General features: G+C 39.0%; 1 protein-coding gene across 7 annotated transcripts; it reads right to left on the bottom strand.

Annotated features, from left to right (window-relative positions):
* Positions 1-1,864: 1,864 nt before the first annotated feature.
* PTPRZ1 (protein tyrosine phosphatase receptor type Z1) lies at positions 1,865-145,474 on the bottom strand. Of its 7 annotated transcripts, none has more exons than XM_074827588.1 (31): positions 145,319-145,474; positions 104,104-104,169; positions 68,226-68,405; positions 66,216-66,367; positions 64,628-64,723; positions 64,296-64,362; positions 60,533-60,690; positions 59,817-59,967; positions 50,958-51,142; positions 50,087-50,213; positions 43,330-43,373; positions 37,152-40,719; positions 33,329-33,473; positions 26,051-26,142; positions 22,684-22,769; positions 20,395-20,415; positions 20,134-20,230; positions 18,636-18,718; positions 17,757-17,891; positions 15,746-15,880; positions 14,536-14,699; positions 13,751-13,834; positions 12,036-12,171; positions 10,911-11,057; positions 8,803-8,896; positions 8,428-8,501; positions 7,334-7,462; positions 5,772-5,918; positions 5,360-5,502; positions 4,595-4,730; positions 1,865-2,895 (listed from the first exon to the last, which is right to left on the bottom strand). In XM_074827588.1, the coding sequence occupies exons 1-31, from the start codon at positions 145,374-145,376 to the stop codon at positions 2,755-2,757; spliced, it is 7,041 nt and encodes a 2,346-aa protein (XP_074683689.1). In that variant the 5' UTR covers positions 145,377-145,474; the 3' UTR covers positions 1,865-2,754. The 7 variants fall into 7 exon arrangements, with proteins under 7 accessions (XP_074683689.1, XP_074683693.1, XP_074683692.1 ...); XM_074827592.1 differs by having other exon boundaries at positions 37,242-40,719; XM_074827591.1 differs by lacking the exon at positions 13,751-13,834.
* Between the last annotated feature and the right edge of the window lie 98,319 nt (positions 145,475-243,793).

The following is a 243,793-nucleotide window of genomic DNA, read 5'->3' as shown; positions in this document are numbered from 1 at the left end:
TACTTGCACAGATCCCAAGAAACTGTTGGGCACGAGAGGGGAAACTGCTGAAGAGAGCAAGAGTGAGCAGCTGACAGATGCTATAATGAGTGGCATGAAGTCTGGCTGCATTTCACAGACAGTTCATGGAGAATTATGTGAGGGAAGGCCAAACTCTGGTGGAGACCTTTTGGAAAGAAAAGCTTGCAAGGCCAGAAGTACCAGGTAACCATGTTGATAATACCATGTACAGCTGAGATGATCTAAGTGGCAGCACCAGAGATTTCACATTTCTGTATGGCTGTAACTAAACTGAGACGCATGAAGAAAAGGTAATTAGGTCGTTTATCTGCAAAGAGACAGAGGGATGAGGGTGGAGAAACAGAGAGATCAAGGTGGATAGGGAAAGAATAAGCAAGGGAAAATGGAGAGAAGAGGGGTAAAAGGGGCTGCATGCATGTACGTAGGCTGCTGGGCAGTACCCCTGCTTGTTCATGCCCTCTGCCTGATTGCTGCCCTCTTCTTAAATCCATGCCTCAGTGTGTGTGTCTGTGTGTGCATGTACGTGTGTATATCTCCCTGTGTGGAACACGTGTCCTGCATGGTCCCTGGCCAGACCTGCCAAGGGGGATTGGGCTGAAGCAGGAGAATCATCCTGCATTTGGCTCTGGTGGACAGGGAAGGGGAAACCCCCAGGGCCCCAAGCCAAATGGATTCAGCCACTCCATAACCTCTGGGACTGCACTGCTGTGGTTATCAACAGAAGTGGTCAAAGTGTAAAAGAGAATTCAAACACATTAACACAGTTTTACAAAAGAAACTCTACATTACATTCTTTTGATTGTTTTGTCTATATGATTTATTTTTTTTTAAGAGGAAAAGAGCAGGAAAAAGTCTGCTTTCTGCTAGCTATTGTGTCATTCTGTGCCATTCTGTCTCCTGGTCTAGCACCTTCTCATTTCACGTATCAACAGGATGAGGATTTTTTGAAGTTTCCACTGTTTAGGTTCCTTTAAACCTAAATTTGCTTTGGCTTTGTTGCAGCTCCACCTATCCTCAATCCCACACTGCTGAAGGAGTCTAGATTTATCTGCTCACACACTGAGATCCCTCACACACTGTTGCCTTAGGACTTGGTTGACTAAAATCTCCAAGCCCACATCAGGTTGTCTTCTCTGATCCTCAGTTTTCATCTAAGGTAGTGTGCATTAGCTTTTGTGGCATTCTAGTCCAGAACAGCATCTCTGCTCTTAGTATTTCTATGTAGCAACTAGATGTACCAAAGTGAGAAAACAGCTACTCCAACGGCCTGCGTTACTTTTAAACAAAGACCTATTCTGCTCCAGGTTCCTCCATCCTCATCTGTGCTGCAACCTGCAGTACAATCAGTATCTTTTCTTGCCAGTTCAGAAGGTTGCAGAAAATAATTGAGTGGCCAAATTGAAACATTTTGCTTTTGTTCTTGCAGAGATTACTTGCTTTATTGCTTTTGCCAGAATTTGGCTTTTGCTTTGCCACAGGAGGCAGCAAAGAGCTCAGCAGCTGAATGAATGATCTGAAGCAAAGACAGCATGGAGAAGTCTTGTGAGGGGGCAATTACAGCAATTTGGAAGCTGGGGACAGCCCATTAGCCTGTGGGCAACCAGAATGGGAGACGTGCAAGGAAAGCCTAAAAAAGGAGCAAATGTGGACACTATGGGTACGGGTAGAAGTGGAGTAGAGATCAAATAACAAAACAGTTTTCCGGAAGTGTCTTCTGAACTCACAGATTCCACGGGAGGAGCAGCTGTCTCCAGGTCAGCCTTGAGTCCTTATTCTTCTAAGTAAAAAATCTCTTACATGTCAGTGAAGACTGTTTACCATATGTGGAAGACCACTAAGCACAGACTGGAATATTTATATTTATTTTTTCAATGCCATAGGTAAAAACAATTTAACAATGCCAAGTACAGGTGTTATTCTCATAAAAACTTCTCATTTCAAAACAAATGATTTCTATTTCCCACAAAAAGTTAAAATCACATGCAGCTATATGAAGGTTAATTGCTTAAGATGCACAATTATATATCAGAAGACTGTTAAAATAAAAACATACTGGACTACATCATTTTAACAAGGCAATTACACAGAACTAGAAAACTGACTCTGTAGTAAAATATAAAAATCTACAATTATAAATATAAATTTGGTCCATGGATCACTACAGAAGTAGCAGTATTTACAGTAAGTATCAGATTACTATTCTAAATGTCTAATTGTAGTCTTAAAATGTTGAATGTTACGGAGAACAGTATTTTATTTACATTCTACTATATTAAAAGTTATCTTTCTAGCAAATGTAAAATGTTATAAATACAGCAAATAAATCAAATACTAAACCCACGACATGTTTGTAACTGAGAATCCCCTAACATCTATAAATATGATAATTTTAAGTTAAAAGTAAAGCCAGAGAAATCAAAAACTAATACTGAAAAAACATACCACAATTCAATTCTTAGAAACACTGTAAAAGTCAATCAAGTTAGTCCAGACGTAACAACGTATTACAAGAAATCTTTCAAGAAAAGGCACACATTGTTAATGATAAAAGTTCCACAGTAAAGTCATATGTAACAGAAATGACTTTGAGCAACTGTTGGGATCTGATTATATATATAGTGACTGGACAGATTTCCTCACCCCCCACAAAGTATAAAACTGAAAATAATAATGGTAAATTCCAGGTGTGACTGGTGTGATGTAGGTATGTATGTGTTTAATTTGATGTGTCAATTAAACTAAAGATTCTAAACTTTCAGCTGCATTTCCGTCGGGTAAAGCTGAGCCATTACTGTCCATAGATGCGGAAGGGTTTTCTTCTTGCCTTGTGCTGACAAGGCTGAGAATAGCTTTGTACAGAAACTGGTACTGTTCCTGGAGAAGAAAGGAGGATATAGTCAGTGTGTTGTCAGAAATAATAACACTAGATTACCTGTTACTCAAAATTAATTAACAGCTGATGTGTCAGTCTGTTAATGCACTGTGCTCCACAATTTATCATGTTACTTAGCAGCTTTATTAATTTTCTGACTAATGGCTCCCCCTGCACACAATGTAAAGCACAACACTAAGGAATGCAAAACAGGTAGGGGAGAAAACTATTTTAAAAGAAATATTATGTGCTGAATCTCATCCTTGTTAAAGTCAATTGCAAAGTTCCCATTGACTGAATGGGGTCAGGATTAGGGCAACTGTTTGCCTGTTGGCTTTTTTCCTCCTTGAATACATTCTCATCTTTTGTGCTCTGAAATCTATACAGGCAGATTTTTTATTTTCTTTTTTCTTTTTGGTACTTGCAGTTACTGTTTTATGTTTTTGAGGATCCTGCCAGGAAGAGAAGGTAGAAGAGAGATGAGACTTTCTGGAAAGATTCACTGAGGAGGCCACTGCCTAGAGGGAGTGGAGGGTCTCAGTTGGGAGCAGTGGGACATGGGGAGTGCCAGAAGCCAGCGGGACTGCAGTGTGGCTAGGAAGGAGGAAACAGCTGGATGCTCTGTACAGGGAGAGCAGACACAGCGAAGGCTGTGCTGCACCAGGTAACAGCGGGTGGTCTGAAAGGGCAGAGGAATATTTTGGGTTCTAGGATGGATATATGAGGATAAAGAATTTCTGTGATGGAAGGAGTGAGGAGCAGTAAGACAAACTAAATAGAGTGGGGTTTAGGGTCCAGACTATTAGGTTGGACTAAGAGATATGGAATAGAAAGAGCAATGAATTTGAAAATCTGCAGTAGGAGGATGGGAAACTAGAAGTCTGAGATAAAGGGCCCAGGTATTTGCTGCAAGCTCCTGGGGCAAGAGGAATGAAGGTCCTGATGGTGCTGCTGAGGTTGGAAGAGTTCCCATTTTCACTCCACTGTCCGCCAGGCTCCTCAGTTTGGGCTAGCTGGGCAGGGCAAGGGGCAGACACATCTGTCAGTCCTGTGCCATGTCCTGTTTTTGCTGTCAAAAATGTGATAATGGTAACCCTAATGTTTCACTCTTAAAAGTGTCCTCCTTATTACACTCATTGTAGCTCTATAGCAGTCAGATCTGTAGTAGTGGTATGACCAAAGGGGCAGGGTTTGTAGTTTATAATTTCTGTGATGAATTTTCATTTGTATGATGCTGACTTAGTAAGTAATTCTTATTTATTATACTTTTCATGTTTTTTTTCTTTCTGTAAGCACAGTGACAATGGTGTCAAGTGACCATTCAACAGATCATGAAAGATTAAAGTCCATCCTGAAATGGAAAACTAGGGTTACCACTTCAGGGCCTACTTGGAGTACAAATTTATTCCTGCTGAATTAAAATCTTCATTTAGATGACATAGTGCAGTTTTTATGATGATGGTGGCAGCTCTGCACATTTTGAATATGACCACTTGATAACCACATAACAGGTTTTCACGGGAAATACTTTGTTTTGAAATAAGCTGCAGGTCCACTACAGCACCTCTACAAGACAGTTTTGATGAACTCATGCAGAAACTAAGATGCCAAAGGTTCAGTAATGTTGCCCTGAGATCTAAGCATGCTAATAATACCACACATAGGAAAAAAACCTATGCACACATTTTGCTTATTACTTACAATGTCTGTAAAGACTCCAGGCCTCATCAAATTTATCATCTTCGCTACCTGGTAAACATCCACTGAATTCTCATTTTCCAGTTGATGCATCAGTGTTGTTAATGCACAGAAAGTGCCTGCTGTCACCCCTCCATGCCTTTGTAAAGTAAAACAAAAAAAAAAAACCAACAAAAAAAGTCTCTAGAAACTGAAGCGAGTTTCTACAGCTGGAGAAAATAGAAAATCCCAGGTAAACTGAATGATAAATTTCTGTCATGTGATCTTTACACTTTCTAAAATAGGCCTGCCCAGCAGTGCCTTAACACAACGTCCACAACACCTGGCTACAACTTCTGAAGAGTCTTTAAAGCCAGTCTTAGAGTTATTTCCTTACAATCCTCTACTAACCAAATTCTGAAGGCCTCAGGTCCCTCAGTATTTCAACATTTCAGTATTTTTGGTCTTTATTAAGCAGCTGGAGAAGCGTAAGGTGCCTCATCTAAATAGTCTTACTTCTTTCAATAATAGACAATGAAGTCCTGATTGATTTTCCTTTCCAGTGCCCTACTCGACAATCATCTGAAGTATCAGAATGATAGAACTGAAAAGAGAACATTGAAGTGTGATAAAATAAAAACATTTCTCTTGTTGCAGCTGAAACAGAAGCAGCAGCAATATTGTTAGGTGCAGACTCTGTGCCTTGTTTCAGCAGCTTTCACTCTAAATTAGATGAAAGGATGATTTTATGGAAAAACATCAAAACAAACTGAAAGCTGCAGTTCTTACTCATCATGTACAATCATGGGTCCATCACGGTTGGAAGTTTCCTCTTTGATGATGCTAATCAGTTCAAACGTTTTACTAATAGGACTATCAGGATTTGGCCATTTTGGACACTGAAAATGCCTCACTTCAAGTACATAGTCATCCTAAAAGAGGGGAAAAAAGCATAAATCGATTTGGTAAAAGATTGACTGTCTTTATTCTTCACCCTGTTTTAGACCAGCTCCAGTTTCCAGACACATAATCCTACCGCTGTGGAGGCTGGACTATCCTATTCACAATGTCACCAAAATACCCATAGAGGCTACTTTCTCCCTGCGTGTTTTACCACTGATTTACCACAGAAAATGTAACAAAAGGTAGGCATTACCTTTAACAAATCAAATCCTGAGTTACAGGCTTATGACAGTGTTACCTGTGTAGCTTCTAAAATAAAGTCTTGGATTATGAGTTTCTCCTCGTTAGACAGACACTTGTGCTCTTCAGCAATCATAGTAACTTTGAAACTCTCACAGTTTATAGGCTCATCTTTGTTTGGCCAGTATACAAATTCATCTTCAGCCTCCAGGAAAAAAAAACAACCAATATAAAAGTAATTAGTGTTCAGCACTTAAAATAAAACTTAATCTCACATAATAAATAATGTGCCACATACGTAATCAATGCAGCCAGCTGGAATTAAATTGACAAATCAAAATTTGAGTAGGATTACAAACGTCACAAGTGATGGTTTTCAGACACCTCTGTAGTGAACCTGACCAGAAGACCACTGTACCCCATGGAGATAGCGATCCACATAACAGTCAACGTGTGCTGTGCTGCACTGTGCCATCCATTTGGCCTGGCCTTCAGGCTGTGTTGTGCTGCCCAGAGCCCATGGCCACAGGATAAACTTAGCCAGTTGACTGCAGGAGGAGCCTGCATGCACCTCCTACTCAGTACTGGTGACTATGCCACCTGCATGGCCTTGGAATTATCTAAAGTGCAGCAAGAAGTTCTCATGAGAACATCTGTCCTGTTTGATAGCAAAAATGATGAACAGAGCTTTCTTTTAAGAAAATCCTTTAACAGCCTGAATGACCAAATGCTGCACAACTTGGGGTTCCCAGCATCTGAAGGGATGTAAGATAATCTATACTACCCTCTCCTTTATAGTGTTAGCTCTAATAGCATTTTAAATGATACTGAGTCTGAGTGCCTTTCTTACTGGGATCATAATGAATGAGCACCTCCTGGTGAAACTACCTCCCTTATTACAAAGGCTCACTCAAAAATCCATCTGTTTTATAGGAAGTGTAACATTCATAAAACATTTGATGAGAAGGAAAAAAACAAACATTGTCTTGGTTGTACATGTTTTTCCAATCATGAAAGACTCTTCAAAGCCTTTGCATGGCTTTCCTCCAAACTTATTACCAAACATGATGCCCTCTCACACCTCAGGGTTTCTCTAAGTACCAGGCTAAAAGCTCTCAGATATTCCTGCATTTCTAGTAACTGAAAAACATATTCATTTGTTATTAAATTACACCTGCAGGATGAACATGTGAGCTTCCTTTGCTGTTTAGAGTCAGATAAATCTCTGCTAAACATTTGCTTGTAATTACAGGAGATGAGCAAGAGAAACAACCTCATATTTCTCCCCTTACCTAATAATGGCTGAAGGAGCCATATTACAACTAAAGTAAAAGTCCTGGAGAGAAAACTAACCTTGTATAATGGTTGCTTCTGCTATTTCTCTCTTTTTATAAATTATACAGGAATGATTCAATACTTTCTCATGACATTTGCAATCGGCCCAGAGAAGAATCTCCAGATTTCCACTAGATTATTTGGGGATTTTACACTCAATACAGTATTACTAATTTTTTTTTTTTTTTCAAAATCCAAGATATTGTCTGATGTCCTGCATATTTCAAAATGGTAATACTAATAATATTCATACATAAACCCATAACAATCAGCCACAAAACTTACCATGTTCTGGCTATCAGGAAGCATAACTATTAGCTGGGCATTATGGTCCCATATCATTCTCCAGAAATCCTTGATAGTGTGTAGTAAGGGATGTTGGGTAATAATGAATTCATTACTTTGATAATAACCCTGCAAAACAAAATCAACAGACTCAGAAAATAAATTGCAGACTTGTGCTTCCTTTGGCTTCCTGTAAATATTAGAAGAATATAAAACTTCCATTGCGGTATTTTCCAGATGAAAAGAATAAAATCAATTACATTGAAATAATTTTTAAAACTTTAAAACATTTGATCAAAAAAAAAAAAGACAAAAGAAATCAGTGGAGACTTGAACAGCCAACTCAGAATGAAAATACATGAATTTATACACACATGCTAATTGTTCTACATTAGCCAGAGCTCCAGAGGAGCCGGTAACCCAAAACAAACAAAAGAATACTTGAAAGATCTGCAAAAATCCCAAGTAGTCTCTTAATTTGTACAGATGTCCCAAATCAACTTCCTGCCACAAAGGGGAGTTCCTTTGCACTAATGCACCTGATGAAGGATCAGGCATACAGAGCACTGCAGGGAGCTTTCCCATATCTTTCCTGAATGTCCAGGAAGCCTTTACTCCTCCCTCTCAGCTAATGGAGGGGAAAAGAGTTGAAGAAAATCCAGGGAACAAAAAGATAATGGAAAGCTGATGAGCTATGGTGCCTTGGGCTATGCCAGTTGCAAAAGCTCTGTAAGATGAGCAGGTTGGAAGGCAAACCACAGTACAGTCATTAAAAACTAACTTGTTATTTAACACTTTTAGTTCATCTCAAAAGATTCTTCCATAGCTGGCATTTGGCTTTGCTAGCTTCTAAAACTATGATGGAATTTCTGGTTCTACAGATTGTCAAAATGCAATGCACTTAACCAAACTTTAAAAAAATAGTAACAGTAATCATACTTCCTGGGGGAAGTAACTCTTTCAGGCAGAGTGAATAATGGAAGAAAGGAACATTCAAAATCAGGACTGTGCCTCCCTAATGTGGACACATGGCAGCTCTGGCAACAGCTATACAATGGGACACTGTTTTTCAGCATCACAGTTAAATGACTTACCATAATATAGGAAGCATTGATGTAGTCTGTCCCTTCACCAGACAGTGATGAGATACCCACTCTAGATCTTTCCACTGTAAAAAAAAAGCATGGTACAGTTGCAATGGCTCATATATTAAAGCAATTATAGCAATTATCTCACTTCTCTCACAGTAATGATAACACTAAGATAGGATAAAGCGTTATCCAGCCGTCTATTTTGTTTTCCTATGTATGTAGTACTTAGACAAATTCTTCACTAAAAGTACTTTACAAAACACTGCTCCACACCAGTGCAGATGTCTTCAGCTCCTTCTGAGCAAAAGTTAAAAGTCTGACACACACAGAGTTTGTAAACATTTTTCCACCCCAAGAAGCTGATTTGAACAAGCTTACCAGGAATGATGGATGAAGTTCGGTTCTTTTCTCTGTTACACTGTTTGAGTGCAGTTGAATAATCACATTGCTGTGTGTTAGACTGGCTCAGTAACTGAAACAATTAATTAAAAAAAAAAAACAGGTCACTGCACAAAAGCCATTCCTTCCTTAGCTGCATTAAACAGAAGGGTGCACATACTGCAGGTTAACTTCAGGCATCTAGTTATCTGGCTAAACTAGTTAGCAAGTCATCAGAATCTTTTCACTATTTTATCAGTTCAAAATATTCTTGAGCCCTTGGTCCATAAGCATGTAATTGAAGGAGATGTCACTTCATGTTTTTCCCACATGCAGACCCCCACCACTTGTTTTCACCCCAGTGTCACTTCAATTTTGCCTGCACAGCTCTTTCTGTAACTTTTCATACTTTTGGAAAACAGTAAATGCCTATGCAGAAAAATCTGCATTGCTATACAGATAGTATAGCTCCTGGTGCAATGCAGTTCTAGATATCCCAGTTCTGAGCTTCCCAGTTTTCTCTCCAAACCTGTGAGAGGAAAATAGGAATGATCTGGGCGGGTCTCATTGACTTACTTGTTTCAATTAACACAATTCAAACAGACGAGAGTATGAGAAGGAACGAGAGTATATATATATACCACAATGGTGTATATACATTGCTTAGGCATGAAATAAGTTTGGAAAGCAGGTTTTTCCTAGTTTTAGGGGGGAGGTTTAATTGCTAGTAGAATAAACCAGATTAATCAGAATGTTCAAAAGAATTCAAAGGACTCTTCTGTGATGTTTTGGTCTGGGCATGTGTAGCTTTCAGAAGCTGCCTGCTTTGGAAAAACAGACAGCAAAACAGGGAGTTCCATCAAAACAAATGAGACCACAATTTTTTTCATCTAAACCAGTTCTTCAGTAAAACAAGACTCCACACTTTTGTTATTATTCTCATAATTTTAGCTTGCAAAGGAAAATGAGATTGAATGAGACATGTCCCTTTCTAATAATATTTATTTACACACTCTGTTTGTATATATTACGTGTTTTATTCTTTCATCCATGTAGGAAAGGTGGGATGCTTATTTCTCCAAGAATATCACAGCTGAGATAAGAGTCCCTACTTTTTCCTAGGAAAAGGAGTGCAACACTGTTGGATCATTCAAGCCAGGATAGCAGCAAAATGTAAAATCCTTTGGTATGTTGTTCCTATTCTGTTCTGTTCGTTATCTTGAAGAAATACTAGTTACTGTGCCTGTGGACCTAAATACTTCAGAAAATAAACACATTAAGATTTTTCATAGCCTCATTATCTACTGACATTATCTACAGACTTATCTGCTTTTTTACTTATGATCCAATAGCTAATTGTAGAAAGAATACACGTTATCCTATGCAGTCCTCCTCAGAAATAAAATCCTTAGAGAGAAATGTTCTAATCACTTTCCTGTTAAATTAGGGAGAGCAAAGTCTGTTTTGCCACATAATCTGGAAAACATTTAAGTGTGATTTTACTTCTCTGAATTCAAATTCATTTGCAAAGGTAGGATTTTCTGTGTTTCCTCTGTAAGTGACCCAGTGAGCGAGCTAGACTTCCCATTCTCCCCAAGAGTCAGTGAATTGTTACCTGGCTAGGTCTGCTCTTTCTCTGGGTGACTCAAAGTCCTGTGCATGTACACACTGATCTCCACATCCACAAGCACCAAAATGTTCACTTATCGCCTGCTGAGGTGAAGTCTGTCTTCTAGTCAGTGCTGTACACTGATGTGAAGATGCTGGTTGACCAATATAGCTCATGACATTTTAGCCAGAATGACACATCTTTCCAGACTGTTGTTTTACCTTTAGGATCTTCATGCAAAGGCATGTAGTTATATTTTCCAAAATCTACTTACTGGCCTATTTCTCATGCTCTTGAGTTGTTTTTTTGTTTTTTTTTTTTTTTTAAATTCCTTGTTTAAGAGTATGCAAATAATTCTTCTGTCCCAACTGACTGCATGCATTTGTTAACCTGCTCTGAATTTAAGATCAGCAGTTAAATTTTAGATAGAGAAAGCTAATGAAAGTTGTATTGAGGTACCTACTTTTAAGTCATTCCAGCTTGCAAGCCTAAAGCTCACCTTGAATTGCTTCTCCAGTCTGGTCTTTCCTGTTGGTCCAGGTATCAAGAGAGAATTAACGTAGGCATGAATGTGAGTCTCAAGGACTTCTGTTTCTTTACTGAGTATCGCTTCAACCAATGCATCATGAATGAAGATGTATTGTTCCTAGGAAAATAAACCCAAACATCCAAGCTCTAATTATTTTCAGATTCCTCATGACAACTCTGGCTAAGCTGCCACTTTTGATGTGGTCAGTACTTCTTCACAGCATGCTGCTGTAGGGGAGTTTTCTCAAAAGTGATCGTCTACAGTGAAAACTGTCTTTCCGCAGTGACAGTACACATTTACAAGCACAATTGAACTACACATGCAATGTATATATGATATAATACTAAATCCCCACCACCTGTGGTATTTCATGTTCGCAGAACAGAGTTAAAAACACAAGCATAGCCTTGAGTCAAATTTTCAAGTCAGCTTGTTATGTGACTCTCCCTGTCTTTCTTGCAATAAAGCGATCACTCCCAGTTCCTACCGCTATCCTCTATTTTCTCTCTCACATCCTTTGGAACAAGTGCCCATGCTGCTGTTGATTACCTTTTTTTCTATTGAAAGTCACTGGGGAATCTAACACCTGTTCTTGAAACCTGAAATAGACTTTCAAATGCCCTGCTGTTGTCCTTACTGTTTTCTTCTGGTCTTTCACTATTCTATATATAATCTTCTGCTTAAAGCAGCTATAGATAATCACCTGTCTGAAATAGCTTTTTTTCCTACTTTTTATTGCCTGATATCAACTCTTTGATCAGATTCCGTGAAGATCTGAACATCTGACAATGGTGTTTCCTTAAAAAAAATCTATGACAAAAATGCACGTCCTGCAAAGAAAGTGCTGCTGTGGGACTTCCTCTCTTCTGAGGCCTCCCTAATAAATAGGCAAGAGCCCAGAGATGGATAATTTCTAGTGCATTGCTCTAAGCGAGACTAGATGCCTGTATGAAAACAAGGGAAGCAGAAGGGAAAGTCCAGTCTGGTGACTGGTTGTCAGTCTGTCTGGTGCCAAAAAAGAAGACTGTATCATCTCTCCTCCTGCAAACAGAAATAGTCTGTAATAGTCTCTTGCTATATATATTTTTGTCTTACCTCAGTCTGCACCAAGTAGTTCCTTTGGGTACGTATGTGTTTTAAGAATCCAAATATGTTGACTGTCCCTTCATGCTGAATTTGCTGCAGCATGCTGTCTAACACTATGTATGTGCCTGTCCTTCCAACACCAGCACTATAAAACAAAAAACCAGTCTTGAGCCTGAAGTAAAACAATAATGAAAAGAACTATTTCTTATACATAGCTTTTTCAACAAACTGCTGTGTAGAGACGGTTTTCCTCTACAAATTGTATATATTCTATTACTTTGCTAAAGCTTCAAGGCTGGTAACGAATCAAAATACAACTCATCTTTTCTCTGCGCAAGAAAAGACTAAAGATAATTTCTCAAATAGTTTTAGAGTATAGATTTTTATCAATTTTTGAAGTATCAATTGAAATAGAACTAAGGTGTTTCCTGCAAATCTGCAATTTTCAGGTCTCTGATATTTCTTAGGATACTTTGTCAAGTATACCTAGAAAGAGTGGCATATATCAACATTTGGGAACAGTTTACGTGCCCAAGTTCTTCTGTTGAAACACACATCACTTTAAAGTGGATGTTGCATTATGCCACCTATTGCAGGTACAGGAGATTTCAAAGATACCAGACTGAGGAAAACCCCAGGAAGTGGCAGAGCTGCTGAAGGACTATCTGTAAAAGAACAAGCTTAGGGCTCTCCAGGTACAGTTAAGATGGCAAGCAATGGTTGAAACCCTTTTAAAATAGGGAAGATACAGAAGAAAGGGTTAATCAACGCACTTTTGTTATGAACTCTGACTCATTTAGCACAAAACCAGCTGTATCATAAGATTAAAACCCAACTTTTTATTTTATAAAATATCTGGGTAGGCAGTACAAGGTCAAGAGGTCATTTTTTGTAATTTAGTCATATATGGGAAATAGATGTAATTCCCCCCTATGTTATGAGGAAACATTATGTGTATTGGTCCATGTCACTTGACAGCAACACTGTGCTGGGTCTGCATGGTCCCTTACGGGCAGATCCAAGCTCAGTCTGTACATGCTAATTCAGTCACCTAATTTCTTCCACAGAGGTGGCACAAAGCATGGGTAGTGTGAGCTCAGATTGCTGTAATAAACTGTCTAAATAAACATGATATAAAACTGTAAGGTCCAGGTTATTGACACACTATTAGACACAAAAAGTGTAAAGATTACCAGACACCATCTGTACTTGTTATGAAAGACAAAACATGAAAAGTACCAAAACATAAAAATAGCTAAAAAAAGTTTCATGAAGTTCGTCATCTGTGTCCTCCATATAGCCTGTAAAGATAAATAAAAGTTACATTTCTAACATGAGATGACTCCTTTGAAATTCCATTGTGCATGGGGACAGGTGAACTAAAAGCCAAATAAAACTGTCTAACAGACAGAGGTGATCTATATCTATGACCCAATGGAGAGGTCTGACTGAAGCCACACGACTTACCACTGTTCACTCTTTAAAAACTCAATTTAATGGACTTATACTGTATTACTGATCTCTCAGCCCACTGGCACAGATCTCAGACTTGGTATTTTGGGGAAACTTATTTTGAACATCCCAAGAACAGGCAGGATCTAGATAGCAGCAGAACAACCAAAATGTGGAATTTTCATTTTCCAAGCTAAAAACAGATTTCAGTCAGATTAGATCATCCCAGAAAGAAAATATCTTCATTTGCAGCATTTGTGAGGAGACTTTACCTGTTGGCTTCCTCAGAGTCAGCTCCAGAAGGACAGAATTCATGAGGAGGTTCTCTTTCCAAATGTTCCATCAAAGGTGAGGTACTACAGTGGAAAACCAGAACCTGCTTATATATTTTACAATAACCCGGTCCTTCACGGGCATTGTGAAGTCATTCCAGGCCCTACAAGCCCTTTTTAACCAATTTTCCCTGAGCTGCCCAGTTTTAGTGAGCACTGACAGACCACCTGCCTGCACACTGCGGCACATGCAGACCTCAAACCGCTCCCCAGAATGCTCCTCCATTGCAAATGACTGCTAGAGTGCAGAGTAATGTTAAAAACAGCAGAGTTGTAGTTCAGCCAGGAATAGAGTGAATCTTCTCTTGTGGACAGAGCTCCTTTTAGGATTACAGAGTATCCCTGCACCAAAGAAAGCATGAGCCAAAAACATCCTAATGATATATTTGCAGAAATGAAACAATTACTGCGATATATGTATCTGGTAAGCTCATAGCAATCAAAAGAATAGTATAGAAAAGTGTGCAAAAAAGTAAAAAGAAAAGCTTTTTTGTGAAAAAAAGGAACAGTGCAGAGCAGCATCATCTTGTTTACAGATTTATAGAAGTGGCACACACAGTTGGTTAGTTGGCCTTACCAAGGATAGAAATATCAGCTAAGAAATTAATCTTATTTCATCAGGAATTGTTAAATGTGATAGTGAAATTTTGCTTAACCCACCACTGAAAAATTATTTTTTCTGCAAAACAAAAGCAGAGTGAACCTTATGGCAATAAAAACCACACCTGCAATGAACCACAACAGGCCCGACAGCATGGCGCTTGGCATGCGATGCCTTCCTCACGAAGGTGAGCACGGGCAGCGTGTATTCTGGAACACCCATGTCAGGCCACTGGGTATAATGGTACTGAGTTACTATACGTCCACTAGACCTCCCTTTCTGGGAACCCTGCAACAGAAAAAGAATTCTACATGTGAGCAGACAACATCTGAACAGCAACTCTTCATAATTTTATTTCTGTACCTGATTGATAGCTCTTGAATTAGCAGCGTCCCTATTTAGTTAACAGCATGCCACCTAGCTCTGAATATTCCAGCTTTCAAAGAGAAGAGGAAGGGCCTGTGCTTCTCCCCATCAGCTTGCCCTCTGAATGGAAGAGTGACCTGGCACTGTCCCTTAGAAAGCCATAGAGAAAGGTTAAGAGCATTGGAGGGATAACAAATTACAGCTGCTCTTAAAAGCCACCAGCTATTTCTGCCACTTTGCTTCTCTGGTGTGTGGACAGAAAGAATAGGATTCACCTCACTCAGCTTTAGTGATCTACAAGGGAAGCAGTCTTGTGTAGGCTGCTTTTCTAAGCTCCCTCCCTCAGTAGCAACCCAGGGGCAGGGACACCTTCAGAGAGCAGGTTATCTCATTCAAAGATTGGTTCCTAAAATAGGCAGAATAAATTACTTGACAGTAAGCGTTGTACTCAGCCATTAATTGTATGGGGAGGCTGAGAGACTAGATGTCTGTCTTGGTGGCTGAAGTAAATTAAGCTTTCAGAATGCCCCTCAAAGGAGCCAGTGTCACACAGCTGAGCTCAGAGCATGCTGGTTCTGATTACAATAAAACAAGGCGTGGATTCCCCTGTCCTTAAAAAGGAAAATGGATAGCTGAGGTGGATAATTTAATTCATACCACATTTTCTACTAGCTGCTCTCTTTCTGAAAAAGTATCTTCCTGCTCACCAGGCAGGCAAAGTCCACATCAGTTCTCCAATGTTCTCACTGCTTTTTCCCTGATGGTCCTACATCACACCAGTACTACAGTCTTCTCAGTTTGTTGGTCTGGTCAAATTAACTGAAGTTGACAAGCACCTTGGCTGGCTGACACCTACAGGATTCAGCTTTATGTATACAACAGAAAAGAGCTGCAAACTGCCTTAAAAATATTCTGAGCAACTTTTAACATTCCCTTTTGCCCAACTATGTTTTCAGGATGCCACAAACCTTTTTGATCTTGGTGTTTCGAAGAGTAAAATTCCTCACAGTGTAATAGGCAAGTACATGAAAACTCTTCTGAGTAACCAAGAAGTTCCCATATTCTTCACTACCTTCGGCAGGCCAGTACTGGTCACATTTTCTCTGTTAGAAAGCAAATGAAAAACAGAGAAAAAGAGAAATAAAACAAAATGTCAAACTAGCAAGCTGAAATGTTCAAATTTAAGAGCCCAGTCAACCACAAAAACATACAGGGACTCTCAATATACCCAGTTTATAATAGACGTGATCTTCAGTGCAAGAGAACAAATAATGTGTATTTATTTTCTGCTGTAAAGAGAGATGGCTGTTTATTTGGAATACTCAAAAAAAAGAGAGGTTTAATATATACTATCAGAGCTACAGCACTCTAATACTGTGGAACCTGCCATTCTGTAGGCACTCCAAAATCTAGAAAATAATAGTCTACAGGAATAATAGGAACACATTCAAGTCAGTGAAGTCATATGTGGCTTTTGGTTGGTTCACAGCATGGGGAGAGTATACTTATATCTGATCAGCAAGGGTAAGGGCGAGCTTGTGTGTGGCCAGAATATACAGGAGAGAGCTGTGATGTCCAGCCTCTTGGCTGGGCAGCCATATAGCCTTCTCTAGCAATACTAGAAGAGTACATGTTTATAGCATGGTGTCCTGGTTTCAGCTGGGATAATTTTCTCCCTAGTAGCTGGTACAGTGCTGTGTTTTGGATTTAGTGTGAGAATAATGTTGGTAACACACTGATGTTTTAGTTGTTGCTAAGTAGCGCTTATCCTAAGCCAAGAATTTTTCAGTTTCCCATGTTCTGCTAGCGAGCAGGTGGACAAGAAGTGGGGAGGGAGCATGGCCAGGACAGCTGACCCAAACTAGCCAAACAGATATTCCATAACATAGAACATCATGCTCAGTATATAAACTGGGAGGAGTTGGATGGGAGGGGCAGATCTCTGCTTGGAGACTGTCTGCATTGATCAGTGGGTGGTGACCAATTGCATTGTGCATCACTTGTCTTTTCTCGGGTTTTACTTCTCTCTCTCTTTTTTATTATATTCCTTTTCATTACAATTATTATTATAGTTTTTTATTATTATTGTAATTATTTTATATATATATATTTTTAGTTACTAAACTGTTCTTATCTCAAGCTGTGAGTTTTACTTTCTTTCCAATTCTCCTTCCCATCCCATTGGGAAGGGGGGAGCAGTGAGCGAGTGGCTGCGTGGTGCTTAGTGGCTGGCTGGGGTTAAACCGTGAGGCATGGTATTATAAATAAAGTACTCCCAGTGCGGCCCTCATCTGCATTTGCTGTGTCTGCATCATCTGATAGATGCTTAGTTGGTCATATGACAAGACTTACATGCATTTTACACATTGCTGTCAGTGTGTGGCAAGTGTGAGGCAATGTCTCCTCATGTGACCCCAGTGTACATGCATACTCCCATCACATAACAGAGAAACACAAATCCTGTGATGGGGTTTGACCTCAGTTTGTCTCACTGGACAAACATGTAGCTAGTCATGTAGTAGGAAAGGAACTGTGGGTCCCATGGAATGTAACAGTGAGCAGCCAGTGAATATCCAGAAAAATTCACCTGAACTATGACCTTCTCCTTTCCAGGGTCTAAGGTGCCCCTGAGAAAGAGAATGACAGAGAGCAGATTGCTAGCAGAATGTGGCGCAAGGTCCACAGTCCTAAATACATACAAGAAGTATTTTTCTCAGTATAAGACAATTTTTTTTTAGTTAGAACATGCTATTTTCAAGACTTCAGTTGTTAACAATTAAGTTTAAGGGTTTTCTTTAGTTTCATACTACAAATCCTCAACTTTATACTTCTATAGCCAATCTTAGTACAAGCAACTACTATAAACGTGCTTTTTGCTCAATGTATGCCTAATACAGATTTTTAAAAGAGAGAAGGGACTCTGCTAGAGGTAGATCTATCAACATCAGAGAAATAAACAACAGACAAAGGTACTCATACCCTTCCTTTCTCAACGAGATTAGTTATCATCACAATAACTTCTACGTTATGTTCCCATATCATTCTCCAGAAATCTTCTGCTGTCGATTTTAGAGGTCCTTGAGCTGCAATGTAGGCTTTTGGCTTGTTGTAGCCCTAAATTGAAATGTAACAAATGACACTTGTCAAATCACAGTCCGCAAACAAAAGGAGGTTGGGAGGAGTACATGACATTTTATGAATCTATTTTTAAAGAATCTCAAAGGCTTTTAAGTACTTTTGAATTTATAACTATCCAAATCGCAGAAACCCTGCGGTACCAGATGACATACAAATGCAACTGCTATGCCAGTGTTTATCGTTCCACCAAATAGGATGTATGTTCAAGTGCCTGTGTTCCAGCAGAACATGACATGATAGTGATTATGAGACATCTGTTATGATAGTGGTTTAAAAAATGAATCAAGATCATTCACATGTAAATTACTGGGTAACAAAAACTGAATAAATAGTATCTCGGTGAGGCTCTCAGCCAAATGGCATCTTCCTCTCATGAGATTATCTCAGACAGAAGAATTAACCACTTACCAAAAATGTATAAAAGAACAAACATTCAGATGTGAAATGCTTTTGAAACGACTCAGATGTGACAGAACATTTTCTGCTTCATAAAACTCTTCACTAAGCTTCAGCTGCTACAATATCAAGATGGATTCAAGAAAGAATTGGAGTTTTACCTGTGTTTTAACTTCATAGGCTTAACTTAGATCATCAAAGGTTTTTTTAACAAAATCTGTAATATTGTGCTACTTTTTTTTAAAAGTCTATTCACCTTCATATGTCAGAATTTACAGAAAAGGCGGACAGATGAATAGGCTGGCAGGTAGAAAAGGCACTTACATCCACGTAGTTGGCATTAATGTAATCAGTCAGTTTTCCATCCTTTTCTGCAAGCTGTGCTAATTTAACCCTAGTATGATCATCTGTAGTAAAACAAGGGAGAAAATAAGCATAGTTTTCTGCAAGAATTATATTCTGTCTATAAGAAATCTTTTAAAAAAATACTGAAATGGATTTTTACATTACACAAGACTAATAAAGTGACAATCACATATGAAACATCTTGTGCTTAGGTATGAATCAGATTCAAAATTCTAGTTTGCATAAACTAATGAATCCAAGGATTCATGGGATTCAGAATTTAGTTGCCTGAACAGCAGCACCTGGGGTCATTTTAGGCACTGTGACATATTCCCCTACAGCCTCCAGCTGCTGCTTGTGAAGGGGCATGGGTCTTCTGTAAATCCTGTGTCATGACTGCCAAGCCTGCATAGTGGGATGTCTCAAATGACAGTAGGCACCAGTAATTCCAAGTCAAAGAACGAGGACTGGAGAGCAATGGGACCTTGGAGAAACTGGTCAGCAGTGGCTACCTCAGGGAGAGCTGAAGCTTTCTGTAGCCTGCACTGATTATAAGGACTAAAGACTTGATCCAGTTGCACAGGGCAATTCTTGCTACCTGAGCTGCCCTAAGCTGCTTGCACACTGCCCTTTGATAAAAAAGCTGCTTGGGTTGGCACCTTTTGTACAATCAGGTACAAACACAGAGTGGCAGAGGAAAAGCCCTGACTTTCCGCCCCTCTAGAGGTACCTTCAGCCAGGTGGAATGGGATTTCTTGATGCTGGTTTACATTGTCTTCTGCCAGATGGGCTGATTCTCTCTCTTTTTCTATTAAGGTCTAATGATGCTGAATGCTGAACGTATATTTCATTTAGAGCTTCTTGTTATCAGAACAAATTTTAAATACTATAGAGAGTTAGGAAAAATGTATTAAGCCACCAAAATGATCAAGATCCCAGAGGCAATAGCTTCAAAGAGAGATTAACAAAACTGAATAGATGTGTTTCAGAAAAGAAAAATCTGGGGTAGTGAAGAAGGGTGATGCAATGGGAAAATGTGTCCTGGCTAGCGAAGCTGATCTATTACTTTGTGGCAGGGTACAATACAACATAAAACCAGTATATTTATATGACAGTAAATATATATCCAGGGATTGTGAAGCTCCTAGAGAGGATAAATCATCATTACTCCAGATCAAAGATGGATTAATTTTGGCAATCAAAACACAGCTTCTTTGGCTTTATAATGGCATTATAATGAAATCTCCCAACTCCCTCTGGGTCATCACAGAAGACACAAATATGTCTTGCTAACACATGTTCATCAAAACAGCAGAATGCCAGAGGACTAACTTGAAGAGATGTGAAATATCATGCTACTCCTCTCCAAGCATTTTGCTGAACAGCAGCCAGAGCTTTCAGTGCAGAGGTATTTTTTTTCCTCTAATAACATATAAATCTATACTTGTCTATAACACCACTCGATGCGTTTACTTACAAGCAACAATGTTTATGTATCGATTCTTATTCTTGTTGTCGGGGTGATTAGAGCTGTCTGATGTAATACCTAGATCTACAGTACAGCTCTGGATTTCCTGAAAATAAAAAGTATGTCATACTTTAGTAAGGATTAAGATACATAAAATGTCTTAAAATACAGTAAATCAGCACAAAAAGAACCACAACCTTATGCCCAATTATCTATGACATTTTACAACTACTTCATTGCTAAAAAAAATGCAGTGAAATAATTCCTTACCTGATAAAACTCTTTCAGTGTCTAATGAGGGAATGAATGCAAAAAAAGTAAAAAAAAATCAAATTGCACAGCACAGAACAAATGGATAAAAGTGTTTATACAGATTACAATTACTATATGGAAAAAACAGTTATGGTCATGCAATATATATCTCCATAATAACAACAAAGCTGAATATTTTGACGTAACTCTTAAAGGAAACAGATAATTTTCCTGGTAAAATACTGGCATCTGTTTTCCTGTCTTTAGCTTTCATGTTAGACCTTAGGCCAGTGAAAGCTTATACATAGGAGCAACATCACTGACTTTAGCCAGATTATTTATATATTTAACTGTTCATTGGATTTGTTACTGGTCCTTATAAATGCTTTAGTTTCTCTGTGGAATGCTTTTGCTCTCTTTGCATTCAGCTGTAAAACCTCTGGAGCAGGACAGCGTGCCACTCAGCCAGCCTCATGGCACTCTAGTGAAGGACAGCATTACAGCCCTCAGTCTGCCAGCAGTTTCTCAATGAACCCAATGTTTCTATAAAGAGAGAGACAGGCTTAAGAAGACAGGCACAAATTATATAAGACTCACAAAATTAATCTATTTTATTGATTATTTTAACTGACAGGAAACTCAAGCATTTATAAGGTCCACATTGTTAAGTAGGAAATACGTTATCATCACTAAAAGTACTATAATAATGTTTCCCAACACTTTTTAGGATTTATTTTAATATTGATTGCCTTCAGCTATTTAAATACGTATCTATGAAAAGTAGTTACCAGTCTGAAAATTAGATTTTAAATATGAGTTTTTTTATAGTAATATAAATTAAAAACCTGAATGACCCCTGTACTCTCCAAATGTATGCCAACTCTGCAAAGACAATGACTATATTTCAATTTTTTCACATCTTCTAAGTTTTTTATTGGTAGAGAAAAGACCAGGACACTAATTCTGGGGTAGTCTGCAAAGCCAAAAAGGATGTCCAAGAAATGAGGAGAACATCAAGTTTTTTGTAATAGTTAAAACAAGCATGAAATATTTCAGATGGTGCAGGTGTAGCTCAGTGAGACATAGTATATTTGGTCTTCGTGTCACTGCTGTAATTTAGTAAAAGAACAATTTTAGGAAAAGAACAATTTAGGATGAACAGTTTGATTTCTGTATTGCTGTCCTCACTAATGGTGAAATAACTTCGTTACCATCATATTTACACATAGTCCTTCAACATCTGCTCTTATTAACAGCCAGTCTAGCTGGAGCCCAGTCTTGTCAGTGTGTATGCACGTGCGTAACCTATGAACGTGTACTGGACATTCACAAGTATTTACAAGTTTGGTCCCACAATCAGATGGATATTATGAATGTTAAATGAATTGGAGAAGAAATGCTGATGAAGAAAGTTAGGTGAATGACATGGAATTTTTCGTCCATTAGATCACAATACATTGGCTGGGGAAACAAAAGCAAAACCAAAAGTTGCAAAACTACGTTTTTTACTTTCAGTATTGTTGTTTATGCAGCAGGAGTATTACAGTCATATTTTAAATTAATAGAGATCAATTAAAAAACTTGTTTCCATACCAACTGACTGATTTTGTTAGAAATCACGTGTCAAGAATTTTCAATTACAGAGTTTGGGTTTATGTTTATTATATGTGACTTAAGTTAGAACATATCTATCTTTAAATTGCTTGTAATGTGTATGAATGTGAAAAACAATGAAGTTCATTAATTACATATGGTGATAGTAACATTATATCGTGAGAGCATATGTTTCAAAATTTTGAAATACCTCTTATGAACCATATACTTTAGGAAAGGAACTGTAAAGCTTTCACTACCACATATGAAGACTACATTAGCTCCCCTGTTAATCAGAAGTCTTGCCAAGTGTACTCATTATTACTTTCTTTTGTTTTTTCTCTGTAAATGGAACAAGCAAATGTGGGTAGCTTCTGAAAAATTCAATTTGCATTAGTGTTGGAAATGCTTTAGATCTACACCTGTATCTGATAAGCCATATAGACTGCATTATCTTTGCATAGTTTATTCACACAATCATTTAGTATTTTATCAGTGATAAACATTCCCATTTGCATCCCAGTCCTGTTAGCTTTTATAAATCTCCCTAGTCTTTATGCATAAACAGTCCTTACTGGGCTCACAGTACTTGTATTTACATGCATTTATGAAATTGGTCCCTAAGTCAGAATGTCATGCCCAGTTGTTTCCACGTATTTAAACTTAACATTATTTGTATGTGCTAAGAAGAAAGATGACGTCATAGAGCCATACCTCAAATTCTTCAGAAAAACCATTACTTGCATGTAAATCTGCAACATGTTTTGGAAAATGCTTTATTGGAATTGCTCCAACATCATCTTAGGGATGGGAAAAGACAAAAAATATATTTATGAGGAATAAAAAGCCAGTGACATATGAAGAAGTTTATATGTAGGCAATCCACACAACATCCTGAAATGAAATTTTTGGCATGAACAACTCCCACAAGAATAAAAACAATCTTTAACACCATTGACATTTCTAAAATCATTCTTTAACACTTACACATTTCTAAATGACTATTTGGAAAGAAGATATAAAAAATGTCTTGCTAGGTCTTGCTCTGTCTTTAAGCCCCAAAATCAAGGTGCTGACTCTGCAAGATGCTGAGCTTGCCTGTAAATTGAAGAGCACTCAGAACTCCCTGTGAAGTCAAGGGGAAATGGGAGGATTAGCAGTCTGCTACAAGATGTTCAAAGGGAGAGGGTTCAGAGCTCTGAATAATACTGATAAAGAAATAATGATCAGGCAGAGTCATCTGGGTTCTTTAGGCTGATTAGTGTTGTAGTGGGACTATGATACAGTACATGGACTAGCTGCATAGTCCCAAACCTACTAAATTAATGCAGCATTACACCATGCTAGTAGTAGTGTAATTTTAACTGATGTGTGGCATGTTTGCATTGGCATCCAAAGGAAACAATAACCAATTTTCATCTTTTATTGCATTAGTGAGTACTTCCAGTAGGGGCTTTTTACCCCATTCTCCCCATGATACTGTGATTACCTATTGATAATAATCCTATGTCTGATCCTGGGAGTACTGACTGCAAATTTTCACATCAGGCTTTATACTTCTATTTTTAAGTGAAGGATTTAAATTTAAGAATTTCTGGGCACCCACAAAGACAATATCTACATTCTCAACCAATAAACGTGATTCATGCAACTTCTGGGTCCTGATACTGAGTCTGAATTTTCCATCTGATGTTTATATTTCAGGACATCTCCTTTTTACTTTATACTAATACAGAAAAATACTCTTGCGTAGAACATCCATTAGGGATCATCTCAAAAACCTTTGGGACTTTTAATCTTCTTTTTCCTGCAAATATGCTATGTAAACAAAGTCATCTGTTAATTACCTGTTAAAGGATGACATTATTTTGACTAGTTTTGGTTCTGAAGAATAATTTTGGTTGTATTTTTTTTTCCAAAGCCTTTCATGGATTAAAAATATGTTTATTTAACAATTTGTAATTTAATCACTGTTTCATATGAAAAAGAAACACCAAAAACATTGAACAAGGACCTGTTATTTACATCAACAAATGTTTAGTATTTAGGCCACCTAATAATTTTAGGTTTCAGTTACCAAGAATTTGTTGATTTGTATTAAGATCCATCACTTACATGAATGGATCTGGATACAAAAAGTGAATTTATTCAGTCAAGCCTAAGAGAAGCTGAACAAGTGTGTAACACTATCTTCACACTTCAGACATGAAACTTGGCATAAAATGTTTACTCTAATGATATGCAAATACAAAACCAGAAGGGAAGGTAAATGACCCTAAGAGCAAGGACAGTAAGGGAGAAAGAGATCTCAGGTTTTGGTGTAATTACTGTTTTATTTCCTTACCAGTGCTAATCTCCCAATTCAATCACTTCTGACTCCAGGAATATATTTTATATCTGAATGGCAGGTACCACTTGAAACTACTTAAAGGTTGATAGTGGGTCCTAATATTACCCTGTAATTCATTATTTGTTCTGAATGCATCTCTGAATCATGCTGTGAAATGCCAGGGCATTTTCTGTGAATAACTGCAATCCTCCTATCTCTGCCAATGAAACCCCAGAAAAGGAAAACTTAATATATAATGAGATATGTGGAGTGTGCTTTTAGTCATAATAAAAAATTAAACTTAGCAGTTACAAAATGATCTTCCTGCTCTATGCTCTTTGCCATTATATTGCAGTTAGTCTCAATTGCTGTAAAAGTACATTGCTGAAACACTTGTGCAATAGAAAACACAAAAGTTGCTCACTTGACGTCTGCTGCATGCAAAATAAAACAAAAATATTTCCTCAGTGCTTGCAGCTTTTTCCATAAATATTTTATGTATCTTTCAGTCACTTAGAAACACTTTTCTCGTTAAGCTAATATTTATGACTATTTCAGAAGGAAAACCTCCAGCATCAAAACACATATTTTAAGTGCTCAGAATAATTGTAAGGACAATTCTGTCTTATGACAATGGAAAACATTATCTCCCTGAGGTGAGCTGGTCAGGAAGAAATGCAAGAAAATGATACAGTTGTACTGCAATATAGTTAATGACACAGAGTAAGAGCAGAGATTTCCTATAATGATTGCCACTTGACATTCATATATAATCACGTTTTCTGAAATCAAGCTATATCTCTGCCTATTAACCATTTAGAAAAAGGTTATGCATCTCCTAACAATAGCAGTCAATACAAGAGGCATGTAAAGATGCCTATAATTCACTTACAACAGAAGTCTATTGTTTGGGATTTACTTAATTAAATGTGTTTACTAGTTGTCCACACAAGGGCTGATTTTGTTTCCCTTAGTCATTCCAAGGGAACCCATCCCCCTGCGTAACAGAACAGTTTGCAAAAACATTACTTGTGGAACAAGATATCCTTTTCTCATGGCTTGGGATCTGCTGTAGAATTAATCTACTTAAAGTACTTTTCATTCTACTCAGATTGAAAAAAGCTGTGAGGGCTGCATGTGCTCCTGTGATACTCTTTGAGGAGGAAAGAAAAGCAGCAGTTTCTCCAAGTAACTGTGGTGGATATGGAACCAGAAGATGCTAATAATATTTTGCACTTGTGTATCATTTGTATGAGAGGCTCACAGAGAACTTTACTGGTAGTAACTATACTAGTAAAATCTATAAATTAAAGAAAACGTTGTAATTGCAAATGAAATGCAGATAGATGAGGCATGTATTGGTCTTGATGGTAAAAAGAATAAGTCATGTTTTATACATATGTGACAAATTCAACTAAAGGCAGAAATACAGCAGAATATATTCCTGGTGTAATCCTCTATATTGCTGGTGTAAATCTCTAGTGAGACTACACCTCAAATGGCTAGATGGCACAGCGTATCTTTGAGACAACTCTGAAAGGTGAGGACATTTCTCTTCTGAGCTACCTACAGGAGAGAATATTAGTAACACTAGTCACTGCCTACATCAAGTGCACCGGTGTTTATTAGTACAAGAGGGTATAAATCTCCGATTTACAGATGTTACAGTATGTGAAGAATTTATATGGACACACACAAAGCAGCACCTTCCAACGGCTAACACCAATCCACAGAACAGTTGACAAAAAATACCTGAGACTGGGAAGACTGGAGCTGGGGGAGCAGAAATCACTCGAGGTGATGTATTATCTTCTAAATAAAAGTGAGCAGTCTGGAAACATTTCCTAGAGGGGAAGAAACATAAATAAATATTGCAAAAAAAAAAAAATTATCTGAGACATTTTGGAATTCTGGCATTATTGAGTAAGAAAGAAAATCATGGTTTTGCAAACCATTTTTAATGGAGTGTCAAATACTACTGCTATAATATAAATATTCCCCCAGCACACCACCAAATTCTGCATACAACCTGAAGATGCTACATTAATTCAGCATAATACATAGTTCATACATCTTTACCTATACCAGAGGCAGAAGACAGAGCACACATCAGACATAGTGAAAGCTGTAAGAGGAACTCTGTATCAGGAGCTATTGTAGATGCTGCACAACTCCAAGTATAAAAAATGCCATGGTCTTCCTTGCTTATCCAAGTTTGCACACATTACTGTTCCCTTTCATGTGATTATGCTAGCCTGAAGATGGAACAGTGTACGAGATCAGTTCTGGTAATTCATCGATAGATCCTACTGCAGACACGGAAATGCAATAAAAGACAACATGCTCTGTAACAGACAAAAAGGTGTCTCTGGAACTACTCTCACTGGGGCTAAACAATTTTTTCATAATGTAATCACAACACTGAAGGACACCTTAACCACGGAGGACTTCCCGGAGTTGAATTTATAACTCCAGGAGATGCTACCACTGTTGCAAAAACACTGAAGTATGAATACAAATGGAATCAACCTGAAATATGACCCACAACGTTATGTGTATCTGTGCTGTAATCCAGATGTGAAGATAATAAGAATAGCATCTGTTAAGAGTCCAAGCTATTCAAGGGACTAAATAACCAACTGCTGTTGTAAGCATTGCAAAGCCTCCTTAATTAAAAAAATCTCCGTATGATTAGACATGCTAATAACAATCTTTACTCTGGGTCACTTAGTCTATTTGAAACATTATTCACTCATCATTACATTTAAAAGGAAATATACACATCAGGAAAATATTAATCTCATTTTATATTTATAAGATTCTGCTTCTTCAAAGTTGTTGGCTGAAGCTATTGTACGATCGTTTGCTAGTTTGTGTAATCACTGTTATTTTAAATTCTTCTGTACTGTTCCTGTATCACTGCACTGATAAAACTCCTCATATAATTGTTATAATCAAAAAGAAATTTTGAAGTTACTCTGAGAAATAGATAGGGAACATGTGGATGTTGTCATTCTTTCTAGAACCATTAATGTAGATCACAAAGACTTTGGTAAGCTTATTTGCATTAAACCTCTGGGAAACATACCCCTACTTTTGGAATTTGTTGGGCATTTTCTGTCTGTGTACAATCCAGATTCTCTTAAAACACAAGAAAAAGTGGACAGCTACATCGAAGGGAAAATCATGGCATGCAAAATAGTTCTGGTGATTCACATGACTAATTTGGAGTCCAGCTAGAATCCTCTAAAAACATATTTGTGATGTTCATAGAGGAGCTTTGGCTCTGTATTACATGTCTGAAGTAAGACTATCCATTATGTACTTAGTTTTATGTAGAAATGGCAATTTTGGATGAAGACCAAGAACACATTCAGGATGTGCTTGGGAACATCTTTCTAATTTTCAAAGAGGCTCTAACATTAGCACCCCATAGAGTTAGCGGTTGCTGAAGTGAGAGAGGCTGTCTCAATGTTAGCATAACACCCAAGAGTTAGTCTCAGGACTGTGTGTGAAATGTCTGTGAGAGGTAGGCAAGTATCAAAGTTACTTCAAATCACTAAACACTTTCAGAAAGTCTGGCCCTGCCTGCTGGGCACAGAGAATGCTGATGTACTGTGTTCATTAAAAACAACACCAACCAACCAAACTTGCCAAACAGCCTGACACTGGAGCTCTAAAGCCAAAAAATGTCCTCCCTCTAACGCCTACTGCTTATGAACAATGATCATACATAAAGTTTATGGACTAACATTACAGAGTTTTGTCACCTCCTTGCTTGAGAAAAGATTGAGGTAAAAAGAATTTAATTAGCATAATGGCTTTCACATCTAAAGCATTACTTAAAATGTCTTCATAATATGCCATACATTCACTATCCCGCACCGAGCCACTGTATCTTTAATCTTTAACAAGTTAATTGTGACTGAAAATAAATTACACCCTTAGCACATTTGGGAGACAAATTCATAGCAGTTGACTTAACCTGTAATAAGACTCATAAATAGGCACTCCATCTGCTTCTGCATCAGCAGTGAAAGCCTTCATGACTAAACCTAATGTTAATAATCATGTCTCGTTAATTATCACTTGTTGTTAATGAAAAAAGTGATGACTATTTCAAACTTCCAGACAAAGGTCCCATCACTCAATGTTAACCTGATTATTTAATTTACACCTTTCATCACAGCATTTAGATCTTCAACCTAAAACTGTAATTTGTAATTTAGACACCACACTTCTTTGAACACACACTTTACATATGGAGATAGTGCTAAGCCACTGAATTAATTAGAGTGTTTGTATCTGTACAGGAAGGTATGCAGCAGCAGCTCTTCAGTTTAACAGGATCTGAATGAACACTTAAATGTGAACTACTTGGGACAAGACTATGCCTCAGACTGGAGGACACTTTCTCTGGCATGCAAGTCCTTGGACCTTGGCCGAGGATATGTGCTGCCTACTTCTCCCCTGGGGCAGGGACTACTCAGAGCTTGACTGGGATTGTCAGCGAAGTGCTGAGCGTGTGTGAGTGTGCACACGTGCAGGGTGTTCACTGCTTGTGTCAGCTGAGGAAGGGAGTTGAACCCCGGAAGTCAGAGGCATCTGAGACAGGATGGGTTTGCACATCCACTGCTCGCCCAGAATGGTCTTAGAGGCACGACTGCTTCTTTCTCTGAGAATTTCAGGGTCTTTGTGCTCACAGGATATCTGCCAGTAGGTATTCTCAAACACTTATTAGAATTTATTTTTAAATGTTTCCAATCATTTAAAGATCTGATGGATCCAAAGGATCTTTAAATGGATCCTCAGTGAATCCAACAATTCCAATTATTCCATTTTCAAATGGTTCCAATTAATTTTTAAGTGCTTGTCAGCTGAAATTTCATTTTTAAAATTTTATTAACACTTTTATTTATAATTTGACGTCACATGGTTGACAAGTTTTTCCTTCATGAATGGATGAGTGTGGTCTTTGTAAATTTAAATACGTTTATAGTGTATCTCTGCATGTGCGAGTTTAACTATCCTTACAGAGGGTTCTCAACTCAGTTCCCATAAAGCTAACACAGGACTCAACATATCAGTTCAGGTCATGGATAAGAAAATGAACATTCTCTGACAGTTGTGTTTCAAAGACACAGTGGTAGAGGAAAGCTAAAATTTAAATGACTACTCAGGGTTCTGTCTGTCATTGGGTTGGTCATTTTTGAAGCATTGCTGTCATGTTACTTCTAGGAGACTTCATGTCAGTTAGTTGATATTCAGTATGTCTACAGATGCAAATGTAGCTGGAACTGCATTAGCAGTTTGCTGGTCACATTATTAGAGATAGTGTCTTACTGAGATTCACATATATTTGTTGAAAAATAATCTTAAATGGTACAACTCCCACTGACAACTGTTACAATTTTATTACTTTCCAAGCTCTTATGATAACCATTATAAAAATTGGCCTGCACAACTAGCCTGACATTTCTTCCTATACGTATTTCATCAAGTTTATTTTCATTCATCACTTCTATGAACTGTTCCAAAACAGTACATATAAGCAATTCCAGTTTATTATATGTCGGCACAGAGAAACTTTCAATTTAAGTCACCTTAACAGATATGGTTAATTCAGCAATATAGGAATGATGAAGCCATCTAGAAATGAAAATAAGAGAGCAAGGAGATTCAAATATCCCTGCTGCATATCTGCTGCAAGGAGTCAATCAAGTAGATAGATACTGAGAGAGATGGATAGACACTAGATTTGGACAGACAATTCTCTCTAAAGCTGCAAAAAATTATCCGGACAACAAGGCCGCTAAACAGGCAAAAGAATCTTCTCCTTGTTTATTCCACTGTAATCTTAATCATGCTGAAGAAATGAAAGGAAAATGACATTGCTTGAAAATTGTTTGAATTACAAAAGATTCAATAGACAGAACTAGCGTAGTTCAAAATTGCGTATTTTCCTACCGGCAATTAGACAATCTTTAGACAATATTGCCATTAAAAGTTTTCATCCCTGTCAGAGAAATGAATATTTTATCACAGAAAGCTTGAAGTTGTGCCTAATGAGATAGTGAAGAGATTGGGGAATTTCCTCTAGTGCTGATTAACAATTTCATGTAAAAAAAAAACCAATCCAAACCCAAACAACAGATGGTACAGAATTATTTTTCTAATACAAGTCATTCAAGTGAAGAACAAAATAATTTTGCCTTTTTTTTTAACCTTGAGGAACTAGAACTTGTTGCTCTTGGTAGTTATTTGTTTTTAAACCAAATAACACAAGTTTTCCATACTAAATACACCTTTTGCATATTCAAATTAGGAGGTAATAGCGGAAACAACTCAAAGCACTATTCACTCAAATACCCAGCTAGGATATACCAATGCAATTTTTTGAGTACCATTGCCAAAGGAATATAGAATAACTTCTTGCAAACCTAAACTTTTTATGAACTTTAATAAGTGAAAATAATTGGCCCACATTAAAAAAAAGCATTATAAAAAGAAACACTGACCACTTACATCAATTATTTAAAAACCCCCTAAATCTAACAATAAAAGTTCCTATCAACTTTATAATAATATTTTCCAGGCTTAATAAAAACTGCATAGCAATGAAGTTCTGATTTTTCCCAGGCTTTAAAAAGAAATGAGGGTCTTAGCAGCTTTGAAAGAGGGCCACAAAGTCCTACCTACAATACGTACTCTTTATGTTTCATTCCTCTGAAATAAGAAACATGTCACCGGTGTTATCATAATGCCAAGAAAATTTTCTTGAGGATTAACAAAAAAAGAGCTCCATATTTTATTTTGTAGTACATAAGAAATACAGAAAAGATTAAATTCAAGTCAAGAAGATATTACTGCTAAAGGGATTTTTGTTTTATTTTGAAAGACCTATGTTACAGAATTGTTCATTCCCAGAGAAAGAATACAAAATGAACACAATGTTATTTGACAAAAACAAGCTTGTAACGTGCAGGATTACTAGAACTGCACTGTACAATCTCGGTCTTAAAATGGATGGTGTTCTTTGGCAAATAGAAGAGATTTCACATACTAGTTAGCATCAGGGATAGTAAGATGAATATGAATGTTGATGTCATGTAACATGAAAGACAGGAAAAGGTTCTCAGTATGAAAGTGGTTCGCTGGAAATCCTGTGATGGACAGTTTAATTATCCAACTAGACATAAACTAAGAAATGAGTTGTGCGATTCTTAAGGCAATTAACTACTTCTTTGGAAAGAAGAAATCTATATGAAAATTCAGTGCTCAAAAGTGTCTTTAATCAAGCTGAAGGCTGTCTGGCTCGCCAGCACACTTGACTGGAACAAAGGAAGCTGAAACTCAATTTCTTAAGCCTAGTCTGTTCAGGGATGGGTTGTACTCTGTCACCATGTGGGACATACCCTGCTGGGCCGATAGAAAACCAGTGTCAGGAGACTAGAAGAAAAGTCAGTAAGCACAACCCTGACATCACAGCCTAGAGATTACAGTAGTCAGTAGCTTGGAAAGGGCAGTCTGGGGTCTAGTTCCTGGTTCTTCATTGCTTTTATATATTTTAGATTAAGCAGGATTGAGTAGGGAAAAAAAAAAAGAAGAAACAAGCACTGGAAGCATCTGTGAGATGTTTAGTCCTGCCTTCCCCCTTGTTCGTAGAGGTTCTGGAAGAGCAAGGTCCTGTTTCTTGCTGCCAGTTTACGTGTTAGCACTGCAGAAGCACTAACGGGATCAGATGCCTGACAATCACCAAATGGCAAGAATCTCCATGGCAGGAAGCTTTTGCAACTTAGTTCCCTCTTCTGGACCACCACTGTGTTTCCTCTCTGGCAACCTGCACACTCAAGAAGGTGTTAGGGCTGTGCATGAACTATGAGCCCTATGAGAGCTTAAGCAGACATGTCCCTAGGAAGACTCTCTGGCTTTATCTAGAACCAATGAAACAGAGCCAAAGGCTTAAGCACTGCCACATACTGTCACATGGCTAACTAGACTCCTGGTATGCTTTTAGCTCAGGCCAACTTGCATTATTTTGTATGACACTTGACACAGTTTGGGGTTGGCACAGGGCACAGACCATCCCCAGTAGGCGATGTGAATGTAGCCACTCCGTTTTTTTCCCCCTGTGAGGGAAGAGACTTAAGCTGTGTGGAAGACAGCTGTGCCATGCCAGCTGGTCTGTTTTATTTCACAGTATAGATACAGTCTTTTGCCCTCACTGCTTATGTTATCATGACTTCTTATAGCTATCATATCTCTTTAGCCTAATATTTTTTTCTGTCTTATCAGTTTAACAAATCACACAGAAACATGCCCATGAGGGAACCTGAGCATGTGTGCGCACATGAAATGCATCCTTAGCTACCTGCTGAATGGTTTGCAAGGCTAGGGGGTAAATCTTGTTTTGGCAGAATCACAAAGTAGAACGACCTTTTAATCACAGCACATTGTAAGAGCTACTCAGTAAATGATCTTAAAGCATTTATACTGTTACACTATAATTAAACTATCCCATTTCTGTCTTGCACACAATGTCAGCTACAGCACACTCCTACAGTCCTATATGAATTGCTTATTCACATTGTCCTGTTGATCATAGATTCTAATCCTAAATTGACAACTACCTTTTCTAACTGTTAAAAGATTAGAAAGATAGGAAACAAACCATATCATCCTATTTATTTTTCTTCCTCCTCCTGTTCTTCCCAGTGCTCTGTTAAGTCACTTGACCTCTAGGCATTAATTATCACAAGTAATTGTTTACTAAAATCTCTCAACATGGAAATAAACTATTTGCAATGGTTTCATCCTCTGCAACCAAAAAGAACTGTAGTTAAGCATTTCGGAGAGAAACCACCCTATTTTGCCAGCTTTATGTCACTGCAGCACTGGAAACAATACAAAGACACAGTGAGAGACAAGATCCAGTCTCCCTCCTGTAAACCAGCTCAATAATGTCAATCACATTTTTCAAATCAGAGCTCTTTAGAACTGAAAAAAAAAACCAACCAAAAAACAACTTACCTCCAGTATATGAGAATACCCACAAGAATCACTAGACAGATAAAAGTCAGGGCTGATACGACCACAAGTGGTATAACTGTCTTCTTCTCTGATTCCAGACTCTCAGCTAGACCGATACGAGACTCATGGCTACTATTACTTGCCTCTGCAGTCAGAGAAAATTGAAACAGTCCATGTTTAAATTCTGAGAAATGCACAGCACAAGTGAATGTGTCTTATGAGCCTACTTAAAACCACTTACCTCTATTTTTTACTAGGTACTGCAGAAAGTGCATATATTTGCAAACCAGCTTACAGAAAATAAGCAGAAGAGGGTAAAGCAAAGTGTTCAAGCTTATGTGATTCAGCCTTCCAGCAGTGGAGACATCTCTTTGTAAGAATAGCAGATTGTTGTTAAAATATAGGAGAAGAACGTTTTTTATTTTCATCTGTTTATTAGCTGAAAGCCAACTGAGTTAAGGAATCTGAATATATAAAATGGGAATGGGTAAAGAACATTTTTATATTAAACTGTCTCTCATATAATGCAAATCACTTCTCTGGCTAATAGTTTAACAGGAAAATTTTTTTACAATAGTCCCTGTGTGCTTGCTGCATTGCAGTTAAGCCTTCAGTATTTTAATACCCATTCTGTAACTTGCTTTACAGCTATATCCTCCTTCCCTTGAATCCAATTGCAGTACTTCCTCCCCCAACTATACTGGAGCCAGAATTAAATTTCCTACCTCCACCTACATCTTTACAGGTGATCAAAATATTATTTAGATATTGTCTAGATTTCACGTTTCTGTTAGCCTTGTAATGCTGGGTGACAGAAATATTTGGGCATAGGAATGTGTATGAAGATTAAAACAATGAATTTCATAATCTCATTAAATAAGGGAGCACAATGGTAGACAAGACCAATCCTGCGTTTTTAACTTTCGTCATAATTCAAGAAGTAAACAGTTTAAAACTGTGATTTTGACAAAAAATGACTGATTCTTTTCAATCTGTGCAGTTTACTGTGATCTGTGACCATTATATGAATTAAAACACAGAAATAACCACTTTTGCATTTGCTAGAATTGTAGCCCTAGATTTTCTAAGAATGTTTTCTACTTTTGTGAACAGTCCAAATTCAATGAATGTTCTGCATGGGAGCAGATTTTGCTGTCTAGAAATCAGCTGCACTTCACTGGGATTTCAAGGGACCAATTCTACATGAATAAAAATCTTTCTGACAAAAGGGAGGAGGGAATGGAGTTGGATCTGAAAAAAAAGACAACAAATCACACGTGCTAAATAGGATGTCAAAAACCAAATAGCTTCACACGGTACAGATTTCAAGGCAGCTCTCTGATTATTTTCTTGAGTTTAGGGACTTTCAGGGCTTTATATGCAGAAAGGTTTAGGCTCTGACCTTGCAGATATTTTCTTGGTTTTATTTCAAAGTACTCTAACACCCAAATCAATCACTACTCTTTAAATCCTGTAGCTCAGTGGCCAAAGCGATTGCAGGCACAAGTTGCTTCTGAAAAATCTGTCCCTCAGTTTCTGGTGAGTAGGCTAAAATCAGAATTTTCTACTGATTTAAGAAGAAACTATGGGTATGCACAAGAGATCAGAATATAATCCCTTTGAAGCACTCACACTTGCTTATCCAACTCTGGACTAATTCACAGAGTAAAACCCAGTCTTATCTGTGTGATGACAGGGTTCCTGCAAGCTGCATGACCAAACCCTATTAGGATTCTTTCTATGAGGAATGAAAAGCAGGCTTCTCCTGTAATGGGGTGTTTCTTGGCCATCGCTCTAATGATGGCAGCTGAAAAGGTGGTCTCATCTATAGTAGATTCCATCACTTCTTAATAATTGATGTGTTTGGATCCTCTGCATATTTGTTTATATTAATTTCTCTTACAGTTTTTCAACTGAAGTTGAAAGGTTTAGGTAGCCATAGAGGTCTTACGGAGAAAGCCCTAGTTCAGAACAAGCATAAATATGCATTAACAACTACAAAGATGGGGAAAAGTTTAAACGACAATTTTTTCTGTAACGGTCACAAGAAGATATTTCATCAGTTTCTGGTGAATTCACTGCAATGCATAAACAAATTCTCAGCTGAGAGGGTTTTTTGTTTGGTTTGGTTTTGTTTCATTTCTTTATAATTTAATTAAGCAAAGATGTCTTTGATTTACAGGAGACTATGTTAGACATGCTCACATTGAATTTCCAGTTTATTAAAAGACAATATGTGGCATCATTTATTGGAAAGAATAATGTACACGAAATGATACTGTATAGTGTCTTTCAATGATATCTAGAAGACAAACTCTAAGTCTGTTGTACTACTATTACTACTACTCCAGGAATGTATAATCCCTTCTGAGTTACTATCAGTAACAATTCAAATAACACCCATTATGTAAACTATAAATCTCTTATGGTAACACTCATTCACATTAGTAACATAAATTCTGAAATACTGATGTTCTTTTTGCTGATTTTTAAAGCAATGTTATGCATTTTACACAATGTGGTAACTACTTACCTACTAATTCACTTATTGATTCAGTTTTATAATACCTACCTTGTTAGGACTCCTACTAATTTCAGTATGTTTTCTATTTTATTTTATTTTCTATTTTTCACATTCTACTAGCCCTAGCTACACAGAGTATCAGTTTATTACCTTTTCGTATTAGTATTCTGTTGCTCATGAGTAATACGACCTCATGTGATTTAACTGTGTACTTGTAGCACTGGGCTGAAAATTTCCCAAGCCTTGTGGATTCCATTTCTTAGTGGGTTTAGCTGAATAATACTGCCCTCTACAGATGCTGTGAGTACTTAATGGAAGTTCAGTTTATTTTCTAAAATACCAGTTTAACCTTGCTTGCTGTTTTTTTGTTTTCTTTTCAAACACCATAGATTGTTTCTGATTTTACTCATGGGTTTTCAATAGTCTAGCAAGAGGCAATGCAAATTATGTGTCTGAATATTTCAGGTATTCCACAATGCATTTTTAAATACAAAAGAAATGCTTTATCAGGTTTTTATCTATGTGAGGTTCAGTTTTGCCTTCTGACCTTATCCTTGGAATCACAGATCACAAATACTCTCACTGACTTTAAGAGGACTACATAGGAAAACAGCACTAAATATAAGCAGGTACAGGAGAATCTGGCTCTAAGTATTTTGGAAATATGCAAATCTGGCACAAAAAGTCTGCATCTCACTGAAATTTGAAGGTGGCATACAGAGTAAGAATGCAAATGAATGTTTTTATGAGTTAAGATGAATCAGAATCAGACTGAAGCATCTTATTCCTTGCTCAATACATCTTAGAAAAAACAAAAAAACCCACAAGGAGGAAATGTGCTGCTGTAAGTTAAAAACCAAAATCTCAGAGGTATGTTTCCTCTGGCAGAGGCATGGTTTCCTCTGGTGTATTTCCATAAGGGCAGCACTTATATTTGTACAGAGAACTTACATCCTTCAAACCTTTAAAACTAAAATTAAACAATTAACATTGAAACAAATTCTGATTTTAGATTATGCATCACCCAACTTCTGCTGACAGTACACATCTATCCAAAAGCAGAGCATGAGTCTTTTTACTGAAGAATATCTCAGGTGTAGTTTTAAGTAGCCAGAAGTAGCATTCACAAGATAGCCAGCTCAGCATGCACCCCCTGTTCCCCAATGCTTCCTTAATCACACCCACTGGCACTGTGATATTCTCCTTTTATTATATGTAGATAAACCTTCTCATTCTCTATGGCACAAAAGTATCCCCTCACAGCTTTCCATGGCATTCATAGACTTATCCATAACTAACCTGCCTCAGAGATGTTGAATACTGATGAGTGATCACTAGTAACAGATGAGGTTGATGACTGTGATGATCCAGGAGTTAATTCTGAGTTACCTGCTTCAACTGCCCCTTCAGTGTCTCTCTCATTAAGGTCAGGAAAACTGAAATCTGTTGAAGTTTCGTTATCATTAAGGCTATCTGAGGTACCTTGGCCAGAACCACTTTCTTCATCACTTGTAAAAACAGCCCAAGACTTAGACTCTGATGTGTTTTGCAACTGGACACTAGCAGTCTGAATGTGGTTCTCCAAAACTGTTGATTCGTTGTGCTTCTTAGGTATCACACTTGCTGTCAAAGTTGGTACGGATGTATAATTATGTCTGTCCATGGCATGGTTTATCTGACTGTCTGATGCAGCAGTTGAAATTTTCTCTTCTTCTTCGGGTTTCTCAGAATGTGAGCTTATAATTAGGTTACTCTGATCCTTGTTATTGTTTACCTTTGTATTTTCTTCCTCTACTACCATATCCTGAGCTTCTCTATGGGAAGTGCATGAGATACAGTTACTTACAGGGAAGCCATCATCATATTCATCGTAGTCATCCTCAACTACAGAAGGCCACAAATCGGTACTGGACATGATACTGGGAGACAACCCAGAGGATTCTCTAGAAGGAACCAGCAACCTACTCAAACTTACAGGGATCTCACTTTTGGCAGGAACAGCCGTAACAGAAATATGTACATTTGGTAAAGGAAGAGTGTGATGAATGGACACGTCAGAATCAGAAACAACTGCAGGCATATGTACAGGATCAAAACCAAATGTAGAACTTGAAGAGACACTGGCAGCCTCACTTCTTTCAAAAACACTTGAAGAGATATGACTGTCTGCAGGAGTAGCTACATGTGATAATGTATCACCTATTAGGAAAGGAGTTGTTACAGCATTCACTGCTTGGGGGGGAAAGGCATTTGTACTTTCTAAACTGGTCAGCTGTAATGAAACATCACTACTGTACAATGAAGGCATAACCTGCTGAACATCTTCACTGTTAAACAAACTGGATGAAACATATTCCTCACTTGCATAAGAAACAGGTAAACCTTGAAGTGACGCTGTGGGCTTACTAAAAGTGTTTGGCAACGTATCAGCAACAGAAGGTGCAGATGTAGAATGCAGCATGGTTTCAGTTGTAGCAGAACCTGGTGCCATTTGATGCAATATTTGGTCAAATGTAGAACTATCTTTATGAACCCTGGAGCTTTCAGCCAATATTGGATCACTAGGCACAACTGCAGCTGTGTTAAGCAGAGTGCCATCACCAGAAGATTGGAAGGAGGACTGCAGTAATGCTTCGTTATTTAATGTAGTTGAGGTCTCATAAAAGTACGGCTGAGTCGAGGATAACATTTTGCTATAAGCAGGGGCAGAGAGAGCTTGATCTGAGCTTGCACTAAGCATAGGTTTAAGCAAAGTGTCATCAAAGGCCGGAGTTGTAACATGCAAAGGCTGAACGGAAAGGTGATTTTCTGTAAGTTTACTAATATCATGATCGAATATCTTAGTAGTGGGAAAAGCAAGAGAGACTGGAAGGATTCCCTTTGTGCTAGAAACAGGAAGTGGGCTTTCTTGCAGAGACGTATTCTGCTTAATTACATCATTATTAGAAACAGATGTAGAAAGTTCAGGTATCCCTTTACTTTCAGCACTGGAAGCCATTTCACTTAAAGAAGAGGAAATTTTCAGTTCTCTCTCATCTCCATATATAACATCACCTTTTTGAAGCATCTTATTAACATTACTAAACCCAGATGATTCATATGTAATTTCATCTACAGAATCAGAGGAAGAAACGTTAAGTACCGTCAAAGTATCTGTATCAGGCAAAAGGGACTCGCTACCAGAATATGCTTCAGACCAATCCATATCACTAGATAGAGAGCGCGTAGGCTGTAGCAAAGTATCAGCTTGTGACATTACAGAAGAAGGTTTATGCACCAGTACATTGTTATAGCTGCTAAATAAAGGATCTTGACGAAATACGTCAACAGAATCATGCACAAATTCTGCGGAGTCATAGGAAACAGTAAAGCTTTGGAGGGAGCCCACATTACTAGACAAAGCATAAGGAAGTTCAGACATTGTAGATAGTACATGCATATTTAAATCACTGCTGGATGGTTCAACTTGAGAAAATATGTGAGTTCTATTATGACCAAATATCAGTGTCTCTGAAGCAGCATGAGTACTCTGATGTGACACCACATCAGCATATTGAGCAAGGCTTGGCTGTATTAATGTATCACCCTCTGCCAATGTCAAAGAAGCATGCAGGGACACCTTATCACTTGCAACAGCTGGAGTAGCACTTTGTGGAAACATCTGAGAAACTGTATACAAACGGTGAAACATTTTACTACTTGAGGAAGCAGAGGAAAATGTAAGCAAAGGTACATCATCATAGGAAGACAGGGTGGGTTCAAATGACACATCAACACTGGGAAATACAGGTGTAGCATGCAAGGTCACATCACTATCTGATGTAGCAGGGGTAGTGTCGAGCATCTGAGAGTCAAACAATAAAGGGGTGACTAGAGGAAACACTTCACTACTGTAGGAAGGTTGAAGAGGTATCTCACCATTATAGACTGGTTGAGTTGTCTGAGAGAGTACCTCACTGGCAGCAGAAGCAGAACCATATTCTCCAGAGCTTGAAGAGATAGAGTGAGGTGATAATTCAGCAGAGGAGAAAGCAAAGGTAGAATAATGTGGCAATTCTAAATCCGCATCTGAGGTGTCTTGTGAAATCACAGGGCTGCTGGAATAGGGCACTGTTGCTGGCTTTAATCCCTCTACATCAGTGTAACTGGTCTGAGACAATTGCCTGCTATCCGATGTATCAACAGATTGAGTTGTCAGATCTGTAGCATTATGAAACCATAAATTTCCATCAGTGGAAGAAGTATGCTTTGTAGGCTCATCAGAGCTTGAGGGTGCTACACCTTCTGAAACATACTTAATGGAGCTTTGGGAAAGAAGATCATTCATGCTTATATCTGGGCTTCCTGAAGGAAGGGTGTCTTCTTGGGAGGTCTCCTCTGTAATCAGCTGTGCTGAAGAAGTGGTAAGAACTGAACTCCAAAAGTCATCAGATTTCTGATGAGGTTTAAAAGGAGACAGTAAGAAGTCTTCGTCACTATGGCCAGTAGTGGTTATTCTTGTTGGTTCAGTGCCTGAAGAAAGGTATATGTATTCTTCTTCTACGCCTTTGGTGGAGTCAATGAGTTGAGGAGGAATTCCAGTAATTGCTCGGGATTCCAAAAAAGGATCTTCCTCTTCGTCAGAAATTTCACTAACAGGTGGAGAAGTAGGGTAATAAACTGCTTTGAAAACATCCTTACCATGCAATTCTTCTCTTGTTAAGTATCTATTTGCTTTAGCTGCACTGGGTTTTGTCCCCATTTTTTCTTGACTGTAGCTGGATGTAGTCACCTGGAAAGCTTTCCTCATTTGGTTTATTGTACTGACAGTGCTAGGAATCACTGCAGTTTCTTCATCCACCTCTGTTTCCTTTTCATCAACTTCATCCTTTGAAAAAATATCATAGCCAAAGACAATTAAAAACGTTTATAGACACTGTACACAAACGAAAACCAAAACTGCAATAATACATTTTCCGGGCTCCATAAAAATAAGAGAGGAAAAACAGGACAACACTTGAGGAGACTGTTGGTCTTAAAGCAAAATATTTAGCTGCAAGAACATGTATCCTTCTCTCTGGAAAATATTACTTATTTGCAATACAAACAAGAAAATCCTCTGTTACAACTTCTTAAATATTGTGTTACTTTTACTCTGTTTGAGAAACAAAATCCACTCATAGTATTTATTTACTTCATTAAAAAGCTCTACCTCTTTCCTAATAAAATGCAATTGTATATGCAGTACACATCAATGAAAAAATGGTTTTGCTATCAGAATGTCTTAAGAGATTTGCACAAATATCCTGATGTTAATTGAATTGTCATTGTAACAGAATTTGTAAAATATATTTATGACCTGTCCTTAAATCCGCTGAATCTTCAGTTTTCTGGAAAAGATTTCAGGATGATCCACATGAGTGTAACAGTTTCCCAAGTGTTTTGAGTGATACCACGTAGTCCTTGTTATGACCCTTAGTTTGTTGAACATGAGTAATGATACTTTGTGAAAAATCTGTGTTAGAGTATTGACTTTTAAGGACAGATCCAAAAAGAAAAAAACAAAAAATTACATCCCTAAATTCAATCAGGATTTAGGCCGTCCTTGAGGATCTAAGTTCAAATCTTTTCGTCTCCTCTCCAACTTTCCCTGCTCCAAATCAAAAAACCTAATGTGGAAGCATCTAACTTGCTCAGCATTTTCGTTTTGACCAAGGCACAGCAGCGCTCACAGCTCTGTGCTGTGCCACCATCTAGAAATGCACCAGAACAAACCTGTCTGAGCACAACTCTGCAAACTAGATTGAGGGGAACCTTTAGTTTCTGAAGGGACTTGATCTGATAGGCACACATAGTCCTAAGAGGCACCAGCAGGACAGAGCCTCTTCAAAATACAGTTGGCAACCTCTTTCTTTTGAAGATCTGGCTTGGTGATGTGGTGGCAATACCCACCTGTTTTTATTCAAAAGCATGATGTTGAGAGAAAACACACAAAAGATAGGAGACTGGGACACAGATATTAGTCTAAGAAATCCTCAGTTTCCACTATATTTTAGGCTGAGTAGATCTCCCACTCCTGCACTGAAGTGAACAGGGCACAGCAGAGAGAAGAATGTAAAATCAACAGCCTTGGAAAGAAAGTGCCCAAGATGAAGCACTGACGAATAAATATCAAGTGGGGCACCCAGCTAATAAGGACTGTTAGCTTTTATCCAGCCTCCCCAGAGTGGGGGCTTTAACCACTAGGCTAGAGCCATGCTTCACACTGCAGTCCCTTTTTTGTACCAGGAACCTCTAGTGCACTCACACAATATACAGTACCTTAGACATGACTCTCAGGTTTAGATTTCATTCCAAGGGCTAAACACCTAAAATGTAGGGACAGCAGCACCTAGACTGTGTGTCCTCAAACCTCGACTGGACTGGACAGGCCCTTGTTTCTGAAAAACTACTTTCTGTATGGCAATGTCTGTGCTTTTAAACTTTCTTGGTTCAAGTAAAAATAAATTGCCGTTCACTGGCACTCACTTACTGTCCTGACAGACACAATACAATAATCTAGATACGTAGCTCACATCAACAGGAAAATAACTGTATTACTGGTTATTCAGTGTCCACAAGCACAAGAGAGGGTAAACAGATAGACAGGGAAGCACAGGCTGTCTATTTAACTAACAAGGACTTGCCACTCAGTGAGAATATTGTGGTCATAGACTGAAAATATAAAATAAAAATTCTGAGGGATTACTTGATACAAATGTAGGTCTTACTGAAGGAACTGTCCATGTTGTAAAATTGGTATTGGTGACTGTTAAAAACCTCACTGTGGTATTTTCACCTCTCTCCTTGACGGGACACCGGAAACCTGGTCACCAAATATGAAGTCTGCAGAGTTTATCATAAAAACATCCAAAATTGTGTAAAATAGAGTTATACTGTAAAGTCTAACTTGAGTTCAAGAAGAGTAAATGACTCTCCAAGAATTTTGGAATGACTGTTAAATTCAGCTGATAGCAGACACACATGAATCTCACTCTTCAGCACAACTACCTTCCTCCCTACTTTAGTTTACTATATGCTAAGACCATTATAAGCAAGTCCAAGTCAGATTTCTCTTCAAACAAACTAAAAAGCCTAACACTGGGTGACAGCTTTGATTATGTTAAATAAACAATTTTGTCAGACTTCACTTGGAGGTGAAAGTAACTTGGTGCCCCATTTTCAAAAATATTTAGGCATATCCTGAGATATCCCTTACTTCTCTGTGTATCTCCAGCCCCAGAGAACTAAATAGTGAGGTATCTCCAGAGTTATCTATGAAGAAATCTAGCTGAAAGAGAAGGCTGTATGTATATGAATATATATGTTTGTATATATAAATGCAGATAATATGTTCAGTTGGTGACACAGTTTTGTAAATTTTCAAAGAATACCCTTTCAATTTAAGTTGAAATCTATGTAGTTGAAATACTCTCTTAAAAATGAATGAATGCTATACCTCATATTCTTCAGTTTCATTCAGTTCAGGAATGAGATCAGCCTCTATAAAACAAAAATACACAGCATATCATCCAACATTTTAAATTCACAGAATTATAATTCTGCAAGGACTCAACTGATTAGTTAATATGTTTATTGAGACCCAGTCTAAGATGTTTTGTAGGATTGTGTTTGGAGAAGTGGCCTACCACCTGGGTTGAGGACTAGCTCTAAGGGTAGCAATGCTCATCGAGACAGGACATGTTCAGACACAACAGATTTGCCTGGCTCTAATTTGATACTGCAGCACATGTTGGATCTGCACTGAGGAACCACATTCTGGCCAGGGAGAATCAAGTTTATGAGCATGTTTTCTATGAGAAAGTACAGTTTAATGCAGAAATACAGAAGAGAGAAAAAAGATAAGTCTGGGAATCAACTATTTCTCTACATTTAATCTGAAAACCCTGAAGATATTCTTGTAAAATGATCTGTTCTATAATTTTCATGCAACAAATTCCTCTTTTCTGCGCCCAGGCTTGGAGTTAGGTACCAGCACAACAGCCATGCTATCATATTCAGCATGCAGGAGGCTGCCTGCCTCCATCAGGGCAGACCAAGGAGACCCAGCCTTCCTAGAGTCCAGTGCTTAAGGTCTTTTTCAAACTCCCACTTCACTTGATTTAATGTAAGGACATGAACCCAGTTGTACCACATGCCACAAAAAGTCCCTAATAAACAGGTACTCGGCGCTCTGTGAAGAACTACATTAAAGGCTTTTGAGGCCTCCCCACTTTTCATAAATAAGTAACAGCTGAAGCAGTATCAAGAAATTAATTTCCTACAGCACAGATGAAAATTCTTCTCTCTAAGTTTAGAGAATTTAGTCTCTCACCTTCTTTCTCTGTCTTTTTGGCCAAATCCAATATTGTACTTCTGATGATGGAGAGGCTTCAAAACAGGTTGCAAGAAACCTACAAATCTCTGGTAGGAACTGGCATAGGTGTCCAGTGATGAAATCTAATACCCCTTCCACAGCATTAACTCATCTTACTGCTCTGTTTGTCCACAGAAATATCCATTCCCTTTCTGAATCTGCCTAAGGCTTTCTCCTAAGCAATGTTCTAGCGCTCTGTCTGTACGTCAGTGCTAGCATGTGTTCTGAGGGCTGATCTGCACTAAGGGATAATGCCAGTCTCAATCTGGGGAGTGGTTCTAACAACAGCGTCACAGAGAGTGCCACATCTGCATTTCTTCCACAATTCCCAAATGAAGTTTCCTCAATACACTAGATGTCATCTTTATACTTCTCCTCTCTGCAAAGTCAGATGGGAATCTATGACTTAATTTGTATTCTCTTTGATCTGTCCGTATCTACCTTTCAAAACAAATTGAGACACGTATTATATGCAACATACACTAGATAAAGTTTATCAAACTAACAAGCTTATACAGTTTCATTCGTAGATTATAGCATGCAAAAAACTTTTGACTAAACAATGCTGCACAAAATCTTCATAAATTGTTCTTCTGTAACAAACATTTATAAATTACCAAGTACTGAATTAACTTTTCATTAACAAGATAGAGAAAAATTCTTACCTCTGACTCCTGGAAGCCTAGGAGGCTCCGGGACAGGGTGGGGAGGGGAGCAGAGGGGAGGAAAGGGTGGAGGAGATAATGATATTCCCTGGCTTCTCAATGATATAAATCAAATATGGTAGACAGTAGTTTGAAAGTCTTCCTACAGTAGACCCATACCATGTATTATGTAATCAATAGAATTATCTGAAAAATGTTTTTAGTACAGAGAAAGTCTATCCATTCTTTCTGTGGTCACTATTCTTGAGTTGATCTTTAATCAGATTCAATCAGAAAAATAAAATGTGCTAATTGTGCTAGAGTATACAGTAGGGTATGTGCTCTCAAATTCCACCAGCAGAAATCTGTAGTTTCTTGCTGTTGTCTCCATGGAGTGGCATTAACATACATATATAAAAAATATATATATTAAGAACACTAAATCTTCAGGCATTTTACAAAGCCTATTTATATTTAGTTGGTCACAGAAAATGTATTTGTCAAAAGCATTAGACACACACTTACAGAAGCTCTGTTAATCCTGTGGCTGAGTTTTTTATTTGATGGGAGACTACAGAAATCTGCTAAGATCCCAAACCAAGGAGAAGAACCGCACCCTCCAAAAAACAACCCATTGATGTAGGTTGATGAACAAGCTTGTTTATTTTTTCTGGAACCACATATTGATTATTCTATAGCTTACATTTTAAAATAAAATAATTAAATCATTAGTTAGAAAGTTTTGTAGAGGTCTTTTCACAGTTCATTTTAATGACAGATGAAGAAATGATAGAACAAAGACAAAAAAGGTAACTATTTCCCTATATTTATGTTCAATGCAAATCTTTTTAAAAGCCTCGATCTGATTTGTAATTGTAGAATAATGCGCACAACATAAACTGTTTTCATTTCTGTACTGTCTTATGTAATAAACACCATGGTAAGAACAAAAGTAAAGCCTGTTTCTTCTGATTGAATTAGTTTTCAGTTTCTACATTTATCAGTACAAAATTAGAAAAAAGCATCCCCTAAATGAAACATTTAAGATATGCTTAGTGGTTTTTGGGACAAAAATCATGAAGACAAGTTACAAAGAAATTGCATAGTTAGACCGTCACAAAGCATTGCTGACAGCATGAGCTGTTGTGCAGGAAATGGCATTTGAGAGCCATATCCCAGCATGGGTTTTTTTGATAAACACCAATCAAAGTCTACACAAAGGAAGATGAGAGGAGAGATATAGTCTTATTTTTCATTTCCTGTGTCAGCAAAAGCACGTAACACCGATATTAACTACACAACAAACTACTGCAGAACTTTCAGAGCTATACAGATGTTATCTAGAAACTCAAAGCACACATTTAGATAGTCATTCAAAATCCAATTCTAATAGCAAACAAAAAATTGGAAAATAAAGGTTGGATTTTTATCAAAGCTGACTAAATCATGTGCATGATTCCCTTAATTTTCAATGGAGGTTGTGCATCTACATCATGTAGGGAATCTGGTGAGCTTTACTAAATGGAAACTAACTGGAAACAATTTTAATGTTCACACATGCTATATCACAAGATGAAAGGCTGCCATTCTGAACAGTTTAGGAAAAACCCAAAGAGCAGAGGTCTTAACTATGATCATTTGCCCAATGTCATATCAGAGCTCCTGAAGCTTCCACAAACTGAGGCAGAGAGCACGCCCTGGAAGAGGTCCTCCCTCTTACTGATGAGAACAAGAGGGTTTAAATCTGGTCTGTGGATCACCCAGAGCCTGCAGAGCCCTCACTAACCACATATGGGAGGCACCCACACAGGGTGGGGAGAAGGCATGAGAAACACCCTCTCCTGCAAGCATCTCGAAAAGGCTAAAACAATGGTTGTGAGTTTTTTGAACACCAGATTTATGTTGCACAGTGTACTGAAACTGCCCTCATTAAAAGCGGAATTCTTCCCGGAAAAGGGCCCATCTAATGCTTCTGCATGATTTTTAGCTCTTAGCTCTTTACAGGAAGATAACTGATCTGGAGGTGACTGCAAAGAATTTAATCTTAATTCAACTGTCTTACTTAGAGTAATTCTTGCAAATGAAAGTTTTAGCTTATGCTTTATGTGAATCAATTCTATTTCATGTCTTCATGGTGAAGATAACTTTTCTTTCATAAATTCACAAGCAGGAGCTCCAAGAAATCCCCTTTTGCCTCAAGATCTATAAAGCAGATCACAAAACCAATTTGATGTTATAGTTGTAACCAGCAAGTTTATCTGAACAAATCTTTCTCATTAGATATCTACATTCTCATATCTCTGTTGTCTAATATTTGCAATATTAAAATATTAAATATACAAATATTTTCAATATTTGCAACAGTTAATTCAGATGTAAATAATTAGTAAAAGTAAGTATGCAAATAAACATTAATATTAGGAATGAATGGAAGTTTTTTTCATATTTTAGAATTATATCCAGGGTTGAGACAGCACCTAGAAAACTTATTTATAGAGCAATGTGCACTTACAGGAATCATACTAATTACATGGGAGAGATTTTCCCCTGAATTTTCCTTATCCAATGCTTTCAGATGTGCTGCTGTGGAAGTGTCAAAAGAAGACAAAGACATTTAATAACTTTGTGTCCATTTCAGATAGGAAGCATCCCAAAGAAACAATTTTTCTGAAACACGCAAAATATTAATTTTGGTATTTCATTTTTATTTATAAATTTCTCTCTCTTTTAATTTTGGGTTTTTTTGAGTTTAAAATATCCTTGAAATGCTTAATTTGACCTGAAATAATCTTCCTCAATTTTGAAGCTTTTAGAAAACTAAAATAAAAACCTTAGGCAGACCTGAAGCTATTGCAAATTTTCAGAACTGCCTGAAATTTGAAAAAAACCCCAGGTGTTTATACAGTTCTGATAGGCAGATTATTTAACTCTCCTCTTTACAATGCTTTATTTAAAACCAAGAAAACACAGGATAAGAATATACTTATATACATTAATTTGTTTTAATGCAACATTAAGGAGACATATTTAAATGTTCAAATGACAGAAAACACAAAAATACCATTTTCGTAGTTACACTAACCTGTTCATATTTTATACAGACACATCTTTACATTGTTATGCTTCCTAGGTATCCTTCCATTACATTTTCTCATTTCTTTAACAAAAAGAAATGAGTGGTGTTTCTGTGTGAAAAGGCATGAGAATATCAGACCTTCACTCAGAACTGCTAAATATAACATTTATTGCACCAAATTCTCATATGAGAATACAAATCTCAGAGAGATTTCTGATGATATACTGGAAGATGAAATTAGTTTTTTAGTGTGTATTTCCAATGTAAGGCCCTCTTTCTTCTACTGAGATGAATGCAAAGCCACTGCTTTTTTTGCATGACTTCAACAGAAAACACACCAGTGATGCCATGATCAGTGGCTGTATCTACACCACTGGCTAGCTGCAGACTACCGAACACCCCATTGCCCTCTCACTGAGTTTGTTCCCCAGCAGTATGTGCTTGCAACTCAGGTGCACTGTGCAGTGCTGCCTGCAGTGCTGGCTCCGTGGTTACCCAGCCCCAGCGCTCCCACCTCCCTCCTGCCTCTGCATCCACCCTTCCTTCCAACAGAGTGGTATGCAACTTGTCCTTAAAGCAGGGATACAACAGGAGTAGTAGGGCAGTTTAGCCTATGGATATTACCTACATTGGATTTTGGTTTGCAATGTCTATTTTCAGAGTTTAAAGCTGTGATGGCAGCACGGCACTGACTTGATTTGTTGAACTATTGTTTAATAATGACAACACTATGCTGCTTATTTGTCATTCCATGTAGAAATGGATGTGGGGGTATGTAGATGAACTCTCATCTGAGAAAATTCTTCAAACACAAAACCAGCAAATTCTGGAAAGGAAGTGGAGGAATATAGTATCTAAGAGGTAGATAAAGGATAAACAGAAAAGTGGAATGTCAGGCAGAATATCAGAACCTTGTTGTGGACTTGTCAGAAAACTGAAGAGGAATAGGAAAATTCTGGTAGATATTAGCATAGGACTCCAAAAAATGCATTCTTCTTAATACACTGTGTTTGAAAGACAAGTTAAATGTTTATTGAAAATTTTTATGTACTGTACCTGAACCTGTGTCCCCCTCCTTCAGACAAAAACGCACTGTTATAAGCCTATTACCATTATTAGTTCATAATTCATGTGATAGAGACTGTTAAGAATCATATTCTTTCCCGGTGTAAAGGAATGTGGTTCCCTTGAAATGAAAAATTGACTTATTTTCCCAAGTACATCACAACATTGCTAAGAACTTTGCTGTAGCTAAACAGACTTAATGAAGTGTAAAACTGCACTTACAGAATCCATAAATAAACAATAAGAATCCAGGCCTTTAGATAAAAAATGGTTTCTTGGATGATCGGAAAATCTTTGATTTTTTCCTATGATTAATAACAGGGTTCTTAATTAAAAACACAGCTCTCACTCACTTTGATAAGAACTGGGTCTGATGCTAAAACTTCCACTGAATTTGAGGAATTATTAAGGACAAGATCAAGCTTCATGCTATAGTTTCAAATTATTTCATATTTACCAGCAGGCAGAAGAATTAAATCTGGCTGTGAAATCAGTAAGATTTGGTTGTTAGGCCTTTTGATTTTTTGCGAGGCAGCATTAAGAAGCAAGGGAATTCCATCGCCACAAGTCCCTTTGAAATCAAACTCCAAGTAATCATAAGAAATCAAATTTCAAAATCAATTGATACATATTTATAAGTCATAAATTTGGTTTGTATTACTTGTTTCCTTAATACTTTGGCTGTATGAATTAATTTTGGGATGATGTTTGAGCCATAGAGAAATAATACCAAACACGGTTTTATTTCCCTACATTATATTGCTGAATGATACACTTGTGAGATTTGAAATCAGGAAGGTGTTTTTCAGAATATTCTTAAGAGTTAAAAAAATTAATATGCAGTCTTTCATAGGTAATGTTTACAAGGAATGGAGAATTACATCATGTAAAATATCAGTAGCAAAGAACATGCTGAAGGTTAACTGCAGCGATTTTGAAATTTCATTTTAGCATACTTTGATAGCCACGCATTTTAACTGGTTTGCAAACAAACTACTTCTTCAAGTACAGATTTTCAGCTATAAGTGATCACTAAGCTCAAAAGACCACTTACCTGGGTCCTCTAAAGGCATATCAACAATGACTTGGTCACTGTATTTTCCATATAGACCATTAGAGCAAACAGCAACTATCTGAAGAACATAACTTGTATTGGGCAGCAGATTATTTAGAATAGCCCCCTAAAAGAAAAAACATATTTAATCATTTACTTACAAGTAAGTAGCAAATATGTGAAAATGTTAATTTTTTCATAACACATTTTTCATATGAACTATAAAGCTCCTTTCTTCTAGGCCTCTAATGTTTGTTTTTTATATTTTATGCCACAATTGTTTTTCAGTCAACTTTAAAGAAAATCTTGTGAATTTTTACATGGAAGACACCAAACTACGTAATTATTTAATGATGAACACTAGTTTAGATAACACTATCTCTGATAAGTTATGAGTCTTTAAAGAGGTTTAGAGGACCAGATCACATTAGGAAAACAGCATGAAGCTGTAACCAGTAACTTAGTATTTATAGCAATATGATTGTACTGAATCTTATTAGTTGCTTGTGTAGGTCATTCTTTGCACACCAGTGAGCAATAAAGCACAGATCACTATTAATTGACTAAGGGTTTTATGGCTAAGGAGTTCTAAGATTGACACGGTCATAAACTTTCAGGGATAGTATAGCCAAATCACAACAGTAATCCGCAAAAGCTTCATCTCTTCTGGGCAAGAGACGCTTTTTTTTTTTTTTTAATTGTCTTTGTGGCTTCACAGTCAAAAAATGAAGTACAGCTTCTGTGAGCTGCAGCCAAAGAAGTAATTTTTCATTGAATCAGCTCCCAGCTACTGTTTAATCCCTTAAGGTAACTAACAGTGAGTGCTATGCCATCACCCCCTTTGTATGAATCTTGAAGAGTTTACAGTTACCAAGTCCTGATACCCGTCTGTCAGAAACTCATGCTTAGTCTGGTCTTCTCCATCCAACTGTTGATAAAAGACAGCAAATCTCTCAATTGTGGTATCGTATACAACCCGAGGTCTTTCCCATGTAACAAGAAGGCTAGTATAATTCTTCGGATCAGACTGAACATTTTCAGGTTCTGAGCTGCAAACTGGAAGAAAGAAAAGATGAAAGAATATGATATTTATTAAACAGTACAAATGACTACTAAGATCTTGAGCCACCTCCTGAGAAAATTAATGCAAGCTGCATACTCTCTCACAAGCTACAATAGACTGTAATCTATAGTAGATTGTTTTTAAAGGTTAAACTATCACACTTGAATTTCCTCTCAAGGATGTTTGAATCTTTTCATAGTACCTAAAGAAGAGACAAAAGGAAAACGGGGAGAGGCTAAGAAATGATTAGGTGAGCAGGTAGTGATTTCACGTTGTTATTGTTTTAAGGCACCATGTAGACATCTGTTGAAGAAGTCTGATCAGACTGTTGCAGTCCTGGGCCTGGCTCATGCACACCTTCTTTGTGAGCCTGGAACCTAATCATTTTAGGCACTCCAGAAGAAGCCTGGTCAGGCAGCTACCCTTGCATGTCTTCCAGCCTTTTCTCTCCAATACTCTTTTCATCTTATTCAAGTAAGCTGAATATTTTGATACATTTCTAGACAATCAGATGTACTGATTACCAGTGTAGAAATCTACTGAGACTCTGACAGTTGTTTTTTAAATTGCCCAAGTACCTGTGTGTGACTTAAAGATAATATACAAGGTCAAAGGTAGATTAACATGTATGAAAAAATTACATTAGCAGAAAATGTAAATTATTTAGCTGAAGCTCACTGAAAAATTACCAGTAAGTTGTGCTACATGAAAAATAAAGTAACATCATGTACAGCTGCATCATTCATGATTGATTTGGGTTTGGGTTGAGACCTCATTCTCCTTCCTTGCTCTCATCATCCCCTCTGCTGGTGGGGCAACCGTGTTTTTGGACACAGCACTGAAGAACAGAGATGACTGTCAAAAGTGTTCATTAACTTTTGATTCCCAACTTGAAAGCACAGCAACTAGATTTGTTTTGATGTCTCAGAATGAGGGCCAGGGGTCCCTGGCATTTCCTGTTACATGTCTTTGAAACTGCATGGGGTTTGAACTTTGGTTGAAATGGTAGGTACTGAAAAGGCACATATGAAAGAAAATTCAGTACATGAGAAAGGACCTTCCCAAAAGCTAGAGCAGGGACAGATAGCCACTGACCATTTCAACCAAAGTTGAAACCCCATGCATGGATATATTTTTATTACAAAAATTTTAGATTGACTTTTGCACAAGTAATTACATAATCACTCCCTATTTGGAATAAATGAGGAAACATAATTTTTCAAATCTCATAATCTGTTTAAAACAAACTTTGAGTATCTAGCAAAAGCAAGCAAAACAAACTACCTAGCTAATTAAGGAAACAAGTGTAGATTCTTTGGAGTTCTCTTAAGGGAAGCAAACACTATGATACTACAACGCTTTTGGTGGACAATACTGCATTTTGAAAAAGGAAAAAAAATCTTTCCATTAACTCTGCAATTTACCACTTGAACACAGGAGGGCATTCAAACCCCTCAAAAAATATTTTGAAAAAATTACTTCCGTTCTGTATGCAGGTGGGCAGTTTTGAGCGGCTCTAGTCTGAACTAGTCAACGGAAAATAAACAAAAAAAAATTTTTTTCTTTTATTTTTTTTGTGTGTGTGAGCTAATGGTAGAGGCAGTATTAGTCTGTGCAATTTAGCTGAATTCTGTAGCTTGCCAGGTTTTGAATCTACTGTGCTATGTATCTGACATGCCATTTTATTTACTACACTGAATTCTTTTAACTGATGGAAAGGAAGACCAAATTTTAAAAAAGAAAATACTCTCAAATTGTGTCCATTCCATTCCATTACTAAAACTTGCCATTCCACTCCATTTCCACCAGATGGCCAAAGGGAATCACTAGACCAGCAAAGATGAGTCCCTTCTCAGTTCTGAGCGTTAAAGATGACTTAAATTCTGATTTCATTCCTTTTTAATGAATCAAAATATTTTTCAGCTATTTCTTTTCGAAGGTGTTTAAAATAACTCTCCAAATGCTTTTTCACAGTATAAGTACCAAGCTTCTCCCTGTTCCAAACTCTTCAATGCTGTCCTTTTTCCTCCCTTTCTCTTTTTCGTCTGTGAGTGAATTTGGTTCTGAAATCTCTGACTGTATTCATACTAACTGAAAAGTATTATGAAACTTTTCAAGATACAAGATTGGTGTCTCCAATATTATTTGTTTTCTTTCCAGATGGTTCTTCCAACTATTTTCCAAGAAAAAATTATCTTCCCTTTTGTTCACTTCCTTTTGATTCTTGATCCTGTTCATGTCAGCAGTGACCAATCATACTCCTACATGACAGTCAGTTGCATATTATTTCACCTTGGTACCTTCCCAAGCTGTTGTCTCTTGCCCTTCTTCTGATGCCTCTTCATCAGCCACCCTGCCTGTGCTGTTTCCTTTCCTCTTCTGCCAGTCTTAGTAACACAGAGGTAGTTTGCTCCTGCCATTTCCCATTTTCCCTCTCCAGAGACTGAGAAAAGCAGAGATCACATAACAACTTACCTAATTAAAGATTTCTGCTCTGATACTGACTTTTAGAAAATCTGGGCAAAGAGATTGCAAGAAAGGGAGTTCTCGAGTCTGTTACTAGTAAATCACAGGTACACTCAGCTGGATTACAAGTCTCAGGCAGCAAAGTGCTATTCACAGGAAGTAAGAGACCTATTCAAACCCCTGCTGGGCTTGAATTCAGGTCTCTGCTTTCCTTGGGTGAGTACTTAGATGCTGGTTTTGCATATCAGATCATTATAATGCACCTGTCTTTGCTTATTCTTCTGTGGAATAAAATGCTACCCATATAACTTAGAAGTTTTTAATCTAAACAGAATTGCATCATTGGGAAGCACCAGGGTACATTAGCCAAATCATTGTCAAAAACTGTCTGGGCTGTGGTTTTGACAAAAAGCCCTTTATTTATATATATATTAAAAAAATAATTATGCCTGGATTTAAGCTTCTCTAAGCTTGGAATAAAACCAGGTGTAGTTCTGAGGCAGCACTGGATAACTCAGGGGATTTTTTTCTATATTTGTTTCTTTCTTCTACTTCTAGTTGAATCTGTGTTTGAGATTTTTATCTTTTAAATCCAGATCTTCAATTGTGGAAGCTGTGAAACCACTTCATTTACATTAAGACATTCAAGGGCTTTTCAGCTCTCTGCAGCAGTGTGTGGCAAGTAGTCCTAGTAGTTCTTCAATATTCCATCTACTGTATCTCTACAACGGAGGTAGAGCACCACAGTAGATGGGTGTGCTGGGTTGACCTTGGCTAGTCCACCCAGACACTCTCTGACTCATGCTCCTCAGCAGGACAGGTGAAGAAAATAAGATGAAAAAGCTCGTATGTCAAGATAAAGAGAAGGAGACTGCTCACTAATCACCATCATGGAAAACAGACTTAACTTGGGGAAATTAATTTATCACCAATTAAAATAGAGTAGGATAGTGAGAAACAAAAACTAAAACCATCTTCTCCTCGCTCTTCCCTTTATCCCAGCCTCAACTTGACTTCTCATTCTTCCATCTCCTCACCCCGAGTGGCGCAGGGGGACAGGGAATGGGGGTTGTGGTCAGTTCATAATGCTTTGTCCCTGCCACTCCTTCCTTGTCATGCTGTTCCCCTGCACCAGCATGGGGTCCCATCCTTCACAACCTTCTCCAGCATGGGTCCTTTCCATGGGGTACAGTCCTTCAGGAAAAGACTGTTATAGTGTGGGTCCCCCATGGGATCACAGATACTGCCAGAACACCTCTCCTGCATGGGCAACTCTCCACAGGCTGTAGCTCCTGCCAGGAGCCGGCTCCTGCCTGGGATCTCCATGGGCTGCAGCAAGACACCCTGCTTCACCATGGTCTTCTCCACAGGTTGCAGAGGAATCCCTGTGCTGGTGCCTGGAGCACCTCCGCCCCCTCCTTCTTCACTGACCTTGGTGTATGCAGGGCTGTTTCTCAAACTTTTTTCCTCACTCCCCACTGTCATGCAGCGTTTTGCCCCTTCTTTACTTTTTATTCCCAGAGGCCACCATCTTGGCCGAGGGATTCAGCTGTGCCCTGTGGTGGGTCAATGTCTGGCATGGGGTAGCCCTGGCCTCTCCTCACAGAGGCCGCCCTGCAGACCCCGCTGCCAACAGCTTGCCACAGACACCTGGTACATTATGTGAGTAGAAAGTATCCTGAACAAGAGGAAATGTCTTGAGAGAATCTGAGAATGGAATTTATGTTGTCTGTGGTATGTGAAATGGTAAGGGTGTCAGTCCTTACCCTTGGTCTTGCAAGAATATTTAACTAAAATAGCTGCTGAGCTTTACATAGTTGCATTTTGCATGGGAAAATATGTTGAGAAATATTTTTTACCAGAATATAAGAAAATTGGCTGGATGGCCAGACCCAAAGAGTGGTGGTGACTGGAGTTAACTCCAGTTGGTGACCGGTTACAAGTGGTGCTTCCCAGAGCTCAGTACTGGGGACAGTTCTGTTTATTATCTTTATCAGTGATGTGGATGCAGGAATCAAGTGCACCCTCAGCAAATTTGCAGATGACACCAAGTTGGACAGGAGTATTGATCTGCTTGAGGGTAGGAAGGCTCTACAGAGGGATCTCGACAGGCTGGATCAATGGGCTGAGGCCAATTGTATGAGGCTCAACAAGGCTGAGTGCCAGGTCCGACACTTGGGTCACAACAACCCCATGCAACTCTACAGGCTTGGGGAAGAGCGGCTGGAAAGTTGCCTGGCAGAAAAGGACCCAGGGGTGTTGGTCGACAGCCAGCTGAGTATGAGCCGGCAGTGTGCCCAGGTGGCCAAGAAAGCCAATAGCATCCTGGCTTGTATCAGAAAGACTGTGGTCAGCAGGACTAGGGAAGTGATTGTCCCCCTGTACTCGGCACTGGTGAGGGCACACTTTGAATACTGTGTTCACTTTTGGGCCCCTCACTACAACACACTGAGGTGCTGGAGTGTGTCCAAAGAAGGGCAATGAAGCTGCTGAAGGGTCTGGAGCACAAGTTGTATGAGGAGCAGCTGAGGGAACTGGGATTGTTTAGCCTGAAGAAAAGGAGGCTCAGGGTAGACCTTATCGCTCTCTACAACTACCTGAAAGGAGGTTGTAGCAAGGTGGGTGTCGGTCTCTTCTCCCAAGTAACAAGCAATAGGAGAAGACAAAATGACCTCAAGTTGCACCAGGGAAGGTTTAGACTGGATATTAGGAAATATGTCGCTACCAAAAGGGTTGTCAAACATTGGAACACGCTGCTCAGGAAAGTGATGGAGTCACCATCCCTGGAGGTATTGAAAAGATGTGTAGATGTGACACTTAAGGACATGGTTTAGTGGTGGGCTTAGCAATGTTAGGTTTACGGTTGGACTAGATGATCTTAAAGGTCTTTTCCAACCTAAATGACTCTAGGATTCTATAATGTCAGCCTTGAATTTTAAGAACCCATTGCTTTTTATAACTTTACTAAATCAATGAAGATTAACAAGAATAGTGTTTCTGCACTTACTCACAGGAAGAGTGGAGCGGATGGGAAGTTATGTAACGGGCCCAGCAGCTACCACGATGATTCTCAGGTTTATAGGAATAAACAATGATTTCTATTATAAATGGATTTTCACGCCAGCTGAGGTTGGTGGAGATAAAGCATTACAATTTCAAAATGCTTTTTGAGTTGAGTCCTCAAGTATGGCTGTAAGGATTAGCTATTTTAATCTTCTTAAATATATACATACATATATGCATACATACATATCACACGGGAAAATTACATGTATCACTAAGCAGGCTTGAGCAATGAAATATCTGCCATGTCCTCAGTAGTGTTTGTATACCAAGAATATTGAGGTTGTCACTGTGTGAAAATTTCTGACAATACATTGCTGAAATTAGTTTATAATTGAATAGAAAGAATGTTTTAGCCCTTCTAAGGAAACCGATCTACTTAAGAAATGCCATGTGTTAATAACAGCAATAAAACAAGCACTTAATCCTACTGCCTAATGAGAGTTTACACTGAATCCAACAGGAGAAAATTGGGATTCTAGGTTTCACAACACAATGTAATTTTTCAGTTATCTACCTGAGTAAGGCCCTCTCTTGTCATTTCTCTTGCGTTGTCTAAAGGGATTTCAAAGATTATTTTTTCTCTGTTGACTACAAGAACTCTGCAATATGACACACATAAGCCTATTTACTCTTGGGGACTCAGGCATTCATGTTACAGTTTTTACATCTCAACATTTAAGTTTAATGATTTCTAAGGGCTTTTTATTTTTCTTCTCTTAAAATGGAGGTGAAAATACAAATGTTTCTCTAATGTTGTAGATTAAACAAATCCTATAATTGCATTTGTGGGTCTGTATATACGTGTGTGTGTACACAAATATGCATATGTATGTGTACGTGATGTTGTTGCATTTACATAGTGCACATAAATGTTAACACAAATGTAAAATATATACAGGAAGACTTGAAATTTTCATGATCCCTTTCTGTCCCTCCTTGTTTATGGCCAAACCAGAATTTTTAACCCACAATTTCTTACTTTAAATACCTAGTTTGAAATAGATACTACATGTGTTTGCTGTCACAGCAATGTGAGTGCAGGACACTTTTTTCTTAAACTTGGTAGACTGAAACCCATTTATCTGGTATTATACAAGTCTACACACACAGAAATTTTGGATGCTCTGTACAACACATTTTATCATTACATGAAATGGAAGGGTGTTCTAATTTAAATGGTATAACTCGATGCAGAAAGGATCCTATTATCTTTAGTCTGGACGCGCTTTACTTATCTGCATGGATACCAAACTCACAGATAAGATAGAAAATTCATAGAATGTCTCTTCGATATAGTGCAGAAATGGAACTGGTTGGAAGCAACCTCCTATGCAGTTTTAATGCACACACTGCTTTGGACAGCACATGGGAAGCTCCTTCAGGTGTCAGCACATGAAGTGGACAGAAGGAAGCAGAGGCCTATCTTAAACAGTATTATCCAGCTTTTCTTCTTGTCAGTCTCTATGGAAATATAGATTAGGATGGCACAGTTCAAAGTAGTTTCCTTCTGTTGCAGTGACTGAGGTGAAGGGTCAAGGCCATGACTGTAGTGCAACCACCTGGGAGGCAAGTGGATTGCAGGTGGCAGAAGAAGTCCTGGTCTCTGTCTTCACAGGTTCCTTTGCCTATGGCATTTCTTCACTGTAGATTGACGTCTATTTATAAAGGACTGAGAAAATTTGTTTCCTTCTGACAGCATGGACATAAGAACAGGTGGTCTGTATTACAGTGACCTGTCTCTCAGAGACTTTCATTAAACAGCGTGATTTGGGGAAGGATGATCTTTCTTTAAGTTAGGCCAAATCAGCAATGTCCATTGTAAGTCTATTTGAAAACAGCAATGAATTTAATTGTGATAATTTACTTGATTGCTACAGCTCAATTCCACACTCCTTGCCCAAGCTTCAAAATTTCAAGTGCTACTTAGTACCTAAACAAAAAAACCCTGCCAGAACAGGTATTTCTTGGCTTAGACCAACGCAAAAAAATTCATATCCTGGGCATACATCTGAGGAGCTCATAACAGGCTGAGGTCAAAACAGAAGTGTCATTAACTGGTTACAGAAATGAAGCAGTAAAGTTATCCTGTGCAGCACTGTGGCAAAATAGTGTGATGTACTTGTGCAGGGGACCTGCTGGGAACAACAGCAGTTCTGAATGATGAACATCCCCTAGCTTGCACACAGGTTTCATACACAGGATCCTTCCAGTAGGAAAAAAAAATATCCACCCAACCAAGATGAATTAAAATGAAACCACACTTCTTTCTAATCTGGAGAACACCTATGCCGCATGCTTCAGGCATCTGTCTGATGTCTAATTAAGCACAGTTCACAGCGCAACTGAGTTTAAGAATCTAAAGGTATCCCTACCCAAGTATCACAGAATCATCTAGGTTGGAAAAGACCTTGAAGATCATCCAGCCCAACCATTAACCTAACACTGACAGTTCCCAACTACACCATATCCCTAAGCGCTATGTCAATTCTACTCTTAAACACCTCCAGGGAAAGTAGCAACACAATGCCCCAAAATTAGATGTTTACTATTTATTCTTCTGTGTTTGTGAGTGTAGAACTCATCGACTTCCATATTTAGTGCTAGATCTTGTTTCCCATTACATAACGGACTGTTTTGGTCATGTAACCTTCACAAACTTCCCTGAGGTTTTAGGTAAAACAGAGAACAGAATCTGGCTTCTGGGATTCTCTTCATCAATTTCTCAGCAGACTACATGAAATGAATTTGGTGACCTCACTTCAGCCTCTGTTGGAAAAGCATCCACATTACACAACAAAGAACCAAATGGGTTTGTAAAGCAAAATCCTCTTGCACCTCCTGTAAAGGCAGCTTTGTTTAAGTCTGAAACACATCAAAAGGACAGTGCAAGAAAGCTTGAACTGATGTGATCTTCACTGAACGTTTGGTCAAGACAAGCATTTAATTTTCTGCTCCATTTAATCTGACATGTTTTATGATTGCTAGTTTTTTTCCCTGAAGTGATAGATTTATGAGTAATAATACAGCATGCTACTTTCTACACAATTTAAAATGAGTATCTTCATACTAGGATGAATCTTTTACTGAAAATTGTCTTTCAAACTGTGAAGACAGGAATGACTATTCAGTAAATACCTGCTTCATGAATTTCTTCTTGTCCAGTGTAAGAGGAAAACACTTGCCCAAAGAACTTATATTGCTGCTCTCGAAAGTTGTTTTGCAGGTAGTCCATCAGCATGACATAGCCAGACTGCTGCATTGTAAGGACTTCACAGAATACTGCTAACTAGAAGAGGTGAGGGAAAAAGAAGTCAGAAGTCATAACAAATTAATCAGATTCTGCCAACAAGCAAAAACCCTGGGGAAAAAATGTTGGGTAAAGTCTCTCCAGTTGAGCTCTCCCGGGTGGCACTGAACTTTTGTTCCTCTGTACCAACAGTATATCTAATGTTTTATTCCACCTCAACCCCTCTACTGTTGGAGCTATGCTCTGCCCAGTCACCACCATTTGGCTGGGGGAATATGGAGAGAGTGTTTTGCACTCCTCTTTTTATTGAGGCTAGAAGTCCAGACAGCCTGCAGAGTTAGGAAGTGTGTTCTTACTCCCTTCTCAGGCAATAAATGACTCAGAATCTAGTCCTGAACTAAAAATGGGAAAAGATAACACACTCATAAGTAATATATAGGCTTTCTAATTTAATGGCTACATGAAAAATTTGCAACTAGATAAAAGAAAAGCTATGTTGTTGGGCTGGGAATGAATGCCACATAAGCTTTTACCATATATATGGCAACTGCTTTTCTTTGGTATTATGTACAATTGTTTGGTTTTAATACATTAAACAAATTACCTGGTCTTCAGAAATACTTATGGTATCTTTAAACACAATCCATTCAACCGTTTCAGAGCATGGAGGAGTTGATAAAGACCCATTATAAGTGTAATATTTGTCTGTTGCATTTGGCAAAAGGTTCAGCAAAGTAAATGGTTCTAAGGCAGCCTGTTTTCCTGAAAAAAATTATTTTAGAGTCAGATAGGTTAAATACTTCCGAAGCAATGAATAAATAGAAATCACACTCTCCAAAAGAATTATCATTATAGGAACATGTTAATTTTGAAGCTATTCACAATTTGGCCTCTAGAGAGACTAGCATGCAAATAAATTGCTGAGCCTTTTCTATTTAGTTTGAATAAGTATTGTTCAATAGCAACTTTGTTTACTTGGGAAGGTGTAATGAGTTATTCCAGTAATAAATAATCAGTACATTGGTTCACAAGAATCTGTTCACCTGTAAGTTTACTTGTAAATGTCCAAGATGCCAAATCTTTGTCTCACCCGTGAACTTCACAGAAAAAATATGTTAAATCTCTGTTTTTGGTCTCATGACATGGCTTCAAAGTCTCCCTGAACTTGGTCAAGGTGTTGAGTTTCTCTCAGGATCTTAACCTCTGCAGAAAACCACTGCCTGGGGAAATTGTCATCATGTTGGACCAGGGAGTTATATTACTCATGATGGCAGAAGCAGAATTTCTGTGGAACAGGGATTTTTAAAATGGTGATAATACAGCGAAAAACGGTAACAGCTTTACACAAAGCAGAGAATGATGCAAAGATCTCCTCCAGGAGCATATGACCATTCTGTTTATTGTCCTGTGAAAATACTATCATGTCTTTCAGGTCAGCAGTTTAGCTGGTACCTTGTCAGCTGGGAGCATGCATGAGAAATTGCTGGGAGTCCATCCACAGGAAGCTAAGTTCATGCTGGTATGACAGTAAAGTCCAGCAACAAAAATCAGCAGAAATGGTACCAACTTTCTCAAAGCAGATTTTTTCAGTCTGTGACAATTATCAGTCTTGTGACAATTATCTGCATTTTATTCTGGTGCATCCAAAATATTTGGGTTTTTACACCTTGGAATAATGTAGAACCTTATATACCTTATTTCAGTCTAAAGTTACTGATTTTAAATTTGTCCCTATTTGATAAGTATTCAATTATGAATATCTAATGAATTTTCAGACTGTGCATTAACTTGGGGTTTTACAGATATGTTACTTCTTAAGCCCTGTATGGATTTCTGACCTGCTTTTGACTTCATAATTCCTGACAAATTTGATGAGAGCATCAAATTACATTAAGAGTTTACTTCAAATTATTGATGCTTTTCTTCTGTGCAGCGACTGTTCCACTGAGTTATGGTTTAAGAGTTTGCTCCTCCTCTCTCTCTTATCCATGTGTTATGAAAAGGGAACATTTAGCAGCGTTGAGCAAAGCCCATCCTTCTATTTCTCCTGTCAACATGTTAATCAACCTTCAGTCAGAAGCTATCACTGCTATCTGGTATGTGTCTAGTTAATGCATTCTTCCTTCAGTAAAAATATATGGCCACTTATATAGATGCTTGGGGACATGAAATGTCTCATTTATATTAAGAATCCTGCTATACGTTTTGCAACTTTGGATTTTAAAATGCCCTTTAATGATGAGAAAGATGAGAAACAGAGTTTGTCCAGAAGGAACAGGACTGCTCCTCTGCAGAGCTTAAGAACTCAGCAACTGTGATTCAAATAAGCACAATACAGATATGACAGACAAGGACAGATCATGTACATCGCAGACAAGGTCAGATTGTGTGCTATTCACTTTTCTTCAGGAGGAATAACTTGATTTAGTCATGACCTGAATTTTCAAAGCTCATTTGCATTTTATTCAAGATAACGATATTCTACTGATTGTTGAAGAGCCATGTAGTGGCTGTATCTTGAATCTTACTGCTGACAGTTTTACAGCTCCTTCCAAGGCTGTAGGACAGTGTCTGCCTTGATGTATTACTTGTTCTGCTTTGTGTTTCATAGAAGATGGCACACAAAGATAATGAATCTTAACTGCTCTATAATTCCCCCTCCTCTGTCTTTGCAATTTATGAAAGTTGCTCCCTTTTGTATTTGCTGAATGGTGTTTGTTTTCTGTAGAAAAACAATCTTGATTTTAGTATCATACTTTTAAAAGCTTTTAAAATAGTGGACTAATAGCTTTTTACACTTTCAACCTATTGATCTTAAGAGGCTTTACAAAGCTCAAGTGTCACTACATACAGGAAAACTGAGACAAAGTTAGCCATTTACTTAAGGTCATTGCCATGATGTAAGAAATTATCCCTGTTCAAGAAAGGGCTCATTCATGTTTATTCTTCTGTGAAGCCATAGTGAATCTGAGTTAGAACAGAGCCCAGATCTCCTCATGCACCACTCCGAAGTCCATGTGTTCTGACATAAAACCACGAGCAATTCCTAAATACCAAAGTGTCAACGTTTGGTTTGAATAATGCTAGTATAAATATAATTATACTATTTCAGATTTACCCAGGAGCTACTAAAAAAGAACTCATCTCCACTGAGTCTACCGAATACTGATATTCATATGGTTTCACACTTGTAAAACACATCTTAAGACGGCTGCAACAGGGTTATTTGGCTTCCAATCACATATAAAAACCCAGAAATGAATGACTAAGAAAACTCACAGAATAAATCAGGCATTCCTCTTGTTTTAGTATTTAAAGAGTTGCAAATTCCTCATGATAGTTCTATTTATACACTTACACTTACTGCTGTTGTTACAAATACTCAGTCTTGGCATAAATAAATCAGAATCATAGAGTATTTCAAGTTGGAAGGGACCCATAAGGATCATCAAGTCCAACTCCCTGCTCCTCGCAAGACTGCCTAAAACTAAACCATATGACTAAGTGCATTGTCCAGATGCTCCTTGAACACTGACAGGCTTGGTGCCATGCTCCAGGTGCTCCTTCCCTGAGGAGCCTGTTACAGCGACCGGCCACCCTCTCAGTGAAGAACCTTTTCCTAATGTCCAAGCTGAACTTCTCCTGAGTCAGCTTCATTCTATTTCCTCATGTTTTATCGCTGGTCCTCAGAGAGAGGAGATCAGCACCTTCACCTCCGGTTCCCCCCTTGAGGAAGTTGTAGATTGTGATGAGGTCATCTCTCAGCCTTCTCTTCTTCAAGCTGAACAAACCAAGAGACCTCAGCTGCTCCTCCTAAATGTCATCTTTGAGACCTCTCACCCTCTTGGTCACCCTTCTCCGGACACACTCTAATAGTTTGATGTCCTTCTTATACGGAGGTACCCAGAACTGCACACAGTACTCAAGGAGGGGCTGCACCAGTGTATTGTAGAGTGGGACGATCACCTCCCTTGACCAGCTAGCTATGCTGTGCTTGATGCATCCCAGGACACAGCTGGCCCTTTTTGGTGTCACGGCACACTGTTGACACTTACTCAACTTGCCATCAATGCAACCCTGCAGCTCTCTTTCTGCGGGGCTTCTCTCCAGCCTCTCATCCCTAATTTGTACGTACAACCAGGATCACCCTGTCCCAGGTGCAGAATCTGGCACTTGCTCATGTTAAATTTCATACGGTCAGTGACTGCTCAACTCTCTAGTCTATCCAGATGACTTGCTTTTTCTAACAAAATAGACATGGCTGAGCTCTAAAGAAGTGTGCTCCCCAATGTCTTTAAGGTTTCATAGTTACAGTGAAATGGAATTTAGTCTAATCAGTAGTTAATAAAACATTTAGGCAGACTTACCAAAACGACTAACACTATCTACGCCATTAATGATTGGATTATAATCCGGATTATCTTCTAGTCCAATCTGTTAAAAAGAAATTTCATTTTTTTAACAGTATAGGCTTCATGAAAAAAACCTGAAAGTTGCAGTTTACCACCAGAATTATAGATGACTTAAAGCAGAGCAAATGTATTTTGCCCATTTGCTTTTCTGTGAGAATAAATTAGAAAGACATATGCAAATTTTTAACTCAGCAATCACACATTAGAACCAGTTAAATTCTGGTTAAGTTTGAACATCTGTCATGTTTCAAAGCTTGTTTAATGACACAAAGATATATTTTGTTTACCTCAAACAAAATTGATAAAGCTCTTAACCTTCCATTTCCTTTAATTGCCTCTTCAAAATCTGTAAACTGATCTGCATCATAGCAGTAGATTTGCATCTGCAAATAAAAAATTATTAAAATGTTATATATACCAAAAATTAAAAAAAAATAATCAATGCAGTTATTTATTTATGTTCCCATTTTGAGAAAAAATGTCCAAACAATAAGTTTTATTACAAATATATGGATTTTTTATCTATGTCACATGCATGATCTGAAGGTATAGAATGGAATTCACCAGTTGTTAGCTATCTAAAAACGACCTCTCTTGGAGAACCACTAAGTATGCAGGAGTTATCCTTTCAAGGAGCACAATGGTCTCCACAGAAAATACAGTAAACTGAGATAACTTGCTGATACTGGACATCTAACTTAGCGTACTCAGGTGAGATGAATCTTGAAATCAGTGGTAAAACATGGATAATAAGGCAGGATGTCCCTACTTCATCTGACTTGCAGTAAGTGAAGTATCGGTAATAAAAGATTACCAGGTATTTTGTGCCCACATTTGACTGCTGTCATGGGCACTGGGTTTGTTGCATCCCTTCCTCTCTTTCTCCAGATGCAGTTGGGAAATCCTTCCAGCACTGCGTCACCAACATGAATGGGGGAGTGTCCTGCTCCTACTACCTTTTGATGTGATGATGATGGATGAGAACATTCTCTTTGATACCTTGGCAGGACAGGTGGAGTGTGAGTGGGAATTTTTAAATGGCTAATGAGGTAAAGGAAACAACAATGACCAGGGAAAGCTTCTGGCTCACACTTCTCCACAGAGTATAGGACAACCTTGGCTCTATTGCTTTGCTCTGACATAGAAGTCCAAAGTGCTCGGAGTGAGGAGCAGGACAGTTGCCTGCCACAACTAGGTCTTCTTAGCTGGAAAATGATCACAATGCCATGCTGAGGCTTGAAAGGTTGGTCTGCAGAATGCCCTCATGGATCTCAGTAAGAGCTGCTCCTCTCCTCCACCTCGTCCCTATGCTGCTGCAAGCTATTCTGCCAAACCATCCAGGGGTACACTGTGCTGGCTGCCCATGAATGTGGCTGCACCCAGGACCTGGTCTGACATGGTGGCTCCTGGCATGCCACTGCCAGCTCTCTTTCCAGCCCAGCGACATGGGCCGCACTTTGTCTTGGTGAGGTCCAGCAGCTCCCATGGGCTCTCAGCAAAGCCCCAGCTTTGAAAAGTCCATTTACACTTTAAACAACCGACTGCTGTGGAATATGATGGGCCAAACTTGTAGAAGCTTAACTGTTAGAGGCAGCTTGAATTTTGTCAAATTAGCAGAACTGACTCTTTATGTCATCTTAGAAGCCATGTGCGAAAATGCACAGTTTAGACATCCTCAACGTGTCACGGAATAATGCTTTACATTGCCCTTCTCAAATGCATCATTTAATTATTAGTAATTTGGATTACTAATAAAAATAAAGTGAATGATTATATTCGCAAATAGACTTTAATCAAGTGATAAACAAAAGTATTTAGTAACCAGTATTACTTTTTGCAGAATGACAAGTTGTCAAAATCTATTTTGTACTTTACCTCAAGAGGAAATTTTTGTCCTTCTAAACTGTGTTCTGATCCATCTGACGACACGTTGCATTTTCCCCAGTGAAAAGTGATCTTGCTTGCTTTGAATACGGTGTCTAAGCCACCTCCACTTACATAATAATCATTTGTCAGGTTAATTTCCACTGAACAAAGAGAGAGAGAGAGGGAATAAAAAGGAGTGTCAATATAAAAGCCAGCCAAGGCATCTATGACTCTCATAGTTCAATATTATGTGCTAAAAGGTAAATATGATACACCTTTTTCCCTGTATTTTATAAGGAATTTGACAGGGAATTGGTTATTTAAACAAAATAAGAAGTTGGCTAATTCACTATTAGCATGGAGAAATGTGTTTCATTTCATGTTGCAATTCATAAAATATTAATCTAGTGAAATGCACTATTATACTGGTCTCCTGTTGTCTGAAACTAGCCACAGAACTACACTAAGAAGCTCAGAAAACTGGTTTAGCCACCAATCTGACCGTCTAAGAAAAATTCCTGAAATACATAGCTTCCTGAAAGCATCCCCCACCATTATTATCATAATTCTAGATACAAATCATGAGGCAACACATGAAAAGAAATTTTAGCCAGCTCCTAGAAGGACTGTCCTGTCTGTGAGACCCCTTAACTGTGGAGCAATCTCCCATGGGAGAAGGTGATAACAAGGTCTTCAGCTGGACATAACTATACACAAACACCAGATGGGATGAAGCATTAGTCTTCTGGAAGGAATGAGCAGGGTGGAATAGACCAAAGCCCCACATTTGGCTTTCCCACCTCCAGTGATTGCGAATTGTTTGACCTTTTGCTAAAACAGCACTAATGAAGTTCAGTTTCATTACATTCCTTTCCTCAAGACCTTGAAGACTATTTTAACTGCAGAGTTTAGTGGTTGCTTTTATAATATCTGAATTGTTGTAGATGAGGAAGAGTTCAGTTCACTTTTATGGACTTTGAAGAATGTTTGTTTGGGGATCTCTTGAAAAGACAAATGCATTATTTATCTCAACTAGTAAAGCAAGAGGGAAGTCAGTCATTTGTGGACTAGTATGTAGGAAGTACATGATGGGGCCAAGATCAGAAATTAGGAAAAATAAAATAAAATAAAATAAAATAAAATAAAATAAAATAAAATAAAATAAAATAAAATAAAATAAAATAAAATAAAATAAAATGTTGGTCTAGGGATCCCACTGGAACTGATAGAAGGTCAAAGACAGTTGTTAAGAGATTCCATACTCCATACCTGTGCCCCAAACAAGAAACAGTATTTCCAAGAAGCAGCTTTTAGTTACTGCTATCCTGGATTTATACAGCAAAGTGCTTGTGAAAAAATTTATCTTACAGTGTAAATGCCACCATAAGCTTCTTATATAGCTGGGAGAAATAGGCACTTGTAGGCATAAATGATTTCTTTCTAAAATATATTTCTAAGGTAGGTAAGACAAATCAGACCATAAAAGCACCTATATCTCTTATTTGAATGTAAGAAGTCTAATTCAGACACAAGTATCTACATTATAGGTGTCTACGTGTAGGTGAGATGAATCCCATCCTGAGTTTTTTGAAATCACAACTCATCCATGCTAATCCAGATGAGTAGGTAAGGTATTCATACTTCTAAAAAATCATTTTTGTATACTTTTTACAGATTCTAGATATGTAGTAATAATTAACATTATTTCATAGCAAATGCTAAATTACTGTTTAGCTTCAATGAAGTGTTCATGATGGGATGATAGTAATGATGTGATTGCTTTGACTATCTGTCTGTGCACGTACTTCTAATTTGTGTTTTAATGATTTCTTTATTATGCTTGGCTATTGTCATTACCTGTTTTGTTTTTTTTTTTTTTTATTTAATGGATAAATTCAGAATGCACAAGCTAAGGAAAAGTGAAATGAAAATGTTTCCTTAAAAGTCCTTGGTTGATTGTCTGTCCTATACCACTTTTCTGACCTCATTTAACTCCAAACATGAAATCTGACTTTATACCTGTTTTGCCAGTGTTGTGAATGAAAGTATCTTCCAGAGTTTCCTTTTCCCATCCATGGAATTTAAGTTTCTTCAGATTCACATTTACTTGGGTAAGATCTTCATCTATATTAATAGGAGATTGTTTGGCACCATTGCAGGCTGAATATTTCTTTCCCCAGTTCTTTTGGTTCAAAGTTCCTAGAGAAAAACATTTTGGGTAAATACATTTAAAATCTAAACTGGCATCCATGTATTTTTAATGTGGGAATGTTAAAACACAGTTTACAATCTGCAGCCAGAGTACCTGCCCTTCTTTTAGGCCTCATCTAGCAATACTTAGCACACCTACCATTGCATTGTACCTTCAACAGTTAAGCCTCATTTTAGACATCATGCATACATGCTTATGAATCCCTAGGGAAGGAGGAAAACAACAAAACCCCTCTCACACACAATATGCAGAAATAATAAATAAAATGGGGAAAAAAAGCTCTTTCAGGTGAAATGAATTGGTGTTCAAAAAAACCTTGGGAATTACTGCAAAACCCTCCTTTCCAAATAACTCTTTTAATCATATGAATGTCATTAACATTCCTTCTGTCCAATGAAGTCAGCCATTCAATGAGATTTTTAAATAAATAAAAGCAGTAAGATCTTTAAAAAAATCCTTGCACAGAGGGAAGAAGGTAAAGTGATTCTACTCTGAAAAAGTAAAAAGGTTAGTGATGCTCTGGCTGAAGAGCCTGGCTGTATGGCCCAGCCTTGCCCATGGAGGGCCATGCATGCACACTCCAGCCATCAACCTTTGCAGCTGCCGGGTGAGAGCATGAGAGCAGCCATGATGTCCTGAGCTGCAGCAGGGCACCTTCTCCAGGGCACAGGGGCCAGCATGGCATTTCACTGTGGCCAGTTCAGACATAGACAACATAGACATGGACAGCATGTCTGGTGGATGAAAAACTGAATACGAGCCAACAATGTGCGCTCACAGCCCAGAAAGCCAATTGCCCTGGGCTGCATCAAGAGAACCGTAGCCAGCAGGTCGTGGGAGGTGATTCTCCCCCTCCACTCTGCTCTCGTGAGACCCCACCTACAGTACTGTGTCCAGCTCTGGGGCCTCCAACATAGGAAGGAGACCCACTTGAGTGGGTCCAGAGGAGGCTATAAAGATGATGAGGGACTGGAGCACCTCCCCTATGAGGACAGGCTGAGAGAGTTGGTGTTGTTCAGCCTGGAGAAGAGAAGGCTCCAGGGACACCTTATAACGGCCTTCCAGTACCTAAAGAGGGCCTACAGGAAAGATGGGGAGGGACTTTTTACAAGGACATGCAATGATAGGACAAGGGGTAATAGCTTTAAACTGAAAGAGAGTAGATTTAGATTAGATATAAGGAAGAAATTCTTCACTGTGAGGGTGGTGAGACACTGGACCAGATTGCCCAGCGAGGTTGTGGATGCCCCCTCCCTGAAAGTGTTCAAGGCCAGGCTGGATGGGGCTTCGAGCAACCTGATCTGGTGGAAGGTGTCCCTGCTCCTGGCAGGGGGGTTGGAACTAGATGATCTTTAAGGTCCCTTCCAACCCACACCATTTTATGATTCTGTGATTCTATGATATGTCTTTCACCAAAGACTTATTTTCCATAAGAAATGCTCAAGTACTCTACAGGTCAGTGTGGGGGGTTAGCAGCTGCTCTGAGATTATTTTGTTTATATAATATAGTAATATAAATAATACAATATTTTGTGTATGTTCATGTGTTTGCATACATATAAATATTTCTTCCTGACAGAGAATTCTGGTAACACTTCAAAGGGCTAATTAAAACCAAGAGTTGACTGCACAGACCTAGGAAAACATAATTGCTTCAGTTAGCTTCCCACTTACTAGTAGTTAAGAGATAATATTAGTGCATCCAATGCACACATTTGAATTCTATTAGACGTGTTGAAAAGATCCAGTGCTCATTTACAGGCTGCTGTGCTACATCCAACTCTGTTAGTGGAAGATTTGCTATATTGTACCCCAGGCAAGGACAGCCCTCATATTGCACTCAGAAAACTCAGAGAAGGAAGAAGAGATGCAGCCAGTCCTGTAACCATGACAATAGGCAGTAATTCAAGATGCTCATCTGGATAGCTAGCTACCTAGAAACAAGCCTGAGCTAAATTATTCAACAAGTATCAAGTCAAGCAAGTTACCAATATCACCTTGCCGCATCAGAAGTACTGCAGGTCAGATGGTATATAAGCCCATTTACTTCTTGTAAACAGCAACAGAAGAAACTGTTAGGCACAACAGCCAAGCATACCAAAATGAGTTTAAATCATAGGGTTATGAATCTGAATATCCCACAGGTGGGGATTAGGGCTCTGTACCGAGCAAGCAGTGATCCCTTTGGGAATGGCACATGGGGTAAGCTTCCAGCTCCTCAAGTCAGGCTTCTCCTGCACATTAGCAGTCAGTTACAGTTTATCACCTGGGCAAATAATGCAATATCCTGTTTTCTAATGTGCTTTTCCTAAGAAGAGTGGCTAATATTTCACCTTCTCTCTCAAAAGCTTACCTTAAGGAATTCTGAACCCAAGTCAGCCAAAACTTGGAGATGAATCTGCTCAGATCTTCTACAGTGAATTTTCTAACAAATACTGAAGGACTTTTTTTAAAAAAAGCCATTTTTAATTAAATATAAACTAGAACAATTAACTTTTTAAACAGAAAAGCCTCCAAACATGGTCAGACAGGACAGAAAGAACAATTCTCGGCTTGCCCTGTGCATCCTTGTAGACAGGCCCTTGTTTCCAGGTCTGCTTTCAGCCAGCTCAGTGATTTTCCAAGCTGCAGCAAACTCTTTAGAGCCCTCCCTGGCTCTTTGAAAGTCTCTGCCAGTTTGGGCCAGGCTAGCTGTTCATGGTTGCTCCTCAGAGTTAGGCTGCGCTCCCCACTCCACGCTCTGTTTCGTTTGCTCCTTCCTTTCACCACAGCCCAAGACCTGCCCAGCTCCTGCTGTTGCACCAAGGCAGTAGAAATCTCCTTTCTCTTTTCACTGACATACTGATTCCCATTGCTCAACTGCAGTCCCTCCTTCAGAACATCATCATGAATCTTTTCCCAACATACATTCCCTTTATTCTGCTCTTTCTACCACTGACATTAGAACTCACTGAAAATACTACTCTTTTCTCTCTCCTACTAGTGTAGTTTTGGGTACTTTCTTCCATGCTTCTTTTGATGAATGCAGATATCCCATTTTTGCACCTTCCCTTTAACTTCCTTACTATCAGGTTCAGTTAAAACAAATACATTAAAATTAGAGAAACTATAATCTCCTTCCAACTCTCATTTCATATTTTGTGGTTTTTTTATGCAGAATGTAAATTCTATGACTTGGTAGTCATTATCTGTGCCTCAGCATAGAAAATAACAAATCCCTAGCATGAAACTAATGATAACAACAGTAATCTTAGCTCAGTCCTGAAGACAGTATCATGTCAACACTGTAATCCATCACAACATCCTGAGCCAGGGCATGCAGAGTTACAGAGGATGCTGGTTGTAGGCAGTATGGTGATGCTGTGGTCTCACCAAGGTAGTTTCTTCTTTCAGTCTGGATATGAAGCTTTTTGTAAGTATTACCAGAAAGAAATGAGGGAAATTAGAATGCTTGGTGAGATGAACATTATTTCCTGTCCCCCAGAAAGGTCTCAAACCTATGAGATGAGCTTACTAAAAAGATTTTATAATCTTTTTTCTGTGTAGAAACAAAGGTAATTCAGTGAAGTAATTGATTATAATAAAAAGTTTCTTGTTTCATAAAGAACTTTGTTGTTTACACCTTACTAAAATCTTACAGCATCTATGAATTTTGTGCCCCAAAGGAACTTTTAGAACAGTTTATTTTCACGTAATTACATATTGCTATACACTCATCAACAGTCGTGGTAAGAAGCTGACCTATGTATATTATGTATGAAAAAGATGTAAATACTGTTTCAGCTACTCTCTGGCTGACAAAAAGAAAAATATCTGTCATACCTGCATGAATGCTAGCTTGAAATCAACCAAGGATAAATGAAAAAAAGTATTCCATGGTTGCAGAGGAAAACAGGTAAGACTTCCAGCTACAACAAATTAACTGAATGCTCCAAATCAATGCTCCTGCTGGCAAATCTGAAGAGGCATTTGACAACTTTTAATCAGTTTTCTTCTTTGTGGTCCAGCAGCTGATGTAGCTGAAAAAGTTACAGAAGCAAGGATACTATTATTGCTTACAACAAGTGCAAGTGATCTCAGCACTGAGGAGCACAGGCAATGTGGAAGCTCTCTTTCTAAGGCAAAAATGATATTGAGCTCAGTAACGAGGAACAAGATCTGTGTACATTTCGCACGTCAAGTGGAAAATCACACTTGCATAACTACTGAGAAGTTGTAGCATTAATCAAAAGCTATGGAATGAAATGTACAGGAAAACAATGACAGGCTCCAGTCTGGGGCAGGAAAACAGAGAATTCCAGGAGGAACTGGAGATCAGTCATAATGATCCAAATTATATTTGAGCTCCAAAATACATGTTTATGCATAAATTCTGCAAATGTTGGAGCAGATAATGGTTGTGTCTGTATTAGCAAGTAGTGCAGACCAATACAAGTGGATTTATAGAGTGAAACAGTTGGGGTTGAGGACCAGATGTCCATACCATATGTCTCTCAGAAGGTTTTAACCTCAGCCTAGCTCTATCTGGTCCCATGGGCTGAATGCCCATCAGCTACTGAAGTGCATTAGGCACGTTCCTGCAGCACATCTCCTGTTTAGTATTAGTTGAGATGAACGCATGTCATGCACTGTGAGACAACTCTACCTTGCAAACCAAAGCTTGGCAAGTGGGGTGCAGCCAGGAGATTTGCTTCAGAAGTCCACTCCTGATCTGAACTAAAGCATTAATGTAAACGCATCCAGTGTAGGCAGCAGGTGGTGAAACTGCTGCAGTTTACATGACTTGCAGAAAGCCAAAGTAAAAGCGAAAGAACCAAATGTTTTTAAACAAGAGCAGATTGTTTTACTGTAGGTGTTATGATGGAAATCATAAATCAAAGCCATGCCAGCCATTTTGAAAAATATTGTTGAAACTGAGCTTTGAAAATGAATTCCTCCAAACTGTGCTTTGGAAATCTGAGGAGAATAAATTGTGCACAATATATCTTGAAGAGTGCACAGAGGAAGCAATGTTTGTCAAAGCTGTCAGCTCTGAAGAAGTAACTGACAATTCACAATGAATGAAAATGAGCCTGAACAAAGCAGATTACAAGGTAATAGAAGACTGCCTATACCACAATCTTTACCACTCTTGCCCAGGGCAGAATGTCCAAAGAAAATATTCCTACCCTTTTCTTCTAGGAAACGTTCATACCTAACTCTGCTCCTCACTCTTAGTCTCAATGATCCCATCCCTGCAATGAGTGTCCAATTCTCCTTTTGGTCTCCAGTTACATCTGCTGCTGCCTTTAGAAGATCTGACCCACAAGGTGTTACTGCACTTCTGTCTTTTGTAAAAATACTTGAAAGAAAAGCATCTGTCAGACAATTCTCTGTGTGTCAGTATCCCATGCAAGCAGAAAGAGTGAGCAGGGCTGAAGAGAAACTGTGAAACTGAGTAGGCTGTGGTCCTCCCAGCAACTTGCCAGGAAAGGGGTTTCTCAGCACGCTCACAGACTACTACATGCGTGTCTGCTGGGCTATAAACCTTCATTAGGAGTACTGCTATTTACTACCACGTATCAGTACTGGCTGAATGTAATATACAATTTATGAAAAATGGAAGATATCTTTTTGAATCAATGGAAAATATACATAAAGAACTTAAAATGTAAACCTCAAGTCCAATGAATGAGATTCTTAATACGTGAAACGAATACTCTGCACTTCTTCATACTGAATATGGATGTAGTTTCTGAAGAAATACAATCTTAAAAATAATACTTTGAGCTTTATGGGATTAATAACAATGTCAGAAAATTGCATTAGTGAGGAGATTTTTTACTTGGAAAATTCTACTTCCCAGCACTTCAGTAACTGTTGTTTTGACATCACAGAGTTTGCATTCTTAGCTCTTATTAGGATCATGTTTCTTGTGAATAGGCATACTCCTAGGATGTGCTCCCTCAGGAACTGTAAGAAGCTTTAGCTTTAATGACAGTTACAGAAAAAGAAATGCTTTAAATATTGGTGGAGAAGCCATACTTCCTTCACAAGCGTAAGCTTTGAAACACTGGGAGATTAACATCATTGCCGTTAGATACCTACTGTTAGTTAGAAATAGGGCTACAATATAAGACCATGTAAGTTTTAGACTCTAACCAGTTACAGAGTATAAACATTGCTTCTCAGACTGACAATAATGGGTAGTACAGAAATACTTACAGGTCTGATTCAGGTTTTCCATTGCTCCTACCTCATTTATTATTTCATGATTTAAACTGATGTGAACCCTAAGGTTTATGTTATAGATGAAAGACAGCAGAAAAGAGAGATGGATTCTTTACCTCTGCTTAATTCCCTCCTTTCCATCTTTCATCAGCTTTTGCTTTCACAATGATATCATTACTTTTATAAATACAGATTGGACACATATAGAAGACGAAGGATATCCCCTCTGTGTGGACTGTTAATAATGGATTTGCCTTATCAAAAATGTTATTGAACTACCACTTTGAAGTGTTAAGTGATTTCAAAGTTGTTTTTTTTAGAGCAGATGCATTTTATCTGAGATATGAGAAATCAGAAATAAGGCCATGAAAATGTGGGTACTTATACTCAGACAAAGTTTAAATTTAGATGCCAAATCAACACTGCTCTGAACACTAAACTGTAGAGCTATTTTTTTTTTCCCTCTTCATTTCTGCTTCACTATTTATACAGTGCATCCAAACTGGATGAACAGAGGAGATGGAGAACAACAAACCTCAGGATGCTTCATACCATTAATAGCTATGGCATTTAGCTTATTACCAAAAGTTGCACAATGCAGTCTCTAATCCTCCAAGGCAGAAAAATTATTTCAATTCACATTCTGGATGGGTGCACTACTGGCCCAAAGAGAGATGTATTGCTAATACTAATACTGTGAATGTTTCCATAGCTCATATTACAAAGGCCATGACCTAACACATTGCATTCTAGGGAAACATTTTGGTCATCAAAAAAGTGGAAGGCTTAAATTTTATATATTACTGAACAGAAGACAACATTTCTGCTTCATCTTGCTCTTCATTGTAAGGATTTTTGGGTTTTGTGTTTTTCCCCTCCAAAAGCCCCAATTACCCCTATAGTTTGTTCGTGATCAGCCTCATAAAGTTTATAAAAATTCTTCAGATTGAAAAAGGCCAGACTTTAATGGGTGAAAGGGTTTGGGCTTAGTCAATTATTACACCCATCTCAGTGACTTAATTGCGGGTTTTCCAAGACTGGATTGCTTGTCAATGTCTAGGTCAAGCGTTCAAAAATTAAATTATACTGGTTAAAGAGAGTCAGCCCACAGAGTAACTGGATGGCCACTCCAAAAAACTTTAATAGCACTGAAACACTCAAAGTTCAACACTAATAAAATAACTTGCTTCTAAATGAGCAGGAGCCAAATATATCTGTCACACAGATTTTTTTTGGCACATATGTACTGACAGAGAAATTAATGAAATACAGTTTCTTACTGTAGGGTGTAATATTTTAAATAAAGCAAACAGAATCAACAAAAAATTCTAGCTGCTTTGCAACTAGATGCATTCAGGCAAGCCACAACACCTAATCTATTATTTTGTTTAGTGCCTTATTTTTCATTTTTTTATCTAAGTATCAACATACCTACATTGTATTCTGTGTATTGTGTGTATGTGCACGCAAAGAAGACAATATGTACTGTATAAACACAGACAAATATGGACTTTTACTGAGAATACCCTAAACACGGCACAGCACTAACCTGACTTCAGCTGAACTCTGGTATAGTAATCTTCTTTGTTCCTCATCTAAAATGTGTTGGACCACTTACCCCTTATTAAAATCTAACATAGACTGTAAATCAGGAAAATTCTGATGAAACATTTTGTTATTTTTGGATTATCAGATCCTTCTTTCATCTTTTGTTTATTTATTTGAACATAAACTTTATGCTTCCTTCACATCTATGGTCACTGAGACATCGCTGAATAAAATAACCAAAAAGCAACTGAGTAAGAAAAATGTTTTGTTTTTTTACTTTATCCCCCCAGAAAAAAAAAAAAAAATCTGATAGAATAAACTACAGTTGTTGAGATACTATGGAAAACTGTAATCACTATTATTAATACAGTGGCTGCCTGGTGATTTTTCTTCCTGGGAGTCAGTCTGATGATTCATAGTCAGACTAAGCAAATTACTGAGCAAAATGCGTAGGAGGATAAATGCCAATGGACAGCTTTCTTTCAATACAGCAACTGTTTGCTGTTTTTCTTCTCCTTCTTTCATTCCCCAATAAATCTGGCCATTGCAGGCTAGTTAGAAAATATATAATCAAACACTTCTATGACAGAGAAATGCAGATTATCACTGATGCTCCACTTGCAGTGCACTCAATGTGATAGCTGTTTAGACTGGCACAAGGATTATGGGAGAAACTCAGTCAACCTTTTAGGATACCTCTTTTCTATTATTCTCATTCCATTGCTCCTGAATTTGCATATAAGTGCTGCTAGCAAATTATGTAGCAATATATAATGAAAACTTGCCAAGTAATCTTTTATAATTAATGTAGTGTTAAGATCTAAGCTATATTTTTCAAGTAAGTATTAAGAAAGGAAATTGGGTACAGTGCCAAATCGGTAAATGTCCAGTAAAAAAGAAACACATTCTTTCTCCTGCTTTTATTTCATTTTTGACAATATGTGAAGCTCTAATTGGAAGGCCTGAATAATTACAAACCTTGCTCCAAGGAATTCAGGTTGTAACAAAGATTTCCTTTACCTTTAGTAATACTTAAGATCATGGAACTGAATACAACACTGTTAAGGGACAAAGATCATTCCAAGATCACAAATAACCAGAGCTGAAAACAGAACTGGAATACATGGAGCTGACTCACTTCTGGCCTAAGAAATAGGTAATGCCTTTTGGCCAGAGCTGAGGAACGCGGCCTATGACTTTATTTCATATACTGACAGCTGCACTTTTTTTCATGCTGGATATCATAGAATTAGCTGTCAATTTTGTGTCATGGCAATGTCAAAGGCCTGTTTTGTCTTCCACGAGAAGAGGACTCCCCACCTGATTTTGAGCTGTTTGGCCTACTGCTAGCAAGGAAGGACAAATAAAATGGGAGGATCACAGGCTTTGTCCTCTAAGGCCAGCCTGATTTGCAAAATAAAAGCAACAGCTTTCCAACATGGTACAGCCCCATCACTGTTCAGCTGTACTACTGTTAAGTAAAGCTTACTCCCAAACTTACAGCTACTGCAGAGAGAACAAGTGGATGTATATTGTCTTTCTGTTGGTGAACATGGGCATAAATGAAGCTTATGGAGGTATCTCCCTCTGTCCCATATCATGAAAGTACCATTCTGTTAGAAATGTAATGGCTGCATATGGCAAAAATTGTGTAGACTCAAAGCTTGCACCAATTTTAAACAGACCAAAAAAATGCACTTTAAAGGACCATCAGCTGGAGCAAAGAAAGAGGAAGCAATAATCTATGTCAAGTGCAGCATTTAGTGTCTGTCTGATAAGTGATAGTTGATGTAGTCCCAGGAGATGAGCACAATGAAACCCATCTTCAACAGCAAGAAACCTCATTTTTACAAGAGTACAGATCACCATCTAACTCTAATGAATTGCACTAAGACAGTCTTCACTTTTCAGTCCTCATTACTACAAGGCAGGCTCTGCTGTATTTTAGAAATTATCCTGGGTGGCAGAACCAGGCACTCAGTTTAAAATCAAAATGCAACAACAAATTTTAAAAGAGAACATGCAATTTCCTCCTTCTCAGCTTCTCAACAGATCAATGGATCTAACAGTATTGGTTTTCACTGAGAAAATCAATATGGTTCCCTTTTTTGTCCTGTTGTGGTATGACATCCCTCCTTCCCCCACTCCACTTCCTCTCTTCCCTCTTTCTTTTTTCCTTCCTTTCCTCCCTTTCTTCCCTCTTTCCTCCCTCCCTCCTGGACCATTAAATGTTAATGAGCAGTTTGTTCAGTTCCATGAAAAGTCCTGTGGCAGTATACCACAGGGGTGCTTTTTCCTGTTACCAAACATGTGCATTATTACGTTGCTATCACCTAGGAAAATAACTTCTGTCAGTACTAGCCTATCTACAAGAATAATACATCTCATAAAGGCCACAGTCATAAGTTCTGATCCAAAGCCTGCTGAAGTATATAAATAAATCACAAGAAGATTCTCTGAGCTTTGGATCAGATCAGCTGTGCATACATGAAAAATCACTACTAAACAACACTAGTGGAACTGTAGATGCAAAAACTCCACAAACAGCCATGAAAAAGGTTGGCATTTATCCTTGAATAGCAAAAGGCATTTATTTCAACAATTACATACAGATCCTGAAAAGCAAGGACTAAACAGAAATAAACCAAAGCAAGACAAATATAAGGATAAAAGACTACTGGATTACATCACTGGCTAGTCAGTCCCAGCAGCTGCCAGCAGATAAATTACCCTAATGTCCAAAAGGACATTAGAAGTAATTCTGGTTTTTTGCTCCCCAGGTTCTCATTTTTATAGAGCTGCAATTTTTATAAAATGAAGCTCCCACATATCTCTAGAAGAACGTAATGCCATAGAAAAGTGGGATTTCTTTTTAGCATCTTTTAGCAGGATTTGGTATCACACTTCTATGGGAATTTCAATACATATTATGTTTGCATAATGGTAAGGATAAGAGGAGGTGATGGGCAAGAATCTGTTATATACTATTATATCGAGCCATATGGATTTCTTACACGGAGCCATAGCTTTATGTGTGCTCATCTACACAATTTCTTATCTTATTTTGTACTTTAGAAAGCCAATTCTAGTTCACAAAATGGCTTTTTAGCAAGGACTTTGACTGCAATAGCAAAAACTTTAATTCTCTTTCCCTTTTCCCCCCAAAATAAAAAACCCTTCCAAAAATGTTAAAAACCAACCCCCTCCTAACATTCCACAAACCCTTCAGCACTCACGTTATTACTTTACTTGGACTAAGTATAATTTCAGTGTTACCATTATGTTTTCATTTTGTCCACAGACTTTATTACAGATAACTTTCATAACTGCTATACCAATGTCAATGGACATATATGACTTCCTCTGATAATATTCCATGTTAAATTTAAATAATACTATTATGTGATTGGTCTTTTTTTGAGACTACTGTATCCTCAAAAACACTACCAACTCTTCCACTTAGTAAGGTTTTACCCAGCCTTGATGTGATAACAGCATTATGTAAATTACACAGTAGGCATTTCTTGCAAGTATTTCTTCTGTTACAGATCTATAAAAAGGCCTAACCAGTTTTTAAAATCTTTCAGTATTAAGAACTTTCAAAGTCACTTTCAATGCTGAGTATTCTTAAGAGTGCATAGCTAATAGCTATTGAGCAGTAGGTGTAACCTCAGATGGGGAACTCACTGTCCATTAACAGCATTTACCTTCACAGCTTTTCCATTCTATCCTACAGTGGAAATTGTTTGAAATGAGGATGGAAACAGCATTAATTGCTACAGAGGCACACACTTAATTCATGCATCTCTGGGCAATTGTGGTCTCACATCTATCTCAGTCAGCCAGTAAGTTCTTGTCCCTCTGTGAGTCTTGTGGTGATAAAACTGGCCTAAAATGTCTTGCTGCTGTTAGGACCCCTGTTTTTTACTTCATATTTTCTGAAACTAAGAATTAAATCATTGCACTGCTTGTACTGAGAAACAAATAGAAACTGTTGCCTAGCCTATCCCTCTGAGCCAAAAGTTCATAGTGGAGATTCCAGTTTTCATATCAATATTGCTTTAAATTTACTTCATGTAGCTTCTACTGGCACACATAAACCCTAAATCACAGTCTAATTCTTCTATTTTCTGGTATTTTGGTTCTCATTTGAATTAGACCTCAGTCCCACAACCAGATCCATGTGAGCAGCCAGCTATTCTGGTCACAGAACGTACAGAACACCTTGTATATCACTAGTCTGTTCATGTAAATACATCATGTTTCTGTGGCAAATCAAACTCCACTATTACTAAAGCAATTAGAGCAAGTAATTGTTACAAATAGTTAAATATAATGCATTTCTGGTTGTTTTATATTTGCTATTCCAGCACAATGGCTAGTGTATGTCATATGGCACTTAGCACCAAATAGCATCGCATGCATTAAGAGATTTCTGACACAGTTCCATGACTATTCAATCATAGAATAACAGGTTGGAAGGGACCTCAAGGATCCTTTGGTCCAACCTTTCCCGGCAAAGGCATGGTCTAAACAAGATGGCCCAGCATCCTGCCCAGATGAATCTTAGAAGTGTGCAATGTTGGCGAATCCACCACTTCCCTGGGGAGATTATTCCAATGGCTGATTGTTCTCATTGTGAAAAAATTTCCTCTTATAACCAAAGTCACAAAACCTCTATTGACCGAAGTCTATATCAAATGAAGATGTTTAATTCTTATATTCTCAAACAAGAAACTCAGATTGCAGGGAAATCAGAGAAGAAAACCTCACCTAGGTTATGCAAGGTATAAACCAACTACTTACTCTTTTAAAACATTTTTTCTTTTTTTTTTCTGGAAGAACTTCCCTTGTGCTTACCATGTGCACTCTACACCACAGTGTATGTGTCACAGTCTCCCAGTGCTCTCATTCTTTGAGGACCTGTGTAAAATTTCTCCCTAACCAGGGTAGCTGTGGATGACTAATGCAGGCATTGGTTGCAACTGGGGTGGAAAAGTGTGACAAAAGATTATGATGGTTAAAGAGGAGACAGAAGGCCAGAGTTTCTAGCTAAGGCGTATCGCAGAGGCAAGGCATACTAAAGTCCAAGTACCGAATCTGTATCTCTTGGTATAGTTTGGAAGATACGAAAATATTAGTCTCACTCGTGAACAACTTGCATGACATTTACACAAAGACTTCTATCTGAAGGGGCTGACCAAAAAAACCTGTAGATGAATTATATGGTTCTTCAGCATCAATTCTAAGATAGTGAATAACATATTAGATTAGAAAAAGATGGGAGCTCGGGGGTGGGAAAGCAAGGCAAAAGCACTATGTAAATGAAAGTTTCTGAGAAAATGCAGAGACAGCTTCTTGCATATGTAATTGTGAACTATTTTTTTAATAATTTCTCTCTGCTGTAGGCAGCAACAACCTTTCCCTTCATCAGAATCAGCTTAATTCAGAATAATACCCTTCATCAGAATAATACCCTGAATCTCTTGTTTCCAGTACAGCCTACCTCCCTGTGGGGAAACATCAAATCTAGAAGACTCAGTGAGTGGAGTTTCCATGGAATTGTTTCTGCAAAGAAAAGATGTTTTTGACTTCACAAAAAATACTGCCAGTCTGTGACTGTGAGTCACAGGAGATCTGTTGAAAATTAGGTTTTTTTCTATATTGCCTCTGCTTTTACAAATATCCTGTCACACTACAGCTCTGATAAATAATTCCTTCACTGGTGGTTGTCTCTGAAACTCCTACTCTCTGCAGAGTTGCCATACAAACTTTTATTGAGATTCACTCACCCTTGTCATTTCTTAGCTTGCCATGTTCTTTCATTTCCTTCCTTCTCCAGTTTAGTAATGATCTGTCTTTTGTGTGAGACTCTTACTCAGAGTCACAGAACCACAGAATAGTTGAGGGTGGAAGGGACCTCTGGAGGTCATTGTCCAACCCCACTGCTCAAACAAAGCCACCTACAGCCAATTGCCCAGGCCCATGTTTAGACAGCTTTTGAATATCTCCAAGGATGGAGACTCTACAACTTCCCTGGTCAACCTGTGTCAGTGCTCAGTCACCCTCACAGGTAAAAAGTGTTTCCTGATGTTCTGAGGGAACCTCCTGTGTTTCAGTTTGTGCCCATCGCCTTCACTGGACCCTCTTCAATATGTCCATGACTCTTTTGCACTGAGGAACCCAGAACAGTACTCCAGGTATGGCCTCACCAGGGCTGAGTAGAGGGGAAGGATCACCTCCCTCGACCTTAACGAAGCTGGTGAAGGGCCTGGAGAACAAATACTATGAGGAGTGATTGAAGGAGCTGGGACTGTTCAGTTTGAGGAAGAGAAGGCTGAGGGGAGGCCTCATCACTCTCTACACCTACCTGAAAGGACATTGTAGAGAGGTGGGCGCTGGTCTCTTCTCACAGGTAATTAGTGACAGAACAAGAGGGAATGGCTTTAAACTCCAACAGGGGAGGTTTAGACTGGACATTAGGAAAAAAAATTTCACAGAAAGAGTGGTCAGACAGTAGAATAGGCTGCCCAGGGAGGTGGTGGAGTCACCATCCCTGGATGTGTTTAAGGGTCGTTTAGATGAGATGTTGGGGGATATGGTGTAGGGGAGAACTTTGTAGAGTAGGGCTGATGGCTGGACTTGATGATCCCAAGGGTCTTTTCCAACCTGAATGATTCTATGATTCTATGACCTGCTGGCAACACTCCTCCTAATTCAGCGCAGGTTACCATTAACCTTTTTTTGTTCTGCAAGGGCACATTGCTGGCTCATGTTCAACTTGGTGTCCACCAGGACTCTGAGGTCCTTTTCTGCAAAGCTGCTTTCCAGCTTGTTGGCTCTCAGCATGTACCAGTGCCTGGAGTTGTTCCGCCCCAGGTGCAGGACTTTTCACTTTCTCTTGTGGAATTTCATGAGGTTGCTGTCAGCCCATTTCTCTAGCCTGCTGAGGTCCCTCAGCACTCCTCCCAGTTTTATATCAGCAAACTTGCTGAGGGTACACTCTGCCCCATCATCTAGGCTGCTGATGAAGATATACAGTAGTACCCTTTTCCCATTATTCTGGATGTTGTAAAGAAAAAATAGTATGGACTTGTGAAGCCAAGTCAGAAAGAAAAGCTCTTCACCAGAGCTGCCATAAGCTATACCAGAGCTCAGAGCTCCTGGGGCATTACAAGTGTTCTGCATGGCCATTCTGGGCACCCCATCTCATTTACGCGATCCACAAAACCTTGGGATGAGTTGTGCATACTACTCCACAGGTTGGAAAATTATATTCCGTAACCACATTGGCAATATCAGTAAGCAGAGCCTGAAGAGCGCTGTCCTTGCCAGCCTCTGTGCTGTCAACCTGTAATATTACTGCCATCCTGCCAAAGCAAAATACTGAGAGACACTGTGAGGGACTCATGATACTAGCTTTCAGTCTCCCATCAAGAACGGATTTTGTTGACAATTGTGTCCTTGTCTCACTTCTTAGCTGAGCAGAATTTAATTAAAACACATTTCCTGAGAACATTCGATCACTGTTCAAATAATCCTCAGCTTGCAGGCACAGAGTACTAAGGGAGCTTTACTCCCAGCCTATGCCCACTCTGCATTCCCATGCCATTTGACTTTACTGCAGCTGTATATCTGCATAAACTCACCCCTTCAGATTAGGTACGACAAGTCCCTGTCCCATAATAAGTAGAGCCCATTGAAAGACTGTAAAGCATGATCTTGCCTTTAATTTGGTACATAATTTAATTTGGTATTAGGACAAACTCCTAGTTGCATAAAATAAATATTGCCATTACACATACCACAATGGTTCCCTTGTTAATGCTGCTGCTGCTGCTTGCTAAAAATTTGGCAGTTGCAGTTCTCCAGATGTGCTACGTAAATGGCCATTTAGGATGGAGAATTTTCATCCTCTGCCTTATACAGTTTTATAGTTCTCATCCTTGTACATATTGGGCATTTGATGAAGCATAAATATAGAAGATCTTACTCTGTTTTAACGGGTTTTGAAAACAAAATGTTTCTTTACAAATATTGCGAGAAACAAAGTGTCATGAGCAGTATAGTGCTGTCTCTTTTGTATCTGGCCAGGACTGAAATGGTGGTAGCTGACACTGAAAACAAATATACCAATTTTCATCTGTGTTGGTCTAATGAGTGCTTAAGAGATACCTTATGATGGAGCTAAAGAAAGGAAGAACTTGTATTCAAGAAGGGCGATTAGTGTTGTGGGTTCCTGTGAAGCATTAACTTGACAGTCACGCACAAGTCAACAATATTTTTGTTCTCTCCTCTCGACTCGGGATATTGTTTCAAAGAGGGTCATTGGTTTGCAAGTCTGGCATTTACTTACATTGTTTAAAAATCTTACAAGACCCCCATTAGAATAATGGGTCCTGACATATATTTCCTAATTTGCTGTATGATATAACTACTGTGGACAACTGTAATCATACTCCAACTGCTGCTTTAGAAAGAGGTTTTTAAAAAATTGGTCCATTGATCTGAGATGTAGTCTGCATCTGTGATGGTATAAACAATATGTCCTGTGGGATGACAGCATTAATATTTTATTAATAACTTCTTGCACAGCCTCCTACATGAGATGTGGAATGTAAAAACAACCTTCATTGAAGCAGAGGATTAAAAATAAGAAGTGGGTAACTGGGTATATAAATAACCTTTAAGAAGCATTTAGCCATTTCAACATTTCATAAGCTGCATCTGTGCTTAAGATTTTGGCTTTTAAACTGCAGGTTTGCTGCCCTGCATAGAGTTTAAAAGATGCTTGCTGCCAACTTGAAACCTGGACAGTCATTTTCAAGAAAAACAGATTACTTGGCTGAGGGATCACATTTGTCAGCCTTTGAGGTTTGAAAATCACATTGCCTATTTTTAAAGGATGCTTTTCTCCTGAGCATCCATATGCTATATTTTCACTCAAACAAAAAGAGGAAACTGAGAAGGAAAAGGCACTGAAGTTTTCGGCCATCTCTCTGTGGCAGTGCACAGGCTTACTGCAATGCATCTAATGCAACCGGTGAAATACGCTACACAGCTGAAGGCGAAAGGACTTGCAGGGGGAGATCCAATGTTCATAAATTAAATGCCTCTCTCTTCGCTGGCTATAATGAAGACAGGCACCTTTTAAAGGGCAGTCCAATCTGTCCAGTTCAATTGATTTTCTTTTAATGGTAATGAGGATGATCGCCACAGATAGTATACCACTGCCTCTGCACTAGTGGTTAGAGCACTGTGTGAGGAAGCAGTGACTTGAACTCTTGGGTTTATTCTTCCTGAAGGAGTTATGCCAAGACATTAGGAAAAGGCCGCCTAACCAGTAAAAGAGAGAAGTGTCTGTCCTTTCAAAGAAGGCTATGCTGCTGTGGCCTCTGGACAGCAAGAGACCTCATCTCTCAAGGCAAAAAGAAGCCTGACTCTCACATTGTAGTTATAACATTTAGTGGAGGGGAAGGAGGGCAAGGGCCCAGCCTGAAGTCTGGTCTCTCCTTCTAGGTCTGGTTTTTGCCTTCTATTCAGAGACAATATAATCTGAGATGTGGGGAAGCTGCATTTGGAACCTCAATTCCAGTGAGCTGTGGTGATTTGCAGGAAAATTGCACCATAATCCAGGAAGAAAAAAGGAGCTGTAGGAGGTTAGATAGAGTAGTTACTGTTCATGTAGGAGCTTGCAACTTTGGAGACTGTAAGCTGTAAACTTTGGAGTGTGTAAGATGGAGAGCACAAACAGGTGAAAAGAAAATGGAATGTATTTCCAAAGGTCATTTTAATGGAAAACTATTGTTTGACTGTATATTTCATTTCACTTTAACTAATTAATACCACTGGATGTTTCCTTTGAAAATAAAAAAAAAAGGACAAGTGATACTTGATCTGGATGAACATGATACCCTTATGCAGAGACAGACAGCTCTGCTCCTCATACACACCAGCACTTCTGTGCTCTGCTTCCAGAAAAAAGCCAGTGATTTTTGACAACTAGAATAGCCACTTCATGGGTTATAGAAAGATGTCAAAGGGTAGAAGAAAGATGTTTGGGAGTGCCAGAGACAGTTTTTTCCTGACTGCATCTCTGTCTTTAAATCAGCCAAGTGTGTAAGCCTGTAAATTGCAGTGTCTTCGGTTCCCAGTAACCTCAAGGAACTGCTCAGCTGAAATAAGGTTCTAAATGTGTGTATTATTATATCTTAGGTTAAAAGAGCATCTACTTAAATGTACTCCTATACCATGTCAGTTTATTATAAATGCATGCACCAAACTTACACAATGATGTCACTGCTCTGGCCTGCTCAGCAAACAGAAAGTGGTTTGTATTTTAAAGAACATGTAGGAAAGGTTGATGGGGGCATGCATGTGCAAGCCTGACATTTTAAAAAGTGACTACAACTGTTTTTTCTAGATCTGCTATTGTTGAGTTTTGTTTGGTTTTGTTTGTAACTATTCCATCTGTAGGCATATATTCTGGCTCCATTATGCAGTATCATTATGACACACAAAAAGAAACCTAACATTATCCTCCCAGGGACACGGATTCATCATACACCACAGTACAGTCACCTCTGGGAATATTATAAGGAACTCATCAGCTAGGCAGAAAACAAAAAAGTGTGACATGAAGAAAACTGATTCACCAAGGACAAATGTGTGAGCACCAGTGATGCACTGTGCTGCTTGAAGGAAGCTGTGGAGGTATTCTGAGATAGCATGCTGGCAAAGTCGATTTTTCAGATTATCACATTAACATAAAATGTGATTGCTAGGACGAATACAGAGCATCCACTAGAAGCCATTAGTTGGGTGAACAGGTGACACTGTGCAGCTGCACTGCTATGGCAGGACTGCAGAAGGCTGAATGAAACAATAGGCTCTGCTAGTCCACACTGTGCCCACGAATACAGAGGAGGCTAAAAGCTGTACAAATGCAGAATATCCAACCCTCGGACTGCTCCAACAGTAAATTTAGCAAGTTCCAGCTGCTGACAGTCCAGCTGGTCAGAGGTGCTCAGCAGCACGAAAAAGAAAGTGCTGTCAGCCCTCAGTGCTCCACCATAAAGAGCTTTTCCATTAGACAGAAGCAATGAGCATGCATGACTGCAGGCTTGCAGTAGTCCAAGAGACAGAAAATGAAATCAATTTAATCTCAAATTGTCTGCAATAAAAGTCCAAAGGAAAACAAAACACTTTTTAATATCCATGTAAAGCAAATGAGTTCGGGTTTCAAAATCGTATCCAAAAACTTTGGAGGGGTGATTGATAAGACCCACAAAAAGTTATGAACTTAAGAGTTACAAGAAATTTTCCACGTCAAATTTGAATTGTAGGTACAAATGAGACAAGACCTAGAAACAAGTCTGAGTGGCTTAAGAAATTACTGCCCTCGCACAGAAGTTTCTGCCCCATTGGGTCCTACTGCATTTCCACTCAAAATAATTACAGTAGTCTCAATCACCCAAATAACATTAAATTAATTCAACACATATTGTATGTCAGTGCATGGTGGTAAGAGCTTGCCCAAGAAACTTGCCCTAGACAGAAAGTGAGTTGATAAAATAAAAGCTACCTCTTTCTTCAAGGTTCCAGATCCAAAATGAGGACATACTAGGGCTTTCAGATAAAAGATTGCCATTTTTTTTTTTTCAGAAGACAGAAGTTATACATTTTTCTGGGTCTCCTTATAAAAAGCACATTTTTGTCTGGAATAGTCCCTGCAGTCCTTCCTCCCACAGCTCAAACAGTCAAAAATGGGGAAATGACCTAGCATAGAACATAATTTTCTTAGACAAATAGTTGATGATTAACAAAGTAGTAATGGACTGAAAATCTCAGTAACCTCAGGAATGGTTGGTAGTATTCTCTTTGTCTATGTAACAACATATACACTAGGTGCTGTGTGAAAGATGATTCAATAGGATCTTAAGTTGCCCCAAAGCATCACAGATGTGTAAAACTGAAAGGTCATCTGGGTCCTTTCTTTCATTACAGGATCAAGTATAATTAGACTATCCCTCACTAATGCTTTGTCTTCCCCATTTTTTTGAAAGAGCTTCAATGAGAGGGATTCCACAGCCTTCCTAAGCAACCTGAGTTTAGCTACTCTCAGAGTTAGTTTTTCCTAATATTGCACCTAGACCTTCTCGTCTACAAATTAAACTGATTCATCCTTGTCACTTCAGTGGAATGGAGAGCAACTGATCACTTTATAACAACTTCTGAATATTTGAAGACTATTATCATAACTTCCTTTTCTATACTAACTTACTTTCTTGATTTTTTTCCAAGGAGTTTGGGTTTTCTTAGACGCCTATCATTCTTTTTGCTTCTTCTCTGGACCTTCTCTCAATCTGTCACTGTCTTTTCTGCAAGTGTGTGGCCCAAGGATGAATGCAGAAGTACAGCTGAGACCTTCCTAGTGACAAGTAGAGCAGAATAATTGCCTCCCATGCCTCATACATCATTCCTGTTAATTCATCTCAAAATGGGATTGCCTTTTTTGCAACAACAGCGTATTGTTAATTCAGATGCAGTTATAGCTAACTTTCTATATAGCCACTTAACCAGATAGGCTCCATTTTGCATCTATATGCTTGATTTTCTTTCCCGATTGGAGTATTTTGTGCTTACTGTTACCATTGTATTGACAAATTCTATTTGATTGATTTCAGAACCTTTCTCCAATTCACCAAACTCATTGTGAATTCTGATTATGTCACCCAATATTCCTGCAACTTCCAGCATGGGTCCTCCATGAATTTGCAAATACCCTCTCCCCCTTTGGTCATCCAAGATATTAGTGAAAATACTGAAGAATACGACATCCAGGGAGAAGCTTTGTTGGATATATATATTGATAGGCTCTATGAAATTATATTTTCACATTACCATCAACTTTGTAAAAGTCTACATCATTCTTGGTTGGGCAGAAAAAGCTATACTTGCATGTATTAATTTGGATCTGGTACTACCTTAGACTGAAACAATAGCTCTGGAAAGTGTAAACTGAGCCATTCATCTTAGTGAGACATTGAATATGAAGCTTCAGGACAATTAAATGTCAACATTAATTTTCACTGATGATCAACTTTGTAGAATCAAGATAATACGCCTGTATTTTCTCTTATAATGTAAAATAATGAGGGGTCTGCATAGGCACAGCTAATTGCCATTGGGTATTATAGAGTGATTCCTCACCTAATTGCCAAACATTCCAAGTTTTGCTATGATTTTTTCCTATCATTTAATAATTTCTACACACTGAAAGTAGAAGAAATTGTGCTACCCAATCCATCAGGGCTAAAATCCACACATTTAAATTTTGTTTAGAAATATACACCATTGTTAATGTGACATAAATTGTTTGTAACTATAAGGTAGGATGGATTCAAAGTTCAATTTTAAGTTAAGGGATATCTTTTCACTGATTTCGGCTGGCTTCAGTTCAGGCTGTTAGACTAAAGTTTGAAATTTGAATATAGGTAATTGCAGTTGTAAAATTTAGTACTCACACAGCAATAATTAAAAAGTTACATAGGAATTTATCAAAATAGGATTTATCTGTGGGTGATAGCATAATAAAGCTGCTGAGTATTTAATATTCATATGAGCATTTATTTTAAGACTATAAATCACTGCAATTTAATGATGCTTGAACAGGAAATAAACTTTCAACATAAGCGATATTTTTCCTAGGATACAGAACACTTTACAAGCCAACTTCCTTATATTGACTCATGCTTATAAAGTCAATGGAGTTAAAGTGAGGCTGAATCCAGCCGTAGAATATGAATGAGAACATAGTCGGCTATTTAGCTGGTATCCAAGTTCAGATATCTTGGGACACAGGAAGGGAGGGAGGGAGGGAGGGAGGGAGGGAGGGAGGGAGGGAGGGAGGAAGGAAGGAAGGAAGGAAGGAAGGAAGGAAGGAAGGAAGGAAGGAAGGAAGGAAGGAAGGAAGGAAGGAAGGAAGGAAGGAAGGAAGGGAGGGAGGGAGGGAGGGAGGGAGGGAGGGAGGGAGGGAGGGAGGAAATAACTGAAAGTCATTGATCAGTAAATAGCCAAAATTGTTACCATAGTATCTAACAACTCAGTACTTTCTCTTGTTTAGTAAATATGAGAGAAGGAGAAAAATAGTAAGCATCAATAAATGAGAGACAGTAGGCTGTGGGTGTGTGGGCAACTCTGGAGTTTCTCAGTTCTGCTAATTACACCTACTGATGACATGACGTGTGAAAACATGCCATCACAAGGAGGTCCAGTATAGCATATGTGAAAAACAGCTGACCTTGATAACTGAAGTTGTAAAAGTGGCATGAAATTTAACAATGCAATTTGTAAAATCATACATTTAGAGACTACTAGTGGGAGTTTTCGTTACTAATGAGAATCTCACCATAGGAAAAACATGGGGGAGGAGGAGAATCAGACCACGTCTGACAGTCTCAGAGAACTCTAAAGAGACAGTATGATGGAAAGGGAAGTGTATTCTGAAACTCTAACCAAGCAACTCCTAGTAAAGGTAGGAAAGTATTAATATTTCTGCATGAAGTCCTGGGGACAGTTCATCTGGTATAAGTGAATGAGATGCTCATCACCCATGTTGAAGACAAAAGAATTTTAGCTGAATCATGGGTGAGCAGAAAAAGCTTGTGCAATGATCAAAAGGGGACAACAGACTAGACTATCTTGGTTTAATTTAAAAAAAGAACAGGAGAGGGATATCAGTGCAGGTAAATATCCACAATAGAAAAGAACTCTCCAAAAAACAAACTAACCCCCCAATTCTATCAGAAGAACCAGATGATCTCAAAGGTCTGCTAATATAGCTAGCTTGGAAATCCAGATAAGGTTTAAAAGTAAAGAGTGAGTTCTGAGATAGTCTTTCAGTGAAACTATGAAGCAAAATATCACGACTACTTTTAAAACAGAGTTTGATTAATTTTATGCAAGAGTTAGATGGCACAATTGCTTGTAACAGCAGGGTGTTGGAGTCGGGGAGTCCATATCTGGTCCCAATAAGAAAAACCTGAGCAGTTCAATGAATACTGTAAAATTCTACTGACTTCATTGACAAGGGCTAAAGTTGAGCAACTGGGAGAATATTTTGTTTCTATGAAACTTTTATCAAAGAGACAGACCAAAGTAACTGTAGTTCAAAGCTCTTCTCTCTATGATCACTGAATCTGAAGCAACGAGTTTCCAGTCTACCAAAGCATTTGTTGAACCAAGTATGACCAACTTACTTAACCTGAAACAAGTAACTGGAACAGAACTTACTGGGACACAGAAAAAGAAGGAAAAAGCTTATTATTTGTAAGAAAGTAATTTATTCATGTTTATGTTTGAACTCTGTTTATGAAGTGAATGATATATTTTAGATACAACAATATGACTCAGTTGCATAGGATTTCAAAGTGAGTTTTTAAATATGTCAGCATTTTAAAAAGGGTTTTGCTATTTCAACTACAAATCTGTCTACAGGCTGCTAGCTATAACCTGAGGTTTAAAAAATAATGTTTTCCAATGGCTGGATGCAGGATGTTCTTTATTTGTATTGACTTTCACACCAGGAAGCCACATCAAAGAAAAGTTTTTTTGCTAATAACAATGTTTCAGATTGAATAATAAATTATAAGGAAATATAAAACACCTTCAAATCTTTTTATAGAAGGTAGTTAATGAATATAGCACAGTGTAAATATCACTGTTCTTCATCAGCATTTATGTATTGACCTGTTGAGCTCACAAGCTCATCAGCAAGGTTATATACTTAGCTTGTAAAACCTCTATAGGTACACCAACACTACAAACAGAGGGACAGAGAGAATATTCTTAATTAATTGATGGTTTTTATGGTACCAACTTGGGGCCAATCTTATACAGAGTATGTACCAAAAAGCACCTTTTGCTATGTTCTATTTAACCGTGATACAGCAGGTAAGTGCTTTCCCTCATCGTATGTTCCTATAAAATGTGCAGTGGGTGTGCTGCTTTTGTGAACCCTTGCAGGCATGCCAACTGAATGCACCATGGTAACCACGCTGGAGAGTGTCCCTGACATTTAGGAAAAGACAGCTGGAAGAGATTGCAAGATAGTCAGGGAAACACTCAGCTGGCTCTTTCTCCATTAGTTACTTGGGAGGAGAAAGAGTTTCTCCTGGAAACACAGAAGATAAAGTGCCAAACTGACAGTTACTTCGTGCAGCCATTAATGAATCTCAGGAAGAAGTAGGCCACAAAACCCTATACAATCATTTGATGGTGGGAAAAAGTCAAATTTTATAATGCTAAAGGGAAACAAGTTGTGGCAGCACCATGAGAGAGGAAATAAGCCAATATATCAAAGAGTGTCAAATGGAAAGGGTAGGAAGAAAGGGATGGAGTGAGAAGACACAGGAAGTCATCCAGAAAAGCTCTTTTTAGCATATGCTCCACAGCTTCCTAGACAAAACAAATGATTTCAAAGGGAACTTCAGATGTGTGATCAAGTCACTGCAACAGATTATCATCAGTTCCTTTTATGCAGAGGAGAATGAGTATTGTTCTCATTTTGATCAGAGACACATGGTATGGTCACATTAGGACTGGCAGGTATACAGATCTCTTCTTGGTGGTTAAATGTATTGGTAGAGGTTAGTTACAATATCGTGCTGAATCTGTTTGAAGTGGGTACTTACAGCTGAAGAAAATGAATGGTTGCATTATTTAAAATATGTGCTCCCTGCCCAAGAAAACATGTTACATATTGTCTATTGTGTGTTTGTGCTGGTCGCCTTTGATCTGTTCTGGATACTCTGAAAGCAGGTAAAATACAGATTAAAGAGGTAGTGTGCTAGTGCTCCTATTCAGAGAGCTCTGTTCACACATAACATGCATACTACTGTAAAGTTAGCTTTCAAGAGGATGCATTTGAGTAATAATTAAAAAAACCTCTTTGCTTGCAATTTTTCACTGACTAGCACTCCAGCCATAAAAATTTGCCTTCCTGAAAACTGACAGAAAAAACATAGCTGAAAAAAAAAGATTGATCATACTGTTCTGTGTATATGCAAAGTGGTCAGAACATGTACAAGCAGGCAGAAAATCCAATCTTTCTGAGATAAAAGAACTTATGGACCATTGATCCAGTATTCCTAAATACTTCAGCAATGGTATTTTTTGTTTGGGTTTTTTTTTCAGGTGGGGTAATGCTAGGTGGGGGTTTTGTTGGTGTGTGCTTGTTTTTGCCATTAACTCAGTAAAAATAATTCTTGTCAGTCTATGATCATGCACCCAAGCCCTGAATTGACTCCTTACACAGCTAGGGAAATTCCAGGAGTTTGAAACCAGATTTCCAAGTCCTTACATGTAAATCACAGAATCACAGAATCAACTAGGTTGGAAAGGACCTTGAAGATCATCTAGTCCAACCATTAACCTAACACTGTCAGTTCCCATCTACACCATATCTCTCAGCGCTATGTCGACCCTACTCTTAAACACCTCCAGCGATGGGGACTCTACCACCTCCCTGGGCAGCCCATTCCACTGCCTAATAACCCGTTCTGTAAAGAAATACTTCCTGACATCTGGTCTAAACCTTCCCTGGCGCAACTTGAGGCCATTCCCTCTTGTTCTATCGCTTGTTACTTCATTAAAGAGACTCATCCCCAGTTCTCTGCAACCTCCTTTCAGGTAGTTGTAGAGGGTGATGAGGTCTCCCCTCAGCCTCCTCTTCTCCAGACTAAACAACCCCAGTTCCCTCAGCCGCTCCTCATACGACATGTGCTCCAGACCCTTCACCAGCTTCGTTGACCTTCTCTGGACATGCTCGAGTAATTCAATGTCCTTTTTGTAGTGAGGGGCCCAAAACTGAACACAGGAATCAAGGTGCGGCCTCACCAGTGCCTGGTGCGGCCTCACTTCCCTGTCCCTGCTGGCCACGCTATTTCTGATACAAGCCAGGATGCCATTGGCCTTCTTGGCCACCTGGGCACACTGCTGGCTCATGTTCAGCCAGCTGTCAATCAACACCCCCAGGTCCCTCTCTGACTGGCAGCTCTCCAGCCACTCCTCCCCAAGCCTGTAGCGCTGCTGGGGGTTGTTGTGGCCCAAGTGCAGCACCCGGCATTTGGCCTTATTGAAACTCCTACAGTTGGCCTTACCCCATCGCTCCAGCCTGTCCAGGTCTCTCTGCAGAGCCTCCCTACCCTCCAGCAGGATCAACACTCCCACCCAATTTGGTGTCGTCTGCAAACTTACTGAGGGTGCACTCGATCCCCTTGTCTAGATCATCAATAAAGATGTTAAACAGGAGTGGCCCCAAAACCAAGCCCTGGGGGATACCACTCGTGACCGGCCTCCAACCGGATTTAACTCCGTTCACCACAACTCTTTTGGGCCCGGCCATCCAGCCAGTTTTTTACCCAGCAAAGCGTGCGATCATCTAAGCCTCGAGCAGCCAGTTTTGCCAGGAGAATGCTGTGGGAAACGGTGTCAAAGGCCCTGCTAAAGTCAAGGTAAACTACATCCACAGCCTTACCCTCATCCAATAAGCAGGTCACTCTGTCGTAGAAGGAGATCAGGTTTGTCAAGCAGGACCTGCCTTTCATAAACCCATGCTGACTGGGCCTGATCATCTGGTTGTCCTGCATGTGTTGTAAGATGGTACTCTGGATGAGTACCATCATACCTCTTTCTATTTTCCAGCATTCAACACATTGTCCCTGTCTTTGCTTTTCTATTTTAATATCTTCATTTTCTTAACTGCCTTTTAAAAATGTCTCTGATTAACAGTTTTCATCAGGTAAACCTGACAGAGAAACACCACATTCAGAGGGAAAACAGCTTAACTCTTAAATGAGGCATCTATGATAAAGGATGGAAGAAGACAGTCAACTGTTTCTGTGGCTCCTAAAATAGGATCAATACCAGGCAATATCAGATCAAGCCATAGTTTAATTTCTCATAAAGAAAGCTCTTGGAAGAGAACAGAAAGAGGCTGCCACAGGACAAATATGGAGTTTGTTGTAAGCACAACTGTTGAAGTATAGCAAGAGCTGAGCTAAATATGTATACAGCTAGATGTCCTGAGCTGGCTTTTCATGAAAAGGACTTTGTGCACCTTTCACAGCTGAAAGAGATGCTCAGAACTGAACATCTGTGATTCTGCAACCAAATAATGAAGGGAAGAGTTCAGCTGATAAATCTAGTGGATGCACAGTGCCGCAGCCACTGTCCTGCGGACTGCTGCAAATTAACAATTATATATTTTGGCAGCTTTCAGCAGGCTTTCTCCACATGAAGGGATGACTTTAAATGTGGAAGAGTGGTTTCATATGCACCACAATTGTAGAAAAAAGGCAAAGGGAAGAAAGGCTGTGAAATTCAAGGACAAGTACAGGGGCACTGAGCCTTAATTTTGGATTACATACTTCCTCTGTGATGTAAGCAGCTTTTCAACATGCCCACTATTTCTTCGGGGTGGTGTGAAAAGCTTGTTACCCTGGTAGAGAAACAAACACGGATTTCTTTGGGAAAACTTCCTAGGGTGGATCTCCCCATTGGAAATAATAAACTGTATAACATGCCTGTATAATTCATGTTTCTTAGAACTGTGTTACTGTGCCAATGTAAGTTATGATACCGCATATAAACCAACTGTATATAAATAAACACCACACATCATCCCTCAGAAACTCTTGACAGAAAGTATTCTGCATACAAATAAAAATGATTCCTGCCCCTTAATAATTTACCCTCCTTATCGCAAATTACCACCACTTACAGCAAGCCTGCAGATTGAACTAGCTTTTGCCAACATCAGCATAACCTCCTGGACTACATACGAGTGAGCAGGTAGAAAGAAACGCAACAACCGTGCTAATGCTTCAAAGGAGAGCACAGGGTCCAGCCACCAAGCTACAAACTGGGCTGGATCTAACATCCAGCTGAAGATAAACAGAAGCTTATTTTTACCTCTGAAATGAGAAGGTGACATGCTTTACACATGGCAGGGGCAGACCTGTGGAACTGAAACTGTGCCTTTTCTACAACTTAATTTTAGAAAGGTCAGGATTTTTCACTGGTTTAGGGTTTTTTTTTCAGCAAATGCTGATTCATCCAAAATAGAACTGCTGATAGGTTTCTCTAGTTTCTCAAATTGAAAAGTTTTGGAAAAATTATTATTTTTGGGGAAAAAGGTCATAACATTTGAAAATGAAATTCCAAAGTACAGCAGGAAAATGTGGTTTAGGTTCATTTACAATAATTTGCAGTAACTTAGCATTCAAATTTTAGAAATTGAAATAGTATGCTTTACTTAACTAATTAATTAATATACTTAATTAATATACTTAACACTTGCAATATACCAAGCATACATCCCTCACTGAGCCTGTGGTGGTTGTGGCTTCAGGGGCACCTGAGCCTGCATGAGAGCTTTCTGCTGTCAACAGGGGAGGCCACACTCCTCTTGTCCCCTCCTTCTCAGGATCCTCTTACCCTTATCTTCCTTCTCTCTGAGCTCCTAGCCACGAAGACTTGTCTAACCATGCCTTTTGGAGGACTGCTTTAACCCTTATTGACCCATGGAAAAACGATCTAGAAAGGTTTGTTTACAACTGAATTAATGAGTTAGAGCAAGATTGTGAAGGGTTTCAAATTTTTGAGTACATTGCACAGAATTAGTTATTGCTCTTATTTCAGTACATCAGCAAACTGTGCATACTGAAATGAATGGGATTTGAATACATTAGAAAAAAACCCAAAACTGTTATAAATACAGCAGAATAGCCCCTGCGTAAAATTGTTTGTAAGAAAGTCCTAAACAAATAGGCTGTAGCAGGTGAGTAAAGCAAGGCCTTCTGTAAACATAAAGCAATGGTAGAGTTATTTGCTGGGGTCTAAACTTCACAGATCCATAAATCATATTGATATGGAGGTGATGATGATCTCAAAGTAATCATCTTTGCATTTTGTAAGCAAGTACTCCTCGAGAACATACCCTTTCCACTGCAGCATAGATTGAATGCACTGAGAAATCATTCAGTAGTATATACATGAGGATACTTTTATGATCATTTTGAAGGGCAAAGGGGCTTAACCAGAGGCTGTAGTCTACTGCGAGATATCCACAATCTGCTTTTTTCATTTTACTTTGGTGTATTCCCAAAGACAGCACTTCTAAAAAAGCTTTTAATTTCCAAACACATTTACTTAATGGGTAGTCTCTACATCTTTCTGACCCCTGGCCAGACCTTATCAAAACAGCAGTGCCACACTATGCAAATACATCATCCTTTGATTTCTATACTTCAGAAACCAACCCTCCTGCGTTTCAATAATCTAGTTGATGCTCAGAATGAGATGCTGTGCAGTTTCTGAAAATGACCCAGCTGTTTCCTTTGTTTATAGCATTAAAGGCGTGAAATGTCATAAGGAACAGGTCTTATCACAGTTACTTATCAGGAAACTCGGGCAAACAGATCACTTAAATCTTTATTGAAAGAAAAATGCTGTAATTTTACCAGTGGTGAGCCAAATATGAATACCAACATGCGGTTCTTCATACCCATCCTAGAAGCATGCAACTTTGAAAAGTCCATGAAAATGGGGTTCAATTCTCTTCCCTCCTCCCCAAAAACCCCTTGCAACAGTTTTCCACTCAGTTTATCCTGCAAGTATTGACTGAATCAAAGTTAAATAAATTGCACTTTGCTGCTAGTATCCTTCTACTGCTCAATGATCAGCTCTCGTGATTGAAAAGAAAGGATGTTTGAAACAGACTCTTCCAAACTATATCACTTCATATGAATTCAAAATTCATAAATATACTGAATAGATATCTTATTTGTGTTGAATAACATGCTTTGTGTTGTTGATTCAGTACACTGAGATATCTTTAAAGGAATTTCTCTATGTCCAGCAATGCCAGCATGTAGCTTCTTGCTTGAGGACACCATGTCTCTTTGATGTGAACAGATGCGTAACACTATAATTTCTGTTGCTGATTCATCAGCCTTCCCTAAACCTTAATAATGTAATAGGTTTTTTAATTAATGAGCCTGTGAATTTAGTGACAAAACACTGGAACCATGAGTGACTGTGATCTGGGGGATGTAAATACATGCAATGAGCTATCACGCAAGAAATGGCATGACAGCCTCTGAAGCATAAGGTCGACTAGAAAAGACCCTCTGCAGAGCTATTTTTATGTGAGTTAATAAAAGAATGCATGTTATTTTGATTTCTTATGCTGCATCCTTTACTGAGAAACCAACAGAGCCCAAGAGTATAGGCTTTTCTTTATTAATCACAAATGATTTAGCACATCAGTCATGATTACACTTGGTGAATATAAAACACAAATTGATTTTTTTCACCGGAGGTGATAAAAAGACCAGATCTTCTCACAAAGTTATGCTGATACTGCCATGGTAGTTAGCTAGCAAGAAAAAATTTGAACTTAATTTGGTATGCATCATCTCCCCAGAGCATGGTTTTACCCAGCCAGTGAAGGAAGGAGGTGTCGTCAGCTTTTGGCCAGAGCTCTCTTGGAGACATTTCAGTTTGGTCTGGTAGAACTGTCCATTAAATCAGTTGGTTCAGCAGGCAGCGCCCGGATCCCACTTCCAGCTGATGCCTCCTGCTCTCCCACACTGCCCGATTGTCAGGATTTGGCCTACGAAATGGGTCCTCTATCATACTCCATCCTGACCTGCAATGCATAGGACCCTGACCCCACACCTCTATGCTCTAGCTTCCTTTGCCCTGCTCCTGGAGCTGTTGCATAAGGAGCATGCACAGGCGCCCACACTCACACACTCTTCAGCACAGCTTCTACTCTACTGCAGCTGCATGACAGAAAGAACACCTGTAAGCCTGGCCTTGTCCACAGATGGCTGCTCAAGAGGGAGACAGGGTGAGGATGAGGGGAGAGCCTGAAACCTTCCAGTTTACCTGGATTAAATTATGGGGTAATAGAAGCAGCAGACATTTTACAGAATAAGTAGAATCAGCTACCAAGGTTAAAATCATTCTCTTGAGCCACAGCTGAGATAGGTAGTGTAGATCCTTGATCACTTTTTAGGCTGAGTAAAAAGCAAAATACACTGTAAATTATTATCAGTATAAGCAACAACCTACTTTCCTATAAACTTTATGAGGAGTGACTTTGTAGTAGAATCTCCTCAGTACTGAAAGATGATAGAACAACATTTGAAAATAGAAGATTAGATCTTGTTTGGGCAAGAAAGAGAATTACATTTTCTCAGTACCACTGAAAATAAGGCCATTTTAATTTCTGAGCCAAACTACAGGCATTGATATTTGACAACATCAGTGCAAGTTTCCAGGACTTGGGGTGGCAAAAACAGCCTTTCAAATGACAACTAAGATTTTGTCTGTGTAGCGATAGTAATAGGGAATGATAAACTAGGGGAATATCTCCAGCGGGCGTTGAATCAGACACAGAATGATAACAAGATTAGTTCAATGTTCAACATGGGAGCAAAACCAAGCCATTACATTTAGCCATTGTCGTTGTGTGAAGTATTGGTGTAAGGGCCAGAAGTGCATCATCAACATACTGCCAAGTTTTACTACTGAGATACACCTGATATTAAAAATTACCTGAAGAGATCATAATTAATTATCCCGATGGACAACGACTTGTGTGTGAGTCAGCAGTGTGTCCCTGCAGCCAGGAAGACCGACAACATAATGGGCTACATTAGCAAGATTGCAGCCAGCATGGCAAGAGAAGTGACTACTTCCCTCTTCTGCACACTAGTAAGGTGACATCGAGAATGTGGAATCCAATTTTGACTTTCTCCCCAGCCCAGTATGAGATGGATACTAACAACCTAAGGGCTGCTGTGATGATCAGGGGGTTCGAGTACATCATGAACAAGGAGAGGCTGAGGCATCTGAGTTTGCTGAGGCTGGAGACAAGAGGAGGAACCTAGCTGAAGTCTACTGATATGTAAAGGCAATCTACAGACCAGTGCACAGGGAAAGGGCAAGAGGCAATGGTCACAAGTTACAGTAAGAGCTACTGCATTTGGCTAAATGCAAAAAATTCTTCAAAATGGCGGTGGAACACACTGTCCAGGCTGCAGCATCTCCCTCCTTGGAGATTTTCAATACTCTGATTGGCAAAGTCTGAGCAACCTGCTTCACCTTTGAAGTTCGCTCCTCTTTGAGCAGGGGGTTGGACCAGATGATCTCCAAGGGCCCCTTCAAACTGAATTACATTGTGATTCTGTGATTCCTGGTGCTTCCCTCCAGAGAAAAAGGAAATATGATTCATATTCTGTTTGCAAACAACAAAATTGTTCTTTGAATACCCAGAGACCCAACAATTTATACTAAAATCACCCTTTCCTCAAGATCAGAGTTGCCAGTATTTATACGGCAATTGTGTATCAGTGTATCACATAATGAATGTCAGAACAAACTGAACTTAATACTCCTGAATGATGAGACAAAGAACACTGAATTGGCTGTGCTACTCATTTACATTGTAAATTCAATTTAAAATTTTTTTAAAAAACCCTCAGCTTTTGTAATTCCTGGAAGGCTGTTTAGAATTTCTTGCTTTAAACAGAATTCAGCTGGTTTTTTATCCCTAAGCCACATAACTTGTTTGTTGTGAACAAGAACCCAAATCCCAAAAGAAAGAAACCACAACAGAAAGAAATTTCACTGGGAAAAAAATACTTCTTTGTGGTATCATTTGATAATTCTACATGTGAACATTGAGACTTGAAGTTTTCACAGACTATAATGAACCAGCCATGTTAAAAAAAAAAAACAAACAGAAAGGAGCATTAGATCATTCCTTCCGGCAAAACCAATGCAGATAAACAAAGCATCATAAAAATTAATCTTTCATCTCTATGATAGAGAAATAATTGAAGCTCATATTGCTCACTTTATGGTTTGAAATAGTATGTGATTGCCTAACCTTAGTGGTGCAGCTAAATACTGTCTAAATGATCTTTGGTCATCTATTAGTATGTAACTGACTTGAGGAAATGAACTTTGTCAGAACACTTGGTTTTTCTACAACAAAAATGGCTGATTCACTTTTAGTATATGACATCATTTGAAAATATTCATGAGATCATAAAATTTTTATTTCTATCACTGTTTTAATGAAAAATACAATGAAAGTTGGTTAAAATAATTTTACTAATAAATTAGCCTTAGAAGCCACTTATTCCTGAAAAAATTGGATGTATCTGTAGCGAGCACTTGTGTCTTCTACTTTTTTAATGCTGTATTTGTCTATGCAAATATATGCAAAGTCAGGACACAAAAAAACTAAATTCATGCTTGCAAAAGTAGGATTTGTCTATGGCTTAAAGCACAACCCTTAGAAGTACTACAAAATGTTTCCAGTAACATTTATGCCTTTAGACATTTACCCAAGAATCAAAATTTGATGATGACTCACATTAACTTACAGTATGTGAAATTGCTTTATTATGAAACTTCACCTTCAGAAATTGCATCATTTCAGCAGGTAAGATTAATGTTATTTCTCTACTTGTATTTTACTTTCATCTCACAGCACCATCCCAGTAAAGGAGTATATTGACCCATTGTGGCTAATGTATCTGAAGTTTGTTATTTGATATAGAGAATTACATCTGCTCAAACTCAGATTACTTCACCAAGCCAGTCTTTACCAAGCCAGATTTTTCTTAGCTATGGTGGATTAAACTCTATGGTTGCAGGATCCCCAGGCCCACTCATAACACTTCACTGGCACACGGAGGCTAATTTTTCAGGTCTTTCTGTGAGCAGGTCATAAGACAGAAGAATATAACTGGTGTCTGAGGAAAGGATGTACTGAAAAAGCACAGGTCATCCATTCAGAAATATGCATGTTGGTCTACATCTCAAAATCCTAAGTCTGAGCTAGGTATAGTAGTTATATATACAGTACCTGATATTGCTTGCCCCAGGAATAAAATAATGAGATTAAATTAAACAAATTATATAATAAATGAATGAGATCAAAATCAACATGCCTCAGCCTCTAGACTTTTGTGCCTCCAACACATAATGTTAAAACTTGTAATTTTTCTTCACATTCAGGAAGACGCTCTTATTTTAAGTGAAAGCTGAATTTTTGTACTCCCTTTATGCCATGAACCAATTGCCTGGTATTTCAGGAAAGTACCACATACCACATGGCTCACAATACAGGTGCCAGACCTAGACACTGAGTACCTGATCTACATGCAGCCCCCCCCCAAAAAGCTTTCAAAATCCACATCTGACCACACATGAAGCCAGCTGTATTATGAGTGTTGGGGGCACACAGAGCCTGCTCGGCAGAGGGCCTGGTGAGGCGGCAGGAGCAGGGATAGGATGCTGCAGAGGCAGGAGGCTGCAGGGGCAGGATGCTGCAGAGGCAGGAGGCTGCAGGGGCAGGATGCTGCAGAGGCAGGAGGTTGCAGGGGCAGGGCGCACAGTGCTGGGCTCCTCTTGAATTCAGCCACGCCGTGCATCACATGCACCTGACCATATAGGTCTGGACGGAGAAAAGGCTTTGCCAACAGGAGAGTCAGTAGGGCAAAGCACATGAATTGACTACACAAAGATATCTCACTTGTTAAGGGAGAGAACCAACAGGTCTGGATCCTCTGGCCTGCAGAGTCTGTGCTGTTTTGCCATCCAAAATATCCAGCAAACATGACCTGTGGCTGCTGCAGCAGCTGCACTGTGGGTGGGTGCTCTGTGCAGCCTAGGGAAGAGCTCTATCCTCTGATATCCTATGCAAAACCTGTTTGCTATTCTTTAAAGTAAACTCATAAATTGCCTTCTGGTCACCTGTAATCCTGAAGGCTTATCCCTGCATTCCTCTAACTGCAATATTAAAAAATTGATGGATTTTGAACATGAAATACTGTACTGATTGATCTTATGCTTGGATTTTGCAGTACAATGTGTGTAAGTGAGAGTTTTCATTATAAATCTCATTTTGAAGGGTTTATGACTAGCCTGTTTCAATTCTCTCTAGGCTCAAAACTTGTTAGATATGTTTTACCCTGGAAGATAAAAGCTGTCTCAAAAATGAGAGAGTGAGAGAAAGAAAAAAGAATAGTGTAACTTTCTTTAACTACAGGAACATATTTTGAGCCAAATATAAGACTGAAATTTGTCAGTCCTTATTTCTTTTCATAAATTGGTTGTTTTTGTAACAGTAACTTACATCATTAAAAATGTAAGAGTCTATGCACATCCTCAGGAAGCCACGTCTTATATTCTGGGTAAAATATACCTATCATTTAGGACAAATTACCTTTTCAGTATTACTGAAAGTGGCTTGACTTTTACAGAAGAATCTAGGAGGCTAATTGTGATTTCCCATAGTCCTTCTGTGATGAGGCAAAGGTTGTGCAGAATTTAAGGGTATATCTTTCTTACTTATGCAAATGAGAGAGCCCAAATAACTGATTTTTTTAGGAGAATCGGGGGGGGACCTGGAAAGGATGCTCAGGTGCTCAGGAGCAAAGCGCAGAAGTTCATATGCAGTATAGGGATATGTTCTTACCCACATAATGTGCTGTGCCTTGTTTCAGCCTTTCTGTCTGCTTTTCAAACTTGCCAGAACAGTAATATTCAGATGATAAATGAGCATCTAACCATTTATTGGCCCAGCCTTCATCAAGTAAGTCATGTCTCAGGTTAAGGTTTTAAGAATGAGGACTTTCCAAAGGTAACAGATGTGAGAAATTAAAATAGTCTCTCCTGTTGTTCCTGCAGCTTCTCAGATTCCATTTCCTGCATTTTTACTTTACCAATTGTATAGGCATATGTTAAATGGTATACAAACACAACAGGTTCTTGAAGTTATAATAATAAACATGAGAATATCAAAGTGAAGTAAGTTCTTCAATAGACAGTTTTGCTTACCTGTATATGACCAATCAATCTCTTCAATTAATTTCCGCTGTTGTCTATAGTATCCGTACACCAAATCTGCAAAATAGGAATGAATTTACAATATAAAAACTGGAAGCCTAACAGGACCATAAAGTGTAGATGACATACTCCCCCTCCAACATGATAATCATTGTTTTAATTACTGATTAATTATTTACTTTGTCTTTATCTTGGACCTTCAATGGTAATTATTGGTTAACCAGAATAGAAATACCATCAACAAAGGACACAAAGCAAACAAGTGCATTTCAGTTTATTTTTCTTTCCTTCTTTTCTTTCCTTCCTCTCTCTTTTATCTTTCTCTCCTTCCTTTTCTTTTTTCTTTCTTCCTCTTTCTTCTCTCTCTCCCTCCCCTCCTTTATTTCTGTCTTTCTGCTTTTCCATTTTTCATCACAACCTTGCTTTCCCTTTTAAAATTAATACAACTCCCCCTTGAAGAAACCATGTTCTGTAATATCCTTTAGAGAGAACCAATCTAGATTACTTGGAAGTCAATGTGAGTTAAACTTTTGCTTCAGTGTGCTCAGGACTTCACATATTTTCTCTAACTTTGTAATAGATATCATTTAAAGATAGTGAACAAAATATTCTAAAGTGGTATTTCACTGTGTACTATCATCAGCAACATTGTAGCTGAAGTATGTGAAGTTACTTGTATCTCCATAAACTTTATACAGAGAGAAGGCTAGATATTAGATGCTTTTCAATGACATCGTATTTCTCTAGAGAGAAATATCTAACTGTATAAATACTGATTTATTCTGACTACTGAATAACCTTCACTGTCATCCTTTTTATGCCAGCACAACTCTAGCAACACTACTGATGTGTGCAAATAGACTATGCCCCCTAATACTTATTAATATATGTAAATTGCAGATATAGGTTTTGTGAGACTGTCATTTCGAGAGTCATAATGTTAACTAGCTTCATTAAATACTGGTCTAGAGAAGTGCAATATAACCTACTGAAGAAATAATTGCATATGAGCACGTTGGGCACATATATGGATTACTTCCTTGAGAAAGCACCGTAGAATTCTGCTCACATTCTGTAATAAATACAATTTAACGAAACAGTTTCATAGCATCCATTTCTTTTTCCTTAATGCAGAAATGTATGTAGTAGTTTATTACAGGATGTTAAATCATAATTGCTACTTGCAAGGTTAGAAACGGCCTATGTCTTATAATGACTTTCTGCTACCTATCTGAAGTCCAAGTGTTTTAATAACTTCATCAGGACTTCTGCCTCCTCCATTAAATTGCAATTGCCCTTAAATGTTTTTCTCTTCCCTTTCTCCCTCCCAGCCAAAAAAACCCCCTTTTTTGCAACACTTTGCAACATTCACTGATGACTAAGATTTTTACAAAAAGATCAAACCTCACATGTAAGTAATGGCACTGAAAAGGGATTTACATGCACCAGCATTGTCTTTGGACCACATTTTCAAGTCAATGTGCATTGTGTCTGCTTCTTTAATTAATTATGTAAAAGAAAGCTGTTTAAGTTCTGATTCACAGGTGTTAGTTGCTGTCTCCAGTTTCCTCCTTTATCCATTGTCCTTCTAATTGTTACTTCAAACAATCAGTTGAGCATTCATATGCTAACTAAGAAGGGTTTGGGCGTGAGAGTGTTCCACCACTTTTAAAATTCCACATGGAGGTCTGATGGACAAGGAGCGATAGCTTCAATGAACAAGAAAAAAAGGGGCAAGGTTCACTTTTTTTGGTGCATTACACACTTACAGACCCAGTAAATCTTACGAAAAGTCTTTATAAATGCCAGGAGACGTTAGGAGTTCACACACCTTCTTTCCTCTGCTATTCACCTATTGTGCTTCACAGCACACTCACAGCCATGTGCCTTCTCACATTTGCAGGGATAGTCAGTGGTTTTGGTCTTGTTTCCACCACAAATATGTGGGAAAATTGGGGAAGGAAAGCACATTTCATCTGGGGAAGGAAGCGACTGAAGAATCTTAGCTAGCACGGGTGTCAGAGAAAAGCTGTGTGTGAGTGTATGAGGACGAGTGAATGTAGCAATTCTCCCCTTGAGCTACTTCTGTAAACTGCCCTGGCAAAATACAACCATGCATTCTATAAACCATTGCTGTGTAAACTGTCAGTATTGACCAGCTAACAGTGTAGAGAACAGCTGGAAGGAAAATATTTTAGTTTTTAAAAAATAGTATTTTGAGTTAACAAATTGACATCCCTTTTGCTCATGGTATGATAGCAGGTACTTCTGTTTAAATATTTAAATTCCTTACATTTAATTTAAATTAATATAGTAATAATGAGAACATCTTCACAAAAGAGAAGGCAAAAGTGATGTTAAATTTGTGGATTTATATGTAAATCTATGAGACTGATACTTGAGTTTGATCAGCTTGACAGTCATCATGACTCCTGTGACATTGACTGACATCTCCAGCCAGTCCCCAAAATAGTTTGAATTTTACTGGCTGAGGTGCTACTTTATGAAGCAAAAAAGTCCTTAATGTTCTCTTCTGCTTCCAGGAAGTTGTTGAACATGTTTCCATAGATTGTTGATTTATTCATAGAACAAGGCAGCTCAATTGTGGGATCACATTTTAAAGTTTTAAGGTTATCTTTCTATGCCTGTCAAGGAGACATGCAAGATATCATTAAATGCTTTTTGTTCCCTTTTTCTACCCTCCTTCAAAGCCAGTTTTTTGTCTGAGGCTGTGAGACTTATTTCCTTTTACATTCTCTCCAAACAGTGTGCACCCCAGTGCCCAAGGCCCATGAAGTCAGGAATAAGTGGCAAATGCTTCCCTGCTCCTGAGGGGTAGCGGGACTGTTTTGCTCATCGAGGATGCCAATTAAGACACCAGAGTGAAAAAAGTAGGCTTATTTTACTGTTAATAATTAAAGGATATAACCAAGTAAAACAGAAAATAAGCAATAAGAAAAATACAGAATAGTACACTTAATTATTACTACATACAGTTAATTATAGAAAATAAGAACAAGCAAGGTAATGCACCTAATCATTACTGCACGATGGGGAGAATAGTGATTAAGAAAGATCCATCACCACTTGCATATGTTACCAACATCCACATCTGCAGTTGCTGGGGAGCCCCAGCTGCAGCAAGGATTTGGACAACCTTTCTCTGCAAGTGGGAAGACCTACGTGGTGCGTCCATCCGTAAGTGAGGCTTCCAAAGTCGCTGCAAGAGGGTCCAGCCTTATATACCAATAATCAGCAAGTCAGAATGACTTGCACTTTTCTTTGAGCAGAAACATCTGGTTTCATCCTCCTGTTGGATTCCACCCAAAGCCTGGCCAGGGCTCAGGGGGAGAACCAAGGGAGTTTCTAACAAGGCCAAACACTTGGGTTCTCAGCCTTGAACAAGGCTAAACGAGGGAAGCTGGATACACATTCTCACAACATTTCATGCTCACTACTGATTACATTTTGTCTAAGCTACATCTTTCACTAGTGGGCATACATATTTTGTTAATGATCAGATACCAATTAATAAATGCTAATGGTAATACAGATTTTACTAATTAGCAGATACTAATAATGGATAACATTTGGTTGTGAGGTTCATCTAGAGGTAACTTTGTTTCAGGGCCTACTATTCAGGCCCTAGCACTACAGGGACTGACCGATTTGTGTCTGACCTTGTCTCATAGGGGCAAGCAGGTAAGATGGGTTTCTGGTTAAAGCATAGTGCTGGGACTAATAAGATCTTGTACATATTTTTTCCAGTTTAAAAAGTATAAATAACCAGGTTTTATTCCTTCTGACATGAGTCTGATATTCGTTTTGCACTTACTGACCTCAGTTGAGTTGCTTTTGATTTACCACTGTGAATGAAACAGTCTGATCCTCAGTATTTATTCATACGTAAAGGTAAAAAATGAATAGCTTTAACGATTAACAGAAAGAAATGTCTGTGAGGAAGACCCTCTCCACTTGGCACTGTGTGTCACGAAAATGAGTCAGAGAAGTGGAAATGGGACCTTAAACCTTGGAATTCTGGCAGGGAAAATCCTCTCCGAGATGCTGAGGCAACAAGCCCATAGTGTCCAGCAGAGACCCCTCTCCTAAGCGTTGGTAAAAAGGGTATTCTGAGGATGGTGCCTGAGACACAAGCTATGTTTGGGGACGCTGCACTCAACATGCTGCTTTGCTATGCAGGATACCAGCTCAGACGTAATGTGGCACTGTCATTTATACCAGGATGCTGTAATTTTACCAGCCCTCTATGCCTGTCCTTTTTGCCACAACAGTGTAAAGAGACAGCAGCTGCTAGACTCAAGAGGACAAAAGGACAACCTCCTTGTGGTTTTACCTCCACTTGGCCTGAACTTTGTGAGTTGCACCTGCAGTGGAGCCAGCATTTAGGAGATTTTGGCATTACAATGATATTTATGGGACTTGGGACCATTAAGTAACGTCTGCATTTGTGAGATTTTCTACAAACAGGGCACTGATGCTCTGCATGTACAGCAGGGGTAGGCACTATTAACTACACATTTAGATTGCCAACATGGTTTGGTCCTGGGAAGTCAGGTGTCACTCAGTATTTTTCTCCTGTCTCAAAATCTAATTTGGGAGGAAACAGGACAGGTTCCAAAGTCATAAGCATTCATCTAGTATAAGTGGATAATGGCAATGTATTACAGTCACGGAGATAAAGACTGTGTTGGTATTATAACTGATGAGAATTTCAATTTACATGGGCAGGATTCAACCTCTGGTTCTTAGGCCAAGGAAGAGCACAGGAACTCTTATGCCAGCAAGGATGTGAGCAATCACTGAAAATAAGTGATAATTTTTGATAAATACAGAAGTTCTTGTTTTAAATAAATTGTGTCTCATGAAATCTCTACTATGTTCACCTGTTATTACTGAATCTGCAGAAACTGGAAGCTATGAATACCAGAAGCTTACTCAGGTTTTGAAAAGGTTCTTAAAATCCATGGAGAAATCCACAAACACCTCTTAAACACAGTGACACCACTTTTGGCTCACTAAGTCCACTGATGAAATTGGGAGGATTATACTGGGAAATTCTCATTGTATATTTGCCCTATTTTAATGCCCAGGCATTTGCTACTGGTCATTGTCAGAGACAGGTTATTAAGAAGTGGCTTGAGCTAGCAAAGCAGTTTTAAAATTTTTATTCAAATACTATTGTGTTTGCCCAGTGAACTGTTTAGAAGGACAAGACTATTCACCAAGGTTCAGATTTTCCACCGCACAAACTGACCTAACTCCACTGAAGGCTACAAAGATGCACCAGCTTATTTCTACATGTGAATGTCTTGGATGCTGCTCATTCAAACAGAGGGAGGTAGCTCAGTCTTTATGCCCTACTTGATCTACTATCTCTACTTTTCATCAGCACTTTTATACACTGTAAAACATTTTGAAAGTCATATTTTTAGATTAAGACACAAATCTCTTCACTGGAGAAGAATTACAACTTGTAGAACAAGCTGAAATGGTATGATAAGAACAATGGTTATACGGGGTAGCTGAAAGAAAATCTGTACAGGGCTAGTGGCTAAGAAGTGGGACACCAGAAAAGTTGCTGCAAAGAAGTCAAAAAGAGGAAGACAAACTGCAAAACTGGAATAATAATAAATTCAAAAAAGAAGCTATATGTGATTAGCAAAACAGATGCTCAGTGCTTTTCAAATATGAAAAGAATACAATTAAATAGATTGGATAGACTTTTATTATGCAGGTTCTACTTTTGAAAGTAAACACAGAACCTTAAACACAGCTAAATCTGCAAAATCACCTCTGATGATAAATGGACTGCTTCTTCAACAATCGTCATCTCCTTATTTTAGCTCCTTCCATTGACAGGAAGGTCACAGGACCCACTTCTATACCTTTCATCTATCTTATGATGGTGTAGCTTCATTGCCTCAACTGAAATAATTCTTGATTTATACTGGAGGAACTGAAAAGATTCAGAGCACAACCTGCTAACAGTCTTGAAGTTCCAACTGACAGGAGCTATCTATAAATCCTTTTGAGAGAATGATCCACATTTGCCTGAGTAAAGTCTCTCTCTTATGGATTTATTTAGTTTTGTAATGACATCTGTAAAATCCTTAAAACCACCAAAATGCTTTAATAACCCACCTCTACAATTTCATATATTCTTTCTCCCTGAAAGTCGTCGTGTTTAAATCTTTCGTCAAGATGGGTCTGAGAATTCTCACAGCCTTAGAAAAATATTAAATTTTTTTTTACCCACAGTTCCTTCTGTGTAGGTTTATTTTATGCATCGGTAGATGTTCGGGTGTCTATAAAGAGAGTCAGTTCCTTTCATTATGCTTGAGTGTAGGCTGTTCATTCCAATACAGATTGAAAAAGTGAGACTTTTCCTGCACTAAATATAAAGCCAAAACAGAAGTCCTCTTACAATTTGACAATTGTTGTGTGTATTTACTAACAAAAATTGTGTTTAAATCTTTAAAAGAAGAAAAAGATAAATTGGTTTAATTTAAAAGCAGTTATCATTAAGCACCAGAGTATTAATACGCACTCTGCTTACTTAACCTGTCACAACTTTACAGTGAATAGTTCTACGAATTAAAAGGCTAATCCCTACAGTATCAGCTGAGGTTTATAAATCACATTTAATCACAATTTTCCAGTATATTTGTATATGCAAAAGCAACAAGGACTTCAGTTTGGCCAATTTATGTTCTACCCCATTGGAATTTTACATGCCTGGGGTTTACAGGGCCCCTGAAATTCCTAAGGAGCCAGTGGAAAGTGGGAGTGATCTCAGGATTCCATGGGGTATGATCCAATCTGTTTAAGTTACTTGCTTCCACCTTCATTCTGACTACAAGCAAAGTAGTAGGAAATGTTAGATATCTCCTTCCATTTGTGATCTTGTGCACCTAGACATCATCTGAAGATGGAGCAAAATTGTCTGATACACTTCAGCTTCCTACATAGCCATTAGCAGTTAGCTGAAGCATTGGCTATAGTAAGTGTTAAGGCTTCTCTGGTAACCAAAGTAGCATTCAAGTGTCTGCTCACTCAAACAAAGCTGACAGTACAGGTTTTATGTGGGAGAGTGGTGCTTATCTTTCCAGAACGGATATTTCTGAACATGCACAAGTGAGTGAAATTAAGTGCATGTGAAGCTCTTGGGCTAAACACAAAGATATCTCAGTAATTTAAGAACCTACAGAACTAGGTAACCCAGAAAAGCTAGATAACTGGCTTGCTGCTGAAGCACCTAAAAAGGTGTGCAAAGCCAAAACCAGAAGGGACTTGGGAGGATTGTAATTTCCCCAAAGATGTAACACTATTGTCCCACGTATGAAGTAAGGCAAACTGGTGTTTACGATAGAAATTTGAACTGCTACTAAAAAAAACAGGTATCAAGCAGTGACTCCTAGGACACGCTTTCATGTAACTCTGCTGCTACCCAAAGTCCTTTCCCCATACCCAGATAGTCTTTTAATGCACCACATGTAAATTCATGGAATCATACAAAGTAAATCCAGACCAGACATGAACAAACAAAAACTCAATCAAGTCAGTGAAACCACAGGCATTTAGTTTCAAAATGAATTTACTTCTCTGTTAGCAGTACCAGAGAAGTAGGAAAGAGGTAGAGTTAAAACAGAACTGGACTTTGTTTAAACATCAATAATAATGGTAATTGAATTTTATTTGAATGATCCTCTTCAATGTTCTAGGTACTTCACAGACAAACTTCTATGATTCAGAATTCTAGCAAAATTGCATGTCAAGAACTGTAATAAATATAATTAGGAATGAAGAATATGTGCTTTACCTCTTATATTTAGGACCTAAGTGTAAAAACATTTACAATCCCCTTTCCAACAAAGAAGAAACATTGCAATAGACATTTCAGAAGTGCAGTGAAAAATAAACCAAATTTAACTCCTATACCCAAAATCTCAGAGTTCACACTTAACTGGCTCTTGGAAAGGTTTTTAAAAATCTTTACTGTGTTTCTCCAACGCCTCTCTGCCTGTTAATGTTAACATCTACAGATCAGTAAAGCTCTACAGCTTTGGCAATAGACCTTATGCACATCATCTCAAAGGAGCATTTACTGAAATAAATGCTTTTTAGCACAGTAGCACTGTGAAGCCAAGCTACTAGAAACTTTCTCTTTTGTGAACTATTTCAATAATTAAAATAATCTTGTGGACCCTAATTCAGCCTTAGGCTGAATCCTATGAAGGTACTGGTGGGGGAGATATTGAGAGAAATATATTCTCTGAAGGAGGAAGTCTTTAATTATTAAATATTTTCCTTTCTCATTTATTTGAGGCTGGAATTACAAATTCTACTCCACCATTATTGCTCCAGTTCTGTTACAGTAAGTTTCTTAAAAGGTGGTTCTTTAGATAGCAATATCTTCTTTTGCTTCAGGGAGGTATTTACTCAAAATGTCTTGGTACATTTCTTTTTTCAATAACAAAGGGGAAGACAGAGGTTGCCCGGCTGATTTTTGTGTAAGTATTCTTATTATGCCACATACCTTTTATAAAGCCCTACCAAAACCAATCTACTCCCTTGAGGAAGCTCTACACTCACAACATCAAGACTGAAAAAATCCAAAGCTCATCATGGACACCTGATATCAACTGCCTATGTGTCTCTATTTGATAAAAAATATATGAACATAATGCAAACAATACGATGAAAAACCTGACATTTTTTGACAAATCCTAACAATTATGTGATATATATGCATAGCTATGTCTGGATATATGTATAGCTATCAGGATTTGTCAAAAGGGGCATATAAATATATATGCATACATATTGCAATTTCTTATGATCGTGCCATGTTATAAATCTCATGTTTACTCTTTTCCTTTAGCCATTTCCTTATTGCAACTGATTACATAAACATATCATTTGAAAAAGAAAACCAGGTGTCTCATGATTGCTAGAGACAACAGAGAAAAATGTGACAAACACTGGCATGCTAAAAACACAAACCAAAGGCAAAATAAAGACACTTAATGTATGTTTGGCATTTTTTTTTTAAAAAAAAGGTTTCTTTTCACAAGAATATAGCAGAATTATTAATAAGGGAGATCACAGACAAAATAATCAGAATAAATGCAATTACTTTTAAATTACACAGATAAAATAATCAGAATAAATGCAATTACTTTTAAATTAATTCATAACACTGTATTTCCAAATACACTGAGGTGAGGAACTAAAATGAATGCTCCCTCCTTCCCTACAGCTTCTTTGACTGTGGGACTAGAGATTCGGATGGCCACTTGTGTTCTCTCCTACCCCATTCAGGTTCCCCTCACCAGGAGCACAGGGCAGTACCCTCTATCCTATTCCTGCAGATAGTGTGTATCTGCCTTTGGGTGCTCTTGAGGAGCAATTGCCACATAAATTCACACCTCCCCAGGCAGAGGAAGGAAGTGAACTTGTCTCCTGATGTCCATGAAAAGGAGAATTAGTGTCAGTAATACCTTACATGGAGCTTAACACTACCAATGTGTGTTTTAGCATGTTCTGACAAGGTTTAATTTTGAAAGGGTGCCTGAAAGATGACTAATTTTTAAAATTAGAAGCATATTTTAGATATGAAGTAGGCTCCAAGCTGCTCCACACTTCCAAACTGAGAAATTCTCAGCAAACTCTAGAGCAGAATTTTAAGCATTTGAGAGACTTTCAGGTTAAGAACTGGGGTTTCTGTGAAGTCAGGCAACTATTTTTCAGTATTTTCAGGACTTGGGTAACTGTGGACTTGGGTGTCTGTCTTCTACCTAAGTTTCCCTTTTTAATCTGACTCCTGCTGTTTAAAATTAGAAAAGCCTTTGGAAAACTCACTGTTGAATAGGCCAAACCACAACTGTTGACTCTAAGGACAGTTTAATACTAACAGAGATTTCATGCCGACATATTTGGAATGTATATCGAATTTAACCTTTATGGCACAACCTAAAACCAGAAATGATTGGAAAAAGAGATACATGTCACATAGATCCAGAAAAAAAATTCTAGTGCACTCAACCAGAGTTTTTCCCAGATCTTTGAGCTTTGCTCAGAGGTGGTAGCAGTGGGAAAGGGCTGGCTGTTTGTTGGAGGACTGGTGCTGTTGGATGGGGCTGGGGTTCCCAAAACCCTCATCCAGACCTTACAGCTACCAAGGACACAGCCCCAAATTCAATTAGTGAGGCCTCTGCTTTTGCTGGGGTAACTCATTTCGCTCCAGCAATTCTGAACTTGATTTCAAAAATTTGTAAGTCAGTATGAACAGATCATCATTTTAGTTTCCTATGATTTTTTTGGGGAAAAGAAATCACATAAAGTTAAAACAATACCAAAAAAAGGGGATATCTTGACGTTCCTTAAGGAATCCAGATTTAATCTTGGGTTTAAGAGGATTTATGTAAGAATAGTACCTCCACAGGGAAGTGGATGGTCTGGGTTTTCCCCCACATTTGCCAAATCCTACGCTACGTAAATAGAGAGCCACACCACAGCTGTGTTCTCATAGAGTCCAGGCACTTGCTGCTCACACTAGGCTCTTGCTAGCCAGCATATTTCACGTTGTTTGGAAAAGCAAATGGTCAGTATCTGGTCCTCTGCTTCATCAAACATACACAAATGTGGTATATTACTCTATAGAACAATATTTTTACTTTCATAGACTGCTGAAAACAAAAAGGTGTACTGATTGCTGCTGGAGGTGTTTATCGTAGCTAACTACAGCAATATTAACACTTGATTTATTTACTCTGTCAGATTTAAAAAAAAAAATATAGGACATGTCAAATAAGGTAAGCTCATGCCAATTTAAAATCTATTTTCTTCACATTTCCTTTCTTGACTTCATTTTTTATTCTCTTCAGTACCTTATTATCTATGCTGTATCTACTATTTGATATAGTTTTGAGGTCAAATTCTGTGTCATGTTTTATGTATGTCCAAGAGAGTACCATGAGGGAAACAGGACTCCCATCCTAGTCCTGTCCCACATCACCCACAAAACTGGAACTTCACAGGTGATTTTGGAATTCAGACAGTAATAACATTTGGAAGTGGAGACTCAGATGTTTTGACCAGATAGTTGCATGATCTATATAGTCATGTACCTTGCTCATTTGTATTTAATCAATATGATCTTCATCTTGGAGAGGGGAGGTAAATCTGCCTGGGAAGCTATGTAAGCCCCATGTGAACACAAAACCACCATATAGGCATACATCCCTCGCCCACCCATCCTCCTAATATCTCATTTATGCACATTTTACATAACAGTAATAGGAGATAGAATACAGCTTTGTGATTTCAGAAAAAAACACCACAATATTGTTTTGTTAGTTCATATTCTTTCAGTTCTAATCCCTGTTGAATTCTGTCAGCAGACGTAAACCTAGTTGAACAAAGTTTGACCCAAAATGTGGAAATAATAGCCCCATAAGATGATAGATACATGGTTTAATCAATCATTGTAATCGTGAAATTTCACCTTACTGCAAAAACCATTCCCCATATAATCCAACCTTTCACTAACACAGTAAAAAGCCTTTTCCCAGGTCTCAGGTGGTGGTAGCACTCCATGAAAAGCCTTAATTTGTGCACTGAACCACAAAATGGAGGTTCTGACCTCTTGTTACTTGCAATCCTACACTGAGTGTATAACACAGTTTGAACTGAGAATCTCACTGCAGCAATCCTCCTAGGTTCAGATTAGTTCAATACAACTGAAAGTTCATATATTGTGGCAGTCAGCTGTCAACACTCAATAACCAACTGCAAATTGACTGTGACTTTCTAACAGTAAGAAATTAAATCTTTGAAACAAAAATCAGGAAGCCTGAGAATGTCATTATGATTCATTGGCAAATTTTTACTACAAACTAAATGCTGTAACATCAAGAAATTAAATACAACATACCTATTAAATTTGTTTTCAGTTAATTGCAATGACTCATCTACCAAGATTAAATTATTTTTATTGCCAATTAATAAAGTAACGAATTGCTCTGTCAATTAACAGCAACCAGAATCAGGGGAAAACATTATCTAAAAATGTATAGTGAGTTAATGGTTTGAGCATGCTTAAATCTTGTAAGTAGGTTTCAAAGCACCTAAAGTGATTTGTGAACTTACAAGAGGACTGATAAAGTCACTCCCACATTGGAAATTCACCTGCCTAAACTCTTTGCTGGTTTGGATCTCAACTCCCAACAAAACTAAGGGGTTTAGGCTCTTAAGTGATGAAGAATTAGTTCTAGAAAGGGGTTTAACACTGAACTCCCATTGCAGGCTCTCAAAATCCTCAAAGCCCTTTGTAAACAGACACCTGTCCTTGGTCTAGGTGTAGACCACTAAAACCCTGGGTAAAGGCATTAATTAGCAGCCTGTGAAGTGTGTCAGCCTGTCTCCCCCTCTCTTATGAATATTTATATAAAGGTTTTATGGTATGGGGAAAAACTTCAACAGGCTGGAATCCGAGTGTCTTCTGTGAATATTCTTTGGGCACATAATTAGGACGCTTTGTCCTAGAGCCATTTAGACACTTCTGCCATTGTGCTAGGGAGGAAGCCTGGCTTACACATCACGCCTAGTAATGCAGAGTTATGAATAGGGGATAGCCTGGAAGTTTACATATAGACTTGGAAGCTCTCTCACTGCCTGTTTTCTTACAAATACTTCCAATTAAGGGTGCAGGCCCAAACAGAGAAAATGAACAGAGTGTTAAAACTCCCTTCCTTGAGTGAGTAAGTAGGGTTTAAATTTCTAGGCCCTGGAGAACACCGTGGGGAAAATAAAACTGCTGAGAGGAGAGGAACATACAGCTGACTCCATATCAGAACAAACTGTGAGCCCTAATAATACATAGATATATATATAAATACAGCTATACCACAGAGCCTAGCAAAGAAAAGCAAATTTAATTCCTAAGGGGTAGCAGGATGAAACAGTCAGCACAATGTATAAGATTTCAATGACCACATGTAAAATGGCCAAATGACCCAACAGGATAAAGCTTAGAGAAACAATGAAGGTGCAAATCTGAAAAGTAGCTCTTGAACACAAATGAGCAGAGGCCTTTCTTGAGAAACTCATATAGCATGCTCAGCTGACAGGTCACCTAGAGAACAGCAAATGAGCCATTAGAGTGATGACTGCAATATAATTTGAAATGACATTCAAGGAACAGCAAGGGTGCCAAATTAGTACACTGACAGCAACCTTTAGCAAATAAAATGCACAATTTTTTTAAAAGATCTCCAAAATAAAAATATTTCCAGTTTTGATAGCAATGCCATTTTTTAGAAGTCTTCAAAATGTCTATTAATTTTCCAGAAAGGGAAACAGATGGTTAAACTAAAAGATTCAAGAAGATATGCCAAAATGTTGTGATGCACTGATGTTTCAGTTATTTAGACTGGGTAGGACTATGGTTTCAAGGAAGTTCAGAGACCTGTAACAAGCAAGGCAAACGTGTAACAATGCCAAATTATGTTCGGCTTTGACATTATAGCAGCAAAAATAATTGAAAAAAAGGCACTGAGAAAGACTAAATTACTTTTACTTTGTTGGGTTTTCAATTAATTCTATCAGCTGAAAGAAGAGACCAGGGCATCGCTGAACAGCTAAATCAAGTTATTAATTCTGTGTATAGCTGGAGTCCAAGCAGAAATTTGGAAATATGTCAGAAATGGTGAAAAAAGAACATTATTGCCCCTTAACACAAATGACCAGAGTTGCTTCATCTGGAAAACTGCATTCTGTGTTGTCTTGCCTTCTCAAAAACAATTAAGCACAATAACATGTGTGAGAGGGAACACTGATGAAAGTGACCATGGAAAAGTTCCAAATAAAGGGAGATGGAAAAGGTTAAGAATGCTTATTTTGGGAAGAAAACAAATATAAAGAATAATGAGTGTTGCTAAGATGAAAACTGGGAACTTTTGTTCTCCCTCTCTCTAGAAGAACAAGAACACCCAGGGGCATTAATGAGAAGGCTGAAAGCAAGAAAATCAGTGAAAGGATACACTTTTTTTTCACATCTAGCCAATTATCACTGCAGGAAACCACTGAGGCTAACAGCCTTCAAATGAAGACTGAAATAGTTATAAAGATATCAAGAATATGTGGAGTTATCACAATAGAAAGGCACCTGGCATAGATGAGATGTGTGAGAAAAGACTGGGGAAGTATCTCACCTCTACCTACTGTGGGATTTCATGCCTGTTCTTCTGAAGCATCTGCACTGGCCTCTGTCAGACAATACTGAATTCAGGTATGACCCAACATGGCTATTCCTGCTATTTCCATACTACATATGAATGATCCACGGCATTTGAAACAGTGGTAGTACTTGTCCTAGATGAAATGCAGCTACTATTAAAACTTAAAATAAGTATCACTTACTGTTCCATAACAGATACTCTACTTGCATCTAGGTAAACAACAAAGTTAACTTTGAGACGTTGGCTGGAGCAAGCGATATGATTGACTGACTCTTCCTTTGCTTAGGTTCAAGGGAATGTGTCCCTAGATGCTTTTCAGCAATGTCTCCCTTAACAGTCTGAAATTCTGTCAGGGACAGCAAAATATGACTGTGAATTGATACACCTAATTAACTGAAAAATCTCAGATGCATCAGTTGCAGCCTCCTTACAGAACTGGGGATTATGTGACTCTTACTTTTGTGTTCAAAGAGCAAATGCTGTTTTTAGATAGTACTGCCTTTCACTCCCCTTGTAAGAGAGTAGGATAGAGTAGATTTTGGCCCAACCAACACTACAGAGTACACCTTCTATAAGTTCACGGGCAGTGGTATTTTCAAATGGCACAATTCTGTGACTCCTCACTGTACAGTTCATCCTCAAAACCCAGTTCATCTACAAACGCTTATTTAGGTGACTACTGCTATTATTAATACTGCTTTTTCCTCTGGATAGTTTCTAGACATTCTTCTTTATCTAAATGTGTTTGACTTGGAGAACCAGAAGAATAGCCTCAACTGGCCATTGAACCATATGCCTCCTGTAAAGGCAAGTAATATTCCTGAACAGTAGACTTCTGTCTATTCTTACTTTTTATTGCAACTTGTAAGGAAATCCTTGCTGCTACTGTCTGCTCCCATGGAGAAAGACAATTTGAATGTCCAGTAAAAATGCCAGCCATTACAGTACTTACCTAACTGTTCTTCCTCTATCTTGATGAAATGATGATGTTGCTTACACCATGATCATCCATCAATGGTCTTTTCCCTCGTGCCTTGAGCAGTTACCATGTTTCCCATTATAGTTTTAATGTCCAAACATCTCCACTGGTGAACATACACAGGGCGTAGTAGCTCTTATGAAAATAATTCTGGGAATTTACAGCTCTTAAATTGGATTAAGGGCAAGTACCAGCTGTTCTTGCTCTGTTAATTCAGAGCTTTGCATTGCAAGACCTGCCTCTTCCCACTGGAAATCTGTTGGATAATGCCATTTCCAAGGAAGGCCAGGAAATGAAGTTACAATGCTCTCTAAATGCAGCTTCACGCAGCAATATAGCAAATTCATTTAGCTAACACTGGTATAAAATGTTCAAGTAGCAGCAGACAGATACTGTAAAAAAACTTATATGAATTATAGACACTGAACTTTTTTTTCCTCACATTAATTGTATTTATTATTTTTAACCTTGACATCCTCATCAGCATCAAAAGCAAGCCATCCCTAATACAAGTCTATCATTAAACTGTGCAAATATCCTGTAGGAAATTAGTTAAGATATGGATCAGAGGGATCTTTTACTTTCACTAGCTGAAACAGATGTAGCTGAGATAGGTATTATTTAATCTTGCAAATTAAGTCTCTGCTGAATAGCCAAATAAACATAGGTTGCCCAATCCTACTATTCCTTGTACAGTAATTTAATTTAAATGCAGGAGGAAGACCCAAATGAGGATGCTACATACGATTTCTCCTGGTAAACGTAAAGGGGAATATAGTCTCAATCACTTTCTTCTTATCAGGGCAGCGGTACCAGCAGAACCATTTATATCTGAGGAGAAGCAAGGTGAGTTGGGGCCTAGACCTGAATTCTTGTCATGTCCTGTGAAGGTTGATGTAAGACTCTGAATCACCACATTTGCTCAAACTCCTCTATTTCTTGCCTCCCAGATGTGTTGGCCACCCCTGCTCAGGCAGCACTCCCACGACACCTGGGAAGGCAGAGAGGGCTGGTGCTGCTGAAAATCCAGGCCTAAAGAAGCACTGCGTGAATTCACTCAGCTCCCAGTGGCAGCAGGCAGGTAATGAGACAGGACAACTATGGCATTTTCATGCTTCTAGATGCCAAAGTGGAGGTCGTAAATAACTGCAGGATTATTTTTTTTCTTTGTTTCAGGGATGTATCCATTCTTCCGCTAACTGTTAAATTTTTATGCCCCTTTACAGATAAATGATGTATTTTGACGGTAGCAGGTGACTGGCATTAAGCTCTTTCAAAGAGAAACCCTTAAAAAACGATGTCCAGCTCTGATTAAGTTGACTATCTGAATTCAAAGCATGTCTTGACTGCTCTCCATGAAAACAACTGATCCTTTTCATGGGTTACTGCCATTGTAACTTCCTCTACACACTGAACAGATTACCATGGACACAAATTCAGACTCCTTCCATTCACACAAGGTCCCTAGAAATTTACATAAGTCTGCAGAGAAAACAGGCAGCCAAGCTTTCACTGGCATGAATATTGTGATGAAACTTTCAAACAATACATACTTTTGTCTCCTAAAATACAGTTTACAGTAAAAACTTGCAAATTAGTTAAACAGTAAGGAAAAAATATTTTAGGTAACTGTTTAAAATGGTATTTTAAAATAAATAATCATTATCCAACTGCATTAGGCTAATTTGCTGCAAAATCAAACCAGTTTGGAAATATCCTACGTACAATAAAAATGCTACTCTGCTATGCCACAATAGTGAGCTTTTTTATGTCAAAAAAATGACTCTGCAAGTCACAGTAGTGCATCTGTCACTCATAAAACAAAACGAAGATATGATATCTTCACATGACCAATAAGTGTCCTCAATGCAGTTTGGATTTGCTGACCTTTTTAAAAATGACAGGCATTTTTGACATAATCAGACTCTTGTGAACATAAGGAGGGTACTTCTACTCCTCCTAGATCATTCTTATAAAGTTTGTTTAAAAAATTTCATTGAAATCAGTTTTGGTCCATAAAACACCACTGTAATTTTGCATTCAAGGATTCTGAATGAGGAGAGTTCAGGACAAGGTCTACCAGATATTGAATTTATTGCAACTATGTTTATATACCATTATTAGGAATTAATTTTTAAAAAGATCTTGGGAGATTCTAGTCTTCTAAATTCAAATGCTCCTAATGCTCACCGTGAACCTTTTGTTAAAAAGCAGCAGTACACCTGCTGTTACAAAGTGCCTCTCGAGGAGAATTCCAGCTCTTTCTGAGGAATCTGGATAGGTCCTGTTAGGCTAACCTCTTGGTGATGTGTATGTTACAGCATGAAGGTCAGTGTCTTACTCGAACATTCTCTTACTCCAAAGGCACTGATGGATGCACAGCCTGTCCCAAACGCTTCAGTTTATATTTCTGAGCCATCTAATCCTTAATCTTCCACCCTTCTCAGTTCATTTAGGGCTAACCAACATTGTGTCTTCCCTCCACACAACCCTCCCTCTGCTGGCTTCCAAACCTTTCTCAGTAGCTTCTACTCCTGCAAAACCCTTCTTGTGACTCTGTTGTGTACATGCTGAAGGAATTTCTAATCATGAAATACTTTTTTTTTTCCCCCTAACACAATCACTTTGAGGTTTTAAGTTGACCAACATTTTCATAGTAAAGCTCTTTCCATCTAACAAACTCGTGGTTTTTAATGAAAGAAATTCTTTTTTTTTCTTTATCTGGAGCCTATTTTTACAGCCCATAAAGATAATTACAAATTGAACAGATTTCTCTTTTATATTTAAGGATGGAAATTTTACAGAGTTCAGAGATAATTGCTAGTTTCTCTGACAAGCTGTGAATTATTTTTAAGTCAGACTACCATGTAACAATTCTAATTACAAAGCTCCTTCTTGTCTCCCTTACCCACCCAAACCTCCCTGCCAGAAACTGTAGCTCCATTAAAGGAACAGGAAGTTTTGCCATGGATTTTGCTGAGACCATTAAGCTTAGCTGTGATCTGAGAGTACAAAAGAATCATAACATTATCTAAAATGCCTCAATTCAGATAGCTTATAACACAATTTCCACAAATGACCTGGAAGAAACTTTTCCCTTACCTTATTCTCCTTTAAAGCAAAGCACCCCTTGTGCTTTAAATTATCTCCTCATCCCAACACAGGGTTTAACAGTTATTTCCAAACAATAAAATACATTTCTTAGTAAAAGAAAATAGAGAAGTTAGTAAGAGGCACTGGTTTTTTCTGAGTAAATTATTCAATCATTTATTCTGTGTGTGAAAGAATTCTAGCAAGTAAAAATCCTTGAGCTGACATTAATAATCATGCATGCATGTCTGTAGTGACCTCTGTCTGGGACTTCAAAACTAATCTTGAGGCTGTACCTTAAACTCTGCTCTTAAAGTGAATCTGGGAAGAAATCAAGCATCCTGACACTCATCTGAAAAAGACATGAATCCTGAGTTTCTAAGTGATTGTCCAAGGGCATGCACAGAATATATGATAGCTGGGAAAAGAAACTGGAAAAATCTTTTCTTCAGTCCATAAATACCTACCACTAACAACAAATATATTTCATATATCCACATAGCTTTCTGCATTCCAGCATTCAATACTTCACGCAATATTCTCTGGTACTCCATATCATTAACTTGTTACTTCAGTTTTACCATCAGCTTCAAGGGACTTTCATCAAAATAAGTCTCCCAATAAAAAGGAAATAGCTTTGCTGTGAAAAAGCAATATATAAATTATATACTGCTTCATTTATGGGAAATGTAAATTTTCCAAGCTACAAGTGTTGATTATTTGAAGTTATATATAACCTGTGATGAAGAATACTGCCTCTTTCCAAACCATGGGTTTCTGTACAGGTATACCAAAGCAAGAAAAGAGAAGAAAATGAGAAATCAAACATTTTTTTTCACTCGAAGAGAATGACATATGGAAGTAAGCAGGAAGAAATAAGCGCTCTCTTTGCAGGAGTAAGGCACACCTCTTGTTAGTGTGCTGGCTACGATCTGCGCTAACAGTGCCTTTTGAAAGTTCTCATGAGGCATGTATTACAGGTAACTGAATTCAACAAGAAATAGATAACTGTATCAAAGTCTACATTAGAAAAGTTCTAATCTTCACCCCAAAAAGGAAAGATATTTAGTCCCTGAATGGCTAGAACATATGGATCAGCAATAACTCTCCTCTGTTGTACTCCAAGGCAGAATAGAAGAAAGGACCCATGGCAGCATGAATCTCCTACACATCTTACAGCTGAGGTTAGGAAGAAAAAACTAACAAAGGTCTAGCCTTCTACTGTAATTCCAAGTTTCATATAAATGCTTGGCTTTCATTATAAGAGTTCTCAGGGGACCATGGCTTTTCATAAATACCTGAACCCACCCACTTTTGAGGTCAGTGTGCAGAAGACCACAGAGTGTGTATCTGGCCATTTTTATTTCTCTATTGGTAAAACACTCCTGGGCTGAAGATCAAAATGAAGTCATCACACCTTTCCAAAACAGGACATGTTTCATCTCTCTTTCCACAAGAAAGGGAATTAAAACTATCGTGTGTATGTGAAGCCTAAAGTATAAATGAAAATAGAGCTTTTGGGAAAAAAAAAAAAAGTTTTCTGGAGGAAGTTCTTTATTAATTGAGAATAGGACCCAAGCCTTCACTCTGCTGTCTTCTAGTTTCTATTTGTCCTTCTCTCATTCCTTTCATTCATAATTTTTCTGTTTTCTTTTTGCTTTATTTTATGGTTCAGAAGTTTTCATCTGGTTTTTGCTAACTTTAAGTTGTATGTTTAACCTTCCTGCCAGCATCATTCTATACGCACTTCTTTCCAGATTTCTAATGTTTTAGTTGCTCTATTTAATCTGTTTTCATACACCTTATCATGCAAAGTCCAACTCAGTAGGCAGGGCCTGTAACTTCATCTGCTGCCAGGGCAGGTTCACGTGTCACTGAAAAATCAGTATAGGCAATGGCTGAAAGACAGCTGCAGTAGTCAAAGCAGTCAGACCCTTTTTCCTAAGGTCATTCTGGGAACAGACCAAGAGGTTTTTAATGGCCAAATTGCTCTGGCCTGCTCTTAGTGGCTATCTACTCCAGAGCAGGCAGACACCTATTTATGTGCACGCATGGTGTCAGGCAAGCACAGTAAGCTCAGTGCCACAGGAACAGGCTTCTCAGCCCTGGTAAAAGTGACAGCTAAGGGCAGGCTGTTGCCATCAAATTAACTCCCCAGGGAAAGAAAGCTGCCAGCAATGGGCTGAATGATGGATGAATCATTCTCTGAGACTGCATATAACACACAGATCATTGCTCGAACATTCCCTTTTTCTTGTATCAAACTGAAGATCCTCTTTTCACCTATATGTTTGTGCTTCAGCCCACATCTCAGATTTGATTTACCCAATATTATCTTCCTAGTCCCCAGGGTCTCATCTGGACTTCATAATTTACCTTTATCTTCATGGTTGTCTTTTCTCAGCATATCCTCTCATACTGCTGATTCATAGGCTGAGCCCTGTCACCATCAGCAAAGCAAACTCATTCATATCTAAATGACTTCTTTATTAATTGTCATGCACTTACTTTCTCAAGGCTTGTCATTATTAATTTTGTTATAATTAGATTAAGGTTGAAGGAAAATCTAATCTGTGCTGAGTGTCAGGTAAGTGCAAACTAACACTTTAACATGACTGGGAGGTTTTTGAACAAATAATGGAAATTCTATCAGTATTAATTCTGCCTACTATGAAGGTATGCAATGAAAGAGAGATTAGAGTATTAATATGGAGAAATCACATTCTGTATTCTCTGTCTAGTGCATGTTTGCTAGTTTGATGTCAACTAATTGCTAAATCAAGCAGTGATGAAAGGGTTGCATTTTAATTTATCCAGAAATGCCTGGTTTATTGCCAAATGAATGGGCTCACTGCTCTTATACTGGCAGCTTACTAGTTTATTTATGTTAGGATTAAGTTTTATTCGTTCACTAAAACATATCTGGACTCTTATGAACTCCATATTAGGACTGGAAAGAAAGGAGATGGAAGAATATAACTAAGAAAAAAGGTTCTGTTGGTTTTATTGGTATCTTAATTTCTATTTTTATCTTTATAGTACTTGGGAGGCTACGTTGGTGTATGTTGAATAATAGGTGGTTCTCATTCAAGCACTGATTACTCCACATTTTTGGCCATGTTTTGGATACTTTCCTACATTAAAGAAAGTAGATGCTTATGTATACTTGGAACAATATTATTTAGTTTGCTATATGGTCATTTGCATGAGCAGTTAGCTTTTTCTAATTTCTTTCTGAGCATCTGAGTCACTTAAATTCAAGCGTAGCTCTTGGATACCAGTCCTTACCCTAATATTATTTTACTCTTACAAATTTACACAACGAATTATAAGTTATTATACAACAAATTTTTGTTACATAGTATATGTCAGAAAAAGCATATTGCCTAATAGATGTACATCAGAAAGTTGATGGACACAGTTTGGAACTGAGTAGAAGAATTTATTGTGATCAGGATTTGCACTAGTATGCCTTTTTGCCTGACAACATCATGTTATTTTTTTTAAATGTTTTCCATAAGAAATGACAACTTGTTTCTCTTTTAAATTTTTTTCCCCATAAAACTAGGATATTCATCACAGCCATCATGGAATTCTGGCTTGGAGGAAAAAGAACAAAGATCTTCTCTTTAGAGCTGCAAGCAGAACACCAATTTTATTTTTGAGAGAGAATGCAACCCAGTCAAGCACATGTTTCTTCATAACTGAAGCCTTGGGTGGATTCTTAAAATAGCACTCATTATAGATATCGCATCAAAAAGAATTTAGAGTTGCTTTCTCCAATTAAAATAGTTGTGAAATTTAGTGGAAACTTATTTCCAAATATTGTCTCCCTGAAAAAGAACTTAAATTTACAGAACTTACACACCATGCCAGCCTGTCTGTTCCCCCTTGCATGCTAAAACTCTTCCTGGCCATGGTCCTTGCAAGTCCAAGGTTTTTAACTCCTCTTCAGATGTTCCCTCACAAAAACAAGTTATTACCAAACGTCTATACATTTTGATGAAAACCAGCAAAGTCCCTGTTTGATCTGTAATGCATAACTATATTCTGTCCATAGAGGCAGCAGTGTGCCATGCTCAGTAGCACTGGGTTTTGCTGTCAAATCTTAGTTTTGCATATTGTGTACCTTCAGCCTAAGAATACACATTTCTCTTTGGAAAACAATAAAGCTCCTTGGGGTATTTTTAGGTTACAATGGTCATTAGGGCCTGAATATCACTGTCAGCACTCAATTATTAACAACTATTACTATCATTTATTTGTAATATCGCCAGAACATCCACAGAACTCTATCTGCATTGGGACTGCATGTTGTATAAACAGAATTTAAATGATAATCTCAGACATGGATGCTTGCCACAGGCATGAAGTGACAATTACCCAGAATCTGCTTTGCAGGACTCCCTTCTCCCCTGTCAGACAAGAACTCTCCTTGCCTCTAAAAGAACAGGATTTTCTGAAGGGAAATCTGGGTCACATCCACATGTGGGGCTGAGGAAGAGAAGGAGGGGAAGGGCAGTGCATAACGTCGCCCATGAGCAGCAGAACAGAGGAGGGGTTGTGGGTCACTCACAGACGCAGGCCAAGGAAGTGTGGAAGTGCACTTAAGGGGGCAAGGGAGTGGTGTCTCTTCCTTCCCCAAACCCATCATTGCTCCTCTCGTTGCATCACTTAACTTCTCCTTACAAGTGTCAACAAGTGTCTTTCTATAACTCATTCACTATGTATTTGCTAGAAGTATTACATACCTGTGTATCTTTAGTGATCACTGTGGTGATGATGCCAAGAAAGATATATAAACAATTCCTGTTAAAAGCAAATATAGAAAAACTCCTCATCTCTTGCTCTGAACAATTTTTTTCTCTGTTGTGATGAATGAACATATCAAACTGCTCTGCAATAAACTCCATCTGGCTGCATTTTTTTAAAAAAGAAGAAATTGGTAGCATTACCCTCTTCATTTTCCTCACTATGTGGAAGCGAGTCATTAAAAACAACTGAGATTGAAAGCTTGGGCTTCAGTGACTACTTTTCATTTCTCTCCAGGTTTGGTGATGCGATGCCTGTAAAAGTCACAGCAGGAGTAATTTAACTGCCTTCTCCAGTCTCCTTTTCTAGTAGTTACAAATGGCGAGTAGTTGCAGACTGCAGCAGCACCAAACTTAAAGAACACGAGATAAACAGAAGCTGCACAAGTGCCAATTGTGTCTCATTTGCAAACTTTCTCCCTCCTCCCTCCTTTCCTTCTTCATTCCCTTCTTCCTCTTTCCCCTTTTCCCTTCTTTTTTTGCTCTTCTTTTCCTCCATTTGCTCTCTTCCTCTCTCTTAATCTCTCTGTGGGATTTCTATGAACTCTGAAATAAGGACTCTGGAAAGTACCATTAACACTTTTCCTCTTGTCAGTAGGACTCACCACTTTTTTTTTTTTTTACCCCCTATAAGTCATCATTTATTGGAAGACAACAGAAATCTGGAATGGTCCTTTTGTTAATTTGTAACTTCTTTTTTTTTTTTTAAGGAGAGTGTAAAAAAAAATGATAGGTTTTTATCCACTGCTTGCTGTGCAATTTAAAGCTTTTGTCCATGTGAGTATTTTTCCTTATGGTCACAACTTAAAAGTCAACATTTACTTTTGAATTATGAGTAACAGATACAGAGCACCACCCCCCTGAAGTCAGAATTGGAGACAACAATAATGTATCAGGACAACGCAGTGTGGTCACTGACAGCAAACACTGAAGCATGAACGGTGACTCATGTCTCTTTTTACCTGGCAATATGGAGGGCATAAGAGAGAAAAGCTGTACCAATACATCTGGCACCAGGGACCACCTAAACAGTATGTGTTGCAAGACCTCGTGGAACTCAGATGGCAGCTGATGTAAAATAGCTGCTGACAGCCACCAGCCCTATATCCATGCTCACATGCTCACCTTCATAGAATGAAGAAGGGTGATACATGAAGAAGAATGACACAGGATATTCTGATCGTTATTATGATTACTATTATTATCATCATCAAACACGACATGTGGACCCAAGCTGTACTGACTGCTACACATGAGGAAGACCCAACTTTTTAGGATGTTATGACTGTCCTACACACTTCTAGCTATACACAGCATATGAACATTAAAGTACAGTAATTAGATACATCAGTGGTATCCCCATTCAATATAATTGTTCCTTTTGTGAGATGTTAGAGCTCTTTTATATGGCAAACACCTATCAGATTTGCCACATTTCTCCGTGCCAACTTTCAGGCTGGGACTATGAGGTAACAGGCCTTGTTGCAGTCCATGGTTTCTGGTACCACTGGGTCACACAGGGTTAAGAATTTCCATTTGGAATTATGATCAGAGAGGATCCACCATAGGATAAATGTTCAGATCAGCTATTTTGACCCAAGTTGTCAGGTGTAAACGTACATGCAGTCTCACCTAAGTGAAGCCATACACCATGAGGAAGACTGTGCTGCTGCTGAAAGGGCTATCTTCTCATCAGAAGCAGCATACTTCGGCTCCTCCCATGCCAGTGCTCACACTGTATACTATCTGTGCACCCTGCTATTTACACAGTGCTTTTGTTCCTGAACTGACTTCAGAAAGTATGGGGATATTATCTCAGCTTTGCAAACAGCAAACTGAGGCAAAGAAGGTAAAATGAAATGCTTGAGTTGACACTGCCTGCCAGGTTCAGTTCCCAGGTCTCATGATTTTCAGTTTCCTACTGACTCACCAGAATACATTAGGTCTCCAGGTGAATGCTTCTCCTCACCTGCAAGTGTTGCCTGGGGCTTACATGGCACACAAGGGCCTGCACCAGGGACTCCAGGTACCTGCAAACCCACCTGCCTGCACACACAGTTTAGGTACCATGGAGACAGCAAAGGCTACCTGCATAACATCCTCATGGCAGGGCTCTCCCCTATGACATGAGACTTGGAGTTAACCTTTTTTCTCTGAAAGAGCTTTAGAAATGCGAACATGCTCTTGTTCACACAAAACACCTTTGAGTAGAGTATTACTACCTCAACCTTACAGATGAGGATCTGAGACAGTCCCATTCAATACCTCTTTGAAAACTCACACTTTCAGGAATAACTAGAAAAGATGTGACAGATTGCTGCTTCACCAACTCAAATGCTTTTTATACTGACTAATATATGATTTTTTCTTAGCAGCACCTCCCATCTTCTCTATCCAGCTTCTCTTTCTGTATTTTATTTCTAAATTCCCTAGGGCAGGTGTCATATTCCTGCTGTGTTCATATGGTACCTTACGCAATGAAACCCTGGTCACTGACAAATGCACCTAGATGTCATTGATACATAAATAATAAATGATAGCAATTTCCTGATTATATAGCATCTCCACATGCCAGTTTAACCTCTGATCCCATTTTTGTTTAAATATCCAACACGTGTAAAATCCCTGTTAGAGGATTAATCTGTCCATGGAATGAAGTAAGTATAATGTGTAATTTAAAAGCCTGTATTTCCCATAACTAGCTATATATTTCTCAAATGTTTTTAAAATTTCTGAAGTACATTGGTATTGCATCAATTGGCATAGCACTAACATTTAATCCTTCAGGGGAAAGCTTATGGACAAGTAGTGAGACAGATTTTTTCCCTCATTTTATCTGGATGTAATTTCATTTTGTTATTATGATATAAAGCCATTACAATAATATTTGTTCCTTCAAGAAGCAACTTAAAGAGTATTTTTCACTTACTCAAACATCTATTAGGGAGAATTTATTAAGCAATTAATCAAAGTAAATAAATTGTTTCTGAAGATGCCTTCAACAGATACACATTATTTGCATGTGACAGCACTACACTAACTTAAAAATATCCATACATCCTTAAAACCAGAGTCTTTCTATAATGCCTTTTATTTTCTTAAAATGTTCTTATTTTCTTTCTTCTACCCATGAATAACTGGAAGTTATATGAGGAAGCGTAGAAAGTTCACGAGCAAAGACTACACTGCTTTATACCACATAACCTCTTAAATTTTAATTACCTCATGAAAAATTGAGTAAGTTAGGGAAACATTTTGGTGGATATCATTGCTGAACCCACAACCAGCGCTAGTTAAGCAAAGATGACAGCTTCAAATATTTTGCTCTCAGAAAACACCATGGCAAAATCAAGCTTCTAGACTACATTTAGTTAGTTTCTTTACAAAATATTCCTACCCTTGAAGAGAAAACAATAGGCTTCCAGACATATTTTTATCATTTTTAAAAAATCTTATCAATAATTTTTAAATCTCATTAAAGTATCTGTGTTGGAACATAGGACAGGTCAGAATATTTTTATTAGGTTCATTACTAGCTCTGTATCAGAATGTGGCCTTATAATTGCATAGAAATTTTTTTCAAAAAAGTGAAGAGGGCATGAAAGTAAAATTCTTCAATTAAGTCTTATCTTCAGACCATAAGTACATGCAACTGCAGACTTCCTAGGCCTTTCACAGTCATTTATACAATACAGAAATACTGAAATAGCGTCAAATTGAGTTTTGGAAGGAGCAACAGGAAATCTTCCTCTGGCCCTCTGCCACGCCAGTGTATTAGCAGTTTGCCACTGTTCTGTCACTGTATCACTCCAGTTTAAGTCATGCATTTATTTCCTGCTCTGGAGTTATCAAAGCTTTTCCATCTAAGACAGAACATTGTAATTGCCAATTTCAAAGGTTTTTAGGAAGTTGCTTTGTAGATTTAAAATCATTTGCAACAGCCTTAGTGCCCATCTTGTGAGCTATATCTTCTAAGTGTTGCACAAGTGTTAATTAATTATAGGTTTCACTAAGCCTTTAAGGTTTTGGCTGTATTGCAAGCAGTGTAATATGCTCTACCTCAGCTGAAAGCCTTGGAGATATGGCGCTTTAGGGAGGCTTAGTGACTCACTGGTGAAATGAATCTGGGGTCTCTATGCCATCTAAAGCAGCTGATTTGCTACAAAAAGGAGCACATGCTGTATATTCTTCCATGACACTGCAGCTGTTGCTCACTCGGTTGCCATATCTGCCTGTGGCAGAAAATCTCCTGCTATTCCAACAGGTGTGGTACAAATGCATACGTTTCCTACACAGACTAATGATAACACCTACAGAGTTTTCTTTTCTGGTAGAGATGCAATACACTTTTGTGTCTAACTGGTTCGGTTTCTGCAACATAAAAAATAGGAACTGGTCCAAGACTGAAAGACTCACAGACTTCATGGATCCAGGGTAAGTTGGTGGCTATTCAGAGTGGCCCAGAAGACCTAGATAAGCATCAGACCAACCCAGCTAGGAAATACAGTAGCACTCTTCAGCAGGTTTCAAAACTACAGGAGTCAACAGAAATCCCGGTGGTTTTTGTATTGGACAGTAGCTACATAAAAAACAGAAATAATCAGACAGGGACTGGAAGTCCATGTCACACTCCTTCCACTGAGAGACAACCCAGCATGGTCCAACTGCTGACCCGAGGCTTTAATCCAGGCTATAGAACATATTTCCTGGCCTGTCTCCTATCCCCTGTTGCAGATAGAGTGGCCCCTCCAGCAGTAGAGACTGTCTCTGCAGCCAAATGCCTTCATCCACATTTGCATCTGTCCCAGCAGAGAGATGCATTATTGCAGCCACAGAGACAGTGATGTGGGGGGTCATGGCAGGGGTAGATGGGGGGACCCACAGCAGAAGTAGGAGACCAGGGATTTGCTGCTTGCACACGGCAGCAGCTTTTGCTTCTGGGGCAGGGTAGGGGGGTCACAGTGAAGAAAGGAGGGCAAAAATATAGTCTGGCACCTGGAACCACTGGACCACCTTATCTCGCCCATTACACTGGATGTATCTCTTTCAAACTTTTCTACTGCTCCCACCTTCAGCCTTGGTATAGATCAGCACTGTGCTGTGCTCTGTCACCCTGTGGATAATACTGCTCTCCACGGCTGTGGTTCAAACCTACTTACATGGCAAAGGTTTAGGGTTGCCATCTCCATTTTCTTTGGCAAATTTTGTACTACTAGATGATTATGAGAAGCCTCCAGTATGAACAACTTATGGCTGTCTTAGGAGTAGTAAGATCAACAATTCTGAATTCCAAGACATTTTTTGTCAGGTCTAGCTGTCTAAACAAAATGTTTCAGCATAGTTATTCTCAATATGTGGCCTTAAGAGGCACTTCCCCGTTTGTTACTTTTTATACTTTCTTACCTACATTCATCTTCATTTTACCAGCCAGGCTTGCATGTCCCAGCACTGGACACGCTGATGCTATGAATTCCAGTCTAGGTACCTGTAACTCTTGCGCTCTGTACACGACAAGCAGGATGCCTAACCCAGCATTTTGAGTGGTTCTTCTTTGATTTAACCATAAAGCTATTCTGAGTGGGTCAAATTTCCTGTTGATTTCAAGTGAACAGCAGATTTCAGGGGACCAGGGTTTCATATATTTAGAAAAACTCTTGCACATCCAAGGAATTCTTCAACTAATGAACAAAAACCCCTCAATAGTTATAATTTTTCCATGAAAACCTGGATTACAGTTTTATTCAAATGCACTGTTTACAGCTGTGATAGAATGTGTAGATCATATTAGAAAAAGCTGATTAATTCATATTACCTTAAATACATTTTCTGGTTGCTTCATATATATTTTCTTCTATTTCACTCAACTGCATGCAATCTGAAACTATCCATTATGCATCACCACCTTATTAACTTCACCTGATTTAGCTGAACTTGTCTTCTCCCATTCAGCAGGACAATAAGGGTATCTTTAATCTGCTTTAAATTGCACTTGCATAATTTGTTTTAATATGATGTATCTCTTTTCCTACTGTAAACACTTAAATAGTTGCAAAAGCTAATCAAATCATTTAAGATATGCACATATTCCTAATGAACAGTATACATCCGTTCCTGTTGTTATCCTTCCCTCCATGACTACAGCCACTACTCAAGACAAATCTTTAGCAGATTTTGTGTCACAGTCTTATCACCTCACACAAAAAGGTTGGAACTTCCCGTACAAACACTGCCACATGGAAACATATTTTCTCTGCTGATTCACGCGTTACAAATCCCACAGTGGATAGCACAAACCAGAAAAGACTGAAAAAACCTCAGATTAAAGGATAGCTTCCCATAATCTTTTTTCATGAGGAAGATCAGGTTCAAGACAATCTAAGGAACCTGAAGGTGCACAAGTCCATAGACCTGATGAGATGCATCTGCAAGTCCTCAGGGAACTGGTGGATGAAGCTGCTAAGCCACTATCCATCATATTTGAGAAGTCGTGGGAGTCTGGTGAACTTCCCGCTGACTGGAGAAGAGGAAACATAACCACCATTTTTAAAGAGGGAAAAAAGGAAGACCTGGGGAACTACAGGCCAGTGTCACCTCTGTGCCCAGCAAGATCGTGGAGCGGATCATAAGGCACATGGAAAATAGGGAGGTGATTGGTGACAGGCAACACAGCTTCACTAAGCGCAAACTGTGCCTGGCAAATTTGGTGGCCCTCTATGATGGGTTTATAGCATTGGTAGATAAGGAAAGTGTAACTGACATCATCTATGTGGCCTTGTGTAAAGCATTTGACACTGTCCCGCACAACATCCTTGTCTCTAAATTGGAAAGACAGGGATTTGACAGATGGACCACTCAGTGGATAAGGAATTGGCTGGATGGTCACACTCAAGAAGTTGCGGTCAACGGCTTGATGTCCAAATGAAGAGCAGTGACAAGTGGCGTTCCTCAGGGGTTGGGTTGGTGTTGGAACCAGTACTGTTTAACATCTTTGTTGGTGACATGGACAGTGGTATTGAGTGCACCCTCAGCAAGTTTGCCAATGACACCAAGCTGTGTGGTGTGGTCAACATGCTGGAGAGAAGGGATCCCATCCAGAGGGACCTGGACAGGCTTCAGAGGTGGGCCTGTGCAAACCTCATGAAGTTCAAGAACGCCAAGTACAAGGTCCTGTACATGGGTCAGGGCAATTGAAAGCACAAATACAGGCTGGGCAATGAGTGGATTGAGAGCAGCCCTGCAGAGAAGGACCTGGGGGTGTTGGCTGTCGAGAACATCAACATCACCCAACAATGTGTGCTCGCAGTCCAGAAAGCCAACTGTATCTTGAGCTGCATCAAAAGAAGTGTGACCAGCTCTCATAAGACCCCACCTGGAGTACTGCATTCAGCTCAGGGCCCACAACTTAAGAAGGACATGGACCTGCTCGAGTGGGTCCAGAGGAGGGCCACAAAGATGATCAGAGGGCTGGAGCACCTCCCTTATGAGAACAGGCTCAGATAGTTGGGGTTGTTCAGCCTGGAGAAGAGAAGGCTCCAGGGAGACCTTGTAACAGCCTTCCAGTACCTAAAGAGGGCGTACAGGAAAGGTGGGGAGGGACTTTTTACAAGGACATGCAATGATAGGACAAGGGGTAATAGCTTTAAACTGAAAGAGAGTAGGTTTAGATTAGATATGAGGAAGAAATTCTTCACTGTGAGGGTGGTGAGACACTGGAACAGGTTGCCTAGAGAGGTTGTGGATGCCCCTTGCCTAGAAGTGTTCAAGGCCAGGTTGGATGGGGCTTTGAGCAACCTGATCTGGTGGAAGGTGCCTCTGCCCATGGCAGGGGGCTTGGAACTAGATGATCTTTAAGGTCCCTTCCAACCCAAACCGTTCTATGTTTCTATGATTTTTCACTAATGGATTAAAAGAATAATTTGCAGTCTTAAGTATTCCTGAATGAATTCTGTTGAATGTAATACTGACTTGACCTCTACTCAAATATATATATATGATAAATACAGAAATCTGTTTTCTCTCTCTCAAGAGATATCAAAAATTAAACCTTTGGTTAAGTGATTAGACAACGGTGCAGAAAATAAAACAGAGAAAAAATTACAGAATTTAGCTTTTTTTATCCACTGTTTGGTTAGTTCTAATACATATTATATTGACTAATGTGCTTGGGTTTTTTTTACCATACCGATAAAGCAGTAAGCAACATATTAATCCTTTTTCCTTTATCCCAAATAAAGAAGGGGAGAAAGTTAGTGATAATACAAAATACAGGAAGAATCAGTGAAGAGGAATTGTATCAGACATGTAAGAAATACACATTAAAAGAGGGGCAGAAACCCATCAAGGAGGACCCTTACAAAGTTGTGAGAGTAATTTCACATTAGCAGACTAACACATAAGTGCCTGTGTCTTTGCAGAAATGTGCACATGGTGAGGAGAGTGTTCACCAGGTTGTCGGGGAGGCCAAACCCTTTATATGAGAATGTGAAACGACATGGAGAAAATTAACGCGAAATGGGTGGATGAGCCTGAGAATACTCTCAGAATTCAGCCCATGTAAAATCTGACACTGAAATATAATGAATTAAAATTTCCTATGGTCGTATCATGTGAGAAAGTGAGAGCACTGCTGGTTCTCAAAGATCTTCTAATGGCTAGTATTTTAACAAAACCCCTAGCTCCTGAAGTCATACAACCACATGAGATTTCAAATACTTTTCTTTAAAGGAGGTTTCTTACCTTGTGCTTGTGCAAGTAATCTTACTTAAAATAGTGAACTACTAACAGCCTCAAAATACAATAATTAAACCCAAAATGCACATTTTAAAGTCTTCTCACTTCATATTAGACCGTATTTCTTTTCCTGGATAGATTTATGACTACTCAGTCATTTTTACTACTCAGTGCAGTTTGAAATGCTGAGTGGTACTGGAGATGTTAAGTGACCACTCAGTCCCCAGTATCTCAGCTCACAATGTTATCAGTCCATCACAAGAAATGACTGGTTTATGTTGTTTCAGCGGTGGGCAGCTGGCTGGCTCAGCCAGGTGCACACTGCTCAGTTTTCTTATTCAGCACAGCAGAAACTGTACCACAGTACTCACTGACAGGGACTCCTAGATCACTGATGGGGTTCTCTCCCATTGCAGGAGCCACAGGATCTTGCAAAAAACATGATACTCTGTTCTTAAAAAAAACCAGGTTGGCTTTTTGCTCCAGTTTATATCCATTTGGCTTTGTGTCAGCACTATCCTAAAACTTAAATAGCTCATCTGGATCTTTTTCTCCTTGATGCTCATCCAGGATTTATTCACGCACAGTTCCACTGATATGATCTGTGTATCTGCAGTGATACAGTTTTTTAAACACAAGCCTAAAGTGTGTTAACAAAGAAAAACAACAACAAAAGAAAAAACCCTCAAAAAGAACCTGATTCCTTGGGATTTTTCTGCAACATTGCAAGATACATGAAATGCAAAGCTACTGTCCAAAAATCAAAGATTACAAAGAAAGAAGTAGCTACAGACCATACAGGACTCACCCCAAACTCTGCAGATGATGGGTGGATGCGTTGTGTGGTGAGTGCACCATGTAATGTGAAATATTCCACACACCTAACAGCAGTGCTCCAGGGGGCTGGCAGAAGGCTCCTTAGCCTCCCAAATTTGTTAATATACTTACACACACCTAACAGAGTAAGAATTACAAAAGGGAATGATAGAAACAACTGACATACACTTGGAACAAAATTGTTTTTTCAAATGGGTAGAAATAGATGAAACACAGTTGGTCAGTTTGGGGATGGAGCTAGAAGACAAACTGTCTGGAGTAACATTAGGTCATTTTTTATAAAGCCAGCTGTTACTCTGATCATTAGCTATTTCATCTAAGCAAGCAGATGTGTTTCTTTTTGGGAACTTCTGCTGAAGTCATGGAGTTCAGCATATAAAGCAAATGAAGAATCTTTTTTTAAACACTGATTTTAAAGGCTTAATTTTTCCTCAAAATACTTGCTTTAGCTTTCAAAAAGCTTTCAGTTTCTTCAATATAAGCTGCTCCTGCAGAACACTACAAATTTTGCTTTTCCAAGGCTTTGACAACTTTCAAAAAATAGCATTATAGTTGGAAAATTATATTTTGAAGAATTATGATACAAACCAGTCTAAATCTCAATGAAGTCACTAAATCCTTCCATTTACTTAAGCAAAAACTCGAATTTGTCCTGGATAGCTTCTAAAAAAACCCACAAAACCTGTTACAATTAAAGAACATTTCATGATTTCCAAGGAAATTTTAAACGAGTCAGGAATTCTTAGTCAAATTCTGTTAGGACACTTACAAAAGCATACATTTTCATTCACTAAAATACATTTGATTTCATTTATTTTTATGCAGCATCCTTTATTTACAGCATTTTGAAGAACAATTTTGTTACATGATTTCATACAGTCAAGTATTCTAGATATCTCTTATTTCTCCCTTTCTGATGTTATTGTTTAATCAACTCTTCACTGCTTTTACTGTTATCCTATCTCAGCAAACAGATAAATAAGGCAGTGAAGATGGATACCTCTTCAACCGATACCTGCTTTATATTTCAGTCTTCAGGTAATCCAGTATCTAGCAGAAACCTTTTGGCAATGAGGGTAACAATTCAGAGTCAAAGTACTAACAGATATACTGCACCTGAAAACTCTTAATGAAATCTCTCACTAGTCAGGTGAGCAGTCCTGATACCTCCATACAGAAATGCACATTGCTGAATGCTACCTGCAAGTAGGATCTCTAGTACTTCAACATCACACAGAGAATTTTCTACAGTCTGTAAGTTTAGTGAAACATAAAGGGCCATAGGAAAAAAATATGTTTCCTTGTTGTCTAACTGGATGCTATAAAAATCTAAAGAAGTAAATATTGCTTTTTATGTGCCAAGTGGCCAAGCCATGTCTAGCCCATCTTTTAGCTGCTGAATCTGAAGGTGTGGTATAAATGATACTTCAGGAGCCCTGACACAGACAAAAGCCCAGATGCAAGATGCATTTAGCTGAATCACCCACCTGTTAAGCACTAGGAGAAGGCTCCAGAGCCTTGAAGTTCAGGCTCCTACACTGTCCTTTGGTGAGATAGGCAGCTGAGTGCAATAACAAGCAACTGGTTTGCCCAGAAAGCATTCAGCTGCCCAGGACAGCTGATATAAAATGCTGAGTTGGTGGAAACATATCTGAGCTCTGCCCACCTTTGGGAGGTTGGGTTCTTCAGAAGTGCAACCTAGAATCCCCTTCTGGGAGTATCTGCAACTTTCAAAAAATGAGCAAAACCTGCTCTTTTTAGAGCACAACCAAAGAAAATGCAGTGGCAGTGATTTATGCATTGCATCCAGCAAGTGGATAATGAAATACTGAGTAGGAGCAGGTATAAGAACTTTTATTTCTCTCTTGCTCTCCTATCTTACCAATTCAGAGTCCTGCCTCCAAAATCCTGAAGCAGATGCTTAAGAAAAAGTAAGAAAAAGGCAAACTTATATGATATGCTTAAAAATTTCCTTGCAAACTCTCCCAGGCTCTATTTCCACCTCCAAAAAATCCTGAAATGGATGTGGTTTCCATCTGCTTAGCAACCCTCAGTAAGTTTCTGTTTCAAGAGTTTATCTCGTATCCCCTCAAAACATTTTGGTCTCAGAGCAACCTACAGCAGAGTTTCACAAGTCTATCACCTGTTGCAATAAAAACTACGCCTTTATTTATCTGTAAATCTGTCTCCTACTGCCTTCATTTGCTGTCCCCTTGTTCTTGTATTAGAAGAGTTAGTGAAGAATCTATTCCCACCACTTGTGAGTTTATAATGCTCTACAAAACAAACATTTAAGTTATCTTTGCTCTTGACAGGGAGTCCTAGCTTATTTAGTCATTCCTGAAAACAGATACCCTGTTGCCATTCTGTTACTTTTTTGGAGTCAGCTGTGTCTTTTCTGAGATGAGGGAAACATAAGCACATAAAGTATTTAATAACTAGGTTAGCTATGATTTTACACAGTGGCATAATGATGTTATTTGTCCTCCTCCCTAGCCCTTCCCTATAATTGACCCTTTTTTTTTTCTTTTTTTTAAAGGAAAAATGCTTCAGCTTAAACAAGAAGTATGAAGAGTCCTGTCATTTGACAAAACCTAACGTCTGGAAACAGAAGATTTAGGTTCAAATACCTTTAGCTCAGAACATGTCTTCCCTCTGGACTGTCTTTCCTTGGTGAAACACTTCAGTCACTGTGCCACAATGTAAGAATTGCCTTGTTCTTTGTCTTAAACTGAAGTAGCAACAGCAGTCAGATCAAGACACCTGATCCTGTCAGCATCTATTTAGGGAAACCTTATTGACTTAGGAATCAGGTAAGTCATTTCAAAGAACATTTGGGTTTGGATTCCAATTAAACTTAGGAGGGAAAGAGGCACTGAGACGCACGTTAATAGGGTCAGATAAGACACATGCAGAAGAGGAATTGTACCTGCCTGAAAGCTTCCCTGGAAGCCCCAAAACATACTAGCTGAGTCAGGGACCCTTTTAATTAAAATTTTGGGTTCAGGCATCTAAATTCCACTGGTGTCCTACTTTCAGTGCTGAGCTTTCCTCATCAGATGTAGCATAGTCCACGGGACTTTTACCAGAATAAGGATTTCTGAAATGAGCTAACTCAAACAATAGCTCCTGGAGTCTTTGATTAGTAATGAAAAATATTAATTTCTAGGGTGAAATATAGCTACTTCTGGTGGATCAAAGAATACCTGAATCTAATTATGGGCAAGAAATAGAAGGCAATAGGAGATTCTAAGAGGCACGCCTCATCTAGAATAATCCGTGACACTTTTACACAGTGCCCATGTTTCTTAAAGTCTATTATTTCACCTCCACCAGACAGTTCCACAATATCAGCCAGCGATGCAAAGTAAGTAAAATAAACTCTCACCTCATTTCTAAAATCTCCAGTTATTTCCACCTGAGCCTCAAGACTGAATTGACCAACTTCAGTAATTTGTATTCAACAAGCAACCTGCATCATACCTTCCTACAAAAGTACTCTGCTGCCAACAGTTCCTCAACAACCTGCTGGAGCCAAGTTTCATTTGCAGTCCCAGCCTCTTTGATAAATTTGCTATCTTTCGTTTAATGGATTTTGTTTATTTAATACTGTAAGTCCTGTTCTTTATGTTGATTTATCTTTCTAATGCAGAAGCCTTGACACGTATTCAAAAAGGTAACTTTTGTCTTTATGGGAAAAGAAGCTTATTGAATAGCCAAAGGATGTCTCATACAGGAAAGCCACATAAATGGTGCACGAAGCTGTGAGAATTGAGCTGTTAAATGGGAGCGGGGGGCTCCGGAACTGCTGCAGACTTACAGGCCCTACAGGGAATACTGAGAAGCACGGCACGTTTGAAGAGGAATTGAAATTGTCAGCAAAAGAACAGAATCTGTTCACCCTTAAATTTCTAATTAGAGAACTCATAGTGGGAAGTGACCATTTAAATGATGAGCACAGAAAATGAAGGAAACCGCCTTCCTTAAGAAATGGGCAAGTGCCTACATTCATAAATTAACATCCTGATTTACAATCCAGATTATAATTATAAAGTTTCAAATTACAACCTTATTTTTATATATATTATTTAGTTTTTTTCCAGGAGTTCAGATAGAAGAGTATATTTAGAGATGAAGTAATGCCAAATGCAAGTTAGAAAACTCCCCTTATACATTGTATTGATTCAACATTGGAAACTACAGCTTTAACTATTTTAGGTATGTCCTACAGACTAGTGTGCTGAATAAATATTAGGTTACACTGATATTAATTTTCAAAATGTCATTCATTTCTGCACAACTTTTCATACCTGTCAGTATCTGAACCTAAAATAAATCCATACTGTATATTTAGATTCTGGTATATATCAATCTCTATGGTACAAAAATGCATAACATATAGACAGTTAGAACATATACAGATGAAAATAGATGGTTTAACGGTCCTAAAATTCTTATTTTTGTTTTAGCTCATGTTTTAGATAATGACAGGACTAAATTTCTCCATAGGAACTATGCATCAGCATCCACAAGAACATGCCATATTAAGTGTAAAATATGCTAAAGCATTAAAAATAATATACAGTAATATTACTGTGATGAAATTGAGTTTGAAGTATGCCAAGTATCTAGCCTACAAAAATACTGTCAGAGGTTAGTGCAAAAAAGAAGGCTCTGACCCTGTAGTGCTTTAACAGTCTAAGGGAATCTAACAGTCTAACTGAATCTAAACATGCAGACATGAGAATGAACAGAAAGTGAGATTGGATTTCGAAAGCTGAACCAACGCTATCCTTCAGATTCTCATCATTACTAGTTGGGGCTGTCCAGTAAAGAGCACAGAGAAGTTACTTTTCTTGTTGGTAGCGAGATGTATGCTGTCCGCCAGCTTGGAAATACAGTCCTGTTGTCAATTATATAATAAAAATTAGAAAATTTAGGGCAATGTTACTACTTTTGTGTGAATAAATCATGGTATTGGGATGCAAGAAACAAACTAAAAGTGAGAGAGAGATCTTTTCTAGACAGTGAAAAATTAAAGTGAGACACAACTAAGTAAACAATTCATAGTTTAATTAGCTGCATTTTGAAAGACAAAACCCTAGCTGAGGTCAGTGACAGTAGTAAGGTGCAGATGAAATAACTTTGGAGAGACTTTTAACATTATTTGGGGAAATTACCCATACGTTTTTCTAGCAAAAGCTAGCAAGAATATTTTTTAAGTCTTGCCTAAATATTTACACCTCTTTGATTCAAATTTAGCCACAACTATAATGTAATTTGTTAAAACATGTTCCTTTCTCTATTAACATTTTCTTGCCTACACAGTCATAGATAATCTACTTATTGAAAAGACTCTAGATTTTTTTCCACAAGCACAATGAGACAAAAACTACAAAAAAGGGCACACCCCATTGACTTTCAGGAGGTTACACGGAACACATCAGTAAACTGGGGCAGAATTTCAAATATCTTCAGCCTAAGATATGTGCAGCCTAAAGATTACAGATTCATATATTTCTCATTTAAAATAAAAATGTAGAAAAGCAAGTGAATTGTCCACAGGTTTTTTTTTTCCCTTTAATTTTAGTAACAGAAAGACTTCATAGGAAATCTCTATTCTAAGTACACAGTAGTGTCCACAAATCCCACAAGACTTCTCATGTGCCCTTACTTGTGACTGAATAGCATCTCACTCCACAAGTAGTTCCATTGAACTTCACTGAATGGCATTCACTGAGAATTCTCAGATAATACCCTGCTCCATAAATAATTACATGAGTACTTGGCTTCAGTAACACTGTGGAGGAAGGTGCTGTTCATATCTCAGCAGTGATATTAGAATCAAGCCCCTAAGCATGTCTTCAATAACACAGAGAATGAACTGCCACTGTCTTGTCATTCCCAAAGAACTTTTTGCCTCTGTCTGCTCTAATAGGTTTTTCTTCAGTGATGTTGACGTGGCTTTCTTGTCTTTTCTGAACACAGATGAGACCTAGATTTTCCTGCTGAATCTCCCAGAAGCCACAGCAAAACTCCCAAACAGTTTCATTAGAAAGGACCTCCTGCAGAGCTCTCTACGTGATCAGCTGAGAACTCAACATTTTTTGAAACTACAAGCAAATGAGGCTGGGATCTACATGTTGCCTAGCCTCGAACTAGTAAGCGTAGTCTCCAGAACGCAAAGGCAGACTGCCATGCTCTTCAGCAACACTCCATTGACAGAACTCTGGGTCTGGCTTCTTCCATACCAGAAATACCCAGCCTGCCTGATCCTGTGCTCCTCTCTCAGCAAGCCCTAAAAACCATACACTGGTAGTATGCAATAATATATTTTATTTTTTACAAAAAACCAAAAGGAAATAATGTCAAAATACTGACAAAATATTTACTTTTATGAACTAACACTATCTGATGAGAGCATGTTTAGTTATGGGGAGATACTCAAAGAGGAACATACTCAAATGAAATCTGATTAAATTAGTCTAATAACCTGTACAGGGTATGCCTTTTTTAGAAAAAATCATGTCACCGAACACACTGAGCAGTCTAGCTCATGAGTCTTCAGAATGAACCACCAAATCATCCATCCCATCTAGAAGGGGTGTTCCCTTCAGGTCAGGTTTGAAAACAATAGTGTATCAGGCTAGAGAAAAAAAAAGTAGTCGCACTTATACCTCATGTGTAGGCAAAAAAACTTGTTTTTCCATTCTAACAGATCTTTTAAATTCATGAATATAACACACACATGGACACCATGTATTTGAATATATACATTATACAAAACCACATTATGAGATTAAATTATTAAAAAATACATTTTATAAAAAAGTTATGTTTATGTCTTGCATTGCTTGCCATGTGGTAGGATCACCCGAACATTGAAGTTAGTCCCCAAAATTGAATTGTGTTGTGTTGTATTACATTATGACCATATGATGGTATACTTGATTCGTACTGACATATTTTCATATACCTCCACACACATACACAAATACCTGCTAATTTTGTCCTTTAAATAGTCTTGGGAATATACCTGATCTTATGAAACAGGTTGGCAACATAAGAAAAATGTTACGAAAACTTATCAAAAGTTTTATGACAGGCCATTCTTTGCCAAACTAGTATAACAGAAATATTTTAGAGTAAGTACCCTGGTTTTAGAAAGAGGTTAGTTTAAAAGTGACATTAAAATGCTATTAATGCCCTTACAAAGATCATACATTTTAATTAAAGGTCAGTTACATTCATCACATTTATACTTGAATTATTCCACTATACTTTCAGAAAGGAGGTAAAAATATTTTTCACATGACAAGATTTTAAAAGTAGTTTCCTCTAACTAGCAGAACTTGGTACTAAACTGTTTTCACTCCGAGTAACCTAACACCGATCTTTGTTTATAAAGCTTCACGGTTTCAGAAGCAGCACCACCTATTGGGTGAAAAATGTAGGTTAGTGCCTACTTTATCACGAGAGACGTATTGTAAAACTGGTTTTGTACATAATGAGCTGAAGCTCCTAAGTTCCTCATACTTAAATACAAGCAAACAACTAGTATTTTCTAGTGATCCATTTGACAGAAGCTTATAAATTCAAAATGATCCTTCAATACGATACAAAACCCACTACTTAAGCTCCTAATATTTATTTGACGAAGTATTTAAGGCAGCTCTTCTAACAGCATCAACTGACTCACGCTGGTTATAATAATAATCCCGTGTAACAGAGCATTGCATGCTTTTGAGGGTGCACTCCGGTTGCACAGATCTGAATGAGTTGAAAAATAATTTGGTTATGTAAGTAGTCCTACTAAAATCTATGAATCCATATTCTGTATGCAGGGTCCCACGTGAACGGACGACTCGCGTTTCGCTCTCCGAGGCAGCAGTTACACCTTGTTTCAGGGCACTCACTGACGCTGCCCGCTCTCGGAGAACGAGTCTTTTTCTGGACCGAAATTTTGCGCCTATCCGCGGTTCTCTTCGAACCAGTTCGTGCGAGAGGCTAAAGTAAAATTTGCACCCCACGTCCACAGAGAAGCTCGACGTCAAAACTGCTTGGCAGGGATCTCCTCGCTCCCTCCTGTCACAGGCGCACACCCACTGCCCGCGGGTGCGGGCTGCCCGCCGGGTCAGACCCCTGCGGAGGGCTCGGCGGGGACCGGTTCCGCGGGGCGCGGAGGGCCACGCGAGACGCCGCTGCGGGAGCAGAGGCAGGGTGGGCTGGCGAGCCCCCCCCCGGTGCAACCCGCCTGCGCCGGGGGTGGCGTGGGGGTACCGCGCATCCGCGGAGCCCGGCTGCGGGAGGCTGAGGGAAAAACGGGTAGAAGAAACGTTCCCACCCGCGGTGCTGACAGCGCGTTCCACGGCGTGGCACAGCCGGAGACTGCGCCCGCAGCTGTACGCAGAAGGGGTCGGAGGGAGGAAACCCCACCGGGGCCCGGGGAGAAAAGTTGGTCTGAAACCCAGCGGTGAATTCATGCAGAGATCACTCACCCACTCTGAGGATGCAGACGAGCTGGATGCAGGCAACCAAGCGCCCGAGAATGAGCATGTCCAAATCGTCCTCTGCCTCCTCCCGCCTGCCTGCCTGTCCGACTGCCTCTCAGCCTCCCGCCTGCCTCCGCGGGCAGTTGCACCTCTCCCCAGCGGGGAGCCGGCTCCGCGCCGCGGCCGCGCCCGGCGGCCGCCCCCACGCCGCGGGCGGGCGGGATCAGCGGCGCTGGCAGCTGGCGGGGCCGCGGCTCAGCGCATGGCGGGGGCGCGCCGGGGCCGCCCTCCGCGCCGCTCCGCGCACTCGGGGGCGCGGGTGCCTGCGGAGGAGTGCGCGGTGTGCGCGGGTGTGCCCGCCTGTGCGCGCGGCTGTGGGGGTTGTGTGTGTGTGCGTGCGCGGGTGTGCGCCTGGGTGTGCTTGATGTCTGTGTGTGTGTGTGTGTGCGCGGGGGGGCGGAGACCGCGCGCTGCTGGGCGGCGCGCACGTGTGCGCGCGTGTGAGTGTGTGCGGGGTGTGAGTGTGTGCGGTGCGGAGGGGAGTGGGCGAGCGAGTGTGGTGGCGCGCGCGCGGCCGCGCGCGGGAGGGGGCCGACCCCCCCCCAGGCAGGAGGGGGAGGCCGCGGGGGGGTCACGGCGCCGCGGGCAGAGCGTGGCCCCGGGGCCGCCGCAGCGCCGGTGCGGGGGGAGAGCGGTTCCGCGCGGGGGCAGCCCCCCGGGAGACCGCCACCCCCTCACCGGCGTGCGAAGGAAAGTCTATTTCGGCGGGGAGGGGGGTGTGGGGCTTCTGGGGTCTCGGAGGGCAGCGGGGTGCGGGGCCGGTGGGGGCGGCCCCGGGGGCGCGGAGCCCGGCAGCCCTTCGGGGGTGCCGCAGAGCGCGCCGGTGGAGGAGTCCCGCTCACCGGCGGCGTCCCGGGGCCGCTCCCAGCCGTGCTCGAAGGGCCCGGCTTTGCAGGCGCTGACTGCCGAGGGTTACCGTGAGAATCACCGCGGGGAGCTCGGCGCGGCTGGTCAGAGCTACCGGCCCGTCAGTCGGTGGCGTCTGCGGCTGCTCCCCGGGCCGGTATACGTGTTCCCTGGGAAGTGGCGGGGGAGCGGGGGAAGGGGGCTGGAGCGGCAGAACAGCATCAGCCGCCTTAGAAGTGGGTCAGGGCGCAGGCAGTGGCACCGTTTCTTCGTGAAGACAAAAAAAAAAAAGGCAAAACCAAACCATCCAAACAAGAAATGAAAAATTAAGGGAAGCAAACAGCAGGTCCGGCGTGGTGGGGAAGTGCGGGGCGGGGGCCTGGCCGGGCCATGCCGGGGGGACCCGCGCGGCAGGGCGGCACGTGTGGGCCCGGAGGGGAGCCCCGGCCGAGACAGGCCGCCCTGAGCGGCACCCCAACCCCGAGGGAGCGGGCACCCCGCCTGCCGGGCTGGGCCTGCCTCCCCACAGCCTTCGAGCGCCCAGCTGAGCCGTCTGGGGTGTCCTGGTGTGACAAGGTAGGTAGGTGGGGGGCTGGAAACACCCCTGACAGACACTCGGGGCTTTGGGAGCATAAGATGCCACACACGATCTTGCACTTCGTCCCAGGCCCGCTCCAGTGCAGCCCAGGAGCCATGTGAATGGTTTCTGTGTTTGCAATACTGTTCCCATCTGAGTGAAACCGTCTACTCTGCAGGGATGTGATGCGACTTTTAATGGCAGGCAACTTGAGTGTGAAAACACTTGGTGCTTTATAGGTACCCTGCTCCAGCAGGTCTCTTAGTCCTCAGCCACCAGAGCTGCTTCTGCCAGTTTGTCCTTCAAGGAAAACAAAAAACTTCTGTGTCAGTTTTTCATTTCGAGGTCCACCTGGCCTGCTCTACCTGGCTGTTTGGGCTGTTATGAGCTATCTTGACATGAAGCAAATTTGAAATTTCAGAGTGAACAAAAAGTTAGAGGAGAAGTTGTCAAGATGCTCAAGCAGTTGGCTGTATCTGGAAAGCAGACTGGAGACGTATCTTCTCCTGCAAGGTCAGCATCTTTCAGGGTACTACAAAGTTTACGTACAATAGAGGCTGGTTCATTAGGGGAAGGATTAACTTTGAACAACAGTTCTTGTTAAACAGACTTTTGGTATCATGGGAAGAAACAAGTTCCATGTGCTGAGCTCCACCAATAAACTATTTTAGGAATGTTCTAAGGGAAAATGTCTTTAAAGTTTTCACTCAGCTGGTTTTCACTCAAAGAACCTAGATGCCAGGAAACAACCCTAGTGATTTCCAAACCCATACACATGCACAAACACACTGATACACCTATGCTATTAACACCAGTGGATAATATATTTGAGATAAACTCCAGATGCAAAACCATTTTGCAATTGGCCTAGTTTCTCAGGAGGAATAAGAATTTTACAGTATTGCATAGCAATATGTATAGGTATTACTATAGTATACAGTATAAAGCCAATGCCTGCAGGACTGTAAGGCTCAAGGGATATACCTCCACTTGGCTTTCCTCTCGAGCTGGTAGCTAGACCTAACTCAGTTATGTTGCTTGTGAGTACATGTGAGCTTGCAGCAGCTTCCAGCTTCCCCCTCCACCCTGGTGGAGGCCAAGTTTTGTGCAGTTTGGTGCCTTTTTATCTCCAGGTTTTCAACTGGGAACAAAGCTTTGTGATCATCTGAGAAAGCTAAAGATCATTTCTAACAGCTGCTAATGTGATTACCTACTCAGATGCTGGAAAAGTTTTAGATAGGTCAGTGTGCTCCCTTTCTTACGGAGTTTTTTTGAGAATCCAATTTATACCATGAACAAGTTACCCATCATGAACACACCCACACTGAAGGGCACGCACAGCGTTCATAGGTGGCACAACTATTTCCTAGTTTTCCATAGTACATTACTACACAGAGAGAATCTGGTCCTGATGTGGTTGTTGTGCCAATGGTTAACTTTCACTTCCAACAGGTGAGGCATTGTAATATTTTACAAGGTGAATGATAAACATCTAGGACAGATCACCAGTGAGTGTGTTAGACTCCATCATTTGAAATCTTTACATCAAAAACTTAGTCATCTTAAAACATGACCACAAATGTTTACGCTGAGTAACTCATGCAGTTTTATAACCTGTAATACAGAGATAATAAGGATGGATTAGAAGATTCATCTCTGGCCATTCAGCATATATACACACCTGGTCAGAATAAGAATAAAATTATAATATCCTGATGTGATAGCACTTTACAGCTGCTCTGAACAGGTGTCAATGGTTTAGAAAAGACACCAGGTCAGAGGCCAATTCCTACAATACCCCTCTGGTTCTTGTGCTGAAGAATGGTTGGTGAAGAAGCTCTCCCTATAGTCTAGGAAATGCCTGGATGTGGTAGGGTGACAATGTTCACCTTTAGCTGGCATGTCATGATGTTTTAGCTTATGCTGCATCAAGCCAAATTCACTAAAATTAATTTGGAAATAAGTAAACCTGTCAAGCAAATCAGTTCACTAGGTCTATGACATGATTTCTATTATTGCTCCTGCTTTCTCCTAGATGAAGTATAAATAACATGATACTATATCAAGCAGACATGAAAAGGACTTGTAGTTAACATTCCAAATTTCTATTTCTTAAAACTTACTATTCTTACTGATGACTTATCAATGAAAATATGACTTATTTTCATCGCTATACCCTTTAGTAAATATTTTGCAGATTTACATAAAACTTCTCTTTCATTATGTATTATTTCCACTTGTCATTTTATGGAACATTAGCAAATCTTTATGAGAAACTGATCCCTCTTTAGTTTCTGAGTTAACATTTTCCCCTTTTGATAAGACCCTATTTTTAAAAAAATTTCTTTAATTTTCATCCTTCTTTTACTCTTTTCATCTGATATTGAATATTTTCTCCAAATCTGCTTTTTATCCATTGTTACATTTTTCTCAGTCTAAATGAACCTCTCCTCAGTTTTGATACTGTATTTTTCTTTGTATTGTGACAATCTTATTATTTTCCAGGGTGAGTCATTCTGTGCCTTGTTAGCTTTTTTTCAAGCTTGTTTTGAGTGCTTATGTTTTTTTCATAATAATGTCAATTTCTTATTGCATTTATCTTCTGCTTCTCTCCTGGTAAATGTTTTCATTTTCAGTGCTGTCTTTGATATTTGTCAAATCCTTTTTTGGGTTTACATGCAACTTTTATTTTCCTTTATTTCCTCTATGAAAGCTATGCCAGCAGTGCGTCTTGATATGTATGGTACTGTATGTTAACAAAGAATCTGTGGATTTCCATGTTTAGTTTCTAATTTACTGGAGAAATTGTTGAGTAAATTCAAAATATTGAGAAGGTGTGTGCAAAAGATACGTTGTCCTGACAATAGTTATAACTACTATCATTAGAAATATCATTCAGACACATAATATGATACCAAAACGCATATTCATTAAGTGTAATGCTGAAGTCAAATGTGTCAGTTCTGTTTGGTTAGAGTACTGTTTTTTCAGAGAACTTTTTACCATGAGTATTTAATATGAAGTGGAGGAGTATTAGCATAGGATCTCACACCTTGTTTTTTGAAGATACAAAATGAAAGTAAAACCAGTATTTTTGTCTACCTCAATTTTGTTTGGCATGCTAGAGTTGCAAGATCATTAAAAACTTATTAACAAATAAATAAGGACTATTTTTGCCATATTTTAAGGGAGTTCCATTTTTTGCACTCTGTGTAAAGTCATGTTAGTTTCATTTTTGGGATTGGTCTGAGGCTTTACTTTCCCAATTCCATTGCCTTCAAGAACACAGAAAGACAAGAAGAATGGTGACATTGAACCTCTTACTTGGCCCTTTGCTAAACAGAAGATGTAACTCAACTGCTTTTCAAAGCTAAGCCCGAGGACAGTAGATGGTGTATATTTTCCTCTCAGAAAAAGATCAGAACTTGAGAGTTTGATAACAGCCAGGTGCCATCAGAGCCTGGGAAGAGCTAGGCAACAGACAAAGTCTATTCACGTAATCTGGTTTTTTTATTTCAGTTCTCAGTAAGATCTAGTAGAAAAGGGCTAGGCTGTTAGATGTACTAAAGACAGCACGGTTTAAACCTGTCTTTTTAAGCAGCTATCTGTCTGGCCTAGCCATGGAAAAAGCTTCAATACTGCATCTTCTGTCAAAGCAGAGGATCTGATGAAAGGTTTGTGGGCTAGAAATCTTAGATATCTGTTTTTCCCAGCTTTATCAGCTGATCTTGAGATAAAAACCACTACCCTAAAAACTCTGCCTCTTCTGGCAAAACCAGTCTGTACCTAGCCGATTCCTTCAGTGCCAAAACAGCTGTCCCTTATTAAATCTGCTGAAGAATGGCCTTCTAACCCCACTACTTACCGAGCAGGGTGGTTATAGAGTATGAGAAATAAGCAATGATAGGCTGAAATGCAAACTTTGAACAGGTTGGTTTTATATGTATATACATGAGCACTGAGTCAAATTTGTCTACATTTCCTTCATGCTCATTTGTGGCTGTTCAGTCACAATTTACCTTTAGCGCTCAACACTACTCCTACTACTACTACTACTACTCAACATCCATTGCAAACAAGTGTTTCGAACATTTTCCATGAAGGCTGGTGCTGTTTTTCCTATCTGTGAAGAGAGATGCACCACTGGCTGACTTTCTGACTATACTTTCAGCTCTGCAAGAGGCATGGCCATGCTGTAAAATGCTCTGACTCCAGTTGCAAATCCCTTCCTATGTTCTAGACAAATGGATATGCCTCTAGGGGCCTTTCGTTATTTTCCCTCCCGCTATGCAGCAACAGAGAAAATGAAAATAATATTTCATACTCCTATTTAGCATTCCTATTCATTTTTGCTTGGATTATTAAATGGAAAATTGAGAACACAAAGCACGGCTACAACCACACTAGCACATCATCTCACTGCGTAGTTACCTGTTAGCAACACAGTAGTTTCCCACAGAGACCGATAAGGCTAACCCCTGAAATGATAAATGAATAGCAGGCAGGAGTGAATTATTTAATATCAGATTCCTCCCCAGTCCCCAAACACAAGGTAGCATGACCTTCTGGAAGGTTTTATTTTTCTTCGTCTTTCTGTGGAGGGGCAGGTAGAAGTAGGTCTGCCTGAATGCAGGGAATGGTGACAGCCTGGTGCAAAGCCTCTCCCGGTTCCTCTACAACCTATCCAGACACTGAATTTGGCCCTCCACTCTGAGACACAATAGAAGCCCACCATCTTTCATGTCACCCATGCAGTGAGCTGTCTAAAAGTAGCGATTTCAGAGTCCCCTTCCCCTCCAGCTTACTGCCAGTAAGGCTCTCTTTATAGAATGTAAGGAAGCAATTTCTATCCCAGTGAAGAAGGTTCTTTCAATCCAGTAACTGCAGAATAAGGCACTGTTTTCAGTGGCGTTGGTGATTAAAAGGCTCTTTTTCTGCTGCCTTCTTTTTAAAGATAGTGTACATCCTGACAGGAAATTCAGACGAGTAAAACCAAAATGTATACTTACAAAAACAGTAAGCCAAAATGGAAAACTGCAGTGCATGCTTAAGCTATGTATTAAAGACATACATAGACTCAAACACTTGATCATGCAGAGTGAACAGACAGTTCCTATGTATGTGGCAGGCTTTAACAATAGCCCATTTAATAGTAAATAAATTAATAAATAAATAAATCCCCCCTGCAACCAGCTGTTAAACTGAGATCTACGAGGTCAATTCCAGCCAAAAGCAAATCGGTTTTGGCTCATTTGCATAACTAATCAAACAGTATTTCCTATGTTGACATCACATTTACCATTTTTTTTTCTCTTTCATTTGTGAATCTGGTGGCCTTCTTATTACAGCAAGTGCTGACCTACAAGCACAATAGATATGAAGTCCCTGGAACAATTTATCATAATCATCATGCTTGGGTAAACATTGTTGATGGTGCTGCACAGAGTTTTCAAATAATGCATATTGAATGGTAGGAACACTTTACTGCTGGCAAATGAAGCACAGATTTTTTTTTCTTAAATGCATGTTTATAATTTTTTTTCTGCATTATTTTGCTTATAGCAAATTGTATTGCTTTTAGAGGGTATGTTTCAATTTTAACTGGAACTAAAAGCAATTTAGATTATGGAACTGACCTAGCATTTGAATGCTATTATTCTCATTGCTTTTAAATATGTAAGTATTTTTGAAATCTACTATTCACCTGGGGAGAAAAGTAAACGGCAACAGAACAACAACAAGGGTATTCTGATATGCCATAACCTGTCTCAGGAATAGCCACTATTTGTCAGCATTCAAGATATTTGCCAAATAAACTATTCACAGCTCATCTTTCTTTTGGCAGTACCACCAGTGTTGGTGGTACATTGATTGGAAAATAAACAGAGGCAGAGACGTTGGCTTCTAGCACATAGAAACAAAAAGCACAAGTTTCTCAAGTAGGGAAAGGAATAACTAAGTAAAACAAAATTCCTTCTTAACATCTCAAAATCTTTAAGGCAGTCATTCCATTGTAATGGCTTCTAAGATCTCAGAACATCTATTGCAACAAAGAGTAACTTCTTAAATTTGAACAAAATTTAATCAGAAAACATAGACCTGTTGCTATTGGTTTGCTATTAAATATTCAGAGCTGCCTATGAACTGTGGCAACTGAAATATATAAAATTTAATATACACAGAGAAAAATGTGATGAAAAGAATCCTAGGTTCTAATGGAAAATTATGAGATCTGAGATTACTGTTACCACTCAGGAGTGACATTTGGGGTTATGATAGGTAGGTGTATGAAAATATTAGCTCAGTACTTGGTAGATGTCAAAAAAAGGCAAAAGCATTCTTAATAATTGTTGGAAAGCAAATAGAGAGCAAAACAGAGGGCATTACTTATGTCACTCTATAAATCCCCTTCTCTCTTGCCACTTCTAACTCAGTATGAATATAAAATGATTCTTTAGGATATCTTTTTTTTTTTTTTTTTCTTTCTCATTACACACACACAAATCCCCAAATTTTCTTCATCTCAGAACAAGCATGATCAAAGATGAGGTGGGATGGCTTCTGTATTTAAGGAACAAGGAGGAATATATTTCAGGAATTTGAGGAAAAAAAGAGTCTGAGGTTCCTCAATCTGGAAAAGAGGCAACATATAATCAAGGTCTGTAGAACCAGACTAGACCATGGAGAGCGTAGATAGGAAATCGCTGCTTGCTTATCCAGCAGAAGAATCTGCTGGCAGCAAATGAAGCCAAGTTCAAAAAAGACTCCAAACTCAAAGTTCTTCCTGCGATGAGAGTCAGGCCTGTGGAGATCCTTAGCAGTGGTATTCTGGACTCAGTGAATTTATGAGAGTTCAAGGGCAGACCAACAAGAGTTTGGAAGAAAGATTCATTAAAGGTTACTAAGTGAACAGGTACCATCAGTCTCAGTAAATCTCCTGAACTCAGAATTAGTTAGTGGTTGCAGGTTACATGGGGAAAGTATAGTATACCAGTCCTCTTTTTCTCTTTCCTAGCCATCTACTAACCATTGAAGAGAGGATAGTTGCTTTTTCTGAGCCAAATGACACTTCTGGATTTCATTGTTATAGGTGCTTCAGCACAGACAGCTGAGACCTTTAGAGGTCTTGTTAATTACAGGTACAGTCCTGGGTGATGACATAAACTATAACACCTTTATATATGCCAGGAAAAAAAAGATCACAATTGTGTTTGTCATCAGAACATCAAAATATTCTGTCTGCAATTAATGAGCATGTCATTAGGTTATGCTTTTATCAAATGTCATTTGCTTATTTTAAAATACAACTGGAAAAAATATAAACATTTCCATGTAACTAAATTTCAGGAGAGAGCAAAATCCCTAAGTAAGTTTTATGGTTAAAGGTAAGGGTTAGGGACCAATTAAGCAAAAGCTAAGCAGCCAAGTACAAGGTATGCAGGGAGATGACTGGGCCCTGGCTCGAGGTTCAGCTAATTGAACATGACATGAGACATTATGTTGTGGGACATATGTGTGAGAAGCTGTCAAAAGTTACAAATAGTACTGTGAAGTCCAGCTGTGTTTCACAGTTGATTAAGGGTGAGTTACATGAAAGGTGGCCAAACTTCACAATAATTGGAGGGTAATAGTGGGGTCTTTTGGGGAGAGGAACTTGGAATTCCAGCAGTACCTAGGTAATGATATCAGTAAAACCATCTGAAGTCAAGATTACCTAAGTAATTGCATCTAAAGTACAGATATAGGAAAAGAGGGACCCACGGGGAAAAATAACTAAAGGTTGGTTGATTATCTGGAGGGAGACCAGAGTGGAGAAAAAGAAAGATCAAGGAAGATGGAGGAACATGTATGGGAAAATGTTGAGGAGCATAAAGGGGTTTGGTCATGTGTAAGCAGGTAGCTAGTCAGTAAATATTTTTTACTTAAATCAGCCTGGCTGAACCATTCCCAGATGATGTTATGAATCAGCAGCAATGTGTGAAGACCCATCTGATTGCCTGGATTGTCAATTCTATTATGGTCTTTCACTGATTTAAAATACTGCATAATATAATTTAGGCAAATACCGGGATGATAGTCAATCCTTAGGGTCAAGTTAAAGGATTTCACTCTGCCAGAATCAGTAGGCTGCCTTTTTTTGTGGCTGTCCTTGAAAAGCCCAGGCTGAATTCCTGATTCTGTTTTAGATTGTCTTGATGGGGAGCCTATAGTTTGCAAATAAAGACATGTAAATGTAAGGGTTTCCAAGATGACTATGATCCAGTTATAGCTCATGGAGAACTAGCCAGTGTTTTCTGACCAAATGTCAGTGCCTGCTTTGCAGGTTGTGTTGAACAGCTCTCTAAATCCCATTGCGTGTCTCAATTTGGATATTTACCGACTACTGTGAGAACTTAGAAACTTCACACACATGGAGACATTTAAAGGCTTGATTCGGCTTCCTAAATATAAGCATTTAGTGCTATCCAAGAACCTGAGAACCTCCATGACCCACACACTGTGCTGTTAGATCTGCCTTAGGACTTAGATGAGACCTACAGCTATAAGGAGTTACATGAAGCTCATAAGGCATCTCAAGTGTCACCAGATGCCTATACATGGGTACATGTACTCAGTCGTCATCTTCAAGCTGAATCTTCTCCCTGGTTTGTCACCTTGAGGGAACTGCTAGGAGCTAAATCCACAAAGGGGCGTTGGTGCATGGGTGTTGAGTTTCACTCCATATTGCCTTCAGATGGCTGTTGGAGGCATAGTTGGATTCACGGTCCTGAGGTAAGTGCTACACCCCTCAGGTGTTAGGGATGGGCAGACATTCCCTCTTTCTTCAGATCTGTGTCCTCCCTGCAGGACTGACTGATGCTTATGTGTGATGGGGGTTGCAGTCCTTCCATATATGTAAGATCACGGGTGCTTCTGTTTAGCCTCCTCCTTCTTCCCTGGTAGTGGTGCTTGGCAGAACAGGATTTGAGTGCTTGTGAGACAGCTGGGAGAGAATACAGGTAGGCTGATGTTCCCAGAAATCAGGAGGATGGAGAGAAAGGCAGGCTGTTTGCACAGTGTGGTTTGGGGACTGATTGTGTAGCTGCTATATATGGAGAAGGTGAGCCACCCTGTATGAGGGTGGGAAAATAGATCAATGAGATGGCAGAACTGTGCTGGGGAGAAAGAGAATATCTGATACGTGTATGGAGGAGGAGGAAGAAATGGGCTATTCTTGGGCTTGGAGAGGGGAAGCATAAAGTTGACTACTTATGTGGGGGATGAAAGAAATAGACTACTTATAGCAGAGGTGAACAAAGCTGTAACAGGTACTAAAAACAGATCTGGAAACCATGGCTGCCAAGGCTTAACTATCTTAGTCTAATTCATCTCTCAAGGTACAGGCAATTGGCTCACTTCTCAAGCACAGCTGAAGAAGGAAATGGCCACTTTTTGTATACTAGCTGAAGCTCTCACATAGGCAATAGGACAGTCAGGTTGTCTGCCCACCTCATTTGCAAAGTTCACTGCTTCTTTTTACTCCCAGAGTTTGCCTGAAGGTCCTGGGACCCATTAAGTTGTGTAAACACTTTTGTGGGTTCTGCTCCTGTATTTTTCTGCTCTACAGGTTTCTATCTGCTCAGGAAAGATAACAGCACTTCTCTACTCATGGGGATTTTGGAGATAAGAACTCTGCAGACAGCTCAGTAACAGGAGTCTTTCAGACAAACGTAGCCTGTGCAGCACCTATTGCAGTTTGTGGCACTCAAAGCTCTATTTAGATTAAAGACTTTGTGAAAAGGAAATTATCGAGATCCTATACTTATATCTAGCATAATTATATATGAAAGTATGAATAACCTTGTTGAAACATCTCATATTTAGCCAAATTATTATTAATAAGAGACAGGGAGGCTTAATAAGTGGGATTAGCACATGAGTGGCTACATTAATGAACTGTTAGCATAAATGAAATACTTTGAACTTTCATCATTTGGAACAAATAAGCTTGTTCATCTCCTGAGTGATTTGTGAATGTACCAAAAATACCCTCCAAACTTTGATGTGCGAGATAGCTCCTTTAACAGGGGAGGGAGAAGAGAAGGGTGGAGGATGGTGTGTGTACGTGTGTGTGTGGAGTACAGCAAGCTCCCACACTATTCTTTTTTTTTTTTTTAAATTTTGTAATCTCAAAATAGCTTTCAGACTCCAGCAACAGTCAAGAATATGGAAGAAAAATAATTAAAGGATGAGGATAGAATTGCACAGTTGTTCTCCTGTGACCAACTGTAGGCAGAGTGGCGTGAGTTGCTTCTGCACTTCAGTTCACTCTGAGAGGTGCTGAGCTGGACAGTCAGTCTTGCTAAGGCCTCCTTTATCTGCTAACTGTCCTGAAGTTGGTATCAGCCTTAAAAGAAAGACTTGCTGTGTGTAAAGGTGTGACAAATTCCATAACTAGAAGAGGTAGGACTCTGAAAAACAGTTCCCTTTTCCAGACTTGTAGAGTACATGCTGAAAGCTTCCAATTAAACCAAAGACTGGAGTAAAACCTGATGTTTGCTGTCAACTGCTCAAATCAACTGAAAATGCACAATTTGCTTCCACATATCAGAAAACAGGCTCACACCTCCAATATTTTTTATTAAGATGAAGGTAAGTATCACCACCAGTTTATGATACTGGTAAGCATGTTTGTCATGAAATTAATGATTTTGTGTAACTCAAATCTTGTGGTGCTGGATTAAGTCCAATTGTCACAGGCAACAAATGTGCAGTAGCTATAAAACATCTTGGCTTTTTCCTGAAAGAACAATTTCACAGTTTCTTTGTACACATGGTAAGTAAAGGACCGAGTTTGAAATATTTTGCGTTCAGTTTCTTTGTACTCAGAGCATTGAACAACAGAGGGTTTTAATCTCCCAACTGCTTTGTCCTCCCCAGATTTCTGAGGCATACGTGACTGCTGTACTTGTTAACTGGCTGTGGAACACTACAGTAACATAAACCATGATGTTTTAAAATGCCACATTAATACACCTGTCCTTTGTAATAGGTATACTATGGGTCAGTTCACAATTTAAAACATAATTTCTGTCATACTTGAACTGTTGAACTGTGTCTGTCCTACTGTAGGGCTTGCTATAAATTATTCTGGGAGGCACATAGATTACTGTTTCTCAGGACAGGTGGATTTTATGAACTGTACTGTGCAAAATTAGAAAGCCTGGGTTCAAATGCTATTGCCCCTCATACATCTCTCCCCCAGATGCTAGATGGCTATTGCTAAAACCAAGCAATCCTTCTGGCATGAGCTGCAGCTTTATAATTCTGCCTCTAGGTCAAGCCTGGGATAAGAAGGCCTCTGAAAAGATAGATTACCTTTCTCTTCCCAGTATTTCCTACATTATCCCATATAACCCTCATATAGCCACCTCGTTGTGAGGAATATTCTCACAAGGTTGAGGTAGGACAATAAAGGCAGGATTCATGCAGATAAAACAGTCCTTGGCCAGTCCCAGGGTATATCTGTAAACATGCACCATGTAGAGTTTGAGGCGTGGGATTGACAGTGCTGTAGCACTACATCTTCCCACTCCAAATCTGTCTTCATTTCCATTCAGACAAGAATATTGAGTCTTTACAGAATAAGGTGCATCATTCCTGTTTATGAGGACAATTCAGGCTCAGATTATATGGAGGACAGAATTTATAAATCTTTTGTGGGATGCCATGAAGATGAAATCCTGGCCTCTGGTGGAGTCAGTGGTACAACTCCCCTATTTACAAGGGTTTGTGGTTTAATCTAATCCCCTGTACTTTGTAAAATACATTTGTGTACTACAGGTTCATTTTCTTCAACACTTAAAGACTCCTGTTCAGCTTTGAAATTGCTAGTAGAATAGGTGCTGCCCTTATGCTTTTAAGTGCTGTCACTTCTTTCTGCCTTTGGAGAGTCCAGGTGCAAAACAAACGTTTTTGAAAACCAGATTGCAGAGGCAGAGAAATAATGTCTCCAGAAAAATCAGAGAGGAAGATTTATATACATAGTGAGACATGGTGTTGTTCTTTAACAGCAGCAAGTGAGAAAGAGTAGGAAAAACATTGATGGATTAATTAAAATGTGTAGCATCAAACATATAAGATATATGTTACCTAGCCCATTCCCACTCTGATATTTGCATGGTTCTTTTCTCCAGTATCTCTTAAATACCATAGACAAACAATTCTATCAAGTTTTTTTTTTTCATCTAGAGCCATGTCTGTATTATTGTATCTTTAGATACAGTTGGATTCTATCTAAAACACTGACCTTCTAAAACAATTATGAAAATAGTCTTGAATTGTGTTCATGTATTAAAACACAGGATTACTGAAAGAGATGAGGGCCGTGAAAGTTTACCCTGAAACTATCCCAGCACACATTCAGCCTCTGGTGTGTAATTTGTCTGGCATACCTAATAGCTTCAAGAATATGCAGAAAAGAGATCTTGAATTAACACCTTCCCTTTCACTGCCTAAGCAGCTTTAAAAAAACATATCTGCATCATGTAATTCTGAAATCCTTGTAAATTTAGGAAATCACTAATTCTTACTAACACTGAGTGAAGGAAAGCCCTCTGTGGTTTATTTTTATGTCAAGAAACAGATTTTTGTCCTGCTACAAACTTACTGAAGGCAGTTTTTGCCCAAGAATATTCAGTTGTTGGTAAGATTTGTGTTGTTTCTCTGTACGTAAAAAGGAAATATTTCAGAATACCTGTGAAATCTGTGCACATTTCAGAAACTGAATCCAAATTATAATGAGTTTCAGAAAGATTGGCTTGGCATTTGAAGAAGGAAATGCAGCAGACGGTGATTCTTTTTTTTTTTTTTTAATTTTAGACTAGAAGTTATATTCTCTAAATTGAACAGGATTTCACTCCTGTATACACAAGTGCATAAAAAAACCATGCAGGTACTTTATTAGATTTTCTTTTAGCTGGGTAGTCTGAATAGAATTAGTGTTAGTGAGATGCTTCAGCTGAAAGTTGACAAATGTGTATTTTTGAAGCCTACTATCTCACTAAAGGCCAAACTGTGCAACTCTTTCTCATGCTAATGAGAAATTGAAGTCAATTGGAGTTGACATGTAAGTGCTCAACAACTTCAGTAAAAGCTTCATAATCTGGCCCTAAATGCTTCTGCTTTGATAGATCTCTGTCTCCCTGTCTTGCTGTCTCTGTGTCTTTTGAAAACAGGTTATCTCTAAAACTTTTGCTGGTGATATATTGTGAGAAGAGAGCTCAGTAGGCTTCCTGCCACTTTTTGAAAGCCTGTTAACAGTACATATTAATTGCCATTTACTCTCAACTTCATTATAAATATAATTTTATGTTGATCTGCAAGCTCCATCTGACAGTACTGAGCACCATAGTATCAAGATATCTACAACATCCATCAGTAGGACTGACAACTAGACAATTGAGCTTTTTATCAACGAGGTTCCTATCTCTGAAGATACTCTCAGTGCAGTGCAATGACAAATGAAATACAAATAATACAGTGTAGTCTACTAAAACACTGAAGAAAGAGTGCTTCAACATGTTTTTAGAAAAGAGACTAACTCTTTGATCTTCTCAAGAAGGAGCATAAATGTTTTAATGGCCAAGGAGGGTCCTTGAGAGGAGGCAGGATCATTTTGGCCCTGGACCTATATGTTCCTCCTGCAGTGATATCTTATCTATAGGCTACATGAGACAATAATGACTGGAAAAATGAAACTGAGTAAAATTTACACAGTTAGGTATGACACTTATGCAGTAGACAGGACTCTTCCCTTTGGGCACAGGGAACCAGGCACTACTCTGCTTCCTGAAGGGCACCTCAGTCTAACCCACAGGACTAAGACAGTGAAAAATGAAAGCAAATTCACTGATACAACCTCCTACTAATACATGTGCATCCCTTCTTACCACACAGCTCGTGAGTTCATGTTCAGCTAGCAGTGCTGCACCTGTGCACTGGGAGCTTACAAAAGATGTGCTTTATAACTCAAATCATAAGTGAAAGGCAATCTTTAAGTTTACAGGCTACAAATGACATGCATCTGTATTGTATACTCTGCACTGAATGCTTAATGCAGGGACTAAAATGTATTCATGATATCAGAGAGATTTTTCACTATGATGAGATTCAATTTAACCTGCAAATGAACTCCAGATTCTTGGCCTCTCTGTTTTTCCTTTGTGGCACATGAAAATCAGAAGAGCGACCTTGGACTGGGGTCATTGTAGTGCTGTCACTGTCAGTGCTCTATCACCCTCTTCATGCTATGGAGCAGCAGAAGGGACTCCCACCCGCACAGTAGAGCAGCTCCAGATACGGTATTCTGCATTCACTACAGTAATGGTCAGTTCTTGTCCTCTCCCTTCACTGAAAAGCAAGGGTATAGTTATCACCCGTATCTCCAGCCATGCTAATCTTTTTCTCAGTCTTGCTGAAGGAGTTATGGCGTGCTGAGTTTATGTGATGGTGTTTTTGGTAGCAGAGGAGGGGGGCCCCTGTGAGAAGCTTCTCAAAAGCTCCCCTGGTTCCAAGTCAGACCCACCTCTGGCCAAGACCAAGCCAATTAGTGATGGTGGCTGTGCCTCTGTGATAACGTATTCAAGAAGGGGAATCTGGGAGGGGGTTGGGACTTGCAAGGAGGAGTTACAAGGAGGTCACCTATGTGAACACTGAGGTCAGTGGAAGGAAGGAGCAGGAAGGGGGGGGAGGTGTGCCAGAGCAGAGACCCCCCCTGTATCCTGTGGTGAGATGGCAGGGCATCCCCCCTGCCACCCATGGAGGTCACCAGTGGAGCAGATGCCAACCTGTGGCCTGTGGAGGACCCCACACCAGAGCAGGTGACCGTGCTTAAAGGAGGCTGGGACTCTGAGGGAAGAAGAAGCCTCTGCTGTTGTAGTTCAGCGCTGGGAGGATTGGAACACGTGGGGGTGACCCAGGCCGGAGCAGCATGGGAATGACTGTGGCCCGTGGGAAGAACTCACACTGGAGAAAGTTCATGGAGGACTGTCTCCTGTGAAAGGGGAACCACATGGAGCAGGCGAAGAAGTGCAGAGTAGTGTTTTCTGCCCTGAGAAGGAAGAACTGGGGGACTGATTAAAAAGCCCCCATTCCCTGCCCCTGTGCTCCTGGAGGGAGGACATAGAGATATTGAGAACAAAACTGAGTCCGGGAAGAAGGGAGGGGTGGAGGGAGGTGTTTTTAAGATGTGGTAATGCTTCTCACTGTCCCACTCTGTCTGTTAAGTGTTGGTTTTGTTAGTGTTTGAATTAAGGTGATCTTTTTCTTCCCCTAACGAATCTGTCTTTTGCCCATGTCCATAATGGGTGAGGCACCCCTCCCTATCCTTATCTCGATTCCCGAGTCTTTTGTTTCATTTTCTCAGGGAAAGGGGTGAGTGAATGGCTGCATGGTCATGGTCAAGCCCTGGGGACACAGAATCTGTACAGCAAATATTAGAGCATATTGCATTGCTGTGCCAGAGGTGGTCAGGTCAAAGTGAGAGGTCAGCAGGGCTGCAGCTGATGCTCAGCAGAGTTTCCAAGCTAATGTTACTCCCATGCTGCACATCTGCTGCAGGCTGTAGCTGCTGGGAACTGAGGTGTCACACAGCAATGAGATTTAAGGATTGGTATAAGGTGAGTGTCTGGTCTCTGTCTTACCAGTGCTAAGCTGTACTGCTTCCAGACCAATTTACTGTCCAGCCCTATCCCAATCATCCACATGTGGTGCTGCATATGTACAGACATTGATACATCAGCTACAGAAGAAACATTCATTTAATAGTCTGAGTTGAAGATTTGGGTAAAAAGCCTTTATAGAAAGGAGAAAAAGGCCATGATGACTTTCTTCTTTTAAAACAAAAACATCTATATTTTTGCCAGTTCACTCCCAAAAGACTAAATGATGCTGATTTTTTTTTCTCAAATTAAACAAGAAATTACCTCTATCAACTCTGTAACAGCTGTTTTTTGTCTATTTGTTACTGCAGTTTTAAAGCTCCCTAACTTCACTAAATTTATCAAAGTTTAGCCTTACTGGCTCATCAGTCAGGGCAAGACATCCACAGTTGAAACTACACCTACCCAGCACAACATACTGCCATTCTGTGTTCCATCCTGTATCCCAAGGAGTCCAACTATCCTTATCCTTTCCCCTGGGAAACCTCAGAAAACTGCCATTGAACTGCAAGGCAATGTATCTGTATTCTATATTTGCATTTCTAATCAGAAGCTGATTAATTAATAACATGTTAATTTGACTGAAGTAACTTCAGGATACTACTAGTGAAATCAGTGGATTTACTCCGCATAAACACCAGCTGAGTTTGCTGCACAGTTTTGTTTAAAGGGGGTTCACATGTGGGAAAGCCACAGGAAATCGCAAGCAGTCATAAGAGTCCAATGCCGTTCTCAAGAACCTTGTAGGCTGTGCAAGCAGTCGATATGAAAATAGTGAACCTAAGGGAAAAAAAGGGTTATTTCTATCTAGAAATATAGCATAAATCTAAGGGGCTGCAAATCAGTAATATTTCAGCAGTTAAACAAGAAAATAAATATCTGGTTCTTATTTGTCTTCTCAGGATGCAGAGAGTGCAGGATAGCATTCTCTTTTAAAACATTTTAGTGAAGCAGTAGAGGACAGTCAGTAGCAAGGCACTTGCCTTCATTGTGGAATGCCAAATCCACATGTCTGTTGAGTCTGCTCTGCAACTTAGACCTAAGTCTTCCATTTCTGTTAGAAGCACACATCCACTAGGCCACATCCCAGGCCAAAACTGAGACAAGACCTCTTAGTTGTAGAGGCAAAACTGAAGGTTTCTCTTCCCAGGATGAAGTGCTAGACTGCTTCTCCACAGGAAGCAGGACAGTAAATGGGCTTGCAGCTGCTGCAGGGGAGGACGATTGGCTACGGGAAGTGTCAGTTGCTACCTCTTCATCCCCTCAGAGTGAAAGCCACTGCCCTGGCCTAGTATAACCTGGCTACTCCCTGAGAAGCAGAAGCAAACTTGGTTTCTTAGATACAGGAAAAGGAAGCAACAGAGCTCTGTTCATTTGCTGCCCTTTGTAATTATCTGTTGAAGAAAACTGTTTATGCTTCCTTTTCCTGAGCTCATGCCAAGGCGAGATGTTCTCTGTTGTGACCAGAAACTCCATCTTGAAACTTGGATATCTTTCCAAAGTGTGTCCATAAACAAGATAAGGTATTGATAGACTGGTGACTTTTGATGAAAAAGAAATGGCAGGAAAAACTTCTAAGCAGCATTGATACTTGTCTTCATAAGAAAACAAAACCAAAACCAACAAAAAAAGCTCCTCTATTCCATGGGCATTTGTGAAATTTTGATTAATGTGTGTCAAGAGATTTGAGGGTCTGAAATAGGAAAACCTGAATGTCCTGAGCATTGAAGAATACCTCTAATCATTGTATATTTGACTCCTCCCAGAGTTAGGATCAATGAGAACTTTGTCTACTTGATAGCTCAGTAAAAAACATCAGTCAAAGGGAGAATCAAATCAGAAAACATTTTTCTTAGAAGATCACACAAATAAAGTTTGTCTCATCGGATCGTCAGGTACAGATCATCAGTGATATTTCATTGGCCATATTATTTCTCAATTGCCTCTAACAAAATGCTGCATACATTTGGTTTGTGTTTGTAAATATGAGAATAATTGCAAAAACTTTCTGTGAGCTGTTATGGAAATAATAAAGGTCCAAGGGAATGCCCCCAGAACGTGAACTTTGATAGCATACTATATTTATTTATTAATTTAGGAACTGAGCATTTGCATAAAGCTCAGGTAGAGTTGTTCCTATGAATAATCTTGTACAATAACATCAGACATCTCTACTAATCCTACAGAACATCAAAAGCAATGCTGGCTGCTATTCAACACTGGGTTCAGTGCCATGACAACAGATGGAATTCATGGCTGAGGGGTAAAAAAAAAGACTTCCATCCCCCTGTCACTTTTTGTAAGAATCCCTAAAGAGAAAATTATGCAAACTACTAGAAACTGAATGTAGAACAGGAAAGCGTGTGAACGTGTGTTATCTGCATTTACACAAAACAGCTTATTTGCGAAACAGAATGTAAATGGTAAAAGTAGATATGGAAATCTTATTTAAATTCTTGCAAAGGGCAAAGAGGAGGAGGAGGGAGAATGGGCTGAATTTCTCTTCCTCCGAGTTCGGGGGGAGCAAACTGAAATTCATAATATTATGGTCACAGGCAGATGACATGAGAATGATTTTTCCATGTTGCATGTTCCTGTTTTGTGAAGAGATCATTCTGAGACATTTTAATCTAAATATGTATGTTTTGCACTAAAATTTTGTTTGGCAATATTGTGATATCTTTAGATGGATCATTTTGGACATTACTGTCCTGTATTATAAGAAAACTATAAATGAAAACCTAAAAAGTAAAATTACTCTTTGGTTTACATCATCCATTAACAAGAAAACTGTTGAGATGAATGGGAGTTGCCAGTGTAAAGGAAAAGAAATCTTGGACTAATTTTTTTTTTCCCCCCTAGTCAACAGTCCACAGAGTTAAGGTGATGAATCAGATGTGTCTACTGTGCAACTATTAAAGACCACTGCTGCTTCAAAAGGCCAGGCAGTCAAGCTTACCAAGTTTAGAAGACAAAATAACCATATTTTCTGATGCACAAAAAGGTCAAATAAAAACAGGTTCAGTCTTCAGGTGGAAATGAGAATTCTGGGAACCGAGGTGAAAGTGATAAAAGAAAGTGAAGTCTTAAGGGCTGGATCCAGTAATGCATTGGTCAAAAGATAGATTTTCCATTTTCTAAGATGTTTACATGATCAGGTAATACATGTGGAGAAGAATATAGAATAAAATGGGAACTTTTAAATGTCCTCTCTGGTTACCTATCCTTGTGTCACCATGTTCCATAAATAGATTTTCAGAATTGTCTTCACATTTTCCTCAGCAATAAAAATATGGCTTTGCATGATGCTGTCCATCAGAACCATCTGTAGTACAGAACAGAAGCATGAGCGATTTTTTTCTGCAAGATGGTAGTCAGAACCAACCATATGGTTCTGCATTCATTTTATTTTTGAGTGCTTATTTAGTGCCCTGGTTATCGGGTACTGCAGGAAAAAAAAGGAATGTTTTAACATTTCCTGGCCTAGCAACAAGAGCAGTAAGCACACTTGCAGTGGTCTGCCATTGCAAGAATGCATAAGGATCAAAATGTCTAGCTGAATATCTTATGCCTGATGATTGACCTTTGAAGAAGTTTGGCTTAAGGTCTTCTTGTTTTTTGCATATCACTGAGAATTTTCTTTTATTTAATTTGCACATATGGTGAAAAGAAAGAGCCAGCCTTTGATAATAGCTGCAAAATTGTTTCTTATTTTATTTTTCTATTTATGCTCTAATTTATTTTCAGTAGTTATGACTCGAAATACCACTGTTTGTGTCTGGTTCTTTGATCTGACCTATGGCAAGGAAAAAGAACAGATGTGAAAGTCTTCTCTGTCCAAGCAGTGTGATCAGATGCTCAGCTATGCATAGTTACATTCAAGAGCATTGAGTTGCAGGTGTTAGATTTGAGGGGCATATCGAAAATGTGATCAAGAGTATAAACTATGGTTGGCTGTGTAGATTCCCAGTTTGTATACTATAATAACATTTATTTGGCCTTTAGTAAGGGCTACTCCTCCTTCTGATGTTTTACATAAAATTTAGTGTATGACTAAATCAGTTTTGTTAAAACTGACCATCAGCCAAGTGAAGACAGAAATTAATCATGATAGATTAATAGGCAAAGTTAATATCTTTTTAAGCCTAAGGAGGAATTTAATGTGCTCATTAAAAAAAATATTCACTAACAAAGTTAACATTCTCGTACAATGGTAAAATTCCTAATTCCGTGATACACAATGGGACATCCAATTTAGAAAGGGTCAGTGAGTTTCAGAGGTCCCTTTCCTCCTTTCTGGAGGGAATACATTCTTTGGAAACCTACCTTTTGAGGAGAGGGTGGAAGGCAGCAAGACCTATTGAGATGACAATGAGATCAAAAAAGAAGGAGTGATTATTCAAATCCCTCAGAGAAATAAAAGCCTGAAGTAAGAAGAACTGAACCCAAAAAGGAGCAGGCAGGGTGGGGAGCGGGCAAAGGGGAATGAGAAGCAGAAACTGAATGCAGAGGGCAAGGCCTGAATGGGAAGCAGTGAAAGCATTAGGAGTTGAAAAGGGAAGGAGGAGGGGAAAGTAGGTCTGAGGAAGAGAAGAAAGCAGTGAGAGGCACATCATGGTGAATGAAGCAGAGAGGGAAAGTTTATTCTTCTCAGCCTGTAGCAGATCTTTTGAACACTTTATATGATGGGTCTATGATGCTAAAACACAGTTTAATCATACTGCTTGTCCTGAGGCCAGATTTATCTAAGTTTCCATTTTTATGTCTGTTGTCAGAGTGGGCCACACTGGTGAGTGGCAGGTACTGTAAAGTTTCAGAAGGCCATGAGACAGTACATCCAGTCCTCTGCTTGTTGCTTAGATACACTAATGAATTGTATTAGGAATTTCTCACCTCACATTTGAACTCCCCTATGTTTCAAGTATTACATTTCAGATAATAACATGAGCAGACTCCAGGCATGCAAAAATAAATTCTTTTTTTTTATGAACCAAACTACTTACAACATGGCTGCACCCAGAACAAGAATTTTATCAGATAGATTTTTTACCTCATCATTTTTCTCAAATTCTCCTTCTGCAACCTCTGCTCTTTCCTCTGAATACCCTCTAAATCACAGTAGCCCAATTCTTGACACGCTCTATTCTGGAATAGTCTTCAAAACTAAATTAGAGCAGGTTTCAAACCCACTGAAGGATATATCTGATGATGGGTGCTTAAAAAAAGGAGTTGGTGACTAGTCCAGCAGAAAGAACTTATGCCTTCAACGTTCTAGCTATACCTTTATATCAGAGCAGGAAGCGTGTAGCAGGACGTGCTGTGATATCTCCCTAAAGTGAGATAAGATGTTAGCCTGAAACTGCGATCTACAAATGAATTTTACTAGGAGTGTCACATAAGTGGCAAAACCATGTAAGCTTTTGTATGTGGAGTAACTCTTAATATGGTTAAAGAAAGACAAGCACTCAAGGAGTGTGAGTTACTCAGACAATATTGTCTTAAGCTCAAAAAAGAGGATAGAGAATCTAATGATGTGCACTGATGAGTGAGTATTAAGTTTTTTAAAAGAGTTGGCCCTTAACAGAAATAAATGTATTTATTAGGTAACAAGTCAGGTTATCAGTGGAGACACAGTAGTGGCTTTATTTTTAAGCAGTTCCTAATTAAGGCAAAATACTGCCCATATACTTATGTCCCAATTAATTTAAACTTCAAACTCTTAAAAAATTTCACTTATTAACTAAATAAAAGTTAAATCTGTCCTATCTTAATTCTCTTCTGCTTTCTGAACCTATTAGTCTAGCTGCAAGTGCAGTTTTCCTTTTGACATTGGCATGTAATAAGATGGGAGTCAATGTCATCTCAAAGAATACTTGTGGAGAGTTAGCTTTTGTGTCATTTTAGCATATTGCATCATTTGGATCAGACTGAGACTCCTTTTGGCTGCCTAAAGATCTGTGAGAGGAGGACTTCCACCTTCATGGGTCCTAGACATAAATGAGTCTAACCTGTGTTGAGAAAGAGAAGAAGATGAAGCTGATGCCGAAGAAGAGAGAGAGGAAGGGCAAGGGGAAGGGGAAGGGGAAGGGCAAGGGGAAGGGGAAGGCAAGGCAAGGCAAGGCAAAGGCAAGGCAAGTGAAGTCAAGGCAAAAGGGAAGGGAAGGGAAGGGAAGGGAAGGGAAGGGAAGGGAAGGGAAGGGAAGGGAAGGGAAGGGAAGGGAAGGGAAGGGAAGGGAAGGGAAGGGAAGGGAAGGGAAGGGAAGGGAAGGGAAGGGAAGGGAAGGGAAGGGAAGGGAAGGGAAGGGAAGGGAAGGGAAGGGAAGGACAGGGAAGGGAAGGGAAGGGAAGGGAAGGGAAGGGAAGGGAAGGGAAGGGAAGGGAAGGGAAGGGAAGGGAAGGGAAGGGAAGGGAAGGGAAGGGAAGGGAAGGGAAGGGAAGGGAAGGGAAGGGAAGGGAAGGGAAGGGAAGGGAAGGGAAGGGAAGGGAAGGGAAGGGAAGGATGAAGAGGGAGAGAGAAGGAGGAGCTGGACATTTGTTCCAATGAAGTGAAGAGGGTGAGAGAAGGAGGAGCTGGGCATTTGTTCCAATGAAGTTTGCCTAAGAAAACTTACAGGAAAGATGATGGATCATTTGGCAGTGAAAAACCTCTTTTACAGATACTTGATTTTTTATGTTTTACTACCTTGCATGAATTTAAGAAAATGTGAGAAAGGAAACTTATCCTGTTTTGCTCTTATTTATTATTCGTGAAGAACCACCAATGCTGTGATACTACATACTAACAAGTTAGACATAGATGTTAAATATATTGAGTAATATAACTGTGGAAGGAATAAGATAAAGTGAAGCCTCTGATTAAATACAGTCTCTGGAAGAATAAGATAATTTGAGCATCCTGTTACAATCTCTTATAGGATGGAAGTTAATAAACAGTGGCTATTAAAAAACTGATTTACCATAGGAAGAACTGGAGAAATAAAATCTCCCACTGAGAAAGTAGCTCACAAAGTCAGTTTAGCAAAAGATAATTTAAATCAGAATAAATTATATTTTGTCATAGGTAAGAATACATTCTCATGTGTTCTGTAAGTTTGGGGTTTTTTTCTCCAAATTTAGTTAAACTGCTTAAAGATATGTTGTGTAATCAAATTCTACAAAGAAATATTGGGAAGCTTGTGCAAGGTTTCTCTGTATTTAGATTCCTGAAAATAACTGTAGATGACTACATCTGCAATTCTTCTGAGTTCAGTTATAGCAAAGTCAGATATCACTGTTCTGCAGTGGAAAGTGTGATTTAAAGTGCATCAAAGATTAGCATCTGTAGACTTTCTCCTCCCTGTTAAAGAAGGTGACCCATTTAATAACATTTCCAAAGAAATTAATGAGTTTCTATTCATTCCCCTTCTCTCCCCGTACAAATGCTGTACGCAGTGTCCCTCTGTTTCTGTGTGTTCGTGAACTGGAGAAACCTGACATGGAGTCTAAACTGAGTGTTAACTACTCTTTCTTAATAGCTCACTTTGACATATGCTTAGATGAAACCATAGCTGTCAGCAGAAATAAAAAAGAACATTATCCAGACGTTTCAAAAAGTATTTCTTTTCCTTTTTCCAGCAGGGTGTCTTTATTGTTTGCTTCCTATTGATAGAAGGCATTAATAGATGAGTAACTAATACTTGCCTCCAAAGAAAAATTCTCCTAAGTAGAATTCCCCAAGGCAAAATCATTGCATGCCAAAGGCTCCACTGACATTGTGCATACCAGGTATAAGACTGCTGAGCAGTCATTCTGCAGTGGCAGCAGCCTCCCTTGAGAGTATGTATTAATTGGATCTCACAAATCCCTGGAGGCTTGATGAGGTCCCTACACAATGAGGTCTCTTCTGTCTCTTCTGGCTAAAAGATGTACACAAAATGCTTTAATACACTACTTGGTTGGCTTAACATTTGGGCTCTTTCCTGACCCAGGGAGTAGTTTAAGTGATCCATCTTAAAGACATGCAGTAAAGGTATTATGACTCAGAGCTTCCACACCCCATCATGTTACTATATTTAACATTTGACCAAGCACTAGCTGAGTGGCAGTAATTACCTGCATACACACCCTGGGATAACAGGAAAAAGAAGCTTGAGTTGTATTAGGCCACAGTGAAAGAGATGCAAGCTAAATTGAAACACCTAACGCTTGCCCCAGGATCAGAGTACCCATCCTGACTAATACAGCTGCTTGACTGATTAGTAAAGACCTGTGCAACTGAGGTAACCTGCATGTACATCCAAACCCTCAGAGTAACTACTGTTCCTCAGCCCATTCTTGGCTCTTGGAAGGAATCCTTTGCAGCTTCAAAGGATGCAAGGCTGATCTCCTACTCTGGCCACTGAGGGGTAGGTGTAGGACTCAAAGATATGGCCCCTGTTCAGCCTGCTCATCCTGCCCTGCTCCCACAGCAAAGAAGGAGGACATTGTGGTCTACAGCAGGCCTGGAGTAAAAGCAACACACAAAAACCAGGGATCTCACTCTCTAACTCAGCCAGACAAAGATACATCTAACTTTCAGAAACTTTCTAATATTGTGCAACAATTTCTATAATTTGATTGCATAAACCTACCTGCCTACTAACACTTGCTTCTAAAAAGTCTTTAGTAAACGCAGTTTGCCTACTTGAGAGGATACAGGTATCAGCATTCAGAAAGAAGTGCTTACCTTCTGCATAGAGTTGTTAGAGATTTGACACAAAACATATGGTTAAGGACTGAAAAGTAGGAAAATATTTATCTAATCAATGGAAATTTGCAAACTTAAAAGGAAGATAACTGAAGACAATCAAGATTTGGGAGAGAAAAATATTGAAGCAAAATTTAGGCAATCATGAAGACAGAATGGGTTGACAAGAAAGAAGAGCTCCTGAGGAATGAAGAGCTATTTTCATCACCATTACATAAGGTAGAGAAGTACATATGACAAAATACGAGGATTTTTTTTTTTTTTTTATAAATAATATACTCCTGGTAGGGTCACCATGTGAATAAGGTATGTGGCAAGTAATACAGGCTGTCTTTCCTGTGTGACTTCCATAAAATCCATATTCAGCAAGTCTTGCTTTCTAGCAAACAATGGGACATTCAGCTTATATGTGAGGGGAGAGGGTATTCCAGTGAAAAGAGAGGGCACAGAATGGGAAAGAGAAGCAACACTGGCACAAAAGAAGCAAAGAATGCCAATTCAGAAGGCGGGTGTGAAAGTAAAATCTGCTTCCATGCCTGCTACAGCATATATTACACAACTGGCACTTACTTGGCAAATCACCCACTCAGGCACTGACCTTGGCAGCATCACAGGGATAACCTCTATGTGAGGAAGGACTGTTCTTCAACAATGTCTCCAAAATGTTTGGCACCAAAGTACTTTTTTAAGAAAGCAAGCATTTCTTCCACTTCGTATTTCAGTTGAAAACCAGCATTTTCTTTTGGCTGCAAAGGAGACATCCTGTCCGTGACTTTTGGTATATTCTTCATATGGTGTTCCAGATTATTTGATATTGCATACAAATGCCATTGCACAACCATCCCATTCTGTGGATGTTCCCATGTTAGAGAGCAATGGGTGTATTCAGAGAGTTGCTCAATTTAAATGAGGTCCTTGTTAATTATTTGAGGAATTATGACAGAGTGCTTGGGGCTGCTATGCCCTGGTAGAAAGTCTACTGAAGGAAAAATGGAAAACATTCTAAATACTCGTGAAATTGAGATGTGTCTCTTCCCCTGGCATGCTATCTTGTGTACAGTAGTGAAATAAAGATTAGGGATTAGTAAGAGAAGTAGTCTTTTATTTCTTTAACAAAGTAAATCTATTCACTTTAATGGTTTGCTGGAGGTCATATACTTACATTACTTACTCTGATCATGTAGAAACTCAGTGCCCAGTTCTGCAAACATGAGAGTGAATGCTATTAATTTGTGTGAGCAAAGTTAGGAACATGTTCAAGGCGTCACAGTATATACCTATTAGATGGTTACTTTAAAGAAGGTTGGGATCACATGAATCCTAGAATGAGATTGGGTAAGTGTTTCTAAGCACATTCCAGTGATGAAAATCAGTCTTCTGGATAAGAACCTAAGAAGGCGCTCAAAGACACTTGGGGTTATTTTTGAACATGACTGAAATTATGATTGCTAGAAAGAAACAAATGTGTTAGTCTTCCAATCTGCAAAGAAGTATGAACATGAACAGCGGCAGAGTTGTTTATTATGATGAAGATGAAATTAATTCCTACAGGCTTGATATCAATTTGCATTTGGTCTCTAAAGACTATCTGAAACTTTTCAAATAGTAGGATGTCTCCTTGCAATGCACAACAAATTCAAAGTTTTTGAATCAGAAGAATGAAAGTCACATACAAGTAAGTAGGTATTGTAAGCGATTTACGCTCTATTCAGTGCCTCCCACAGAAAGCCTGTTTAGGTGGAACATGGACATTACTTTAAAATAACGTAGGTGTAAATACTATTATGAGTTTTAAAGGATATAGTAATTCTGAGAATTATTCCTGCTAGGAAAGATTGCACCAGTGAACTAGCAGATCTTTGTAGGTAAACATTTTAAGAAGCCTTCTAAATAGTATTTATCCCATATGCATGCCCATACTTACTACCAGATGGCATAAAAATGGCATCACATGTTGATCTCCCTCTTTTTCTCTTTTGCTTCCACTGTCACTCATTTTGATGAATGGGGGGTCACAGCCAAAATTATAAACTATGACAAATGCTTGGAGCCCAGATAAGGAAACAAGACTCATTTCAGGTCCCAGCTTGACTGTTTTAATGATGGTGGGAAGGGACAGGAACTATGCCTGATCAGACAGGATCTGCAGCTGACTTTCACCACTTTTCTGACCTGGAACAGACAGACATTAGGTCTGGATGGGACCTTTACCTTGGCTCATTGTGTGTCCACACTCTGAGGCTGCAATACACCCTGTGTTGGGTGATGGCACTCCTGGATTGGCTGTGCCAGCCTTGAATGTCCATCACAACCAGACTGGGTACAGATTTCCTGGAGGACTTCACACAACTTTAATTCAATTCCATTATTTTCAAAAAGAACATGTCTCTTCAGAAGACCATGAACCATGCAGGCAGAAGGATTTTTTAGAGGATGGGCAAGAGGTTATAGAAAATGGGCCGAAAGGCCAAAATGAATGAAATCTTAAACTCTGGAGTTTTTCCAGGTGAGGATTTTCTTTTAGCTGTTGGAGAGGTATTTAACATCTCTTCCTCAATTGTCTGCCTTAGAACAGAGAACAACATTTGTCCTACCATGGTTCAAAAGGAGATACAGGATCTTTGCATCTAAGTGATCTGTCCTTCCACTGCCACATAATGTCATAAAGTCAATACCAGGGAACTGCAAAGTGTCCTTTCCTGTCCAGCATATAGTAAACCCTGCTTGTATCTCAAATCTAGGGGTCTCTGTAAAGAGTAATGCTCCTGCATGCTAGTGCAAACACTACTTGCTGGAAAAATCAAAGAGCTTTCTCTCTCACAGCTATATTGCTGTGGCTTGTAACTCTTGCACAGAGGTCTTAAAGCAGAAGGTTTCTCTCCTCTTCCCAGAATAACCACATTCAGCTTTTTGGATTACAGCTGAGATGATTGCTTCACAACCTAACAGCCACAGTAAACAAAATAAGATGACATGAAATTCAACAAAGATTTCTGATGAACAGACATCAGCAAGTAACTGTAGATCTGTGAACACGAGTGTTTAATCCTGCTATTTAAAGTTCTTGGACTCCTTTATTTATAGTCATTTCTGTGTCTTGTCACAGTGGTATCTGAGTGGCTCACAAGACTCCCATGAGCAAAGCAAAGAATTATCCCAGTTAGGGGGGAAAGGAGAAGAGGAGGCTGAGAGAAGTGGCAGTCACGCAGAGCATTTGCAGAACAGCCAAGATCACAATCCATCCTTCCTCCCCTTTATGAGTTCCCCATCCTTCCTTCCTTTTACTAAACTGTTGGCCAAATAAATATGTGCCTTCTATCCAAAGGTCTTTCTCCTGGTTTTATCATCATGATCGAGCTAATTGGGAGCAGGAGGGTAAATGAGGCATAGCTGATGTATATGGCATGATGCCCAGCTGACTCTACTATTAAGCTGATGCCGGAAAAGTTAAGAAACCATAGCCTGGCACTGAATAATAGGCCTATTGCAACTCAAGTGTGGGGCAGAGAGAGATTTTCCTGCAGCTGGCACCTTGTCTACAAGTGGTGTACAAGAGAAAGTAATGAATGACTTGACTCTTTATGTTTTCTACATTCATTTTATCTCAGTTCATCAGGCACCCATGAGTCTGACTGATGACTCCATGTAAAAAGCAACAATAATTTCCCTTAAGAGAAATGAGTGACAGATGAAGAATAAGCTGCAATTATAACCTCCGTTTTCATGAGTTAGGTTGGCAATTTAATGGACTGTGCTCATTAACTGATTTAAGTTCCAATTCCCTGTTTTTATATCTGATGTGAATATCTTTTAAGTTAAATATTGCTCGTGATGCAGGATAACAGCTAACAGCTAACGTTATAAATAAGGAACACTGGAGATAAACTAAACTTTCATTTCAAAATTAATTTGCTCCATCAAGATAAGGTACCTGGCACCTCGCTCAGCACTTTTTCCATTAAAAGCTCATGTTTGCCCAAAGGGGAGCATCTGTTAAGATCACTGCTGCCACATGGAAGCCTTTTCCCATATGTACTCCATACAAAATGAAATGAGGACATTATTTTTTTCATCTCAAATGAAATGCATGTGTACAACAAAAGAGAAAAACATCTATGTAAAAGCCAAACTCTGCCTGGTAAATACGGATGAAACTTGCCTTTTTCCCCATCTATAGTCTGATCTCCAAATATGCTAATCTGCTCTGAGTACCTGACTTTAGAGGGACAAGACAGCTTCTTGGATGAGACAGTCAAATCACCAAATATTTTTATGAAGCTTCAGAGCTATTAGTGGGTATGTTACTGCTTGGTTGGAGATGGTGATGATTTACAGGAAACTTGTGGATAATTAAAGGCTGCACAGTGGTAGCCATTAAAAAGCAATTATTTACTATTGATTAACATATTATGGTGAGGCTAATTAAGCAGAGGAACAACTTGTACAGTGTTTTGATGGATTTGCCATTGCTGGGAAATTTCTTTAAGGTTGGCTGCTTTTCTAAAAGATATGTGCACATCCAAACAGGAAATAGTAGCTAAAATACTCCTAGCCTCCTTTTGTAAGGGGTTGTATTTTAATTAGCACAGCATTTCCTTCTGTTTTATCCTTCTTTGGTGTTAGAAATGTTGTAGGTTCTTGTATACTCATAACAGAAGCTATTACAACATTTATTTGAGTGGAGCAACCCTCTGGTAAAGGGTTATTCTTTAACGCTGATCTGCGTGCTTCTCCCTTTCTCCCTCACCACAAGTAGGTGCAGCCAGAAGGGATTGAAGAGTGGAGGCTGAGAACTGACTCATGGCTCCTTTGCTCTACTGCTGTTTGTGTGCCACATCTAAACCACCTTCTAATTGTAGAGCTATGTATAGGGTATTTACAGATTAGGTAGAGAACTGGTTCTTCAAGGTTATTTTTCTGTCATAAGAGCACAGGAGTCATCTTGGGAAGGATGGAGGGGCAGGGGACAGAGACACGGCAGAGGCAATTGAGAGGCTCCTTGGAGTCATAAAGAGTCATAACCAGGAAAATACCCCTATGACACTGCACCACTCCACTGCAGTGTCTAGCAATAGCAATTAATCCATGTTCAGAACTCTAGGAAGAATTATAGCTGCAAGGGCACTCCTCACACCATCATATTTTTCTATTCCAGGGCTTTTTTAGGTGTTCCCTGTCCCTCAGTCCCTTCCAGCAGCTGCTGCTGCTGCTGTGGATTTGCAGCTGCTCTTTCTGTGTGGGCTCTGCTGCCATATGGCACTGTAATTCTCTCTTACTCACAGCAGCTCTGCCCACTCTCCTAATATCCATGGTGTTATTGAATAGTATGTCACTTTGTTCTTTGAAGAGAACGTTATGTGTTTTGGCTATTAATCATGAATCCAGTGTTTTTATTCCACAGACCTGAAGGCTTAATTAAAGTGATGCCAGTTCTTTTGTTCTCAATCATCACTCATTCTCTGCAGTATATGGGAAATTTTCCTCTTTACACCCATACTTACCCGGTCTGCAAAGCTCTGATCACTGGGCAAAAAGATGTCCCCAAACGTGCCATCTCTGGAAAGTTCAATTTTCAAGAAAGCATATCTTAGAAAAATATCAGAGATCATTTTTTTTAGCTGGGCTGGGAGTGTTCACTCAATGGTGTCCCATGAAATCAACCATCCATGCTGTAGGTCGTCTGTGCTCATCTTTCACAGTCTATCAGTGCATTTCTCCTGCTTAAAGCCTGTGATGTCAGGGTGCTATGGGTAGGTGGATTGGTTTATCTGTCTCTGTCTGCGCTTTAGAGCTTTCCTCTAGTACCACAGCATCCAGAGCAGAAGTCAGACAGAGATGAGAATAAAAGAAAGGGGAATTTAATTAGGGTTTTTTTCTCTACCTTTTAGTTATTGCCCCTCTCCATGTTTGTTGCATGTACATGAATAGCTATGAGATATAATGACCTCCCATTTCATCTGCAAAGACCCTCAGTTAACAACACAGCTGGATCAGGCAAGCAGGCATGAGCTTTATCTGTCAATGGCAAGCAACACTGTTCTCAATGTGCCATATCCTTATGCCCTTTTCTGGATGAATGGAGAAGATACTGTGTAGCTTTAATGGTATCCATCAGAAAAATGAAGCCCATTATTACACAAGAGAATTTCTTGGGCTTATTTGGTCACCTACTGTAAACCATTCACTAGGCAGCAAAAACTCTATTAAGCCAAGAGCAACCTGCCTGAAGACCATAGGATTGAACAGTTAAACTTTTATATCCACAGTTTTAAGAGGTCAACTGATAGCATCTTTACTTTCTGCTTTGTTGCAATGTGAAGTGCCTCACATAGAAAACTGGGATGGCATATGAATAATAAATATTGCTGAGTAACAGCTGGAGTTTCTCAGGGTGCCTCTGTTCCCCTCTGTGAAATGCTTCCCTGTATAATTTACTAGGTGTCTCTCATTAAAGCAGAGATAGTATATACAATTACAGTAACAAAACGATACCTCTGAACAAAAAGGGTCACTGTGTTGCCTAGAAACTTGGTCTGTCTAAAACTGAGTGCCTGCTATTGCAGACCAGTGTTAATTTGTGCTGGTTTTGAGCAGCAGCAGCTATGGGAACTCAGCCCAAGAGGGAGACACTTGTTTGTCGGCAGGAGGAACCCTGCTGTAGCTGTGAGGCCCTCCTCCCTCCACTTGCAGGGTCACCTGCACAGGGTAAACAGCATTTTACTGCACACCATGATGCTACAGGGTGGGGGTAATTACCAAAGGCTCTGTATGTGGGAGCCAAGGGACAGCATATATGTTCCTGACTCTGTTAAATAGTTCTAGACATAATGTGGCTGTCGTGAATCTGCTGTGAATGCTGTTCCCTTCAAAAGGGGCATAGCAGCAGCTTTCGCCTCTGCTCAAGAGGCAGGGGTTTAGCTTCAGGATAACTTTTGTGCGTATATTAATACACTTGTTTCTTCGGTTCAATGGTGGAAGAGCATTATGGACTTTTTCCTATGATATACTGACACAATTAGTTGTGAGAGCCACTGAGCCTATTATAAGGGACATTTCATGCAATCATGTTTGCTGAAAAATTTTTCATGCTTGCAAGAACAGGAATATATACCCAATTATTTTTAGAGTGGCAATTTTCTCCATGTGGATTTAATTAGAAAATGAATAAAGAGAAAGCAGGGTTTTTTGTTTTGCTTTCTTTTTACAAACCCAAGTTTCAGGAAATGAATTGCATAAATGTTACTGCCTTGGTAGCCTTTAAAATGATAATAATAATAACAATAAAATCTTGTTCTCAAAAGGCCAGGAAGGCATTTGATGTAAATAGACTCAGCTCCATGGAAGCTCATGGATTTTTGCCAATTGATACTAATTTAGAATTTGTCCTGACCTTTCATTTGGGGATATAAACTGCCCTGACGGCAACTACAAATTTTGAAAACACCAGAGTTCTTTTAAGACACAGTTTAAAGAATAATTGAACCTGGAAAAGAGGAAGATTTGATGACAGAAAGTCTATGATTTTGGAGGTGGGGGGGTAACACCATATTTTCTTGAAGGCTATGACTGTTACTCAGAGTTATATTGAATTGAACCTCAGTATGTGAGAAGAGCTGACTGATTTTGATGGATTTGCTCATGGATTAAGGTGCTTATTCAATGACAGTTAAGTTGGCAGAATTGGATCTTGTGATAAATACAAATCTTTTGTGAAAGACAGTTGAAACAGGGTAGCATCTTTACAGCCTACCTACCTAACTAACCCCATAGACACTGATCTTCCTCGGCATGTCATTGAAGGAAGGCTTGAAAAAACTTTCTTGACACTCACATACTCTCATGCTGAGGAGACAGGTAATTCTTTCCCACCATGAACTGCAACCAGCAGTCATGTCCTCTTTGCATCATACGCTTTCAGTTAGTGCCCATTCTTGGGAATAGGAAACCCTGAATTCAGGTCTTCTTTATCTGAGGAGGATTTAATTTCATTTAGGCTGTATTGAAGGGTGGCCAGTCCCCTCAGCCCTGTGGTGTCCTGGATAACAGTGTACTTGGCTCCCTTGAAACTGCACCATGCAAAGGGCAGTGCAGTTTGCAGAAAGCAAGTGAAGCTAACGTTCTCTTCTTTGTAAAGGGATGGTCCCCATCCACTTTCAGGCATTCCTCTTCTGCTCCCTCCTACCAGTGGCAGGCACCCAAAGTGGAAGTGTCTGAATGCCTGAATTATATGCCTAAACTGGATTCATAGTCTCTGCATTAAAAAGGGAATGGGAATACACTCTGTATCCAAAGATTATATCATCCCTTATATTGCAGTATTTGAAAGTACTTGTGAATTGGAATGAGCTTCATGTTGTTCCTCTGTGTGAGCTGCCGTCACACAGCCACACAGGTGGATCTTTGATCTTTCTCCCACCTTCTTTGTTTTTCTTTTCTGCAGTAAAACACCTTAGTTCTCTCGCTTACTCCTTCTGCTTCTGCATTCACCTGGGAATTTCTGCCCATATCTTCTCTCCTTCTTAATATAACACTTCCTGTTTGTCCCACTCTGCCAGAACAACTGAGGACTGCAGCCCTCAAGAACTGTTTTTGTAGCCCTGCCTGGGTTACCTCACTGTTCATGGGGTAACACTTGTCTGATAACCCAGCTCTGTGCTTTGCAAGTTGATTTGACAATAATAACCAGAGCTGATGTGAAGTTTCTCCCATGGAGGCATAATTCCATGTCTATTTGATGTCTCTTCACTTACCAGTAGTCATGCTGAGGCTATGCAACTGGGGTGGGGTAGTCATTGGTAAGTCTTACTTTGCTAATCCTTCTCATGTCACACAGAGTAAGGAGGCAAGAATATTTCTGGTACGGGGCTAGTGAACAGCTATTTTCTGATTCCTGGCATGGCATGTGAGTTATCAAGGACAGCGTCTAAATCAAATAATGCAATGCACAAATTACCTTCTTAGTTCTGAAGCTATAAATGCAAAACTTGCAAAGCTATGTTTGATAGAAGGAACAAAAGAAAAACAATAGGATATATTTTGGGAAAAGTCTATTTTAGGAGCTATGACATGAATTGCAGAGTGGGTAATTTCAAAATCAATTAGAATAATCTGTATTTTTAGAGATAAATGACCAAATATATGTGTGTGGTTTGGAGCTACAAGTGAATTAAAAGCTCTGGAGTTTGGTGTCAAATAGATGTGTTTACAATAGGACTGGTATGAGGTGAATACAGAGAAACCAAGTAAGACATGCTGTTGAAGGATATCACTGTGGGATTGAGTGCACGCTCAGCAAGTTTGCTGACAACACCAAGCTGTGTGGTGCAGTCGATATGCTGGAGGGAAGGGATGTGCCATCCAGAGGGACCTGAACAGGCTTGAGAGGTGGGCCCATGCAAACCCCATGAAGTTCAACAAGGCCAAGTGCAAGGTCCTGCACATGGGTCGGGACAATCCGAAGCACAAATATGGGCTGGGCAACAGGTGGCTTGAGAGCAGCCCTGCGGAGAAGGACCTGGGGATATTAGTTGACAAGAAGCTCAACATGAGCCAACAATGTGAGCTTGCAGCCCAGAAAGCCAACCATATCCTGGGCTGCATAAAAGAAGTATGGCCAGCAGGTTGAGGGAGGTGATTCTCTCCCTCCACTCTGCTCTTTTGAGACCCCACCTGGAATACTGTGTTCAGCTCAGGGGCCCCCAACATAAGAAGGACATGGATCTGCTCAAGTGGGTCCAGATGAGGGCCATGAAGATGATCAGGGGGCTGGAGCACCTCTGCTATGAAGACAGGCTCAGAGAGTTGGGCTTGTTCAGCCTGGAGAAGAGAAGGCTCCAGGTACACCTTATAGCGGCCTTCCAGTACTTAAAGGTGGCCTACAGGAAAGATGGGGAGGGACTCTTTATCAGGGAGTGTAGTGATAGGACGAGGAGTAATGGTTTTAAACTGAAGGAGGGTAGATTTAGATTAGATGTAAGGAAGAAATTCTTTACTGTGAGGATGGTGAGGCACTGGAACAGGTTTCCCAGAGAAGTTGTGGATGCCCCCTCCCTGGAAGTGTTCAAGGTCAGGTTGGACGGGGTTTTGAGCAGCCTGATCTAGTGGAAGGTGTCCCTGCCCATGGCAGGAGGGTTGGAACAAGATGATCTTTAAGGTTCCTTCCAACCCAGACCATTCTATGATTCTATGATTTAAAGGGGAATAAATCATATAGTACCTAGGTAGACAGACTACAACAAGTCAGCAGCATTAATTAGAGAAACATACATTGGAACATAAAGGGGCTGCATTACTCTATCAGTAGATGCTTGCATTATCTTTTCTGAATATTTAAATATAGGAAATAAAGTGGTACATTAAGTTAAAAAAAACCCCAAACTCTGTAGTGAAGCTGAGGTATTGGATAGAGCAAATTAGAGTTAAAAAAATAAAAAATACAAGGAACAAAGAGTTAGTGTAGAGCTTCATAAGCAAGCATTGATTTAACTGACTCCATCTTAACTGCTCCAGAAATTAAAAAAAAAAAAAAGAAAAGAAGAAGAATCAGGTCTTTGCATATGTAGACATGAATATAATTTAACAAAACAGGCTGAATCATGAATTTAATTACACAGCGAGTGCAAGTAAAGTGGTTGTAATGCTGTTATGGAAATGTGACTGTGATAAACTTATTCACATTACATTCTGTTGCTAATTCAATTTCCATGCACAAGCCCAAAATGCTAGGTTTAGTTCTGTCAGTACAGATATACCAAAACCAGTTTAAAGGAAGACATGTTTTGTACGTTTTTCGAGAGTTGGATATTAAAAGGCTATGTTTTCTTTCCTAATAAATGTTATACTTACAATTAAACAAACAGAAGTACAACTGTATAACCAATCTTTATGTCCATAAATGATTAATATTGTATTAAAAAAATTGAAGCATCCATAGTAAAATTGTACATGAAAGCTCATGCTGAAAAAGAAAGAGGAATAAACTTGAAGAAAATCTTAGTGACATCTAGGAAATCTATGGGAAAAGAAAATTCACTCCCTGCCTGACTCCCCTGCTTCTCATCATTATCACAGGAGTATTACTACACTTGCACTTCACAGCCACAATTGTGTTACTGATTAAAATGTTAACTTCTTAAAATGAGTCTACGTATTTGCTCTTTGATTCTGTGCGCTATATGAACTGCAATCCCTGCCTCTGCCAATCTTGGATTTTTGTTACAGGGTGGTGAAAGCTCTGGAAAATGTCTATGCTGTAATGATCTAATTACTTTTAGAATGGGCTGTTTAGGGATCTGTTGTCCAGATGACATAAAATTTTGTAAGAATACACAATTTTTGCCAAACAATTTTAAGCTCATTTCACTTTTTTTTTTTCCCCCTAAATTTCAAAGCTGAAGGTAGGGATCAACAGTTGGATACACACAAGCAAGTAAGCTCCTGCTGGGAAGGGGAGAGCTGTGCATCGGTCTTCCCTGGCAAATAAGCCATGTGCTCATTTTTACCCACTGTTGGTATGTGAAGTGTGTAAGAAAGGACTGCAGACTACCTATGTACACATGGGAAGTAACTGATGTTGGTAAGCCCTCTCCCTGAGATAACTTGTCCAATGGTATGCTGGTCGTACCATTATATCCATCACAGAAACCCATTCACACTCTCGATGTTGAAGAGGTTGTAGAAACAACTTAATACCATCATAAAGTTGCTGTTGATGACTTGGCTTGTCAATTTCCATTATCAACATTTGATTTGTGTCTACAGGATTTACAGTTGGCTAAATAAAAGCTCTGGTTCCTTGGCAATGATGTGTGTACTGTTCATGGTTAGGTCTCTCTGAGGAAAAGATGTACATACTTTTGATGCCAATATAAAGCTTCTGACACTATAGTAGCAACAGGAGTATTATGCTAAGTATAATGTATAATGTGTTTTGCAAGAAGAAGAAACAAATTTAAAATGTTTCATTAGGACTTGAACATCCCAATATCATAACCCAAACCACTTAGTAACTTACCATGTGGGAGATCCATAAATGGTCAAGTTCTGCACCAGAAGAAGTCATTTTTGACAAAAGAAAACACCGGGGCTTTGATTTTTGTTTTATATTTGGCAATAGAAAACATTCTGGGGAAGTAAACATATCAGAAGCGGTATATTGAAAGTAATTTTTGAAGAAGCCATGATAATGCCAAACTGTAGTCATCTGTGGCCTGCAGGTCCACTGTATATGGCTCTTAGAGGAGCCACCTGTGAGACTGTGCTCATTTCTCAGGGGACTGAGTGATCACTGAGGCTGGAGTTTCTTTCAGCTGTTTGGAGACTGAAGATAGTGCCTGGACACATAGGGTCCAGGGTCCTCAGAGCTCATGGCAGCCTCGCCTCACCAAACCACCCACCCGCTGGCTCTCAGAGGGACCCCAGGGCCACATTCCCACCTGTAGGTGACTTTCTGTAGTGGTTTGTTAATGGCCGTCATGTTGCTGGGGGTGGTGGTGGAGAATTTCTGTCATTTGCTAGGTACTCCCCAGCCTGACTGGCCAAAGTAGCCTTCTAGGAAGAAAATTTTGGGGATCCCTGTCCTTCATCAATGTTGGCTCTAAAAGAAAACATGGAGACAGCAACGCAAGAAGAGAATTTGCCCAATGATCATGTCAAGCAGTTTATTATTTCTGTAATTCTTTCAAAAGGACAGCATTGGCATCATCACATATCCCAACCTGTGAAATGAGGAGGATCACTATCTGACCCTAACTGCTGATGCCTTTGTGTCTTTCTGACCTAGTCCCTTCTTAGTTTACAATTCTCCCTCTTCCTCATGTCTGTCTTGACAGATGCATTGTCCCAAGTCTTTCGCCAGCTATGCCTTCAAATTATGATTGATCTAGCTACCCTGATAATGAAAGCTATTCCTGATACTTTCCTTGAAACCGAAACACAAGGAGTTGGTCATGGTTTCACTCACCCTTGGCAAGCTGTGTTCCAGAGCAAAGGAACTGATAATGCAAGTCAGTGAGCACTCCCACTGATTTCTAAAACTGTCTAAAACATTAGACCTAAAATAAAAATCTTGGGGTGTCAATACCATTTTTGAAAGTTTTCTTTGTATCTTCCTTATATGTTGCACTGCCCAATAGGATATAAAAAGCATGTGAATGTTTTGTATTTTTGTTTCAAAGTCTAGATATAAAATATTTGCTGTTGATGAGACTGTTAGAAAAAAGGCTGGCAGAGATGTTCCCTGTGAGCATTGCCAGAAAAAAACAGAATTTTACATAGGTAGAATAAGGTAAGGTTGCCTTTGCAGTAGGATGTCTTCTGTTCATCTTTAAGAAGATATTTGTGGGACTTCTGAAATTACATTGCCAAAAATATTTCTTTTTTACTACCTATCTTAAATTTCTCTTCTAGCTTTACAGTGAAAATGTGCTTTCTTGGTTTTTATTGTGACTCACTTATGTCAGAACTTCTGAATTTGGCTGAGAGTTTAACCTGCTTTAAATAATTTTACAATATAAGTCATTCTTCTGGATAAAACAGCAATATATTTCTGTCTGGAAAGAAAGATTCCTCAGTCTAACAACAGGAAAATAGCAGGTGAGGAAGAACATTATCACTTAATCAACCAATAAGCAGTAAAATCATGATTTTTGGCACATCCTTATGAAAGCTGACATCAAGGTTAGCCTTTGGCTGAGGCAGGAATAAATGTAGTCCAGAGTTATTATCTCTTGAAAAGGAAAGAAAATGTAAATTGAAGTCCTGTGTGCCTGCTCCATTTCAGGAGCCGTCCAAAAAGACAAGAAATAAGCATTGTGGCCTGAAAAAAATTACTTTTTTCCATTCCGTCAAAGAAAATGACTAAAGAAATCACCAAAATGCTTCATTTCCCCTATTTTTTGTGCACACATTCACTTTAGAAAATCTGTGTTGTTATAGGAGAATATACAAATATTCCTAAATGAATATATGAAACAAGATATAAGTATTTATTTTGATTCCTGCAGCCATTCAGTTTCACTTTGGATAAATTAAGCTGCAGTATACTCACTACCTTAGCATGTACACTGCTCAGCCAGTTACATATTTCTAATATAATTCTGGGTTTCTTGCTGCTTCTTAGTATAGAAGAAACTCAAAATGAACTTAAGCAAGCACTAGGAAAAAAGACTTTTTAATATACACCTTATCTTACAGCTAGTATAAAGGAAGTTAAATGGATAGAAGTGAGGTGGAGATCAGTTTTTCCTCAAGTTAGAGTTTTGAAAACATAATTTTAAATGTTTAAAATGGAATACCTAAGGATTTTGTTAATCAAGCTTAATTTATGTGTATCAAATTCATCAGTTAAATGTGCACTTCATCTTTCCACCCTGGTTAAAGGAGAACTGCACCCAGAGACAAAGATCTCAGAAATAGGTGGATTGATGGACTAATATAAATAAAATAAAAATAAGTTCAAGACTCTTTATCTAACTTATCTGAGCTTTTAAAAAGGATGAACATTAATCATGGCTGTTTCAGGATTCACTTTAATACATATTTGATGAGATTTGAAAGAACTCAGACATAGAAATTCCCTTTTATTTATGCTTTTCTAAATACTAAAGTGGAATCAACCTTGGATTTAAAGGAATATTAGCTCTCTCCTCACATATTCTGTCTAGTCTTGTGAGAGCTGCCCATTGTACCCAAATACAACAGTTTCTTTAGCAGTGCTGAATCTTAGACACTAAAGACAGCCTCTCCTCAATGGGGGTTACTACAAGAGGAAAAAGAAATTTTCAGTGCGTCAGAGAAGGGACAATCTAATCCTCTTTGCTGGTACATCTGCTCTGGCAGTTTTGGTCTACAAATCAAAAGGCATCCCATTAATTAAAGTTCCTTTTTCTTTCATTTTTATTCAGCTCAAGAAATGTGACCAGTATTCAAAAAAAAAAAAAAAAAAAGAAAGGTTTCAGCTCATTTTAGTTACAAATATCCACCACCAGAAGGGTATGCACTTTGTCTGGTTTCTGCTTTTTTATCTTTCTTTTTCTTTCTCCTTTCTTTTTTTATTTCTCTCTCACTTTCTTTCTCCTGTCTTTCTTTCTTTCTTTCTCCCTCTTTCCCTTTCTATCTCTTTCCTTCTCTCGCCCTCTCCCTCTCTCTTTCTTTCTCTTTTTGTGGAGAACCTTCTCCTTTGGCAAAGTGCAATACATTCAGAGAGTCTTACAAAACAAAGCTTTCAGTTCTTGGTCAGCAACAAACTCATCTTTGTTCATGCAGCTCTATTAAGGAAAGAAGGCCAATTTTATGCAGGTTTCTATGGTCTGCAGCACAAAGGCATCTATCTGCATGCAAGCTATCTGGCAGGCACACAGCAGACTATGAGATCATCTATTTTAGCAATCGCCAGCTGCAATGAGGAACTGTAAAAAATTATAAACTGGTTTATATAGTGCTTTTATTTTTCCAAACAGGCGGCACTACAGATTTACGCATTGTTCTGTGGACAGATAACAAGTGCAGCTAATGGGGTGCCTTCACATCTAGATCTCAGGATCTGGTCTGTATTTTCCCCTATGAGTCTAGGACTGTTTTCATTGGATACTAATGTCATCTATCTTAAGCAGGAAGTGATGCTCGACTGCTTTATCCCTGGGGTTTTCACTGTTGTTTAAGGAATTCTGGCCCTTTATTTGATGGACTTTTACTGTGCTTTTGCGACTATCCACTATTATTCCACAGTGGGTGGCCAGCTATTTAACACTTGCCAGTTGCACCATACACTGCCCATAAAGACCATGTACTGTAATTTCACAGCATGAGGAAAATGAGAATATTTCAGAATTTCTCCTGATAGAAGAGGAAGATGTTTTTAGAAGGGAAGTTGAATGGAATTAGAAGGCCTTTATGTAAAAAAAAGAATATCAGCACATTATTCGTTTAATTTGGTAGAGTACTACAGTGTAATGTAGGCCAAATTCAGCTCTTACTATTTGTCTGCTGGGCTATCCTAGGCAGGATGCATAACCTCAACTAAAACACAATGGAAAGACCCTGCTTCAATCCAGTTGGGTTTGAACTGGATCTCTGGTTAGATGGACTTACACAAATGATGGGGCTGAGCTGCATTTAGGTGCAGAGATCAGTTCAATGGGTTTCTTTGTGTATTAGCATAGGTAGGGGAGAATTGAGTGTCTGAATAGAGAAAGAGCCAACTAGAAAGTGCTCTCCTTCAAGACAGTATTCCCGTTACGCACAGTGTCCACCTTATGAACAGGTGAGCAAGATACCACATAGTAAGGATATAGCGGCAAACAGCATTATGTCAACCCTAGCACAAAAAACACTTTAAGCTTGTTTTTACTGTGCAGTGACTACCAGGAAGACAATGCCTCATTGAAGGATAGAGTCTCAGGATTGCTTCACCATGTAGTTAAATTATCATTTCCCTAAATTTTAAGGTTAAACATACCTTCCTTGTGTCAGAAGCATTCTCCTGAATTTATCAATGCAATTCTAAAATGTCAAACTACATGATATAGAATTTGTTTTCTGAAAATATATCCCAGAATATACCATCTCTTACATGAAAACATAATTCCCTGTAGTTTCTGAATATCATGGCTCCTTTTAAGCCAAAATTACCTAAAAAGCATAAAAGACGATGGAAGAAAACAGGATGGTAATCGTGCTTCATAGGGTATATGAGATATATTTACCTGATGAGTAAAAACAGCACAGGATGCTCCCTTTCAAGCCTGTTTGACTGAGAACTTTAATACATGGAAATATAAAAGATTCATAAGCTTTTGTTATCCAACACCAACAGTTTGGAAACAATTAAATTCTGTAAATAGAGAATACTGTGTACTTTTCATTAAAGCAGGATATCCAGTTGCAGCTAGCATCACAGGAAAACTCACCATGTTCATGAAAACCAAATCTTTACATGAAGCATATTTTGACCTCAGTAATGTGATCCTGAAATCAAACCAACAGTTCTTCAGTACATGCCTTTTGGATCACAGCATCCATTCTTAGGTACAGAGCAATACATTTAGAACAAAGGAATACATCATATTGCAGCAGAGAAGCTGAAATACTACAAAGGATAACATTTACTGCTGTAAGCAGATGACTGTCTTCTTTCTGCCTCTCCATATGAAATCCAGACTTTGCCTTAGGATACACACTTGTAGATGCCCTAAGCATTAGAAATGTATTATTACTTTGTATTATTAGTAATACTATATTATTATCTTGTATTAACTTTATGTTTACTAGCCCCAGCCCACAGTAGCAGATGTTGCATAAATGCTTGTGAGAACTCTGTGTGTATTTGAGAAGATGAATTCTCCCATCGCTTTTAGCATTTCTTATAGAAGCCAATAAATAAGCCTTGTTTTGTTCCCAAATATGAAAGAAAATTCATGCCTTCCATAACACCTTTGTGAGTGGGTGAGAAGCGAGCTATATTTCAGATGAATTATTTAGCCACCCACACACAGTTTTATATGGGTGATTAACCTATTAATGTGTCTTTTCTTAGAGCGTTGTTCACAATTTGTAGTTTTAACACATACATATGCATGTGCGTGCACACACACGCACATACACACATACCTACTCAAAAACTTGAGTAACCTGACATAGGTAGAAGAATTAAAGGAATAGAAAGTATCAACAGGCTCTCAGTAAAACATTCTTTTTGTAAGAATATTAAAATACATGCCTGTGTGTAAGAATATTCAGGATAATATTTCAGAGTATTGAAAATGTGTATCTATTTCTAAGGATAAGGAAGCAAGCTTCTATGTGTTTGGCTAGCAAATGCATTCAAGTAGCTATTCAATGGGCCACTGTGGGATTGTAGGAGGAATTTCTGGGTGAAATTCTGTCTAGGATAGGAGTCAAAAACCTCTCATCAGCTGAATTTACATATTCATAAATTCCAAGGTCCCATGGATTTCATTTGCTAATGGTGGAGTTACTACAATTTAATCATTTGCCATGTGTCAGGTAGGCTTTCATAAAAGGCTGCATGGGAAATAAGAATTTGACTGTACTTAGCTTGCAAAGGAAGAGCCACCTAAGCCTCCTTTGCAGAGCTTAGCAGGGTAAGCATAGCAGTTACTGCTGCTCATCTGATGTGAAGCAATTTATTATGCTGTAGTAATCGTGAAGCTGTGGCTTCAATGGGATTTATGTTTCTAAGAGCTTATAACATTTTTGAAAATGGGACTTCAACAACTTAAGTAATTTAGGCACTTTTGAAGATTTTACCTTAAGCAATGATAATAACGCCTTCCATCTTTACAGGAATTAATCTATCCTGGGCTTTTACATTGTGATGAAGAATGCACTTTGCTATTGGAGCTATACACTGTGAAGACCTTGTGATAATAACCACTATCCTTCTTCGCAATATAGCATCTGGGAATGGAGGCAGAATTCTTCAGATAGGAGGAAGACTTCATTTCTTGGGGAGTCTTTTTGTGATATGTTCAATTCTATGAGACTAACTAGGCAGGAAAACAGTCACAAGAATCAGGACATTTGATATTTCTAATCCAGTGTTTCTGGCTGAAGCCCAGAAGTCAGTCCAGTTTATTCTTTTCTACCTGCTCACAAATGCTTTTCAATATGCAACAAAAGGGTGATACTTGTAACCTGTTGTTCTCTTATCCTGCTAAACACAAAGATACTATCTGGATATCTAGGTATTGGTACGCACATCATATATTATGTTCAAATAAATACAAACTTTGAAATTATTGGTCATAAGAAAACTTCCATAAAGCTACTGTAAGAATGTAGAAAGCCAAGATCTGACTTACCAATAAAGGGAGAGGCATCTCCAAGCTGATTTTGTGATTAGGCTACTGTTGAGGTCTGAAACAATCTGTTGTTAGTCTTTAACAATCTGTTATCCCTTGGGTAATAGGGACTGATATATCATGGTGATGGTTGGAAAGCAAAAGGATTAAGGTCATGTGTCCAAATGACATCTTAATTTACACAAACAATTCTTTGTCCTTTGTTCTAATACATGAAACAATCCATTAATATCTGGTGTGTAATGTAGTACAGCATAATTTGCCATTGCTTATTTAACACGAGATATTCTGTGCTCTTTGTAAAAGTATGTAGAGCACAGAATTATCTATTGCCCTTCAAGCACCATGCAGTTCAAACTCCCTGACCAGGGCAATGTATACTCCTACTTGGTGTTCTTTCAGAAAATAATAGCATCTATCTTTTTCCTCACTCAGGATTTGCATAAATCCTACGGATTTAAGGAAGCCAGTATATCTGAGATCATGAAAAGGCCACAGCTAAAGATCAAACAGCATGGAACTAACACTTCCTTCCCAAGTAGAAGAAATTCTTCCTCTCAGATTTGCACTTGACTGAAAGTCTAGCCTTTCAGGGGATGTAGCTAGATTTGAAAAGAGACTCTCACAGCACCTCAGTAGACTAGAAGAGCAGTAAGTTCTTTATTACTTGACAGAGCTGACCATCTCCAACTGTTATGAGCAGAAATATGATCCAATTGTGCTTTTTAGTGGCATTGTGGAAGGCTTTTCTGGGCTGCCTTGGTTGTGGGGTAAGCTTTCATGCTTGTATTCCATGAGTCAAAAAAGGTGCCTTTGGACAGCTGATTTTTTAAAATCAGGATAGTGATTCTTCAGCTGGTTTTAGCTCTATTGAGTTTCATGATGCCTTCACAGTAAAACTTTCTCTTTCCCTTACCCACAGTACTGTGTTTTGCAATGGTCACATTGCTGCTGAACTGTTATTTTGCCAAAAATTCCTTCCCCCTTACTGTCAGACAACAGAGCACATATATTTATACACCAGCTTGACAGCACTATGGAGGGAGTGGGAAGCTTTGATGTGCATTTGGAGAATTAAAACTAAAAAGAACTTTTTGATCCTATCAAGGACTGTTTTCTAGAGTTTTAATTACTATTAGTAAAGCTAGATACAGACACTAAAACTTTAATTTCAATGAATAGGGTATGATGATTCTATTTTTATTTTCTCGCATGAAGACACTACATTAAAGCAGATAGCATTTGCCACCACTTATCAAAAAAGTAACAGAGTTTATAAAGTGTTTATATGTTACAGTGAGGGATTTATCCTTAATTTAATTAGCTGATCAAAAGAAAATCAGGACACAACTTAGATATTTATATAAATATATAGATATACATATATGTACACAACAAAGAGAGATCAGTAGATGCAATCACAGTCTTTAACCTAGCAGGCAAAGGCAGTGTCTGGAAGTTAAACTAGATAATTAGGTAGAGGGTATATATTTTTAACTTATGAGTTAGTTGGAACAAAACTACTACTGAAATTATGTCTGAATCAAACTTCAAGCCTTGCTGGTATGTTTGAGACAAATTTATTCCCTATAGTAGTGTCAATGATCTATTGTCTCTCTTTGCTCTAAAATATTGGATTATATCTCATCCATGATATTATATGTTATATACTGCTTTGACTATCCCTAATTTTCACACTTACCTCATTAAACAGGTGGAATATCAGTCATCTATTAGAAGTTCTCGAGCTGGGGGAAGGATCAGGGGATAATGTTCTGTAGTCTGTGTTGGGCAACAAGTCATGTTGTTTTATATGTCTCCTCAGATCTCATGACTTCTGAATTACAAAAGCTGGTATTCATACCATATAACTTCAGACATCTACGCTGTTGTGTCTATGCCTGAACTAACTGTCCATGGATTCACTTATGTCGGTAAAGTGAAGCAGGTATTTTAAGGATGCAAGCCATCTGTAAAACCAATCTAGAATGAGAATGTAAATAAACAAATAAATAAAAAAAACACAAATGCAAAACATGATGCATTGAACTTTTCAGAAGCAAATGTGCTTACTGGGAAGTTCTGACTTTTGGTATTTTTCAATTGTAATTTATGGCAAAAATTACTAATGAAATATCAGATTTTCTTTAATCTTGAGCAAGTTGACATTCAGGAATGAACAACTTTAAAAGTCATTGCCATAGGAAGTTGTTTCACTGAAAATGGAGGCCTCTCATTGACTTCAGTGGATTTAGGAATGTGTCACAGCATCTGATTTTTGAAACACAGTTTGCACATGCAGTTGCTATCAACTTAAGTAAAAGTTAACAGTTATATGCACCTCTCCAGTCTGGTTGTTATGCTGGAATGCAGTTATTTTGCTGACACAGAATCTGATAGATGAAGAGTAGAATATATTGTTCCTTCTCTTATACCACGTATTACTTAATAAGCAATACCTGTTACACAGTAAGATCTTCAATAAAAAAGCAAGCAGTTTCTGATTCAAGATGCCTACTGTGATGGGACTTCAAAAATGAGTCATGGTCAGTAGCATTCAGCATTTATGATCAGATAAGACTGCTGTGTTTGACATCAAATAGCAAGTAAACTGGATTTGAAAAGGTTAAGTGATGACAAGCCTTTTGATCTTTGTGTATGTGTGTGCATATTCACTATCTTTAAAATGAAGATGAGTCATAAATTCAACACACTTTATAACATCAGCAGAAGCACAGTCATGTGGGCACATCAGTATGGTTCTAGCAGTAGGGTAGGACTCAAGGCATTCTTGAATAAAATACTGAAGAATTGTTAATTTGATAATTCATGGAATTCAGCACCCAGCTGGTTGCAAATCTTGTCTCAATATAACTTCTTCTGAATTTGGTTAGAAAGTATAAAGTTCCTTAAACTGAAGAATTATTAGATCCTTTAGAGCAGAGGACTTGCCATTCCAGTGGGGATGTAAAAAGTCAGACAGAAAGCAGAGCATCTGGAGGTGGTGGTATGTGCCTTGGAAACGTATGGTGGAAATACTCGGAGCTTTGAGAGGAGATGTAGTAGTGGAGTACAGGGGGGAAGAAATACTCTCTGAAAGCAATGAAAAAGTCCTAATTGGTTAGGAAAGGATGGAACATGTGTTCCAGGTTGAAGAGCAGCATTGTAAACAACTCTTTGGAGATCTGAAGGCAGGCCATGGCTCCTGGATCAGGTCTGTGTCAGTATAAAATACCAAAAATAAACCTGTTTTAAATTATTGGAGATATAATTCTGCAGAGGTTTCCAGTGGTTGTATAACTTAAGCTCTGGACTTGTGCCTTCTGATGTGACTAGAATTTCTTGATGGTTTACAAACTTATACCTTGCAGTGGTTGGTTGTTAACTGTAAATGTAATTAGCTTCAGCATATATAAATGCATAGTAGTTTCTATTACATTACACCACAGTCAATTCAGTGTTCTAATGGTTATTTTACTATGAGGTAAAGAGCATGGAACTTAAGCTATAAAGGTCAGAACAAATAAGTGATTTTTAGTAGAACAATTTATTCAGAAGTAGCTCTTTAAAACATATCAGAGCCCAGCATGTGCAGAACAGTGTAATACCGACACCATGTATGTGAGTGCATTCAGAGCTTAGCAGATTGATGCTGACTGACCTGGGTTTTTTTCCAAATCAAACTATGTGATCAGTATACATGGCATTACAGAGTCATATACTGAGTCAGAGTTGTTCTCACAAGGAAGCAAAAAGTTCAAAGCAAACATGAGCTCATTTGATTGCCAAGTAAAATGCTGCCCTGCAGAACACTGCAAGTAGTGGTGATCATGAAGCTATGTGTCATTTAATTCATTGATTTTGTACCCTGAATTCCAAATTTACCTGGGTTTTTGCTCTGAAAAGGAAGTGAGAATTTTTTGTTTCAGGGAAAGAATAGGGGAACTGCCTGCCCCATGCATACACTGAGAACAAGGACAACAATGCCTGTCAGAAAAAAGATGGAGTGCTAGTGAAAGCTGAAAGGTTGAGAACCATGCTGCTGATGGGAAAAGAGGAAGGATTATTTTATTGTCTCATAATGACTCTTACAGCATGCCCTTATTATAAAGTCTGTAAATGTTAACCGCATCACCTTCAGCTTCCATTTACTATAACTGGAAGCCATTGTCCAAGACATCAAGCCACCTACCTTCTGTGCTTCCTTCAAAGGTTGAAAGAATACAGTTATCCAAACTGACTGCTCAAAGCCTGAAACTCAGGTCTGGTGCTAAACAGTATCAACAAATGCACAAACAAGTTGAGTTGAAGGATATTTAGCATGTCATGTTTCACCTCACAAACTGCTACTACTCACTACTGGGTTATCATGAACATGATATTTCTGTTCTCCCATCCTGAGTGGGTAGAAAGAAGCAGCTGAGAAGAAACTGCATCATGCTCCATCTACAGCTGGCAAAGGAGCAGAAATACAGCTCAGTACAGAGATGCACTATGAATCCATTCATTCAGTTGCAGTTTGGAAATGGAAGATCTTAGAATGAATGTACAAATCCTTGAAAATTTTAAATAAGATATCCAAAAGATATGGAGAGCTTGAAATGTGATTCAGTCTAGTCTTGGAACTAACATAGTGTTGAGCTCAATTTTCCATCCAGCAATTTGGACTAATTTTGAGTTCAAAGTCATGTAAGACAATGGTTTGTAATCCTTTTGATGAAGAATAGTAGATAGGAAACAGTCTTGTAAAGATAAGCAGATGGATTTTATAACTTAATATGTCTTTCCACATCTAACTTCAGGACAGTTTAAGATTTGCTGCCAATCAGTATAAAATAGCTATGGGCTGTATGTAAGTTGAACTGTAACAATTCTAGAAGTGACAAAGTGATAAGGTGATTTCACTCCATATTGACTTTCTTTCTAGGTGCTAAGACTTTCAGCCATGGATTGCATAGCGTTGTGAATAATGGACAGCATAATGGAACTGATCTTTGCTTCTTCATAGTTTGACAGGGTTTTGTACATTATTTTGTAGTTTATTCTTTCCATTCTTTGCCATTCTTTTCCTTGGTTCTTAAATCCTGTTAAGACCTTTTCAGACATTTTATAGTTTTTTCCAAGCATAGTCTCATTTTCTACTCTCTTTCTCTTTATTTCTCTTATGCTGGTTCACAGCTGGAGAACTCTGCACTCCCCAGGTACCACTGGTTTAATTGTCTAAGAGAAGAGTGACTATGCAGTTGTTAATGTTGAAGCAGTTGAAGGCAATTAAATAAGGCTGTTGAATACAGACCAAACATTTGACAGTTCACAGTGTCAGTGTGACTTCGAAGTGAAAGGGAGACAACTGCAGGTGCTGAGCACTGAACGTCAAGTGTTCTCAAAATTGATGTCCATCAGAGATGGGCTGCTGCACCCTATGTGAGGTCAAGGCTTCATTTTGCCTCAGCATCCAGACTCAAGTAGGAGCAATCAAGCATGTGTGGCTGTGACTGGGTTCTTTCCTAGAGGGTGGGATGTAGGGTTTTGGCCATCAAAGGTGATAGAAGATGTTTTGACACCTTTTATTATTGGCTAATCAAGCTGGGAAACTGTTTTGGCAATAAAATCCTATCTGTGCTGACTCTTTTCTATTTCCATTAACTGCAACTTGTATATGAGACAACTGTAGGGATCACATTGATCAAACTGTTTCAGCAGCAACAGAGTTGTCCAATTTACAAGAGCAATAGAGCTTTTAAACTCAAGATGGGTCAGTTCTGGGTTTCTTCCATACAGCTTGTAATCTAGGAAAGTGAGAGCTCAGGTAACCCCTCAAAGATTTAGGCTGTTTCATTTTCAAATAAATAAGGTCATTCTCTTGGGCAAATATTTTTCCTCATAAAGATTTTGTTTCAGAAAAATTGCCTGTCTCTATAAACTGCTTGTGATCACTTCAATCTTAAAAACAAATGTTTATTATGTTACACTCAGTAAAAAAAGTCAAAGTCCTAAATTACCTTTGGAAAAAAATACCAAAAACAAACCCTATTTTTTCCAGTAAATGTGACTTCTTCTTATTTAAATACAACTGACTTTCATGAGAACTATGTGGCTTAACTGTAGTTTATATTATTCGTGATATTTTTCTCTCCACAGTGAGGACCTCTTTACCTGCTGTGTCTTCCCTATGGCTGTGGGAATGAAAGAAGGAAAACAAAATGCATAACTAGTTCACAGGATTTCTGGCTTGATTTAGAAGAGGATCTGTATCTGTCTGCCCTTCTTTTCCCTGAGAATAGATGTGTTACTCTGCAGGGAGAGATTGTGACTGATATTGATACTAGAATAAGACTAAAAATCCATTGGGGAAGTTAAATGAGACTCAGAGGAACTTCAGAGCAGTTATAAGAGCAGTTATGAAGGAAACATATTCTTTAGATTTCTTTTAATCTTCCTTTTAATTGCTCCTTTTGCACACCACTGCCTCAACATTTATACTTCTGGGAGGTTTTAGACAGAAGGAAGATGTTTTTCATGAGAAGGGATTTAGGTGCACATTGGGGTTTTAAATGGGCTTAGTAAAAAGATCTCCTGTGATGCTAATGATTGCTGGAAGGTTTTGCTCTTTGGTCTTTATAATTGGAATCTGAGATAACATCTAACTACTGTGTTTTGAGTCCTTCCATTTAATTGATTTTTCATTACCATTTTCTAAAATTACTGAAAATACCAATAATGTGTTGATCTTTCTGGGGCTTAAATTTATTATCTTGCCAAGTCATACTGAGAGACTCAGAGACAAGACGTAAATGAAGCACTATCTCTTCATTTATTTCTGTGCAAAAGGCACAGGATTTTTTTATATATCCTCAGTAATAATAACTCAAGGAGTCTGTCTGGTTTGTATTATATGGATTTCTTTAATGTAGTGTCACAATCACATTTATCCAGTTTTTAGAACAAATAATTGTTCATGATTCATTCAAATGATTGTAGCTGAAGTTGAATAAATTTCAGAGCTTGTGAATATTACTTTACCCCACAAAACTTCACCTAGCTTCATCTGAATTTCCTTTTCTTAAGGAACTCTGAGATATGAAATGGGATAGAAGCGAAATATTTCAAAATTCTAGAAAAATGGAAAATTTGGATCAGTCTTCTTGAGATGTTTCATCATCATACATACAGAATGGTCTGTTTGGATAAGATTAAATTGCTTACTTCCAATGTTATGTCTACTTTCAATAAAACACAATAATTGTTTTTAACTTTATGATAGAATACACATTAACATTTAGTATAAGATAATAATTGAAATGATGACATGAAAATATTTTTTTTGCCTTTGATCAAGACAAAATATATTTCAGACCTGTTGTATTAGATCATATGGGAATTCTGTTGAAAGTAGAGGAAAAAAATAACTGTTTCTGCTATATTGTGGTTAGCTTCATTCAGAGCTACTCTGGGATTTTTTGAGATTGCTTGGATGTATCTTCTACTTGCAAGAAAAGAGTGATGGTTCCAGAATGCCATTCACATTTGTGTGAAAAATTTTACATAAGTCAAATCAGCAGTTTGGGAAAGAATATTGTTCCCTGTACAGTCAACTTTGAACCCTCAGAAGCCACATCAAAAACATTGCTAACTGAAGTGAGGTGATAATTATAATCATTATGTCAGTAAAAAAAGCATGAGGCAAAATTTTAGAATTGCTCTCTGAGCAGGTGTGGTTCAAGTAAACTGAACAGATCTCCGAACTTTAAAACAACAAAGTTACAACTGGAGAAAATTGCAACAGCAATTAGCCTATATAATCACACATCTGATGAGTCAGGCTGATCCCTGGATCTGGCAACGGAAAGATGTTTTGCCTCCAGGTAAAATTACCTGAGGATAACTACCTTAAACACAGGCATTTACATTATAGACATCTGAAGTTGGGTGTGAGGAATCCCATCTGTGGGAGATTTTCCATTTCTTGCTCTTCTTCCTGTCTCTTGAAGAAGAGCTGGCAAAGCCTTGGTGCCATTATTAGCCATGAAGGTGCTTGCCCAGAACCTAGCTGGCTGTCAGTACCATCACCTTGCTGCCTCTTAAGTCTTTATATATTTCCCTAGTAGATTTTAGAAAAAATGAATAGAATAACTGTGAATGTGTGTGATCCCTTTATATCATGGGTCAGTTAGTTTTTCCCAAAGTTTCTAACACAATTTCAGTGGCCGTTATAGCAACTAATTCTCTTACAGATTTTAAGTGAAAACTATTAACTGTTGATTTGAGAGACTGAACAGAACCACACTTCTCAGGTGTTAAATGCTTATAAACTCATTTTCACAGTGCTGTGAAAAGTGAATGTAACAAATAGTAGGGAGAATACTGAGCAAGGAAGAATAAGTCCTACAGCAGCAAGATCTCATATTTCCTTTTCTCAAGTGTCTGGTTTGAAATTGAAAAGCTGTGTAAATACATATATCCATGTATACATTGTTTATATATATACATACACACACAAATATATACATATATATAAAAATTGTGTCACTCACCCTTCTTGCAGAAGAAGGGGACCTGAAGAAAGAATCTAAATGCAGAAAAAAACCTGGGTTTAGTGAACAAAAATGATTTTGGAAAGAAACTTATAGCCAAGGCAATGTTTAGGGGAGGATGAAAAAGAATGTATCATGTACTTGCCCATAATGAATCCTCAACCTGTCAGACTGTGGTTTTCACACTGCTTTTATTCCTCTGTGATAAGTCTGCAAGAAGACGCCAAGTATGTTATGTCTGATCCGCTCTTTTTATTAGCAGGAGAAACATTTTAACACTGTTCTGTGTCAATCTTCCCATGGGTCAGTCAGCCAGGTAACAACGTTGTCTGTTTCCCCCTTTTTTAGGGGCTGTAATTTCAGAACAGAATGCCAATAGAAGTTCCCAAATGTTCCTTGAGGACACTTCAGCTTAAACCAGCCCACCAACTAACAGCTGACTTGAGCTGAATTGCAGCAGAGACAAAGAAATGGATTTGTCCTAGATGGGGCAAGTGGAAGATGTTATATTCTGTCCTATAAACCAGGACTATGGCATGGGAGAGGATGTTCTTTAGAGCCTTCCTATGCTTAAAGACTAGTGCATGGCATCCCACGATGGTGGCAATGAAATTAGAAGATCCAGTGATCCCTTCAGGTGTTATGTTCTCATGTTTCACTCATGCTCCACTTTGCCCTAATTCATGAGAAAAGGCAACTTGAGAACTGCTGTGAGAATGAATGAACAGGCACAAACCAGCAATGGCTGAGACTGAATCACAGAGTCATATAGGTTGGAAAATACCTTTAAGATCATTGAGTTCAAAAGCAGCATCTAGAAAGCAACTAAAGTCTGATGTCTCTGTAGTTTCATGTGACCTCTCTGATGTTGGTCGTGCTGGGCACAGGGTTCAACTACCACCTCCATACCCCACCACTCTTCAGCAAAACTCATGTGGATTTAAATTGAGTTACGAGTTTATGTCCTACTAACATGAACAGAACATTGTTACACACTTGAATTTAGGTATGTGTTTAAGCAGTCTGTTGCTTAGCAATAAACCTAGGCCTCTGCTTATATTTTTTAGTGATGAAAGGACTCTGTGAGACAGATGAAAGCACAGCAGCAACTCTTTCCTACTGTTATGCCCTGAAGAGGACTTGGGCATAGGCAAGAACAATGTTTCAGAACAAGAATCACTCTTTGCTGTCACATCCAGCACTGACCCATGACTTACAGGAGCTCTCCTGTCCTCAAAAGATCTTTTTCCTTTAAAGCTGATGTTTGTCTTTGAGTCTTATGCAGTTGTCTGTCTCTTATTTATTATTTACTATCCAGCTCTTCTCCCAACTCCTTTCTCCTCTCCAGTTATCCTCCCTCATAGATATTTTTTCACTAGCATTTTTAACTTCCATTGTCACCCTTACCTTTCTTCCCTGGAGCTCATAACTCCTATCTGCTTCGGGGAAGAGGGCTTCTCCCTGATTCAGTGAAAGGGCTTCTTCCCTGCCAGGGGAGTCCTTTCCAGGAGACAGTAATTAGCCTGGGCCATCACAAGTGCCCTTCAGTCTGCAAACCTGGGGTCCAAACTTACTCACAGGTGATGCCCCTGCTCTCAGCCGGCCTTGAACATCATCAGTTACCTCCCCACTTTGGGGGCAGCACGAGGCTGAATCTGCCCTACAGTGAACTCCCCAAATCCCACATAGCTGTCTGGGAAATCTGTGTCTAAGACACTGTATTTTATTGATGTTTTGCATGGTTTAATTTACTTTTTAATCTTATGACTCTTCCTTACCACAGTTTTTATGTTAGTTTCAGTTCTACTTTTTTCAGATTTAAGCTCTTTGAGGAGGGAGTGGGACTTGAATTTGCAGATAGCTGAATTTACAGATAGCAAATGAACCACTTAGTTCATGAAGATTTCACTTGTAGAATAAAGTCTTTCTATTTTGGAAAAGAATCCTGCAAATTAATTATACTTTTCTTCTACAACGTCAGTCTGTTTGCAACAAGCCACAGATTTTCATGCTAAAAATCTTTACCTTTCCACCTGGCATCTTTACCTGCAAAAAATGCTTGCCAACATATTAAAAGAGTTCAAGGTACAACTGCTTAGGTATGTAGAACTCATTTTTTGCCAAGATTATTATGTGTCAGAGAAATTTTTCTCACTATAGTTGTAGTCAGAACTGGTAAGAAGATCTTATTTTCCCTGTCCCTCTGATGTCTTTCGACTGTCATTTTAGAACTCACAGATATTTTTGTCAGAAATAATCTATTATTTCTCTCAGAGTCTCTTGACACTGCTTCTTTTAATGCTGCTGCCATTCATTTCTGTATTCATTTTATGTGCATTGATTTTCCAGTGAAGGCTATCAGACTGACAATCTAGAAGTTGAAGAAATATACTAAACACCTTGGGAAGAGACAATCTGTTGTCCTTAGACAGTGTCCAGTGAACGTGGCCCAGACCTTACTTGCAAAGGTGAGTAAAAGCGTTAGTGACAGTTCTCTCTATGGCCTCCTTTCAAAAACTGTGTGAGGGAGCTGAATGGACCCTTTGCAATGATAGAATCTTCTTGTGCAGCAACTAGACTAGGAACATTATATATGGGCACTACCAAATGGCTGTGAGACAGTAATGGTAGCTGGTAATAATGTGATAGTTTTGAATGAGTGGCTTTGATATAAATACAAATCTATTTACCTCTGCAAGAAACTTCAGTTAAATACTGGCACCCAGCCTTTTGCTCAGTCAAAAGTCTCACAGACAGCTCTTTCCATTTGCTCTAAAATAATCTGATCATATTTGCTATAAATCTAATAAAAAATTTTAAATTTTGCAGCATCCAGAAATAATGGCTAGATTATGACAGTCTAACTTGCCTAAATTAGCTAGTAGTTCAGATCTAAGCCTGTATGGCTCTAAATTCAATTGCCAATGTAGTTTCAGTCATAGAATTTAAGTGTTTGGGCTGTCCTACCTGCCAGAGTAAAGCTGTTGTGAAAAGAAAGGCCACAGATCCATAGGGTTGTTGCAGCTCTCAGATTAAGACACTTGAACCTAGGTGTCCAGTTATTAACCTTAACTAGGTGTTGAAGCTCCCAAAAGAGTCAGTGTAGATTCAGTTGACAGCTCATAGAAACTAGAATAATTTTAAGCTGAGCTATATTTAGTCAGTTGAGATGCTTTCTATTTTCCACTGTCTGTGTCATCTAGATCTCTAGAACGGGATTCAGTTGTCTCAACACATTTGGGTGTTTATTTTGGGTGTTGTGGAATGTTCAGCACCAAACTACCATAAATCCTGATTCATATCTGCTAGCCCTCTGCAGGCATCTCAGAGATCTAAGGGTGTCTCAGGCGGCAGTAGGTGCCTATGCCTAGGTTAATGGATAGAGTTGTCTACAGTGAGAGCTCAGACATTACCTCACAAGTAGACATGTACATGTAGACATTTACCACTTTGAGGAGTCTGTGAGAAAAAAAAGACTGAGAGGTGATCTGACTGCATGGTCCTATGGTAGAGAGGCTCTGTAAGACGAGGGAGGGCAGGTCCTGTGCCCTTGTTACTGTGCCACATGCTACTGCTACCTGCACTGCGTGAACTTAACATTTATTGGACAAAATGTGCAAGCGATGTTAGGAGTAGAGACTAATTTACAGGACTCTCTCCCTCCTAAATACTGCCTTGACTTCACCAGAGTCAGGCTACATCTACCTGCTATTTACCTTCTGTTCCTGTGAGTTTTCCACATAGCAGTCTACTGCAACAGCTGGTGTAGACAGTGGTCAGCCCAGGTTAGGGTGTAACCAGGTTGTTTAAACACATTGTAAGTGCATACTTTGAAAAACTATTCTGGTAGAAGACATGGAGGACAATACCAAAGATGTAATAAATCTCAGCTGTAAATGCATGAAGGCTTATAGTGTGGGAAGCAAAGTCCACTATTTGTCTCAGTGCTGTGGAGATTTTCGTTATGGAGCACAGAACCAGACTTCTTACTAAGTCAAGTGATGTGACAGAACTGATGGAAATCTGTAGCTTCACAATATGCCAGTATAACTCAGCTGGATTAGTCTCTTTTCTGCAACCAAGCCAGTTCCTGCAATATTGCATCACCTTCAAACTTTGGGAACATTTAGGTATGCACAGACACTGCAGCATTGTTTGTTCCGCTCCCTCATGATTGCACATAAAGAGAGGTGTGCACACACATGGCAAAACCTCCACCTGATGGACTGACCCTTTTGGTGGGATTTTAACCTTTGTGCATCAGTGGGATCCCCAAATTTTAAATGCCTAGGGGGGAAATTAGTAAAGAGTTGGAAGGAAGGGGCAAAATCTGTACTTCAGCTGGGACTGAGAATGGGAAGGCATATATTGTCATTTGAATAACAACTAGATCTGGGACCAGGAACTGGAGCTGGACCTAAGCACAGGACAGCTGCAGACACCATCTCTGCTTAGGAGCAGGGACTTCTAGGCCTGATCCTGAACAGACAGAAAGGAGAAAGAGGAGCTACCCACAGATCTGGCAGAGCAGATGGCAAGGACTGACTCACTCCCCACTCAGGAACAAGGATTTCCTAGTCTGAATATGATGAGGGTCCTCTGAAGAGGAGAGAAGGCCCAGCAGCAATAGCACAGCTCTCAGAAAAGAGGCAGCAGCAGGCATCAGGATTCTCCAAAAGCTGGTTTTAACAAAGGGCTCTAGATCTGGATGTAATTTTACTGTCCTGACTTGAGCTTCCTCTAGCACACCCAAAATAGGAGGAAATGTTTTTACCATCTTTAGCTACAATTCATGCATAACTGAAATATGTAAAAGAAAAGTATAAAGAAACTGAAAGAATATAAAGTTGTTTGGGCAACTTGTTGAAGCTGTATGGCAATCACTATCCCTCTTAAAAAGTCATGGGAACTGTTGATACAAGTGGCAGCCAAGACTGCTAAAGAAATTTGATCTTTTTTTCCCCCTGTTTTTCAGTTTATTCATTTTGCCCAAGTGACAAATTTCCTCATTTGGTGATACAATCAATTACTGTCTTACTGTGCATCTCCTGGTTTTTTTTGTAAGAAGGGGTTAACTACTGAGGTGATGGCAGGATGGGAATGTTCCACAGTTCCTCAACTGCTGAAAGTTTGCACTGTGGGAAAACTCAGGGATCCTGGTTCACCCAGTTACAAGGGTCTGAGAGCTTGACCTAATTCTTCCTTGGGTCTCATCTAGCCCATATGCCTGGATCTCTTCTACAAAATAATCAGTGTGGGGGGAGCTGTACACAGTCAGGGATCACCCTTAGGGTAAAATCAGCTTGTGGTGAAAGTTTGGATCTAGTCCTTGGAGATCAGAAGCACCCTGAGGGCTCCTCAGCTGAGGAACCAGCAGTGTGAAGTGGGAGCTTATAGACCGCCCTCCATCAATTCTTGCTCAGCATGTGTTGTGGGGACCCCCAAAAGTACAGACAAGATTTTGGAAAAGCTGGAAGAAGAATTACTATACTTATTGCAGACACCAATTGGGGGGAACATAAATGCAGGAGTAAGCTGCTGAAATGATGTTTGGCTAATTATTTTTTTTTAATTGACCCAGTTTTCGAGAAACAAATACAAATGCCTTCTCAGGTTCCTTATGACTAAAGAAATACACAAGCACTTTGCTGATTCAGGACCCTGTGGTTGTGAAAGTTATATTGCTCCATTTACATGAGGGCAGAATTAAGTCTAATAATGTGAAACTAAGAGAAAAATTGTAAAGGCTTTTCACAATGGAGATTATGCCTGCTCTCAAATTAGAATGGGGAAAAATCTCACATGAGAAGAGAGGTTCTAGGTCTACCAAAAGAATTTGTGGGCTTTGAGATCAAATTCCAATATTTTTTTTTAAATAAAAGTTTTAATGATCATTCCTTGCAGAAGTCAAATCCTATTTCATCTAGAAAAAAACCAGCTACAAAAACATTTTCATAAATTTAAGAAGTGCTTGAAAACCAGATATTGTTGCTGCTGCTTTTGATGTTGGCAAAAAGAAAAGAAATTGATTCAGGGGTGATCTGAAACAAATTAGAAAGTATTTTTTAGGTTCAGCCACCAAACTGAAAAATCAATTATTTGCACGTCTAATTAGGATTGTAAGAAAAAGCCTTAAAGGAGTATGAACTATTTTTCACAGCTCAGTGTTCTATTTTTTTTTTTTTTTTTTTTTTTTTTTTTGCTGTAGTTGCTCACAGGCATTGCTATAAGTCTTTCTGTTACAGTTAGTTATGCAGGCTCCAGTGCACCTTTTTCAGTTATTAGCAATACACAGTATCCAAGCTGTCCCTCCTTTGAGCCCCTTTATTAAACATAGAAGGGATCTAAGTAGTTCCTTTGCACTGCATGGACAGGAGGTAATTTTACATGCACGTTTGCCTACTTTCAGTAAGTGTGTGCTTGCTCTGTGTACCATAACCTCTCTGAGAGTATATTTTTATGAGTAAAATCTAGGTTCTGATGTTTCAGTAACACAGGGTTAATTCACAAGTTCATTACTTAATTTGGACTGCTGTTGGATTAAAAATACCAGTTTAATATTTTATCAATTACATTGTCAGGGTGCTCAGGTTACTGGAGCAGTTTCCTGATGCTAATATTCTTGGGCAGACTTTTTTGCTTAATTAGAATCTTTTGGAAGACCTGTATCTTGAGCACTTTTATTTTAAGCTGTCTTTTCACTTGTTATATTTCCCATTTCAAGCTGGAATTACTTCAGTCCTATCTTCTGCACTTGAATCTCTTCTACAGAAGAGCATAGTTTCTTTCTGCACGGTTGCTTTTTGTTTCTTCCAAATAAAGTTGGTTTGCTTAGTATCTCTGAGAGGCTTTACTTAAAAGTACTTTCAATGCATTCTGCAGTTTTCTGCATCCTGGTTTCCACATTTGTCCCCATGATTTAGAACAGTGATAGTGTTTATTTTACTGCACAATGTGTATTTTTTCTTATGCCACTTTCTATTTTAAATGCTTTGCTTAAAGTGGGCAAAAGGATTGAAAAGAGTAGAGCACAAACACAAAATATCAGATAAGCTCTTTAGGAGATTCTCCTTTTGATAGTATTGGTGATATCTGGTCTGAGACCAACCCAAGTGAAAACATTTCACACCATTGTATTTAGAAAATATAGTTTTCATGTTTCTAATTTAATTAGAATACTTTTCTAATTCTAACACTGCCTTAACATGGGGCTGAATATCCAGACAGTCCCCTGAGTTCATTGTAATGAAATGTGCTTTCCTCCTGTACATTTTGAAATGTACTTTCCTCCTGTTGTCCATTAGAATGGAGTGTAAACATTGCAAAGGACCTAGGAACATGAGGAGCGATGCACTCCTGTACTAGTCTCTTCCAACATTTTCTTATCGTTTGCATCTGTTGTGTTCTTATCAACCTAAAAAAGAATCCAACAATAGCTGTAAAACAATGTCAGTGTAATTGTCACCTATTTTGCAGGAAAAAATAGCAACTCTCCCCACATCTTGTTTACCTTTTAAATCTGAGAAGAATATGAGGTTTTAGGTTGCAGTAAATACTTCTTCACAGGCTTTCATGTTCAAAATTTATTCCAAGAGCTGCTTGCACTTCATAGTGAAATATGAGTACAAATTTGTTGTTCCAAAAGTTTCAAACAAATGGGTCCCTACATTTAGCATTACTTGTTTTCTTGCTTTTATTTCTCAGCTGTCATGATTCTTATCTACTGCATCTTATTACATAAACAGCCTTGTAGGTTGGGTTTGAGCTTTTTATTTTTCTCCATGTGGAATAGAGAAGACATGGCATTTCACAAACACACCATCCTATGCTTGTTACGCAAAGAAATGATATGGGGCATTTTGTATCTTCAAAAAATAGACAAAACCCTGATGAATGGCTCATAACCGGGAGGGGATTATGCAGGGAAGGGGAAAGAGATATAACAGTCAAATGACAAATTCAATCATAATTTGATGAACTGAGTACAGGTGGGTCTATCGTGTGGCTTGGAAGTGTCTGGAGAAAGTAAATTGAGTCTAGGCACGAGTGTCAGGTAACAGACACTTTACTTTAGATTTTGTAACACATATTTTTATAGTCTCTATTTTGTTGTTGTATGGAGAATCTCCATGAAAACATTATTGCCTGGTAGCCTGCTCCCTAGTGTTAATGATCTACTCCAAAGCCTGGGTCTGGGTGATAAGCAGACTTTCAAGTAGTTTCTCGGGTGACTTTCCCTAGGCATGAGTCTGACAGCACGGAGAGAAGCCTTACAGACTGAAGAGGTAAAAACAACAGCACAGTTGCAATGCCTGCTGGAGTGAGCAAACTACTAGATACCTTTCAGGATAGGTAGAAAAGGCTAATATTTTACAGCAGGGATCTCATGTCAAAGGGTTGACTAGAGAACTCATTTTCTGGAAATTATTAGACTAAAGGAGCTGCCTGTTTTCTTAATTCTGATGAAAACACCTTCTACTGAATATTTTACAGTAGTAGCAACTTTGCAGAAAGGGTTTGTAAATATTTTTTTTTTAACAAAATCTCACAAATCAGTATGGTCCAACATTTTCTGTTGGTTAATTCAGTATCAACCTTCTCTCCTGTGCTGAAAGCTGCTGCATTTTCCCTTGAAGCCATGGACTGGTTTGAAAGGTTCCCTGGGGGTCTGCTGTGAGGGGTCTCTCTTTGTTACCTGCTCCTGGAAGAAGGGGTGTTCTCTGTGCCTGCCAGGAACAACTTTCTCAATACAGCACTTGGCACTCCCAGGCCCCGGCTGACCCTTCAAGCCTGGCTGAGAGCATTCAGTCCCATGTCAGGGTGCACCTCATGGTGGGAGCATTAGACTGACGCTTGCATACTTTACCTCCAGTGGCAGAACGTGAGCTGAATTTGTCAGCTTCCCTTGGCCTCAACTCTAGCACTGGAAAGATGATGGGAAAAATTAATGCAAGCTTATTCAAGGAAAGGAAAATCTTAAATTGTTAATATCAGGATTGGAAACAAAGTGACAAAGGGAAAAACAGAACAGCAAAATGTAATTCTAACTCGCCTCCAACAAAGCTTTCATGTCTCATATCTCTCCCTATTGACTTCTGGAGAGGAATTTCAAGAATCATAGCAGCAGGGTCTTCCTCTCTCCTTACCTCTGTCCCTTTCTGTGCAAATTAGGAATTCATTGCTTCCTTGGGGATATCCCTAAAATCCTTCCAATGTTGCTGCAACATTTCAAGCCTATGATAAAAATCCACACAGGATATATCATAAAGAGAATTAACTGTATTTGCATTCTTGTACACCAAGTTCATCCTTATCTTTCAATGCTACATTTTGTATTGGAGCTCTGTCATAAGTAGTTCACTCCCATGTATTGATAGTTTGGGGGACTCTCGTTCACAAGCTCCAGATAAGTGAGGTTCTTAAGCATGTACTTAATTTTAAGAACAGGAATAGTGCTGCCTTGCAGTACTGAAATTTATTTTAGTAGAGCAAATGTCAAGAAGGTTTCAAACAAGTCTCTCACAGTTGCATATCTGAAACCTACCCAGAAATAGCTGTCCTAGCTTGAAAACTCTGCCCTAAAACATTACAGATCATGCTGAGACAAAGGACAGGAGTGTAAACCTGGACCTTATGCGTTGAAAGCCAGTATGTACACAACTTCTTGTGCATGCCTGCGCCTTGCCACCTATGACTTTGTGAACTATGAAAGAATATAATTATAAAAATATCTGGAACAGTGTGTTGCTTTGGAACAGAATTGCTGTCTTGGGGTCAGTTGCTAAAGAGTAATTATACTGCAGTCAGCATAATGGTTCACATGTTTAAAAGTAAACACATGCTTGTGTATCACATGGAATTAGGCCAAACCTGTAATAACAGATGAGAGGAATAATGCTCAGCATGGATGAATGCCAGAGTACCAAAAAGCTCAATCTCAAAAGGAGGCAGCCCACTGTTCTCCTGGGGATAGTGTGCCATGGGGAGCATAGCTTTCTGGGGACTATATTTCCTCCAGCACCCAAATTACACTGTGGGCACACTGAAGGAAGGCAGTGACCCTAATACGAGCATTTGGTGTTATTCAACCTAACCAAGACATGTAGACTCAGCAGGTTACTTAGCATAACCAAGTCTTAAGTCCTCAGTATCTCTAGACAGCATGGTTTTGTCTCCTTTCTGAGATGTCAAGAAACAACTTTTGTTCCTCTCTTACCTCCCATATAAACAGCTTCACAAGTTTGTCAAAACATATATATTTGAAATTTTGAGTCTTTACAATAATGAAACATAGTCAAGGCCCTGTTTTACAGTCAGTCATATCCCAGGGTGTTGACTGACCACCTGCTCCTGTGTACTGCAGTAAGCACTAGTCTGGAAGATGGCATTTCCAGCAGCCCTTGGGGGAGTCTTTCACTATATTGGAGTCAAATGGCTTTTTTCTGGCTTCATGCAAAATATGTGTGCTGGGCATGTCATGGTTCTAGTAATTACTGATACTGGGGGGGGGGGGGTGGTGTTAATTAGAAGAATCTATGTATACACTGTATTATCAGTGTGATAATCCAGAATCACATGGCTCCTACTTAAATTTCTACCTTATACTTTAAGGAGCTACAACCCTCCACCCACATGTAAAGAAGATATTTTTTCAGGAAGGTGAATTCACTCTGCATTCTGAGGCTTTGTGCTGGAATTGCACTGCTAAAATATGACACCTCTTTCCATAATGCCATCTCCTGGAAAGTCTTCTATTTGCTGAAGAAATGTCACTAGCATACTGGTCTTGGTAGCAAAGTCACCTCAGATTTTATCATGGCTCTTCATTTGCCAGGATTTTTCTTTTCTCTGCTTTAGTAGGCTTGAGATAGCCCTCTTCAAGTAGCAGTTTGGAGTGGCTTCCTATGAAAACCCTACTCAGGAAGAGGGGGAACTGGATTACCCCACACATCTATACAATCCTTCTCCTCAAAGATCTGTGTAACCAGTGAACAAAAACACTAAACCAAAGCAGAATGCTTGATTTTTCTTTCTCTCCACACATTTGTATTCAGCAGAACTTAAAGAAAACACCTCCTAAATCCCTTCTGAATAATTTAGCTTGAAATGTTTACCCTTTGACAAAAAAAGCACAAAATAACTAGGAAATACAAAGTCCTGAAACCATTCCCAGAAGCCACTGTTGCATACACTGTCTACTTATTTCAGTTCCTTTATGCCAGGCAAGACCTTAGGTTTTCTGTTCAGCACAGGGCACAGGGAAATACAAAAGACACTCAGCTCTCCTTCCTCATGGGAATAGGAATCTCAACAGAAGAGAAAGAGGACCAGTTCACTGTTCAGGAAGTTCCTTTAGCTTACAGTGAAAGTAATTCTCCAGTGTGCACCGAGACATGTTCAACATAGCTGGAGTTCTCTTTTCGTTTAAGAAGTGAGTTGCAAAGCAGTACACATTTTGTGATTTACATTTCCAGTATGCTTATGATTTTATGATGATTAACCACCATAATCTATGAGACCAACTTCTTATGACAAAATAATCTCCTGTTCCTTAGGCCCCCTTCATATAAGTACCTGAGCAATAGATTAAACAGTAAAGGCTGAAAATACAACATATATAACTATGCCAACATAACTAATATGCCAAAAATGAATATGTTTAATGTGATGGCTTCCAAGAAACCAGAGGCTTATCTGTTGAAAGACTCTGTGGAAGGATAAAAGTAGAAGCAATCTGTAATGGTGCAATTGAGCTAGAAGGCTGAGCTAGATGAGACACATTATTACTGATAAAATTATTATTAAGAAATCAACTGATTGGGAGCGTACAATGGAATATTTCAGTTTAGGTGACTAAGAAGAGAAAATAGATGAGAAGAAAAACTTCTAATTGTATCTTATAAGTAAATGAAAGGAAAAGACAAGAATGAGCCCAGTACTTAACCAGGAAAGTGGAGAAAGTAATGGATGAAAAAAGACTGAGAAATTCAGTCTTTTTATTTCAAGTATCACAAAAAATTAGTTGGCCTATATAGTTAAAATAATAATAATGAAAACCAGAAGTAAGAACCCAGGCTCAAAAACCTTTGCATATATTAGGTATTCTCAAATTTAGGAGGTCCTGATGGAGTGTATTATAGCAGCTCCCAACCCTGCAGCAATTTTCTTCAAGACATCATGGAAGCCAAGGGAACCTGATGGCATAGATACTTCCATTTTGAAAAGGGTAGAATGTAATTATAAGAATATGCTATTTTGATGGCCAGGAAGAATCAAAAGCAAATTATTAAAAGCATTTTGTAAGTATCTAAAGGATAATTATGTAATAAGAAAAAACCTAATTTGTCAAAAATTAAATATATTCATAGAATCATAGAATCATAGAATCATTCAGGCTGGAAAAGACCCTTGGGATCATCAAGTCCAACCATCAGCCCTACTCTACAAAGTTCTCCCCTACACCATATCCCCCAACATCTCATCTAAATGACCCTTAAACACATCCAGGGATGGTGACTCCACCACCTCCCTGGGCAGCCTATTCTACTGTCTGACCACTCTTTCTGTGAAATTTTTTTCCTAATATCCAGTCTAAACCTCCCCTGTTGCAGTTTAAAGCCATTCCCTCTTGTTCTGTCACTAATCACCCGTGAGAAGAGACCAGCACCAACCTCTCTACAATGTCCTTTCAGGTAGGTGTAGAGAGTGATGAGGTCTCCCCTTAGCCTTCTCTTCCTCAAACTGAACAGTCCCAGCTCCTTCAATCTCTCCTCATAGGATCTGTTCACCAGGCCCTTCACCAGCTTCATTGCCCTCCTCTGCACTTGCTCCAGCACCTCGATATCTCTCTTGTATTGAGGTGCCCAAAACTGGACACAATACTCCAGGTGTGGCCTCACCAGTGCAGAGTACAGGGGGACTATCACCTCCCTACTTCTACTGGTCACACTATTTCTAATACAAGCCAGGATGCCGTTGGCTTTCTTGGCCACCTGGGCACACTGCCGGCTCATGTTCAGCTGCTTGTCAATTAGAACCCCCCAGATCCTTTTCTTCCAGACAGCTCTCCAGCCATACCTCCCCAAGCCTGTAGCGATGCATGGGGTTGTTGTGGCCCAAGTGCAGGACCTGGCACTTGGCCTTGTTGAAGCTCATCTTGTTAACGTTGGCCCACCGATCCAATCTATCCAAGTCTCATCCACTCATCTATCCAATTCATCCACTGCAATTCCTTTCTTCTCCAGAGAAAATCATGTCATGTACAGAGAGAGAGGCAGCAGGAGAACATATCTTGACTTTTGGCCTTTGAGATCTTTCCACATGGCACTCTCTCAAGGAAATCTCGTATAGATGATGGTTTTGGCAGGTTCACAGCTAAAAGCACACATCTGCTCCAGAGCTATTTGTTAACCATTTCTTATTATGTCAGGTTCTCTAGCCCTCTGTCCTGTGGTCAGTATTCTTCACTATTTTTAAATAGTTTGGATGAAAGGACTTTCATTAAAAACTGAGTGAGTGAAGATGTCAGGCAAGGTTCGCTGAAGATGATCTTGACAGTCTGAAGAATCATTTCATATAAAAAAGTTGAATTTCAATAAAGGTGAAATTCAGTATACTGCATGTGGGGATTTAATACACAAGAGAGTATTAACAGATTGTCAACAATAACACAGAAAGGACCTAGAAGTTAGAAAGCTTCACAGACAAACTCTGAATCAGCTATGTCATGCTGCTGTAAAAAGACACATGTCATTTTGTGCTGTCTGGAAAGTCACTGTTCTGCTGTATCTGGCTCTGGTGAGGACTTAGGTGGAGTACTATATTTAGTTGGGCTATTATGATTTAAGAAAGATACAGTCAAAGAATATCTAGAGAAAGCCAGCATAAAAAGTGTTTTGTAAAACAGGACCGTTAAAAAGTTTGGAAAGATATGATTATATTTAGCATACGTATAAACAAACTAAACAAGGGAGGAAAGACATGGAAAACCTTCCAATCCTGTAAGAGTTCTTTTTTCTTTTTCTCTTAGCAGAATAATTCTCTTTTGTACTCCAAGTCCACAGAGGGTAGGGCAACAAGTCAATAGCTTAATTTCCTGTTTTTAAAAATAGTTTATAATTTTATAAAATAAGTTTTATAAATTTATAAAATAAATTTCTAGTTTTACGGTGAGTAAAGAAGTAGAAAAGATAATCTAAGGAGGTTGTGCAACCTTAGTACCTAGAAGATTACAGATGTGTTTAAATAAGCCTTTCTCAGGAATGCTCTATGTTCACTTGGTCGTATTAGCCTTTCTCAACCTTTGTTTCTGAGGAATATTCTTTTCATGTTCTGTGTATGCAAATGGTTACCAACCAATGTAAAATCACCATACTTCATTCAGTCCTTAAAGACAGCCCAATGCCTGCTGGGTATAGAGATGGAGTTTGTCCAGCCAGCTCCCTGTAGGTCATTGCCTTGCTACAAGCATACTCAGGCTGGCAAATTCAACAGCCAGGAACTGTCTTCTGCCAGCCTCCTTCAGACCCAGCTGTAACCCCCCTTTTTAATGGGCCACCCACAAGGCTCTTTCATGGCTATTATAGTCCCCTTTGCCAGAAACATATTGTCTCTCGTGCCAGCTCTGAGCCTTTCATCCCAATATCCAAGCCACTGAGCCCTCTTTCTGCAGCCAGCTCCCAGTCTATTTAACTTCTCCCTGCTACTCCAAAAGCCACATAGCCTCTGGCTCTCTGCAACTGCTGGTGGTATTTCCCTTTCTGTTCTGGAAGAACTATTAAGTTCTTTCATGGATATGCACCAAAACTGAATTAAATGAGCGTGGTGGCTCACTGCTCATCTTGGTGAGTGATTTCAGGGAAAACTGCTATCCCCAGATTAGAATTTGGCTGGGTTGAGAAACTGTCCTGGTGGGAAAAAAGCTGTCCTTCACCAAATTTGGCATCCTAAACCCCTTTATTAGAAACAATTCTGAGATTTTTAAGAGCCTGTGTCTTCAGCTTTGTAGCAGGTAACTTTTCCCATCCTTTCTTAGAGAAGTAGAAACATCTCCTTCTTTGTGCATGGAATTGTTCCCAGCATGCAACCAAACCATTCCTTCAAGCACGCTTATTATATTAAGCCTACAAATAAATATCTTCTTACTTTCATACATTTAGACATGTCTGAACCATCTTCTGTGGCTGAACTGAGCCTTAAGACGAGAATCATATTTCCCTGTTTCCAAAGTGCCAACAGCACCAACATCAGTTGGCAAGCAATCAGAATTTCTTGCACTTTTTCAGGTACAAAATGAAGGAGACCATGTGAAGAATATGATTTTGCATGGAAGCCAGATTTTCATAAGTAATATATTGAAAAAAACTTATTGCCTTGGTGTTAAAAATATATGTTTTTTTAGGTACTGGTACAAAACCCATGTTCTTCAGAAACAGACTTTAAAAAGTCATTCAGATGTTCTATTTCAGGCACTCCATACAGATAAAATTTCATTGAAGGGACTATGATTTTCCAAAGCAATTTGCAAGCATGTGTGTTTCATGGCTTGAAGTTAAACAGAGACTAAACAGAGTTAAACAGTGTCCTCTAAAACACCAATAAGCATAAGTGCAAAGCAATGACATTCTTAAAATATGTTTTTTGTTTGAAAATTGAGGTCCTTGTGTCTCTAATAGGCTTTGTGTATAAAGATGCCAAAAAGATAAATATTTGTATTATTAACAAATTTTAGTACTAGTAAAGAAATGTGACTATGAGAAGAGAACTAGTATATATCCTAGATATGCTTTTCCACAAAAGGAATGTTTTAATGTTATTTAATATTTAAAAAAACCAAAACAAAATAAACAGGGCGGGGAGGGAAAAAAGGATTTGTCACTAGAAAAAGACCTAGAAGTCAGGAAAATCCTCTGTCAATATGGGTAAGAAATATAGGCTCATGTTTTCAAATCTGGGTAATTATGATAAAGCACCAAAATAAAAACATTTTGGTTTTAATCTCTGTGTTTGAGGACTCTGACTCAGGTTTGCATGAAGAAATACCTGGACCAGGTCATATCAGAGCTCCATTTCTGCCCACCCCAGAGCTTTCCACCCCTGTAGCAAGTATAACTGAACAAGACGTTCATCATCTTCACTGTCACTGCGATCAGTGGGAAGACAAAAGACTAGAAAGCAATCAGCAGTTAATGCATGGCCCTCTTTTCTCAATTATGCATTTTTGTTCAAACATTCTATATACAAAGGTTTGATTTCTATTCATCACTGGCCTGAAACAAGAATGACTCCACCAGATCACTAGCATGAGACTGATTCAGCTGAGATGGGAAGTAAGCCTAGTATGTTGGAGTGTTTACATATATTGCAGGTTATACATGCAGAGCAGAGTAAATAATGAGAGAACAAGAATTTACAAGCCAGCAAGGGTTGTTGAAAAGCTTTGAAAATTAATTGGGAAAAAAGTTGGGTGAACTTCTATAATCACAGAATTCCTCTAACCTACTTTCTGTAGCATACATGCTTTATAGTGTTTAAATCTTTACTCTTACTCAGGATGAAAAGGAAAAAAGGAAAGTAATTCAATCAAATCACATGAGGTGTAACCTACTTGAAAGTTAACAAAGCACTTTATAAATGAAACAGTCTCCAACACGCTACCTCTTCTTGCTCTTCTCTGCATGTTACAATAATTACACATGCACTGACACAGAAAAAAATACTTTTTTTCCTTATGTGATTTGATAATAAATTCTGGTTCTAATAATAATGTGGTTATGTCTCACCTCTGTGAGGTGAGAAGGTGTGCAAAAGAGAGAAGGGAGGAGGCAACAAGAACTAAGTGAATTAGAGTGGAAATTGTGAGGATCTCTGAGGATGTATTTTATGTAGACACTGTGCAAACCATTCAGGTTTTATTCCTGAAAGAGCAGGACAACCAGTGTAATCCTCAGCCGAACATTTTCTCAGAGCAAACATGCACAAATATACTCACAGACATGCCTTCCAGTCGTCTTGTTCTTGCATGTTACATATGTATACATGACTGCAACAGGAGCTGGTTGTGGCAAGCCCAGGAAGTCCACATCAATTTCTATTTCTATTTCTCTGTTCCTCCTCACAATCCAGTTTTGGACATCTAAAAATTGAAAAGGGAACCAAGCTTGTTTGAAAAAAAAAAAAATCATGAAAGAGAAAAAGATCAAATGTCTAAATCTTTTCCTTGTGGCAGCAGTCTTGAAATGTAGGTGATACAAACTAAATGTATCCAATGCAGGTTTTAGTGGCTTTAATGGTTTTAACAGCACTTCCACCAGGGGTTCATGACCAATAAGAAAACATCTTCAAAGATCTCGTTTTCTGAGAAGAATGCAAGCAGCTCACAGCATTAGAGCATGATGATGTTCAGGCTGCTACAGGCTTCACCAAGGCCCTAGAGATTCCCTACAGCCCAACAGTCAGTCAGCTTGGTTTGCTAAGCCAACAGTTTTACCCAGTGCAAGAGTTTGGTGGCATGAAATAATGCAGAACCAAATGATGGACTTAAATCAGCAATCACAGCTAGAACGAGGTTCACCTCACATACGTGTGTATATATATATCTTGTTTCTACTGTCTTCTAATGCCATCTGAACTGCCCAAAGAGGCCCTGCCTACCTCCTAGCTGCTACTCCAGAAAGTTTCCCATAGATCCTGTGCCACAACTGCCAAGCTAAATACATATACCCTCGTATGCCTCAGAGAGTCTCAAATAGCCCTAAACACTGAAGTCTGAGTAAATTGTTTGACCTCTAAGGTCTTGATAATTAGAGCTAACAGAGGTTCATTTAGACTATATTTCTAGTTAATGGAGACAAAACCTCATCTTCAGAAGCAATTTGTTGCATTTTAAAGAGGCATGGAGAGAAATTTTCACCATTAAGACAGATAATGTATTTCTGTATTGACTACAAACTTTTCTAAGACTTCATTTACTCAAATATTCAACAGATGGCGTCCTGTTTAGATGCATTCAGTGGTCTCTATAGAGCAATTCAGATTACATACCTCCATGCGCGTATAGCACGCGTGTAGACATCATAGTCTAGGCAAAATGAATCTCACATGTAAAATTTAAATATCTGAAGATAGGAGAGATAAATTTCACTCTTAATTTCTTCTTGGATGTTTTCAAATCACCCAGGTTAATATCTCCTACATGAATGCTGAAAGACACTGTGTAAAGATGAGTCCTCAATTAGTGTGATCGGCATTACCCTGCAGCTTCAGGGTTTTATACCTGAGACATACTGAGTGCTTGGGCCAGGGATGTGGAAAATTTCCTAAGTGTACAGGTGTAGAGTTAAGTATATTACTGAAAATTTTTCTGAATACTGAAAATGAATCTACATTTCTGTGTTAGTGCTTACTCGAGTTAATGACATTATTTTTTCATTCACTGAAAAATTTGAAAGGCATCTAGCACTACTTAAGTGCTCTCTTAATAGCACTTATATTCAGTATCAGACATTGCTGGAATTTTAAAGCAAGACTGTGCTCCTGAGTGAGAGGAGGGCAATCCACAGGACAGTCACTGCACTGAAATATGGCCAGATTCTGGAAAGATTTGAGGGACATTTCTGTGAAGGAAGAGATAAATTGTCACTGGTTGGAATAATTATCTGTAAATTCCACAGAAGTAAGGGAGGTGAGCTTTTCAAAGAAGAAATATATTTTCTTTCATAGTGGCGAGTAAAGAGTTTCAAATAATTGAAAAAAATGACACAGTTGTAACATGTCATGCTATAAAAGTTATGATATGAAATACTGATTTTGATCAGCTGGAAAAAATGTTTATAATGTGGTATTGCAAGATTTGCATGTTGGAGAAAAAGAATCAGTGAAGCTCATTACATAAAACAGAAGTCAACTCTATTCAAGACATGCCAAAACAAAAACAGCCCAACCCGGGAAAACCTGTTGATCACCCTTTAAAAACAAAATAAGAAAGTTGCTTGGGCAGATTATGGGTGTGCTGTTTATCAGTATAGTCGGCCTGGGATTACAGATACAAACCAATTGTCTTGCAGAAAAGAATCTGATAAGTAATTTAACTTTTAATACAGATATTAACTTTTTAAAAATTGATCATCCTCATAATCAAGTGATAAGAACTAAAAAAGCTCAAGAAGACTTTAGCTTTTATTTACAGATGTGTACTTTGTTAAGAAAGCAGTCAATGCCATCATCTGAGTATCTGAAACAACTGAATTTTTCCAGTGATAATCTGTGATATTTACAAAGAGTGAACTGCAATCCTATTTAGAATTACTTATAAAAATTTCTCATTAGCTAAGTAGCTAATCCTCAGTTAATAATTTGGTTATTTTAGCTTTTTCCCATAGTCAAATCACCTGAAAATTATTTTTTTTCAATTAAAAAATAAAACATTTTTGCAATTCAAATTTATTCACCAGATATTTCTTGTAAATTATTTTTATATGTAGACTCTGCTGGAAGGAATATGCAAAATCTGAACTGTGCTAGAACATGCTGATCACATGATGTTCCTTCCTTCTCCAAGTTGGATGAGTAAAACTTGGAAATAGCTTTCTTCACAAGGAGAAAAACGTACATTTACTTGCTAATGTTTCATTAGAAATGTATTATTTAACTGATCATTCTTGTTTGAAACCATATCTATGGGAAATAAATGAACAATTAGGCAAAGCAGTTTCAATTCACCATTTTTAATGAATATGCACTATAGTGTATGTGCATCTTTGTTCAGGTCTTGTACCTGATTTTAGCCAAAACCAGTGAAAGACAAGAGCTGTCATTACATTACATTCACATGGACTTTAGTCACACTGATTAATTGCTGCTATGTTTCTTGGGTATGTTTACTATGAAACATTGAACTGAGAAAGTCTGTGTATCCAATTTGACTCAATAAAATTACTCTTATGGTAGCTTCTCAAAGGACTCCCTAAAGACTGACATGCTCCCCACAGCATCACAGTAATGCACCACTGACCTATTTTTGAATTGTATTTCTAATAGCTGGACTGTCTTTCATCATACAGAATTGGCATGTTTATTAAAAAGAAAGATGTTAAATGACAGTTTTCAACCTTCTATAACTACCTTTAGTATAAAACTACCACAGATGATGCTGTAAGTCCTTCATGCCAAAAAGATTGTATTCCCTTAGTACAGTCATGTTGTTTGTTCTTCACCAGTTATGAAGTAGAATATAACCATGTGAAATGCTAAGAACTTTAAAAAAGAACTTCAAAATCTCTCACTAGTTTTTTGGTTTTTTTTAAAAAATAACATCAGTAGAAGCCAGTAAGAAGTCAATATGTATTTGTTGAAAGGAAAGCTTACCATCTTTGACATATCAACTGAAATACATAAACCCCTGTTATTTTTATGATTTTTTCACATTGCTCCCGGATGACTCCCTGAGCAATTCAACCTAGGTAATGCTATACCATCTGCAAAGCATTTGCTGTCTAACACATGAAGTACTTATAATTCAATAAGCAGTTTGATACAAAATGGTGGCAAAGATCACTATTAGAATTTATTTTCTAGTAGCAAATTATTTTTGAAGTGTGGTAAACTGAAATGAAGAAATAGGAAAAGATCTCCAGATTTGGAAAATGAATGTATAATGAGTTAGAAATACACAGGCACCTCTACATACCTGCCTATGACCTAATGTACACACATGGGCAGTGTAGTCTCAGCTCCTTCAGATCTCTTTGAAGATAGATATTTTCTAGGATCCAGTTGATCTTTTCTTTAGATTTTTCAGCAGGGTTAGTGTTAGCTCAGGCAGGTGTCTCTTGTCAGTTCAAGAACCCCACGGCATTACTTACTATGTTGATACAGGATAGCTTCCATCTAGCATTAACCGTACTGTTGGTTAAGACAACTAGATGTCCTCTTTCAGTCTCCATTGTTATAACTGAAGAGGAAGAAAACTGCAATCTTCTTTTCCAGACCTTATTTTGGTCAGTAAAAAAAAAAAAAAAGATAGATTTGTCCCTTCCTGCACCACTGTGTTCATGTTTATAGGGGCTTTTGGACAGAAACTAACTTGTAAGTGCTCAAGCTCAGCTATCTCTAGGACTCTGTCTCTGATCTTTTCTAAATCTTCAGTGATTTCAGAAGCCCTGAAATAGTTTCAGCATGAGACACTGCTCTGTTAGCCCTTGCAGAACAATTCTCCATTGCTGACTCAGTCAAAATACTCAAACCAACCCCATAACTATCCATGATGAAATGACTGGCTTGGTAGATGGGTGGAGAGCAGTGGACACTGTCTACCTTGACTTCAGTATGCTTTCAACACTGTCTTCCATAACATCCTCATAGAAAAGCTGATGAAATATGTACTGGATGAGCTGACAGTGATGTGACTGAATACCGCCTGAATGGCTGAGCTCAGAGGGTAGTGATCAGTGGTATGAAGTCTAATTGGAGGCCAATGACTAGTGGTGTACCCCAGGGGTTGATATTGGGTACAGTACTCCTCCTCAACATCTTCATTAATGATCTGCATGATGGAACAGAGTGTACCCTCAGCAGTTTTGTTAATGATACAAAACTGGGAGAAGTGGCTGATGCACCAGAGGGTCATGCTTCTGTTCAGAGTGACCTTGACAAGATGGAGAAATGGGCTGACAGGGACCTCGTGAAGTTCAGCAAGGGAAAATGCAAAGTCCTGTACCTGAGGAGGAATAACCTCAGGCACTAGTACATCCTGGGGGCTGCCTGGCTGGAAAGCAACTTTGCAGAAAAGGACCTGGGTTTCCAGTGTTCTATGACTGACCACTGGCACAGGTTTCCCAGAGAGGTTGTGGAGCCTTCCTCGTTGGAGATATTCAAAAGCCATCTGGATGTGTTCCTGGGCAACCTGGTCTAGGTGACCCTGCTTGAGCAGGGAGGTTGGACCAGATGATCCCCAGATAACCCTCCCAACCTCAACTATTCTTTCATTCTGTGAAAATATTGAAGCAAAAGTCAAAAAGAGTTAGCTCATTGTCTTAAGCAGGACAAAGATTGCAACCTAACTCCATTATGAGCATCTGAAATATTGGAAATATTCATCTGTCACAGGTGAAAGAAATAAATGACCACTATAATCAACAAAAGCAAATGATTTTCTAACAGATATTCTAAAACCAGTGCATGATTTCCCATTACTTATTAATTTCTTAAAAGACAGTCTCATTTGTGTTGTCTTTATCAGAAACAGGCAGAAAATGTTGATGTGTATGAAAAAGCATATAGCAATTGTTGATAGCAAAGGTGTTAATGTGGATGTTCTTGGTTTGTGATGAAAACTTTTGGGAAAACATGTAACACAACTACCCTTCTTAAATATTCCTTCCTTAAAGCAATAGATGAAATGTGGTTATCAAGAAATCTTGTGGTAAGTGTTGTGATAAATAAGCAAGCAATCACTGCCTAAGTTTATTGTCATGAAAACACTCTTATTTATTTATTAAGAAGAAACTACTGGGTTAAGGGATATAAAAACTATAAACATATGCCTTAATTGCTAATCTACACATCATAATCTGTGGAATATGTCTGAATGCAGATTATAACTGATGTTAATTTGGGTTTTCCCATGTGTGGTACGTCCAGATAGCAACCTTGGCTTGAATATGGGGTTCTTTTTTACTTACATACCAGAAGAGAATCCAAAGGGTCTGTGATACAGGTCAAAGAAAACTCTTTGGCTTGGGATGGATGAACCCAAGATAAAAACAGCTTTCTCCAATTATTTTGCAGCAAACCAGCATCTGAGGCTGCTGGATTTCATCAAGGGCAGAACATAGTTGAAAAGTGGTGAACAAGAGGAGAGCTAACACCGACAGAGGAATTCTGGACAGCAGAGAAGGAACATGAATGCATACAACACAAGATTATGTCTACAGTTATATTCAGAATCACCCTCAAGCAGCCTGAACAACCTGAATCTCATTTCTTTCTCTATTTCAGGTTTTGCAGCTCCCACTGAAGTGATTCATAACATACTTTTATAAACCTCTGATACTGCAGCCAGATATATTTCAGGAGGGTTTGGCATTAGCAAATTTTCTGTGCCCGAAGTTTGCATCACATCACTAAGCTCCAGTCTCACGTAGCTAGCCATAGCAGGTGAGACAAGACAAAGAAGAAATAAAATTGCCTGCTTGAGAGTGAGAAAGAGGCCATGAGTGTGGTGAGAGCTTTCACATTCAGTGTGTAGGATCCTGGATTTCTCAGAGGACTCTGATGCATATCCAATGAATGTTGAAGAGAAGGCAACTCAGGTGGGGAATTCTGACAGGTGTGTTATTATTTTTTCTAGATATATGTAGGTTTATGATAAACAAAATATAATTATGTTTTGGAAACCCTGTGAAGTCTTGTATCTGTGTACTTTCAGTTATTGTGGTGTGCTCAAGAATAAACCCTGAGTGGGAGTCTTGGATAAGGAAACATAAAATGCTTCATTCTCTTCATACCAAGAAAGCTTAAGAGCACACATGACTTATGCTGAATACTGATATGTTATCTAATTAGAGGGATCATTCGCAGGTTTGTAATTCTGTGTGATGACAGCACACCACACAGAGCTGTGAAAATATATTGATAGACTTTTGATACTTAAGGACTCCCAAGTACTCTAGGCAGAAGGATATAAATTCTGGTCTAATAACATCAACAGCAAACCAGTATCACTTATGCAGAATGGTAATCAGAGAAGAATGCAAACTAGAAAAATATATTGTAGAAGGTCATTGATGTTGATGTAAAAACTTCAGAATCAGGCCTCCATTTAGAGACTATGAGGAAGAAAAAGGTTTTGTTTTCCTCCTCCCCATAGAGGTATCTCTGTGTAGATCTGGCCATTAGTTTTAGTGGCAGCAATTTTTATACTTTATGGAAAATGCTTTTCATTACCTGTTATAAAAATCACATTGAATGAGAAGATAACTATATCATGTTAACAATCAAGAGTCATTTGCCTCATGGCACTTCAGCATCACTTTAAATGCCACTGCATTACTTACTGCATACTGATGATTAGCTAACTTTAATGTCATTGATAATTGGATTAGACAGCTGACAAAAAGATGAAAAGGGGAGGAAAATATTTCAAATGTTCTTCAATGCTTTACTTTTGGTATTACACTGAATTTACTCAGGTCTGAAAGTGGGGGGTAAAAGCAGATTCAGGCCCTTAATCCTTGCTCCAGAAAATATGCAGGCTAAGTCAAACAGGAGGGTCGAACTGCTGTGAACTGTTATACATTGTTTGTATCTTGTATCCAAGACACTGGGGGAAGAAGCATCACATCCATCCCTGAAGGTTTACACTCTCTCCAGAAGCACTAGATATCTGAAAGCAGATATATCTAGATAAATCTGCTTTCTGGAAAGACATACCAGAAGATAAAGATAGAAAATGGACTAATGCCACAGAATTTGCATTCTTCTGGAACTCTTATGGCCTAAGGAAGTATACTGAACATCTTGGAAAAGTTGTAATCCATGACGTAATATTGGACAAACTACAGTTGCAAGGCAGAAAGGCTGAATGACCAACTGAATATTGAATGCCAATTGAACAAGTGCCAGAAATCATGTGAGCTGGCTATAATACTATACTAAACAAGGCCAAAGCACAGCAGTGAGCACTCCACATTGCTAGCACTTACATTGACATGGGCTTGGTCTAAAAGAGCAAACACTCCCAGCGTATGGGATAGGTCAGGCTAGCAGCTGTTTCCATTAAGGAGTATAGGAAAGGACATTGTCTTTCAGAGGTGGGTGATAGAAATATAATTTAGCTGTACAGATACAACCTGTATGGTGCAACTTGCTCTCAAGGCCTAAGAATGGGACCTGCTCCATTTTATTTACCAGTAATATGAAGTTTCAGATTCCAGAATGGGAGGTAGAGTATCAACACTGAAATATAAAATGTAGTACCTTCTGTATATATAAAACCCACTATTTTTCAGCTTGAGAATTGTAACAGTATTTGAAGTTAGAGGTTTTACCTTTGTAGGAGAAGTAAACCCATCTCTGCAACACAATTATTCATAAAAGCTGCTCTTCATTTGTGACTTACAGGTGTGTTTAGAATTCATTGTGCATAATCTTTAAAGGTCAGTGAACATATTTATGGTTTTGCTGTACAAAGATTTGCTGTTGAATGTAATTTTAGGTCACAGTACTTATGCTCACTTCAGCTGAGGTCAGAAAAGAGAAAGAATAAACAAAGAGACGTAAGTATTATAAGGAAAACAAATCGTGAAGAAGACAAACTTTATATTATTTATTTGAGGCAAAACAGATGTTGAGTCTGAAAGTAGAATCTTTCAGAATATTATAAACAATTAGGAACAAGGCTGACACGGAAATCACTTTGGAAACTTAACTATAGCTAAAGAAATAATGGCATTTTAAAGAATGTATATAGATGGAATATTCACTGCAAAATGTAAGTCTTTTTAGTTTGTAAGTCTTTTTCTATGATAAACACAGTGGGATTTTATTTTATTCCATATTACATTACGGAGTGCTATTCAATGTAGTGTTACAATGTCTGTTTAGACATGACATGCAAGAACAAAGCACTTAAGGAAGCCATGTGATTGTAATAGTATCTTAGCTGTAGTTGGATAAGTATCTGTATTTTTCTTTATATCAGCTAAAGAATCTAAATGTTCTTCTGGAATACATTTATTGTAACTGATAGATAATTTTCTTGCTATTGTAGCACTAATATTCTCAATGTCTAGTTGGATCGTTCCTCCTTGTGTTCCACATGCATGAAGCAGTGCTGTATTTTTAATTTTTGGTGCTTGGGTTAAGGGTGACTGGATATAAGAAAAAGGATGTGTGTCATAAATGTAACATGAATATTACAGGAACACAAGAGAAAGAAGAGTTCATTTGTAAACCACAGACATAAAGAAAGCCAAAAGACAAAGAACAGAAGGACAGTCATTCATTTATGTACTAGTTAAACCCACTACATTAAATTTCTCTCTCTCTCATGAATATCTATATTGACCACAATTCCCATCTGTTTTCATGTTAAAGCTATAGAAAAAAAACAAAGAAATAACCATAAAGGAAGAAAAAGCTAAAAATCTGTTCAAGTTACATAACAGAAGAACAAGTTGTGTTCATGTCAGAGAAAATATTTGTCATTAGTTTGTGGATCAGATTCTTCAATTGTATTATTCACACTGGTGTAAATGAGAACAGAATTTGATCTTTAATAATTTTCAAAAACTGAGTATCAATCAAATTCTGATCACTTTTTAGGAAAAAGTATGTTAAAAAACAGGTAATTTATCCAAGGATGAATAAAGCTATGTGGCTATCTCACTTCCAGGTCAATGATTTTTGTGGTAGCCCAACTCAGTAGGGAAAAACTAATCCTTACCACAATAACTTTTTGGTTATCTGGGCAAAATTAATTGGTGGCCTCGGTCTCTGGAAAAAAATAGCCACATAACAAGACTGGGCTTGACTCTTTCTTTGACATTGCAATGTATACTCCATTAAAACCAACACAGACAACTCCTACTTCATGAGTGTAAAACTGAATAATTCTGCTATAGAGATGGGCTGCCTATATAAATGAGACAAGGGAAGCAAGGTGGACATGCTTTTCAGTCATTGATCCCTTTCTCTACAAGCAGTTACACATCCTCAGCAATTGTAGATGTTTTTTGATGGGGGAAGACCCTATCTTCAGCTGTCTGCCTGCTAGGAGTTCCCATGTCCAGAAATCAGCTGGTCCAACTCTTTGTATTGGGCTTCATTTGTCAATTGGGTGCAGGCATGTTTTAACTTGATCCTTGAGAATCTGTTTCTTGAGAGTGAAACAGATGGGAATCTCCTCTGCACATCTTCAGCACACGCTTATGGGTTACAGAAGCCTAAGGGTCAATTTAAAGGCTCCCTTCATGGGTCTAGTCCCTGGGTGACTTCTGCAGTTATTTAAAAAGCTTCTGGTAAAGCAGAAACTTAAACCAAGAGCTGAATCTGCACTCAGAGTTTTGCATTTCGCTCCACTTCATGAGCCTGTGTTTCATAAAAAATACATATAAACCAAAACCTCCTCTTTTTAAAAACTTTGATGGTTCATTATGTTTTAGGTGTACTTTATGAGTGGCTCTCTTCACCCTAATGTTAATTTAGTAGGAAATTACCATTTCAGAGGACATTAAAATAAGTATTTTCTTTCCCCACACTTTCAAGTTTTCCTGTGCTTATTGTGACATATGTTCAAGCTGAGAGATGAGACAGGTTCTGCTGCTTAAATATGCTTATATAAAGCATATTTTACTTCTTGGGCATTGTTACGTTCTTTGTGCCTGTTCAGTGATACCTCGGGCTTCTCTCAGTGACAAAAAAGTCTGCGGACTGGCAGGTTTCTGTTTGAAAAGGGTTAGGTTACTTCAAGAAAGAAAAGGTTGGGAAAGAAAGCATGTGACAAGAAAAAGTTTGTTCTATATAACTAAGTGCAAATAAATGAGGCTTTACATGCATCTGAAGATTATCCTTGATTAAGATGGGATACACATACATATACATATATATATATATTCAGTATACTGAGTTCAGTATAATTCTAAGCACAGATCTTGCTCAGAATGAGAGCACATTTTCCTGGCATTATCTACTTCCAAAACACTCTCCTCCTGGAATAAATGTCTTCATTTGGATTTTTTTTTTTTTTAAGGTAAGCAGTCCCAAATAAAGTCTATCTAGACAGACATTATAGATGCCTGTTTATGAAAAGAGTTTGTTTTTAATTAGAAACAACGGAATATTATGCACTATAGCTCAAGAGGCATCTGAGTGAGCAGTATATACAAAAGGTGGAGCAAATGTGTTTTCGGGAAGATGTTATGGGATAAGTTCAAGGACTGTAAAACAAACAAATTCATATTTATCTTTAATTGTAAGAGAAATCTAAAGATGTTAACCTTGAATGCTGAAATGTATCTAGGCATTAAACCCAGACAATCACTGATGCTGGGATTTAGTTGCCTAAACACAAATACCTAATGCATATATTTTAAAGTATATCTATATCTATCTACCTGGGTTATACTAATTGTGCACAGGGCCTATAGGAAACCTTCTCCTTTCTGGAGCAGCAGCTGGCAGCCAGTGCATCTCAAATTACAATAGGTACCTCTGTATAAGTGACTGAATTCCATCTTTGGTTTCATTGCAGGTATTTTTATTTCTTTTTATGTAAAGAAAGCTACGTTGAAATATTCTAAATAAGAAATTAAAGTACATAAAGCAATGTGTTGAAGTAGTCTAGTTTGCTTTGGAAATAAAATACAAGTGATGCTGATCCAATTTGATGAGGTCTTAGATTTCAGCAGAATAGCTGATTCCATCAGTCTCTAGTGCTAACCAAATTTCTCTGACCAGCTCTGCTGTTCAGGTTCTGGCCTCTTATAGCTTCTCATATCACACATCTGTTGTCATTTACTCTAGTATAAAGTTACAGTTGACATACAATGGAGAGGACAGTCTGGCCCAGAGTCCACAAATCACTTTGTGTATCTGCTTTTAAAGCCAGTCTTTACTCTTTCTATGAATTCAAATGGCAAAGCTGATTTACATTCAGACTCCAGTTGTTTCTTGTGTGCAGATAGTTTTATTTTGGAAAAAAACACACAAAATATTGATTCATGAAAAAAATCAACAGGCTCAAGAGGTATAATGAAAATTAGCTATGTTGAAGTATTGGACAGCTTGAAGTAGAAGTGCTGTCAGTGTAACTTAAAACTTTGTTACAAATTATCATTATAAATAGCTTAAAACTTGTGTGACAACTGCTATGCCTACTATCACCATAGCTGACCAGAACTGAAAGAGTTATTCTCTGTAACTGAAAGTTTCATCACTGGTAAAATGAGCTTAAGAAAGAGGCACGTCTATAAGCAGGTTTGCGCATTCAGTGGAAGCTGTGCTAGGACATGAAAAGAATGATGTGGATGGGGTGAGGGCTGAATGGGCAGGGTCAGCACCAGTCCCACACTGCAGACAAAACAGTGTGGGCACAGAGTAGAAGAAACAAGCAGAAGTGGTATGTGCAGGCACAAAGTAATGACAAGGCCTTTACACGTTACCAGACCACAGAGCCCAGCATCTGGGAAGAAAACATGGAAATGGAAGAGCCTTAATGAGACCATGATGACCGGTTGTTTACTCAACTACAGCACAAAACTCATTAGTATCAGCTGACTGCCCCTGTGGTATACTGTGAGGGACCTCACCTAATTGCCTGAGTTGCTGGAGATGAAAGATCTCTTCCCTTGAATAAGCAATGATCTAATTAGTGCATTTCTGTGCAGCATTTCTGGTTCTATATCTTTCTCGTACTTTGGTACCATGTTATGTGGTATCCAAAGGCAACAGCATTGAACTCTTTGGACATTTAACATATTGTGCTAGCCTTTAAAGAAAGGTTTTTCAGAGCTGGACTGCCATGGGAAATTTTAATGAACAAGGTAGAGATTTTATATTCTGCTTTGCCACAGAGGTGTTCAGGAAATAGATTTATAACATAACATTTCTTTGAAAACAGTTGGACTGGTAAACTATTCAGAGAGAATCTTACAAAGAATGTGAAAGAATCAGAAAGCTAACTAAAAATGGTTTTCCCATTTGAGTAGAAGAATTTATGAGCTATTAATTAAGAAAGTAAGTCAGTGGATGCCTTCTGCAAGACCACCTACAATGAGATTCAGTTATGAATTCAACTGAGATTCCTCAGGTACAAAATATTATGCATGAAGAAAATGGCAAATGACTGGACTGAACAATTAGTACAGTTTATGTGCATTTAGAGAAAGTACAGCATGAATGATAACAATAAAAAGAGCAAAAGGAGAAATGCTCTTCAGGTGAAAGTGACTGGCATGAGATATATCATATACACATACGAAGCTTTTTGTTAGGCTTATTTCATAACTCTCATCTCAGATACTCCAGGGATATTTTATACTCTTAGCTACACTGGTGAGTCATCTAGCCAGTTTGAGCTCCAGCTTCTTTACCTATCAAAGTGGAGAATAATACTTCTCTGGTTTGCTGGAGTGTTACAACTTAGAGTTTCTAAAACACTGCGAGTTCCAAGGTGGCAAAATACATGGGAATGCAGAGGATGGTCATTAATTCTCTGTGCTGTGGGGTTTTCACCCAGAGACATATCTACCACAGGTATTTCTTTGATAAGCTTGTTTGAAGTGGTACGCCAAAAAGCCTTTCAGTTTGCAAGAGGCTGTTTGTGTGTGCTTTGGAGCATGCCAGAACATATCTGAAAAGCAAAATGCATTTTCCAGGTCATTTCAGATCACAGAGCATCCACACAACACGTAGCTGCAGTCCATACACTACCTTTACACTACCAGCCCAACAGAAGCCTTTATTACCTAACAGCAGGGGGGACATAATGAATCCTGTCCAGTCTCCATGGTGAACCAGACAGGGGAATTGGCTGGTGAGATCCAGGGGACAGAGTGTGTGGCTCACTGCAGCTGGAGCCTCTCTACAGCCCTTGTGCAGTTTGTCCATCATTGTGGTAACTGCTCCATAACTGGGGAGAGGCAAAGTGTCTGCAGCAGTTGAAGTTGCCTCATGCCCAAATGAAATTCTGTGTATTTTCCCAAGGGCTCTGCTGCTGCCCCTAAGATTGCCTTACACAGATGCAAACCCTTACACCCTTTCCATGTCTGGGACGGAATATCCCTTACCTTACCTCAAATCTCCTCACCCCTCATTCAGACTCTCCCTACCAAGCCCTGCTCTTGCTGAATTTGTCACAGGCAGATCTTTGCCACCCAGGCAATCTTTAACAGATCTTCATGCCTACATGAGACTAAGGAGAAGTTTCCACGTCCTTGTTCAACACTGGCCTTCACATACCTTTAGAAACCTTTTCTCGCCCCTGATTTAGATGTGTAAGAGATGGCTTACATTTGTGAATGTGATTGTGATCCTCAGTTGTAGATAAGTAGTCATCTTCAAAAGACAACATGTAGAAACACAGTGAAGGTCTGGTCAGATGAATGGTAAGCTTGAACAAAAGAGTTTGGAGAGCTTTTAGGCACAACTGAGTACACTCTCTGTAGTAAACAATAAATTCTGCCAACTTATTAGGAGGAACAACCTCATACTACTTTGTCTTGTGAACTGCCCTTGAGTGCTGAGGAGAATGAACAAATGTGTAAAAGTGACATAGACACTGAAGCATTGCCCAGAGTGAAATTACCCAGATTTGAAAGCCTCACAGAATGGATGAGATTCTCATGCTTTGTGTAGAAACAGAATATAATCCGTATTCAGTCAATATGGAGGCATGCCATCTTAGCAATTCAGTATGGCGTCACAAGTAGAGAGAACTGTGAGTTTGTTTCACCTGCTCTTCATGTATTAGCCCCAAGCTATTGATTCAATGGCATGTACATAAAATCTGTACAACTAGAGACTGAAGTCCTTCTAACCTTGTCATTGCATGTGCTTCTTTCCATTGAGCATATAAACTGACATTGGCTGATTAGTAGTGACTTGAGTTCACATCTCTCTTGATCATAGGTATAACAACTAAGAGGGGCCTTCACACACAGATTTCTGCAGAGAAGAGCATGGGGAGGAAAGGGAGGCTACTGTGTCTTTTTTGGCATGGATAAAACTGCACAGTTTTATCCCTCCACCTAGCACTTTATGTGAGGCTTATGCGATAATGCTACCAAATGTCATTGTTTTTTTATCAGACAAGTATTTGTAGAAAAATATTTGCATCATGGTTTCTCAAGCACTGGAAAACCTCACAAAATGTTTAGGTCTCTGCAATTAGAAGTACCCATTTCACTAGCATTTTTCAGACCCTTCCATAGGGAGGCTTGGATCCAAGTGAATTATTCATGGAGTATTCTCACAGCATAAAGCTGGACCAGAATGAATGGTGGCTAAAGAAGTACAGTGAATTTCTCACAATGAATGGTGGATGTTGGTAACCCACACAGGTCTGTGAGCAGCAACTGGAAAGCCCTGGTTGAGTGATGAGAATTAAAGAATAAATAGAAGTTCAGTCACTGTGGTATTTATTGCAGCAAACTACATCTTAAAAATTGCTGATTATCTTGGAGTGGCTGTGGATTAGTCAGGCTGTAAAGCTGTCAGTTTTATTAAGGTATGGACACTGAATTCATGTTTGTTTTCAGTGATGTGACAAAAATAGAAGGCAGTCATCAAGTGTCTTCAAAAGGAAATGAGCTGGCTATCATGTTGAAAATGGCTGGTTTGCCTCTTTGAATTCTGGTCTGAGAAACAAGCTTTCATACTGATTTCAGGTTTGAAGACACAAGTGATTTAAGGCTGTGAAGATTTGCCTAATTACCTGACCTGTTCATGTGTCTCAGTGAATAGACCGCCAGTTTACAGGAATTGAAAACTATGTCTTTGAACCTTTACAATAAAACTGAGGCAATGGAAAAGCAAGTGTGACTTACAGGAGCAGAAATTGAGGCTCACTCCCAACCATGGAATTTTTCCTTACTGAAAATTAATTGAAAAGGTTTTCTGACCACACCAATGACATTGAAGAACAATTGCCTAAATTTGGTTGGGAAATTTAATTAATTTGGTTTTGACATTATAACTTATAGGATTTTGACGGTGTACCATTCAGCACAGAAGACACCATCCAAGAAGGCTTTCCAGGAAAGACGGAAGAAGTGATTAAATTATGATGTGACAGTACTCTCATGCTCAGTCTTAGGAGTGTCCCCAAACTGTTTTGACTGAGAAAAAGAAGAAAGTAAGTTGCTGAGCTTGATATTAGTCTTTGATCTTCTTGATACCTTACATATATTACAAAAATGTGGGGTTTCTTCTTTCTTATATGCCATTTGAATGGCTACCTACGATCGTGACTGACTTGAATTTGGTGGCAGCAGTTTTATTCTTTACCATAAAGCCTACTATCTCAGATATTTGTCCAGGAAGGAAGAAATCTCACTCTGACTTCTGAGCTGACAAGTGATTTGAACTCATACATCCCATATTTCAGAAGGATGTGAATGTGCACCAGGAGGCCAGTGATCACAGAACCAAAAGAAGATGAGGCATGAGGAGATGTAATTATAACCTAATGTTTAGAGCACTCCTGTGGGAGCAGAGCCCTTATGTGCTTGTCCCTCCCGAGCAGTTGTTAGTCTGAAACCAGACTCTCTTTAGCTGCGTTAGGTGGCTCAGTAGGTGCAGTGGACAATGCATCTACCTTCCACTCATTCCAAAGTTACAGTCTATTTCTGATGGGACCCTTGTTCTGTGCAAATCCGTGGAGTCATTAAAAGACATGGCAGGTTACAAAGTGGGGGGTTTTTTGCTTATAATTCACCATCATCCAGCGTCACATCTATCAAACCTATGTGTCGAGGTCTATTCTCTGTCTCTGTGGGCTTTTTGATTTGCCAACATGTGAAGTCTTCTTTGTCTCTACTTGAGAAAGCCAAAGCAGTGATGAGTGCAGCAACTCTGCTTGAAGCCTGTCTGGACAACTGTGATGGAGCTTGAAGCTAAAGTTAGTTTTCAGTTTAATGTCAGCTATGAATCGTTCATGACTAAAGAGGCAATAGCAAAGGAAAGGAGCTTCAGTCCCCTCACTTCATCATATAACTAGCTATTTAACTTAATTATAGCAGAATGCTCCTGGTCTGTCACTCTCTTCAACTCTGAAAGGGACAGCAAATCACAATAAATTCATCTAGTGACATGCCACTTCTGAGAAGTGATGTCCTCAGCTAGGCTTACCTTCCCAAGGAGAGCAGAAGTTCAGATCTGCTTCACTCTCAGGACATGTTGCAGAGGCTCCTACTTTTAATAGATTCCAGAAAGGCACAACAGCAATACAGCTTGGTATTTCAGAGGGTTGTTTCACCCTGTGCTTTTCACCTGTGTAGATGAGAAAAGACTATTTTGTTTTTCATAAGATTTGGCCTTTATGTATATTCTTAAAAACTGCCTATTGCTCTGCTTAATCATTCTCAGTGCCTTACAAATGAAAACAGAATAAATAAAAGCACAAAAAGCCCTCTCTTTAATAACTTAATGGAAAACAAAGAGAGTAAGGCTGATGTAATTGTATGAATGGGATCCAGGATTAGCTGAGCAGAGGCTCGGGGGGTGCTGTACTGATTTTGTAATGTGAATATTCTCCCAACTTTCTGCCTAAGTGTGTATCCAAAGAATTTTGGGGATATATCTCAAAAATTAAAGTGTATCTTTTCCACCAACCATAAGCAGGGTGAACTTCAGCATTTAAATGAATGACATCACATTTCAGCTTGGACCCAATTATAAACTTCAAAGACCCTTCAAGGATCCTGAAATCTGTGTTAAGACAAAATCCCTATTTGAAGTCAGTTCCTATAGGGAATTGGAGGATATTTATATTCCAAAACCCACACTTAAATTATAAAAGGAGTGGCCTATTTTATGCTTGAACACGGGTCATTAGAGAAATCTCTTAATGAATATTTTTCAATCATCTAACAGAGAAAATCAAAGCACATAGGGCATACTATAAGATTTGCATGGATCACTAGATACTCTAGTGGACATGTGCATTGCAAATTATGTGCCATTAATAGTTTTGTGCTCATTCATCAGCATATGATTTAATAATAATTTCAGTTGTGAATTTCTGTAGCATGTATATTATAAAAGAGAAGAAAATGTATGAAAATGACCAGCATCTCTGCTGCTCTAAAGCAGCATCTCTAAGACAGTTACATAATTAATGGTAGCATGATTTTTACATACAATAATGAATTTTCAACATTAAAATTCCTTAAAAAATCTTGTTTGTTTCTCTGATTTATTGAATTTCATTATGTGAAGAAAACTGCTACAGAAACTGACTCCTCTTCCTCTGTCATCCTGAAATTTATATTATTTTTCTTCATCGTGACTCCAGCATCAACTAAAAAGGATGGAAGGCAATAATATCTGATGACTACTTTCTTGGGAGCTGGGCTCTGTAGGTCTGAATGCTCTCAAGACAAGGGAAATACAGAACATCTATGGATGAGTGCCTGACCAGTGGGATACTCTATATAGGGCAGCCCCAGGCATCTTCATTGGTATTAGCTATACATTTGTTTGAATACTATCTATTTTAGGTGTGCTCATTGTGGGGAGTATCCTGAAGGACACCTATATGAGAGGACATTTAGGCAAAACATTCTGAAAGAAAGACCAAGAACATTTTTTAAAGTACTTAGAAATTCAGGCTATGTCAGTTTTAGGGACAACTACATGACCCCAACTTCCAGAAAAAGCTGAGCTCCTGGAGGCCTCAACTTAAATACTCTGAATCATTGTTTGTATTTGGAGAATCTAGGAACTGAGACAAAACATCGCTCTTCCATAGGGGCCTTTTTACATTTAGGAAGTTGACATGTCCTCACACGGAGTGAAATATGGGAGTTTATTGATTGTATTGACCATGACCATAATTTCATGAAAATATGGCAAGAGAACCAAAATGCTTATCAGCACATATACATATGTGTAGTGTGAACCACTGTTGTTTATCCAGTTTCCCGCTACACAGCTCCTGAAAGACCAGTGGTTTTTTTGTTTGGTGAAGATAAATTCAGGCTTCGGTAGAAAACAAGAGCTACTGAACTGGTGAACAACTTTTTCTGTGCAATATGTGCTATGGGATATATATCTGCATTTGTGAGACTAGAAAAGTATGACAAAAATACGTGTCCTCCCATGAACTCTGTTGCTATAGGGAAGAAATAACCTGTTATCCATGCAGCCAGTACACAACAATTAAAACACTAATAACATAGGATATCTTCCCTTCAAATTGGTTAACTGGTGACTTCTCCTTTGTTGACATTTTCCCCCGTGCCACAAGAGAGGGGGAGTCATGCATAAGGCTGATGGCTGGCTCCAGACAGCTGAGCAGAAGAGACAGTGAGCACACACTTGCTGCTGCTGCACTTCCCTGTTGTATAACTGGGAACATGAGCTGTGCCAGCAAGAATGGGAGGAGTGTGGAAGAAACCTGTTTTCCTATCTTCAGTCCTCTCTATCTTCAGTCAGAAGAATAGAAACAAACATAACTGCACTAAATATACAGAACAAGGCTATTTCTTCTCCCTCCATGAAATTATTACTAAAAATCTGTTAAAGATGACATAACCTCTACCTTTTAGGGAAAAGTAATATTCACAAAATTAATGTGGCTTCTTTTCTGCTGTTTGCCTCCCCAGCAAACAAACCTGAGGAGTCCTTCACTGAATGGTCTCTGGTTGACTAGAGCGAACAAGTTGTAGCAGCATCCCCACCAGGGGCAGGTCTCCTCTCCCTCTTTGAAAGATCCAGATTCCTGCACTAACTTACTTGAGTCCTTCTATGCAAATTCAAACCTGTTCTGAATGTTCAGCAGACTCCTCATTCTGTGTATAAATCCTTTCTCACTGCTTCCTCTTCCACTATATGATGCCACTTCTAAGCACCACATGGTCTCCCAGTCTTGCCTTCCCACATTCTCCAAGGCCACCTATAGTTGAACTCTTGCCTAATGACCACCCACATGCATTATCTCTTCCCCTTAGATTCAGTTTTATAAATGCCTACCAGGAGTAGCCTGTTGCAAGAATTATGCTCGCTACACAGTTTTTAATCATAAAATGACATCTAAACCACTCTGAGTTGGGTACACCATCTGCTTACTCAGTATATTCAGTGCCCGAGCTACTGTAGCAAATTTAGGACCTGCCTGGGGTGGGTCATTACTCAGCTACTGAGGCTGCAAGGGCAGGGAGATCACAAAGGATAAATCCACGTCAGGCGGTGTAGCAGCCTGCAGCATATCCGAACTGTCTGCAAATGAACTGGCTCAAAAAGTGCAAGGGTTATAGCCATGTCAGAATGATGCATCATCCAAAATTGCCCCAGTGGAAACCTATTAATTTATGCTTCTGGGACCCAAGCTAATATCTCTGCAGGACAGTGCACTGTGCTATTTAAATATATTCGTTTATCCAGCCCTAACATGGGGCTGTCTATACAGCACTGCATAAATTGTACAGGTGTACAAAGTAGTCTCCTTTTCAGAGCCAGCTTAGGAAAAACTAAGTTTTGTTGTTCAGAAGGTGGGAGGCCAGCGATAGGCCGCCCCTGCTGCAGGAATGGGAAATTTGGAAAAAAGGTGTTGCACTGGAGTTGCTCCCATGTTACAGTAAATATTGCTTCACCCACCTTGACCCCTCTCTCAGCAACAGTACCAGCAGCAGCAAATCTAGACTGTCCTGCACACAGTAGACAAAATCTTGGGCATTTTGCAAGCCTAGCAGTCTGCTGCTCTAGACAACTGCCTGCACAGCCTCTGTCTCAAGGTGGCTTTGCTTCTCTCTCAAAGGTCTGCTGTATCCTACATTTTTACTGCATCCCTGGGGATGGTACTGACCCAAAGGAAAGAGTAAAGCTGGCTTAGCGCACCAGATGTGCAAGCTTTATCTTCAGAGGGAGGGCAGCAGCTGGCATGTTCCCACTCCAGGAAATGATGCAGTTCTCCACTGCTCTAGGCTCAGGCCAGTCTTAAATTACACAGAATAAGACATATATTGTAGGCTCTATAGGGAAGAGACTGTTTCTGGCTTTTTCTGTTTTGTACAGTGCCAAGAATACCAAAGGCTTCCATAAATAAAAATGATAAATAACAATCTCCCAGAGCTTCACTGTGGCTGCCACATTCTGTGCTTGAATGTGATTTTGCAGGATAATTAGTTGTGAGTGGTCTTATTTTCTTGTGGAATGAAACAGATCTTGCAATAAAATAGAAGGTAACATATGCCTAATGCTTCTTCCACTCTGTCTGCAAGAAGAAAATCAAATTTGTCATTAAAAAATCATCATGAAGAGAACCATCAAGATGTGTACAATTTAGAATAACCATGAGGCAAATTCCATTTCTTGTGACACATCTGAAAAGGGTTGACAGAGATTTTTCATCCTTTTGCATAGTCAGCAATATTTCCATCTCACAAAACTAAAATCATAGCTCTCAGCCCATCAGGCTTTTGCCACTTTTGCTTTTACCCAGCAATAAGAGCTGAAAAGAGTCTTCCACTTGGGAACCCACAAGCAGACTTAGCAGGAAGCAGGGAAGCCTCAGTGGCCTCCTTACCTCTCCCTTGCCTCTCTGTTTCTGGTGGGTATGGCAGGGAGTTTGAATACTCTGGCTCCAAAAGGAGCCAGCAGCATGACTTATATTGGTGAAGAAGAAGGGAAAATCAGCTTTTCGGGCGTTTCAGTTGCACACCTTACGTGGAAGCTGAAACTTTCAGTTCTGTTTATAAGAGTTTTGTTTTGTTTTTTTCTGGAAATCATGAAAAATGTTGGTAAGGGAGGTTGGCATTCTCTTCAGACTGGATTTTTAAAAATATTTGTCTATTTTTTTTTTGTCTCTATGCAAATCAAGATTGGTTTTGCATTTGCCTGTTGAATCTGCTCTGCAAAGGAGAGATCTTATCTTTTGCTGTCATTCTTGCAGGCACTATATAAATATGTATATTTAAGAGTTAATACTTCTGTATTATATCGTTGTTCTTGCCTGTCTAAATACCTATGCTTATGTAAATATATATAATACATATAAACATTACATGTATACACAGACACATACATATGCATGTAGTACTGCTTCAGCCTGTATAAATTCAGCAAAAATTGTATATAAAGATAGCCAAGTCTGTCCAGCTTGTGGCCTAAAATCAGGTAACCTGAAAACCATTTCCTTTTTCCATGTAAATATGTCACATTTTCTTATCACTTTTCTTTCATGATTTCAAGCACAAGCTGAAACTCTAAAGTTTTGGTTTGTGATTAACTTTGAAATTTCAGTTCATCTCAATTTGGAGTCAAAGCAGACATTTTTTTTTGTTTCGGTTAAACAGGTGATCTTCCCCTCATACCCCCTATATTTTGTAAAGTTTATTTTCAGGAAAAAGCCCACCAGAATTCTGGAAGTTAATTTCAAACCGTATTGTTTTAAGTTTATGTTTGTGTTACTCTTACATTAATTCACAACAAAGGCAGGAGTGCAAGATAGGGAGTAGATGAGATTCTGCATCCCACCATATCATTCCATGATAACATTTCCAGTAATAATATTTCAATATTCTATATTTTGAAAGACATTAACAGCAGCTCCTAATTATGGCAGATTAATGACAAAAACTTGCAGTGTCTCCTGTTATTAAAGAGTTTAATGGTTTCAGCACTTCATTTTGTTTTCTGTTGAATGCGTCATTTCATCAGAACATAAATGGGGAACACTCATGTGGAAAATAATAAGGGCTCTGATTCACAGTCTCTGATGGTTTTAACTACAATGGCAAAAGAGGTTACTGCCTCCAGCTGTCCACCCTTTTCCTGCGGGAAAGATTAACAGCCCACTGCAGAGTCCGTACAGCACGCAGCGTGTCTGCTTCTCACACTCCACAACTCCTGGCCAAGCGTACCCGTGTAAACTGCCATCAGCTGGGGTTAACCCTCACATCTGAAGAAGTGCTGAATTTAATAGGGATTGTGACCCAAAGCTCTCAGGCAGGATTTTCAAATAGTGCTAACTGGCAGCTGCCCTTAATGTTTATTAATATTTTCTGGACATCTGTACTAAATGCTTGTTGCCTCTGGTTCAGCCTCTTTGTTCACCTGAGCCCATGAGAAGTGGGTGTATGTGAACCTCATAAGGTCCTGCACATGGGTCAGGGAAATCCCTGGTATCAATAGAGGCTGGGGAATGAAGGGATTGAGAGCAGCCCTGTAGAAGTCTTGGGGATACTGGTGGATGAAAAGCTGGACGTAAGCCAGCAATGTGCACTCGCAGCCCAGAAGACCAACCATATCCTGGGCTGCATAAAAGAAGTGTGGCTAGCAGGTCGAGGGAGGTGATTCTCCCCCTCTACTCTGCTCTTGTGAGATCCTACCTGGGGTACTGCATCCAGCTCTGGGGTCCTCAGCAAAGGAAAGACATGGACCTGTTGGAGTGGGTCCAGATGAGGGTCACAAAGATGATCAGGGTGCTGGAGCACCTCCTTTACGAGGACAGGCTGAGAGAGTTGGGGTTGTTCAGCCTGGAGAAGAGAAGGCTCTGGGGAGACCTTATAGTGGCCTTCCAGTACTTAAAGGAGGCCTACAGGAAAGATGGGGGCAAACTTTTGTTTGTTGTGCTAGGACAAAGGGTAATGGTTTTAAACTAAAGAGGATAGATTTAGACTAGATATAAGGAAGAAATTCTTTACTGTGAGGGTGGTGAAACACTGGAACAGGTTTCCCAGAGAGATGGTAGATGCCCCATCCCTGGAAATATTCAAGGTTAGGGTGGATGGGGCTCTGAGCAACCTGATCTAGTTGAAGATGTCTCTGTTCATTGCAGGAGGGTTGAACTAGATGACTTTTAAAGGTCCTTCCAACCCAAACCATTCTATGATTCTATGATTCTATGATATGTTTCAGACTGTTTTACAAAAGAGATACAGACAAGTTAAATGACTAAGCTAATGTTGTACGGCCAGGAAGCCACTGAACTGGGGACACAGGGACCTCTTCAAAGTGCATGGTAGTGATGAATCCAGGTGATGTTTTCTGCAAGACAAGATGTTTTCCTGCCCTGAGTCTGATAAGGAGCAGACACCAGGGTGAATTAGGCAAAGCAGGACTATTACTTCTCTGGGCTCCCATTTTGTTGTTACCCAGATGGTTCCTAGAATGTGGATTTATTTGGGACAATGTTTCCTGTACTCTTGTTAGTACCTGGATAACAGAGAACTGAGGAAGAGGAGTTGTAATGAAGAATGTTTCTATATAACAGACCAACCAAACAAAATCATTAGAGGTTTCTTTTCTTTTTTTTTTTTTTTTTTTTTTCACAAGAAGGAAATAATCTTGAGAGTAATAATATTGGCCCCAGCTCTGGAGAGGCCTAACTTTCTGTGTGTCCAAAAGGTATACATTCAAGGCCATGCAGGGTCTGCCATGGTTTTCCTTTCTGCTCACTGAACAGTCAGGCAGAGTGTAAACTTGTTATATAAAATGAGCAGTTGACAAAGACTGTGCTTTCTGTTAAACCCAAATGTCTACTTAAATATGTTAGACAGGACACAGTAACATTTGCATGCTGATGATGATGTCAAATCCTTCCTACCTCTTCAGAGTAGATAAAAGGAGGCTGCCTCTATTTGCCAGAATAAAACCGTTGGGCTGATTTCAAAAGACATACATGTTAGCTTTTGCCCTGAATTTTCCCCAGCACTTTTCTAAACCATTTCAGTTGCAGGGTTTTGCCAGTACTTAGCATGTGCATGCCAGGAGGTTTCAAATGCCCGCTTGCCCCCTCCATTATGGTTTCAGGAGGATTTGCTAGGGTGTTTCAGGTATGCAGAAACTGCATTCAAAGGAGGGTGGCTGTGTACTCTTAGACCACACACCAATTTCTACCCTCCAAAGACAGTCTATGAATACTGTTCACATAAAATTGTAGTCCTATGGCTTGTTTTGACTGTTACTAAGCCAAGCAAATAGATTGTCCCCCTTCCTTTTCACTCAGCTGGTATAACTGCACATACAATCACTCCCTGACCCAGTTCAGTCAAAATGATCCAGGTTAGCTCACACACTTTAAATAGTAGGGTTTTTTTCCTAACCTGTTTCATTTTGATTGAACTGGGTTAGGGAACAATTATGTACACATATCAGAGGGGGAGTGTGGGGAACAGCAGGGATAACCTTCAGAGAAGACAGTGAGAAGCAGCTGGGACTAGGAACCTTGTTTGATCCAGATCAGCTGAAGGCAGACGTGCAACAGCAACTGAACACTGGCACAACAGGAAATTCCTATGGGATTGGGTCTTCATCTAGTGCAAAACATCTTAGTTCCTTTGAAGTTGAGAGTGATACGTTCATTTACAGTACTGGAGATATTGTCTTCTGTGTATTTTTGCAGGATTGCAAAGTGGTTTACAACCATTCAGACTGGTTCTCAGTAATGAATTGCTTTAACTGTTGGAAATATCTGCAAACAGAAAAGATTCATCTCAGAAAAGGATCCCACCGGTGGGTCTCTGTGGGCTCACTTTTTTCACTCATCGACAAATTCTGCTGACAAGGTTTCTTCACTGAAAGCAGAGATAAGCTCAGCTTTCCAGGCTGCACTATTCTTCATTAACTAAGAAAGAAAAGGAAATACAATAAAAGAAGACCAAACAAAACAAAAGAATGCTTCTGAAGGCTCGGGAATTCAATCCTTTAAGCTTGCTTCTTCCTTATCATTTTTTTCCACAAAATCCCCAGTATGAATCAATTAAAATGAGCTTGCTAATGGTTAGAGAGGTTGACTGTATAGTTGTGCACTGTTGGCCATGTACTGGCCACAAGATGTTGGCCATGTGCTGGCCACAAGGACAGAAAACCAGAAGAAATAACACCTGAAAGCTTATGTTTTTATGTGAATAAGTAAGCTGGCACAGCTTGGCAATTCTTGCCTTTCTTGCTTATGGAAAAGAGATGTCTGAGCTCTGGATGTTTGTCCACTAAGGCCAGGAGATCTTCCCTTCACTCAGTTTACTGAATACTCTAGGCTTTACCACCTTTGAATGGTAAATTAGAAGGAACGGGATTATAAAGAACTGTGCAACTCTTTTTTGTGTGATCAATCACTGCACTAGAAAAATGAGTAGAAGTAAGGCAAGTGTTCTGCCCTATAGCATCTACAGTCTAATTGATGTTGTCTGATAGATGTGAAAACCAAGGATATAAACCATCAAGAAATTGATTGTGGGTGGGTGGAGGAGGATGGGCTAAGGTTAAGGCAAAAGAGAACAGGGTAAAGTTTTTTTTGAAACTTCAAACCTTCACCTGGTTGCAGTCATCTGAGTTGCTCAGTTATGTTATTATCCTTGGTGTATTTAGCTTTTGTTGAGTAGAGAACAAGTGCTGAGATGGGAGTTTTGCTGGAGTGCAGAGGGCTTGGGTGAAAGGAATGAGAAACAGAGGGAAGAAAGCAAGATATTTTTTTGCTGCTCTGTAGAAGAGAGGGTGTAGAAGGAAGAGACGGACAACATGAACTGCACAGATGTGATTGGAGATAAAAGGCTTAGAAAAAGCTCAAAAAGTTGGTTAATAAATTTTGTGAGAGATGAAGTAGAACTGTTTTGCTGTGCAGAAGGACTATGGAGAACGTAGGACTCTTACAAAGAGTTTGTGTGATGAAGTTAATAAGGACTAGAGATAAGAGATGATGATGGTGTTAAGAGAATGAGATTAATTCCTTCATCATGAGGGAACAGTCAATAGGCAACAGTCAAAGCTATATTTCATATGGGCATGAAGAAAGAATTTTTTTTTCTGTGGGGCAGGCAGTGAACAGTAATCTTCAAAGAAAGACTGAACTTTTGAGAGAGATTCCATATGATGGAAGTGATAGGGATAAAAGGATACTTGTGGTCAAATCATGAGAGCTAGAGGTGGCATCCACACCCACCTTATGCTTTTAGGATAGGAAATTATCAGGTCCGGCCCAGCTTGCTTTCCATAATCAACGGATCTCATGAATCCATAATGCTGACAGTAGGAGTTTTTATTTTGTCAACAAATCCCACTCACTCATAGGGCAGAGGTGCTCAGGGATCTCAGAATAATTCTGTGAGCTTTCATCATACTGCAAGGAATGGTGGAAACATTGCTGAAAGGAGTTACAGAGGTCTTTGGATCAGGCATGCTGCACTAAGGGATAATATGATCCAAAATTCTTTTCCCTGGCTTTTTCCAAAGGTCACCACAACCTCATGTTTGCAATGCTGACAAAAGTATTCAGACTTGCATGGCCTCAGGCTCCTCCTCTAAACGCAGTCTAGATATAATTAGGTGTGCTTGGCTTATAATTATGTCTCTGATACTGACTTTCTTTTATTGATTGCCTTTGGGTGAGTCACTTACTTAACTTCCCTACCTTCTCTGTCTTTCTCTCTTTCATGTTTAGAGAGAGATATGGTAATATTTACCTGCTTGGCTTTGAGGCATCTTTCAGAAATGAATGGATGCTCATGAAACTCTTTGAGGATGAAAATATTATGTACGTGCTAAATAATAGTTCCCTGGATGTGATGTAACAGCCCAGTCTCACTGCTGACTATTCATATTCATTTGCACAGCATTACAATTTAGACTATTCACACACTGTACACAAGGTTATATATAAAATGAATGCTGTAGTTTTAGTTGTTAATGCTCATATAACTGCACACTGCTTAACTGTTTCACACTGTAAGATTTTAACTGAGCTTCTAAAATCTCTGTGAAAAAAGCAAAAGGAATGCATGAATCTTTCTAAGGGAAAATATATTAGGAGGGTTCTGACTTACAAACCTGTAGGCATATATTATGATGGTAAAGTCAGACATGTGGAAACTTCCCTAGTAAGATTTTCAGATTTAAAATTTTTAACTGACATCTTTATCTAAGTGAACTGACTTCAAATGTTTCTTAGAGACACCCTGAATTTTTTCTAGTCTTCTGCCTAATTATGAGGCAGAAATATTTTTTTGTTTAAAATCTCAATCCACTAAGAAAAGCCCAGTCGCTTCTTCTAAGCCAGTATTCTGCTTCCAGTGGTGGCTGTGAGCAGTTACCTGGTGAAGAATGAGAACAGGACAGCCATTTGCAGTATCCTTCTCACAACACTGGTAGCCTCTGGCTATCTTCAGTCCAGAAGGCTTCCTGACTAGATTTTGTAGCCTGTAATGGACCTGTCTTCAGGTGCTTGTCTCTCCCCAAGTAAACTTCTTGCATCTGTCACCACACTGTAAGGAACATCTTTCCCTTTCAGTGGATTAGCATTGCCCCAGTGACGATCCAGCCACAGCTGCACTGCTTTTCCCCATTAGCCTTGCATAAGCAAAGAGCTTTAAAAAGAGGAAAAGAAAAAAAAGCACAAGAGGAATCCATCAGTAAGTCAGTTGCTCTGTGTGTTTTTCCATAATTTTTAAAGTAAAGGGGCTACTCAGAGTGAGAGCATGCAACAGTTAGACCTGTGGCTGTTTGAGAAATCCTTGTATAATATTTTCTTTCCTTCCTGCTGCCTGCCTTTTAAGAAAAATGTATA

The sequence above is a fragment of the Strix aluco genome, chromosome 5 (assembly GCF_031877795.1).
Source record: "Strix aluco isolate bStrAlu1 chromosome 5, bStrAlu1.hap1, whole genome shotgun sequence".
NCBI lineage: Eukaryota > Metazoa > Chordata > Aves > Strigiformes > Strigidae > Strix > Strix aluco.
Note: the sequence above shows the minus strand (reverse complement) of the source record. Positions and strands in the feature narration are given on the sequence as shown.

Excerpts from the sequence above, each read along its gene's own strand:
- PTPRZ1 (XM_074827588.1), bottom strand. The coding sequence starts at position 145,376 with ATGCTCATTCTCGGGCGCTTGGTTGCCTGCATCCAGCTCGTCTGCATC. Across the intron at positions 26,143-33,328 it reads GGTATTCTCATATACTGGAG|GAAATGTTTCCAGACTGCTC; the intron begins GTAAGTTGTTTT and ends CTTCCCCTCTAG. Across the intron at positions 22,770-26,050 it reads TCCAGTCTTCCCAGTCTCAG|ATGATGTTGGAGCAATTCCA; the intron begins GTATTTTTTGTC and ends CCCATCCCTAAG.